Genomic DNA, 243,793 nt, shown 5'->3' with positions numbered 1-243,793 from the left:
TCTTCCCCTCTTCCTCTTATTTTTTCATTCTCCCCCTTGCCCTCCTCTCTCTCTCACTATTTCTCTCCTTGCACCCCAATCTTTCTCTCTTACATAAATCCCACCTAGGTTCTCAGCTACACTCTTTTCCTTTCGCCATGGGATTTCCCCTAAAGAGGACAGTCTACTAAGGCACTCATAAGAAGGCATGACTGGCCAGCAGAGCCTTCTGGGCAGCCACCACTCCAGACTTCCTGGCCTCTCATCTCCTAGTGCATTAGTCTGCCCTCTCCCTCTCTGGATGCAGAGTCATGGAGTAAATCATGCAACTGAGAGAGGAACAAGACAAACCGTTTTCTTCTTTAACTTGGAGCAAGACTCAACCTATGAGTTACTTTTCAACAAAAAGGCCAACCCCAGTCCTATGTAAGGGGTGTAGGAGAAGTCTGATTTAACTTCAAAGACTGATCAATCCACACCGAGGTGCACAATAACAATGACTGCAACTGTACCATGTTAAAGTCATAGACGTCTATGATCAGTGTTTGAGCATCCACTTGATGAATGTGCTATACTTTTTTTTTCTCGCAAATAATGATGTGACTGACTGCTCACCCACCCACAGGATGATGTAAGTCATTCCTTCAATGGGTTTGTTGTCATCCACAAAGCTTCTTTGAAATTAAAGGTACAGTCTTGGTAATGAGTGAGAAATTTGCTTGTTGACTTTCTTGTTTTCCTCTCTGTACCAGAGTCATCAGTCAGCCTCAATTTCAATCTCATTAGTACCTTGGTCTGTCCCTCTAGAAGCAGAAGCTTCCAAATGTTGGCCAAGGCAGAAGACACCTTAACTTATATGTGTGGGTACAACATATATTTACTTACATTAATAATTTTGAGTTTACAGGAAAGTAGGCAGCTTCCACATATAAGAGACTGTTTCACTTTGACATTTCATATGTTCTATAAAGGCGTTTTCCTTGTGGTTCAGAAGGTAAAGACTCCACATGTGATGCAGGAGATCCAGATTCGATCCCTGTGTCAGGAAGATCCCCTGAAGAAGGTAATGGTTACCCATTCCTGTATTCTTGCCTGGAAAATTCCATGAACAGAGGAGTCTGGTGGGCTACAGTCCATAGGGTGGCAAAACTAAGAGGTGAACAACTTTCTTTCTTGGACATTTGAGATTTAAAAAGATACAAGAAATATTATGTAATAGACAAGGCATGTTTATTGTTTGTAATGAGGAGTTTCAGTACTTCTTCATGATCTACATAATGTTTAATATTCCTGAGCTCCATAAAGTTGGCATCCTGTGTATGAAGTTGTCATGAATTATTCATGTTGATTGGCTTCCAGCAGTTGAAGGGAAAACCAATCATTCTTTGAGAGGTTTACATGATGGAAAATGACAATTTGATTTTCATTTCAGTAATTTGGTTTCCAAAGGTAAGAACATCATAGAAAAATCCACGTTTCTCTTCTGCATATTATATGTGTGATGCAGTTGACTTAAACTGACCACATGAACAACAACAATGTTGACAAAGATAGGAACTACGTTGAAGAATTACACAGATAAAATGAGATCACTGGCAAATGTATTGTTACATGCAAGCAACTTAGTGCATGTGGTTGATGAATGAAGAGGAAACTGGTTATGTCAAACCAAGGAAGGGAACCTACAGAAGAATGAAAGAGCCCAGGAATTCAATGAGTAATCAGAGTGTTAAAAACACAGGTATTAGTCTCAGTGCCAAAAGTAGAAGGCAGCTGGAAGCAAGTTAGCAGTTTATCCACTGCCTGCAAGCATGTTGAGTCCCGTTGGCCATGGCTCTCTCTTTGCTGGGCTGTGGAGGCAAACGCACAAGCCAGGCCAGTCTCTGTCTCTCAGTGGGAGGGAATGGATAAAGGACTCAACCTTAGGAGTGACAAACGGAGAGGTGATAATTGATACCGTGAGCAAGGATAAGGTCACCCAGATGGAGCATGTGAAGAGGGAGCAGGACAGTGCTCCTAAGTGTGGGCCTGAGGAAGCCCAGGCAAGGCCAGGGGATGTTCAGTCTGGATGGGGGGCAGAACCCACAGAGGAGAGTTCATGTGGAAGAGAGGATGCGCTGTGAGAAAGTTGAGGTGTTTGGATGATAACTAATGGGGAAAGTAAAAAGTGAGAATTTCAGTGCTTTCTAGAGGAGAGAAGAGAGTTGCTTTCTCTTTGCAAGGAGAGCAGACAGCTGCAATTTCAGGAGAGAGGAAGAGTGCTTGGTGGGGAAGTGAGGGCAGGCGTAGGTTAGTGGATTGAGGCTGGACTAGGGAGGAGAAAGGGACAGCACATGGGTAAGGGAAGAGTAGACATAAATGTGTTGTGGTTTGAGGGGTGATGGTGCAGGAATTTGAGAGAGAAAATGTGCTAGTGAAAGAAGCAGGAGGAGGCACAAAAAGTGAGCTCTCTAAGGAAATTCTCTAAGGAAGAGGATCACAGCTTTGGCATTGATCCACTGGGTGATGGACAGGACAGGATGGTGGATGGCATAATCCAGGTGAATGAGGAAAAAGGTGGTTTTGGCAACAAGATTAGAAACTGAGGTTAACCGCTGATGAGAGGAATAATCTTCAGGGGAGGATGTTGCCATAGTCCAGGCAAGGAATAACCAGAGCCTGTGCTAAGGCATTATCTGGGAAGATAAACAGAAGGAATAATTTTAGAAGATAGGAATATAAGAATAGCAGGATAGCTCACCTGTCCAACATAGCTGTCACCAGCCACTTGTGAGCTGTGAGCTCAGGAAATATGGGTAGTCTGAATTGTGCTGATGTGCTATAATGTAAATTACAAAAGCGATTTTGAAGACTTAGAATGAAAAAAATTCATTAATAATTTATGCTATTTTCAAGTTGAAATGATAGCATTTACAATATATTGGGTTACAATTATTATTAAAATTAATTTCCCCTCTTTCCTTTTTAAGAAACATGACTACTAACAAGTTCAAAATTACATATATGACTCATAATATGTTTGTGTTGAGTTGTGCTGCTGGGAGATCAAAAATACTGGGGTGGCCACTGGGATACAGAGAAATTGGTATAGATAGAGCTGTAGAAGGGGCTTCCCCAGTGGGTCAATTGTAAAGAATCCACCTTCCAATGCAGGAGACATGAGATGCAGGTTCGATCCCTAAGTCAAGAAGATCCCCTGGAGAAGGATGTGGCAACTCACTCCAGCATTCTTGCCTGGCGAATCCTACGGACAGAGGAGCTTGGTGGGCTACAGTGCATGGGGTTGTAAAGAGTCTGACACGACTGAAGCGACTGAGCACTAGAGCTATAGAATGCTTCCCAGGTGGTGTCTGCCAAAGCAGGAGATGCAAGAGACAAGAGTTTGATCCTTGGTCTGGAAGATCCCTTGGAGGAGGGCATGGCAACCCACCCCAGTATTCTTGCCTGGAGAATCCCATGGATAGAGGAGCCTGGCAGGCTACAGTCCATAAGATCTCCAAGAGTCAGACAGGTCTGAAACAACTTAGCACCCACACATAGATCTGTACAATAACACTGATAAACCCTTTGGATTATATTTAATTTGATCTGGTTATTAGGTTTTAGGCTGTGATATCTGTAAATGGGAGTTTTATCTTGCTGATTCATGTGGTGGGTTCAGAATGCCCTGGCTGTTACCTGTCTGCATGGTACATCCACCCACTAAGCTGATACAACTGGAATATGCAGTGGGTATTTAATGAAAGAATCAGTTAAAGAGGAGAGTCATTTTTTAAAAAAGAAGAAAGCACACTTTAACTTATTTGAGCTTAAAACATAAGTGTCCAGTTATTCACCTGTTGGTTTTGGTTGTTGGGATGAGAACTCCTCCCCATAATGTGTTTTCTACCATTACAGTTTTAGTGTCAGATTTTGGAACAAATCTAAAAGCAGTATCTTTTGAGATTTTTTTTATCTTTTCCTCAGTCCTTCACTGTTTTCTTATTCATACCCAATTCCATTTTTAAAATTCAAGTGCTTCCAAGGTATTCAACATTTTTCTACTCTTGTATTTATCAGTTTACTCAGTTTTGTTTTGTTTTATTAATTACACAGTGACAAGTAAAAGTGGCATGAATATTTTGGTGACACTTGCCTGGTGCTTGTTTGCACACAACCCAATGATGAGAGAAATGAGAAATGGGAAAAATGGGAGACCCATGAGACCAGCTGCAGGCCTGGTCAAGTCAGGGACACAGGCTTCATGGTGTTGATGGAGAGAAAGTCAAGCAGAGTTTGATCAGAGAATTTCTCCAGGGCTTGCCAGGAAAGCCCTGCGGTGTGTTGGGAGTTCATGGGAAGGAGGAAGGATTCTGAAGTAGGATGACTGAATGGTGCTGCCAGGCCAGTGAGAGTACTGGCCACTGACCATGACTGGAGGCTGTCCTAGCAGGGAGGGAAGGAGCTCAGAAGGCTTCTTTACTGAGCACTCCTCTTGTACCCACCAGCTGGGAGGCAGGGGAGTGAAGTGAAGTCGCTCAGTCGTGTCTGACTCTTTGCTACCCGTGGAGTAGAGCCCACCAGGCTCCTCTGTCCATGTGACTTTCCAGGCAAGAATACTGGAGTGGGTTTCCATTTCTTCTCCAGGGGATCTTCCCAACCCAGGGATCGAACCCAGCTCTCCCACATTGCAGGCAGATGCTTTAACCTCTGAGCTACGGAGGATGGCTACAAAGGTGGAGCTCAGCTCTGTGGACCAGAAGCTGAGCTCACTGCAGTCTCTGCTGGCTCAGAGGCCCTTCCCTGAGGTGCTGTCTGGCCTGGGTGCTGTCGAGTTGCATGAGGATGAGTGTGGGGACCTGAAACCTGCTGCCCTCCTGATTCATGCCCACCCATGGGGCATCCATGTGCACTCTGTGTCAGAAAGAGAACAGTGTGGTTGTTGAGATCTTTTACAGAAAATGAAGTGAGTTTACATGGAGATAAATTCTTATTTATTCAGCATGGAAGCTAGGGGAGAAAAAGGCTTAGTTCCTTTTCCATCTTCTAGTGCCTGCCAGCATTCCTTGGTTTGGTGGCCTTTTCCTCCATCTTCCAAGCCAGCAGCATAGCATCTTCTCTGACTCTGCTTCCCTCTTCTTGCATTATTATGAGTTCATGAAATGCTGTGTCCCTTATGTTAGGGTGAAGTCATGGAGCAGCTTCTAGGAATAAGCAGACCTGGGATTAGAATGCTGTCTGTCAAACCTCAACACTAGTGTCCTTAACTGGACAGTATTCCTCTAATCCTATTATGCACCACAGTCCCCCTGAGAGGATAGGGGTGGGGTGAGCTTGCTTAAATGCAGACTTCTAAGCACCAGCTCCAGAAAATTGTATTCAACTGGTCCAGAATGTGGCCACGGTTACCAGGTGATTCTGATGTGGAAAGTTTATGAACCCTGAAGTTCAATACAACCTTGCCTGTACGGCGAACCACAGAGGAGGGCCAGGCTGGAAGGGGTCCTGTTGAGTTAGGAGTGGAGCTGGAGAGGGAAGAGTGGAGCCATCCTGTATGGAAGGAAAATCAAACACAGTAGGCACTGCTAGAGGTGCTCTGAAACAAAGCCTCAAGGCCACCGAGGAAGCAATTCTGGATGGAATCTAACATTTTGACCACTTACTGTCTTAATTCGAGCATCCAGAACATCTGCCCAATGTCCCAGAAACTCAAGACGCTTATTGGACCCTTACCCTAAATAATGCAGACATCCTATCCTTTAAGGAAAAATATCTCTTTCTTGCATCAAAGTCCACCATGATTTTTGCCAGAAAACTTTAACAACCTTGTGGCTTTTGCCTTTATACATCCCTGACTCCTTCTCTTCCTTTGAACTCTTGGTTTTACCTGAATCTGTGTCTCCAGTATTGCATTTTCTAGGACCTCCAGATAACGCTTTTCTTATTTGCAACTCCTGGGTTTCTTGGTTGACACCTGCAAGAGGCAATGGTAAAACTGAAGCAATATTATGACTCACTTGTTAAATACAGTCATTATTTATTAAAAAATAAATTATATAAACTTACAATTAGATAAATTATATGAAAAACTTACAGATGTACAAGCTGACTTTAGAAAAGGCAAAGGAACCAGAGATCAAATTGCCAATATCAGTGGGATCATAGAAAAAACAAGGGAATTCCAGAAAAACATCTACTTCAACTTCATTGACTATGCTAAGGCCTTTGTGTGGACCACAACAAACTGTGGAAAATTCTTAAAGTGATGGGAATATGAGACCACCTTACCTGCCTCCTGAGAAATCTGTATGCAGGTCAAGAAGCAACAGTTAGAACTGGACATGGAACAATGAACTGGTTCCAAATTGGGAAAGGAGTACCTCAAAGCTGTATATTGTCACCCTGCTTATTTAACTTACATGCAGAGTACATCATGTGAAATGCCAGGCTGGATAAAGCACAAGCTGGAATCAAGATTGTTGGGAGAAATATCAGTAACCTTAGATATGCAGATGATACCACCCTTATGGCAGAAAGTGATAAGGAACTACTAAAGAGCTTCTTGATGAAGGTGAAGGAAAAAGCTGGCTTAAAACTCAACATTCAAAAAAATTAGATCATGGCATCTGGTCCCATCACTTCACAGAAAATAGATGGGGAAACAATGGAAACAGTGACAGACTTTTCTTGGGCTCCAAGATTACTGCAGATGGTGACTGCAGCCATAAAATCAAAAGATGCTTGCTCCTTGGAAGAAAAGCTATGACCAACCTAGACAGCATATTAAGCAGCAGAGATGTTACTTTGCCAACAAAGGTCTCTATAATCAAACCTATGGTTGTTCCAGTAGTCATGTATGGATGTGAGAGTTGGACCATAAAGAAAGCTGAGCGCAGAAGAATTGATGCTTTTGAACTGTGGTGTTGGAGAAGACTAATGAGAGTCCCTTGGACTACAAGGAGATCCAACCAGTCCATCCTCAAGGAAATCAGTCCTGGGTGTTCATTAGAAGGACTGATGTTAAAGCTGAAACTGCAATACTTTGGCCACCTGATGTGAAGAGCTGACTCGTTTGAAAAGACCCTGATGTTGAGAAAGATTGAAGGCAGGAGGAGAAGGGGACGACAGAGGATGAGATGGTTGGATGGCATCACCCACTCAATGGACATGTGTTTGAGTAAACTCTGGGAGTAGGTTGCGGACAGGGAGGCCTGGCGTGCTGCAGTTCATGGAGTCACAAAGAGTTGGACACAACTGAGTGACTGAACTGAACTGAACTGAACTGAATACAAGGTTTGGCATATAGGAAGAGACAGTTTCTGGATTTGAAAATAATAGAAGTGATGCAGGAAGTGAAGCCTCAGGGGGCTTAAATATGCTCATATAGATGTTCAGAAGTGACACAAAAAACAGATCTCTTTTTTCCTTGTGTGTGTGTGCATATATATGAATAATTTAAAATGTGCCTTCACACTAGATTTACCTATGAATGCACAGGGTCAAACATATTAAATGCTTAGCATGCAAGATTTTCTATCTAGCAATCAGGATGGGTATATGACCTTTTACATAATTGCCTATGAAGCTACAAAAAATAATTACACTCCAGTGAAGCTGACCTACACCTAAAATTGCCCAGAAATTCAAAAACAAAGTTTTAATTCCTGTGAATTGATTTCTTGTTTTATGTGGTATGCCTCCATGTTTTGGTGAACAGGAACTTTTCTCAAAAAGAAAACTTCCAGAGTTGCAGTATTTGAGATTTTCGAAGCATGTTCATCAATCAAACATCAAAATAAAAAATACCTGGGTTCTTATTAAAACCTGGAACCTTGTTAATACCTGAATCCCATCTCTGTATTGGTGAGTACTTAGGAATCTGCACATTTTACAAATTCTCTAGATGACCCTGCTGCACTTGAGTGAATCAAAATATTTCATTTTAATAGATAAAGAAAACAAACTTCTAAGATTCTTCCAAAAGATCCCTTTCAAGTGAGACCATAGTGCTGGCAGGATCTCACCTGTTTACAAAAAAGCAAAAACAAAAAACAAAACCCATAAAACTGAGATTTGGGAGAAAATAGAAAATACACCCTTTGTTTGAAGAGAAACTTAAGGGCAACACAGGACTTCACCAAACCATATGCTGTTTATATGTGTTGTCACTAGTATATGACCCATTTTGCCACAAATTAGTGTGGTTACCTTAAATAGCTAACCTGAAAATCTTAACCTTCCACTGCTGAAGTTATTGGTTTTAGCTACACTGTTTTCTTTTTCTAGGTTTACTAGGTTGTTCTTTTGGGCATGATTTTAGAAATCTAATTATAACTCTGGTTTCAAACTTTTGAACCATGTAATCAAACTGAGATTGGTCACTGAGAAAAATACAGGGTTCTTAGCTCTGCCTAAATTGACAAGGTACATGGCCAGGTCCAAATTCAACTGAGTGGCATGTCTTTACAGTGTCAGTTCATCCCCAAAAATTCAAAAAGGATCCATGCTGCTGTCAGAAAGTTTTGAAACCAGCACCATTTTTTCTTTTCTTTCTTTTTTATGAATCCATTCCCAGGAGAGAGTTTTTATTCAGTGCAGTGCACTGTTAGGGGGAAAAAGAATGAGTTAAGACAAAAAAAATGTCTAACATAAAAAATTACCTATATGATGTCTATTTTTCCTGCTTGGTTGAAATACCCAATGGATTATTTACTTAGATTTGTGCTATTATTGAATCCAAAAGGCAACCTCTTCAGAATAACATTTGCTCTACTACAAATTCTGTGTAAAGGCTGGGTATCTAAAGCTATAAATGATTTTATATTTTTGCAATAATTATGGGAGGGGAATGGAGATATTATCTTTCATGATCAGAGTTTTCTTTCTGTAACAGTTTTGATCTTTAACTTTTTTTCTTGGAAGAAGATTCTCTAGCCCCAATCAAGCCTTCAGATGACTGCAGTCCTGGCAGCATCTTAGTTACAACCAGGTAAGAGACTGAGCCTGAACCTCCTGGAAAAGCTGTTTTGGAAAGATTTAACCTTAATACCCAACTAAATCCCTTGACTAGCGCTCGGGCTGTACTCTGCTTTCCCCACAGGAATTACAGAAGGGGGTTGGCACAGGCACTGGCAGATGACATTGTCTTACTCTTTTCCTTCCCCGCTGGAAGAACCCAGGTATGTGCATAAATACAATTAAAGACACTATCTGCAAATCGATAGAACGCATTTCAGTTTCTTAAACCTCTAAATCCAAGTGCCCCAGTGTTCTGTTTTTCAGACAGACCATGCAATCAATTACCAAACAACCTGTGGGTTTGTGTTTGAACTATCAATACAATTATTAAAGACACGTCACAGGCAGAAGGCAAGTGGCTGCCTTTGTGTTTCTTTCTTTCTTTCTTTTTTTCTGGAATATTATCTAGTCTTGGGAACATCTAGATGGAGACCTGGTCGTCTTGGAACTGATGGCACGTTTAAAAGACTCTAACAATCTCAGAGTGTTTTCCCCCCAACAGGCACTGTCACGGGTCTCTCAATGATGACAGCAACGTGCCCACATCCGACCTTAGCTGTCATCTCACCTGGGTCCTAGCGGCGCCATTTGATTCTGACGTGGCTCCAAGCCCACAAATTGCATAGCGGCCCCCGGTTAGCCGCGAATCCGGCCGGCGGCGCCGCCCTCCCTGCCCCGCCCGTGCGCCTCGCCGGGCTCCGCGCCGCCTCCCTTGCGTCCCGCACTCGGCGGCAGTGCGTCCTGCGCTCCTCTCCTGCTTCGCGGTCCCTGCTTAGATCTTCGCTGCCCTCCCCGCTCCAGGCCGCCGGAAGGCGAGACGAGGGGACCCGCAGGCCGTGCACCCCGAGGTTCCGGGCCCAGAGGAGGCCGCACAGGAGACGCGGGACGCGATGGCCCGGCGAGGGGGCTGCGCGCTGCTGGTGCTGTGCGGCTCGCTGGCTGCCTGTGCCTGGCTGCTGGGCGCCGAGGCCCGGGGGGCTGGGGGCCCTGTGGCGGGCGCGAGGCGGCGCCGGCGGCCGCAGGAGGACGGCATCTCCTTTGAGTACCACCGCTACCCAGAGCTTCGTGAAGCGCTCGTGTCCGTGTGGCTGCAGTGCGCCGCGGTCAGCAGGATCTACACGGTGGGGCGCAGCTTCGAGGGCCGCGAGCTGCTGGTGCTCGAGCTGTCCGACAACCCCGGCGTCCACGAGCCGGGTAAGGGAGCCGCGCGGGGTGGCCCGGCGGTGGGAAAGGAGGGCGAGAGGCACCCGGGGTGGAAAGTGTACGTGGAGGGAGGGCTGGGGCTGGGATTTGCCAAGCCCTGTCGGCTGGCTGTCCTCCCCAGCCTTGCACACCCCTCTGGGTAAGCCCAGGCCGGATGGGCTGCCGCTGATGGAGGTGGGAGCGCAGCAAGCAAATCTGCGCCCCCGCAAACCCGCTGTCACCCCCCACTTCGCTGTGCCTAAGACCGTAGGGAATAACTGTGAGGCCTCAGGAAGGAGGTCGTCCTTCCTTGCAAGCTGGAGTAGAACGGTAAGGTGGAGAAGGCAGGGTCTGAGGAAATGAGGAAAAGTCATTTATCATTTGTTTCCTAATTTCCAGAGGGCCAGTTTATTGGCCTTGGAGGCTCTAGGTATCTATCTCTACCTGTATGTGCGTATTAGGTAACGCGCACTGCTGGGATGTTAAGGATCTTGGTAACGCTGGCGGGTAGAGGGTGATAAAGCTGCCTCTGGCAGGCATTCCGATCTCAAAACTGCACACAGTCTTTCTAAGGAAAAAGGAATATTCCTTTTTTTTTTTTTTTTTTTTCCTGTTCTAGTCCTTGGAGATGAGTAGTTTGCGATCAGGATTTTATTACAACGGGTGTTTCCATATGACCATCTTATTCATCTTCCTCTTGAGTGTGTTAGGGCACGTTTTAATTTATGTTAAATGTTACGCAATTGGTATTAATAAAGAGAGATTTTGAAAAATGTTTTTGGTTCTTCTTTTTCTTTGCTCTTTGAAAATAACATAACTTTTAAGGCCTGGTCTTCTGACCATTAAGGTTAAAGTAATCTGGGCTAATTACATCAGCATGCTATGCTTTTTTTTTTCTTTTTTAATGACAAAGAAAGCAAGAAAACAGGTAAAAACTCTCAAATGTAGGGCCAGAATAGTTTTATAATGATATTTAAGAACCAAACTGAGATGGGATTAAAATATGTGATCCATGGAGACACTTTGATCTTCAAATGGAAGGAGTATGGTCTGATCAATAGTAAATTTTTAGTAAAATGGGAAACATTTCTTACCTTCAAATAATGTAAATGGAAAGGTTTGTATAATTTTGCCATCAAAACCCTAAAACTAGATCCTGGAAAACATTTTCAGTAGTGCAACCCACTCCAGTACTCTTGCCTGGAAAATCCCATGGACGGAGGAGCCTGGTGGGCTGCAGTCCATGCGGTCGCTAAGAGTCGGACACGACTGAGCGACTTCACTCTCACTTTTCACTTTCCTGCATTGGAGAAGGAAATGGCAACCCACTCCAGTGTTCTTGCCTGGAGAATCCCAGTGACGGGGGAGTCTCGTGGGCTGACGTCTATGGGGTCACACAGAGTCGGACGCGACTGAAGTGACTTAGAGGCAGCAGCAGTGCTGTCTGATGCTAGAAACAATTGAAGGCGGGAGAAGAAAGGGAGGACAGAGGATGAGACGGTTGTATGGCATCACCGATGCGATGGACATGAGTTTGAGTAGGTTTCAGGAGTTGGACAGGGAGGCCTGGCCTGCTGCAGTCCATGGGATCGTGAGGAGTCGGACATGACTGAGCGACTTAACTGAACTGAATGCTCTCCAGCGGGATTCAGCATGTAGAATCGGAAATTTGGAAACTTAGTTTCATATTTGTATCTGAAGATAAAAAAAAATTTTATATGTGAAAACTCATCTTCAGTTATTTTAGATAATTGAAGTCAAGACATCTTAGGTTTAAAGAGAATCTAAATATTTGTGATTCTCCTTGCCTATTTAATGGAACCTTTGGTTATTCTATCATAGATTGCTCCTCAGATTTTGTTGTTTCTTCAAAGAGATCATATGAAAGCAAATGTTAACTATTTGTTGTCTTCAAGTTTAGAAACAAAATTGTAAAGTGATATTATTGTTAAAATGTGATATGCTTTTGAAAATGAAAACCATAATTCTTTTGCTTAAATATCTGAACTGTATAGTCTGTCAAGATCTGCAGGTCCCTTTTCCAGCTCTAGGCTCCTTGGGGTAGAGCTGTGTCTCCAGCACCCAGGGCAGGTCTGGCACACAGCAGGCACTCAGGTCACATTAGGGGAAAAGATGAGTCAGTCATTTGCTGAATAACACAATGCCTTCTATGTTTTGTTCCTTTTAAACACAAAATAGAGCAACTTAACTCATTTTAAGAAGGCAAAGAAAGAAATATTTTACATTACCTGCTTTACTGCTTGTTAAATGAAGGAAACTAAGCTCATGGTATTACTTAATAAATAGAATACAAAATGTCTACCGGTTGTATTTTTAAAGGTTACAATAAACTGTTATGAGCCAGCATGAAAAACATGGGGTGATTTCCCCCTCCACCATCTTTTAAGAAGAGATGAACAGGTTGGAAATCTTCAGGGAACTAATTTAAAAAAAAAAGAGTAAATATTAAAGATCTTATTGACTATTTGGTGATTCACGAATTGAACATCATTTAATCTAGCAGATAAAAAGATGTTCCTAAGATTTGTACAAAATGAAAAACTTATAGGTAGATGGGAGCTGGAACAAGGAAGTTACACTAGGCAAAAAATGGGTTGCTTATTGCAAAGTTACTCCCTTTTACAAGATGTTGTACTGATCACAGGATTCCTAATTGATTGGGTTAAGATTTCATTTCTGAAAGAGCCAAAACTGTAATTTAGTCTTGGTTTGGTCTTGTGAGGCTTTAGCATGAGCAACTCCATGTTGTGCCTATTGTCTTTCCTCAAAAAATTATTTATATATTTGGCTGCATCTGGTCTTAGTTGGTCAGGTGTGAGTTTTCCCTTTGGCACATGGACTCTCCAGTTGTCATGTGTGGGTTCCAGTAGTTGCAGCATGCAAGTTCTTTAGTTGAGGCATGTGAGCTCAGTTGCCCCAGGGTTGTCCTAGAGCACTGGCTTTGGATGCAGAGATCTGATCAGTATATGAGCTTAATAGCACTTGTGGGAATTAACTTTTAGGAAGTTTTGAATGAAGGGCTGTAGTTACCATTCTTAAACGGCCTTCATATTCCTTTTTAGATTAAAATATTTTAAGGAATGAAAAGGAATTTTCATACTTATTTTGAGATAGAAATGGATTTAATTGAGTGTGTTTTGAACACCCTCACACTAGGTGAGCAAACTTATGTAGGTTGTATAGTGATACACAGGATGGTCCTCGCTCTATGAGAGATTGAGAGTTGGGAGGTTGCAGGACAGTTTAAAGGTCATCAGGGCTGCAAGAAGGGAGTGGGAGGCCCAGAGAAAGGAGACTATGGACATTAAGTCAGGGGCATTTGGTTATTGAAGAATGGATGATGAGAAGGCAGGGATATACTGATTACTGAAATTTACCAATTCCAATGTACCTCAACTGTTTTCATATTATAAGTGTTTTGGGGAGAGTTGAAATAATGTTTCTGATGAAGCTACTCAGAAATAATGTTTAACTTAACAAATTTGTTTGCTTGACTTAAACATTGATGAAGTTTCCCATATTCATTTTATCTTCCAACATGAGCGAGGTATCACGTGTCTTCTTAATCTAAATTATTTTTCTGAACTTTAAAAAATTGTAGATCATGCCCAAATATTTAGTATCATCATAGAAAAACTCTCCCCAAACAAGACAACATCAAGCCTTTCTCTGTGGTAGAAGTTGACGTGGTTAGATTTGCAGTTATGGACAGAGGGTGTTCCTATACCCTACCACCTCCCTTCCTAAGTGGAAAAAAAAATGATCATCAGACTTGTTTGGCACCAGACCATGGGCCGAATTTGAACTGATCTTCTGAAAATGATCTATTCTCTCAGGTATTCTGCATTTGAACTCATCAAAAGGGAAAGTAAATTCTATTTGGAACTGGTGAGGGAGGAATGTCAACATCTATTTTGACCAGCTGGATGCTGGATCTCAGTTGTCGTTTTCATTACTTTGGAGGACTGAACAAATCTGCTGGAGGAGGGTGATGGGTTTAGCCATTCTCAGAAGACCTGTGTGTGGTCTTGGCCCCAGTCTCATCTCCTCACACGTCGTGAATCTGGACTCCAGACCTGGGACTGGGATAGAGCCTCAGCTAAGATTTAGACTCTGCACTCAGATGTGTTCCCTTGAGATATACCTGCCAAACCTGTTCTTGTTTCCCATTTTTCCTTCTGTTTGCTTATATTTTATACATTTAAAATATTTCTACATATAGGGGCTCATATGCTTGAACCCAAATATATGCTTTCCTAGGCATACATATTCATCATTGCAGTACTCATAAAAGAAACCATTATTAATTTATGTCTAAGCAATGGAATCTGTTTTCCCAGACCACTTCTCTCAGGGCTAAACATGAGTTAAGATTAGTTTGTTTAAAGCTCTTAATTCTTTTACATGTAGTTTAAAATTGCTCTTGGGGAGTAAATCTGATTTATAGCTAAAATGTTATCTTAGAAATGTTCTTTAGGGCATAAACTTTCCCCTCTCAAAGTCTGGAATGATTATTTTGGACTTGTTCCTCCCCAAATCTGTTCAGATTTAAAGTGTATGAATGCCAGTGTGCATTTGCCAAATATTGTGATGGAACATTAAATGCTGTTAAAATTTCTATACAACTCAAAAAAAGAAGTGGGGATTTTGGTTATTTTGTATGGCCTCTTTTAATACTAGATTGGTGTGAATTAGTGGGAAATGCTTACAGCTGAGTAACACCTTACAACTGGTAAATATTGATGTTAGATTCTGGAGAAGGATCTAAATGTACTACATGTGGTCAAGAGTTATTTTTTAGACCCAAGTGAGTCACTGTAGCTCTTGCCAGAAATAATGTATTGAATTGACTTGTGATTGGCTAAAGGAAGAGAGGAAATTGAGCTGGGCCCTAACCTTGTATCAGATAAAATAAGTGTCTTTCTGTGAAAACTGATTTGAGAGGCAGCAAAGGAATCATCTGCAAGCATCTCCCTCATTGTGTAGCACAGAGGATATTCCAATACTCACCTTTATAGTTCTTTAGAAAAGCTATTTTTGACAAATACAAAAACAGCTCCAGAAGAATTAGTGACACATGACCGGCTTTTCCCAAAGTGTACTCAATGGAATATTAGTTAAGCTTGGTTTGAAAAGGATTAGGTAAACAAAGATTAAAAGGTTTGTGTGTGGCAAGACTTGAAATATGATAATGTGTGTTTCAAACCTCCAACTGTATACCCTACAGTATTTTCACCATGGAATTTCTTTTTGTCCCCAAGGAGCTTATCTTGTACTTGGTATTACACTAGTTTGAAAAGCGTAGCACTCAGTCAGTCAGTTCAGTTGCTCAGTCGTGTCCAACTCTTTGCAACCCCATGAACTGCAGCACGCCAGGCCTCTTCATCCTGGAGTCCACCCAAACTCATGTCCATTGAGTCAGTGATGCCATCCAACCATCTCATCCTCTGTTGTTCCCTTCTCCTTCTGCCTTCAATCTTTCCCAACATCAGGGTCTTTTCAAGTGAGTCAGCTCTTTGCATCAGGTGGCCAAAATATTGGAGTTTCAGCTTCAACATCAGTCCTTCCAATGAACACCCAGGACTGATTTCCTTTACGATGGACTGGTTGGATCTCCTTGCAGTCCTTATTAATATTCCTTTTCATATTTTGAGGGATTTATTTGGTAATTCTTTAGCAGACACTCAAATAAGGAGTTCCTCAGGGATGTGGCAGAGAAGGCAATGGCACCCCACTCCAGTACTCTTGCCTGGAAAATCCCATGGATGGAGGAGCCTGGTGGGCTGCAGTCCATGGGGTCGGTAAGAGTCAGACACGACTGAGCAACTTCCCTTTCACTTTTCACTTTCATGCATTGGAGAAGGAAATGGCAACCCACTCCAGTGTTCTTGTCTGGAGAATCCCAGGGACGGGGGAGCCTGGTGGGCTGCCGTCTGTGGGGTCGTACAGAGTCAGACACGACTGAAGCGACTTAGCAGCAGCAGCAGCAACAGTGATTAATGCTATATTGACATGTAGACTAAAATATCATATAGACATGTAGATTTTGTCTAAGTCTTGATGACGGCGGGATAATCATGAGTGGAGCAGTCATTTTACATTATTTTAAATTTCACTTGCATCTATAGAATCCCTTCATTTTAATTGTTTTTATTTTATCTGTAGCTTTTATCAGAAATTAAAGAATTTTCTCTTTTATCTAAGTGGCTTATATGAAAAATCACTTCTCAAAATATTTTTTTCAGAAAATTTTCTTGGGCTATTATTTTTTTCTTTAAATATGGTCATATATTCCACCAGGATTTTAAATATTTGGCCATATTGCCTTTCCTTTCATGAAGATTCTGCTTAGGTACCCTCTGAGATGAGTTTGGAGACCATAATAGATGGATGTAGCCTTTCCTGTTCTACTTCTCCCCCTCTGCTTCCTCCTCTTCTGTGGATATTAGAATAAAAAAGGGTCATCTTCTGGGTATCAGCTGGGAGGCTTCCTCTGATAAATGTGGGGCTTCCTTGGTGGCACAGATGGTAAAGAACCTGCCTGCAAACGTGGGAGACCTGGGTTCGATCCCTGGGTCAGGAGGATCCCCTGGAGGAGGGCCTGAAAACCCACTCCAGTGTTCTCGCCTGGAGAGTCCCAGGGACAGAGGGGCCTGGCGGGCTGCAGTCCACGGGGTCACACAGAGTTGGACACAACTGAAGCGACCTAGCATGTACAAACCCACGTTGTCCTGGCTCATTTACTTCATGGCTCCCCATAAATAGTCTCCAGTTTGGTCTTAAGTAAACAGCTTTTTCATACCTATCACAGGTGAGGCATTAGATAATATTTATCTTTATGGGGACTTAAAGATCCAAGGAGAGTTTGCCGGTTGTTGAAAAGAGGTATTTAAGAGAAAAATTAGAAATGTGGATTGTCTTGTTTTTTAGAGACCTTGTCACAATGATCTTAATTCCCTATTAAAAAGCGCATAAATTGCTGTACTTACATTTTGAAAAATCCTAGTGAATATAGTAAGAACAGTTACACTGTAAAAAAGACAGGTAACTTCAGGTGTTTATTTTTTAAGGAAGTTATTTTTAACAGCTGTAGAAGGAACAGTTTGAATCTTAAAATAATGCACATTTTGGCTAAGTCTGTGCAGTCATCCTTCAGTATCCATGGGGAATTGGTTCATATGTGTATTTTACACATTCTCACGTACTTTTCAAACCCACCTTAGTGCCTAATTTGTCATTCTTCACTGTTACCTGTGGACGACCTGGAGAAATCTCAATGACAGAATTAATTTCACTCTGGTGTCTACATGAGGTGCTGTATGTTGACGACAACTCTAGGTCTTGAACTAATGGTAAAAGCCATGAAATATGTGATAAATGTCTTTAATATTTCTGAGATATCTTTTACATTATTTCTAGAACTTTTGATGTGCTTTTCATAGTTGATTCAAATGGCTGGATGGCACCTTGTATTATTCTGACAAACATTTTCCCTTCTCTTTGGACTCTGTTTCAGTTTAGACAAAGTATATTTTTAAAAATGACACATAACTTTCAGAAACATCAAGCATTTTTCCTGAATAGTTTTAAAACTTGTATTATTGCTGTTGTTTTTTTAACATTGAGGCTGAATCGTTGGCTGCAGTAATTCTATGCCATGTTTGCACAAGGAGAGGGAATGAATTAAAACGTGTTTCTGAAATGAATCTACAGAGGGTGAGGCTGGATGGTATTTCCCCCAAAATTTATAGAATAAAGGTAATGTGTTTATAGCCTCTGTAAAGACAGTAGCATAAGCAAACCATTCATACCCTTACCAGCATTTTCAAGAGGCCAAAAAGGCTTTCCTTTGTAGTTAGTTCATACCAGACTTTCCATGATGTCCTGTTTCCAGACCAAGGTAGTAACACTTTAGTATTTTTATATCATATTAACCTTGCAGGTATCAGTTCAGTTCAGTTCAGTCGCTCAGTCATGTCCGACTCTTTGCGACCCCATGAATCGCAGCATGCCAGGCCTCCTGTCTATCACCAACTCCTGGAGTTTACTCAAACTCATGTCCATTGAGTCAGTGATGCCATCTAGCCATCTCATCCTCTGTCATCCCCTTCTCCTCCTGCCCCCAATCCTTCCCACCATCAGAGTCTTTTCCAATGAATCAACTCTTCACATGAGGTGGCCAAAGTATTGGAGTTTCAGCTTTAGCATCAGTCCTTCCAAAGAACACCCAGGACTGATCTCCTTTAGAATGGACTGGTTGGATCTCCTTGCAGTCCAAAGGACTCTGAAAAGTCTTCTCCAAAACCATAGTTCAAAAGCATCAATTCTTCGGCATTCAGCTTTCTTCACAGTCCGACTTTCACATCCATACATGACCACTGGAAAAACCATAGCCTTGACTAGACAGACCTTTGTTGGCAAAGTAATATCTCTGCTTTTGAATGTGCTATCTAGGTTGGTCATAACTTTCCTTCCAAGGATTAAGCGTCTTTTAATTTTATGGCTGCAATCACCATCTGCTGTGATTTTGGAGCCCCCCAAAATAAAGTCTAACACTGTTTCCGCTGTTTCCTCATCTAGTTCCCATGAAGTGATGGGACCAGATGCCATGATCTTAGTTTTCTTAATGTTGCAGGTATAAATCACCCTAATTGTACAAATTACCAAGAAAACTCAAGGCACTCATTCACTAGACATTTGGAAATACCAGATAGAAATGCTTCTAAACAAGTTCACATTTAAAACTCAAACTCTTGAATAGTGCAAGGCAGAATGAAGTGCATCTTTCATTACTGTGTGTGCTATTATATTTGTATCTGTAATGTACTTCACAAGAATAGCCAAGTGCCTGCTGTTTTAGTGACATTCTGAACACTGAAGAGATACTTAGAAAAGGAGCAGCACACAGCAGTTTTTAACAGGGTACTTAATATGAAGGTATAATTCAAATTCTATGGTAAAGTTGACAGAGATCGTCAAAGGAAGGTGTTCAGAAGGATGTGGGGATTTGAGCAGGTCTTAAAGGATGAACCACATCTGCAAAGAAGATGAGAGGACTTCATTCTGTGCCAGTATAAGATCATTGATGCATCTTATGTCTTTTTCTCCACTATCCCAATGGTGGTGTCCTAGCTATATTCAGTAAGCATTGTGACATATAATTATATTCCATTAATGTGAAATAATGACACATTCCATTAACTTGAAATTTCTACCTTGTTAGAGATAATATAGTTTTTGGGGTGTTGTCCTTTAGGGTTGATTTCCCTCATCAGGAGGGTAAAACTATTTGAGATGGAGGTTATGATATATATATATATGCTTTTGAACTATGGTGTTGGAGAAGACTCTTGAGAGTACCTTTATTTCTAGTGTTTCAATTTGCGCTTCCTTCTCTTTCCCCCATGGTGCCTGTAAGTCTATTCCTTATGTCTGCATCTCCAGTATCATTTTTCTAGATTTCATATATATGCATTAATATGGATTGCAAGGAGATTCAACCAGTCCATCCTAAAGGAGATCAGTCCTGGGTGTTCATTGGAAGGACTGATGCTAAAGCTGAAACTCCAATACTTTGGCTACCTCATGTGAAGAGTTGACTCATTGGAAAAGACCCTGATGCTGGGAGGGACTGGGGGCAGGGGGAGAAGGGTATGACAGAGGGTGAGATGGCTGGATGGCATCACCGACTCGATGTTCATGAGTTTGGGTGGACTCTGGGAGTTGGCGATGTACAGGGAGCCCTGGCGTGCTGCAATTCATGAGGTCGCAAAGAGTCTGACACGACTGAGCGACTGAACTGAACTGAACTGAAGTATATACAGAAAATCTTATTTTTCTTGGCAGTAGAACCCTTTCTCAAGGAAGAAACAAGCTTTTGTTGAAAGGCTGTTCTGATGAACTCTTTTGAGATCTGGGTCTTTGGGGCTCAGGAACAGGCTAAGTTGAATAAAAAGAAGAGGCATATTTTCAGAGGCTTGGTGGAGAGTCAGAGAGGGACAGAAAGGCAATGTCTCAGGAGAACTTTGGGGAAAACAGACATTGTGAATGGAGACATCACAGAATCTTCTATGCTCTGTGATGCTTTGTATGGTAGGTTGCTTTGGGAAATGGGATGAAGTACTTAATCTTGTTTCAATATCGCCAAAACCAGAGGTTGTCCAAGGAAAGACAATTACACAGAAGTTATGAAACAAGAAATTATTAACCTTATTAACAAAGATCAGATACACACTATACCGCAGTGCTTCCTAGAAGCCATAAAAGCATTTTTTTGGAATGTCAGCCAGATGTCCCCCATTCTACTGATCATTTACCTTATACTTCCAGGTTCCTGAGTTGTGTATTCCAAATTGGAATCCTGATCCCAAGAGAATGCTGGGTGAGAGCCTTTGGGTTATGGTTTGTAAGCCAGTTTGAGATTTGTGCAGCAAGCAGAATGAATATGTTGTATTAGTGGAGGTTAAGTGTATGGAATATAAATAACTGAAATTGGGTGAGGTTTCCTTTCAGAAAAATAGTACTTGTATTGACCTGTTCAAGTGTCTACATTATATTTTGATGTGAAAAAATTGTTTTTACAAAAGAGGATTACATATTTATTGAGAATTTTTCTAAACCATCAGCATACAGTTTCTTAAAGAACTTTATTTCCAGTATTTCAATTTGCCCTTCCTTCTTCCTCCCCCACGGTGCCTGTAAGTCTATTCTCTGTCTGCATCTCCAGTATCATTTTTCTAGATTTCATATATATGCATTAATATGGACTGCAAGGAGATCCAACCAGTCCATTCTAAAGGAGATTAGTCCTGGGTGTTCATTATAAGGACTGATGTTAAAGCTGAAACTGCAATACTTTGACTACCTCATGCGAAGAGCTGACTCATTGGAAAATACCCTGATGCTGGGAGGGATTGGGGACAGGAGGAGAAGGGGACGACAGAGGATGAGATGGCTGGATGGCATCACTGACTCTATGGACGTGAGTTTGAGTAAACTCTGGGAGTTGGTGATGGACAGGGAGGCCTGGCGTGCTGCGATTCATGGGGTGGCAAAGAGTCGGACACAACTGAGCGACTGAACTGAATTGAACTGATGATATTTAGTTTTCTCTTTCTGACTTACTTCACTCTGTATGACATAGGTTCATCCACATCGCTACAAATAACCCAATTTTGTTCCCTTTATGGCTGAGTAATAGTCTATTGTATATTTGTACCACATCTTCTTTATTCATTCATCTGTTGATGGACGATTAAGTTGCTTCCATGTCCTGGCTCTTGTAAATAGTGCTGTAGTGAACATTCAGGTAAATATGTCTTTTTGCATTATGCTTTTCTCAGAGTATATGCCCAGTAGTGGGATTTCTGGGTCATATGGTAGTTTTATTTATAGTTTTTTAAGGAACATCCATTCTGTTCCTCATACTGGTTGCATCAATTTGCATTCCCACCAACAGTGCAAGAGGGTTTTCTTTTCTTTTTGGCATTAGATTGAGAAACTGCTGTATAGCACAGGGAAGTAAGCTCGGTTCTCTGTGATGACCTAGATGGGTTGGATGGGGAAGGGTGGAAGGGAGGCCTAACAGGAAGGGGATTTATGTATACATATAGCTGATTCACATGTTGTACAGCAGAAACTAACACAACATTGTAAAGCAATTATACTCCAATTAAAAATAAAACAAACTTCATATTTGTGAATATTTTATAACACATTACAATGGTGTAAGAATTATTGATATTATGTTGCATATCTAACAAATAGCCTATAGTAAAAGAATGAATATATATAAGAACTATGCTTGGAGTAAAGTGTGTCCTTAAATTATTATTCAGGGAATAGTGGAATTCAAGAATATTTATAAAATATAGTTGAAATTTTTTGTTTTGTTTCTTGCCATTTGAGAAACTCTACCGAGATGAATAGATGATAAAAATTCTGTTGGTAGTTTGTAATCAGGATATGGACAAACAAAAAACATGCCCATATCTTCAGGCTGAGGTTTGTATGAGAGGTTGTATTCTCATGAGCAGGAAGGGGCTAATAACACAGTGAAATGACAAGATAGTTTCAGTTAATTTGGGGTAAATAACTTACCTTTTGATGACCATGTTATTTCAGGTGAAAGTGTTTGGTCTGAATGATTCAGATAATTACTTAAATCTTCTTTTGGTCTGTGTACAGTCATAGGTGTTGGGCATTAGGAGAGTGGGAGCCCAGAGCCTAATCAGGTGCAAGGGCAGAAAGAAGGTTGGGGAGTGAGAGTTCTGTGTATAGTAGGGGTCAGTAAGTAATGCTGGGATCCTTTGGGAAGTTTTATTAGTAGCCATTTCTTTTTGTCAGACTAATAAACAGTGACTTATTACCATCATTTCCAAGTCCTTTTATGTAAATGGATTAGAATAAAGAGAAAAGACTGTGAATCAGGTTTCATTTTTTTCTTTCTGTTAAGTATATATTCAGTTTAGAAGCTAAATAGACAATTAGAATACACCTTGAAATCATAAATGCTGTGCATTCTATGTAGTTCAAAGGTATTAGCTATTGTTTCCCATGTAGGGAATTGTACAGGACCCTTGGGAAATGTTAATTCTAGAAGGTGCTAATCCATTACGTGCAGGACCCATGGGTGCCTGGAGTACTTCAGAAGCAGCATGTGATGACTCAGTCACGCATGCATGGGCCAGAGGGCCTGGCTAATTCTGAGATGTGGAATTCTGGCCTTCTCTTAAGTATGATAAATAAAAAATTATATCGACCTCTATCCAGTCAGTTGTTCTAAGACCATTGCAATGTTTTTCTCCCCACAAAAAGGAGGCACCTCAGAGATGTTCCATTTACTTTGCTCTTTTCTCCTGCCTTCAAAGGGAAAGTGTGTGTGTGTGCATGCATGTGTGTGTGCTTGTGTGTGCACATACATATGCGCTCTTATGCGGAAATTTCAAATACAACAGTTTTCATGAAAAAAACTTTTCAGACCATTAGCTGTATTTTTTTGCACGGTGAGGTTTTTGCTTCCTGGGACGAGTTCTGAAGTCACCTTTAACTAGGGGGCGGTGACGGAGGTGGCGTGGGAGCCGTCAGTGTCACAGCCATGGTTTGCGGCCTGGCGTCAGTCTGTCTGTTGTAACTTCTTTTTTTTTTTTTTTAAATTTTATTTTATTTTTAAACTTTACATAATTGTATTAGTTTTGCCAAATATCAAAATGAATCCACCACAGGTATACCTGTGTTCCCCATCCTGAACCCTCCTCCCTCCTCCCTCCCCATTCCATCCCTCTGGGTCGTCCCAGTGCACCAGCCCCAAGCATCCAGTATCGTGCATCAAACCTGGACTGGCGACTCGTTTCCTACATGATATTTTACATGTTTCAATGCCATTCTCCCAAATCTTCCCACCCTCTCCCTCTCTCTCGGAGTCCATAAGACTGTTCTATACATCAGTGTCTCTTTTGCTGTCTCGTACACAGGGTTATTGTTACCATCTTTCTAAATTCCATATATATGCGTTAGTATACTGTATTAGTGTTTTTCTTTCTGGCTTACTTCACTCTGTATAATAGGCTCCAAAAATGGGCCAAAGAACTAAATAGACATTTCTCCAAAGAAGACATACAGATGGCTAACAAACACATGAAAAGATGCTCAACATCACTCATTATCAGAGAAATGCAAATCAAAACCACTATGAGGTACCATTTCACACCAGTCAGAATGGCTGCGATCCAAAAGTCTACAAGTAATAAATGCTGGAGAGGGTGTGGAGAAAAGGGAACCCTCTTACACTGTTGGTGGGAATGCAAACTAGTACAGCCACTATGGAGAACAGTGTGGAGATTCCTTAAAAAACTGGAAATAGAACTGCCTTATGATCCAGCAATCCCACTGCTGGGCATACACACTGAGGAAACCAGAAGGGAAAGAGACACGTGTACCCCAATGTTCATCGCAGCACTGTTTATAATAGCCAGGACATGGAAGCGACCTAGATGTCCATCAGCAGATGAATGGATAAGAAAGCTGTGGTACATATACACAATGGAGTATTACTCAGCCATTAAAAAGAATACATTTGAATCAGTTCTAATGAGGTGGATGAAACTGTCTGTTGTAACTTCTACATCTTGGCTTTGAGGTATCTCCTAGGAAGTGAGCCATCAAATACAGGAAATCTCAGATAGGAAGTTAAGATAATAAAAGATGGCTAAAAAGATTAAGACAGACTGAAATATAACAAAATAAAAGAAGGAAGTGAGGCAAATGTAAAAAAAATAAAACATTAGGAAACAGAAGTAAGAAAAAAAATCAAATTTAAAGATGAAATAGAAAGATTAAACAGAAAATTTAAATGTTGCAAAATGTACAATGAATATATTTTCCCCCCCTCTTAGTTAAGTAATGCTCAGTACATAGCAAGTACTATTTAAAAGCTTAACTCATCTAATCCTCAACCCCTCTGGAGTTGGTACTATTATTATTCCTATTCTATAAATTAGGAAGCTAAAACACAGAGAGATAAGTGATTTATTCCTTTACCTGAGAGATCACAGGCTTGTAAGTGGCAAAACCAAGATATGAAAAATATATTTATATATAGCTACATTGTTAGTTAAATATAAAAATAAGTACATTAGACACCATTTGCTTCATCCTCTTTCCTTCTTCTGAATTATCTCCTTCTTCTCGCCTTTCTTTCATTTTGGAGAATTCTTCTTACCATGTGATTTGAGTGGGAGTTGCTGCCATGTTCTAAGATACCCTGTGTCCTTGCTTCCAAAATAAGCCTCCTCTCCACCTCACCATCATATCTTGATTCTACAATGTATTTCCAAACATTATTTCAGATTCTCTGCATTTTTGTGAGGTAAAATAAGATCATTTTCCTTGGGCAAATTATCATTTCAACTTAAATATGAAGCTGTTTTAAAAATAAGATTTAATTGTTACTTTGAATGTTCATATTAGTATCTCAAGTAATAATAAGAATGTCATTCTGGTCTTACCACATTATTTATTTCTTTGCTTATTCTCTTTAATCAGATATAATAACAGACTGATAAGAGTATGTACAAGTGAAAATTTTCTAAGGCAGTAACATTTGTCATTATATTTACAACTATTAGCCTGCAAGTATGTGCACATAAATTTATATACACAAAAACACCTTTAAATGGAATGTGTTTATCTGGGAGTCAATAAAGTTAGAAACTGAGTGTAAATAAATATTTTTAAGTGAAAGGGCAAATGGGTAGGTCTGATTTGAGATGAGTGAGAAAATCTAGGCAGTTCTTTTAGCTGAAGTATGATCATCATAAGCTTGGAGGATACTTAAATTTTAAGATGGGTGGCCCTTTTAACTTGAAGATCCAATATTTTTTCTGAACTAGATGTTGCCATGGTGACAGGATGGCTTAGCAACTGAAGACTAATTTCATTGGTTGAGTGTCTGCAGACTTGCTTGCTGGGTAGCATTAATATGTTGCCTCCTGCTGTTTTTTATTGAGGAGACCATCTGGCATTAGCTGTTTCAAAAGGTACAGTTCTGTTGGATAATGAATATGGGATGACACACTGAGGTGTTAGAAACAGGTTTTGCCTGCATTAGTTGTCTTAAGAAATAAGTGACTAAGAAATTCTACTTCAAATCACTGCCTATTATAGCCAATTAGTAATTCATAATTCTTGGCTATGAGACTAGAAATTAAAAAGCTTTATTTTTGAGCTTTACATATACTACATAAATAACATATGTTACATAAATTTAATTCCCTAAATATACACCTTCACATGGTCACATTAATTTTTATGTACTTAAAAATGTACCTATTCAATAAAACATCCTCTCACACTGTATTTTTTAAAATAATGATTGCTGAGGATGCTTAATAGGTTAGAGCATGAATAGTTGGAAGTGGAGAAAGTGTTCCGCTACAACACTAACCTTTTTGTTACCCATCAATCAAACCAAAGTTCTTGAAAGACTATTCATCGCACTTTCCTTCTGAACGCATAACAGTGTGGCTTGCACTGCTTCTCTCTATTGAAACTGTTGGATGAAGGGGACTGGTGACCCCTTAACAGGGTATCCTTATGTCCTGGTTTGCACGGGACAATATTCCATGATCCGGAGGTATTTTCTACTGGAGCTCTCTTTCACTCTCAAAACTGTCCAGGTTTGGATGACAATTTCTGAGTCACGCTAGCTCTTAACTAAAAATTTCAGTGAGCAGTTTTCATTTTTTATCTTACCTGACCTTATTTAATTTTTTTGCTTTATGAGTTGATCATGATCTTTTACTGTGACTTGAAATTCTTTTTCTTTGACTTGTGCTGAGTAACTCTCCTGGTTCTCCTCATATATTCTCAGTCACTTCCCAGGTCCCCCTTTCTTCTCTTCAGCCTTCAAGTGGTAGCATTGCTCAGAGTTCTGTTCTTGTTTTTTCCTTCTTTCTATTATCCACTTTCTCTGTGGATATGCTCATTCTTAGAGATAGGTACAGCTAACCTAAGCCAATGACTGCAAAATATTGATCTGATTTCTCTTCTTAAAATTTCAGATTTATATATTCATCTGCCTAATGGACACTTTCACTGTAAGTGAAATTCAACACATGGTAGAGAATTTGAGTGTTGGAGTAAGGGAGACATAGGTTGCCAGCTGTCCCATTTAATTGTTTAGAAACCTTGCCGAAGATATTTAAACTCTATGTGACTCAGTGTTCATTCTGTAAAACCAATAAACCTCTCAAGCATGATTTATGTGGGGAGAGAATGAGATAGCACATGTAATATGCTAATAATGGCTCATGGCACACAATCTTTAATAAGTAATGGGAATTACTATTATTCCTCAAACCTTATTCTCCTCCCATATTTCCCATCTTGATGAGATGCAGAACACCTGCCTATCTGAGTGGAGGCAGGTTCATGTTCCAGAAGACAACTTATTAGAGCTGCATTAAGTAAAAGCTAATGTTTACATACTGGTGAGGAGGCAGTGTGGAGTGGTATGAAAAATGTTAGAGAAGTTTATTTTTGTAAAAAGCACAAGTTGAAATAGACAATCACTAGGGCCCCAGCTCTGAAATGTTGTCATTACTATTAATGTGACAATGATTTAATTTTTGAAAATTTAAATTGCATATATACCATAGGGATGTACTTTTTGACTTGCTAATGACATAAAAAGATAAAGTCAATGGCCCCTTGAACTCACATTTTTAATCTTATTTTCATCTTTTTAAAAATGTCCTTTGATACACTGTAATTAAGAAGAATATAATTGAACTGACATCACAGATTTTGTCCCTGAGATTTCAGTCACACTGTTCTCAAGCTCTATCCTAAAACTTGCTTCTTTTATTTTAATGGCTGAAGCCTTACTGTTATTATTATATTTACTATAGTATATTTATTACAGTAAGTTTTGTTTATTGAGAAAGATATCACACATCAAACAATTCACACAGTGTAGTCACAATTCTGTGCAGCCATCACCACAGGCAATTTTAGAGCATTTTTATTTCCCTAATGAGGAACCCTGTACCCATTAGCAGTCATTTTCCATTTCCTCATTTCCTACAGCCCTTGGCAATCACTAATCTACTTTTTGTCTCTGTGGATTTGCCTTTTCTAAGTATTTCATATATATAGTGTCATACAATGTGTGGTCTTTTGTTAACTGGCTTCTTTCATTTAGCATAATATTTTCAAGATTCATCCATGTTGTAGCATATATTAGTACCTAATTCATTTTTATTGCCAAATGATATTTATTTATGTGAATATTCCACAGTTTAATAGCTATTCACCAGCTGATAGATATTTGGATTGCTTTCTACTTTTTGATGATATGAACAATGCTGCTATGAACATTCATGTACAAGTTTTTGTGTGGACATATGTTGTCATTTTTTTACATACAGTCCTAGCAATGAAATTGCTGGGTCATATTGTAACTTTTAGTTTAACATGTTTAGGAAACGCCTGACTGTTTTCTAAAGTGGCTGCGCCATTTTACATTCCTCCCATCAATATATGAAGGTTCTGATTTTCCTATATCAATACCTGGTTATTTTATGTCATTTTGACATAGTCATTCTACTAGGTATGAAGTGGTATCTCATTGTTACTTGATTTGCATTTCTCTAACAATTAATGATGCTAAGCATCTTTTCATGTGGCTTTTGTATGTCTCTTTTTTTCCCCTTCATGGATCACAGCCTTGTTGTGGCAAAGGGGCTTGTGCAACTCAATGAAGCTTTGAGCCATGCCAAGCAGGGGCACCCAAATAGGTCTTAGTGAAGAGTTATGACAAAATGTGATCCACTGGACATAGAAATGGCAACCCACTCCAGTATTCTGGCCTAGAGAACCTCGTACAGTATGAAAAGGCATAAGATTCAACACCAGATAATGAGCCATGCCCAGGTTGGAAGGAGTACAATATGCTACTGGGGAAGTGCATGTGCGTGCTGTTGCTTCGGTCATGTCTGACTCTGTGAGATGCTATGGACTGTAGCCCACCAGGCTCCTCTGTCCATGGGATTTCCCAGGCAAGAATACTGGAGTGGGTTGCCATTTCCTGCTCTGGGGTTTATTTACTATAAAGTTGGCCCCAAAGTTCGGGTTTTTCATAACATTTTAGGAAACCCAAATGAATTTTCGGGCCAACCAGTATATTTCCAGGAACTGACACATGCTATTCACAAAATGACCTGAACTAGCTGAGAATTTCATCCCTCACTGGCATGGCATCACTTTTCCCAGGAGCTAACTGCATCACATTTAGTACCTCTTTCATACCGTACAGCAGTTTGTAAAAAGTAAGAAGGCCTTACTCTTCTTTTCTCAGGAACCTGTCAGGATGCATTAATGACTATCTCCCTCACTGTGATCCTTACCTGAGCACATCTGATTGACAGGAGAGGATAGCACTTGGCTGAGTCTTCCTAGAGACTGTCATGCAAACCAGCTTCCATTCCACCTTTGAAAGCAACTCTTAACTCACACTTTCATCTTTGCTTCATTCAAATACTGGGAATATTAAAGATGGGAGTAGACTTACTGGAGAGTATATTTCAGGGCAAGCCTTCTGCTGAGTTAATGCTACCTGCTAAAATGATGCTTATGCTCAAATGAGGGAGCTTCTTATTGCAAAATTCAACCTTAAAATGAAGAAAGTAGGGAAAACAACTAGGCCTTTCAGGTATGACCTAAATCAAATCCCTTATGATTATACAGTGGAGGTGATGACTAGATTCATGAGATTAGATCTGGTAGAGAGAGGGCCTGAAGAACTATGGACAGAGGTCTGTAACATTGTATAGGAGGCAGTGACCAAAATCATCCCAAAGAAAAAGAAATGAAAGAAGGCAAAGTGCTTGTCTGAGGAAGCTTTACAAAGAGCCGAGGAAAGAAAAGTGAAAGGCAAGAGAGAAAAGGAAAGATATACTCAACTGAATCAGAATTCTAGAGAACAGCAAGAAGAGATAAGAAAGCCTTAAATGAACAATGTAAAGAAACAGAGGAAAACAATAGAATGGGAAAGATGAGAGATCTATTCAAGAAAATTGGAGATATCAAGGGAACATTTTATGCAAGGATGGGCAGGATAAAGGACAGAAATGGTAAGGACCCAACAGATATAGAAGAGATTAAGAAGAAGTGGCAAGAATACACATAAAAACTATACAAAAAAGTCTTAATGACCTGGATAACTACGATGGTGTGGTCACAAACCTAGAGCTGGACATCCTGGAGTGTGAAGTCAAGTGAGCCTTAGGAAGCATTACTATGAACAAAGCTAGTGGAGGTGGTGGAATTCCAGTTAAACTATTTAAAATCCTAAAAGATGATGCTGTTAACAAGCTGCAGTCAGTGTGCCAGCAAATTTGTAACACTCAGCAGTGGCCACAGGACTAGAAACTGTCAGTTTGCTTTCCAATCCCAAAGAAAGGCAATACCAAAGAAGGTTCAAATTACCATACAATTGTGGTCATTGCACACGCTAGCAAGATAAGATTCAAAATCCTTCAAGCTAGGCTTTAACAGTATGTGAAATGAGAACTTCCAGATATGCAAGCTGGATTTAAGTTGTCAGTATTCATTGGATTTTGTAGAAATCAAGGGAGTTGCAGGAAAACATCTATTCTAAAGCCTTTGACTGTGTGGATCACAACAAATTGTGGAAAATTCTTAGGAATACCAGATAGCCTTACCTGTCTCCTGAGAAAAGTATGAGGGTCAAGAAGCAACAGTTAGAATTGGACAGGAACTGGTTCAACATTGGGAAAGGAGTATGACAAGGGTGTATATTGTCACCCTGCTTATTTAACATATGCAGAGTACACCATGTGAAATGCTGGGCTGGATGAGTCACAATCTGGAATCAAGATTGCCAGGAGAAATATCAATAATCTCAGATACGCAGATGATACTGCTGTAATGGCAGGAAGTGAAGAGGAACTGGGCTTACCTGATGGGTCATCAGTAAAGAATCTGCTTGCAGTGCAGGAGATGCAGGAGACTTGAGTTCGATTCCTGGGTTGGGAAGATCCCCTGGAGCAGTGCATGGCAATTCACTACAGTATTCTTGCCTAGAGAATCCCATGAACAGAAGAGCCTGGTGAGCTACAGTCCATGGGGTCGCAGAGAGTCAGAAATGACTGAAGCTACTGAGCATGACTGAGCATGCACACATGTGCAAAAAGGAACTAAAGAGCCTCTTGATGAGAGTGAAAAGGCTGACTTGAAATTCAACATTATGAAAACTAAGATCATGACATCTGGTCCCATCACATCATGGCAAATAGAAGGGGAAGTAGTAGAAGCAATGACAGATTTTATTTTCATGGGCTCCAGATTTTATTTTATAAACCACTGCCCATGGTGAGTGCAGCCATGAAATTAAGAGACACTTGCTCCTTGGAAGGATAGCTATGACAAACCTAGATGGTTTGTCTAGGTTTACTAATTAATGTATTAATAATTATTAATAAAAAGCAGAGACATCACTTTGCTGACAGAGATCTGTATAGTCAAAGCTTTGTTTTTTTCCAGTAATCATGAACTGATGTGAAAGTTGGACCATAAAGAAGACTGAGTGCTGAAGAATTGATACTTTTGAATTGTGGTGCTGAAGAAGACTCTTGAATGGTCCTTAGATTGCAAGGAGATCAAACCAGTCAATCCTAAGGGAAATCAAGCCTGAATATTCATTGGAAGGACTGATGCTGAAGCTGAAGCTCCAGTACTTTGGCCACCTGATGGGAAGAGCTGACTCATTGGAAAAGACCCTGATGCTGGGAGAGATTGAGGACAGGAGGAGAAGGGGGGCAACAGATGATGAGATGCTTGGATGGCATCACCGACTTCCCTGGTAGCTCAGACAGTAAAGCGTCTGCCTACAATGTGGGAGGAAGGAAGGAAGGAAGGCAAGTTGCTCAGTCGTGTCCAACCCTTTGCGACCCCATGGACTGTAGCCTACCAGGCTCTTCCCTCCATGGGATTCTCCAGGCAAGAGTACTGGAGTGGGTTGCCATTTCCTTCTCCAACAATGCGGGAGACCTGGGTTCAATTCCTAGGTCGGGAAGATCTCCTCGAGAAGGAAATGGCAACCCACTCCAGTATTCTTGCCTGGAAAATCCCATGGACAGAGGAGTCTGGTAGGCTACAGTCCATGCTGTCGCAATGAGTTGGACATGACTGAGTGACTTCACTTCACTTCACCGACTTAATGGACATGAGTTTGAGCAAACTCAGGGAGATAGTGAAGGACAAGAAAGCCCGGCATGCTGCAGTCCATGGGGTCAGAAAGAGTCAGACATGATTTAGTGACTGAACAATGACAACATGGTGTTAGAAAGTGTTCTCATTTCATTCTTTCACATGTAGCTGTCCAGTTTTCTCAGCACCACTTATGTGCAGGCAAGCATACAAGCTGTTTCTTTCTCCAGGCGATCTTCCCAATCTTGGGATTGAACCTGGGTCTCCTGCATTGCAGGCTGATTCTTTACTGTCTGAGCCTCCAGGGAAGCCCACTTATTGAAGAGACTGTCTTTCACCATTGTATTTTCTTGCCTCCTTGACTCTGCAATTCCACTCTTGGGCACATAATCAGAGATTACTGTAATTAAAAAATATACATGCACCCCAGTGTTAATTGCAGCACTGAATAGATAAAAGGATGTGGTGTACAAATACAAGGAAGTATTTATTACTCAGCCATAAAAACAATCAAATAATGCCATTTACAGCAACACTGATGGACCTACAGATTATAATAATAAGTGAAGTAAGTTAGGGAAAGACATATCATATGATATGGCCTGTATGTGGACTCTAGAAAGAATAATGATGAAATTATTTACAAAATAGAAATAGACTGAAGTACATAGAAAACAAACTTATGGTTACATAGGAGTAGGATAAATTAGGAGTTTGGGATTAAAATATACATATGGCAACCTACTCCAGTACTCTTGCCTGGAAAATTGCGTGGACAGAGGAGCCTGGTGGGCTACAGTCCATGGGGTTGCAAAGAGCAACTGAGTGACTTCATTACACTGCTATATATAAAATAGATAACTAAAGAAGTCTACTAAATATCTTATAATAACCTACAATGGCAGGGTATTAAAAATATATATATATACACGTATGTATAACTGAATCATTTTACTGTACACCTGAAATTGATGCAACATTGTAAATCAACTATATAGCAATAAATTTTTTAAAAAAAGTAAAAAAGAAATCCACCTCAGGTCTTTGCTTCCAACTGCTGAAATCACAGAGCAGAAATGTATTTTCTTACATTTGTTTTGTCACAACTTTTCCTACAGCAGCTGAGCTGCTGAGTACATAAGGCAATCTCATTGTGGAATGGGTGGTGGTTCAGGAGCAGTTGGTGGAAGAAGTGTAGCGAGAGCAGCTAGACTGTGAATCTGATTCAGGAAAGTAATGTGAGTGAGGCTGGTTAGAATCTTCTAACCCACAGTCAGTTTCAGTGAATTGATGCCATTTGTATGACAGACTAAAATTAAATATTGGACTTAATTTGATGATTCTCTTTGGCTTTAAGTCCTTCAAAGTACAAATGAAATCTTGATAAAGAAAATATAAAAAATAGAAGATTTTCTAAGAAGTTTTTTTTGGGGGGGGGTTATTACTTCTTTTTTTAAATTTATTTTTTTATTGAAGGATAATTGTTTTATAGAATTTTGTTGTTTTCTGTCAAACCTCAACATGAATCAGGCATAGGTATACATGTATCCCCTCCCTTTTGAACCTCCCTCCCATCTCCCACCCTATCCCACCCCTCTAGATTGATACAGAGCCTCTATTTGAGTTTCCTGAGCCATACAGCAAATTCCCGTTGGCTATATTTTACAAATGGTAATGTAAGTTTCCATGTTACTCTTTCCACACATCTCACCCTCTCCTCCCCTCTCCCCATGTCTATAAGTCTATTCTCTATGTCTGTTTCTCCATTGCTGCCCTGTAAATAAATTCTTCAGTACCATTTTTCTAGATTCCATATATATGCATTAGAATACAATATTTATCTTTCTCTTTCTGACTCACTTCACTCTGTATGCTAGGTTCTAGGTTCATCCACCTCATCAGAACTGACTCAAATGTGTTCCTTTTCTAAGAAACTTTGAAATTCTATGATAACCTCATCCTGCAGTAAATATGAATGGACTAGTCTTTATTGTTTTACACTATAGTTTATTTAGATTTTATGCTCACCTAATAATCTTCATATTGCTGAGTTCTGTAAATTCATTGCAGAAGCAATATTAATGGAATTTATATAATCTCAGGATTGAGTACTGGTTGCCTCTGTATCTATCAACCATACAAGGCTTTTTTAAATTAATTAATTTAAAAAATTAGGGATCTTAGTAGATCAGTCTTGAATTGTATGAATGATCTACTGAGAAGGACAATTTTATCAAAAAAAATGATCATTGAAGCCAAGAGCTTTGAACTGATTCCTTTTTGATGCAGGCTGATTATTAATGGTCCTATTCACAGTCGTGCCCAAAGAACTCACACCCCCTCTGGGTGAGTTAATTAAAGAGACCAGTAACTCTGTCAGCTGCCGAAGACCCAGCTATTAATGGAATTTATTTTTTAGTATACATTTGGATGGATTTTTGTCATCCCCAAAAGTGCTGAAATAGAATCTCAGTACTATTTGATTTAAGAGGCAGAAGTTTTATAAATTTTAGCTATTAAAAAAAAAAAGAAAAGATAACTAAAGGAAGTGGATCAAATTTGTTTTTACATTTATTCCTTCCCCAGATGGAGGGTGGAATAATTTATTAGCAGATGTTTGAAAGGCTTAACTAAAAACCTGGGCTTCCCTAGTAGCTCAGATGGTAAACCATTCACTTGCAATGCAGGAGACTTGAGTTTGATACCCGAGTTGGGAAGATCCCCTGGAAAAGGAAATGGCAGCCCACTCCAGTATTCTTGCCTGGAGAATTCCATGGACAGAGGAGCCTGGTGGGCTACAGTCCATGGGACTGCAAAGAGTTGGACAAGACTGAGCGACTAACACACAAAACTAAAAACCTGGGATTAATTTAGAGAATGAGAAAATCTTGCTCTAAATTTTTTTTCCATTCATGGTGCTACCTTGCCTCTTAGGTACATTGTGTGTATGTATATGTGTGTGTGTTGGCATTTTCTTTCTGTGGGTGCTACTGTATTTGAGGCTTAATAACAACAGTTCAGGAGGAAGTCTGGTTTGGGGGATGTCAAAGGTAATTTCCTGACTGCACAGGGAGATGAATCCAGGACCAAAGAGTGTGTGAATGGAAGCCGTTATAGTCTTTCAGACGTGACAGATATAGGGAAGTGATTATTTCAGTATTATTGCACAGGATCTTGACCACACTATCACTTAAGATAAAAATCTAACTCATTGTTTTTGAGAATTGGCCTTTTTCTTCTCTGGAGGAAATATTAACCACCCCCCACCCCCCCTTTTTGTCTTCTGTGAAAATAAATTAAAACAACTGTTATTAGAAAGGAAGCTTTTTTAGCCACATAAGAGAGGCACTGCCAGTGCTTGTTTATTTAAAAAATGACTTTATCAACTCTGCTTCTTTTACTCCATCTTTCCCATCTTCCACACCTTTCCCACTTTCTCCCTCCCTTTCCTCCTTTCCCTCTCTCTCTTCCTCCTAACTCCTTGCTACGTTTCCCCCTCAACTTCCTGTGACCCCTTGTTTCATTGTTTATCTCATTCTGGAGTTCACAGTCAACCCTCTAGTAGAATCCACTTGATATTCCATACAGTTGGCCAGTCAGTACCACAGAAATTGCTAAATGATTGGCCAACAGTGGCCTCCTTAGTGTCTTTTGAATGAGGATGGACACCAGTGTTCTCCTCTTTTTTAGGTATGGCCACTTGAATTCTAATTCTTTATGGTACACAGTGGAAACCTTGTAATGTGCTTGAAGCCACTTTCTCATGGGTAGCGCCTGTCAGGGGAAAGGGTACATGGCAAACACATTTTGTTTATATGATCAAATGATTTTTTCAATAATTGTATTCATAGTGAAGTTTGCTCTTATTAGTGTCTTATGAGTTGTTCAGTGGATTCTGGCCCTGCTGGATGAAGCACTACACCTGTTGCTGATGATTGGAGGAGAAAATCTTTCTTTACTGGAAGGAGTGGAGAAAGCAAGTGTGCAGAACAGTAGGGTCTGAGTGTCTAAATTCCTGCATGAGAATGAATCCCTCTCTTCAAATATAAAAGTCTTTTCTTTCTATGATGGAACCATCTTTTTTGTGCTCATTCACAACTTTTGGCACAGCAAGCAGCTGCCATCATCTGAGCTAGTATGTCTCACCCAAGGGACAGCTCTTCTGGTGAAACAGTATCTGTCCACGAGTACAGCAGGTGTAGGTGATGCTGGAGGGCATTTGGGTCCAAGCCAGCCTGAAACTGAGGGTTTACAAATACATTCAACAGATGGGGTTTTGTTTGAAAGAATGGAGCACATAATGAAAAAGTTAAGAAAGAAACGAAAGAGAAGGATGTATCACCCAGAGGGATGGTATGGGGAGGGAGGTGAGAGGGGGGTTCAGGATGGGGAACACATGTATACCTGTGGCGGATGCATGTTGATGTATGGCAAAACCAATACAATATTGTAAAGTAAAAAATAAATTAATTAATTGATTAAAAAAACTTATTTCAATAAATATATTCAATGAGTAAAAAAAAAAAAGAGAGAAGAATGTAAACTTCCTTTTTATGTTTAACAGAATAGATGTGCTATTAACAAATATTGTGGAATTTTTTTAGTATAGTGTTAGTGGGGGAAATTGGAGACATTAAATACATTTTATAGTTACAGTGACTCCTCACAATTACATATGAATGCTCAGTGATTCAGTTGTGTCCACTCTTTGTGACCTTATGGACTGTAGCCTGCCAGGCTCCTCTGTCCATGGGATTCTCTGGATAAGAATACTGGAATGGGTTTCCATTTCCTCCTCCAGGGGCTATTCCTGACTGGTGGATCTAACCTGTGTCTCCTGAATTGACAGGCAGATTCTTTACCACTGAGCCATCTGGAAAGCTCTCAGATAGCCAAAATCATCTTGTAAAAGAAGAGGAACTCATTACAATTACATAGTCCTTTATAATTTTCAAATTAATTGTAACATTAATAAGCACTTACTAAATACCAGGCACACTTCTAGATGCTAGAAATAAGGCCATAAATAAAACAGACATTCTTTCATTAAATCCTCTCAACAAACTGTGAATTAGACTCCAGTATTACCTCTATTTCACATATTAGGAAACTGAGGCACAGAGAGGTGACATAACTTGCCCAGAGTTTCACAGAGGAAGCAGAGAAGACAGTGTTGACACCCAGACTTTCTTACCCCCAAGTCTGTGCTCCCATGTGCCGCATACCCAGTTCATGCAGTCAGCCCTGCCACTGTGTGCTGTCTTAGCCGTAACAATAGCCCATGAGGCAAGCAGGGCAAGTATTTTTCTTCACATTGAAAACATATGAAAAAATAAAAAAAATTAGAAAGTGCTATATTTGAACTGCTACATTAATGCCCCAGGCTCCTTGTTGGCTTACCAGCCTCCAATCAGCATGACCTCCTTCCCCATTCTCCCCACTGTTGAGTATTTTCTGCCAAACATAGATCTCGACAGTTCCTCTGCTCAAACCCTCCAGTGATCTGCCTGTACTCTGGTCAGACTCAAACTTCTTAGCAGGCTCTCTATCTCTCAATCTCTGTCTCTTTTAATTGAAATTTAATTGACATATAACATATAATGAGAGTCTGAGGGACTTTGTAATCAGATGTCTCTTAATTGAATCCTGGCTTTATCACTTACTACTTTTGAGACTTTAAGCCAGTTACTTAACCTTTCTGAGCTTGTTTTCTCAAATGAAAAAGCAGGGATGACTAAAATGGCTTGGAAACTTTTCTATGGGAAACTGACTTGTTAACAGATAATTATGGCACATAATGCATATTATGGGATACTGCCGTGGGAACACAGAGGAGCGGCAACCAGTGCAGCCCACAGTCCAGGAAGCTGCCACTAAAGTCTTCATCTTCCTTAAAGCATCTGGTATAGACATGCCTAGAGATACTAAACATTTATTTTTCTGAAAAGTGTAGTCCAAGGTCTTTCTGAGCATTGGGATAGGGCAAGTGATCTTCCATGCATGCATATTTGTGATTCTAAGTTAAATTATTAATAGCACTTGGAGAATACTGTTTCTAATATGGGTAAGAAGAATGTTCAGTTTGAAACATTTTCTGAACTTGCTTATAGCTTACTGGGAAAAAAAGTCTTAGCTTTATTATTTCTTGACAGATTTGTTTACTTTTCCTAGAATAGAATAGCAAAATAAAATCATTAAGGATTTAGAATTTTTAAAAGTGTGTAATTTGTATTTTAAGCTTTTACTCTTTCATTGGTTCTCCTAAAATAACTTGAGGAATTATTCCTTGAAGAGGCTTTATGTATCAAATTGGTCAGATGAACATATTTTGAAAATAGTTCTGCCTTTTTCGGTAATATATATTTTGTTCTAAAGAAAGTTTTTTTTATTATAAATAAAAGCAACGTTATAAATTTTAAAGAGTCTTGTAATGAATAGGATGAACTGCCTTAAAGAAGGGTGAATTTAAATAATAAGTGTAGTTGTATACAACCTAAAGCCAGATGTTCTTATTTGAAAAACAAAATTTGTTAGGCTTCTAAGAATAGCTTTTATGTAAGAAAAATAACAACAGTAATGCAGTCAGGAAGGTAAGAATATTTTTTCTGAATAAATTGTGTGTCTGTTAAAAAGCTGAAAAGTGTTCCTTTGAAGCCTGACTGGCTCCATCATTACAGTAGTTTGATAAAAATCCAAATTGGTTTGTACTGTTTATCCAAAGAAATGTTGGCAAAAATAACCTGGGTGGCCATATATACATACATATGTGTGTGTGTGTGTGTGTGTGTATGGTAAAGTGAATCAGAAAAATGTACCCAGAAATAAAATTGAGCTTAAAAAGTACCACGTCACATGACTGCACCAATAGTTGATCATTTGCGGATGATAATATTTGCATTTTGAAGTGAACCTTAGTGACTTTTTGAGACTCTTTGGACTATAGCCCACCAGGCTCTTTTGTTTATGGGACTTTTCAGGCAGGAATACTGGAGTAGGTTGCCATTTCCTCTTCTAGGGTATCTTACTGACCCAGGGATGGAACTCGCTTCTCCTGAGTCAGTCAAGTTCAGTTCAGTCGCTTAGTCGTGTCCAACCCCTTGCAACCCCATGGACTGCAGCATGCCAGGCCTCCCTGTCCATCACCAACTACCAGAGTTTATTCAAACTCATGTCCATTGAGTTCGTGATGCCATCCAACCATCTCATCCTCTGTTGTCCCCTTCTCCTCCAACCTTCAATCTTTCCCAGCATGAGGGTCTTTTCAGATGAGTCAGTTTTTTGAATCAGGTGGCCAAAGTATTGGTGTTTCAGCTTCAGCATCAGTCCTTCCAATGAATATTCAGGATTGATTTCCTTTAGGATGGACTAGTTGGATCTCTTTGCTGTCCGAGGGACTCTCAAGAGTCTTCTCCAACATCTCAGTTCAAAAGCATCATTTCTTCAACTCTCAGCTTTCTTTGTAGTCCAACTCTCACATCCATACATGACTACTGGAAAAACCATAGCTTTGACTAGATGGACCTTTGTTGGCAAAGTAATGTCTCTGTTTTTTAATATGCTGTCTAGGTTGGTGATCACATCTTACAAGGAGCAAGCGTCTTTTAATTTCATGGCTGCAGTCACCATCTGTGGTGATTTTGGAGCCCCAAAATAAAGTCTGTCACTGCCTATGCTGTTTCCCCATCTATTTGCCAAGAAGTGATGAGACCAGATGCCATGATCTTAGTTTTCTGAATGTTGAGTTTTAAGCCAACTTTTTCACTCTCTTTTTTCACTTTCATCAAGAGGCTCTTTAGCTCTTCTTTGCTTTCTGCCATAAGGATGGTGTCATCTGCATATCTGAGGTTATTGATATTTCTCCCAGCAATCTTGATTCCAGCTTGTGCTTCATCCAGTCCAGCATTTCTCATGATGTATTCTGCATATAAGTTAAATAAGCAGGGTGACAATATACAGCCTTGAGGTACTCCTTTCCCAATTTGGAAACAGTCTATTGTTCCATGTCTAGTTCTAATGTTGCTTCTTGACCTGCATACAGATTTCTCAAGAGGCAGGTCAGGTGGTCTGGTATTCCCACCTTTGTAAGAATTTCCCACAGTTTGTGGTGATCCACATAGTCAAAGGCTTTGGCATAGTCAATAAAGAAGAGATAGATGTTTTTCTGGAACTCTCTTGCTTTTTCGATGATCCAGCCAATGTTGGCAATTTGATCTCTGGTTCCTCTGCCTTTTCTAAATCAAAAGTTCATGGTTCATGTATTGTTGAAGCCTGGCTTGGAGTATTTTGAGCATTACTTTACTAGCATGTGAGATGAGTGCAATTGTGTGGTAGTTTGAACATTCTTTGGCATTGCCCTTCTTAGGGACTGGAATGAAAACTGACCCTTTCCAGTCCTGTGGCCACTGCTGAGTTTTTCAAGTTTGCTGACATATTGAGTGCAGCACTTTGACAGCATCATCTTTTAGGATTTGAAATAGCTCAACTATTCAATCAGGAATTCCATCACCTCCACTAGCTTTGTTTGTAGTGAGACTTCCTAAGGCCCACTTGGCTTCTCATTTCAGGATGTCTGGGTCTAGGTGAGTGATCATACCATAATGATTATCTGGATCATGAAGGTCTTTTTTGTATAGTTCTTCTGTGTATTCTATCTGGGACCCTCACATTTAGAGGTCAAGAAAATCAAGAAGAGACAATATAAGAAATTGTGAAGGAATGGAACATGAATCAGATAGGAGGAAAACCAAAAGAGCATTTTTGCCCTTCTCCAAGGTTATCACATGATACTATGTCTTGTCAAAAAGTCAAGTAAGTACTATATGGTCTTTTTCTCTCCCTTTACAAAAGCTTTCAATACGTAGAGTTGCTAGAACATATCAATACAAAATACAAATCTTTTTATTTAACTCTCCAATCTTCAGTCCATGGGGTTTCAAAGAGTAAGTGCCAGATTGGAAGGACAGGAAGCCAATTTTTGTAGCAATGTTAACACTAAGATGAGTTTTCCAGTTATTACCTCCATGTTATAAGTTAACTCCAAATTAATGTGTTTGAAAGAAACATTGGTCTAGAACCTTTGTTACATCCTTAGCCTTGCTGATCACAAATCTTTAACAGCTAAGATCAGTGAAAAAGTTAATAGTGCCAAACCTGAAAGTTTCTCTGCATCACTGACTTCCTGCCGGGAGCCGGCATATTGCATATTGAGTGCATATTGCATATTGCATATTGAGTGCAGCACTTTCCACAGCATCATCTTTCAGGATCTGGAATAGCTCAACTAGAATTCTATCACTGCCGGGAGCAGGAGCTCCGCCCGTGGCAAAGGTCATGAGGAAGGAGGCTCAGCACACGCAAAGGCGGGATCGAGCCTCAGGAGTCCCCCTGGAAATTCTCGAGCATTTACCCCCAAACCAGAGTCTGCCTACTTTCTGCTTTGTGCTCTCACCTACACCTCTGACTTTACGGGGGCTGTCCCCCACTACCTCTCTCTGAAAAAAGAGTTAGCTTACAGCTCCAGTTAATAATTCCTGGGTGTGACAGTGTTTCAACCTACAAACTCCTTTGGAAATCCTCTAGCCTGCCTGAATGGGTTTTTCCGGCCACATGTGATTGTTCAGAGTCTCCCAACTGTGAGAGGCAGGAGATGTTCTAAACTGTCTAAACACAGATTCCTTTGAGTAGTTAAAAGATTGATTAGAAATTGTATTGGTGAAGGGTTTTTCACTTATTGGGCCAATGTTTGCTGCTAAGTCTCCATACTCCTTACCTACTATGTCCTTGGCAGTGTATTGATTGATATAATGGGTGTATAGAAATGTAAGTAGTAGCCTCAATGTTTGTAACCTTGGACCCTTGAGTTAATTCTTTTCTTGATTGAGCCCACCTCACCTTTGCCCTATAGGAATGCAGCTTTGTCCAATGCTTTTTTGGAGGCTGGTGCCTGACTTTGGAATAATCACCTTTAGAGAAAAATAAGTTTCTTAAAATGTTAACAGACCTCCAGGCCAGAAGATGATGTAAATCACCAGAACTTTTGCATATGATAAGTTTGAAAGCCTGGCTTCGATTAAGACCAGGAACTGCTGTCCTTGCATGACTCCACCCCTTCCCCCATTATCCTCTATGCACAACTTAAGGTATAAAAACTACTTTGGAAAATAAAGTGCGGGCCTTGTTCACTGAAACTTGGTCTCCCCATGTCACTCTCTCTCTCAAATTCTGGCTGAGTCTCCATTTGGAGCGCGGAACCCGCCATGCTTGCTAATTATGCCTGGGCTTCTAAGATCCGACTGGGGAGGCCTCAGTGTCTCCTCTCCTTTGGGAGAACGGAAGGACGCCTGCGGCCTACGTAAGTGGTGCAAACTTCTTGTCTTGAAGTTTTATTGGTCTCCCACGTAAACCAAGCTACTCAGCCTCTTTTCTCCACTGAATTTTCCTACTGAGCTATCCTCATTCTATTACTCTTTACATCTCTAATTAATATCTAATTGAAGCTATTGTATCCTGATCCTCGCCGATGCCGTCCCCACTTTGAATACCCTGGACCTTTGCAGAAAGTTTTTAACAGGTTTCTGTGGTGATGAGCTAATCTGCTTCTTCTGATGTGGGGATAACAGATAGGATTGTATAAGTTGTTCTCTGCTGCTGCTGCTGCTAAGTCGCTTCAGTCGTGTCCGACTCTGTGTGACCCCATAGACGGCAGCCCACCAGGCTCCCCTGTCCCTGAGATTCTCCAGGCAAGAATACTGGAGTGGGTTGCCATTTCCTTCTCCAATGCATGAAACTGAAAAGTGAAAGTGAAGTTGCTCAGTTGTGTCCAACTCTTAGCGACCTTATGGACTGCAGCCTACCAGGCTCCTCTGTCCATGGGATTTTCCAGGCAAGAGTACTGGAATGGGGTGCCATTGCCTTCTCCAAGTTGTTTTCTAGGGAATGATTATGTAAGAACTGACTTGTTCAGTTCAGTTCAGTTGCTCAGTCATGTCCGACTCTTTGCAACCCCGTGAACCGCAGCACACCAGGCCTCCCTGTCCATCACTGACTTGAGTTGTCTTTTAAAACTACCCTGCTACCCGGAAGGTAATTTTAATAAATTATTTTACCACCTGAATTAAATATAGCAAAATGAAAGCATCATTATTTAAGATAGCTGTCACCACAGTCTTTAATGTTTTCTCAGTGTTATTTTCCTTGAAGATATGTTTTGAGGTAATTAACAATAATAATACTTAAATTTTCAGAAATACAAACTTTTGGGTGAACATTTATAGTCTGTGTCTGTCTCTGGTCCCCTGTGCTGTGCTGTGTTTACTCGGTCAGTCATGTCCAACTCTTTGTGACCCCATGGACTGTAGCCCACCAGGCTCCTCTGTCCATGGGGATTCTCTAGGGAAGAATATTGTAGTGTGTTGCCATGTCTTCCTCCAGGGGATCTTCCCAATCAAGGGATTGAACCCAGGTCTTCTGCATCGCACTGCGGATTCTTTACCATATGAGCCTCCAGGGAAGCCTTCTGGTCCCCCAGCATCACCTAATTATTTCATAACCTGAAAGTGCATAATTTCAATTTTGTAGATAATAATGTTGTATAGATCAAAATTGTGATGAATAAGTCCTTTGTCTGCCTTGTAAATAAAATGTGAGAAATGAACCAAATTTCATTAAAAAGTTAAAATGAAAGTGAGAGTTGCTCAGTGGTGCCCAACTGTTTGCGACCCCATAGACTATATAGTCCATGGAATTCTCCAGGCCAGAATACTGGAGTGGGTAGCTGTTCCCTTCACCGGGGGATTTTCCCAACCTGGGGATCGAACCCAGGTCTCCCACATTGCTGGTGCATTCTTTACCAGCTGAGCTACAAGGGAAGCCCAAGAATACTGGATTGAATAGAAGTGGGTAGCCTATCCGTTCTACAGCAGATCTTCCCCATCCAGGAATTGAACCGGGGTCTCCTGCATTGCAGCCGGATTCTTTACCAACTGAGCTATTAGGGAAGGCTAGATAAACTTCACCATGCTATTATATATAAGCCCTCAAAGAAGACAGGCTCTTTGGTTGAGTGTGTAGTTTAGTTTTTTTTTTTTGTTGTTGTTGTTGTTTTTTTTTTAGGATCTAGATCTACTAGATTTAAACAGTAGATATAAAATAGAGAGAATATGAACTTGGCTTGAGTTCTCTAGTTCTATGCATGGCATTCATGCTTTCTTGGAGACTTAGGTGCTGGTCCAGGTGAGCACATTCTCATCTGTATTCCCTGCCAGCTTGGCCACCATCCATACTACTGTGCTAGGTCAGCCATAACTTTAATTGAGGCCAAGTCAGTGCCTTCCAGTTCAGTGTACTAAAAACTGGCCTTTTTAGTACAACTCAGCCTGATCTTCCATGCTGTGTGATGGAGGGAAAAGTGTATCCACGAAAGGTGTAACCAAGCCTGGTCCTGACTCTGCCTGCCTCCCTCCACTTTCCTCCCTTGGTGGCTGTCTGCAGTCCAGCTGCCATCACAGGCCTGGTTCTGGGGGCCTGCTCTCCTCATGCTCGCTTCCACGTGAGGACACAGAATACTCTTTCCAGTTTTCATTAGCACAGCTCATGGCACGGTGAAGCACTCACACATGGGAAGTTAGAGGCTTTGGGGTAACAGATTGGAAACCAGCGAGGGAAGGAAATGCAATAGGCAGTTTAAGCCCTTCCATATAACTTTGTCTGCACAGCCCCCAAACACTCCAGTTCCAGGCTTTGCACATGCTGTTTCCCTCTTCACAGTCTACTCTTCCTATCTTTGTCTGACTAGCTTCTTCTTACTCTTTAGATTTCAGAGTAGGTAAGATTCCCCCAGTTCCCAAGGTCTGGCTTATATTGGCCATATAGACTCTAGTAAACCCACAGCTGCCTGTTCATCACCCTGTTTTGCAGTCACACATCATGTTAGGCCTTCTGCTTGCAGAGGTAGGCATTTTGTCTGTCTTTTCCAGCGCTGTACCCTCAGCACCCAGAACCATGCTAGAGGCACAGTGGGCACTTAATAAATAATTTATGGTAGACAAGAAAAGTCAGAACTGTAAATCATTTTCTGTTCAGTATTAACAAAGTCTGACTTTTTTTAAAGTCTGAGTGAGCCAAAGTGAATGGGAGTTCAGAAAAACAGAGCTGAAACTCTGCCATCCGGTTTCCTTTCACCTTATTGGATGATGCTTTCTTCATTGTAATGTTTCTGGATAGGGATTGGATTTTATTTGGAAAGCTGGTACGTTTCTTATAAAAGGTGTAAACTGACCACTGAATTCAAGAGGCAGAGAGATAGGCATTTTCTCAGACTTGAAGATAATATGGAATGGGGTAGCTGGTACAGGGTGAGTGGCAGTTGTGGTGTTGATGATTATGGAAATTGGAAAACTGTCCATTCTGTTTAATTTGAACTTTTTTTTTTAAATAAGTGAATTTCCTAAAAAGCATATGTAGCCATAGGAAAATGTTTGGACTCAGTGAAATATGGTTCTCTTGATATTATTGGATGACATTTGATTTAGAGACAGCTATATTATTTTTTTCTTATTTTAAAATTTATTTTTAATTGGAGGATAATTGCTTTACAATATTGTGTTGGTTTCTGCCATATATCAACATGAATCAGCTATAGGTATATATGAAAGAAAAGAAAGTGAAGTCGCTCAGTTGTGTCCAACTCTTTGCAATCCCATGGACTGTAGCCTACCAGGTTCCTCCGTCCATGGGATTTTCCAGGCAAGAATACTAGAGTGGGTTGCATTTTCTTCTCCAGGAGATCTTCCCGACCCAGGGACTGAACCCGGGTCTCTCACACTGTAGGCAGATGCTTTACCATCTGAGCCACCAGGGATAGGTATATATAGAACTATATTATTGAGCAACATTTATGGGCTGGGATTGATGTGGATTATTACCTTCTTTAATACAATAATCTATTGAGGTGTGAACTTTACTTTAGAGATAAGAAAACAAGCTCAGAGGGACTAATTAGCTTTAGAGTTGCAAAGCTAATGAACAATAGAGCTGGAAGCTATTCACTTATTCAGTCATAAACAAATATTTGTTGGCAGTTAGAGTTTTTCATCACTGGCTTTGTGTTTTTCAATGGCAACAAGTACATTAAATTTAGAACCTCCTAGATTTTATTCCAGAAAAAGCTATGTAGAAAAGAGCACTAAAATAAGTAGATAATGTCAGTAGAAGGGAGAAACGTCACCATTTAACTCATCCAAAAGTGTCTAGGGCTGTAAGTTCTGTAACTTCTGTTATAACTTTAATATGTTGTCTCTTTAATAATAACTTTAATATGTTGACTCATCAGCCCCTGGAATAATGACTGGAACATGGTGGACACTTAATAAGTAATTTATGGTGGATGAGAAAAGTCAAGTCAGGCCCATAAATCATTTTCCACTCAGTATTAACAAAGTCTGATATTTCCCCCCCATGGTTCTGTGTAAGGTATTTCACTGAATGTAAGTTATGAAGGACTTTAAGGATCAAATTCATATGATAGTGTTACACTTGGGCTTCCCAGGTGCTGCTAGTGGTAAAGAACCCACCTATCCTTATGCAGGAGACATAAGACTTGGGTTTGATCCCTGGGTTGGGACGATCTCCCAGAGGAGGGCATGGCAAAACCACTCCATTATTCTTGCCGGGAGAATCCCATGGACAGAGGAGCCTGATAGACTAAAGTCCACAGGTTTGTAATGAGTCGGACATGACTGAAGCGACTTAGCATACACACACGTTGTTATACTCACTGTTGGAATAAAATTCTGAGGGAAAATAAGTTTCTTGTTCTTTACACCTTTAAGACAGAGGATACAGATGCAACAGTTGTTTAGAATAATAGATACAGGAAGTAATACGTATGTTGGCTTAAAACACAAGTATCATCAGCTGGCAGCAAGGCAAACACATTTTATGTGAATGAGAACTTAGCCCATTGATTGACATTCAAGATCCATTGGAAAAACCAGGAACACATGAGTGGGAAGAGCTGAGACTTGATCAGATTGAAGCAGCTCTCCAAAAATACAGAAGGCCAGGAGGTGGTGAGAAAAATGCAGACAACTGATTGCAGAAATGAAGCAAGCCAAGAAATGTTCTATTTGGCCTTAACAGAGGCATATGGTGACAGGAAGTATTCAGTGAGGGGTAATTGTGCTAAAAATCACAGACTGTAAAATTATTCCTCTATATTTTGAGGTTTGGGGAAAAAATTAAAACTTTGGCTAGTGTTTATTAAAAGAAACAGTAATAGTACCAAAACAGACGATTAAGTGTATATTTGTGTCAGGATAACAGAAATGTGATATAGGTTATTCCATTAGAGGTTTTGTTTACTTAGAGACTGTGACCAAAATTATTTTAAAAGTTTTATCACATTTTTTATGTAATAAACATTTCCCCTAAGAATGGCAATAGGATGGCAATTTTAATTTTTTAACTGAAAGAAAATAAAAAACATTTTTGGATTTTTTTTTCTTTAGAAAGGCCTTTGGTATGGGATATAGAAAAGGAGAAATAAAAGTATTGAGGCTTAAGGTACAGAATTTTAATTAAAAAGTTGAGGGTAAAATATAGCAGGGAGAATGGATCATTTGGCATGGTATTGGGAGAATTTGAAAAAAATTCATTCAATGTTTTAAACTAGACACAGTCAAACACTTAGAATTGGGAATAGGTTTTAAGTAAAGGACTTACTTGTCTATGCTTAATTTTTTAAAATTGAAATGTAGTTGATGTACAATATTATTTCAGGTATACTATATAATGATTTGATATCTAAGTACATTATGAAATGATCACTATGATAAGTTCATTAATCATCTGGCCTTATACAAATTTATTAAAATGTTACTGACTTTATTACTTATGCTCTATATTCCATTTTAGGATTTATATATTATGTAACTGGAGGTTTATACTCTTAATCCCCTTTACCAATTTCCTCCACCCACTCCCACTGCCTTTCCATTTGGCAACCACATTTGTTCTCTGGATCTATGAGTCTGTTTTCATGTTGTTTTGTTTCCTAGATTTCACATATAAGTGAGATCGTACAGTATCTGTCTTTCTCTGACTTATTTCACTTAACATAATACTCTCTAAATCCATCCATGTTGTCATAAATGGCAAATTTCATTTTTTATGACTGATTAATATTTAATTGTGTATATATATATATATCACATTTCCATTATCTATTGATGGACACTTAGGTTTCTTCTGTATCTTGGCTATTATAAATAATGCTGCATTCTACATAGGGGTGCATATATATCTCTTTGAATTAATTAATGTTTTTGCTTTCTTCAGAAAAAGGGCAATTACTGAATTGTGTCATAGTTCTTACTTTTAATTTTTAATGAAAATTTTAATTAAAATAGTTTTTAATTTTTTGAGGAAACTCCATGCTATTTTCCATAGTAAACTGCTGCACCAGTTTACATTCCCACAAGGAAACATTAGGGTTCCCCCCACTTTTATTTGCATTCTCACCAGCACTTGTTATTTGTTGTCCTTGAAGATAGATATCAGGTGACATTCTGACAAGTGTGAGATGGTATTTTGTGGTTTTGATTTGTATTTCTTTGTTGGTTAGTGATGTTGAGCTTTTTTTTTTTTTTTCAATGTGCCTGTTGATGATCTGTATGTCTTCTTTGAAAAGTGTCTATTCAGATCCTCTGCCCATTTTAAAATCAGATTGGTTGTTTTTTGACATTGAGTTGTAAGGTCTTTGTATATTTTGGATATTAGCCCTTTATCAGGCATATAATTGGCAAATATCTTCTCCCATGTACTAGGCTGAGTTTTCATTTTGTTGGTACTTTCCTTCAGTGTGTAGAAGTTTTTTAGTTTGTTGTGTTTCCATTTGTTTATTTTTGCTTTTGTTTCCCTTGCCTCAGGAGAAAAATCCAAAAAGAATATTTTAAGACCAGTGTCAAACAGTGTACTACCTATGTTTTCTTCTAGGATTTTTATGGTTTTAGGATTTACATTTAATCCATATTTGAGTTTATTTTTGTACATGGTGTGAGGAAGTTATCCGGTTTGATTCTTTTACACTTAGCTGTCCAGTTTTCCCAGTACTGTTTATTGAAGAAGCTGTCTTTTCCCCTTTGTACATTCTTGCCTGCTTTTTTACAGATTAATTGACCATATACATATGGATTTGTTTCTGGGCTATTCTATTCCATTGATCTATGTGTCTGTTTTTGTGTCAGTACCATAATGCTTGATTACAATACTGCTGTAGTATAGTTTGAAATCAGAAGTTTAATACCTTCAGCCTGTTTTCATTTCATAAGGTTACTTGGCTATTTGGGATCTTTTGTATTTCCATACAAATTTTAGAATTATTTGTTTTAGTTATGTGAAAAATGACTTAGGTATTTAGATAGGGATTGCATTGAATCTATAGATTGTGTTGGTTAATATGACCATTTTATTTTAATTCTCCCAATCCATGAACACAGTATATCTTTCAATTTGTTTGTGTTGTCTTAAGTTTCTGACTTTAGACAGAAGTTTCTGACTTAAAGTGACTTTAAGACTAAAAGTCATTAGTCTTTTAGTTTTCTGAGTATTGAGTCTTTTACCTCATCGGCTAGATTTATTCCTAGATATTTTATTCTTTTCTATGTAATTGTAAATGAAATTGTTTTCTTAATTTCTCTTTATGATAGCTCATTCTTAATGTATAAAAATGCAATAGACTTCTATATATGGTATATATATATTATATATAATATAATACTGTTATAATATAATAACACAATATTATTATATACAATACAATACTGTTAATATTATATATAATATAACACATACTGTAATATATATATACAGTGTATATACATATTACTATATAGTATATACATAATTATATATATAACTATATATATAATATACAGTATATATATTATTATTGGAAGTATATGTACTTCTAATTCTATATCCTGCAACTTTACTGAATTCATTGATGAGTTCTAAGGTTTTTGGTAATGCTTTTAGGATTTTCTATATATAGTATCAGTCATGTGCAAAACAGTGACAGTTTTACTTCTTTCCAATTTGGATTGTTTTTATTTCTTTTTCTTCTCTGAATTATGACTTCTAATATTTTCATTTTTCCCAGATTCATTTTTTGATGCATTTTCAGTCAGTATAAAAGGGGATATTTTTGTTACATGATAAAATGATTCTACAGCCAACATCACAGTCAATGGTAAAAAGCTGAAAGCATTTCTTCAAAGATGAGGAACTAAGAAGTGCTTTCAGCTTTTTACCATTGACTGTGATGTTGGCTGTAGAATCATTTTATCATGTAGCAAAAATATCCCCTTTTATACTGACTGAAAATGCATCAAAGAATGAATCTGGGAAAAATGAAAATATTTTATATCTTTTGTTTCTCAGAAAATTCTAACAGTTTATTAATATTGGTAATATACTTTTTATTGTAGTCATTCTTATGTAAACAATGCTTTTATTGCTACTGTGGATGAATTGCCTTTCAATAGTATTTTAAAGTTGTTATTGCTGGAGTATAAGAACTGTTCATTTGTTGTATATGTATCTTGTTTTTGGCCATTTTGCTTACCTCTCAAATAACAGTTCAGGTGACCTTTCATTTTTTCTGAATATACAATATAATTTGTATATGATGTTTGCATTTTCTTTTTCAGAGTTTACATATCTTAATTTATTCACATGTGTATAGTAAAAGTTAAGAATTTCTAGTATATTGTTACATAACAATACCTTTAGGTATCTCTTTCCTCTGACTTTTAAGGGGATGGCTCTGTATCACTGCATGATGGTCCATGTGCCTACTTGAGCGTGTAAATGACTATACTTCTACACTTGCAGATTCAATATGTTAAGCCTTAATTAGCCTTTAATTAGTTTTATCAAATGTTGTTTTGACTTGAAGTAATTTTTTATTTAAAAGATATTGCAAAAAACTCTGACTGGGGTGGGTTGTTCTAATATATTCTGTTTTCTGATGTTTCACTTAGATTTTTATGTCTATTTTCATAAAGGAGATTGGCTTTGTCAATGAAAAATGTTGCCTGCTGTATCAGTCACAAATGGTGTTGTAGCCTTCAAGCCATCACATTACAGCTTCCCTAACAGTGAGCCTTAAGAGAACTCAGGATAGAAACAGGATGCCCCACCATCTAGCAGTCAGGCACTGCAGTTACCCTCCTTCTCACTTGTGGACCTGAGGGGATTCAGGATGGAGAAAAGCAGGATACTGACCCTAGAGAGCTAAGATGCATATCAAAGGAATAATTTAATAAACCCTGACTCTTGCATCTTCCTATACATAGAAAAAGGTCTTCCCTGGTGGCTCAGTGGTAAAGAATCCACCTGCTAAGGCAGGAGACAGAGGGGACATGAGTTCAATCCTTGTTTAGGGAAGATACCCTGGATAAGGAAATGGCAACCCACTCCAGTATTTTTATCTGGAAAACCCCACTGACAGAGGAGCCAGGTGGTCCACAGTCCATGGGGTTGCAAAGAGAAGGACACGACTTAAGTGACTGAGCATAAGTACGATAACATAGAAAAGTGTTAAATTCATTAACTTGAGATGTCTGGTTGTCTTTAATTAACAGTAATCTTTTGATGTTCTGATTACCTGGTCTTGGTTGCAAAAACTCCTATGTATCCTGGATCCTCCCTTCCCTCTTCAGAGCTGTCTCTCAGAGCTACTGAGAGCCTGTATCCCTGGCTTAAGTCCTCATATTGTCCCCAGTAATTCTTAGCTTTTAGGTTGTGCATTTTTTTTTTCAGTTGGCTTTTCTATTTTATATAATTTTTGTCAGATTTGGAATTAGGGTTGTAATTTATTTTCAGAAAATCATTTAAGGAGATCAACATATTTATTAATGTAATAATAAATATATTTAGGTCTGTATCATATAAGAAAATTACATTTCTTAACACTGTGTGATTATCTACTCTTTCCCTTTAATTGCCTAAGACTGGCCAAATTAAGCATGGCAAACACTTAAGTGTTGTAGTAAAGTAAAACATATTTTACCATCTAAATCTGTTTTTTTATGCTCCCCTCATAGTTGGATCTGGAGACTTTTCATTGCTGTGCTCTGTAGGCTGATGATTTCTTTGGGGAAGAAAATAATAGATATATTGAAGGGTTTACTTTCAGGATGTGCATGCCTGACTCCTTGTCCTCCAGTGTGCAGAGAAGAGACTGAATCTTAATGTTTATGTCCCTTGTGTGACTGATCAGCAAATAGCCTCTGCCCCATTCCATTTCCTGGACTTGGCAATTTAAAGTTCCTGTCCCTGTGTCTCACTGAAGTAGGGATCATTTCCAGTGGGTGAATTCCCTTTTCTTCTCCAAGTTTGCCCAAAGAACCCCTCACATTTGCCTAACAAATCCCCTATCCTTCTCACTTTTAAAAGAGAAACACTTGAAATTTCTTTGTCTCCCTTCAAACAGCCTTTTTTTTTAATTTTTTCAAACAGCCTATCTTTTTAGTGGGAGAAAGGATAATATGAATTATAGTTGTGGATCCTCACTTAAAATTTGATTTAGGCTAAATATTTTGTGCTTACATTTTCATCCATCTTATAATCCTAATTAATATCACATCCTGATTTAAAACAAAAGTTAAAATGAGAAGGTAGCATTTTTTTATTGTGTTCTCCCATTTTAATTAATGTGTGACTGTGCATAGCATTCCGTTTTAGCACATTTTTCTCTATATATTATTTCTATTTTTCTAATTTATTATTTCTGCTTTTTTTCATTAGTAGTTTTGCTAGAAGTTTGTCCAGTACAAGATTTTGCAAGCTGTTCTCAGAATACTAAAAAAGAGGGCAAATAAGCTTGGTAAATTGCAGTAAATACCCTCCTTGAGGATTCAAAGTACTTATTAACATAAGAAAAGATCTGAGAAGTTTTAAAGTAAAAGAGAAAACTCCTGGTCTATTTAATGTTTTAAAGAACTTAAAAATAAAGAACTTATTTGTGTAGAGGAAGAGTTTCTTGGCACAGTTACTGACTTTTTCTTAACACCAGTTTGGAAAGTGTTAGTCTATTTCATCCCTTGAGAAAGGAATGGCAACCTACTCCAGTATTCTTGCCCGGAAAATCCCATGGACGGAGGAGCCTGGTGGGCCCCAATCCATGGGGTCGCAAAGAGTCAGACACGACTGAGCAACTATTTCATCAACATTATTCTTTCTTCAAAAAAGGAGCTTTGGAATTTGTTTATTCAATTCACAGTTTTTCCATCATATTTGTTTAGTTTTACTTATTTTTAAAGAAAATTTCCATCTTTTTAAATTTTTAAATGGGTTTTTCCATTTATTTTAATATGTAAATATGAAAAAATAATGATAATATCTGTGAATACATATACCTTTGACCAATCCCAACTCACTAAATCCTGAGTTAAAGTTGCTCTGTCCTGTTGGACTCTTTGCAACCTCGTAGATTTTAGCCTGTCAGGCTCCTCTGTCCACGAATTCTCCAGGCCAGTATACTGGAGTTGGGTAGCTGCTCCCTTCTCCAGGGAATCTTCGCCACCAAGGGATTGAACCCAGATTTCCCACATTGCAGGAGGATTTTTTACTATCTGAGCCACCAGGGAAGCCCCAAAATACTGGAGTGGGTAGCCTATCTCTTCTCCAGGGAACTTCTTGGCCCAGGAATCGAACTGGGGGTCTCCTGCATTGCGGGTGGATTCTTTACCAGCTGAGCTACCAGGGAAGCCCTAAAGGGACCAATCCTAAAGGTTTTGGTAAAGCAAACTCATTATTGCTATTTTATTTTTAATTTTTTCTTTAAAAAATTTATGCAATTTTTTAGGAAAAAAGTTTCAAACTTTCTAATTTTATTTGTTGCTGTTCAGTTGCTCAGTCTTGTCTGACTTTGTGACCCCATAGACTACAGCATGCCAGGCTTCCCTGTCCTTCATTATCTCCTGGAGTTTACACAAACTTATCTCCACTGAGTTTTTGATGCCATCCAACCATTTCATCCTCTGCGTCCTCCTCTCTTCCTGCCCTCAATCTTTCCCAGCAGGGTCTTTTCCAGTGAATCAGCTCTTTGCATCAGGTGGCCAAAGTATTGGAGTTTCAGCTTCAGCCTTGGTCCTTTCAATGAATATTCAGAGTTGATTTCCTTTAGGATTGACTGGTTTGATATCCTTGCTGTCCAAAGGACTCTCAAGAGTCTTCTCCAGCACTGTAATTTGAAAGCATCGGTTCTTTAGCACTCAACCTTCTTTATGGTCCAACTCTCACATCCATGAAAGACTACTGAAAAAAACCATAGCTTTGACTATACAGACCTTTGTCAACAAAGTGATGTCTCTGTTTTTCTTTTTTTTTTTAAATTGTTATTTATTTTAATTCGAGGCTAATGACTTTACAATATGGTGGTGGTTTTTGCCATACATCGACATGAATCAGCCACAGGTGATGTCTCTTCTTCTTAATACACTGTCTAGGTTTGTCATAGCTTTTCTTCCAAGGAGCAGCATCTTTTAATTTCATGGCTGCAGTCACCATCTGCAGTAATTTTGGAGCTCAAGAAAATAAAGTCTGTCACCATTTCCATTTTTTTTTCCTACTTGCCATGAAGTGGCAAGGGGACTGGATGCCATGATCCTAGATTTTTGAATGTTGAATTTTAAGCCAGCTTTTTCACTCTCTTCTTTCACTTTCATCAAGAAGCTCTTTAGTTCATCTTCGCTTTCTGTCATTAGGATGTTGTCATATGCATATCTGAGGTTATTGATATTTCTCCTGGCAGTCTTGATTCCAGCTTGAGCTTCATCCAGCCTATTTCATGTGATGTACTCTATATATAAGTTAAAAATAAGCAGGGTGACAAGCCTCTTTTCAAACTTTTTATTAATTACCAGTTTTGTTGTATGATTATTAGAGAATGTGATCTATAGTTTTATTTATACAACTTTCCTTTTAAAATTACTCAGACATTTGTCTATGACCAGTTATGTAACTAGTCATTATGTTTCATTTGTATGCTTAGAAGGTGAATTCCTCATTTCTAGATTATCAAGTTGAATATGTTTTCATTAATATTTATCTTTATTTTTAAAAATCTCTGCTATTCTTCTTTTTGTCTGCTTGACTTACTGAAAACTGATTAAAGTTGGTTGGTCTCTTATGTAGTTGTCCTTTGACAGTTTTCTACTTATATCTCCTAAGGTGTTTTTGTATGTACTTTTCTTGATGCATTATTCAGACTTATATGTACTCAGTAATATTGTGACTTCAAAATATGACTTTCTTTTAGAAAAAGTTAAAGTCAACTCTGCAGACTAGCTTACTTTCTTATTTTTTGATTTGCTTTATATGCATTATACACATTCTTTTAAAAAATATTTCCATGTCATTTTATTTTAGGTATACTTATCAGAAGTTGTAGAGTTAGTTATTTCTCATCACATCTTAGGCTTTTTATCATTTTGATATTAAATATAAAAGATTGATATTGATTGCCATAATTATAATGCTTAATCTTGTTATTCTTTTATTTTCTATTGCTATTTGCTTTCTGTTCTGCATTTTGCAACAAGGGTCATCATCGTTTAGTTTCTATAATGATTTAAAAAGTAGAAATCTTTTTAATTCCACTGTTGCTGACCATAAAGATAATATAGATTTACAATCTTTTTATTAATATAAAAATATAAATTCTCTTTTAATATTTATTGGTTCTTTGTATTTAACTTACGAGTTTTTACTTTGATTTTTCAGCTTCTATACTTTTTATCTTTTCATACTGTTTTGTTCATGGGGTTCTCAAGGCAAGAATACTGAAGTGGTTTGCCATTCCCTTCTCCAGTGGACCACATTCTGTCAAATCTCTCCACCATGACCCACCCATCTTGGGTTGCCCCAGGGGCATGGCTTAGTTTCATTGAGTTAGACAAGGCTGTGGTCCTAGTGTGATTAGATTGACTAGTTTTCTGTGAGTATGGTTTCAGTGTGTTTGCCCTCTGATGCCCTCTTGCAACACCTACCGTCTTGGGTTTCTCTTACCTTTGGCGTGGGGTATTTCTTCACGGCTGCTTCAGCAAAGCGCAGCCATTGCTCCTTACCTTGGACGAGGGGTATCTCCTCACCACCGCCCTTCCTGACCTTCAATGTGGGATAGCTCCTCTAGGCCCTCCTGCGCCGGTGTGGCTCCAGGTAACTCCTCTTGTCCCGGCTCCTGGCCTCCGGTGTGGGTTGCTCCTCCCGGCTGCCGCCCCTGGCTTCGGGCGTGGGGGTGTGGGGTAGCTCCTCCCCGGCAGTCGCCCCTGGTCTCGGGCTTAGAGGCCTGGGGTACTCCTCCCGGCCGCCCTCCCTGACCTCAGACACCAGGTAGCTCCTCTCCGACGTTCCTGCACCTTCGCAGTCTGGTACTCTCAGCCTCTGCCCCTGACCTCGGACGCGATGAAATTAAAAGACGCTTACTCCTTGGAAGGAAAGTTATGACCAACCTAGATAGCATATTCAAAATCAGAGACATTACTTTGCCAACAAAGGTTCGTCTAGTCAAGGCTATGGTTTTTCCTGTGGTCATGTATGGATGTGAGAGTTGGACTGTGAAGAAGGCTGAGCGCCGAAGAATTGATGCTTTTGAATTGTGGTGTTGGAGAAGACTCTTGAGAGTCCCTTGGACTGCAAGGAGATCCAACCAGTCCATTCTGAAGCAGATCATCCCTGGGATTTCTTTGGAAGGAATGATGCTAAAGCTGAAACTCCAGTCCTTTGCCACCTCATGCCAAGAGTTGACTCATTGGAAAAGACTCTGATGCTGGGAGGGATTGGGGGTGGGAGGAGAAGGGGATGACAGAGGATGAGATGGCTGGATGGCATCACTGACTCGATGGACGTGAGTCTGAGTGAACTCCGGGAGTTGGTGATGGACAGGGAGGCCTGGCGTGCTGCTATTCATGGGGTTGCAAAGAGTCGGACACGACTGAGCAACTGATCTGATCTGATCTGATACTTTTATCTTGTTAAGAAACTGCTGCTGCTACTAAGTTGCTTCAGTCGTGTCCGACTCTGTGTGACCCCATAGACGGCAGCCCACCAGGCTCCCCCGTCCCTGGGATTCTCCAGGCAAGAACACTGGAGTGGGTTGCCATTTCCTTCTCCAATGCATGAAAGTGAAAAGTGAAAGTGAAGTCGTTCAGTCGTGTCCGACTCTGGCAACCCCATGGACTGCAGCCTACGAGGCTCCTCCGTCCATGGGATTTTCCAGGCAAAAGTACTGGAGTGAGGTGCCTCCAACTTCTCCGTAAGAAACTGCTACAGTTCCTTTTTTCTTACTGTATTTTCTTATTCTTGAGTTAATTTCAAGTCTAAGCTATTTATAAAACTCTAGTCAAGCAATATTTCAGATTAATATTCCCTTTATGTGCCTACAGGGTGAAAACTTTGCCTGATTCTTGTTTAGGAAAATATTTAATAGTGAATTCAACCTGCCTGTTTCTTGGATAAAGATGAGCCATAAATGAAAGACAATCTGTCAGAGTTGTTAAGATATCGACAATGTACTTAAAATCATGCAAAGATTGCTCAAAATCAGATACTTTTAAAAGTAAAATATTTTTCTAAAAACTTACTTAATACCAATAAGTCCAAGTAGATGTTTTAAATTAGTGGTTTTCAAGGGGAGATTGCTCCCCAGGGAACATTTATGAATGTCTGGAGACATTTTTGGTAGTCACAACTCATGGGGAGGTTTTACTGCCACCTATTGTGTAGAGGCCATCAGTTCATTTCAGTTCAGTTCAGTTGCTCAGTCGTGTCAGACTCTGCCACCCCATGAATTGCAGCACCCTAGGCTTCCCTGTCTATCATTAACTCCCAGAGTTCACCCAAACTCATGTCCATCAAGCCAGTGATGCCATCCAGTCATCTCATCCTCTGTCGTCCCCTTACTCCTCCTGCCCCCAATCCCTTCCAGCATCAGAGTCTTTTCCAATGAGTCAACTCTTCACATGAGGTGGCCAAAGTACTGGAGTTTCAGCTTCAGCATCAGTCCTTCCAAAGAACACCCAGGGCTGATGTCCTTTAGAATGGACTGGTTGGATCTCCTTGCAGTCCAAGGGACTCTCAAGAGTCTTCTCCAACACTATAATTCAAAAGCATCAATTCTTCAGTGCTCAGCTTTCTTCACAGTCCAACTCTCACATTCCATACATGACTACTGTAAAAACCATAGCCTTGAGTAGATGGACCTTTGTTGGCAAAGTAATGTCTCTGCTTTTGAATATGCTATCTAGGTTGGTCATAACTTTCCTTCTAAGGAGTAAGCGTGTTTTAATTTCATGGCTGCAATCACCATCTGCAGTGATTTTGCAGCCCCTAAAAATAAAGTCTGACACTGTTTCCACTGTTTCCCCATCTACTTGCCATGAAGTGATGGGACCCAATGCCATGATCTTAATTTTCTGAATGTTGAGCTTTAAGACAATTTTTTCACTGGATGATGCTAAACATTCTATGGGGCACAGGACAGCGCTGCAATGATAAATAATCTGATCCCAAAGGGCAATAGTGCCATAGTTATACCTTCTTTAGCTTGCTGCTGCTAAGTTGCTTCAGTCGTGTCTGACTCTGTGCAACCCCATAGACAGCAGCCCACCAGGCTCCTCCATCCATGGGATTTTCCAGGCAAGAGTACTGGAGTGGGGTGCCATTGCCTGGGGTATCTTAAATTAAGTGTTTATGTACAGTAGTAAATTTTTTTATAATGTTGATGTGCATTGTATAATTTTTGTAAGATAGAAGGAGAAATCCAAATACCTATCAGTGCCTGAATGAATTATTTGAAGACTTCAGCAATAAACTTTCTGTATTATTCTCTGTATTTTGGATTTCAGGGCTCTTACTAGCTATGATCTAGAGTTTTCAGCCAAGTCAAAATAACTGGTAATTTTCCCACACTGAAAAGACTTCTGTTGGGGAATGCCTTTCAAAACTAGAAATTTAAGGCTCTATTTTAGTGGATCAACCAAAGCCTTTGTAAATCTATCACTTCAGTTCAGTTCAGTCACTCAGTCATGTCCAACTCTTTGCGACCCCATGAATTGCAGCATGCCAGGCCTCCCTGTCCATCACCAACTCCCGGAGTGCACCCAAACTCATGTCCATTAAGTCGATGATGCCATGCAGTCATCTCATCCTCTGTCATCCCATTCTCCTCCTGCCCCCAATCCCTCACAGCATCAGAGTCTTTTCTAATGAGTCAACTCTTCGCATGAGGTGGCCAAAGTACTGGAGTTTCAGCTTTAGCATCATTCCTTCCAAAGAACACCCAGGACTGATCTCCTTTAAAATGGACTGGTTGGATCTCCTTGCAGTCCAAGGGACTCTCAAGAGTCTTCTCCAACACCACAGTTCAAAAGCATCAATTCTTCAGTGCTCAGCTTTCTTCACAGTCCAACTCTCACATCCATACAGGACTACTGGAAAAACCATAGCCTTGACTAGATGGACCCTTGTTGGCCAAGTAATGTCTCTGCTTTTGAATATGCTATCTAGCTTGGTCATAACTTTTCTTCCAAGGAGTAAGTGTGTTTTAATTTCATGGCTGCAATCACCATCTGCAGTGATTTTGGAGTCCCCAAAAGTAAAGTCAGCCACTCTTTCCAGTGTTTCTCCATCTATTTCCCATGAAGTGATGGGATCAGATTCCATGATCTTTGTTTTCTGAATGTTGAGCTTTAAGCCAACTTTTTCACTCTCCTCTTTCACTTTCCTCAGGAGGCTCTTTAGTTACACTTCACTTTCTGCCATAAGGGTGGTGTCATCTGCATATCTGAGGTTATTGATATTTCTCCCGGCAATCTTGATTCCAGCTTGTGCTTTTTCCAGCCCAGCGTTTGTCATGATGTACTCTGCATATAAGTTAAATAAGCAGGGTGACAATATACAGCCTTGACGTACTCCTTTTCCTATTTGGAACCAGTCTGTTGTTCCATGTCCAGTTCTCATTGTTGCTTCCTGACCTGCATACAGATTTCTCAAGAGGCAGGTCAGGTGGTCTGGTATTCCCATCTCTTTCAGAATTTTCCACAGTTTATTGTGATCCACACAGTCAAAGGCTTTGGCATAGTCAAGAAAGCAGAAATAGATGTTTTTCTGGAACTCTCTTGCTTTCTCAGCGGATGTTGGCAATTTGATCTCTGATTCCTCTGCTTTTTCTAAAACCAGCTTTAACATCAGGAAGTTCACAGTTCACATATTGTTGCAGCCTGGCTTGGAGAATTTTGAGCATTAATTTACTAGCGTGTGAGATGAGTGCAATTTTGCGGTAGTTTGAGCATTCTTTGGCATTGCCTTTCTTTGGGATTGGAATGAAAACTGACCTTTTCCAGTCCTGTGGCTATTGCTGAGTTTTTCAAATTTGCTGGTATATTGAGTGCAGCGCTTTCACAGCATCATCTTTTAGGATTTAAATTAGCTCAACTTGAATTCCACCACCTCCACTAGCTTTGTTCATAGTGATGCTTTCTAAGGCCCACTTGACTTCACATTCCAGGATGTCTGGCTCTAGGCGTGTGATCACACCATTGTGATTATCTTGGTCTTGAAGGTCTTTTTTGTACAGTTCTTCTGTGTATGCTTCTGTTAGGTCCATACCATTTCTGTCCTTTATTGAGCCCATCTTTACATGAAATGTTCCCTTAGTATCTCTAATTTTCTTGAAGAGATCTCTAGTCTTCCCCATTCTGTTGTTTTCCTCTATTTCTTTGCATTGATCACTGAGGAAGGCTTTCTTATCTTTTCTTGCTGTTGTTTGGAGCTCTGCATTCAGATGTTTATATCTTTCCTTTTCTCCTTTGCTTTTCACTTCTCTTCTTTTCACAGCTATTTGTAAGGCCTCCCCAGACAGCCATTTGCTTTTGCATTTCTTTTCCACGGGGATAATCTTGATCCCTGTCTCCTGTACAATGTCATGAACCCCCGTCCATAGTTCATCAGGCACTCTATCTATCAGATCTAGTCCCTTATATCTATTTCTCACTTCCACTGTATAATCATAAGGAATTTGATTTAGGTCATACCTGAATGGTCTAGTGGTTTCCCCTACTTTCTTCTATTTAAGTCTGATTTTGGCAATAAGGATTCATGATCTGAACCATAGTCAGCTCCTGGTCTTGTTTTTGCTGACTGTATAGAGCTTCTCCATCTTTGGCTGCAAAGAATATAATCAATCTGATTTCGGTGTTGACCATCTGGTGATGTCCATAAGCCACATTTGCCTGTTACCCCCATGTGTTTCTTGACTTCCTACTTTTGCATTCCAGTCCCCTGTAATGAAAAGGACATCTTATTTGGGTCTTGGAGGTCTTCATAGAACCGTTCAACTTCAGCTTCTTCAGCGTTATTGGTTGGGACATAGACTTGGATTACTGTGATATTGAATGGTTTGCCTTGGAAATGAACAGAGATCATTCTGTCATTTTTGAGATTGCATCCAAGTACTGCATTTTGGATTCTTTTGTGGACCATGATGGCTACTCCATTTCTGCTAAGGGATTCCTGCCCACAGTAGTAGATATAATGGTCATCTGAGTTCATTTCACCCATTGCAGTCCATTTTAGTTTGCTGATTTCTAGAATGTCAATGTTCACTCTTGCCATCTCCTGTTTGACTACTTCCAATTTGCCTTGATTCATGGACCTAACATTCCAGGTTCCTATGCAGTATTGCTGTTTACAGCATTAGACCTTGCTTCTATCAGCGGTCACATCCACAACTGGGTATTGTTTTTGCTTTGGCTCCATCCCTTCATTCTTTCTGATGTTATTTCTCCACTGATCTCCAGTAGCATATTGGGCACTTACCGACCTGGGGGGTTACTCTTCTAGTATCCAATCATTTTGCCTTTTCATACAGTTCATGGGGTTCTCAAGGCAAGAATACTGAAGTGGTTTGCCATTCCCTTCTCCAGTGGACCACATTCTGTCAGACCTCTCCACCATGACCCACCCATCTTGGATGGCCCCACATGGCATGGCTTAGTTTCATTGAATTAAGACAAGGCTGTGGTCCATGTGATTAGATTGACTAGTTTTCTGTGATTATGGTTTCAGTGTGTCTGCTCTCTGATGCCCTCTCACAACACATACCATCTTACTTGGGTTTCTCTTACCTTGAATGAAGGGTATCTCCTCACCGCCGCCCCTCCTGACCTTGAATGTGGAGTAGCTCCTCTCGGCTCTCCTGTGCCCGCCTTGTAAATCTATAAATACTGTTTTTTTCAAGAAGTGTGTGCAGCAAACTTCTGTATTTTTTTAAAAAATAAAATTTAAGGTCAGGTTTTGGAGAAATTCTTTTTACTAAACTACAGTTTCCAAAGTTAGCCTTTGTTATGTATGGTGATTCATTCTGTTTAAACAAGTAGGAAAAATGCTAAATCCAGCATCTAGTTATATTGAGTATGTCATCTCAGGTGCTCTATGCCACCTGCTCCCTGTTTATTTCCTTGTTCTCTGAAGTGTGGTGCCCATCCTGCCCTCTCTACCAGCAGCAGTGGCAACACCTGCTTTAGACGTGCAGTCTCTCAGGTTCCAGACAGACTCACCGCATCAAAATCTCTGAGTTAACAAGGTCTCAGGTAATTTCTATGCACAGTAAAGTTTAAGACACCTCTTTTGTTGGTCTTGGTTCTATTTTCAATTTCATTGTTTAGTTTATGTAAGAGGCTTTCCTGGTGGCTCGGTGGTAAAGACTGCCTGCAAATGCAGAGGATGAGGGTTTGATCCCTGGGTCAGCAAGATCCCCTGGAGAAGGAAATGGCAATCACTCTGCCTGGGAAATCCCATGGACACAGGAGCCTGGTGGCCTGCAGTCCATGGGGTAGCAGAAGAGTCAGGCATGACTTAACTAAACAAAAACAACAGCAGTTTATGTAATGTTAAATTGTGTAAAGTGAAAATGTTAGTCACTTAGTCATATCTGACTCTGCGACCCCATGGGCTGTAGCCCACCAGGCTCCTCTGTCCATGGAATTCTTCAGACAAGAATACTGGAGTGGAAGATTCCCTTCTCCGGGGATCTTCCCGACCCAGGGATTGAATCCGGGTCTCCTGCATTGCAGGCAGATCCTTACTGTCTGAGCCACCAAGGATGCCTCATATTTTCTGTAAGCTGCCTCAAATTCTTTTAGACATAGGAAGAAGTAAATATCTGTGTCCATCTTAGGTGGGGCATTTCTGGTTTATAAAAGAAAGACATGAACACAGTTGGGAAAATGAAAAACATAAATAACCACAGCAGTGCTTTGGCATTACTCCTTTTTTGCCCTCTTTCCATGCATATGTGTATATAGATATTATAGTTTTGTCCTGCTTTTTAAAAGCATTTTATCAGAAACATCTCCTCAACCATTTCCTACAGGGATTTGGAAGACATATTAATGGTTGCATAATATTCCATTTTGTGGATGTAGAATAATTGTTTTGTGGAGAATACTTTCTGAATTAAAAAAAAAATTACATGGACATGGGATAAGAACCTACAAAATTTTTTGATTCTTTGTTTCTGAATACTAGATCCTCTGAAGTAGACCCTGTCTTCTACAATGTGGACAGAACTCCCTACTGATGATGCTTCATCTCTCTAAGACTCTGTCAGGAGTGTCCATTGTCCCTGTCATGTGAATGCACATGAATATAACTCATCTCGGTATTGTTCATGAAATTTCCTCTAGCAGTAGGGGATAGTGATTTAGAATCTCCAACAATCTCAGGGGGCACTCTTAAGCACCCATACCTTGTACATTTGATATTATTTTAGGTTTAATTTTCTTCAAAAAAATCATATGAATTTATATCACATTCTATAAATAAAAATAATGTTTTTATTACTTACTAGTGAAATGAACTCTTTCCTTAAGATTTTATGCTTTATGCTGTACTTTCTTACTCCTTGGCCAGTTTGAAGTATCCCAGTGTGAAAACACTCAAAGAATGACCTACTGCTCAAAGAAAAAAGATCTATCTGTAATGAGAGATAATATTTTCTTTGACATCACACATAAAGACAGCTTGTTTCCCATATACATTTGTTACCTATTGTATTAGTTTCCTGTGGGTTATGTAACAAGTTTGGTGGTTTAAAACAACAGAAATTTACTCTCTACAGTTTTGGAGGCCAGAATTTTGAGATTAGTATTACTGAGCCATAATAAAGGTGTTGGCAGGGCCAGTGTTCCCTCCGGAAGCTCTAGGGGTGAGCCCCTTCCTTTTCTGTTCCAGAATGTGGTTGCTGCCAGCATTCCTTGGCTTGTGGCCACCTCACTCTAGTATCTGCCTTTGTAGTCGCATTGCTTTCTCATCTTTTGTATGTGGTATCTCTTCTTACAGCATATGGAATCACTCATGCTGAGCCCCACATCACCAAACCAGACTTAATTATAGTTTCAGGTCTCTTGGAAATGGAATCTCTTTTTTTATTCTCTTTTTTAAAAATAATTTTTAATTGAAGGATAATTGCTTTACAGTATTGTGTTGGTTTCTGCCAAACATCAACATGAATCAGCCATAGGTATACATATGTACCCTCCCTCTTGAACCTCCATCTCACCCCTCTAGGTTGTTTCAGAGCCCTGGTTTGAGTACCCTGAGTTATACAGCAAATTTGGAAATGAAATCTTCATCAGTCAATTAGGAAGCACCTGTCAGCACTAGTAGGTAATCTGCCTGATAGATCTCTGCCATTCACTGAAGGAAAGTAATTTTGCAATAAGCGACCTGCTTTTTTTTTTTTTTGGCCTTGTATAACTTCCTTTTTGTGCCCCCTTCTGCCTGTAGAAGTTTGCCATTTTGTACAGCTTCATGAAGCTCCTTTCTATTTGCTAGATTGGATATTGCCTGATTTGAATCAAATTTTGCTGAAATAAATTCTAAAAAATTCTAATATATTTCCGTTTATCTTTTAATAACATCACTCTTCATTGTTTCTCTTAACCAGTCCTGTCACTCTTCTCTCCTGTATTAGTTTGTTATCTATTGCTACATAACAGACCACCCTCAAAACTTAGTGGCTTTAAAACACTCATCTGATTTTTTTCCTAAATCTGTGGGTCGGCAGTTTGGACTAGGTTCAGCTGGGCAGTTCTCAGTTTGCCTGAGTTCATATAGAAGCTGGTGGATTCATAACTGCACTTATATCTGCCTGTGCAGGCTGTGAGTTAACAGCAGGCCAGAGGGGATGACAGAGGATGTGAACTCAGAGTTGTGATTCTTTAAAGGTCTCTGATTTAACAGTTTCTAGTAATACCCTGCATCTCCCCTATTTGAAATGTTTAGAAATCCAAACCTGTAAGAAAGCATTCCCAAAGTAAGCATATTGAGAAGATTCTTTGTTATTTTACACACACTTTAAAAATTATTAAGCTTCTGTCACATTACCAACACTTAAAATTTATAAGAATGGTTAAATATACATACATATAATATTAGAAAAATAAACCACCAAGAAAAACTCTAAGGGAATATAAATTCTTGTTTATGCTGGACTTATGTTTTTAGATTATTTTTCATGCTGTATATGACTGCTGCTGCTGCTACTGCTGCTAAGTCGCTTCAGTCGTGTCCAACTCTGTGCGACCCCATAGACACGAGTCTACCAGGCTCCCCCGTTCCTGGGATTCTCCAGGCAAGAACACTGGAGTGGGTTGCCATTTCCGTCTCCAAGGCATGAAAGTGAAAAGTGAAAGTGAAGTCGCTCAGTCGTGTCCGACTCTTCGTGACCCCATGGACTGCAGCCTACCAGGCTCCTCTGTCTATGGGATTTTCCAGGCAAGAGAACTGGAGTGAGGTGCCATTGCAAGAGTACTGGAGTGTAGTGGCTGATAAAAAAGATAATGCTTAACTTTTAATCCCTGGGAAAGTCATAACCTCATCTAGCATGAGTTCAGCCAGGATTCTCTTGGGAGTCAGTCTTCTGTTTGCAAGCTGAGTGCAAATATCAAAGAAAACTAGAAATAATGTCATTTATTGATACCATGCTTTTTAAAATTGATTGATTTTAGTCTTTTTATTTATTTTCGTATCAGGTCACGAAAGAGTTGGATATGACTTAGCAACTAAACAGGGACAACAACAGTTTATATAATATTAAATTGTGTAAGCTGCCTCAAATTCTTTTAGAAGTAAGAGGAAGTAAAAATCTCCTTTGTCTATCTGAAATGGACCATTTCTGGTTTATGAAAGAAAGACATGGACATAGCTGGGAAAATTAAAAATACAAATAATCACAGTAGTGCTTTTGGCATTAGTCTTTTTTTGCCCTCTTTCCATGTATATGTGTATGTAAATATATATGAGGGATAGCTTTGATTTAAAAAAAATAACTGCTTAATAAGTTAATTTTTAACTTATTTTGGGAATTTTTTAACTTATTTTGGAAAATTTAACTTCAATTTTTGGAAGAAGTAATCTTAGTTATATTTGCTACAAGACTTCTTCTCTGGAGAAAATGTCACACTGGTAAGTTAGCACAAAATTTTTTAAAGCAGTGCAAAACAATGTGTGACAAAATAAAATAAAAACTATTATGGGGGCCTGGTTTTAAACCTAAGTGCTTGTGTGGGATTTCAGAATGATGTTTATAGATATATTCTGCAGGATCCCATTTCAATGGCATTTTGAAGGTAACAGACTAAAATTGTTGTCAACTAATATTAAGTATCATTTTTAGCACAAGTCCCAAAAGGAGGGTGATAAGGGCTCTCTGAAATTCAAATTATGATTGATAATTGAAACTGTGTGCTAGTGAAATATATAGTTTTCATTTCAGGTTGGAGTTTGAAAAAATATAGATCTGTGTGAAAATGATAGATCTATATGCTTTATAAAAGAAATGTAGAAAGAAATTTAAGGAGATACACTTTTCAGGCTTATTAAGTGAAATTTAGGGTGAGCAAGTTGTACTTCAGAAGTGAAAAGAACAATCAGAAAATGATTTACGTTGAATATTTGGATTTATGTTGAAGGATGCTGGCACAGCCTGGAGGAGACTAAGGATTGAATGGGACTCTGGGCATGTCAGAGCCGTAGTCTCCTGTTACTGATGCCAAGCGTGCCCTACCAAAGGAAACTCTGGCTTTGATAGTTGCTCATGAGCAGCCCTGTGCTCTGGCCTTACCTCCAAAGACAGCCATCCCTTCAGCCCTTGGCCTCGGCCTGCTGCTGCAGCTGCTCACTCTGGAAAGATGGAGCTCCAGCCCCATTTCCTAGTGAGTTTTCAACATGTCCCTGCCTTTCCCCAGCCTCCCAGTTTTTTTTTTTTTTTTGCCTTAGATCTTCTTGTATTGATCTATGGGCCATATTTCCTGTGAGCTCAGGAGCTTTGGTGTTGAGTGGGCTCCATACCCACCAGATCCTTCTCTGGTAGGGCTCTCTTATCCTGAGGGGACACTGCTGTTGCTCTCTGTCCATGCCTACATTATGTCACCCAGGTTAGTATTAGCATTTGTTTTTATATCAACTCCAAACCACTCTAACTGTGGTTTAGGCATATTAATACTACAAAATTACTCTTGTTAAAAAGGGCAAAGGACTGGCAGAACTGTTTCTTTCTGGGTAAGAGAAGGAAGGGAAAGGGGAGAAGGGAAAGATGATAACTTGGGAGTGCTTTCCATATGGAATCTTTATATTTAATTCCCTTAGCTCTCTATGAAGTAGGTGTTCATAGCACCATTACATGAGGACACATAGTTGATAATAAGGGCAAAAAACCATACTTTTCCCACCACAACATGCTGCTGCCTTACAAATTTGAAACATTTGAAATGAAAAGCTTTTGCTTTTTCTGTATAACATACAATGGTGATAACTGAAATTAAGTACTTGAAGGACTTGGAATTTTGGACATAGACTTGGGAAAGCTGATTTTTAGATTATTTGATTATTTGAACATGAAGGCACTAAAGTGTGGTAAAGGATAATAAAAATCCCAGAGAGTAATAAACATGGTTAAATATATGAGAAAAAATCTAAAGGGAAGGGCACATATTGAGGATTTCACAGAATAGATATTCCCATCAATTGCAGGGGCTAATAGAGAACCTAAGTAAAAAAGGCAAGAGAGAAGAATGTGGTAGATAGAAAAACAGAACAAAACATGTACTCTATCTCTCCTACTCACCATCCACTCCCCCAAACAAAACAAAAACAATCATTGTAAAACAATGTAAGACTATCAAAGGAAAAAGAGGGTCTGGATACTCAAAAAATGAGAAAGTGATTGGTTTGGGAAGATTTGTTTGCCCTGCCTTCCTTCACCTGATGTTCTGTGAGTAAGCTATATTCTAGTCACGGTGTTGGGTGCAGATGATAGACTCACTAGTGACTCTGTCATTCATCAGTGACTCCATCATCCAGATGTGAAGTGAAGTGAAAGTCGCTCATTTGTGTCTGGCTCTTTGCGACCCAATGGACTATACAGTCCTTGGAATTCTCCAGGCCAGAATACTGGGAGTGGGTAGCCTTTCCCTTCTCCAGGGGATCTTCCCAACCCAGGGATTGAACCCAGGTCTCCCACACTGCAGGTGGATTCTTTACCAACTGAGCTATCAGGGAAGCCAGATGGATTACTCTTGTTTGTCTTGAAAGTTCAGGGACAGTTCATAATCTGCCCTCTTGAACCCATTTATTCTTTGCTTCCTAATTGCATAAGTGACATCACTACCCCCAGCTGCCCCTCTGCCTCCCCAAGCCCATCAGCGATCCCTGTTGGTTCTTTATCAAGTCTGTCCACAGCTGTCCATGACTTCCACCACCATCTAGTTCCAGTCTTGCTTGGGCCAGTACAGTGCTTCCTAACTTGTTTCCTTTTACATTATTGTCTCCTCCAATTCATTCCCCACATCAGGAGTCAACAAACTTTTCTATAAAGGTCCAGTAATAGATACAATTTCCAGCTTTTCAGCCATACCATCTCTGTCACAGCTATTCAATCTGTCATCGAAGGGATAAACAAAATGGTATTGGTATTCCAATAAAAATTTATTTACAGACAGATAGCAACAGGGTTTCAGAGAAGGCAATAGCAACCCACTCCAGTACTCTTGCCTGGAAAATCCCATGGGCGGAGGAGCCTGGTGGGCTGCCGTCCATGGCGTCACGAAGAGTCGGACACGACTGAGCAACTTCACTTTGATTTTTCACTTTCATGCATTGGAGAAGGAAATGGCAACCCACTCCAGTGTTCTTGCCTGGAGAATCCCAAGGACGGGGGGAGCCTGGTGGGCTGCCGTCTATGGGGTCGCACAGAGTCGAACACGACCGAAGTGACTTAGCAGCAGCAACAGGGTTTAGTGTCCTAGCTATAGTTTACCGAGATTCCTCCTCAATTAGAAAATCCTGCTCAATCCTCCTCTGGCCTGTGATGCTTAAATGCTGAGTGAATGGTGTCTGACTCCTGCCTAATGCTTTCACAGCTCATGGGAATAAATTGGAAATGCCTACATCTTTGATCTACTTATGACCCCCTTCTTTCTTGATCATTTTAAGCCAGTCCTTTTGGCCGTATGTCAGTGAGATCCTTGAAAGCTCTAAGCTCCTTCCTGACTTGTGATCTTTACACAAGTCATTTTCCTTTCCACGGAAAACTTAACTTTCTTAACTCCAACTCAACCTTCTGCTCTCAGCTTAAATATCACTTTCCAAGGGAAATTGTCCCTATCCCCCTAGACTAATTTAGGTTCTTTATGCTATGTCCATACTTTTAAAAAATGGTTTTTAGTTGTAGTTTTAATGAAACAACACTTGTGTCATTGTTTGTCTAACATTTAGCCTCTTACTAAGGAGTGAAACCTGAGGGTCAGGAAACATATCTGGAGTTTCAACTATGAATTTTCAGCATCAAATAGTATGCCTTTAGATTAGGCAGTTAGCAAATATTTGCTAAATAAATAAATGTACAATTGTTATCTGTAAATGTGAAAATTGATATTAGAGAAACTGTTTCTAGTTTCTAGTATGAAGGTGAAACTTGATATGTAACCATGGAGGACACAGATTTTTACAACAAAAACATTTTTTTGCAGAGGCTGAACTGTATGAGACTGCCTACATTTGACTATTCTTGACCTACAAAAAAGGCAGTTTCTTGTGTCTCAACCTAATGTGCCCTCTTTCTTATAGTTCTCTACTTTCAGCACCTATAGATCTCATTAGAACCAACAAACACCAACATAGGATCACAGTGCCCACCTGGACTATGTTGCCATGAACATTGGGCTTAATGAGCTCCTGATGGAGATGAAGCTCTGGAAGTAAGAATGAGGGAATCTGCTAGTAGGGTTTGAGCAGGTAGAAGAGCTGTAGCAACACTTGGTGATTGATGTGTGCTAACAAAAGATCTTTGTAGCTAGTTAGTCAAAACTATAGGAAAAAACATGGAAAAGTTATATTCTCAAATAATCTATATAGCCTCTGTGAAATGAAAAGGACCATGATTTTGCACATTATGACTTTCTGGGTGTTGTGCTAAAAGTTTTACTTCCATTTTAGGTTTGAAGGATTCGTTAACAGAACAGAAGAAACCACTTGTTACATACATAAACAATTTCAATTTTTTATAGAAGATTATTTGACCTAATTTCAATATACAATCATTAAAAGAAAAGAAACAATAGAGAGAAGTAACAGTGTACATATCCTTAAATTGGGCTTATCTTCAGTGTACATATCATTAAATTGGGCTTATCTTCAGACTTAAATGGAGAAGGCGATGGCACCCCACTCTAGTACTCTTGCCTGGAGAGTCCCATGGACACAGGAGCCTGGTAGGCTGCAGTCCATGGGGTCGCTGAGGGTCGGACATGACTGAGCGACTTCACTTTCACTTTTCACTTTCATGCATTGGAGAAGGAAATGGCAACCCACTCCAGTGTTCTTGCCTGGAGAATCCCAGGGACAGGGGAGCCTGGTGGGCTGCCGTCTATGGGGTCGCACAGAGTTGGACACGACTGAAGCGACTTAGCAGCAGCAGCAGCAGTCAGACTTAAAAACAGTGCTGAGAAGTCCCTTCCTTAACAGCAATCTGGAGTCCCACTTGGGAAAGGGTCCCAGGTAGTGCATTCACCCCCTGGGTGAGACTTCAAATTGCAGTTTCAGGGACTCCTGATTATAATCCCAAGCCTCAAACTGATATTATCATCAGTTTGCACACAGAAGTTTCAGCTTTGGGTTTACTTTAACCTTTTTACGAGGCTGTTTTTTTTCACCTGGTGATTCATAGGATTTTGTTAGACTTTGAGTATTGGTCAGAACTTCAGGAGATTAAGAATTTCAGGACTCACTCCCTTCTTATCTAAAGTGCCGCCTGACTTGCGGGCAGACACGGAATCCAGGCAGTGTCCAGGCACATCAGAGGCTTGCTCTCCTGCTTCTGAAGCCTGAACAGAGCTTCCCCCATTTAAATTTCCCAAACTCTGAGAGAATTGAAATGCTAATACTTTTGGGGCTGTAGAAGAGAATACAACTTGGAAAATAATTCAGAGATGCAAAGGAAGAAAGGATGAAAGCTTGAGCTTGGGTTTTTACAAAAACATATATAGTTAATTCATTAGTGGAAGAGGTCATAGGTTGTTTAGTCATAGAAAATGATTATACCTATGATGCAAAATATTAAAAATTACCTAAAGTTTTGGAAATATGAGTACTGTTACCTCTTGTGTGCCCTCTTAGCTTTATGATTCATAAAAGGTACAGAAGGGGAGAGAAAAATACTATGTATAATAATACATTTGAACACATTTTATATGCCATAATTGATACCATGTGTACTGACATTTTTTCACTTCATTGGTGCCATGCCCCTCACACATTTTGGATATTTATCTGTGCCATTTTACTGGAAGACCTTTGTGTTGGAGTCTTCACTTTCCTTCCTGTTGAATAAATTACAGTTAAGTTTTTTCTCCTTCAACCCCACTGAAGGTTACTATCTCTGACTTCGAGACTGTCAGGAGCCATGTTGCTGATACAGTAGTGATTGGATTAGTAGTTGCTCTTGCTGGTCATTTCTTCCTTCTTAAAACAAGCACTTTTTAAAAAAAAAAATTTATTTATTTTAATTAGAGGCTAATTACTTTACAATGTTGTATTGGTTTTGCCATACATCAGCATGAATCTGCCATGGGTGTACACGTGTTCCCAATCCTGAAGCCCCCTACCACCTCCCTCCCCACACCATCCCTCTGGGTCATCCCAGTGCACCAGCCCCAATTCCTGTATCCTGCATCGAACCTGGACTGGGTATTCGTTTCTTATATGATATTATACATGTTTCAATGCCATTCTCCCAAATCATCCCCCACCTCCTTCTCCCACAGAGTCCAAAAGACTGTTCTATATATCTGTGTCTCTTTTGCTGTCTCAGACACAGGGTTATCATTACCATCTTTCTAAATTCCATATATATGCGTTAGTATACTGTATTGGTGTTTTTCTTTCTGGCTTACTTCACTCTGTATAATAGGCTCCAGTTTCACCCACCTCATTAGAACTGAGTAAAATGTATTCTATTTAATGGCTGAGTAATACTCCATTGTGTATATATACCACAGCTTTCTTATCCATTCATCTGCTGATGGACATCTAGGTTGCTTCCATGTCCTGGCTATTATAAACAGTGCTGTGATGAACATCAGGGTACACATGTCTCTTTCAATTCTGGTTTCCTCAGTGTGTATGCCCAGCAGTGGGATTGCTGGGTCGTATGGCAGTTCTATTTCCAGTTTTTTTAAGGAATCTCCACACTCTTCTCCGTAGTGGTTGTACTAGTTTGCATTCCCATCAACAGTGTAAGAGGTTTCCCTTTTCTCTACACCCTCTCCAGCATTTGTTGCTTGTAGACTTTTGGATCGCAGCCATTCTGACTGGTGTGAAATGGTACCTCATAGTGGTTTTGATTTGCATTTCTCTGATAATGAGTGATGTTGAGCATCTTTTCATGTGTTTGTTAGTCATCTGTATGTCTTCTTTGGAGAAATGTCTATTTAGTTCTTTGGCCCATTTTTTGATTGGGTCATATGTTTTTCTGGAATTGAGCTGTAGGAGTTGCTTGTATATTTTTGAGATTAGTTGTTGGTCAGTTGCTTCATTTGCTATTATTTTCTCCCATTCTGAAGGCTGTCTTTTCACCTTGCTAATAGTTTCCTTTGATGTGCAGAAGCTTTTAATTTTACTTAGATCCCATTTGTTTATTTTTGCTTGTATTTCCAATATTCTGGGAGGTGGGTCATAGAGGATCCTGCTGTGATGTATGTCGGAGAGTGTTTTGCCTATGTTCTCCTCTAGGAGTTTTATAGTTTCTGGTCTTATGTTTAGATCTTTAATCCATTTTGAGTTTATTTTTGTGTATGGTGTTAGAAAGTGTTCTAGTTTCATTCTTTTACAAGTGGTTGACCCGTTTTCCCAGCACCACTTGTTAATGAGATTGTCTTTTCTCCATTGTATTTCTTTACCTCCTTTGTCAAAGATAAGGTGTCCATAGGTGCATGGGTTATCTCTGGGCTTTCTATTTGTTTCCATTGATCTATATTTCTGTCTTTGTGCCAGTACCATACTGTCTTGATGACTGTGGCTTTGCAGTAGAGCCTGAAGTCAGGCAGGTTGATTCCTCCAGTTCCATTCTTCTTTCTCAAGATTGCTTTGGCTATTCAAGGTTTTTTGTATTTCCATACAAATTGTGAAATTATTTGTTCTAGCTCTGTGAAAAATACTGTTGGTAGCTTGATAGGGATTGCATTGAATCTATAGATTGCTTTGGGTAGTATACTCATTTTCACTATATTGATTCTTCCGATCCATGAACATGGTATATTTCTCCATCTATTAGTGTCCTCTTTGATGTCTTTTACTGGTGTTTTATAGTTATATATATATATAGGTCTTTAGTTTCTTTGCTGCTGCTACTGCTAAGTCGCTTCAGTCGTGTCCAACTCTGTGTGACCCCATAGACGGCAGTCCATGAGGTAGATATATTCCTAAGTATTTTATTCTTTTCATTGCAATGGTGAATGGAATTGTGTCCTTAATTTCTCTTTCTATTTTCTCATTATTAGTGTATAGGAATGCAAGGGATTTCTGTGTGTTGATTTTATATCCTGCAACTTTACTATATTCATTGATTAGCTCTGGTAATTTTCTTGTGGAGTCTGTAGGGTTTTCTATGTAGAGGATCATGTCATCTGCAAACAGTGAGAGTTTTAATTCTTCTCTTCCAATTTGGATTCCTTTTATTTCTTTTTCTGCTCTGATAGCTGTGGCCAAAACTTCCAAAACTATGTTGAATAGTAATGGTGAAACTGGGCACCCTTGTCTTGTTCCTGACTTTAGGGGAAATGCTTTCAATTTTTCACCATTGAGGATAATGTTTGCTGTGGATTTGTCATATATAGATTTTATTATGTTGAAGTATGTTCTTTCTATTCCTGCTTTCTGGAGAGTTTTTATCATAAATGGATGTTTTATCATAAATGGATGAATTTTGTCAAAGGCTTTCTCTGCATCTATTGAGATAATCATATGGCTTTTGTTTTTCAATTTGTTAATGTGGTGTATTACATTGATTGATTTGTGGATATTGAAGAATCCTTGTATCCCTGGGATAAAGCCCACTTCGTCATGGTGTATGATCTTTTTAATGTGTTGTTGGATTCTGATTGCTAGAATTTTGTTAAGGATTTTTGCATCTATGTTCATCAGTGATATTGGCCTGTAGTTTTCTTTTTTTTGTGGCATCTTTGTCAGGTTTTGGTATTAGGATGATGGTGGCCTCATAGAATGAGTTTGGAAGTTTACCTTCCTCTGCAATTTTCTGGAAGAGTTTGAGTAGGATAGGTGTTAGCTCTTCTCTAAGTTTTTGGTAGAATTACGCTGTGAAGTCATCTAGACCTGGGCTTTTGTTTGCTGGAAGATTTCTGATTACAGTTTCAGTTTCTGTGCTTGTGATGGGTCTGTTAAGATTTTCTATTTCTTCCTGGTTCAGTTTTGGAAAGTTGTACTTTTCTAAGAATTTGTCCATTTCTTCCACATTGTCCATTTTATTGGCATATAATTGCTGATAGTAGTCTCTTATGATCCTTTGTATTTCTGTGTTGTCTGTTGTGATCTCTCCATTTTCATTTCTAATTTTATTGATTTGATTTTTCTCCCTTTGTTTCTTGATGAGTCTGGCTAATAATTTGTCAATTTTATTTATCCTTTCAAAGAACCAGCTTTTGGCTTTGTTGATTTTTGCTATGGTCTCCTTTGTTTCTTTTGCATTTATTTCTGCCCTAATTTTTAAGATTTCTTTCCTTCTATTAACCCTGGGGTTCTTCATTTCTTCCTTTTCTAGTTGCTTTAGGTGTAGAGTTAGGTTATTTATTTGACTTTTTTCTTGTTTCTTGAGGTATGCCTGTATTGCTATGAACTTTTCCCTTAGCACTGCTTTTACAGTGTCCCACAGGTTTTGGGTTGTTGTGTTTTCATTTTCATTCATTTCTATGCATATTTTGATTTCTTTTTTGATTTCTTCTGTGATTTGTTGGTTATTCAGCAGTGTGTTGTTCAGCCTCCATATGTTGGAATTTTTAATAGTTTTTCTCCTGTAATTGAGATCTAATCTTACTGCATTGTGGTCAGAAAAGATGCTTGGAATGATTTCAATTTTTTTTTAATTTACCAAGGCTAGATTTATGGCCCAGGATGTGATCTATCCTGGAGAAGGTTCCGTGTGCACTTGAGAAAAAGGTGAAATTCATTGTTTTGGTGTGAAATGTCCTATAGATATCAATTAGATCTAACTGGTCTATTGTATCATTTAAAGTTTGTGTTTCCTTGTTAATTTTCTGTTTAGTTGATCTATCCATAGGTGTGAGTGGGGTATTAAAGTCTCCCACTATTATTGTTTTATTGTTAATTTCCCCTTTCATCTTGTTACCATTTGTCTTACATATTGTGGTGCTCTTACGTTGGGTGCATATATATTTATAATTGTTATATCTTCTTCTTGGATTGATCCTTTGATCATTATGTAGTGTCCTTCTTTGTCTCTTTTCAAAGCCTTTGTTTTAAAGTCTATTTTATCTGATATGAGTATTGCTACTCCTGCTTTCTTTTGATCTCTATTTGCATGGAATATCTTTTTCTAGGCCTTCACTTTCAGTCTGTATGTGTCCCCTGTTTTGAGGTGGGTCTCTTGTAGACAACATATATAGGTGTCTTGTTTTTGTATCCATTCAGCCAGTCTTTGTCTTTTGGTTGGGGCATTCAACCTATTTACGTTTAAGGTAATTATTGATAAGTATGATCCTGTTGCCATTTAGTTTATTGTTTTGGGTTCAAGTTTATACACCGTTTTTGTGTCTCCTGTCTAGAGATTACCCTTTAGCATTTGTTGGAGAGCTGGTTTGGTGGTGCTGAATTCTCTCAGCTTTTGCTTGTCTGTAAAGCTTTTGATTTCTCCTTCATATTTGAATGAGATCCTTGCTGGGTACAGTAATCTGGGCTGTAGGTTATTTTCTTTCATCACTTTAAGTATGTCTTGCCATTCCCTCCTGGCCTGAAGAGTTTCTATTGAAAGATCAGCTGTTATCCTTATGGGAATCCCCTTGTGTGTTATTTGTTGTTTTTCCCTTGCTGCTTTTAATATTTGTTCTTTGTGTTTGATCTTTGTTAATTTGATTAATATGTGTCTTGGGGTGTTTCGCCTTGGGTTTATCCTGTTTGGGACTCTCTGGGTTTCTTGGACTTGGGTGATTATTTCCTTCCCCATTTTAAGGAAGTTTTCAACTATTATCTCCTCAAGTATTTTCTCATGGTCTTTCTTTTTGTCTTATTCTTCTGGGACTCCTATGATTCGAATGTTGGAGTGTTTTTTATTGTCCTGGAGGTCTCTGAGATTGTCCTCATTTCTTTTAATTTGTTTTTTTTTCCCTCTCTGATTCTTTTATTTCTACCATTCTATCTTCTATTTCACTAATCCTCTCTTCTGCCTCTGTTATTCTACTATTTGTTGCCTCCAGAGTGTTTTTGATCTCATTTATTGCATTATTCATTATATATTGACTCTTTTTTATTTCTTCTAGGTCCTTGTTAAACCTTTCTTGCATTTTCTCAATCCTTGTCTCCAGGCTATTCATCTGTGATTCCATTTTTATTTCAAAATTTTGGATCATTTTCACTATCATTATTCGGAATTCTTTATCAGGTAGATTCCCTATCTTTTCCTCTTTTGTTTGGTTTGGTGGGCATTTATCCTGTTCCTTTACCTGCTGGGTATTCCTCTGTCTCTTCATCTTGTTTATCTTGCTGAGTTTGGGGTATCCTTTCTGTATTCTGGCAGTTTGTGGAGTTCTCTTTGTTATCGAATTTCCTCGCTGTGGGTGGGGTTGTATTGGTGGCTTGTCAAGGTTTCTTGGTTAAGGAAGCTTGTGTCAGTGTTCTGGTAGGTGGAGCTGGATTTCTTCTCTCTGGAGTGCAATGAAGTGTCTAGTAATGAGTTATGACATGTCAATAGTTTTGGAGTAACTTTGGGCAGCCTGTATGTTGAAGCTTAGGTCTGTGTTCCTGTGTTGCTGGAGAATTTGTGTGGTATGTCTTTCTCTGGAACTTGTTGGCCCTTGGGTGGTGCTTGGTTTCAGTGTAGGTATGGAGGCATTTGATGAGCTCCTATTGATTAATGTTCCCTGGAGTCAGGTGTTCTCTGATGTTCTTAGGATTTGGACTTAAGCCTTCTGCTTCTGGTTTTCAGTCTTATTTTTACAGTAGTCTCAAGATTTCTCCTTCTATACAGCACCATTGATAAAACATCTAAGTTAAAGATGAACAATTTCTCCACAATGAGGGACACCCAGAGAGGTTCACATAGTTACATGGAAAAGAGAAGATGGAGGAGGGAGTTAGAGGTGACCTGAATGAGATGAGGTGGAATCAAAAGAGGAGAGAGCAAGCTAGCCAGTAATCACTCCACAGTCTGGACCACTCAGAGATGTTCATGGAGTTATAGAGAGAAGAGAAGAGGGAGGAAGGAGACAGAGGTGGCCAGGAGGATAAAAGGGGGGAATGAAAAGCAGAGAGACAGATCCAGCCAGTAATCAGTTCCCTAAGTGTTCTCCACCGTCTGAAACACACAGAGATTCAGAGAGTTGGGTAGAGAAGAGAAGGGGGAGGGAGGAGACAGAGGTGACCTCGTGAAGAAAAATGAGAGTCCAATGGGGGAGAGAGCAGTCAAGCCAGTAATCTCACTCCCAAGTAAAAATGGGTACTGAAGATTGGGTTCTTAAAGGTACAAAATTGATAACACATACCAAAAAGCAAAGATTAAAATGCTAGAGTAGAAGTTGGATTTTCAAAAATACAATATTAAAGAAAAGAAGAGAAAAAAAAAGTCACAAAAGTTATTAAAAAATATATATATATATGAAGTTTGCTTTAAAAATAGTCTTTAAAAAAAAAAAAAGCAATAGTAGGTTATAAAAATGAAAACTAAAGGAGTAATAGAGGACTTAAAAAGAAAAAAAAAGTTAAAAAAAGAAAAAGAAAAGAAAAGTAAAGAATGACTGTAAAAATAGTAAAAATATATCTAGGACTTTCTCTAGTGTTATGGGCAGTGTGGGGTCAGTTCATTTTCAGAGAGTTCCTTGATCTGGCTTATATTTCTCAAGATCTATAGGACCCTTCCTATGTAGTTGGTACTAACTACAGGCTTTTAATCTATTGCACCTGTCACTCCCAAGGCGGTTCCCTCAGTTTTAGCTTCTTCTGTTTGCTGGTGTCTTCAGTGTCTGATTTCCACCCTGACACAAGGAAGGTGGTGGTGGACACTTTTTTTTTTGGGGGGGGGAGGGCGGAGCTCACTTGTTCAGTCACGCTGTGGGGAGGGACACTGGAGACAAATAACACTGGCGTGTGCTCATAGTGTCTCAGACACACTGGGCCTGCCCCCGCTCATGGCGGGTGCACCCTCCCTGCCCACACAGCTCAGGCTCTAGGTTGCTCCACTGGGAACCGTCCAAGGCTGGCCCTGGGCTGCATGCACCTCCCAGGTCTAAGCCACTCAGGTTCAGGTATTTGGGTAGTCCTCAGAGGCGCAGACTCCGTTGGGCCTGCGTTTTGTGCCCTTCCCAGCTCTGAGCAGCTTGAGTGATGAGGTGTTTGGCGAGCTTGGTCACTGAGACTTATCACCTCTCCCATCCCTGCCACTCGGTTTTCTGGGTGTACAACCGGCGAACCTTCTCAGGTGGATGATGACTGTCCAGAACCCCAAGAAGTCTTAGTTAGCAAAGAAGCCTGCTTGCAGTTAGGTAGATAATGTCTCTCTGGGGCTGCAATTGCCCCCTTTCAGCTCTGGCTGCCCTCGCCTGCCTGTCACCAGAGGGGGATAGGCTGGTCTGCAGCCAGCTAGCTCTGCTCAGTCCTTTGTTCTGTGAGCAGGCCTGGCGGTGTCTTAGGTTAGGGCTTTTTGTGTGGTAGTTATCCCACAGTCTGGTTTGCTAGCTCAAGTTAGTTCGTTCAGATTGCCCTCGGGGCATTCAGGCGCAGTCCTTACTATAAGCAATGCAGCCCGTGCCTCCCTGCCCAGCCCCTGATTGCTAGTGGCAGGTGCAGGCGTCTGTGCTGCTTCTACACTGGGGGGGGGGGGGGGGGGGGGGTTACCGCTGGGCTCATAATCTGTGGGTTTTAATTATTTACTTATTTTTCTTCCCTATTATGTTGCCCTCTGTGCTTCCAAGACTCGCCACAGACTCGACAATGAGAGTGTTTCCTGGTGTTTGGAAACTTCTCTCTTTTTAAGACTCCCTTCCTGGGACAGAGCTCCATCCCTACCTCTTTTGCCTCTTTTTTTGTCTTTTATATTTTTCCCACCTCCTTTCGAAGACAATGGGCTGCTTTTCTGGGTGCCTAATGTCCTCTGCCAGCATTCAGAAATTGTTTTGCAGAATTTACTCAGCGTTTAAATGTTCTTTTGATGAATTTGTGGGGGAGAAAGTGATCTCCCCATCCTATTCCTCTGCCATCTTACGACCACCCAACAAACACTTTTTGGCATGGTTTCTTAGTTCTTCTCTTTTCTCACTGGCTGATTCTTCTCTATTTGCTTTATAGTTCCTCAACTGCTGCTGCTGCTAAGTCGCTTCAGTTGTGTCCGACTCTGTGCAACCTCATAGACGGCAGCCCACCAGGCTCCCCCATCCCTGGGATTCTCCAGGCAAGAACACTGGAGTGGGTTGCCATTTCCTTCTCCAATGTATGAAAGTGAAAAGTGAAAGTGAAGTCGCTCAGTCGTGTCCGACTCCTAGCGACCCCATGGACTGCAGCGCACCAGGTGCCTCCGTCTATGGGGTTTTCCAGGCAAGAATACTGGAGTGGGGTGCCATTGCCTTCTCCGAGTTCCTCAACTACCCAAACTCATCTGGGACTTGGTCCTTGAGCCTTTTCCTCTGTATACATTTCTTTATTCAGTTACTTTGAAACTCATTTTGATTCATATGTAGTAAAAAAAAAAAAATTACATTTGATGATATTCCTGAGCATGCGCGCTCACACACACACACACACCTCGTCAAAGTCCTCCCAACACAATGCACTTTGATGTTTTCTTTTCTCTTTTCTAATTCATTAAGTATTCTCTTCACATCCACTAAATTCATTGCAGTACACACTTATGAGTCACAACTTGTTGTTGATAAAACATTTTTCGAAGTAGGTTTCACACAGTGCCACAGCTTTAGATGCCACTTTTGTGCTGATAATACCTAAATACATAGGCAGTTTTCACTTTGCATAGCAATGTAGGATCATAAAAATGACTGACCATAAAGAGCAGTCTTAATGAATAATGGGAAAAGTTACAATCTTTAAAAATTTTTGTTAAAACTTAAAAAACTCTTACTCCTGAAATATATAAGGAAATGAAAAAATAGTAAGCTCACTACTATTTTAGTGTGAAGACTGGGCAGAGGCGGAGATGCTTGGGCTGACTTCCAGTGTGAGGACTAGTCCCTTTCACAATGGGTGATTTGGCACAGGCAGTTCTGACTAATGTGTCCTGGTATTTTAAAAGAGTAAGTGTATTTTTCAAAGGGGTCTGATTTGCAGCCGGGGAGAGACTTAAACCTTCAGAGAATATGGCTCTTATAATTCTGACATAGAAAAAAAGAATATTGATAAAGCATTTCATTTGCCTGTTTCACTAAAGATGTTTTTGGGTAAATAGTCTAGTTTCACGTTTCTAAAAAAACCAACCTAGAAACCAACCCAGTTAATAACCAGCACCAAAAATCCCCCACCTCCAAATAACAAAATGTAAAAACTGGCTGTCTAGTAATTGCCATTGGATCATCGAAAAAGCAAGAGAGTTCCAGAAAAACATCTATTTCTGCTTTATTGACTATGCCAAAGTGTTTGACTGTGTGGATAACAAGAAACTGGAGAATTCTTCAAGAGATGGGAATACAAGCCCACCTGACCTGCCTCTTGAGAAATCTGTATGCAGGTCAGGAAGCAACAATGAGAACTGGACATGGAACAACAGACTGGTTCCAAATAGGAAAAGGAGTACATCAAGCCTGTATATTGTCACCCTGCTTATTTAACTTATATGCAGAGTACATCATGAGAAATGCTGGGCTGGAAGAAGCACAAGCTGGAATCAAGATTGCTGGGAGAAATATCAATAACCTCAGATATGCAGATGACACCACCCTAATGGGAGAAAGTGAAGAAGAACTAAAGAGGCTCTTGATGAAAGCGAAAGAGGATATCGAAAATGTTGGCATAAAGCTCAACATTCAGAAAACTAAGATCATGGCATCTGGTCCCATCAGGCAAATAGATGGGGAAACAGTGGAAACAGAGAGACTTTATTTTCTTGGGCTCCAAAATCACTGCAGATGGTGATTGCAACCATAAAATTAAAAGACGCTTGCTGCTTGGAAGAAATGTTATGACCAACCTAGACAACATATTAAAAAGCAGACACGTTACTTTCCCAACAAAGGTCTGTCTAGTCAAAGCTATGCTTTTTCCAGTAGTCATGTATGGATGGATGTGAGAGTTGGACTATAAAGAAAGCTGAGCACCAAAGAATTGATGCTTTCGAACTGTGGTGTTGGATAAGACTCTTGAGAGTCCCCTGGACTGCAAGGAGATCCAACCAGTCCATCCTAGAGGAAATGAGTTCTGAATATTCATTGGAAGGACTGATATTGAAGCTGAAACTCCAATACTTTGGCCACCTTATGTCAAGAACTGACTCATTTGAAAAGACCCTGATGTTGGGAAAGATTGAAGGCAGGAGGTGAAGGGATCGACAGAGGATGAGATGGATGGATGACATCACTGACTCAATGGACATGAGTTTGAGTAAATTCTGGGAGTTGGTGATGTACAGGGAGGCCTGCCATGCTGCAGTCCATGGGGTCACAAAGAGTCAGACACCACTGAGTGACTGGACTGAACTGAGTAATTGCAAAGAGTGACCTTGGGTTAAGCCAACTTTAAAATTTGTCAAGGCAACAAAAAGATCATCTGAAAAGGGAAATGGATAATGTAGAAGAGAGGAAAAACCATAGACTTAACTGGGGAAGGACAGTAGACCATGTCCTTGTTTTTCATTTTGATTTATGAGTTAAGAGGAATTCACTTCCTACTTAAATTTTTAAAAGTAAATTATTCACGTAAGAGCCACCTGTGTTCTCTATTGCTGATTTATCCACATGGGTAAAACAATATGTTGTGGCAGAACTGGCTGCGGCCATTTTTTATGTCTTTTTGAAGATTTTACCTCAGTTTTAAACTTATTTCTTATGTGATGAAAAGTTTATGCTGCATTTCCTATTCATAAAAAATTCAGAGAGACTAACAATAAAAGGATGCTGTTACTAATGAGAATATAAATTTGCAGTTGATGCTAGAATTTTCTGTATACCAGAAGCTTGGGGCAGCCATCTGATTAGAAAAGGAGAGCAGATTTCTTAAACTGAGAAAATGTCAATGGTCTAGAGAAAAGGATGTTGAGGTGATGGGGAGCTGATGAACTTACGAGACAGCTACACTTCCCCAGATCAACTCATTAACCTGATGAATGAACAAAATACAATTTTCCTGTTTGAAGACTTACTTCTATGCTTTCTAGGTTTTTTTTTAGATTTGAATACCTTAGCTGAAAGGCTATTGCTTTCATACTATATTTATGCTGTTATGTTGCTTTACATAAGATTTCCACACCAGCCTTTTTTTCTTGTTCAGTTTTTCCTGCAAAAGCACAGTGTGTTTATGTGTGTTTTCTGTTTTTATTTTCCATATATCTTTCCCAGGTTTTCAAAATACTTCTCATGCAGTGATGTCTTTAACCACAAAGGCCCATAATGATTTTTTCAGTGCTGAATCAGTGGGAGACAGGAAGATTGGTGGCTTCAGAGTTAATCTTCACCATCACAGAAAATAACTTTGTTTACTTATTCAGAATTCAGATCATCTAAGTCCCTCTTATAACATGCATGTTAGCAAATGAAAGTATTACCAAAGTATTCAATTTGCAGCAGAAATGAACCAAGCATAAGTTTCATAATTCCCTCAGCTACTGCCATGCTGCTGCTGCTAAGTCACTTCAGTTGTGTCGGTGGGATTTTCCAGGCAAGAGTACTGGAGTGGCAGCTACTGTCATACTCCCTCCCAAACTGGTTTCTGGAATACTGGTATTACTTTCAAGGTTTTGGGAAATGTCACTGATTTTATGATTCATAGAAACACCATGGGAATGAACAAGAGTAAATTTTTATAATAATTTCTATGTAATACTTTAAGCCTTATCCACTTTACAGGATATGCTCTTCATATCTTCCCACCTGAGCTATGTTATAGTGTCACTATGACCTATTCAGTTCTGTTCAGTTTCTCAGTTGTGTCTGATTCTTTGTGACCCCATGAACTACAGCACGCCAGGCCTCCCTGTCCATCACCAACTCCTGGAGTTTACCCAAACTCATGTCCCTTGAGTCGTTGATGCCATCTAACCGTCCCATCCTCTGTTGTCCCCTTCTCCTCCTGCCTTCAATCTTTCCCAACATCAGGGTCTTTTCAAACGAGTCAACTCTTCGCATCAGATGGCCAAAGTATTGGAGTTTCAGCTTCAACATCAGTCCTTCCAATGAATATTCAGGACTGATTTCCTCTAGGATGGACTCCTTGCAGTCCAGGGGACTCTTAAAAGTCTTCTCCAACACCATAGTTCAAAAGCATCAATTCTTTGGTACTCAGCTTTCTTTATAGTCCAACTCTCACATCCATACATGGCCACTGGAAAAACCATAGCCTCACCTAGATGGCTTGGTTGACAAAGTAATGTCCCTGTTTTTTAATATGTTATCTATGTTGGTCATAACTTTCCTTCCAAGGAGTAAGTGTCTTTTAATTTCATAGCTCCAATCACCATCAGCAGTGATTTTGGAGTCCAAAATAATAAAGTTTCTCACTCTTTCCACTGTTTCCCCATTTATTTGCCATGAAGTGATGGGACCGCATGCCATGATCTTCATTTTCTGAATGTTGAGATTTAAGCCAACTTTTTCACTCTCCTCTTTCACTTTCATCAAGAAGCTCTTTAGTGTTTCTTCACTTTCTGCTATAAGGGTGGTGTCATCTGCATATCTGAGGTTATTGATATTTCTCCCAGCAATCTTGATTCCAACTTGTGCTTCTTCCAGCCCAGCGTTTCTCATGATGTACTCTGCATATAAGTTAAATAAGCAGGGTGACAATATACAGCCTTGACGAACTCCTTTTTCTATTTGGAACCAATCTGTTGTTCCATGTCCAGTTGTAACTGTTGCTTCCTGACCTGCATACAGGTTTTTCAAGAGGCAGGTCAGGTGGTCTGGTATTCCCATCTCTTTCAGAATTTTCCACAGTTTATTGTGATCCACACAGTCAACGGCTTTGGCATAGTCAAGAAAGCAGAAATAGATGTTTTCCTGGAACTCTCTTCCTTTTTTAATGATCCAGAGGATGTTGGAAATTTGATCTCTGGTTCCTCTGCCTTTTCTAAAACCTTGAATATCAGGAATTTCACGGTTCACGTATTGCTGAAGCCTGGATTGGAGAATTTTGAGCATTACTTTACTAGCATGTGAGATGAGTGCAATTGTGCGGTAATTTGAGCATTCTAACCTTTAGTAAATGCTAAAATCAGTGTTGGGGGAATTCCAAGGACTGAGCAAGAAAGTATGGCCACATCTGTCTCGTATCTCCAATGGGCAAATACTTGCCTTGAGACACTTTCCCTAAGAGCTGTGAATTCTTGATCAGCACTGGCTACTGAATGTCTGATAGCCCCCTCTGAGTTAGGGACTTGGTTCCCAGTGTGGCTTCTACGCTCCTTATTGCAGGGAGAGCATCAAAAATCATCAGTATGACATAAATCTTAAAATCTACCCCCTACAATCTAATCTCATCAGTAAAAGAATATAAAATGCTGTACCTTAAAGGAACTGCAGGATGTCACTGGATGGAAAATTTTATCAGTACAAAGATCATCCAAAGGGAGACAAAGCAAGGGAGATGCAGGTGTTGAACCATCCTTTTCATTCTCTCACTGCTGTCCCAGGCTGCGAATGCAGATGTGTTCAAACTGACGTTTGTAAATTGTTCTAATCATTGATCATCTCTCTTGCTAAGAGAAGGGAGTAAATTCTTTTTCTGGGGGGTGGGTGAGGTGAGTAAATTTTTATTATTCAAGTAGCATTTCTTGTTTGGCAGAACCTTTTAAAATTTCCCTACTAAGGAATGTTTCTTTTTATGCAAAACGATGAAGTTTTATTCCAAAATATAACTACAGCTTGTGCTTGTTTGTACACAGCACTATTTCTGAACTTCCTTCTGATATTCCTCAAAACTTTTTTTTTTTTTGCAATGTAAATAAACTCAGCATACAGGGGATTAATAATAATAATAATAAAAAGCCAAATTCAGTTTCCAGATTGTTATAAACAAACAAAAATATTCTTCCATATGTGTTCAATATTGTGTTCTTCAATATGGTAGCTGCATTCAGCTATTAAAATTAAGCATATAACGCATATATATGGAATTTAGAAAGATGGTAACAATAACCCTGTGTACGAGACAGCAAAAGAGACACTGATGTATATAACAGTCTTATGGACTCTGTTGGAGAGGGAGAGGGTGGGAAGATTTGGGAGAATGGCATTGAAACATGTATAATATCATGTATGAAACGAGTTGCCAGTCCAGGTTCGTTTCACAATACTGGATGCTTGGGGCTGGTGCACTGGGACGATCCAGAGGGATGGTATGAGGGGGAGGAGGGAGGAGGGTTGAGGATGGGGAACACATGTATACCTGTGGAGGAGTCATTTCGATATTTGGAAAAACTAATACAATATTGTAAAGTTTAAAAATAAAATAAAATTTTAAAAAAGCTAAAAAAATTCAAAAAAATAAAATTAAGTATAATTAAAAATTCAGTTCTCAGTTGCACTAGCCACATTTTGGGTGCCCTCGTGTTACTATAGTGGACAACACAGATATAGGAGATTGCCACCAGTACAGAAAGTTCTACTGGACCGAGATAACAGAGGAATAGGAAGATTTTGTATAAACACTCCTTTTATTCTCCAGTGAAAATATAGTTGAGTCAACCTACAGTTGTGTATTCATATCTGATTCTGTGCTAGTGAATCAGTGCTCTAGGAGAAGCCTTTATGTTACTTGGAGGAAGAGCAATGAAACATAAAAGTGATCCCAGAATTTAGAACCCTAGGTCTGAGAGACTTGAAGTTTCATGAAGGCAAGGTCTACATCTGCTTTGTTTTCCACTGTGACCCCAGGGCCTGGCTCATAGCAGACTCTCAGTTAATACTTCTGTGAATGAACAAATGAAAGAGCTTAGCAAAGACCAATTAAAGGGGTCCTAATACCAGACCACTTGACATGCCTCTTGAGAAATCTGTATGCAGGTCAGGAAGCAACAGTTAGAACTGAACATGGAACAACAGACTGGTTCTAAATAGGAAAAGGAGTACATCAAGGCTGTATATTGTCACCCTGTTTATTTAACTTATATGAAGAGTACATCATGAGAAATACTGGACTGGATGAAAAACAAGCTGGAATCAAGATTTCTGGGAGAAATATCAATAACCTCAGATATGCAGATGACACCACCCTTATAGCAGAAAGTGAAGAGGAACTAAAAAGCCTCTTGATGAAAGTAAAAGAGGAGAGTGAAAAACTTGGCTTAAAGCTCAGCATTCAGAAAATGAACATCATGGCATCCAGTCCCATCACTTCATGGGAAATAGTTGGGGAAACAGTGGAAACAGTGTCAGACTTTATTTTTTTGGGCTCCAAAATCACTGCAGATGGTGACTGCAGCCATGAAATTAAAAGACGCTTACTCCTTGGAAGGAAAGTTATGTCCAACCTAGATAGCATATTCAAAAGCAGAGACATTACTTTGACAACAAAGGTCCATCTAGTCAAGGCTACGGTTTTTCCTGTGGTCCTGTATGGATGTGAGAGTTGGACTGTGAAGAAGGCTGAGCACCGAAGAATTGATGCTTTTGAACTGTGGTGTTGGAGAAGACTCTTGAGAGTCCCTTGGACTGCAAGGAGATCCAACCAGTCCATTGTGAAGGAGATCAGCCCTGGGATTTCTTTGGAAGGAATGATCTAAAGCTGAAACTCCAGTCCTTTGGCCACCTCATGCGAAGAGTTGGCTCATTGGAAAAGACTGATGCTGGGAGGGATTGGGGGCAGAAGGAGAAGGGGACGACAGAGGATGAGATGGCTGGATGGCATCACTGACTCGATGGACGTGAGTCTGAGTGAACTCCGGGAGTTGGTGTTGGACAGGGAGGCCTGGCGTGCTGCGATTCATGGGGTTGCAAAGAGTCGGACACGACTGAGCGACTGAACTGAACTGAACTAAAGTACAAAGATTTGGGGCTCTCTTGAGGTTTGGATCATTTTTAAGTTTCTGTAGGAATTCTGAGAAGGAGCATGTTAAGAGTCATTGGAAGTGCCCTCCACATAGAAGTCAGGATTAAGAATTTAGCAAGCAGCGTTTTTCTGAGTGCTTTCTCCTCTTCCTCTCTTTTCTCCTACTCCCCTCTCTCCTCCCTCCTGTCCACCATCATCAGTATTATCAAATAGTTAATATTTTGAGGCATTTATTACATGCAAGCCACTATCCTAAGTGCTTTTAATAGATTTTAAAATTTAATCCTCCCAATAACGCTATGAAGTAGGTTTTATTGTTATTCCAGTGTCCGAGTTGAGGAAACTGAGGTACAAGGGATGAATACCTTACCCAAAGTCTGCTGCTGCTGCTAAGTGGCTTCTGTTGTGTCCGACTCTGTGCGACCCCATAGATGGCAGCCCACTAGGCTCCTCTGTCCCTGGGATTCTCCAGGCAAGAATACTGGAGTGGGTTGCCATTTCCTTCTCCAATGCATGAAAGTGAAAAGTGAAAGTGAAGTTGCTCATTCGTGCCCGACTCTTAGCGACCCCATGGACTGCAGTCTACCAGGCTCCTCCATCCATGGGATTTTCCAGGCAAGGGTACTGGAGTGGATTGCCATTGCCTTCTGCTACCCAAAGTCTCCCAGCTGGTAAATGATGAAACACAGAAATCTAGCCTGTCTACCTCCAGTACTTGCATTTTGACATTATCTTCTTGACAGTCCATTTGGGTTTGAAACGTATTAGGCAAAGAAATAGCTTTTAATTGAGGTGGAGTTTTGGGGATGATGATGGCCAAGTGGGGAAAAGAGTTCACAGGTTTGATGTAATCCCATTTGTTTCCTTTCTCTTTTGTTGCCTTTTTTTTTTTTTTTTACTAATAAGAATAAAAGTGATTTTAACTTTGTCTACATTTATGTTATTTTCCCCTTTCTTCTAATAGTATGTAAATTTATTTTACTTTTTTGTTTTTTTTTTCTCTTTACAGGCTCTTATTTCCTATTGTATTAGTTAATTTTTGCTTATAGCTTTGAAAATTTCCCACCTTCTTTTGCTGATTTTAGTATTTTCTCTGCATTTGAAAAAATAAAGGGAATGACAAAAAGTTAACAGTTTTTTAAAAATAGTAGCAATAATAAGTTAGATATAGTAGTGGAAAATACATTCCTTTCATCATTATATATCCAGGAATATATTTAACAAGAAGGGTGAAGCTTCTATGTGAGGAAGGATGTACAACATTATTGATAAGAGTTGAATAAATGAAAACTGAATTCATAGGAAGACTTACAATCATGAAAATAGTAATTCTTCCAAAATGAATGTGCATTTTTAATTAAATTCCAACCACAGTCTTATGTTTCCAAAATAAAGGAAATTATTTTCACTCTTATGTGAAAGAATGAATGGATCAGAATTCTAGAGAATGTCTTAGAAAATGAAAATTATATTGTGTTACCAGCTGTTAAAATATACTTTTAAGATTATCTGATCAAAACAGCATGATATGAAATCCAGAAACTAGTAGAAAAGAAAAACATCCAGAAATAGATTTAAGTTATATATGGAAATCTAATTTGTGATAAATGTTTAATTTAAATTCAGAGGGAAAATGTTATAGGCCTCCAATTATGGTCTCCATCTGGAATAAGATAGAGTTAAAAGCTATTTCACATCATATATATATATATATATATATATATATATATATATATAAATTTGAGGTAGAATAAAGATCTAAATACAAAGATTAAAATGATAAATAGAAGAAACTTTAGAATTACATTTGTTTAAGTTTTTTTAAAAGAGAGGAAAAATCCAGATGCCACTTAAAAAGAGTTGAAAATTTTTTGACTAACAAAATTAGGAATTTCTGTGTGGGAAATATATGACGAAAAGTAAAAAAAAAAGTCTAAACTGAGAAAATATTTGCAAGACTGCATGATAAACAAGCAATTTGTACTTAATGTGCAACGAGCTTCTATAAAACAATAAGAAAAATAGAAATATGATGAAAAAAATAGGCAAAGCCTGCAATTAAACACGGTATTTAAGATGGAAGGCAGATGGCCAGTACAAATGTATGAAATATATAAAAGAAGTTCAACTTCTATAATAAAAGAAATTAAAATTAAATCAAAATTATTATTAAAATTAAAAATAGACAACAAGCTTCATTGCTGGCAATGGTATGGGTAAACAAATACTGTCATATATTGGTGATGGGTGTGTGAATTACTGTAACTTTTTGGAAGAAGCTATTGAAGTATACATATCTATCTGTGTAAATAGAGCTGTGCAAGTTTTTGGTTGTTTTTGATTTCGTGCAGTTTCATGTGCATTTTTTCTGTTTGTTTTTAGTTATAAATTCTGTTCCCAGAAAAGACATTCTTTTCTCTTGTTGGGCTTGGGATATAATTATTTTTCTTTTTTCTGAGCTGTTAAGCAGTTAGAAAATCTTTTTAGATAGAAACTTTTGATACACATGATGATTCTTATCATTAAACTTGAAATAAACAGACAACTGTTTATTTTGTTCACTAAGAAATGTTCCCATAAGAATGGTTTGACAAGATATCTCAAACCATCCAAATATACAATCTTAAATAGCTTTAAAAGAATCATGAACAAAATCAATGGTAACAAAAGTAATGACAGGGTTCAATATAAAATTTTATGTTGATATTTTGGGATTCTAGATATGGTTTATTTGTGAGCACATGAAATTAAAAGTAATTAGCTAATATTTAGGATATTATTTCTTCATTATCTTTTAACTGAAGCCAGGTAACTCATAAAAACATTTCATTTTTTTTTTTTTTTTTTACTTTTGAATGCTTGTAGAACAATTATTTAAATTAACATTAAAGAATCCCTAAGGGAAGGAAAAGGTAAAGTACTAATACAAACTAATATTAAGTATTATATAAGATCAGAAATATCTAGTCTTTTGGGGGCCCATGTGAATTTGTTTAGTTGTCTACTTGTCCTTATATGATTTTGTCCCTTATTTTACTAACCTTTTTTCTTCATTGCAAAAAAAATTTTTTTTTTCTATAGGTCTTAGTCTCTGAGGAAATAGAAAGAGTAACAGAAAATGGGTGAGATGGAGTGGGAGGTAAAATTAGAATAGTTTCAATGAGTGAAAATCATGAAAGTACTTAATGAGAAAACTATAAACAAAATAAAATATTATAGTACATGTCCTGAAGACTCTACTCATAATTTATTCATAACTTTATTAAAAATGTAGCTCTGTACATAATTATTTCATGTATATTTAAAAGTTAAACATTGAATTTAGAATTGAGAAGAGCCGTTTGCTTTCCTATGATCTGAATAGTTTCAGAGTGTTTAGGGTTATTTCAGGAAACCCTGTAATAGTCTACCATCTTTCTGCATCTAACTTGGGTTCAGAATACACCAGCATATAGTTTTTTAGTCACACAGTTTAGCATTTATAGTGAATCTTAGACCCAAGGCCGTGTAATGGCCTCCAGAATTATGCTGTATGCCTTTGGGGTGGTAGGCACTCAGGTTGATTGGAGTAAGCCAACAATAAGAAAAAGCACTCAAGTTATTATTTAAAAGTCAGTCTCTCTTATTATCTCCTTCTCTCCCCTATTCTTGATTTCAGAGGTTTCAGATAGTCTTCCCACATTGAAAGAGTGGTCCACAGACTAACAGCATGGTATCAACAGGGAGATTATTAGAGCTTCAGGCTCTCATGCCCCACCGCAGAGCTACTGAATTGGAATCTACATTTTAACAGGATCTCTGGGCCATTCACATGCATATCCAGGCTCAGAGAGCCTGCTATATGGGATAGGTTGACAGTAGGCTGAAATTATTATCTACATTCCTGGAAAGATTGGTTAGTTTTCCAAATCCACTTTGGTTCCATAGTTCTTTGAAAGATCCAAGCACAACCTCATATTCCTGTTGGAAGCTTCTAGCCTCTATATGTCTTGGGTAGGGAGGATTGTTCATATCATAGCAATGTTTTTAATGGGTAATGTTACTTCCATTTATTGGTTACCTATTATTCATTTGGGATGGTGCAAAATATCTGTATATTTTCTTATTTAACCCTCTAAACAAATCAATGAAAGAGGTTTTAATATGCCAATTTACAGAAAAGAACACTAGGGCTCAGAGAAGGTGCAGAAGTTTAGATATGTTAGAGCTGAAATTCAAACCCAAGTTTGTCTTACCCAAGTGCATGCTCCCCACTTTCCCAACTTTTTAAACAATGCCAAATTGCTTTAGTGTTCTATCTGCAGGAAGGAAGTACACATAATAGTCTCCTGTTTGTTTAGAAGGGAAAACAAGCCTATGTGCGAGATTAATATTTATGGTGGCTATGCTTTTCCCTCTTTCCTGACATGTAATTCCCTCTTTCCATACATTGTTTAGTATACAATTCCTTACATTTGTAAGATCTTTACATAATTTTGTGGATTATTTTCTTGCAAGTGTGAGGAAAAAGAATTCATAGTGTTGTTTTATTTATTTATTTTTTTTTTGGATTTTATTTATTTATTTTTAATTTAATTTAATTTAATTTTTAAACCTGAAACACTGTATTAGTTTTGCCAAACATCAAAACGAATCCGCCACAGGTATACATATGCTCCCCATCCTGAACCCTCCTCCCTCCTCCCTCCCCACACCATCCCTCTGGGTAGTCCCAGTGCACCAGCCCCAAGCATCCAGCATCGTGCATCGAACCTGGACATAGTGTTGTTTTAAATCAACTTCTCAAAAAAAGATTCTGACCCATAAATTGTTAAGAACTATCACCCTACTCGGGTTATATTCTGATGGAATTAGCTGTTGGAATTCCCATCTGTCTGGTGTCATTATTGACCTCCTCCCACCACTAGACTTTCCCTGTACCTGCCTCCTTAACCACTCCTTCTCAATCCTGGAAGTTCATCGGAATCATCTCTAGATCCTTTAAAAAATACATGTGTTCAGCCTCTTCCTCAGATCTTTTGAAGTAAGATCTATGATTATGAAGCTCAGAAATCGGTATGTATAGGAAGCCCACAAGTGATTCTGACCTACAGAGCTGTTATGTCAGCATGCTTTTCTTTACTTTGAAAAAAAAGAAGATACTTCATGCATGCCCTGATATGGAAATATCTGGAGGGAGACCTGGAGTAGACCCAGCCCTCCCACAGGTGAGCCATAACTGGCTAGGTGCTGGCTTCAGTGCTGAGGCAGCAGAGAGACCCAGGCTCTATTTGATCCTTTACTCATCTTTAAAGATTCTACTGTATTGCTCATTTCTTCTGAGACTGATATATGTTTAGCATTGCAAGTCGTTAGTTATGATGTTGAAAAAAATAACATCTTAAAGATGTTTGACAAGTAAATTTGACTTTTGAGTTTGTTTGTTTTTTCCTGAGAGAATTGAAAAGAAAGTTCCAAGGAGTTTCTGGTGAGGGACTGATCAACTAAATTTTTACGTTGCTGATTTTGTTTTAGGTAGTGCACATGCTTGTGCTACCACTTTATCTGCTTATTAGCAAATTGAGGGTTTTCTTCATCATTCATCCATGTCTGCTAGAAATGCTTGGCATTTTCCACCCACACAGATTTTATTCACCCTCTCAAATATTTATTTTTGAAATAAGATGAACTCTTTATTCATGGGCATTGGTGGGAATAGACTCATGTTTTTTCATTACATTTGTGATCATGTCTTAGTTCACTATGATGATTCACCATTTTCTCTTTCAGAGAACTATCAAAATTATCACCTATCATATATCGAGGGCTGTGATTTATATACAAGTTTAGATGCTTGAATACCAGTAGCTTGTCAAAGGTCCTATTTCAATGGAATCATAGGATGATGTTTCAGAGACCATCCAGTCCAACCTCTATACCATGTCTCTGAGATAGCTTTGTGCCTTCCAGAGGAATTAATGACTTCATCCCAGACATTCTATCTTCCAACAGCTCTAGCTGAAAGATTTGTTCTTCACCTGTGTTAAATGCTCCCTGTTGGAACCTTCTAGTTTCAACTCTAGTTTTGTCCTCTGGACTTTTGCAGAATCAATTAAGTCCATCCCCGCATAATTTTAGGAAACTTAAATTTCAAACTTTAGAAACTTGATGCTACATCTAATCTTCTCAAGATACAAAGTGAATTCTTCATGAGCATTGTTTTTCAAATAGACATACCAATCACAGCCAAATATGTTAGAGAGAGAGTAGGCAAAGACTGAATCATAATCACTTGTCTGAAACTAGGTCCTTTCCTCTTTCTTTTCTTCTCTTCTAGTGCTAATTCTTTTAATTCTATTCTGTTCCTGGCCTCTTAGATAAATTTTTCCTTATAGTTTATTTTATTTGATAAGACTACCGGTGAAAGACAGCAGAATCTTCTGAGTTATCTAAAATAACTAGAAATTAATACTTTTAAAGGATGCTTTAAGGTCAAGCCATTTTTAGTAAATGAATACACAAACACACCCTACCAAGCTTTTGAGGAGATCCATAATTGTTGTGGTGCTTTAAAGCAATTCTCTGATTACAGAAAGATTATCTATCATGAGACTACATCATTAAAACAATATCTGCCTTATCTCATTTCTGTATTAAAAGTCTCTTTATTCACTTCAAGATGTTTTTAAGTCAAAGATTTTTCTGAATCTAAAGGTTTTTGTGGGCAGTCTCTCCTCAGTAATTATAAAATGTTTCACATTACTAATTTTAAATACTGATTTCTGTGAATGGGCACAGAAATTATATTGCCTTATGCATTGTAAAGATAGTCTTGTAGTTCAAGACTGTAAGAAGAACAGAGGAACTTGGAAGACATGAAATTGCTGATAAATATCTTAGAAAAACTATTGAATAGGTTAAAGTTAAATTTTTTTCATTGATTTATTGTGGCCAAATTTAGAGCAAAGGGTCCAGTGAATTAGTAACTGCTAGGATAATTAACTCAGCCCCAAAATATTCCCCACTTCTCTCTACCTTTCCTTCCTCCTAGAATGAATGAACAATGGTGCAATGCTTTGGAAAACAGGTCTATTTCAATATAAGAAAAAAAAAAAATCGGAACCTCTTTCAATTCTTCCTGTATAAAATGAAACATAAAGACAATAGAGTAGAAGCTAATCTGGTTATATTTCTTATCATGTGTTTGAAAAGCCTTCAGATTTTCTAGGCCTCAGATTCCCCTTCTGGAAAACTTATGAAGAAACCGAGAGTCATACATCCCAAATAATTGCTCTCCATATGCAGTGGTATGCTGGAATATGTTTGTGCTGGTTTATGAGAGCTATTTTTTACTATTCAGTAAATTTGTGGGCAAATTGATTTCAGGTATATAGCTTCAAATTGGCTATGGTGGGAGTATTTACAGCATGGAAATTAGCAAATGCTACAGATCAGAGCTGGCTATTAAATATTTACCAGCTTCTCATTGTAATCTAGCATTCTCATGTGAAAACAAATATTTTAATTAAAATATTTCTTTTTCTCTTCCTTCTTTCTTTGCTTCTCATAGCTTCTGTAGAAGAGGAATCTAATTTTATAACCATAGTCACTCTCTTCCATTGTTTATTTGCATTTCTTTTAGGAATTTGCTTAGCATTTTAGGTTGCTAAGATGTGCTAACACAGGAGCCAATTAATGACTATTATTTGTCCACAAGTTCTAGGAAACTTGCAGGGTTCATTCTGTAAGAACTGTTTACAGGCTATAATATGTTAGGATGTCAAACAATTGGAAATCATTACTAACACTAATGTCTTAATCTTAGGTTTACCACTGAGGGAGGAAAGTCATTGATTAAAAGGCCATCTATTCCAAAGGTGTGTCTGACTTGCTTACACAGTGAGTCAAGTCAGTTCAGTGACTGTGCTGCTTGTGTAACTGTTTATCTGTTTCTCAAAATCATTGATTATGTTCTCATTTTAACATGATATCTTTGAGAAATGGGGTTTTAGTTTTGGATGCTATAGGTATTCAGTAGTATGTTTAATATATTACATGTACCAGGGGACATGTATTTGGAATTGTCCCTAGCTCTAAGAACTGTGTAATCAGTGAGTTAAGTATATGGAGGTATTTGAGAGTTTCCCTGGTGGGGGCTTCCTTGCTGACTCAGATGCATGGCAGTGTAGGAGACCTGAGATTGATCCCTGGGTCAGGAAGATCCCCTGGAGAAGGGAATGGCTACCTACTCCAATGTTCTTGCCCAGAGAATTTATATGGAGTAGAACATGGCAACTCAGTCCAGTACTTGTGCCTGAAAAATCCCATGGACAGAGGAGCCTCATGGGGCTACAGTCCATGGGGTCCCAAAGAGTCAGACACAGCTGAGCACGTATATTTACTTCAAATGAGTGAAATTATATTTTGGTAATAATTTGATGTTGGAGGATTAATCTTGGTATGAGTTCCATTTCTATTTTCAGGATGAAAGATGAAGGGTTTGTTACTATCATCAAGTTCTTTCTTAAAGTATCCTTAGTCTGCCTATTTTTTCTATATAGTGATGCTGCTGCTGCTGCTGCTGCTAAGTCACTTCAGTCGTGTCCAACTCTGTGCGACCCCAGAGATGGCAGCCCACCAGGCTCCCCTGTCCCTGGGATTCTCCAGGCAAGAACAGTGGAGTGGGTTGCCATTTCCTTCTCCAATGCATGAAAGTGAAAAGTGAAAGTGAAATCGCTCAGTCATGTCCGACTCTTAGCGACCCCATGGACTGCAGCCTACCAGGCTCCTCTGTCCAGGAGGGATTTTCCAGGCAAGAGTACTAGAGTGGGTTGCCATTGCCCTACACCTCTTAAATAGAACTTCACGATTTACCACCCACTTTCACATTTATCTCATTTTCCAATAAATATTTTCCCTCTGCAGGTTTCTTCCCATAAAGTCATTAAATAACTGACTCTTAAGATTTAAAGGGGCCTTAAAATATTTGATCACTTATTCTACCCAGTAGTTGGCTTGTCTGTCAGTTATTTCCAGGAGGAAAACATATTAGAGGGACTAACTGGATCAAATAAGGAGGTGAAAGTTTTTTTTGTGGGAAAGGCAGGCAGTATTATTTTTTACTTTTACCCATTTGTTTGGTCATTTTGTTTCAGGCTCAGCTGATTGAATATGGATTCTGCTTCATGGTCTCTCTGGTCATTAATTACTCCTATTTGGGGATTTGCCATTCTGCTGTCAGCTGTAGACTTCACTCAAATGCTGAGCCTAAAGATGTGGGGTTCTGGGGCAGAAAATACTTACATTTTATTTTTAAAGCAATATAAATTTCTTCCTCCCTTTCCCCTCTTCTTTCTTCCTGATTTAGTTATTCAAATCATATCAATACATGTGGGAAAAATTAAGAGTTTAAAATCATTTGTTTGCTCCAGTTTAGTATTTATTATTTCTGACTTCAATAAAAGTTTGGATCTTAGGTTTAAAAATCCTTGTAAGTTATTCTTATCTTGTTCTGATGAGAATACAGATCCACTCAGGTGCATTCTGAGACACAGATGAGAAAGACAGAAACAGCCGACCCAGACTGAATGTGGTTTGTGAGTTGACTGTCTTTTAATGCTGGCCTAATTGAGGATTGTGTGCCTGGAAAACTGGAAAACTGATAGTACACAAAATTGAGGAAAAATTAATGCCACAGGGAAACTATACTTCCTGAGCCAATGTGATGCAGCCTGTGCAAGTGTGATTCCTCACCTGCAGAACCACTTAACAGGGTAACTATTTCATAAAAAGATACTGAGTAAAGTAAGATGAAAGTAAAAACAACCATCCCCAAGTGTACTGGGAAGCGTGGCTGCTGCCTTTTCTTCTTGTTGCCAGGAGAGAGATAAGCCCGTGCCAGGGTACACATGCGTCACCAGTTATATCCACAAGGAATGATGTCCATGTTAAACCTTGGATCTGGTAAACAGGAATACATATGTCATCCTGTTGTAAACTCCATCTGTATAGCCACAGAAAACAAAAGTGCTGATGAAAAGCTGTCACTCTTTTGTTAAACAAATTGAAAGTAAATTGACACGGAGAAGCTTATTCCAAGTCTAAATTCTTCCATTTTATCTCTATTTCTGGATTAAAGATTATGAAGGCAAAGTTTCTTCAGAATCCTTTGTTTGGACTTTACAGCAAAAACAACCTTAGGGAGCTGTTTGCCTGGAGAGTTTTTATGGTTCTCTGTGATCATGGAGATTAATCTTCCTAGGAGATCAGCAGCTGTTCACAACACTGTTGCCTTCATTCCCAAAGAAGAACTTCCATTCCTGCCTGAGAATGTGAGATAGGGCAACAAGTGCTGAGGCCTCAGGCTTGACTTCCCTGACACTGCCTCAGGCCCCCGTCAGTTATTCAATTATTCCTCTCACTATTCCAGAAAGGAACATCTCAAGGGCAAGTTTTACTGTTAGCTATGCTGCTGGGATCATAGGATTTAGAAGAACACTATTCATTTATTTACTTAATAATGAATTTAACTATTCTCTCACTGTGTCTCAGACTCAATGCCAGGCACAGGTGATAAACATGTAAGCTGACATGGACACCATCCCATTATATACAGTGTAGGGTGGGGATTAAACATATAATCATTCTGATTAATGTACATTTCCAACTGAGGTATTAAAGATAACAAAGGAACTGAACTATGACAAAAATGCTCTAAGGAAATCATAGTTACCATGATCATAGAGATGAGAGAGCAAAATATGTGTGAGGAGTAAAGAGCATCACAGAAAGAGCCCTGTGCTGAAGGAAGTATGGCTGGAAGATGGGAGAGGAGATGGTGCTCAGGAGACACCAGAGTCCTCAGGCCAGACCCCTCATTCAGAAATGAGACAGGGAAATCAAGAAAGTAAAGTGAGGATTTATTTAAGTAAGAATATGCTCTCAGAGGGAGAGCTGGCAGACAAAAGAGTAGCTGGGTTTCTTTGGCAAGCTGGTTATGAGGGGCATAAAATGAATGGGTGGAATATTCATTAGGGAAGAAGTTTGGAGGGTCTTCTTCCTTGATTTTCATCCCACATCCACCTTCCCAAGAGGAGGAGGGATTTTTGTCCTTATTTAGCTTAGATTAGAATTTTTATGGCATCAGTGCATAACTTCTTAGCTTCTTAGCTTCTAGGCTAATTTTATTGTAATGAGCAACAGGTTACATTTGGACACTGGAGATTCTTACCTTTTCCTACCTTTCTTTTTCTGCCTCAAAATGAGTGGTTTCCTGTCAGTCTGAAGGTTCCTCCTTTTCTTTATCTGCCCATGGATGTACACTGTTTACAAGATGCATGGTGTCCTGCCACCTGGCTCATGCTCCCCTTTTTCAGCTAACACTATGGAGAACTTTGGTGTTTATGGTACAGGCCAGTGGGAAGTTAGCTGATGGATTTTCATGTAGAGGGAATTAGATGAGGACTGTATTTTGAAGTGTCAACTTAAAAATGCTTACAACTTAAAGTTGAGAGTTATATTTTATTCAGTGGGAATTTTTAGAACTCCAAGCCCAGAAGATGGCATCTTAAGTAACCCTGAAAGAACTGCCCCAAGAAGGCACGGGAAGGAACCAGGTTATTCAGAAGTTTTGCAACAAAGGGCAGGTAGTCTGAACATCAAAAGATTATAGTTAATTAAAGAAAACCATGGACGGATGTTCTGACATTGTACAGGAGATGGGGAGCAAGAACATCCCCAAGAAAAAGAAATGCAAAAAAGCAAAATGGTTGTCTGAAGAGGCCTTACAAATAGCTGAGAAAAGAAGAAAAGTGAAAAGCAAAGGAGAAAAGAAAAGATATACTCATTTGAATGCAGAGTTCCAAAGAATATAAAGGAGAGATAAGAAAGGCTTCCTCAGTGATCAGGGCAAAAAAATAGAGGAAAACAATAGAATGGGAAAGACTAGAGATCTCTTCAAGAAAATTAGAGATACCAAGGGCCTATTTCATGCACAGATGGGCAGAATAAAGAAAGAAATGGTATGGACTTAACAGAGAAAGAATATATTAAGAAGGTGGCGAGAACACACAGAAGAACTATACAAAAAAGATCTTCATGACCCAGATAACCATGATGGTACAATCACTCACCTAGAGCCAGACATCCTGGAATGTGAAGTCAAGTGGGCCTTAGGAAGCATCACTACGAACAAAACTAGTGGAAGTGGTGGAATTCCAGTTGAGCTATTTTAAATCCTAAAAGATAATGCTGTGAAAGTGCTGCACTCAATATACCAGCAAATTTGGAAAACTCAGCAGCGGTCACAGGACTGGAAAAGGTCAGTTTTCATTGCAGTCCCAAAGAAAGGCAATGCCAAACAATGTTCAAACTACCACACAATTGTATTCATCTCACACACTAGCAAAGTAATGCTCAAAATTCTCCAAGCCAGGCTTCAACAAGTTCATACATGAACTATGAACTTCCAGATGTTCAAGCTGGTTTTAGAAAAGGCAGAGGAACCAGAGATCAAATTGCCAACATCCACTGGATCATCAAAAAGGCAAGAGAGTTCCATAAAAACATCTATTTCTGCTTTATTGACTATGCCAAAGCCTTTGACTGTGTGGATCACAATAAACTGTGGAAAATTCTGAAAGAGATGGGAATACCAGACCACCTGACCTGCCTCCTGAGAAATCTGTATGCAGGTCAGGAAGCAACAGTTAGAACTGGACATGGAACAACAGACTGGTTCCAAATTGGGAAAGGAGTACGTCAAAGCTGTATATTGTCACCCTGCTTATTTAACTTATATGAAGAGTACATCATGGGAAATTCTGGGCTGGAGGAAGAACAAGCTGGAATCAAGATTGCCGGGAGAAATATCAATAACCTCAGATATGCAGATGACACCACCCTTATGGCAGAAAGTGAAGAGGAACTAAAGAGCCTCTTGATGAAAGTGAAAGAGGAGAGTCAAAAAGTTGGCATAAAGCTCAACATTCAGAAAACAAAGATCATGGCATGCAGTCCCATCACTTCATGGGAAATAGATAGGAAAACAGTAGAAACAGTGGCAGACTTTATTTTTTGGGGCTCCAAAATCACTGCAGATGGTGACTGCAGCCATGAAATTAAAAGACACTCCTTGGAAGGAAACCTAGACAGCACGTTAAAAAGCAGAGACATGACTTTGCCAACAAAGGTCTGTCTAGTCACGGCTATGGTTTTTCCAGTAGTCATGTATGGATGTAAGAGTTGGACTATAAAAAAGCTGAATGCAGAAGAATTGATACTTTTGAACTGTGGTGTTGGAGAAGACTCTTGAAAGTCCCTTGGACTGCAAGGAGACCCAACCAGTCCATCCTAAAGGAAATCAGTCCTGAATATTCATTGAAAGGACTAATGTTGAAGCTGAAACTCCAATACTTTGGCCACCTGATGGTAAGAGCTGACTCATTGGAAAAGACCCTGATGCTGGGAAAGATTGAAGACAAGAGGAAAAGCGGACAACAGAGGATGAGATGGTTGGATGTCATCACCGACTCAACGGACATGAGTTTGAGTAAACCCCAGGAGTTAGTGATGGACAAGGAGGCCTGGCATGCTACAGTCCATGGGGTCGCAAAGAGTTGGACACAACTGAGTGAGTGAATTGAACTAAACTGAAAGAGAACCAGGCATTCCCAATTAAAAAATTTAGCACTTCTCTATGTATGGGAAGGTGCAAGAGTCTGGGCTTACTGAAATCATTCCTTTCATATGTACCTCACCTATCTGGGGCCAGTATATTATGTTTTCCACATCCTGAGCTCCCTTGGGTTTCATTGTATGAAGTGGCTGCAGTCTGATGAGTGGTAGATCACAAGTATTTTTCTCCTTCCTGAGTGCCCTTAGGGCTCACCAGCTGACATTGGAAGGCTGTAACCACTGCTGACTGCGACATCTTTGTTTACTGATATGGCGGAAAATATTTCATTTCTCAAAAAATAGATCTGGCCTTGGGAGGGAAAAGGGCTAGAGAGAGACTAGAGTGGTGGTGGCAACATTTCATCTTGGGGACCCCATGGACTGCAGCATGCCAGGCCTCCTTGTCCATCACTAACTCCTGGGGTTTACTCAAACTCATGTCCTTTGAGTCGGTGATGACATCCAACCATCTCATCCTCTGTTGTCCGCTTCTCCTCTCGTCTTCAATCTTTCCCAGCATCAGGGTCTTTTCCAATGAGTCAGCTCTTACCATCAGGTGGCCAAAGTATTGGAGTTTCAGCTTCAACATCAGTCCTTTCAATGAACATTCAGGACTGATTCTTGAACCATCTTGAAGCTGGTTCATTATGTATCCAACATTTCTTTCTTCTTCATGGTTTCCTCCTCCCTCCTGACTGCTGTCTGCATGTCTGTACCCTCCTCCAGACCTTGCATTCCTTGAGTTTAAGAGTGCTGCTTTATTTGCTTTGGGAGCAAATTTTTACTGTCTGACACTGGGATTTGCATATTTGCATACATTCAACAAATGCTGTATTTGAACTACGACTCTTCCTTATCTCATGTGCTGTGCTGTGCTTACTCGCTCAGTTGTGTCTGACTCTTTGTGACCCCATGGACTGTAGCCCACCAGGCTCCTCTGTCCATGGGGATTCTCCAGGCAAGAATACTGGAGTGGGTTGTCATGCCCTCCTCCAGGGAATCTTCCTAACCCAGGAATTGAACCCAGGTCTCCCACATTGTGGGCAAATTCTTTACCGTCTGAGCCACAAGGGAAGTGCTAAAAGATCATAGCCCTTCTATATTCTGGTGGTAGCATTATCTAGCAATCAAATTTATTCCTGAATACCAAAGAAGTATATAAAAATACACTTTATTTTCTTTTGCTAACTCATATATGCCTTGTACTTTATTTCCATATATGAATATCTTCTATAAAATGACCTTTACAATCCTACCTTTATGTCAGCCTAAAGCATTGCTGTTGTCATTACTACCTTCTTACAAATATAATAAGCATATTGGGAGAGATTTGTTTCTCAGATTTTCTACATAGTTAAAGAAGCAAAACCACACTGGAAATTTTCTGACTCTAGAAACAAATAAAGCAGTGATATGGCATGGCGCCACCTGAAGCAGACTGGAAACTGCATGCTGTATGCCAGAGCATTCAAATTCAAACACAAGTTTAGGCTCTGGCAGCCAAATTTGGCTAAGTGACTGAGTTTTCTATTTCTCCTTTAAGTCATTAAAGAATTTTTGCTTTTTAATCCAGAAGAGTAATCGAAAATTTCAATGTGTTCATTATGGGTTGTGGGCCAAGCTCTTTTGAGTGACTGAAGCTTCCAAGTTGTATTGGGGTAAAGCAACATGACCAGAAAGCCTCCAACATTGCAATCTCCTCAAATATTTGGGGAGGAAGGCTTCTAAGAGCCCCTGGCATCCTGGTCTGTTTTCTCTTGGTCCAGTCTTAGTGGACTGTGGCAGCTTCCCCTGTACCTCAGTCCCACCAACACACACACTGAGAGAGTGAATTTGACAGTAAGGTACAAGATTATTATGACTTGAAATCAGAAGGACAGAAAACTTGCTTTCCACATACATACCTTCTGGACGAGTCCCTGAGTGTAGTTTTATGGAGACTTTCCTTCCAAGTGAAACATGAAGGTCTTATAAATATAGCTCTTACTGCTCCCACCTGATACTTATGTTAGGATTAGCTTCAGCTCAGGCTGAGAAGTCACAAGGGACATGGTTTCTAAAGTTAGTGGTCACTCAAATCACACAGAAAATATTTAGATAATGTATTTCTGAGAGAAGGATAATTCCAACTTCTTTTTCTTCTTTTTTTTTTTTTTTTAAATGGGAAGGTCTTTTCCACTGCAGAAATTGGGCCTGTTGGATTGATGAAGCAGAAAGAATCAGAACAACAGATTAATTCAGATTATTTTGCAGCCATGCTCTGCAGTTTTATTACTCCTTATAAAATGCAATGGAATGGGCAACATGATTTATGTTTGAATTCTGGGCCCTTCAAGGAAACTTATCTTCTTTTCTTGCATTTCTATGATAATGATAATAAGTGTCTTCAGTATTTTAGTGAGCTTTTGCAAAGAGAAAACTAGATTATTTGATGTAAGTCTTCTCACAATGACAAGATAATGTGATATGATAATGATATTTAAAAAACTATAGCAAACACATGGCACTTGTTTGTTTTGCCACTCATTATTTCACTTAGTTACTTAGTTCTTATAGTTACATTGTGAGGTAGAATCTAGTATTTCATGTATAAATGGGGAAATAGAGCCAAAGAGAGCTAAAATAACTACTTGAGGCCAGCCAGTAAGAATTGCTGCCAGGATTTGAACACACACAGTCTGATTCTAGAAGTTAGTGCTTTCAGTCATGATGGTTTAAAAAAAAAATGTAGATTCTTAACTAAATGAAGAGATCAACATTTGAGTCCTGGGTTTATTGACTGTGTAACTGAGGTAAGGCCTCTTAAGCAGTCTGAATTTTCGTTTGCTTACCTTAAAATAGAGGTGGATAATAATACTTATTTTAAGATGTTTGATAGGGGCTAAATAAGAAAACATGGAAGTTCAGTGTTTAAGGATAGAAGGCACAGAATGTACTATTATTAGTTACTGGGGGTAGAGTGGTATATGTGTCCACTCTGGCTGCCATAACAAAATGCCACAATGGACACTTGTTTTCTCACAGCTCTAGAAGCTGGGATTCCAAGGTCAAGGTATCTGCAGTGTTGGCTCCTAGTGAGGCCCCTCTTCCTGGCTTTTAGGTAGCTGCCTGTCCACAGTGTCCTCACATTACCTTTTCTTCATGCATCTGAAGAGAGAGGGTGGGTAGGGAGGATTCTTTGGTGTCTCTTCCTCTTCTTCTTCTTCTTCTTCTTTTTTTTTTTTTTTAACTTTTTATTTTATATTGGAGTATAGCCAATTAGCAAAGTTGTGGTAGTTTCATGTGGACAGCAAAGGGAACTCAGTCATACATATATGTGTATCCAGTCTCCCCAAACTCCCTTCCCATCCAGGCTGCCACATAACTTTGAGTAGAGTTCCCTGTGCCATACTTAGGTCCTTATTTTGTTATCCATGATATATATATATATAGCAGTGTGTACATGTTGGTCCCAAACTATCTAACAATCCCTTCCCCATCTTTCCTCCCCAACCCCTATAACCATAATTTTGTTCTCTATGTGAGTCTGTTTCTATTTTGTAGATAAGTTCATTTGTTTCATTTCTTTTTAGATTCTGCATATAAGGGATTTCATGATGTTTCTCTTTATCTGTCTAACTTACTTCACTCAGTATGACAATATCTGTGTCCAGCATGTTGCTGCAAATAGCATCATTTCATTCTTTTTCTTGGCTATTGTAAATATTGCTGTAATGATGCTTGGGGAGCTTGTATCCTTTAGAACCGTGTTTTTCTCTGGATATATTCCAGGAGTAGAGTTGCAGGGTCGTAGTGTAGCTCTATTTTTAGTTTGTTAAGAAACCTCCATACTGTTCTCCATTGTGGCTGTACCAACTTCCATGCCCACCAAGAGTATAGGAAGGTTCCCTTCTCTTCACACCTCTCCAGCATTTATTGTTTATGGATTTTTTTATGATAGCCATTCTAACTTGTGTGGTATTTCATTGTAGTTTTGCATTTCTCTAATAATTAGTGATGTTGAAACTCTTTTCATGTGGCTCTTGGTCATTAGTATGTCTTTGGAGAAATGTCTATTTAGGTCTTCTGCCCAGTTTTTGATTGGGTTGTTTGTTTTGATGATATAAAGCCTTATGAGCTATTTGTAAATTTTGGAGACTAATGCATTGTGGGTCACATCATTTGCCAATATTTTCTCCCAATCCTTTGGTGGTCTTTTTATTTTGCTTATTGTTTTCTTGTTGTGGAAAAGCTTTTGAGTTTAAGAGGTCCCATTTGTTTATTTTTGTTTTTATTTCCATTATTCTTGGAGATAGATTGAAAAAGATATTGCTGTGATTTATGTTAGAGAGTGTTCTGCCTATGTTTTCCTCTAGGAGTTTAATAGTGTCTAGACTCTGATACTGGGAGGGATTGGGGACAGGAGGAAAAGGGGACGACAGAGGATGAGATGGCTGGATGGCATCACGGACTCAATGGGCATGAGTTTGAGTGAACTCCGGGAGTTGGTGATGGACAGAGAGGCCTGGCGTGCTGCGATTCATGGGGTCACAAAGAGTCGGACACGACTGAGTGACTGAACTGAACTGAACTGAAGTCTCACATTTAGGTCTTTTATCCATTTTGAACTTATTATTATTTTTTTTAATGTGGCTTAAAAGAATGATCTAGTTTCATTTTCTTACATGTAGCTGTCCAGTTTTCCCAGCACCATTTATTAAAGAGACTGTCTTTCCATGATTCTTTAGTTTTGCCTCCTTTGTCATGGATTAATTGACCACAGGTGCATGGGTTTATTTCTGGACTTTCTATCCTATTCCATGATACCTTACTGCTTTGATGGCTATAGCTTTTATAGTCTGAAGTCAGGGAGCTTGATTCTTCCAGCTCCATTTTTCTTTCTCAAAATTGCTTGGCTATTAGAGGTCTTTTATGTCTCCATGCAAATTTTAAGATTTTTGTTTTAGTTCTGTGAAAAATGCAATTGGTAATTAGATAAGAATTGCATTGAATCTTGTAGATTGCCTTGGGTATGACAGTCATTTTGATGATATTGATTCTTCCAATCCACAAACATGGTATATCTTTCATTCGCTTGTGCCTTCTTCAGTTTCTTTCATCAACGTCTTATAGTTTTCAGAGTACAGTTTTTTGTTTTTTTTTTTTTTTTTTTTTTACTCATTAGATAGGTGTATTCCTAGGTATATTATTCTTTTTGGTGCAGTGGTAAATGGGATTGTTTCTTGAATTTTTCTTTCTGAACTTTCATTGTTAGTGTATAGAAATGCAAAAGATTTCTGTGTATGAATTTTGTAATCTGCAATTTTACCAGATTCCTGGATGAGCTTTAGTAGTTTCCTGGTAGCATTTTTAGGATTTTCTATGTATAGTATTACGTCGTCTGCATACAGTGACAGTTTAACTTCTTGTTTTCCAACTTGTATTCCTTTGTTTCTTTCTCTTCTCTGATTGTTGTAGCCAGGACTTCCAAAACTATGTTGAATAAAGGTGGTGAGAGTAGACATCCTTATCTTGCCCCTGGTCTTAGAGGAAATGCTTTCAGCTTTTCACAATTGAGTATGATGTTAGCTGCAGGTTTGTTGTATATGGACTTTACTGTGTTGAGGTATGTTACTTGTATGACAACTTTCTGGAGAGCTTTTATCATAAATAGCTGTTGAATTTTATCAAAAACTTTCCCCACGTCTATTGAGATGATCATATGGTTTTTATTCTTCAATTTGTTGATGTGGTATTTGCTGATATTGAAAAATCCTTGTATCTCAGGGATAAATTCTACTTGGTCGTGGTGCATGATCCTTTTAATGGATTGTGGATTCAGAATTCTAATATTTGTTAAGGATTTTTGCATCTATGTTCACCAGTGATATGCATGTGTGCTTAGTTGCTCAGTTGTGTCTGACTCTTTGCAACCCCATGGACTGTAGCTCGCCATGCTCCTCTGTTCTTGGGGATCCTCTAGGCAAGAATACTGGAGTGGGTTGCCATGCCCTCCTTCAAGAGATATCCCCAACCCAGGGATCAAACCCAGGTCTCCTACATTGTAGGCAGATTCTTTACAGTGATACTGGCCTGTAATTTTCTTTTTTGTGATATCTTTGTCTGGTTTTGGTATCAGGGTGATGGTGACCTCACAGAATGAGTTTGGGAATTGTTCTGCCTTTGCAGTTGTTCTGGAACATTTTCAGAAGTGAAAGGCTCTGGTTGCGAGCTGTGAATGACACCAGGATTCATGGCCTCTGGAGGAGAGGATTTTGATCCACAGGCAGTAATAAGGCTTGATCACTCGGAACTTTTGTGTAGCAAAGTTTTATTAAGGTATAAAAGAGATAGAGAAAACTTCTGACATAGACATCAGAAGGGGACAGAAAGAGTGCCCCCTTGTGAGCTCTTCTATTCAGTTTAGTCACTCAGTCATGTTCGACTCTTTGTGACCCTATGAATCGCAGCACGCCAGGCCTTCCTGTCCATCACCAACTCCCGGAGTTCACTCAAACTCACGTCCATCATGTCAGTGATGGCATTCAGCCATCTCATCCTCTGTCGTCCCCTTTTCCTCCTGCCCCCAACCTCTCCCAGCATCAGAGTCTTTTCCAATGAGTCAGCTCTTCACATGAGTTCTTAGCAAAGCGTTATATACTTGTTAGCTTTAAGCGTTAGTTGCTCAGTCGTGTCTGACTCTTTGCGACCCCATGGACTGCAGCCCACCAGGTTCCTATGTCCATGAGATGTTTCCAGGCAAGGATACTGGAGTGGGTTGCCATTTCTTTCTCCAGGGGATCTTCCCAACCCAGGGATCGAACCCAGATCTCCTGCACTGCAGGCAGATCCGTTAGCAAGCTGCTAATCAGATAAAAGAAATGTCTCAAGACTGAGAGAGTTGCACATGGCCCCCTCACCTACAACATGCATTTTGAGATAGCACTGGCACAAGGGGAGTAGTCCTGGGCCATAAAACAATTGACATGAATCTTGAAGAAAGGCAGATTTCCAAGCAAATACATAGTTCATTAACATCGCTTAAGAAAAACATTTCCATGAGAAAAACGCATGGGTTTGCTCAAGGTTTGAGAAAAGTTAAATTCAGGCAGAACCAGGTGTCATCATGACAGCACAGAATTAGAAGAGAAAAAAATGTCTACCACTTGCAGTTTATTTCGTCCTGCTGCTTGCGGACCCCTGGCCTTCCTACATGACTGTTAATCCTCTTAGAAGGATACATGCTAAGTCTTCTCTAAATGTTTGATAGAGTTCAACTGTGAAGCCAACTGGTCCTGGACTTTTGTTTATTGGAAAATTTTAAACCACAGTTTCAATTTCAGTGTTGTGATTAGTCTGTTCTTGTTTTCTATTTCTTCCTGATTCCATCTTGGGAGACTTTATCTTTCTAAGAATTATCCCTTTTTCTTTCAGGTTGTCCATTTAATTGGCATACAGTTGCTGGTAGTAGTCTCTTGTGATCCTTTGTATTTCTATGGTTTCAATGTAACTTCTTTTTCTTTTCTAACTTTCTTGATATGAGCCCTCTCCTTTTTTTCTTGAAGAGTCTGGCTAAAGGTTTATCAAACTTTTTTATCTTTTCAAAGAACCAGCTTCAAGTTTCATCAATCTTTGTTATTGTTTTTTTGGTCTCTGTTTCATTTATTTCTGCTCTGATCTTTATGATTTATTTCCTTCTACTAACTTAAGGTTTTATTTATTCTTCTTTCTCTAGTTGTTTTAGATGTAGGTTAAGTTGTTTCTTTGAGACTTTTCTTGTTTCCTGAGGTAAGACTGTACTGCAGTAAACTTCCCTCTTAGGAATGCTTTTGCTGCATTCCATAGGTTTTGAATCAGTGTGCTTTCACCTTCATTTGTCTCTAGGTATTTTTTGATGTATTCAGTGATCCATTGGTTGTTTAGTAGAATATTGTTGAGCCCTGATTGTTTGTGTTTTTTATATTTTTTTCCTATAGTTTATTTCTAATCTCATAGTGTTGTGATCAGAAAAGATGCTTGATATGATTGCAGTTTTCTTAAATTTTAAGGCTTGCTGTGTGGTCTAGCATGTGGTCAGTCCTTCCATGTGCACTTGAAAAGAATGTGTAATCTGCTGCTTTTGGGTGGAATGCTCTATAAATAACAATTAGGTCTATCTGGTCTAATTTGTCATTTAAAACCTGTGTTTTCTTATTGATTTTCTGTTTGGATGATCTGCCCATTGATGAAAATTGGGTGTTGACTTCCCTCACTATTATTGTGTTACTGTTAATTTCTCCCTTTATGGCTGTTCTTATTTGCTTTATATATTGAGATGCTTCTATGATGTGTGCATGTATACTTACAATTGTTAAGTCTTCTTAGATTGATCCCTTGATCATTATGTAGTGTCCCTTTTTGTCTCTTGTAACAGTAAAGTCTATTTTCTCTGCTATGAATATTGATTTTCCAGCTTTCAGTTGATATCCATTTACATGGAATACCTTCTTCCAACCCCTCATGTTCAGTCTGTATGTGTCCCTAGGTCTGAGGTAGGTCTTTTATAGAAAGCATATATAAAGATATTGTTTTTTAAATCCAAGCAACCAGTCTATGTCTTCTGTTTGGTGCATTTAGTACATTTATATTTAAGGTAATTATTGAGATGTATTTTCTTATTGCCATTTGCTTAATGTTTTGGATTTGTTTTTGTTGGTCTTTTTTCTTCTCTTCCTCTTTTGTTCTTATCTTTTGTGGTTTGATTACCATCTTTATTTTTGTGTTTGCATTGCTTTTTCTTTTGTGTGTGTATATCTGTTGTAGCTTTGGGGTTTCCTGTTCCCATGAGGTTTTGATATAATAGTTTGAATGTGTAGGACCTCTGTCCATAGTTCTTCAGGCACTCTGTATATCAAATCTAATCCCTTCAATCTATTTGTTACTTCCACTGTATAATTGTAAGGGATTTGATTTAGGTCATACCTGAATGACCTCGTGGTTTTCCCCACTTACTTTAAGTCTGAATTTTGTGATAAGGAGTTCATGATCTGAGCCACAGTCAGCGCCCAGTCTTGTTTTTGCTGACTGTATACAGCTTCTCCATCTTTGGCTCCAAAGAGTATAATCAATCTGATTTTGGTATTGACCATCTGGTGAAGTCCAAGGATAAAGTCGTCTCTTGCTATGACCAGTGTGTTCTCTTTGCAAAATTCTGTTAGCCTTTCCCCCTGCTTCAATTTGTACTCCAAGGCCAAACTTGCCTGTTACTCCAGGTATTTCTTGATTTCTTACTTTTGTATTCTAGTCCCCTATGATGAAAAGGACATTGTTTTTTTTTTTTTGTTTGTTTGTTTGTTTTTTTTTTGGTGTTAATGCTAGAAGGTCTTGTAGGTCATCATAGAACTGTTCAATGTGGAAACAGTCAGAGTTCCAAAGAATGGCAAGGAGATATAAGAAAGTCTTCCAAAGTGATCAAGAAAAGAAATAGAGGAAAACAATGGAATGGGAAAGACTAGAGATCTCTTCTAGAAAATTAGATACAAAGGGAATATTTCATGTACAGATGGGCACAATAAAGGACAGAAACTATATGGACCTAATAGAAGCAGAAGATATTAAGAAAAGGTGGCAAGAATACACTGAAGAACTATACAAAAAAGATCTTCATGACCCAGATAACTATGATGGTGTGATTATTCACCTAGAGCCAGACATCCTGGAATGCAAACAAGTGGGCCTTAGGAAGCATCACTACAAACAAAGCTACTAGAGGTGATGGAATTCCAGTTGAGCTATTTAAAACCCTCAAAGATGATGCTGTGAAAGTGCTGCACTCAATATACCAGCAAATTTGGAAAACTCAGCAGTGGCCACAGGACTGGAAAAGGTCAATTTTCCTTCCAATCCCAAAGAAAGGCAATGCTAAGGAATGTTCCAGCTACCATGCAATTGTACTCTTCTCATACACTAGCAAAGTAATGCTCAAAATTCTCCAAGCTAGGTTTCAACAGTATGTGAACTGAGAACTTCCAGATGTTGAAGCTGGATTTAGAAAAGGCAGAAGAACCAGAGATCAAATTCCCAATATCCTTTGGACCATAGACAAAGCAAGAGAGTCCAGAAAAACATCTGCTTCTGCTTTATTCATTACACCAAAGACTTTGACTGCGTGGATCACAACAAACTGTAGAAAATTCTTCAAGAGATGGGAATACAGACCACTTTACCTGCCTCCTGAGACATTTGTATGCCAGTCAAGAAGCAATAGTTAAAATGGAACATGGAACAACAGATTGGTTCCAAATTGAGAAAGGAGGTATTTTGAGGCTGTATATTATCATCCTGCTTACTTAACTTGTATGAAGAGTGCATCATGCGAAATGCTGGGCTGGATGAAGCAGACCCTGGAATCAAAATTGGTGGGAAAAATATCAATAACTTCAGATATGCAGATGACACCAATCTTATGGTAGAAAGCAAGAGGAACTAAAGAGCCTCTTGGTGAAAATGAAAGAGAAGCATGAAAAAAGCTGGCTGAAAACTCAACATTCAAAAACAAATATCATGGCATCTGGTCCCATCACTTTATGGCAAATAGGGAAACAATGGAAACAGTGAAAGACTTTATTTTCTTGGGCTCCAAAATCACTGCAGATGGTGACTGCAGCCATGAAATTGAAAGATGCTTGCTCCTTTGAAGAAAAGCTATGACAAACCTAGACAGTGTATTAAAAAGCAAAGCCATTACCTCCAACAAAGATCCACCTAGTCAAAGCTATGGTTTTTCCAGTAGTCATGTATGAATGTGAGAGTTGGACCATAAAGAAAGCTGAGTGCCAAAAAATTGATGCTTTTGAGCTGTGGCACTGCAGAAGACTCTTGAGAGTCCCTTGGACTGCAAGAAGATCAAACCAGTCAAATGTAAAGGAAATCAGCCCTGAATATTCATTGGAAAAACTGGTGCTGAAGCTGAAGCTCCAATACTTTGGCCACTTGATGAGAAGAGCTGACTCATTGGAAAAGACCTTGATCCTAGGAAAGATTGAAGACAGGTAGAGAAGGGGACAACAGAGGATGAGATGGTTGGGTGGCATCATCAAGTTGATGGACATGAGTTTGTGCATGTTCTGGGAGGTGCTGAAGGACAAGGAAGCCTGGTGTGCTGCAGTCCGTGGAGTCACAAAGAGTCGGACATGACAGAATGAGCTGTGCTGAACTGAATGTGTAGAATTATTTTTCCTTAGAATTGCTATTCTCTTTTCTGCCTAGAGGAGTCCTTTAGCATTTGTTGTAAAATTGGTCTGGTGATGCTGAGTTCTCTTAGCTTTTAGTTGTGTGTAAAGCTTTTTATGTCTCCATCAAATCTGAATGAGATTCTCACTGGGTAGAGTTTTCTTGGTTATGTAGTCTTCCCTTTCACACCTTTACATATATCATGACACTTCTTTCAGCTTGCATCGCTTCTGCTGAGAAATTAGCTGATGGTCTTATGGGAGTTTCCTTGTAAGTTATTTTTTGTTTTTCCCTTGTTACTTTTAATATTTTTTCTTTGTCTTAGTTTTTGTCAATTTGATTAGTATGTGTCTCAATATGTTTCTCCTTGTGTTTATCCTGTGTGGGATTCTCTGTGCTTGCTGGACTTGGTTGACTGCTTCCTTTTCCATATTAGGGAAGTTTTCAACTATCATGACTTCAAATATTTTCTCATGTCCTCTCTCTCTCTTCTCCTTCTGGGACCCCTATAATGTGAATGTTGGTGAATTTAATGTGTCCCAGAGGTCTCTGAAGCTATCTTCATTTCTTTTCATTCTTTTTTCTTTATTCTGTTCTTCAGTGTGATTTCCACCATTCTTTCTTCCAGGTCACTTATCTGCTCATTTGTCTCAGTTATTCTGCTATTGATTCCTTCTAGTATATTTTTCATTTCAGTTATTGTATTGTTCATCTCTCTTTGTTCTTTAGTTCTTTTGGGTCTTTGTTAACTTTTTCTTGCATCTTCTCAGTCTTTGCCTCCATTCTTTTTCTGAGATCCTGGATCATGTTCACTATAATTATTCTGAATTTTTTTTTTTTTGTTTGTTTGTTTTTGAAGTTTGCCTATCTCCACTTCATTTAGTTGTTTTTCTGGGGATTTTATCTTGTTCCTTCATCTAGGACATAATCCTCTGCATTTTCATTTTGTCTAACTTGCTGTGATTGTTGCTTTAATTTCGCAGGCTCTAGGATTGTAGCTCTTCTTGCTTATGTTCTTTCTCTCTTCATTTTCTTATAAGGGCAATAGTCCTTCTGGGTTATGACCTCATTTAACCTTAATTACCTCATTAAGGGTAATATCTCCAGATACAATTACATTCAAACTTAGGATTTAGACTTAAGATTTTGGGGGTCTAAATTCAGTGTACAATAAGTGGGAGACTGGGAAGAGAGAACGCAAAAGATGGAAGGGAAATGTTAAGTATTTTATGTTTAGATTAGATTTCTTAGACATCAACTGTGGAGAGCAAAGAAGTTATAATCTTTGTGTAATAAGTTAGTAACTGTACAACTTTTTTTACACTGTGTGTTATTTGCCTTCTCTTTGGTATGATAGAAAAAGTCTTTATACTATTTATTTTTGGGCTTTTAGGTGAGCCTGAATTTAAATACATTGGGAATATGCATGGCAATGAAGCTGTTGGACGGGAGCTGCTCATTTTTCTGGCCCAGTACCTGTGCAATGAGTACCAAAAAGGGAATGAGACAATTGTCCAGCTGGTCCACAACACCCGAATCCACATCATGCCTTCCCTGAACCCTGATGGCTTTGAAAAGGCAGCATCTCAGGTGGGTGTGGGTCAGATCACAGCAGAGCATGAATTTTTTTTTTTTAAGGTTTGTACATATACACTTATAGTCAAGGAATATATGCTCACATGAAGCTTACAGAGAGTGCAAGGCTGAGTATAGATGATATGATGTTCTGTTTCTGGGTAAGAAAAAAGTTCAGAAGGTAAGGAATGATGGGTGAGGGTTTCTTCCACAGAAATTCCAAATGAGAAATTTTAAAAGTCAATATTTAATTTTTTGGTTATTGTTGTTAAATGAATCATATTTATTCATTCATGTTTGTCACTAGGTAACTTTCTTTCTAAAAATCCAGAAGGTTGACAGCTATCTACTCCCATGTATTGAAGAGGGAGGCCATTGCTGTTTCTAAATGAGATGATATCATATTGCCATCTACTGAAATCAAGAAATAAGGATTTTTGGCTAGATAATGTTTTATGGATGCTTAATCCTATTCTTATCTATTGATATACATGATCCATAAAATAAAAAACAAACAAATAAACAGAACAAAGCCTTCCTAACATAAATAAAAACTAATTTAGTAAATTTTAACTGTTAGAGAAACTGGGTAGTAATTATGTTTTCATAATTATGTGTGCTCCCTTTTTGTTGGACAGGAGTGCAGGACATTTTATTTATTGTTTTCTACAGTTTGAAATAATTTTCATGTTTAATGGGAACATATTAAAGTATATATTTAGTATGTTAATCTATAGCTAAGAATTTGTTTTGTACATTAAAAATAAAAGATCCAATTACCATTTGACCTTGTAAAAAACCCAGTGAATTTCTGTAAGTACAATGTTGATATAATTTCTAAAGTTATGAAGAGAAAAATTCTAGTATATTCTAGTACATAGAGAATTAAATTACTGACTATTTTAAAGTGATATTTAGGACTGTCAGGATGGACAAAAAACTGTCATTGCTATTTTTTTGTCTTATAGATTTCAATTTCTCACAGTCTAAGCTATCTGAACTTACATGACTTTAAGAATATGTGCATTATCTCTGTATTAGAGATTTAGTATTAATAGTAAAACAAAAATGGAATGTAACTGAATATTCTAGAATTTTATTAAGTTCCTAGATTATATCATTAGTGAAATGAAGTTTTTAGAATTAAGCAGAAAATTTTCAATTTACAAAGTTGAAACAAAAGTTACAGAGCTTACACTTTTTCATTAAGAGTATAAGAGAGAGGTAATATGTAAATAATTCATGTTAAACTCATTTTACGTGCCCAATCTTCTTTAGTAATTTATTCTTTCAAATATTTGTAAGTAGATTGCTGTGGTTTTCAGAGACAGTATTTTACTTAAACAAAGTAAAGAGTAGTGTGCTGTGAGACATGCCATCTACATTAATAGCTAACATATATGCAGTTTGATGTTGAATATCTTGTATATATAATTAACATTTAAAATATTGTTCATTGAAAATGTTTTGAAAATATCCATAAAAAATGCTTTAAACCTGATACTTTCATGTGTGTATCAGTTAGATAATAAAATGCCACTGTAGGAGGATATTGTTGAAATGAATAGTCTTATAAATTATTTTAAAAGCCATTAATGAAGACTTTAAATAAATGATAACATTAACAATAAATAACTGATGATTTTCCTCTGTTTTTTTTTTCTAGCTTGGTGAGCTGAAGGACTGGTTCGTGGGTCGAAGCAATGCCCAGGGAATAGATCTGAACCGGAACTTTCCTGACCTGGACAGAATAGTTTATATTAATGAGAAAGAAGGTGGTCCAAATAATCATCTGTTGAAAAATCTGAAGAAAATTGTGGATCAAAACACAAAGGTAGAGAACATGTATGGTTTTCTTGGGTTCTGTTCCTCCAGCCTAAGGAAATACATCTATTATCTTCATAACAATGAAGGATGCAGAAGTGTCATGAATGCTTGTATGGGACACTTCCCTGTGGCTGTGAAAGTCAAGGCAGGAGCCTGGGGCCTGGAAACTAGTCCTGCCACTAAAATTGGTCATGAATTTATGACATTGAATGTAACAGTAAGGGAAGGAGGGAGGAACCCAGTTGTCTAGAAAGTATTTTTGGCCTATTTAGGGGCTCTTTATCAGCACATTGGCGCGCGGGAGCAGTGGGGCCAAGCTGCAGGCCTGGACCATGGTCACCACCGATGCTGAGGTGGTTCTGGCGAAGGGGGAGACCACGGAGGACTGCGGCCTGGGAGCCGAGCTGCCGAGCGAAGCTCAGTCAGTAAATAATCTGCCTGCAGTGTAGGAGACCCGGGTTCAAACCCTGGGTTGGGAAGATCCCCTGAAGAAGGAAATGGCAACCCGCTCCAGTATCCTTGCCGGGAAAATCTCATGGACTGCAGGCTGCAGTCCATGGGGTCGCAAAGAGTCAGGCACGACTGAGTGACTAACACTAACAGCACATTTGATTTGCTTCTCCTATAGCATTTTACACTGTTGACTTTTTCTTCTTTTCCAGAACTTTCTCCTGCTTTGCACAACTCTATTTTCTTCTACCTCTTCTAGTACCTTTTAAGTCACTTCTGAGTTTCTTTCCCTGCTTCTTCTGCCTTGGCTTAAACACTGGCCTTTAGGGTCCCATCTGCTACCCTTATTTCTCTCCCTTGGTTTCTATCCTCTTCTGTACCTTCAGTGTGTTGTTGATTATACAGATTCTACCAGATCTCTTTACTTACTCACTCAGTCCCTTTATGTGGTGACATCTAGGGCCTCAAACTTAGCATGGCCAGAAATAAATTTTTTTCTGAGAAAACACTATTCTCTCATTTACTCAATCATTAAGACCTTGAATTTTCTGTCTGTCACCACTCCCTACACATGTTACCAGATCTTGGTGACACTCTCAGCCTCTCTCTTCTCTGAAAACTCAGGCCCTATGGTCTTCTGCTCTGATGAGGAAAGTAGCCCCCATCCTTGTTTTGGGTTCAGCCTCTCCCAACTCCTTTCAGTCTTCTCAAATTCCTCTGGAGTGATTTTCATACAGAAATAAATGCTCTATTGGTTAAAAACTCTAAACTTGTCAGGTCTCCATTGCTCCAAAGAATAAAGTAAAAACTTAAAATGTGAGGCCACTGTGATGATTTAGTGTGAAGATTCTGGAGGCAGCCACCTTGGTTCAAATGTTGGTTCTGTCCTTGCTGTATGAGTTTTGCAAAGTTATTTAACCACTGTGTGCTTCTTTGTCTTCATTTGAAATATGGAGATGATTGTAGTATCTATTGCATAGAGTGGTTGAGAGGATTGAGTGAGTTAGTACATATGAAGGGCTTGAGGCCAGGATCTAGAATTCTTACTACTGTGTCAGCATTGTTTCTCAGTGCTTTATTATGGACCACAGGGTCAAATGGACACCCACCCACCCACTAAACATTGAGTTTGAAGCTTATACTGTTTGAATGCTGTTTTTAGTTCCATGGAGAGGAGGTGAGCCCATTATGGAGGAATGGTGAGGACTACTGGTCCCTCTGCCTCTTGTGTCTTTCCTGGCAATTCCACTCTTACTTATCAACTTCTTCTAGTACCTTTATAAATGAGAGATTGGAAAGGACAGTCATTTTATTATAGCTCCAGGACCATTCAAATTTCCCTTGGCCCCTAGCAGCTGCCAGCTCAGCCACTCCTTAATCTGGCTTTGATATGCCATGTACTCCTTAAGTGTACCATCTTCTAATAACTTTATATCTTCATATGTGTGCTTATTCCAGCTGTTCACAGTGCTTTTCACTTTCCTTCCATATCAGCTCCTCTGTGAAGCCTTTCTCTGCTCTTCCAGACATTCTGTTAAGCCTGCCTTTATGTTTTTTATATATACTTCCAGCCTGGTGCTTATAGTTATATAGAACTTTATATATGTCATATGACATATGTCATATGTCATACTATTTGTTTATATAGCTGTTTTTCTTTTTGATTTTAGATTTCATTCCCTTGATTAAAAGAATTAGAATTCCTATTTGAATCTAACATATAGTAGGCTTGAAGCCTATTATGAATGAGTTCAATCCAGCCTGGCAAGCATATCACAACATCTGAAAACCAGCTGTTGGAGCTCCAGACATGCACTCAGCACATGGCTGGGACACTTGTTAGAAGATCCAGGAGAAAGGGAGTCTCAGATTATTTGTATAAAAATTTTTTTTTTTTTGTATAAAATTCTTAAAATTTTCCTGTCTATATTTAGAATTCATCCTAGAAACCTGGGCTGAGTCTATAAATGAGGATCAGTCTGTAAAAGGGCTGCCTGGGGCCAAGGATTTTGGCAGAATGTGATAAATGGGTGATGTAAACACTCTTGCCTCTGAGTCACAGGTCTTCATTTTTTCTGCTCCTAAACCACTTTTCCTGGGAGAAGGGAGGGCTAGAAAAGAAAAGGGCAGGGGTAATCAGAAGGGAAAAGAGGATAGTCCTGTGTGACATGCATAAGACAGAAGCGAAAAATTGTTCTGAAAGCTTAGTGTGTCTATCTTCCCAAATTTTCCTCATTGCACATGCTGTCTGTTACAACTAAGAAATGAGAGCATCTTCTTCTGTGAGAGCATTAAAATCACAACTAGCTGTTGAACGACCATCAATAGGAGGACACTGGAACCCACCACAAAAGGATACTCCACATCTAAAGACAAAGAAGAGACCACAGAGAAATGATAGAAGGGGTGCAATCATGATAAAATCAAATTCCATACCTGCTGGTGGATGACCTGAAAACTGGAGAACAATAATACCAAAGAAGTTCTCTCACTGTTGTAAAGATTCTGAACCCCACATCAGGCTTCTCTGCCTGGGGATCCAACAAAGGGACTAGGAATTCCCAAGGAACTTGACCTTGAGGGCCAGTAGGATTTGACTATAGGACTTCCACAGGACTGGGGGAAACAGAAACTCCAGTTTTGGAGGGCACAAATAAAAATCCTGTGCACACCAAGACCCAGAGGAAAGGAACAGTGACTCCACAGAAGACTGAACCAAAATGAAGGGTTTCCTGTTGAGGTGTGGGTCAGCAGGGGCTCACCACAGGGACTGGGACACTGGCAGCAGTAGTCTGGGACAATCTTCCTTGATGAAAGCCCTCGTGGAGGTCACTATTAACTCTACCATAGAGCCCAAAGACCCCAGGGCTGGGTTGCTCAGGCCAAAAAACTATCAGGGAGGGAGTGTAACCACACCCATAAACAGATAATTGGATTAAAGCTTTACTGAGCAATGCCCTGCCCACCAGAGCAAGACCCAGTTTTTCCCACTACCAGTCCCTCCCATCAGGAACCATACACAAGCCTCTTAGCCTCTTCCATCAGAGGGCATACAGAAGAAGCAAGAAGAACCACAGTCTCATAGCAGCTAAAACAAAAAACACATTACAGAAAGCTAATCATGATAGAAAAGGCAGAGGAACCAGAGATCAAATTGCCAACATCCGCTGGATCATGGAAACAGCAAGAGAGTTCCAGAAAAACATCTATTTCTACTTTATTGACTATGCCAAAGCCTTTGACTATGTGGATCACAATAAACTGTGGAAAATTCTGAAAGAGATGGGAATACCAGACCACCTGACCTGCCTCTTGAGAAACCTATATGCAGGTCAGGAAGCAACAGTTAGACCTGGACATGGAACAACAGACTGGTTCCAAATAGGAAAAGGAGTACGTCAAGGCTGTATATTGTCACCCTGCTTATTTAACTTATATACAGAGTACATCATGAGAAATGCTGGACTGGAAGAAGCACAAGCTGGAATAAAGATTGCTGGGAGAAACATCAATCACCTCAGATATGCAGATGACACCACCCTTATGGCAGAAAGTGAAGAGGAACTTAAAAGCCTCTTGATGAAAGTGAAAGAGGAGAGTGAAAAAGTTGGCTTAAAGCTCAACATTCAGAAAACGAAGATCATGGCATCTGGTCCCATCACTTCATGGGAAATAGATGGGGAAACAGTGGAAACAGTGTCAGACTTTATTTTTTGGGGCTCCAAAATCACTGCAGATGGTGACGGCAGCCATGAAATTAAAAGATGCTTACTCCTTGGAAGAAAAGTTATGACCAACCTAGATAGCATATTGAAAAGCAGAGACATTACTTTGCCATCAAAGGTCCGTCTAATCAAGGCTATGGTTTTTCCAGTGGTCATGTATGGAAGTGAGAGTTGGACTATGAAGAAAGCTGAGCGCTGAAGAATTGATGCTTTTGAACTGTGGTGTTGGAGAAGACTCTTGAGAGTCCCTTGGACTGCAAGGAGATCCAACCAGTCCATTCTGAAGGAGATCAGCCCTGGGATTTCTTTGGAAGGAATGATGCTAAAGCTGAAACTCCAATACTTAGGCCACCTCTTGCGAAGAGTTGACTCATTGGAAAAGACTCTAATGCTGGGACGGATTGGGGGCAGGAGGAAAAGGGGATGACAGAGGATGAGATGGCTGGATGGCATCACTGACTTGATAGATGTGAGCGTGAGTGAACTCCGGGAGTTGGTGATGGACAGGGAGGCCTGGTGTGCTGCAATTCACAGGGTCGCAAAGAGTTGGACATGACTGAGTGACTGAACTGAACTGAACTGAATCATGATGAAAAAGCAGAAAGTTATGTCCCAGATGAAGGGACAAGATAAAACCCCAGAAAGATAACTAACTGTAGTGGGGACAGGCAACCTTCCAGAGAAACAATTCAGAGTAATGAATAATGAAGATGGTCTAGGATCTTGGGAAAACAATGGAGAAGATGTGAAGGAATCAATAGCAGAATAACTGAGGCAGAAAGATAAATGACCTCGAGGACAGAATGGTGGAAATCACTGCCACAGAACAGAATATAGAAAAAAGAATGAAAAGAAATGAAGACAGCCTGAGAGATCTATGGGACAATATTAAATGCAGCAACATTTGCATTACAGAAGTCCCAAAAGGAGAAGAGAGAGAGAAAGGTCCTGAGAATATATTTGAAGACATAATAACTGAAAACTTCCCTACCATAGGGAAGGAACTAGTTAACCAAGTCCAGAAAACACAGACAGTCCCAGGCAGAATAAACCCATGGAGGAACACATCAAAGCACATAGTGATCAAATTGACAAAAATTAAAGACAAAGATAACATATTGAAAGCAACAAGGGAAAAACAACAAATAACATAAAGGAACTCACATCAGGCTGATTTCTCAACAGAAACTCTACAAGCCAGAGGGAATGGCATGATACATTTAAAGTGATGAAAGGGAAGAACCTACAACCAAGAATACTCTACCCAGCAAAACTCTCCTTCAGAGTTGATAGAGAAATCAAAAGCTTTCCAGACAAGCAAAGGTTAAGAGAATGAGGCACCACCAGACCAGCTTGAAAACAAATGCTAAAGGAACTTCTCTGGGCAGGAAACACAAGAAAAGGAAAAGACCTACAGAAAATAAACCCCAAACAATTAATAAAATGGTAACAGTATCATGTATATTAATAATTACTTTAAATGTAAATGGGTTAAATGCACCAGCCAAAAAACATAGATTGACTAGGTGGATGAAAACATGTGTATGTATGCACTTCCACTTACCACATCACTCTACTTGACCCCAAAATTGTATGTAATTATTTTACATTGTTAAGTTAATCATGTTACTATTATGGCTTGCAATTGCAATTATCTTTTACTTTTTGTCTACTGCTTATGAAAACTGATAAACATCTTATACTATTGTATAGAAAAAAAGAAACTAAGCAACGAGAAAAAGAATTCTTGTTACCAATCAGAACAATCATGAAATAAACTTATGTTGACAGGATATTAGATTAACAGTTTTAGTGAAAATGCTGCCATTTTCAGCCAGCACTGCCATCCTTTTCTCCAATGGAACCTATATAATATTTCTGTAAGCTTTATATTAGATATTTTCATATATCTAGTTTAAGAAATACTTTAAAAAGATGCATGTTCATGAAACTTAAAAAAAATTAGAGCTTTTATTTTAAAAAGTCTCAATGCCAATACCTTTCCTGGTAATTATAAAGGTAATAAGAGAAACATATAAAAATTAAGTTTTGAACTCTTTTCAGGAACAGAAGCAAGATTTGTTTATATTTTACTAAATCTTCAGTAAATCGGCTTAAATCATGGATGATATTGCCCATGTCTGCCTTATCTCCTTTTTCCATCTTTGCCAATTAGGCTTAGACAGTGTTTTGATATGGCCCAGTACAAGATACATAGTAGGCATTTCATTAATGTTATTACACATCACCCCTTTCTCGCTTCACTCTTAGCCTTTTAATGTGTTGTAGGTATGTCCAGTTCAGTTCAGTCTTTCAGTTATGTCCAACTCTGCAATGCCATGGCATGAAGCACGCCAGGTCTCCCTGTACATCACCAACTCCCGGAGTTTACTCAAACTCATGTCCATTGAGTCGGTGATGCCATCCAACCATTTCATCCTCTGTCGTCCCCTTTTCCTCCTGCCGTCAATCTTTCCCAACATCAGGGTCTTTTCAAATAAGTCAGATCTTCGCATCAGCTGGCCAAAGTATTGGAGTTTCAGCTTCAGCATCAGTCCTTCCAATGAACATGCATGACTGATTTCCTTTAGGATGGACTGGTTGGGTCTCCTTGCAGTCCAAGGACTCTCAGGAGTCTTCTCCAGCACCACAGTTCAAAAGCATCAGTTCTTTGGTGCTCAGCTTTCTTTACAGTCCAACTCTCACATCCATACATGACCACTGGAAAAACCATAGCCTTCACTAGACAGATCTTTGTTGGCAAAGTCATGTCTCTGCTTTTGAATATGCTATCTAGGTTGGTCATAACTTTCATTACAAGGAGTAAACGTCTTTTAATTTCATGGTTTCTGCCACCATCTGCAGTGATTTTGGAGCCCCCAAAATGAAGTCTCTCGCTGTTTCCACTGTTTCCCCATCTATTTGCCATGAAGTGATGGGACTGCATGCCATGATCTTCGTTTTCTGAATGTTGAGCTTTAAGCCAACTTTTTCACTCTCCTCTTTCACTTTCGTCAAGAGGCTCTTTAGTTCTTCACTTTCTGCCATAAGGATGGTGTCATCTTCATATCTGAGGTTATTGATATTTCTCCCATCAATCTTGATTCCAGCTTGTGCTTCTTCCAGCCCAGCATTTCTCATGATGTATATAAGTTAAATAAGCTGGCTGATGATATATAGCTTGGGAAAGGAGGTACTCCTTTCCCAATTTGGAACCAGTCTGTTGTTGCATGTCCAGTTCTAACTGTTCCTTCCTGACCTGCATGCAGATTTCTCAGGAGGCAGGTCAGGTGGTCTGGTATTCCCATTTCTTTCAGAATTTTCCACAGTTTATTGTGATCCACACAGTCAAAGGCTTTGGAATAGTCAATAAAGCAGAAGTAAATGTTTTTCTGGAACTCTCTTGCTTTTTTGATGATCCAGCAGATGTTGGCAGTTTGATCTCTGGTTCCTCTGCCTTTTCTAAAACCAGCTTGAACATCTGGAAGTTCATGGTTTGGTTCACATACTGTTGAAACCTGGCTTGGAAAATTTTGAGCATTACTTTACTAGCATGTGAGATGAGTGCAATTGTGTGGTAGTTTAACCATTCTTTGGCATTGCCTTTCTTAAGGATTGGACTGAAAGCTGACCTTTTCCAGTCTTGTGGCCACTGCTGAGTTTTCCCAATTTGCTGGCATATTGAGTGCAGCACTTTCACAGCATCATCTTTTAGGATTTGAAATAGCTCAAATGTAGGTATGTAGGTTCTGTGTTTATATATATCTATAGACATAGATAGGTATTGATACAGATACATACCTATAGATATAATTAATTTATAACTATTTAATTTGAAGCATATAACATATTGATTTGATATTTGTATATATTGTGAGATGATTGTATAATAAGTCTAGTTAGCATTTATCACCATACAGAGTTACACTTTTTTTTTTTCTTGTTTGTGATGAGAACTTTTAAGATGTTTTCTCTTAGCAACTTTCAAGTGTACAATACAGTATTATTAACTATATTCTCCATGCTATACATTACATATCTAGGATTTATTTTATAATCCAAAGTTTGTAATTTGCTTCTGGCAACTATCAATCTCTTCTCTGTATCATTACAAAGTGAAAGTTGCTTAGTCGTGTCTCACTCTTTGCGACCCCATGGACTATATAGCCCATGGAATTCTCCAGGCCAGAATACTGGAGCGGGTATACTTTCCTTTCCCCAGGGGATTGTTCCAACCCAGGGATCGAATCCAGATCTCCTGCATTGCAGGCAGATTCTTTGCCAACTGAGCTATGAGGGAAGATGCTGTATCATTAGAGTGGTTTTAAAACTATAGAGTTGTAGGAATGAAGGATTAAAAAGGCAGATTCTTTATTTACAGTAGATAAGATATGGAAGCAACAGATACTAGATAAAGAAGCACACACACACACACACATACACACATAATGGAAAACTACTCAACCATAAAAAAGAGTAAAATGTTGCCATTTACAACAACATGGATGGATATGGATGATATTAAGTGGACTAAATCAGACAGAGATAGATAAATACTGTATGATATCACCTATTTGTGAAATCTAAAATATAAAACAGACTAGTGACTATAACAAAAAAGAAGCAGACTCACAGATATAGAGAACTAGTGGTTACCAGTGGGGAGGGGGAAGGGGAAGAGATAGATAGGGGTAGGGGATTACGAGGGTCAAACTACATGAATAAAATAAATAAGCCGCAAGGATATATTGTACAGCACAGGGAATATAGCCAGTATTTTATAATAACTATAAATGGAATATAACCTTTAAAAATTGAAAATCACTATGCTGTATACCTGAAACTCATGTAATATTGTACATCAACTATATGTCAATTAAAAAATTCAGATTCCTGTGAATGTTGAATCAGGAAGTCTGGGGTGTATATGCAATGGGGTTGAGTGATGGAAAGGAACATACATTTTTACCAAGTCCTCCAGATGCTCTCTTTGCTCTTCTGAACCTTTCTGAGCACAGAGTTCCTTCTGTTCCCTGGAGTTCTTCCTGCTGAATCATTTCTCATCTGCCCTCGAGGTCTTCAGTCTGGTTATGTCCACCATTGTCTGGGCTCAGTATATGGGCCTTGGCTTGGATTGCATCCAAACAATGATTACATCAAATAATTATATTAAATACTTGCCTTTAGTGGCTAGAGTTGTGAAGAATATAGAATAAACATGGCTTTGATATATTTTAAGAGCCAAGCTATATAATTATAGAGCATAACATTTGAACTGTAGTTATAGTCTCTCAATGAAAGTTTAAAAAATAGGTTATATTTGGCTCTAGATTCTGTTAAGGACTGGCTTAACCAGCCCCATTTAGGGGTGCTCCAAAGCCGCCTCTATGGATTAGTTAAATATGTGATTACAGTACTGAGGATAGTTCAGCATTTAGTCAGCCTAAAAGACTCTATTAATAGTCAAAGAGAAATTAACTTTAACTGATCAAATTGTGGAGTTTGTTTTTGAACATTTAGTAACATGAACAGTGTATGCAATATATGTAAGAAATAGTCTCTGCATAGGAACTAACAGTAGGCAAAAATCCAGTAGTCACATACTATTTTGTGTACTCAGGACTGTATTATTTTTTCTTTTTCTCTTTTTAAAAAGCAGGTTTATTAACATATGATTTACATAACATAGAACTCACCCATGTGAAGTATATAATCCAGTGGTTTTTAGATATTCTGTCCCTAAGAACAATGTGAACCATATTTCCAGTGGTGGTGGGGGGGGGGGGGGGTGGGTGGTGGTGGTGGGAATCAAATAAAAAAGGTAATTGGGAGTTTGAGAGTCTTCCTAGTTGCTATTAAAAACACATCACATAAACGTGTCAAGCTTTTGGCTCAGATTAATTCTTTGGTGTAGATTTCTTTCCTCCTTTGTTTTGCTTCCAAGGTAAGAGGGGCTGTGAATCTTTCAAAAGACCACATGAATTCCTAAATTGCTGTTGTCTTAAATTTATATTTAAAAAATAAAAAGAAAAAAATAAAATTTGAGGTGATCATCCCAAAGTACATTATTTGGTGGTGAAATCTGAAAAAGACCCAATTTAATTTTTTTTATAGGAAAAATGTTGAAGTGGTTGAAGGGAATTGGAGAAATAGTATACAAAACTTGGAAAGAAAATCTACCACCTTTCTTGAGTTGAACCACCATAAAGAAGAACCTTGTTTGGCTCAGCTATTTTCTTTTCTCCTTGTCTTATCATTATTATTAACAAGTTCAGATGGAGATGTACCCAAATTTGTAAATGATTTGTATGCTGTTTTTCAAGTTACAAAGAAAGAAAACTGGCAGCCTTTAAATAGAACTTTTAAGGAAATAGAAATATTTTTTATTATAAGTCTGAGAAAGATAGAGATGAGGAATGCTTCTCTTTTCTTTTTTCTATGAAAACAATCACAGAGTGCTTGGAATATGACAAGATTTCAGTTGTCATTGTTCTTACCTTTTATATGTCTTTTCTGTCAAGTGACCCCACCAACGACTGCCACATTTAGAATCCTTTTAACCTCTAATCTTTAATACAGCTTGCTCCTGAGACGAAGGCTGTCATTCATTGGATTATGGATATTCCTTTTGTGCTCTCTGCCAATCTTCATGGGGGAGACCTTGTGGCCAATTATCCATATGATGAGACACGGAGTGGTAGGTGTTCTTCCTGTTTCTCTAACTGATTCAAGGTTTACAATTACTTTACAAGGGTTTATTGAATGATTTCTGTAATATTCTTTTAAGGAACTGGTTGTTCAGTGATTTTGCCTATAGAAATACATCTGTTGAACTGGAATATCCCCTGTTTCATATGGCATTGGTATATATCTGGCAACAAAAGACTGTAATTTAAAAAAAAAAATTAAATGAAGAGAAACATAATTACTTAGGTAAGAGAAAGGGGAAAAACTAAAGTTGTGAACTTGGGTAACTCTTGGATTCTGATAAATGGAGGAATAATGAATCTATGTAGCTTTATGTACAAGACAGCTTAAAACTGAAGGCAAACTTTTAGAACTCCATCAGGGGCCCATGAATATCTCTGCATGTGTCTTATTATGCATTCACACTTCTACATTTGGAACTGTTTCTTGGTGGTGTCAGGGAGAAGAAGTGATGCTTTGATTTTCTTTAACTACTTTTAGCTAATCTTCAGACACAGCAAACTTTAGCCAGATAGATATTCTCAGCTTAATTTTTGTTGTTCCAAGAAATTACCTGCTTTGAATCAATTTTCAGGAGACTTTGAAGAGTTAGGTCTTTGTAATACAGGGTATTGTTGTTGTTCAGACGCTAAGTCATGTCTGATTCTTTGTGACCCTGTGGACTGCAGCATGCCAGGCTTCCCTGTCCTTCACTGTCTCCCAGAGTTTGCTCAAATTCATATCCATTGAGTTGATGATACTATCCAGCCATCTCATCCTCTATCATCCCCTATTCCTCCTGCCCTCAGTCTTTCTTAGCATCAGAGTCTATTCTAGTGAGTCAGCTCTTCACATCAGGTTGCCAAAGTATTGGAGCTTCAGCTTCAGCATCAGTGTTTTCAATGAATGTTTAGTGTTGATTTCCTTTAGGATTGACTGGGTTGACCTTCTTGCTGTCCAAGGAATGCTCAAGAGTCTTCTCCAGCACCACAATTTGAAAGCACCAATGCAGGAAACTTTTGAAATTTAGACTTTATGGTTTGTCAATAGCTTGGAAATTTAAAGGACTGGCATATTTGATAATACAGAATAAGAATACTGTGTACCAAAATATATATTATTTATTTCAGTAGTAGGAGGTTTTTAAAAACTGTAAATTCAGATACTGAAGAATATGTGTGACAGTGGTTTACAGTGCCTATTGGATTTGTACAGGCACAATTTATAAATTAAAAATTTTAACAATGGAAATCTCCTGTCTTCCCAAGTCCAATTTACTATGTGCTTATCTCTTTTCTTATGAAGCTTTCAATTCATTAGAAGAATGTACATTTTACTCAATTTCTACTTTGCAGTATCAGCAGTGGACTGTATAAAACCTGAAAGAAAACTAAGTGTAATTGTTGAGTACTTAAGCCTTCACTCCTTTCCCATAGTGATGTAACTAAAAATGCATCAGCAGGAGATCAACACTAAATCAATCTGCAGAAAACATGCAGTACTAGTTGGTTTGTGTCAGTTTCTTTAGTGTTGTGGCTTTGTTTTCCAGGTAGTGCTCACGAATACAGCTCCTGCCCAGATGATGACATCTTCCAAAGCTTAGCTCGGGCATACTCATCCTTCAACCCCCCAATGTCGGACCCAGATCGGCCCCCATGTCGCAAGAATGATGATGACAGCAGCTTTGTAGAAGGAACGACCAATGGTGCTGCATGGTACAGCGTGCCTGGAGGTGAGTTTCCCTTTCACTCTTCATGTGAGTAGTGACTTTTAAAAAATAATTACCATTTATATTTAGCTTTTGAACTGTGGTGTGGGAGAAGACTCTTGAGAGTCTCTTGGATTGCAAGGAGATCCAACCAGTCAACCCTAAAGGAAATCAGTCTTGAATACTTATTAGAAGGACTGATGCTGAAGCTGAAACTCCAATACTTTGGCCACGCGATGAGAAGAACCGACTCATTGGAAAAGACCCTGATGCTGGGGAAGATTAAAGCCAGGAGGAGAAAGGGACAAGACAGGATGAGATGGTTGGATGGCATTACTGACTCAATGGACATGAGTTTGAGATGTAGAAGAGATGTAGGAAAGGAACTGAAGCTATCCACTGGGAAAATACAAATTAAACACTGTTAATTACCCTAGTTTTCAAATTCTGGCCTTAGGGAACAAGATACCATCATGATTATATGTTAGTCATGCTTTGACATATGTAAATGTGTATTTTAGAGGGCTGGCTTTGGCCTTTAGCATATCTTGGTTCACATACCTTTTGTTTTTATTTAATAAGTTCCACTTCATATGGGATGTTTATTTTGTATTCATTACTGCAGTAAGTTCTATTATCAGTTCAGAAAGCTCTACACATTTTATTGAGTCTGGACATGGAAAAACCCACCTCAGCACAGCTGGAGGAAGCAGTTCTAGACATCAAGGCAGCTCTTATGGCTTTCTGTTCGAGTATGAACTTTGAAGAGCTCTCATTCTTCTGGCTACCTGGATCACTCACAGTTGTGTAGTATCACCTCTAACAAGGATAAAGAGTGAAATGTAAAGATACCGTTTTTTTTTCCTCTGCCTAAGAAAAATTTTCTGTGGCCCACCTAAAAGAAAAGTGAAAAGAGAATTAGGACAGTAGCAGTACTGGCTAATTATAGGACTTGTTTCATTTAATATGCCTTTTTTTTTTTTTTTTGGTTGAATTATGCCCTGATAAATATATCCTTTCAGATATTCTTCTTTCTTATATATGTTTATCTTGTTTTATTTAAAATTGAGGTAGTTGATGTACAATATTATGTAAGTTACAGGTATACAACATAGTGATTCAGAATTTTTAAAGGTTGAACTCAATTTCTTTGTGCTCAGTTGCTCAGTCATATATGACTATGTGTGACACTATGGACTGTAGCCCACCAGGCTCCTCTATCCATATGATTTTTTCGCAGGGATATTGGAGTGGGTCGCCATATAAAATATTGGCTATCTTCCCTATGCTATATAATATATCCTTGTAGCTTATTTATTTTATATGTAATAATTTGTACCTCTGCTGCACTTAATATGCCAGCAAATATGGAAAACTTAGCAGTGGCCACAGGACTGGAAAAGGTCAGTTTTCATTCCAATCCCAAAGAAAGGCAATGCCAAAGAATGCTCAAACTACCACATAATTGCACTCATCTCACACGTTAGTAAAATAATGCTCAAAATTCTCCAAGCCAGGCTTCAGCAATACGTGAACCATGAACTTCCAGATGTTCAAGCTGGTTTTAGAAAAGGAAGAGGAACCAGAGATCAAATTGCCAACATCTGCTGGATCATGGAAAAAGCAAGAGAGCTCCAGAAAAACATCTATTTCTGCTTTATCGACTATGCCAAAGCTTTTGACTGTGTGGATCACAATAAACTGTGGAAAATTTTGAGAGATGGGAATACCAGACTGCTTGACCTGCCTCTTGAGAAACCTATATGCAGGTCAGGAAGCAACAGTTAGAACCGGACATGGAACAACAGACTGGTTCCAAATAGGAAAAGGAGTACGTCAAGACTGTATATTGTCACCCTGCTTATTTAACTTCTATGCAGAGTACATCATGAGAAACACTGGGCTGGTAGAAGCACAAGCTGGAATCAAGATTGCTGGGAGAAATATTAATAACCTCAGATATGCAGATGACACCACCCTTATGGCAGAAAGTGAAGAGGAACTAAAAAGCCTCTTGATGAAAGTGAAAGAGGAGAGTGAAAAAGTTGGCTTAAAGATCAACATTCAGAAAACGAAGATCAAATGGTTCCATCATTTCATGGGAAATAGATGGGGAAACAGTGTCAGACTTTCTTTTTTTGGGCTCCAAAATCACTGCAGATGGTGACTGCAGCCATGAAATTAAAAGACGCTTACTCCTTGGAAGAAAAGTTATTACCAACCTACATAGCATATTCAAAAGCAGAGACATTACTTTGCCAACAAAGGTCTGTCTAGTCAAGGCTATGGTTTTTCCAGTGGTCATGTATGGATGTGAGAGTTGGACTATGAAGAAAGCTGAGCGCTGAAGAACTGATGCTTTTGAACTTTGGTGGTGGGGAAGACTCTTGAGAATCCCTTGGACTGCAAGGAGATCCAACCAGTCCATTCTAAAGGAGATCAATCTTGGGTGTTCTTTCAAAGGAATGATGCTAATGCTGAAACTCCAGTTCTTTGGCCACCTCATGTGAAGAGTTGACTCATTGGAAAAGACTCTGATGCTGGGAAAGATTGGGGGCAGCAGGAAAAGGGAACAACAAAGGATGAGATGGCTGGATGGCATCACCGACTCGATGGACGTGAGTTTGAGTGAACTCTGGGAGTTGGTGATGGACAGGCAGGCCTGGCATGCTGTGATTAATGGGGTCCCAAAGAGTCGGACACGACTGAGTGACTGAACTGAACTGAATCTCCTTCCCCAATCTTTCCCCTCCCCTCCTTGCTCTCTCCACTGGTAACCACTAGTTAGTTCTCTATATCTGTGAATCTGTTTTTTTTTTTTTTCCTTGTTGTTGTTATATTCACTGCTTTATTTTTTTGATCCCATGTATAAGGGACATACAGTATTTATCTTTCTCTGTGTGACTTATTTCACTAGGCATAATACCCTCCAAGTCCATCCATGTTGTTGCAAATGGCAAATTTTGATTCTTTTCTATGGCTAAGTAGTGTTCAATTGTGTGTATATACCACATCTTCATCCACTCATCTGTTGATGGACACTTAGGTTGCTTTCATATCCTGTCAAGTGTAAATAATGCTGCTTGAATGTTGGGGTGTATGTATATTTTTGAATTAGTATTTTTGTCTCTTTTTGGATGTATGTCAGGCTATATGGTATTTCTATTCTTAGTTTGTTCAGAAAGCTTCATACTGTTTTCTGTAGTATCTGTACCAATTTGCATTTCCTACAACAGTGTTGGAGGGTTCTTCTCTGCATTCTTGTCCACTGATGTTATTTGTGTTCTTTTTGAAGATAGCTATTCTGACAGGTGTGAGGTGATATCTCATTGTGGTTTTCATTTGCATTTCTCTGATGACTAATGTGTCTGTAGCCCATCTGTGTGTCTTCTTTGGAAAAATATCTATTCAGATCTTTTGCCCATTATTTAATCAAGTTTTTTTTTTTTTTTGAAATTTATCTTGAGTTGTATGAATTCCTTACATATTTTCAATATTAGCTCCTTATCCAATATATGATTTGGAAATACTTTCTCTCATTCCTTAAATTGCCTTTTCATTTTGTTGACTGTATCTTTTGCTGTGCAGAAGCTTTCAGTTTGATGCAGTCCCACTTATCAATTTTTGCTTTTGTTACGTGTATTAAGTTGGTGCAAACAAAATTGTTTCAGACTGTGAATTTTAAATTATTATAATTAGGCTCAAATACATGTTTATTAGTCAAAATAAGAACCATTACAATCAACACATTTTTGCCAACAAGAAATAAGTTTGTTTATTCTTAAAACATAAAAATCCATGCTTTGGGATTCAGCAAACTCTAGGAAAGACTTTTCTGCCTCTTGCTGGTTGTAGAAGCATTTTCTTTGTAAAACATTATTGAGATTGATAGCTTATGGTGTTTGGTGCCATGTTTGTGGTCTCCGAAGGAGAAGATTTAACTCTGGAACCAACACAGTCTCAGTCACACAGAGCTTTGTGCAGCAACATTTTATATAACTGATAGGACAGAGAAAGCTTCTGACATAGAAGCTTCTGACATCAGAAAGTGGTAGAAAGAGTACCCAACTCACTAGTTCAAGCAGAGCATTATATACTTTTCAACTGGCTGCTGAGAATAGATAAAAAGAATACCTCAAGGTTGTAAAAGTTCTACCAGACCCTCTCCCAAGGCATGCATCCTGAGATAACTTCAGTACAAGCTTAGCCAGAAGGAATAAGTTCCTGGCAATATATTTATTTATTTATTTATTTTTCTTCCACTGCCCTGGCAATATATTTATGGATGAGATATATTGTTACTGAGAAACAGTTTCCCAGACAAGATTTGTTACAATTATAATCATTAACATAGAGCCTAATAAAAGCATAATGGGGTCTAAGAAAAGCATTTTCCTTGAGTAAAATGTATGGCTGCTGTATATTCATTAGCTCCAGATCTAAAGAAAAGCCAGTTCTTTTGCACAAGATACATTGTTGCACAAGGCTTAAGGAAAGCATGAGTGAGAATATTCACCTTCTCCTTAAAGGGCCCTGGACTGCCTATCAACCTGCCTAACTCTCTCAAGATGCTTGAAGAAGTGGTAGATGGTTGGCAAGAAGTCAGATGAATATGGTGGATGAGGCCAAACTTCATAGCCCAATTCATTTAACTTTTGAAGCATTTGTTGTGTGATGTGTGGTTGGGTGTTGTCATATAGAAGTATTGGGCCCTTTCCATTGACCAATGCCAGATGCAGGCATTGCAGTTTTTGGTGCATCTCATTAATTTGCTGAGCATACTTCTCAGATATAATGGTTTTGCCAGGATGCAGAAAGCTGTGGTGGATCAGATGGCAAAAGACCACTAAACAGTGACCATGATCTTTTTTTGATGCAAGTTTGACTTTAGGAAGTGCTTTGGAGCTTCTTCTTGGTCCAACCACTGAGCTGGTTATTGCCAGTTATTGTCGTGTAAAATCCACTTTTTGTTGCACATCACAATATGATTGAGAAATGATTCATTGTTGTTATGTAGAATAAGAGAATATGACACTTATAAAATGATTTTTTTTAATTTTCAATCAGCTCACTTATTGAACTTTTTCACCTTTTCAATTTGCTTCAAATGCCTCATGACTGTAGAATGATTGATGTTAAGTCTTCATCAACTTCTCATGTAGTTGTAAGAGGGTCAGTGTTGATGATCTTCTCAGTTGGTCATTGTCAACTTCCAAAGGCCAGCCACTGTGCTCCTCATCTTCAAGGGCCTTGTCTCCATTGTCAAACTTCTTGAACTACTGCTGCATTGTATGTTCATTGTGAAGAAAGCTGAGCACCGAAGAATTGATGCTTTTGAACTGTGGTGTTGGAGAAGACTCTTGAGAGTCCCTTGGACTGCAAGGAGATCCAACCAGTCCATTCTAAAGGAGATTAGCCCTGGGTGTTCTTTGGAAGGAATGATGCTAAAGCTGAAACTCCAGTAGTTTGGCCACCTCATGTGAAGTGTTGACTCATTGGAAAAGATTCTGATGCTGTGAGGGATTGGGGGCAGGAGGAAAAGGGGATGACAGAAGATGAGATGGCTGGATAGCAACACCGACTCGTTGGACATGGGTTTGAGTGAACTCCGGGAGATGGTGATGGACAGGGAGGCCTGGCGTGCTGCGATTCATGGGGTTGCAAAGAGTCGGTCACGACTGAGTGACTGAACTGAACTGAACTAGCAGTTCCTGTGCTAAATGCATTGTTATTGCAAGTTGTCTCCACTGCTTTATAACCCATTTTGAACTCAAATCAGAAGATCACTCGAATTTGCTTTTTGTCTAACATCATTTCTATACTCTAAAATAAATATAAAATAAACAGCAAGTAATGGCATTAGCAAAAAACATAAAGCTAGACATTGTGCAGTAAAATGATGTGTAACATAACCACATTTATTTAAGAATGCATTCCAATATCAAATGACAACATTCAACAATGCAAAACCACAAGCACTTTTGCACTAATCTAATACTTTTGGTGTCATACCCCACAAATTTAGTTAAGACCAATGTTGGGAGCTTTTTTCTCTGTTTCCTTCTAGGAGCTTTACGGTTCAAAGTCTTGAATTTAATCCTTTAACCCATTTTAAATTAATTTTTGTGTTAATGTAAGATAAAAGTCCTATTTGTTGCTTTTACAGGTATGTATCAAGTTTTCCCAAAATGTTTTATTAAAGAGACTATCTTATTTCCATTGAGCATTCTTGGCTCTGTTGTCAAATATTCAGTTCATTTCAGTTCAGTCGCTCAGTGTGTCCGACTCTTTGCGACCCCATGAATCGCAGCAGGCCAGGCTTCCCTGTCCATCACCGACTCCCGGAGTTCACTCAGACTCATGTCCATCGAGTCAGTGATGCCATCCAGCCATCTCATCCTCTGTCGTCTCCTTCTCCTCCTGCCCCCAATCCCTCCCAGCATCAGAGTCTTTTCCAATGAGTCAACTCTTCGCATGATATGGCCAAAGTATTGGAGTTTCAGCTTTAGCATCAGTCCTTCCAAAGAAATCCCAGGACTGATCTCCTTAGTTGGCTGTATATATCAGGGTTTATTTCTGAGCTCATTCTTGATTTTGTTCAGTGATATGTGTCTGTTTTTATGCTGATACCAAACTTTTGATTATTTTAGTTTGGTAGTATGGATTGCAATGCAGGCGGCCTGGGTTCGATCACTGGGTTGAGAAGATCCCCTGGAGTAGGAAATGGCTACCCATTCCAGTATTCTTGCCTGGAGAATTCCATGGACAGAGGAATCTGGTTGGCTACAGTCCATGGGGTTGCACAGTTGGACATGACTGAGTGACTAACACTTTCACTTTTCACTTGAAATAAGGAAGTTCTTATTTTTTCTTCTTTTTTTCAAGATTGTTTTGGCTACTCAGTGTCTTTTGTGATTCTATATGCATTTTAGGATTTTTTTCTGCTAGCTTTGTGAAAAATGTCATTGAGATTTTGATAGGGTTTGTATTCAATCTATAGATAGCTTTGAGTGCTATGGATATTTTAACAGTATTAAATTTATGAACATGGGACATCTTTCCATTATCATTGTACCTTCTTTCATTTCATTTCCTTTTTTTTTTTTATCACTGTTTTATAGTTTTCTTTGTTCAGCTCTTTCATCTCCTTGGTTAAATTTGTTCCTAAGTATTTTATTGTTTTTATTGCTATAGTGAGATTGATTTCTTTATATATTTGTTGGATAGTTTTTGTTAGCAGATAGAAATGTAACTGATCTTTGTATATTGATTTGGTAACCTGAAACTTTAATGAATTATTTTATTAGTCTGAATAGTTTTTTGTGTGTGTGTATGTTCTTGGTAGTCTCTAGTGTTTTCTTTATATAAAGTCATATCATTACAGACAGAGATAATTTTACTTCTTCCTTTCTAACATGTGTATCTTTTATTTATTACTCTTGCCTCATTTCTCTGGCTAGGACTTCTAAAACTATATTGAATAGGAATGGTGAGAGTAGGCTTCCTTGTCTTGTTCTTGATCTTAAAGGAGAAGCTTTAAATCTTTCGACATTGAGTATGTTAGTTGTGGAATTGTCATATATGGACTTTTTTTGTTAAAGTATGTTCCCTTTTTACCCAACCTGTTGAGAGTTTTTATCATTAAAACATGATGAATTTTTTCAGGTATTTTTTCTTTGTATTTTGAGATGATCACTTAATTTTTATCTTTCATTCTATTAATGCAGTATATTATATTTGTTGATTTGTCTTTGTTGAAGCATCCTTGCATCCCAGGGATAAATTTCACTTGATCATGGTGTATGATGTTTTTTATGTGCTGTTGAATTCAGTTTGCTAATTTTTTGTTGAGAATTTTTGCATCTTTATTCATCATGATAATTAGCCTGTAATTTCTTTTTCTGTAGTATCCTTATCTGGCTTTGAAATCAGCATTATTCTGGACTTGTAAAAAAAAGTTTGAGAGTGTTCCCTTCTCTTCAGTTTTTTTGGAAGATTTTGATGAGGATTGATGTTAATTCTTCTTTAAATGTTTGGTAGAATTCACCAGTGAAACCTTCTGATTCTGGGCTTTCCTTTTTGCAAAGTTTTTGATTACTGATTCAATTTCCCTACTAGTAATTGATTTGTTTTGATTTTCTGTTTCTTCCTGGTTCAGTCTTGGTAAGTTGTATGTTTCTGGGAATGTATCCATTTCTTCTAGGTTGTCCAGTTGTTGGCTTATAATTGTTCATAGTCTTTTATGATCCTTTGCATTTCTATGGTATTAGTTGAAATGTCTCCCCTTTCTTTTATTCTTGGTAAGTCCAACTAAAGTTTTGTCTATTTTATCTTTTTCAAAAACCAATCATGTGTACCCATGGCTGATTCATGTTGATGTGTGGCAAAAAATATCACAATATTATAAAGTAATTATTCTCCAATTAAAATAAATTAATTAATTAAAAAATAAATAAAACATAAGAGAAAATAAAAAACACTCTTAGATTTATCTTTTCTTTTATTTATCTTTTTAAATTTATCTTTATTTTATTTCTTTATTTATTTATCTTATCTTTTCCCTGCCTCTATTTCATTTATTTCTGCTTTGATCCTTGTTATTCCCATCCTTCTGCAATTTTGTGCTTAATTTGTTCATTTTCTACTTTTCTTGAAGTGTAAGATTAAATAATTTATTTTACATATTTCTTTTTTCTTTTAAATGTAAGCATTTATCATAATGAGCTTCTTTCTTAGGATTGCTTTTGCTACATCTCATAAGTTTTGGTAGGTTGTGTTACTGTTTTCATTTGTTCAAGATATTTTGGTTTCCCTTTGACTTGTTCAAGTGTGTGTTGTTTACTTTTCTACATGTTTGTGAATTTTCTAGTTTTTCTCTTGTTATGATTTCTAGTTCTGTACCACTGTGGTTGGAAAAAATAGTTGGCATGATTTCAGCCTACCCTAGTCTGCTGAGATTTGTTTTGTAACCTATGATATGATCTATCCTAGAGAATGTTCCATGTTGGATGGCTTGTTCTGTATGGCTATTAGGTTCATATAATATAAAGTATAGTTCAAGGCCAGTGTTCCCTTGCTGAGACTGTATGGATGGTCTAGTTAACCATTATTGGAAGTAGGATACTGAAGTCCCCTACTGTTATAGTACTGTGGTCATTCCTCTCTTCAGGCCTATTAGTATTTGCTTAATATATTTAAATACTTCAATGTTGAGTGTTTGTGTATTTTTGATAGTTGTATCATCCTTTGATGAATTGACCCCTTTATCAAAATATAATGATATTTGTCTCTTATTACAGTTTTTGGCTTAAACTGTATTTTGTCTGAGGAAAATACTGCTACCTCTTCTCTCTTTTGGTTTTCATAAGCACTGAATATCTTTTGTCATCCCTTCACTTTTAGCTTATGCGTCTTCTTAAACCTGAAGTGAGTTTCTTGTAGGCACCGCATAGTTGGGTCTTGTTTTTTTAAAATCTTTTCAGCTACTCTATGCCTTTTGATTAAAGAATTTAATCTGTTTACATTTAAAATAATTATTGATAGGTAAGGCCTTGCTGTATTGTTGTTTTCTGTTTTGAAGTTACCTTGTTCCTTTCTTCTTCTCTTGCTCTCTTTCTTTGTGAATTGTATATTTTCTACAATGGTATGCTTGGATTCTTTTATCTTTACTGTTTTTGAATAGGTTTTTGCTTTATGGCTACCATGTGGCTTACATAAAACATCATATAGTGTAATAGTCCATTTTAGGCTGTCAACAACTTAACTTTGATTGCAAGCAAAACTTTACCCCACATTTTATGTTTTGATGTCACAATTTACATCTTTCCATTTTGTGTATCTATGAACAGATTATTGTAGCTATACTTATTTTTAATATTTAAAAAACTTTATAGTAAAGTGAATAATACACTTTCATATTACAGTACTAGAATATTCTGAATCTAACTATATACTTACCTTTACCAATGTGTTGTATGTTTTTATATGTTTTCATATTACTAATTAAGTTTCTTTGGCACTAAGCTACCCCACTTTAGGGAAGGAGGTGATACAGGTAAAGTGAAACTGTTCCTCTTCCTCACTTCAACGTGTCCAGTCTTGAATTTTTTTCTCCAATAGTGTGCTTTAACTTTTCCATTAGATTCCTGAACTTCCACAAACACATTCTATTCATGGGTAATTGTTAAAATTTGTATTTTTGGGGGGAGGGAAGACAGTAGAAAATTTCTGCTTCACCTTTTTGATGATGTCACTCTCCTGTTGTCTTTGAAGTTGATTCCAGCACTGTGGAATGTGGCTGATACTTGCTTTAGGACTATACAACAGCAATGCATTACACTAAATGACTGCTTGTGCTTGTGAAGTGGTAACTATCCCCGAAGTATGTTGTTCCTTTTCATATAGTAGGTGATTTCACTTGCAATTTCCCACAGTCTCCTCAAGATGCATGGATTGGTACAGTATTTACCTAGTTGTCAGCAGAACAGTTGGTGTGGGTTCTAGTCACCACATGCATAATTTAACTTTTCATTTGGTGTTTTGGCAGGAATGCAAGATTTCAATTACCTCAGCAGCAACTGCTTTGAGATTACTGTGGAGCTTAGCTGTGAAAAGTTTCCACCTGAAGAGACTTTGAAGAACTACTGGGAGGATAACAAAAACTCCCTCATTAGCTACATTCAGCAGGTAAACCCAGTCTCCAGCATAAAATAAGAGATCTAAGTGCACAATAGTAACATGGTGCACAATAGTCTCCTAAGAGGATCCCAGACTATATGAATTCACCTGACCCAAAGTGAGAGTGCTACATTTGGAAAATGCATCAGTCATGATTCAAATAGTCTTTCATTTGTAACTGGTTTTTTAGTTCATGAATATTTGCTGAGAACTGATTAAACTGGAGTTATGGAAAGGTAGGGTGACACCCTCTTTTCTTTCATATTGCATTAATTAAGGGCAATCCTAGGATACTCCTCTACCCTGATCACCTTGGATTTGTCAGACATTCCAGGCAGGACCAAAACTAGAATGAAGTAAATGAAGCACCCAGGATGAAAAATTTAATGAGCTATTCACTCCCAGGGTTATGCAGGTGTAGGATTAGCACCTAGGAGTGAAAGTCTCCTTATGCCTCACTTGTCACAGCCCACACTCAACTGGAACTGAGGTAATGGCAATGATGGGTAAGTTACATTTACTGGGCATTAACTCTTTCCCGGGCATTATCCTAAATGCCTTACATGTAGTAATTGATTAATTTAATTGTCACAACTCCATAAGGAAAGTTATATCATCATCAACATCATCTTATTTTATTCCACCACCATTATCATCCATGAATTAAAAATAAGAAATCAGAAGCACAGAGAAGTTAAACAACTTGCCTGAAGTTATTCTGCCAGAATCCAGGCTGTCTAGTTCCAGAATCACCATGCTGTATTGCCCCTCATGACATAAATTTAGATCTTTAGCAGAGAGTCACTGTACAGAAATTTGTAGAATCTCACCATGTGTCAGAATAAAATACCTACCTGTTCAAACTTGATCCAAGCCAGTTCCCTGTAGCCCCACCCCTATGTACTAGGTAGAGACTGACACCAGGGGCAGTACTGTTGGGAAAGACCGAAGGACTCTGTTCTTTGCTTGCAGTGCCTTGACAGTTTTACTTTCCATTCTGTATGTGGCCATTTACATCCAAAGTCAGGGAGAGTAATGTTAGCTTCATATACTGGCAGGTAGTATAGACTGATTTTTAAACTAATTTGATATAAACAAATGCTATTATATAGATAAGTAGCTATTTGCACATACATGTACATATAAATGGGCTTCCCAGGTGGTATTAGTGGTAAGGAACCTGCTTGCCAATGCAGGAGACATAAGAGATGCAAGTTTGATCCCTGGGTCAGGAAGATCCTCTGGAGAAGGGAATGGCAACCCACTCCAGTGTTCTTGCTTAGGAAATTCCAAGGACAGAGGAACCTGGTGGGCTACAGTCCATAGGGTTGCAAAGAATAGGACACCACTGAAGTGACTTAGCTCACACCCACAGATACATAGAAACATATACACATGAACCCAATACATTAAAAATGTGAAATCAGCTTAAGAATTCTTTTACACTTGTCAAGTATCCATGCTGCTGCTGCTAAGTCACTTCAGTGGTGTCTGACTCTGTGCGACCCCACAGATGGCAGCCCATCAGGATTCCCCGTCCCTGGGATTCTCCAGGCAAGAATGCTGGAGTGGGTTGCCATTTCCTTCTCCAATGGATGAAAGTGAAAAGCGAGAGTGAAGTTGCTCAGTCGTGTCTGACTCTTGGTGACCCCATGGACTGCATGGGGACATAGAGACAGCCTACCAGGCTTCTCTGTCCATGGGATTTTCCAGGAAGAGTACTGGAGTGGGTTGCCATTGCCTTCTCCACAAGTATCCATATACTTTACCAAAAGGTATTATCATGGAAGAGATACAGTGATGACAGTGATTTAAAAACATCCATTATACAGGATTTTTATGTCAGTGGAATTAACATAAAAGTGCATGTTAACACAAAAAGATATTTTCAACAACAAAGCTAAAGATAATTAGCTATGTTGATTCTGAAAAAACTTTAGTGGGCACCCTTGTAGAATGTTGTTTGAGCAGAGCAATATTTGGATGGATATTTTAAGAGCAAAATTTAAAAGTAAAGTTGTAGGCTGAGTAAGTAAGATGGGGCTATTTGGTGTGTTGTTTGCTTAGATAGCAAAGAATGCTTCCTTAATTCAATTCTTTTCATTTTATTTATTTATTTTTACAGCAAAAATTTATTAAGCTACTTTTGTGTCCTGCTGCTGCTGCTGCTAAGTCGCTTCAGTCGTGTCCGACTCTGTGCGACCCCATAGACGGCAGCCCACCAGGCTCCGCCGTCCCTGGGATTCTCCAGGCAAGAACATTGGAGTGGGTTGCCATTTCCTTCTCCAATGCATGAAAGTGAAAAGTGAAAGTGAAGTCGCTCAGTCGTGTCCGACTCTTAGCGGCCCCATGGACTGCAGCCTACCAGGCTCCTCCATCCATGGGATTTTCCAGGCAAGAGTACTGGAGTGGGGTGTCCTAGGCACCCTATAAGGCTCTGGGGAGAGTGTGTTTCATCTTAAGTTCAGATATCAATACCTAACTACAAGAGAGGATGATAAATGCTAAAATAAAGAGCAATAGCAGTACACAGAAGAATCCTTAACCCAGTGCTGCCAGTTCAGAAAAGGCTTCTTGGAGCTATGCTCTAGCATTCCCTACAGTTGATGTCAGTAAAATTATTACCCCATCAACAATTAAAAGAAAATATTCAGCTGCTATTTAAGTTCTTATTTCTAATTTATTTATTTTTGACTGTGCTGAATCTTCATTGCTGCACATGAACTTATTCTAGTTGCAGTGACTAGGGGCTACTCTCTAGTTGTGGTGTGCAAACTTCTTATTGTGGTGTCTTCTCTGGTTGCAGAGCATGGGTTCTAGAGTGTGCAAGCTCAGTAGTTGTGGCTCGTGGGCTCTAGAGCACAGGCTCAGTAGTTGTGGTGCCCAGGCTCAGTTGCTGTGGTGCATGGTTATGGAATGTGGAATCTTCCTGGACCAGGGGTTGAACCTATGTTCCCTGGATTGGCAGGTGGATTCTTAACCACTAAACTATCAAGGAAGTCCTATCTTAGTTCTTGAGAAAAATTGCACTATAAAACAAAACCCAAATGTGTGCCATCAGAAAGAGTAGAATGATTGTCATATTTATGGTGGCAGTTGCATTAATTAATCTAAAATCTGTATCAGTTTATGTAAGAATCAGCTGAAAATAAGAGGAATCAGATGATACAGTCCTGTTTTATGCCACTTGAAAGTTTGATCTGTCGACAGATCCCTGTGATCCATCCTGGTGTGACATCACTATTATTGTACAGAATGTATGGAAGCAGTAAGATTGGTATTTGCAGTGAACCCACGCCAGCTTGCCTCAAAGGACACTCCAGATTAGGGAATCAAAGGCTGGTGGAATATTAGTGAAAGCTTCCAGAAGTTCTGTGTTGAAATTATTTCACGACAGTGGAATATGGTGGTGATAAATAATTGAACACCTGGGCCTAAAATCTAATCATTGACTAGTTTTATAACAGATGGAAAAATAGGTGATTCAGTTCATTTCAGTTCAGTCGCTCAGTTGTGTCTGACTCTATGAGACGCCAGGGACTGCAGCATGCCAGGCCTCCCTGTCCATCACCAACTCCCGAGGGCTACCCAAACTCATGTCCATTGAGTTGGTGATGCCATCCAACCATCTCATCTTCTGTTGTCCCCTTCTCCTCCTGCCATCAATCTTTTCCAGCATCAGGGTCTTTTCAAATGAGTCAGCTCTTTGCATCAGGTGGCCAAAGTATTGGAGTTTCAGCTTCAGCATCAGTCCTTCCAATGAACACCCAGGACTGATTTCCTTTAGGATGGACTGGTTGGATCTCCTTGCAGTCCAAGGGACTCTCAAGAGTCTTCTCTAGCACCGTAGTTCAAAAGCATCAATTCTTTAGCACTCAGCTTTCTTTATAGTCCAACTATCATATCTATACTTGACTACTGAAAAAACCATAGCCTTGACTAGATGGACATTTGTTGGCAAAGTAATGTCTCTGTTTTTTAATATGCTGTCTAGGTTGGTCATAACCTTCTTTACAAGGAGCAAGCATCTTTTAATTTCACGGCTGCAATCACCATCTGCATGATTTTGGAGATAAATAAATAAATAAAGTCAGCCACTGTTTCTCTACCTATTTCCCATGAAGTGATGGGACCCGATGTCATGATCTTTGTTTTCTGAATGTTGATCTTTAAGCCAACTTTTTCACTATCTTCTTTCACTTTCATCAAGAAGCTCTTTACTTCTTCTTCACTTTCTGCCATAAGGGTGGCGTCATCTGCATATCTGAGGTTATTGGTATTTCTCCCAGAAATCTTAGTTCCAGCTTGTGCTTCATCCAGCCCAGTGTTTCTCATGATGTACTCTTCATATAAGTTAAATAAGCAGGGTGACAATATACAGCCTTGATGTACTCCTTTTCCTATTTGGAACCAGTCTGTTGTTCCATGTCCAGTTCTAACTGTTGCTTCCTGACCTGCATACAGGTTTCTCAAGAGGCACGTCAGGTAGTCTGGTATTCCCACAGAATTTTCCACAGTTTGTTATGATCCACACAGTCAAAGGCCTTGGCATAGTCAATAAAGCAGAGATAGATGTTTTTCTGGAACTCTCATCCTTTTTTGATGATCCAGTGGATGTTGGCAATTTGATCTCTGGTTCCTCTGCCTTTTCTAAATCCAGCTTGAACATGTGAAAGTTCACAGTTCCCATATTGCTGAAGCCTGGCTTGGAGAATTTTGAGCATTACTCTACCAGCATGTCAGATGAGTGCAATTGTGAGGTAGTTTGAGCATTCTTTGGCATTGCCTTTCTTTGGGATTGGAATAAAAACTGACCTTTTCCAGTCCTGTGGCCACTGCTGAATTTTTCAAATTTGCTGGCATATTGAGTGCAGCACTTTCACAGCATCATCTTTCAGGATTTGAAATAGCTCAACTGGAATTCCATCACCTCGACTAGCTTTGTTCGTAGTGATGCTTCCTAAGGCCCACTTGACTTCACATTCCAGAATGTCTGGCTCTTGGTGAGTGATCACACCATGGTGATCATCTGAGTCATGAAGATCTTTATTGTATAGTTCTGTGTATTCTTGCCACCTCTTCTTAATATCTTCTGCTTCTGTTAGGTCCATACCATTTCTGTCCTTTATTGAGCCCATCTTTGCATGAAATGTTCCCTTGGTATCTCTAATTTTCTTGAAGAGATCTCTAGTCTTTCCCACTCTATTGTTTTCCTCTATTTCTCTGCACTGATCACTGAGGAAGGCTTTCTTTTCTCTCCTTGCTAGTCTTTGGAACTCTGCATTCAAATGTGTATATCTTTCCTTTTCCCCTTTGCTCTTCACTTCTCTTCATTTCACAGCTATTTATAAGGCCTCCTCAGACGGCCATTTTGCTTTTTTGCATTTCTTTTCCATGGGGATGGTCTTGATCTCTGTCTCCTGTACAATGTCATGAACCTCCATCCATAGTTCATCAGACACTCTATCAGATCTAGTGTCTCAAATCTATTTCTCACATCCACTGTATGATTGTAAGGGGTTTGATTTAGGTCATACCTGAATGATCTAGTGGTTTTCCCTACTTTTTCCTATTTAAGTTTGAATACAGCATAAGGAGTTCATGATCTGAACCACAGTCAGCTCCTGGTCTTGTTTTTGCTGACTGTATAGAGCTTCTCCATCTTTGGCTGGAAAGAATATAATCAATCTGATTTTGGTGTTGGCCATCTGGTGATGTCCATGTGTAGAGTCTTTTCTTGTGTTGTTGGAAGAGGGTGTTTGCTATGACCAGTGTGTTCTCTTGGCAAAACTCTATTCGTGATTAGGAGATCCAATTCAATGACTGGTTGAGAAGAAATCTCTTGCAGAGCCTTAAAAGGATGTTTTTAGGACCTGGAGTTGTAAAGTTAATCAACATAAATAGTTTTCTAAGAAGAGCTCCTATGCAATAGCCATGGAACTGTCTAGTTCTCAAAATTTCCAAAGAATTTTTCAAAGAATGGTTCATGAACACTTGCCTCAGACTCATCTAGATTATTGTTAAAAATGAGTTTTCAGTCCCAACACTGAATCACACTCCTTGAAAGGCAGGACCCCAGAGTCTCCATTTCAGCAAGCCCTCTGGAGGACACTTAAGTATTTGAAGATTTAAAGGTTATTGACATTAAACTATTCTAGTGACAATGAAGATTTAATTTTTTTTTGTTTGTTTTTAGCCTTGCTTGATTGAAATGTCTGGAATCTGGGGAAGGAGAATTATAGGAAGAACAAGTGTAGTAAAATAACTTGCCCAGATATGAGTGAAATTTATTAATAAACTTCTGGGGTTTCTTTTGCAAACACCATAAAGTGACTGTTTTCCAGTCTGCATTCCTGTGGAGTCCTGGTAGCCCATAACATTTCCATTGAGATTTATTCCTATAGTGGAAAATTTCAAACAGAAAAATAATGCTCCATAATTGGCATATCATACATTTATTTATTTAACCATCAGGTTGGTTTATTTCTCACCCTTGGTTCTTGTCTCATAGTAACAAAGATTTAGAATGATGGACTAAAGGGTTTGAAACAACAGACAAGTTGCAGTTCAGTTATAGCTCAAGCAGACAGAACGTTTTTTAAAGAGACGTGGAAGTGGGCCAACCTGAAAGGAATCATAACAATCCCTCTTGGCTTCTCCTTTTATACTTCCTGTCTCTTCCTCTTGGTTCTGTCCTGTGCAAAATAGGGCCTGTAGTCACCACCTATCAGGAAAGGGCATACCCTCAAGGCTAGTTGGCACTTGCAAGTTACACAGCAACAGTCTCTGTTGTGCATGTCTTTCCCATCATTCAGTTTGTACAATCAGATATATGTATATATGAACACATGCATATTTATGACTATGTAAGAATATGAGTATTTATGAGCTCTTAATGGGCTCCTAGCTGTTTAAGTTTACTTGAAGAAACCCCTGTGGTTAGTTTGTATTCACTATGTGCCTAGGGTGCATGTGCAGGAGTTGGAAAAATCTCTGTGGTTATTTCTGTAGCATATCTGTGAGCTTTCCTGAGTGTGTTTAGGATGGGGTTTAGAGATCAGCTTGCATCCTTTTCGGCTAGGCCACTGCTTGTTGCTCATGCCTAATTTCCTACCTAACATAGCTATTTGTTAATCACATACTGTATTTAAGTCTTGGGTTGCAGAGGCAGAAAAATGTACAATTATGAATATTAATGGGTATATTTATACCTAATGTAGGTGAATTATATGTTTTTGAAGTGATTGATTTATTTTTTTAATGATGAGGACATTTTAAATTTATATATCAGGATTATAATGCCCCAAGGTGAATAAATTGATCTCTACAATTTTTCTAATATTTTACTATGTGAATTTCATTCAGAAAGCTAACTTCTCTTGTTTCCAGTAGATCATTTTCAGTCTCATTAAATTTTGGTTGGCTAATCCATAGGTGAGTCTTGGGGAAAAGATTAAAAATATCTTTTTGTTTTAAAATTGTGTTTACTCTCTTCTCACTTTACTGGTTGCCATTAAAATTATTATTATTACTGCAAATGTATCACTTTTTACAAAAATGTTTATTTGGCTGCATTGGATCTTAGTTTTAGTACATAGGATTTTTGATCTTTGGCATGCAGGATTTTTTAGTTGTGGCATGTGGGATCTAGTTCTCTGATCAGGGATCAAATTCAGGCCTCCTGCATTGAGAGCACACAGTCTTAGCCACTGAACCACCGGAAAGTCCCTGTATCACTTTTTTACCATGAGTAAATTGCGTTTAGAGAAAAGAATTATGTGTTACTTAAAGAGTTTTGCTTTTTTTAAAAAAATAGAAAATTCAAAAAAATTTTACTAGTATGCAAAGGGTATCTCTTTGATAAAACATTGTACCACTGCCATATTTACTCTCCAGTGACAAAGGGACACATGAGATTTATTCTACTTTCTGTAGGAAAATATGTAAATATCATCAATAGCAAAAGAAAATTTATTTTCTGGGGTCATATGAGTGAAGAGCAACTGGAGTGGGGTGGATGGTGTTTTGCTAAATTATCAAGATTGATAGATTATCATTTGATATTCCAGAAGCAATACTTTCTCAAAGACCTTAAGTGACCCTTCTTTACTTCAAATACATGTTGACTTGGTTGAATTATCATTTAGAAATAAAGTTGTTTTTGTAGTTTTCATTGTGGTAGTTAGTTGATGACAGCAACTTAATTCAATAGCTTGTTCTCAACATAAACTCTTCTTTTTTATTAATAAACCCAGTTTTCAGTTAGTAAGTTCACTGAGTTTTTGTGCACTGATTTTCAACCAAAATAATATTATTAGTGGGTTTAATGCAACAATATACACAGTATATATATCCTTTTATCTAAAAGGAACAAGTATTGAAGGGCTATAATGTGATATCTTGTTAACTAATACATGGCATGTAAAGTATACATAATTAACCAAATTTAAAATAGAAAGCAATGAAATATGTTCAAACCAGAACTGCTTTACACATTGACAGGTTTTTTGTTTGTTTGTTTGTTTTGGTAGTTTGGAAGGTACTTCAAAGTCTTATTTGACTCAGAATAAGATATCAATTTTCCAGGGGTTACTTCTCATTTGTCTACTTGAGAAAAAGCAGAGTAAAGAATGTACAAAAAATTCAGTGACTTTTTGAGCTTGTTTTGATACCTAAACAATAGAAATCTGCAGTATTTTGCTAGAAAATAAGGAGATGTTTGATATGAAGCATGTTTTTAGGTTGTTTCTAATACAATTTTTTTTTGGTTATTCTTGACCATCGCAGATACACCGAGGAGTTAAAGGATTTGTCCGAGATCTTCAGGGTAACCCAATTGCTAACGCCACCATCTCTGTGGAAGGAATAGACCATGATGTCACATCTGGTGGGTGTTCTTTGCTGTGATCAGAGGCTCTAGTATTGCATATGAGACCGTGGCTACTTCTTAGCATAGTTACATTCTTATACTGTTCTATGCAAAGCAATTAAATGCCTCATGTCTCTTTACACTCTCTCCAGCTTTGATCTAGTTAAATTTTCATCTGGGGAACAGGTCAGGCAGTTACTTAGGAGGTATGTGAGGCAGGGCCGTCTGTGAGACTCTTTGCAGTTGTCAAGGCAAAGGAAGATGAACCAGCTGTAATTAAAATGCTGTATCTTAATGATCTCTCCTAAGAAGGGCTTCCCTGGTGGCTCAGAGGGTAAAGTGTCTGCCTGCAATGCGGGAGACTTGGGTTTGATCCTTGGGTCAGGAAGACCCCCTGGAGAAGGAAATGGCAACCCAGTCCAGTACTCTTGCCTGGAAAATCCCATGGAGAAACCTGGTGGGCTACAGTCCATTATCGCAAAGAGTCAGACACGACTGAGCGACTTCACTTTCGTGACTTCACTTTCACTTTCAAGAAGAGATTCTAAAGAGCTGTTAATTTGTGGACCTCAGGAGGGAGCAGAAGAATAGGAAGGAGGGTAACTGCCTGTGTTTTGTTGTCTAGGATGTCCCATCCATTTCTTCATTTAATCTGTGTCATAAAGCCATATGTATCCAAGGCTGAAAAGGACCTTACAGGATTGAAGTTGATGTTAGTTATTTCTAGGGTTAAAACCCTCTTTCCATTTTCCTACTTTGGGGGAAATGATGTGTTTTTCTGGCAAACCTATCTACTACTAGTAAGTCGCTTCAGTCATGTCCGACTCTGTGCGACCCCACACATGGCAGCCCACCCGGCTCCGCCATCCCTGGGATTCTCCAGGCAAGAACACTGGAGCGGGTTGCGATTTCCTATCTACTCCTGTTAACAAACATCTCTCCAACTCATTTTAGTGTAATTCTCATTTGTTGGTATCTTATCAAAAATAACAATATCTTTTTAGCTATAAACTCTGTTTATACATGTTTCAAGACCTTAGCATTAGTTAACCTTTAAATTAGTTCCCAAACATCCTATACCATTAACTCTTATTTAACCTCCACATTTATAATTTGTATTTTTTAATCTTGAATATTTGTTTTCTAAAAATCCATTTATTTATTCAAACAACAATGCTTTTCAACACCCGATGAAGTGCCAGCCCACCTTCTGGACCAATATGCCAGAACCTGTGCCAAATTATTGCTCCCTTCACCCCTGGGGCAGGACTTCTTGAAGGACCTAGGCCGTGCACCCTATGGCCACAAGCAACTGCTTTTGTTAACATTAGTAACATATAAACATTATTTTATCTGCATTCCAGATGTGAAAATTTTAGGAAAATCTCACGTTGGCAGTATAAATAGGTAGAAAGAAATGAAATCTGAGGAGCAGGTTCTGGGACTGTAGTTTTTAAAAAAATAATTTATTTTTTATTGAAGGATAATTGCTTTACAGAATTTTGCTGTTTTCTGCCAAACCGCAACATGAATCAGCCATAGGAATACATATCTCCCCTTCCCTTTGAACCTCCCTCCCACCTCCCTCCCCATCCCACCCCTCGAGGATGATACAGAGCCCCTGTTTGAGTTTCCTGAGCCATACAGCAAATTCCCATTGGCTATCTATTTTACATATGATAATGTAAGTTCCATGTTTCTCTTAACATACATCTCACCCTCTTCTCCCCTCTCCCCGTGTCCATAAGTCTATTTTCTATGCCTGTTTCTCCACTGTTGCCCTGTAAATAAATTCTTCAGTATCATTTTTCTAGATTCCATATGTATGCATTAATATAAGGTATTTATCTTTCTCTTTATGACTCACTTCACTCTGTGTATGTTCTAGGTTCATCCACCTCATTAGAACGGACTCAAATGCATTCCTTTTTATGACTGAGTAATATTCCATTGTGTATATGTACCACAACTTCTTTATCCATTCATCTGTCGATGGACATCTAGGTTGCTTCCATGTTCTAGCTATTGTAAATAGTGCTGCAATGAACAATGAAATACATGTTTCTCTTTCAATTTTTGTTTCCTCAGGGTATATGCCTAGAAGTGGGATTGCTGTGTCATATGTGGTTTTACTCCTAGTTTTTTTTTTTTTTTTAAGGAATCTCCATACCATCTTCCATAGTGGCTGTATCAATTTACATTCCCAGCAAAAGTGCAAGAGCGTTCCCTTTTCTCCACACTGTCTCCAGCATTTATTGTTTGTAGGCTTTTTGATAAGGGCCATTCTGAGCAGTTTGAGGTGGTATCTCATTGTAGTTTTGATTTGCATTTCTCTAATAATGAGCAATGTTGAGCATCTTTCATGTGTTTGTTAGCCATCTGTATGTCTTCTTTGGAGAAATGTCTGTTTAGGTCTTTTCCCCACTTTTTGATTGGGTTGTTTGTTTTTCTGGCATTGAGTTGTATGAGCTGCTTGTATATTTTGGAAATTAATCTTTTATCAGTTGTTTCATTTGCTATTGTTTTCTCCCATTCTGTGGGTTGTCTTTTCACCTTGCTTATAGTTTCCTTTGCTGTACAAAAGCTTTTAAGTTTAATCAGGTCCCACTTGTTTACTTTTGTTTTTATTTCTGTTACTCTAGGAGGTGGGTCATAGAGGATCTTGCTTTGATTTATGTCATCGAGTATTCTGCCTATGTTTTCCTCTAAGAGTTCTATAGTTTCTGGTCTTACATTTAGGTCTTTAATCCATTTTGAGTTTATCTTTGTGTATGGTGTTAGGAAGTGTTCTAATTTCATTCTTTTATATGAAGCTGTCCAGTTTTCCCAGCACCATTTATTGAAGAGGCTATCTTAGCCCCATTTATATTCTTGCTTCCTTTGTCAAAAATAAGGTACCCATGGGTGCATGGGTTTTTTCTGGGCTCTCTATTTTGTTCCATTGAGCTGTATTTCTGTTTTTGTGCCAGTACCATACTGTATTGATGACTATAGCTTTGTAGTATTATCTGAAATCAGAAGATTGATTCCTCCAGCTCCATTCTTTCTCAATTCTGCTTTGGCTAATCAGGATCTTTTGTGTTTCCATATGAATTGTGAATTTTTTGTTTCAGTTCTGTGAAAAATACCATTGGTAATTTGATAAGGATTGCATTAAATCTGTAGACTGCATTTGGTAGTATAATTATTTTCACAATATTGATTCTTCCTACCATAAACATGGTATATCTTTCCACATGTTTATGTTGTCTTTGATTTCTTTCATTAATGTCTTATAATTTTCTGTGTACAGTTCTTTTGTCTCCTTAGTTAAGTTTATTCCTAGATATTTTATTCTTTTTGTTGCAATGGTGAATGGGATTGATTCTTAATTTCTCTTTCTGATTTTTCATTATTAGTATATAGAAATGAAAGTAATTTCTGTGTATTGATTTTGTATCCTTGCAACTTTGCTAAATTCACTGATTCACCCTAGTAATTTTCTGATACTATCTTCAGAGTTTTCTATGTACAGTATCATGTCATCTGCAAACAGTGAGAGCTTTACTTCTTTTCCAGTCTGGATTCCTTTTATTTCTTTTTCTTCTCTGATTGCTGAGCTGAGACTTCAAGAATTATGTTGAATAATAGTGGTGAAAGTGGACACCCTTGTCTTGTTTCTGATCTTAGAGGGAATGCTTTTGGTTTTTCACCATTGAGAATAATGTTTTCTGTAGGCTTATCATATATGGCCTTTATTATGTTAAGGTAGGTTCTTTCTATGCCCATTTTTTTGAAGAGTTTTAATCATAAATGGGTGCTGAAATTTGTCAAAGGCTTTTTCTACATCTATTGAGATTATCATATGGTTTTTATCTTTCAATTTGTTAATGTGGCGTATCACATTGAGGGATGTCTATATACTGAAGAATCCTTACATCCCTGGAATAAACTCAACTTGATCATGGTATATGAGCTTTTTGATGTGTTGCTGAATTCTACTTGCTAAAATTTTGTTGAGGAGTTTCGCATGTATGTTCATCAGTGATATTGGCCTGTAGTTTTGTTTTTTGTATTGTCTTTGTCTGGTTTTGGTATCAGGGTGATGGTGGCCTTGTAGAATGAATTTGGAAGTGTTCCTTCCTCTGCAATTTTTAAAAACAGCTTTACTGTGGTACATATACACAATGGAGTATTACTCAGCCATTAAAAAGAATACATTTGAATCAGTTCTAATGAGGTGGATGAAACTGGAGCCTATTATACAGAGTGAAGTAAGCCAGAAAGAAAAACACCGATACAGTATACTAACGCATATATATGGAATTTAGAAAGATGGTAACAATAACCCTGTGTATGAGACAGCAAAAGAGACACTGATGTATAGAACAGTCTTATGGACTCTGTGAGAGAGGGAGAGGGTGGGAAGATTTGGGAGAATGGCATTGAAACATGTAAAATATCATGTATGAAACGAGTTGCCAGTCTAGGTTCGATGCACGATACTGGATGCTTGGGGCTGGTGCACTGGGACAACCCAGAGGGATGGAATGGGGAGGGAGGAGGGAGGAGGGTTCAGGATGGGGAACACATGTATACCTGTGGCGGATTCATTTTGATATTTGGCAAAACTAATACAATTATGTAAAGTTTAAAAACAAAATAAAATTAAAAAAAAAATGAAATGCACTGTTGGAGAAGACTCTTGAGAGTCCCTTGGACTGCAAGGAGATCAAACCAGTCAATCCTAAAGGAAATCAGTCCTGAATATTCATTGGAAGGACTGATGCTAAAACTGAAACTCCCTTTGGCCACTTGATGCAAAGAACTGACTCATTGGAAAAGACCCTGATGCTGGGAAAGATTGAAGGCAGGAGGAGAAAGGGATAACAGAGGAAGAGATGGTTGGATGGCATCACCGACTCGATGAACATGAGTTTGAGCAAGCTCCGGGAGTTGGTGATGGACAGGAAAGCCTGGCATGCTGCAGTCCATGGGTTGCAAAGAGTGGTCATGACTGTGCAACCAAACTGAACTGAATTATATCAGTATTATTTTAATATCAATTTGACTGTTTTTAATCATTAATTTTACTAAGTATGTTCCATATTTTGTCTCTCAGTGTTTTTTAAGACTATTTCTTGAAACAATATTAACATTTTTGTTTGAACTGAAAAACAAAGTTGAATTTTTTTCCCTAACAAAACAGTGTGATTTAGCTAACTTTTTTACAACAAGAATAGGCTTTGCTAAGTGTTTTGCAGTGGATATTTCTGGATATTGAGTGACCTAAATCTTGAGCTCTAAGGTTTTGGCTAATGTGTATCTAAAGAGCATTGTAAAATGAAAGTACTCAGACTTCCCTGGTAACCCAGTGGTTAAGACTTTGCAAAGAAAAAAAAGAGACAATTAAAAAAATAAAAAAAAGCATAAAAATTTTTTTAATTAAAAAAAAAAAAAAGAGCTTTAGAAAGATAGGCATTAGTTCTTCTCTAAATGTTTGATAGAATTCTCCTGTGAAGCCATCTGGTCCTGGGCTTTTTTTTTTTTTTTTTTTTTTTGGGTGGGGGGGGGAATGTTTGATCACAGCTTCAATTTCAGTGCTTGTAATTGGATTGTTCATAATTTCTATTTCTTTCTGGTTCAGTCTTGGATAATTGAACTTTTCTATGAATCTATGGATTTCTTCCAGGTTATCTATTTTATTGCCATATAGTTGTTCATAATAGTCTCTTATAATCCTTTGTATATCTGCATTGTCTGTTGTAACCTCTCCTTTTTCATTTCTAATTTTGTTGATTTGATTTTTCTCTGTTTTTTTCTTGATGAGTCTGGCTAAGTGTTTGTCAGTTTTGTTTATCTTCTCAAAGAACCAGCTTTTAATTTTATTAATCTTTACTATTGTTTCTTTCATTTCTTTTTCATTTATTTCTGCTCAGAGCTTTACAATTTCTTTCCTTCTACTAATTTTTTTTTTTTTGGTTGTTGTTCTTCTTCTTCTTTTTCCAGTTGCTTTAGGTGTAAAGTTAGGTTGTCTATTTGATATTTTTCTTTTTTCTTGAGGTAGGATTGTATTGCTATAAGCTTCCCTCTTAGAACTGCTTTTGCTGCATCCCATAGGTTTTGAGTTGTTGTGTTTTCATTGTCATTTGTTCCTAGAAATTTTTTTTATTTCCCCTTTGATGTCTTCAGTAACCTGTTGGTTATTTAGAAATGTGTTGTTTAATCTCCATTTGTTTGTGTTTCTTACAGTTTTTTTTTTTGTAATTGACATCTAGTCTCATAGCATGTTTTCATCAGAGAAGATGCTTGATACAATTTCAATTTTCTTAAATGTACTGAGTTTTGATTTGTGACCCCTGATGTAGTCTATCCTGGAGAATGTTCCATGTGCACTTGAGAAGGTGTATTCTTCTGCATTTGGATGAAATATCCTGAAGATATCAATAAGATCCATATCATCTAATGTATCATTTAAAATTTGTGTTTCCTTATTAATTTTCTGTTTTGATGATATGTCCACTGGCATGAGTGGGGTGTTAAAGTCTCCTACTATTATTGTGTTACTGTCAATTTCTTCTTTTATGTCTGTTAGTGTTTTTCTTGTATTTTGAGGTGCTCCTATGTTGGGTGCATAGATATTTACAATTGTTATGTCTTCCTCTTGGATTAATCCCTTGATCATTATGTAGTGTTCTTCTTTATCTCTTGTAATCTTCTTTATTTTAAGGTCTATTTTGTCTGATATGAGGATTGCTACTCGAGCTTTCTTTTGCTTCCCATCTGCATGGAATATATTTTTCTGTCCTCTCACTTTTGGTCTGTATGTGTCTTGAGGTCTGAAGTGGATTTCTTGTAGACAGCATATATATGGGTCTTTTTTTTTTTTTTTTTTTTTTTTGGTTTCCATTCATCCACTCTGTGTCTTTTGGTTGGAGCATTTAATCCATTTACATTTAAAGTAATTATTGATGTATATGTTCCCATTGCCATTTTCTAATTGTTTGGGGTTGATTTTGTAGATCTTTTTTCTTCTGTTGTATTTCTCAACTATATAAGTCCATTTAACACTTGTTGCAAAGCTGGATGGTGGTACTGAATTCTCTTAACTTTTGCTTGTCTGTAAAGCTTTTTATTTCTCCATCAATTTTGAATGAGATCCTTGCTAGGACATTAATCTTGATTGTAGATTTTCCCCTTTCAGTACTTTAAATATATCCTGCCATTCCCTTCTGGTCTGCAGAGTTTCTGCTGAAAGATCAGCTCTTAAGCATGCGGGGTTTCCCTTGTATGTTACTTATTGTTTCTCCCTTGCTGCTTTTAATTCAGGGAATATGCTTCCCTGGTGGCTTAGACGGTAAAGTGTCTGACTGCATGCAGGAGACCCAGGTTTGATCACTAGGCTGGGAAGATCCCCTGGAGAAGGAAATGGCAACCCACTCCAGTACTCTTGCCTGGAAAACTCCATGGACAGAGGAGCATTGTAGGCTACAGTCCATGGGGTCGCAAAGAGTCAGACACGACTGAGCGACTTCACTTCACTTCACTTTGCTATGCACAAGCCTATACTATAATTAATAGAGCCCCTTTGAAAAATAATAACTTTCTCATCTCCCCCAGGTGAAGGGCTGGGAGCAGTAAAAGGTCCATCGTGGAAAGACATCTTGAAAGCAAGATGTTGAAGTACTGATGTGACTGATGGAAAACCATTAGTGACTGTTCCCATAACCAGAGACTTGAAGGAGATGCTGAGAAAGGGCATCACTAGCCAAAGGGCTAAACAAAGTCATGAAAGGCCTGAAGGTTTGACACTGAAGACTGTGCATTGTATATCTTTATCCCCGATCTGAGATTGTAAAGAATAGATATCTCTAGAGCATGAGTAAAGAAGTAGAAACTAACAATAAAAGGCATGCGAGGATTAGGATCTGGGCTTTTGACTGCGATTGGCATCAGCCCCCTGATTCCCACTTTATTTCTGAGTCTTATTTTTCCTTATTCTTCTGCATCACCACTCCCTCAGGTCGGTTCGTTGTTGGGCTGGTCCCAACATTAATATTTTTCTTTGTGTTTAGTCTTTGTTAATTTGATTAGCATGTGTCTTGGTGTGTTTCTCCTTGGGTTTATCCTGTATGGGGCCCTTTGTGCCTCTTGGACTTGGTTGACTATTTCCTTTTCCATGTTGGGGATAATTTCCAACTATAATCTCTTCAAAAATTTTCTCATACCCTTTCTTTTCTCTCCTTCTGGGACCCCTATAATTCAAATGTTGGTGCATTTGATATGGTTCCAGAGGTCTCTGAGACTGTCCTCAGCTCTTTTAATTATTTTTATTTTATTCTGCTTCTCAGAAGTCATTTCCATCATTTTATCTTCCAGCCCACTGATTTGTTCTTCTGATTCAGATATTCTGCTATTGATTCCTTCTAGAGTATTTTTAGTTTCAGTAATTGTGTTGTTTGTCTCTGTATGTTTATTCTTTAATTATTATAGGCCTTTGTTAATTGATTCTTGCATTTTCTTCATTTTATTTTCAAGGTTTTGATCATCTTTACTATCATTATTCTGAATTCTTTTTCAGATAATTTTATTTCCTCTTCATTTATTTGGACTTCTGTGTTTCTAGTTCCTTCATTTGTGCAGTATTTCTCTGCCTTTTCTTTTCTTTTTTTTTTTTTTTTAGGTTATTGTGTTTGAGGTTTCCTTTTTCCAGGCTTCAAAGAAAGTTGAATTATTTCTTCCTTTTGGTTTCTGCCCTCCTAAGATTCATCCAGTGGTTTATGTGAGCTTCATATAGGGTGAGATTTGTGCTGAGTTTTTGTTTGCTTGTTCGTTTGTTTTTCCTCTGATGGGCAAGGCTGAGTGAGGTGGTAATCCTGTATGCTGATGGTTGGGTTTGTATTTTTGTTTTGTTTCTTGTTTAGATGAGGCATCCTGCACAGGGTGCTCCTGGCGGTTGGGTGATGCTGGGTCTTTTATTAAGTGGTTTCCTTTGTATGAGTTCTCACTATTTGATACTCCTTAGGATTAGTTCTCTGGTATTCTAGGGTCTTGGAGTCAGTTCTCCCACTCCAAAGGCTCAGGGCTTGATCTCTGGTCAGGAATGAAGACCACAAGTGATTTGTTATACTGTTAAGTGAGATTAAAACAAATATCCAAAAATGAGAAACCAAAGACGAATCCCAGACAAATGCAGTTACAAAATCCGGCAAATAATAGTTAAAATAATGGAATATAAACATATACATATACATATACACCCATGAGCAAAGTGAAAACAGTCCAACAAAAATAAAATACAGTAGATTGATCTGGCAAACAAAGGAAATCAAAGATTATATTTACCAGTTAAGAACAATACTAACTTATGCACAAACTGGAAAACAAAGCTAAAGCAAGGTGCCAAGTGGGGAATAAAGCAGTGAAAACAAAACTAACAAATATGTTGAGAGGAAAGGAAAGAAAGAAAGAATAGGTATGCAAAGTTAAATAGAGGTGTATGAAGAAGATTTATATACATTAAAGATTAACTGCAAGGGCAAGAGAACAGTAGAAAAGGCAAATAAAAGGAATAAATGTAGAAAAAATATAATAGGTTTAAAAAATTCAAAATTAAAATTATAAAAAAGAGAAAAGAGAAAAAAAGGAAGAAGAAAGAAAAAGGGGGGGGGGAGGGGAAAACTCTACAGAACTGCAAAAGTCCAGTGTAGAGGCAAAGGTTTATAACAACAATAGAAAATGTGACTGAATACACACATATACATATACACCCATAAGCAAAATCCAAACAGCTCTCCAAAGATAAAGTACAATAGATTGACCCAGCAAATAAAAAAAGCCAAAAACTATACCTACCAGAACAAAACTAATTAAAGCACAAACTGGAAAACAAAACTAAAGCAAGCTGCCAAGTGGGGAATAAAGCAATGAAGATAAAACTAACAAATATGTTGAGAAGAAAGGAGAGAAAGAAAAGAAAGAAAGAATAGATATGCAAAGTTAAATAGAGGTAGAAAAAGAAGATTTATATATGTTAAAGATTAACTGCAATGGGAAAAGAACAGTAGGAAAAGCAAACAAAGGAATACATGTGGGAAAAAATAATAGGTTTAAAAAATTAAAAATTAAAATTAAAAAAAGAGGAAAAAAGAGAGAGAGGACAACCCTACAGAACTGCAAAACCCAACGTAAAGGCAGAGGTTTATGACAACAATAAAAAACGTGACTGAGGAAAAAAAAGAAAAAAGCTCAAAAGCTTAACTGGATTTCTTAGTGCCAATAAAATTGACAACTATAACAGAGGGGGGGGGAAAGGGGGAAAAAAAAAGAATCTACAGAATAAGTAAAAAAAAAAAATAATAAATGTTTTTCTTGAGTCACTGCTGTAAGAGTCCTTTCCCGCGCTGGGAAACACAGTCCATCTTAACTCCCTAGGGTGCCCTCCAACACTGTGCTGATCTCTGGACCTGCTGTAGGGGCTGCTCAGATTCTAATCTGGCCCTACTCCTGTGTGTTCTTGCCTCCAATGTCCACAGCTATCAGAGCTAGTGCATTTTCTTTTGTGGGCACTCTCAATGGCCTTCTATACATTCCATAGATACAGAGTCTACTTAGTTGATCGTGTGGCTTTAATCTACAGCTTGTACAGCTGATGGGAATGTTTTGGCTCTTTTTTCTTAGCCTCACTACCTCTGGGTTTCAGTTGCGGTTTTATTCCCACCTCTGCATGTAGATCGCACACTGGGGTTTAGCTCCTGAGGCTGCCCTGGACTTCAGTCTGCCCCAGTGAGGGCCAGGTGTGAAGGTGGTGCAGCTGCTTGGGTCGCAGGGGTTCTGGCAGCACCAGATACTAAGGGGGATTGGCGGCTAGGGCTGCAGGAAGTATAGTGCTCTAGAAGGCTATGGCAACTAGTCTTGGCCAATACGCTCCAGTATTCTTGCTTGGAGAACCCTCTCTCTGACAGAGAAACCTGACAGACCACAGTCTACAGGGTCGCAAAGAGTTGGACATGACCGAAGTGACCCTGTACGTGTAAATGCAAGACTATTTTTTTTTTGCCTGTGGCATCTCGTCCCCTGTGAGAGTTGAGCGTGAACATGGTGCAGCTGCTTGCGTTTCGGGGATCCTGGTGGCGCCAAGTGTGCAGGAACACAGACTGCTTCCACTGCAGGAGGTAGGCCCTATCAGAGTCTTTTTCGAGCCTCTTGTAGCTGGTGATCAGAAGGCCTCTTTGGCCAGTCTTTCTTCACAACTCCACCCATTTGGGCACTTAGAGGGCTCCTTTGCCTGGGGTCAGGCTCATAGAGGGGCCTCCCTGACTGGGGTCGCACTCTGTAGATTGGCACATGGGACACTTAAAGGGGCACTCTAGGTGGGTTCCTACTCTGCAGTTTGGCGCATCAGTTACTGAAAGGAGTACCCTGCGTGGGGTCCTACTCTGTAGTTCAGTGGAATCAGGTGTTTGATGGGCCAGCCTCTCTGTTGTTCAGCTGCAAATGCTGGCATGTGGGGAGAAAGAGGCTATGGTGATGGCTTCACCCCCTATGCGTGACTCAGTAGTATCGCCTTGCTTCCATGGTTGCCTGGCTTTCTTCTACCGGCATTTCCCACCACTATCTCCTCCCTCACATCCCCTCAATCCATCACTCTGCAGTCAACCGCAGCCCTCACCCTGGCATTGCTCCACAATCCCTAAACTCCAGCTCCCAGCAGCTGCCCCTTCCAGGAGACCAGCATTCCTACTCAGGGTATGTATGGCTGTGGCAAGGACTGTCTGATTCTCATTCCATTTAGGCTGCCACAGATCAGCTGTTTCACTCTCAGCCTTAAATGTTTCTCCTCTGACTCAGACAGTTGCCCCAATGTGGGGATTGGACCCCTGCTTCAGTTCCCCCACCCACGAAAGGCAGGTCCAGTCCTACTAACACTCCTGTTTTCCCCCCTAGTTCCTTCACCCTACCGAATTTTGTGTGGTTCTACATATTCTTTTCCACCAGTCGGGTACTCCTGTCCACTCTCAGCTGGTGTTCTGGATGCACTTCTGTGTCTGAAGGTGTATTCCTGATGTATCCATGGAGAGAGATGTACTCTACGTCCACCTACTCCTCTGCTATCTTGTTCTCCCTTGACACTGCAGCTTTTCAAGGGCAGCATAGGGTAGTAAGGAGAAACAAGCAATGGGGCAGTGGAGTCAAAGGTAGAGAGAAAATGTAGTGCCTTGTCTGGGAATCCTGAAAGTGTTTCAGGAGAGATGAAATGTGAAGTGTCAGGAAAGATGCACCTTTGAATGAGGCAGTGTGGAGTCTTGATGAGTCTATTTCAGTGGACTGTGGAGGAGGAGGAAAGGGCCTGAAATGGAGAGTATTGACAAGTCTTTCTAGAACTTTTGCTGTAAAGTGAAGAACAGAAATGAGACACTAGCTTAAAGGAGATGTAGAGTCCAGAGAGGAGAAGAGATGGTGATGGGAGTTTATTTTTTTCTGATGGTTTCCATATTCACAGTGAAATATTAATACAATGTGAAGCATCAACTAAGAGTGAGGATGAAGAGGATGCTGTACAGGTGTTAGGAAAAGGGAAAATTCCACTTGGACCTTGCTATTCAGAGTGTGGCTCCTATTAAGATTGAATTCAGCAATCACCTGGAGCTAGCTAGAAATGCAGAATCTCAGGCCTCATCCCAGATCTAGGGAATTAGAATTTGCTCCTTACTGTTTCTCAGGTGACTGATGTGCACTAACCTAAGATACAGGAAGGTGAAAGGACTTTGGAGGAAGACAGGGCAGGACCAGGGCCTTGTGTTTGTAGACAGGGGACAGCTCATCATCGGTGTGTGTTTTCCCCAGCCCCTTGCAGCCACAGAGGCAGGCAGAGAGTAGAGGGGTGGGTGTTTCCCAGTGCTGGTGGCTTGCCAGTCATATAAGCAGGTGGGGAACAGCACATCAGTTGAAGGAGACATGTGAGTGGATGACTAGGGGGTCTGGGAACCTAAGCTGCTCAAAGAGAGGATGGAGGTACAGGAACACAACTCTGCTTAGAAATCCTCTGGAAAGCTGGTAGAAAATGCAATCCTAGAAAGCATGCCAGCTATTCTGAGTCTTTATAAATCTAAATTCTAACACGTCCCTCAGGATTTCCAAAGAAGTGCCATTGGGTCACACTTTGTGAGATACTGACCAGACTCTCAGATCTTCACAGCCAGATGGCAGCAAGAATCAAATCAAAATGGTGCCAGCAGCTTGGGGACTTGAGAATATCCTTTAATCTGTGTTATTTCTGACGTGAATATGATGATTCATTATATTAGAAGATTCATTAAATAACATTAGTATCTGTAAAACTGCTATAAAAATGATGCCTTCTAGAGAGTGTCATACTCTTTTCAATGGAATTTCATTAAATTCTATAAATAACTAAAGACAGAGAATAAAAATTGAATTTAGGTGGCATAACTATGAATTTCACATATGTAACTGTGACTTGATATTCTGTTCCCCACAGCAAAGGATGGTGATTACTGGAGATTGCTCGTTCCTGGAAACTATAAACTTACAGCCTCAGCGCCGGGCTATCTGGCAATAGCAAAGAAAGTGGCAGTTCCTTATAGCCCTGCTGTCAGGGTAAGTGATTGTGATAATAGCTAAAATTTATTAAACACTTACCATAGGTCAGGCATATTTAATCATTATATTTAGCTTTCATAATAACTCTATGAGGTAGAGTTATTGTTACCTTGTTGTCCATCTGTTAAAAGATGAGAAAACTGAGGCCTTGAAAAGCTAAGTGACTTGCCAAAAGGCTCAGTGTTTAATTTAATACCACTCAATGTGAAACTTTGTTACCATTTCTCAATTTCTGAAGAGATCCACAAAAAAATTAAATAAAACTTAAAAAAAGTAAGGTTTTATTTGCTGATCTTGATTTATATCTAAATAATGTTCTGTTTGATTTATCTTTTTATCCCAAACAACTAGTATCATACCTTACTCAATGAGTATTTTGAAAAATAAATTAGGCTTGCAACGTAATTTTAGGCATTAACTAAACATCTATTAAGCACATACTATGAGCAAAGTCAGGTCCTCTATGATAAGAACTATAAAAAATGATACTTATTTAAGTAGATGCCATTTATTGATATTGATACCTACTAAGGGTGATGGTGATGAGACCAAAAATCTCATAGAGTGTGATTTTACTATTATCCTTGTAATATATTACTATGGAATGGCCTACAGGATTTCCAATTAAAAGCCTTACTTGAAAAGAATTTATTATATTTTTGGTTATATACCCTAAGTTTGGAGTATAAATGGTCGGTTTTGCAAGCTAAATATCTTGGTTTTTTAAGTGATTCTTTGGTTTCGATTGTATGTGTTTATTAGGCTGGATATGTATTAAAATCAGGAGGTAAATTTGAACAAATAAATCCTGGAAAAATGTGGCTTCAGATTCAGGTTATAAAAGATTTCATTTTGACCCTTGGCCTTTCTGCTATGTGTTAATTCAAAGAAGTGTTGAGTAGTCACATTCTTAAATAACCATAGAGTGCCTGATGAACTATGGAATGAGGTTCGTGACGTTGTATAGGAGACAGGGATCAAGACCATCCCCGTGGAAAAGAAATGCAAAAAAGCAAAATGGCTGTCTGGGGAGGCCTTACAAATAGCTGTGAAAAGAAGAGAAGTGAAAAGCAAAGGAGCAAAGGAAAGATATAAGCATCTGAATGCAGAGTTCCAAAGAATAGCAAGAAGAGATAAGAAAGCCTTCCTCAGCAATCAATACAAAGCAATAGAGGAAAACAACAGAATGGGAAAGACTAGAGATCTCTTCAAGAAAATTAGAGATAGCAAGGGAACATTTCATGCAAAGATGGGCTCGATAAAGGACAGAAATGGTATGGACCTAACAGAAGCAGAAGATATTAAGAAGAGGTGGCAAGAATACACAGAAGAACTGTACAAAAAAGATCTTCATGACCCAGATAATCACGATGGTATAATCACGGACCTAGAGCCAGACATCCTGGAATGTGAAGTCAAGTGGGCCTTAGAAAGCATCACTACAAACAAAGCTAGTGGAGGTGATGGAATTCCAGTTGAGCTATTTCAAATCCTGAAAGATGATGCTGTGAAAGTGTTGCATTCAATATGCCAGAAAATTTGGAAAACTCAGCAGTGGCCACAGGACTGGTAAAGGTCAGTCTTCATTCCAATCCCAAAGAAAGGCAATGCCAAAGAATGCTCAAACTACAGCACAATTGCACTCATCTCACATGCTTGTAAAGTAATGCTGAAAATTCTCTAAGCCAGGCTTCAGCAATATGTGAACTGTGAACTTCCTGATGTTCAAGCTGGTTTTAGAAAAGGCAGAGGAGCCAGAGACCAGATTGCCAACATCTGCTGGATCATGGTAAAAGCAAGAGAGTTCCAGAAAAACATCTATCTCTGCTTTATTGACTATGCCAAAGCCTTTAACTGTGTGGATCACAAAAAACTGTGGAAAATTCTGAAAGAGATGGGAATACCAGACCACCTGATCTGCCTTTTGAGAAATCTATACTCAGGTCAGGAAGCAACAGTTAGAACTGGACATGGAACAACAGACTGGTTCCAAATAGGAAAAGGAGTACGTCAAGACTGTATATTGTCACCCTGCTTATTTAACTTCTATGCAGAGTACATCATGAGAAACGCTGGACTGGAAGAAACACAAGCTGGAATCAAGATTGCTGGGAGAAATACCAATAACCTCAGATATGCAGATGACACCACCCTTATGGCAGAAAGTGAAGAGGAACTAAAAAGCCTCTTGATGAAAGTGAAAGTGGAGAGTGAAAAAGTTGGCTTAAAGCTCAACATTCAGAAAACGAAGATCATGGCATCTGGTCCCACCACTTCATGGGAAAAAGATGGGGAAACAGTAGGAACAGTGTCAGACTTTCTTTTTTTGGGCTCCAAAATCACTGCAGATGGTGACGGCAGCCATGAAATTAAAAGACGCTTACTCCTTGGAAGGAAAGTTATGACCAACCTAGATAGCATATTCAAAAGCAGAGACATTACTTTGCCAACAAAGGTCCGTCTAGTCAAGGCTATGGTTTTTCCTGTGGTCATGTATGGATGTGAGAGTTGGACTGTGAAGAAGGCTGAGCGCTGAAGAATTGATGCTTTTGAACTGTGGTGTTGGAGAAGACTCTTGAGAGTCCCTTGGACTGCAAGGAGATCCAACCAGTCCATTCTGAAGGAGATCAGCCCTGGGATTTCTTTGGAGGGAATGATGATAAAGCTGAAACTCCAGTCCTTTGGTCACCTCATGCGAAGAGTTGACTCATTGGAAAAGACTCTGATGCTGGGAGGGATTGGGGGCAGGAGGAGAAGGGGACGACAGAGGATGAGATGGCTGGATGGCATCACTGACTCGATGGATGTGATTCTGAGTGAACTCCAGGAGTTGGTGATGGACAGGGAGGCCTGGCGTGCTGCGATTTATGGGGTCGCAACGAGTCAGACATGACTGAGCAACTGAAGTGAACTGAACTGAGAGGCCAAATCAAAGAGCTCTTAGCTCCATGTGGAATGGAGCATGGCTAGCTCACGGGCCCAAAGAGGTTGCATATTTTAAATAGTCCTTTGTGGAAAAATGTATGAATTCTCCATAGACCTGATAGGATGCCCAGTCTACAGGCGAGTTGAGTTCCTGGGTTACTGATCTTCATGGTGGTTTGGAGGTGTGTGTATTCCCATCAGTTCTTTCACAGATGCAAGATTCTGGAAAACAGAACCCTGTAAAAGCTACATTTTTTTAATTTTTATTTTTAATTAGAGGATAATTACTTTACAATATATGATGGTTTCTGCCATACATCAGTATTAATCAGCCATAGACAGAGTGAAGTAAGTTAAAAAGAGAAAGACAATATATATTAATGTGCATATATGGAATCTAGAACAGAGAAGGCAATGGTACCCCACTCCACTACTCTTGCCTGGAAAATCCCATGGACAGAGGAGCCTGGTGGAGTGCAGTCCATGCAGTCACTAAGAGTCAGACACAACTGAGCGACTTCACTCTCACTTTTCACTTGTATGCCTTGGAGAAGGAAATGGCAACCCACTTCAGTGTTCTTGCCTGGACAATCCCAGGGACGGGGGAACCTGGTGGGCTGACGTCTATGGTGTCGCACAAAGTTGGACATGACTGAAACGACTTAGCAGCAGCAGCATGGAATCTAGAAAGAACTGATGATGATCCTACTTGCAGGGCAGCAAAGGAGACACAGGAATAAAGAACTGACTTTTGGATGCGGTGAGGGAGGAGAGGGTGGGGTGATTTGAGAGAAGTTACATCTTTTTATGGGAGAAAAGACTGCCTTTAAATAATCTGCCTATAAATAATCTGCTTTCCAAGAATCCTGAGCATGCGCATGTGCTAAATTGCTTCAGTCATGTCCGATTCTTTGCGACCTTATTAGATGAAAGCACATTTCAAACATAATGACTTTTGATATTCTTTTTCCCTAAAAGTATCTTTTTGGTTATCATGAGAGATTTCTTAGGATTTACTTTTATTCAGATGGCTAGATTGAGATTATTCTAATAAACTTTAAACCTGTTCATTTTTAATTTTAGTTTTTAAAAGTACACAATCAATTTGATAATAATATATTCTTATTTTCTCCTTTAGGTTGATTTTGAACTGGAGTCATTTTCTGAAAGAAAAGAAGAAGAGAAGGAGGAATTAATGGAATGGTGGAAGATGATGTCAGAAACTTTAAACTTTTAAGAAGGCTTCTAATTAATTGCTTGTAATCTATATAATGTATGTAGTATGATGTAATGTGGCCATTTTCTTTTAGATTTTGTGCAGTTAATATTTAACATTGATTTATTTTTCATCATCTAAATATTAATATACATTACTTAAAATAGACTCTTAGGTTAAAATATAAGAACTTGGTCTATAACATTCATTTTCCTATATATGTGATACAGAGTACTGTAGAAGAGATTTGAGTGATTTTGCCATTTTAGGCTTAGATACAATATTCCATATGTTATTTACAATATAGAACTTTTTGAGTAATTCTAGGTTTTAAAAATTAGTGAGTCCACTTATGGTTGCTGTAGGGGAAGAAGAGATGTGGAGTCTGGGATCAGCATGTACACACTGCTATATTTAAAATGGATTACAAACAAGGTCCTACTGTATACTACAGATAACTCTGCTTAGTGTTATCTGGCAGCCTGGAGGGGAGGGATATTTGGAAGAAAATGGATATATATATATATATATATATATATATATATATATATATATGATTGAGTCCCTTTGCCATACATTCAAAACATCACAACATTGTTAATCAGCTAAACTCTAATATAAAGTAAAAATTTTTAAAAATCCTAAAAAAAAGGAAAATGTATTTGAAAAAGCATCTGTGCAATGGATAGAAGGGGAGAGTAAACAAGGGTTACTTGGACACGATAAAAGCTAAAAGTGAAAAAAAAGAAAAAATAGAGTCCCTTTAATTAATGTAATTGGTGACAGTGTCACATAATGAAGCCACTGGAAAAGTCAATAGCTACAGCTTGAGTTGTGAGCACTATACTGCAAAACTTAAACAGTCCTGTATTAATCATCATTGTGTAGTGTGCTGTCTAGCTATAGAAGTATGATCTTGTTAATGCATTCTTGATGGGAAAGTGAAAGTGAAGTCGTTCAGTCGTGTCCAACTGTTTGCGACCCCATGGACTGTAGCCTACCAGGCTCCTCTGTCCATGGGATTCTCCAGGCAAGAGTACTGGAGTGGGTTGCCATTTCCTTCTCCAGGGGATGTTCCCAACCCAGGGGTTGAACTCGGGTCTCCTGCACTGTAGGCAGACGCTTTACCCTCTGAGACAACAGGGTAAGTATACTTGATGGGAATAAAATGTAAATGTTTAGTGAGAAGTTTTATGAAAAGAGTGGAAATTGATTTCTTGCTTGTATACATTGGCGCAATAGTGTTATATTATTCAGTGTGCTAACACTACTTCAAAGTGTAGGGTTTTTCTTGGTTGTAGATTGTCCCAGAATTGCATTCTAAATGAATAAAGATATAAAAAAAAATCCCTATGGTATGTATTTTAATTATTTTTATTTTTGGTCTACAGTTTTGATCACGTGATAAAAAATGTATTCCCTTGAGAGCAGCCTCTTATTGATTCATCTTCTATAATTTTAAATTTGTTAAGTGACTGCTGTATGCCAAGTACAGTGCAAGCACTGCATGCACTGTATACATTATTTTGGTGGTCAAAATGTGATTCCATGAATCAGGTGTGGACATAAACTTTAAATACATATACACAAAAAATGAACATGTAATTAAGCATTGTGATGAGTAAAGTGATAGGAAGGACTAGTGTGTGGATAAAGAGAAATGTCAGAGCAACTTGCTTTAGACTAGATTCAGGGATGGCTTCTTAATGCAAGTTAAGCCCATACTTAGCCTATGAGTTCAGTTCAGTCAGGTCACTTTCTCAGTCGTGTCTGACTCTTTATGACCCCATGGACTGCAGCATGCCAGGCCTCCCTGTCTATCACCAACTCCCAGAGTTTACTCAAACTCATGTCCATTGAGTCGGTGATGCCATCCAACCATCTCATCCTCTGTCGTCCCCTTCACCTCCCACATTCAATCTTTCCCAGCATTAGGGTCTTATCAAATGAGTCAGCTCTTCGAATCAGGTGGCTGAATTATTGGAATTTCAGCTTCAGCATCAGTCCTTCCAATGAATTCAGGGCTGATTTCCTTTAGGATGGATTGGTTGGATCTCCTTCCAGATGAAGGGATTCTCAAGAGTTCTCTCCAACACCACAATTCAAAAGCATCAGTTCTTTGGCCCTCAGCTTTCGTTATAGTTCAACTCTCACATCCATACGTAACTACTGGAAAAACCATAGCTTTGACTAGATGGAACTTTGTTGGCAAAGTAATGTCCCTGCTTTTTAATATGCTGTCTAGGTTAAACTGTGGAGTTGGAGATGACTCTTGAGAGTCCTGTGGACTGCAAGGAGATCCAACCAGTCCATTCTGAAGGAGATTGGCCCTGGGATTTCTTTGGAAGGAATAATACTAAAGCTGAAACTCCAGTACTTTGGCCACCTCATGTGAAGAGTTGACTCATTGGAAAAGACTCTGATGCTGGGAGGGATTGGGGGCAGGAGGAGAAGGGGACGACAGAGGATGAGATGGCTGGATGGCATCACTGACTCGATGGACGTGAGTGTGAGTGAACTCCTGAAGTCGGTGTTGGACAGGGAGGCCTGGCATGCTGCGATTCATGGAGTCATAAGGAGTCAGACATGACTGAGCAACTGAACTGAACTGAACTGAGGGTGGTCATAACTTTTCTTCCAAGGAGCAAATGTCTTTTAATTTCATGACTGCAGTCACCATCTGCATTGATTTTGGAGCTTCCCAAAATAAAGTCCGTCACTGTTTCCACTGTTTCCCCATCTATTTGCCATGAAGTGATGGGACCAGATGTCATGATTTTAGTTTTCTGAATGTTGAGTTTTAACCCAGCTTTTTCACTCTTTCACTTTCATCAAGAGGCTCTTTAGTTCTTTGCTTTCTGTCATAAGAGTGGTGTCATCTGTATATCCGGAGAAGGCAATGGCAACCTACTCCAGTACTCTTGCCAGGCGAATCCCATGGACAGAGGAGCCTGGTAGGCTGCAGTCCATGGGGTCGCTAGGAATCGGACATGACTGAGCAACTTCACTTTCACTTTTCACTTTCATGCATTGGAGAAGGAAATGGCAACCCACTCCAGTATTCTTGCCTGGAAGATCCCAGGGACGGGGGTGGGGGGGAAGGGGGAGGAGGAGAAGCCTGGTGGGCTACTGTCTATGGGTCTCACAGAGTCGGACACGACTGAAGCGACTTGGCAGCAGCAGCAGCATCTGCATATCTGAGGTTATTGATATTTCCCCCAGCAATCTTGATTCCAGCTTGTGTTTCATCCAGTCCAACATTTCTCATGATGTACTCTGCACATAAGTTAAATAAGCAGGGTGACAATATACAGCCTTGATGTACTCCTTTTCCGACTTGGAAGCAGTCTGTTGTTCCATGTCCAGTTCTAACTGATGCTTCCTGACCTGCATACAGATTTCTCAAGAGGCAGGTCAGGTGGTCTGGTATTCCCATCTCTTGAAGAATTATCCACAGTTTGCTGTTATCCACACAGTCAAAGGCTTTGGTGTAGTCAATAAAGCAGGAGTAGATTTTTTTCTGGAAATCTCTTTTTTCGATGATCCAATGGATGTCGGCAATTTGATCTCTGGTTCCTCTGCCTTTTCTAAATCCAGCTTGAACATATGGAAGTTCACAGTTCATGTATTGCTGAAGCCCGGCTTGGAGAATTTTGAGCATTACTTTGCTAGCGTGTGGGATGAATACAATTATGCAGTAGTTTCAGCATTCTTTGGCATTGCCTATCTTTGGGATTGGAATGAAACTGACCTTTTCCAGTCCTGTGGTCATTGCTGAGTTTTCCAAATTTGCTAGCATATTGAGTGCAGTACTTTTACAGCATTATATTTGGCGATTTGTAATAGCTCAACTGGAATTCCATCACCTCCACTAGCTTTGTTTGTAGTGATTCTTTTTAAGACCCACTGGCTCTTGGTGAGTGATCACACCATTGTGATCATCTGGGTCACGAAGATCTTTTTTGTGTAGTTCTATGTATTCTTGCCACCACTTCTTAACATTTTCTGCTTCTGTTGGGCCCGTACCATTTCTGTCCTTTAGTGTGCCCATCTTTGCATGAAAATTTCCATTGGTATTTCTAATTTTCTTGAAGGGATCTCTAGTCTTTCCCATTCTATTGTTTTCCTCTATTGCTTTGCATTGATCACTGAGGAAGGCTTTCTTATCTCTCCTTGCTCTTCTTTGGAACTCTGAATTCAAATGGATATATCTTTCCTTTTTTCCTTTGTCTTTCACTTCTCTTCTTTTCATATCAGTTTGTAAGGCCTCCTCAGACCACCATTTTTCCCTTTGCATTTCTTTTTCTTGGGGATGTTCTTGATCCCTGCCTCCTGTACAATGTCATGAACCTCTGTCCAGAGTTCTTCAGGCACTCTGTCTATCAGATCTAAGACCTTGAATCTATTTGTCACTTCCACTGTATAGTCATAAGGGATTTGATTTAGGTCATACCTGAATGGTCTAGTGGTTTTCCCTACTTTCTTCTATTTAAGTCTGAATTTTACAATACGGGGTTCATGGTCTGAGCCACAGTCAGCTCTCTGTCTTGTTTTTGCTGCCTGTATAGAGCTTCTCCATCTTTGGGTGCAAAGTATATAATCAATCTGATTTTGGTGTTGGCCGTCTAGTGAGGTCCACGTGTAGAGTCTTCTCGTGTTGTTGGAAGAGGGTGTTTGCCATGACCAGTGAGTTCTCTTGGCCAAACTCTGTTAGCCTTTGCCTTGCTTCATTCTATACTCCAAGGCCAAATTTCTTCTTACTCCAGGTATTTCTTGACTTCCTCCTTTTGCATTCCAGTCCCCTGTAATGAAAGACACCTTTTTTTTTTTTTTTTTTTTGGTGTTAGTTCTAGAAGGTCTTGCAGGTCTTCATAGAACCATTCTACTTCAGCATCTTCAGCATTATTGCTGGGGGCATAGCCTTGAACTACTGTGATATTGAATGGTTTGCCTTTGAAATGAACAGAGATCATTATGTCTTTTTTGAGATTGCATCCAAGTACTGCATTTCGGATTCTTTTGTTGATTATGATGGCTACTGCATTTTTTCTAAGGGATTCTTGCCCAAAGAAGTGAAATAATGGCCATCTGAGTTAAATTCACCCATTCTAGTCCATTTTAGCTCATTGATTCTTAAAATGTCAACATTCACTCTTACCATCTCCTGTTTGACTACTTCCAATTTGCCTTGATTCATGGACCTAACATTCCAGGTTCCTATGTAATATTGCTCTTTACAGCATCAGACTTTACTTCCATCACCAGTCACATCCATAACTGGGTGTTGTTTTTGCTTTTGCTCCGTCTCTTCATTCTTTCTGGAGTTAGTTCTCAATTGATCTCCAGTAGCATATTGGGCACCTACTGACTATGAGTATGTGTGAGCAATGCAGAGTTACTGAGCATACATTTGCATGTATGGTTGTGGTGATATGGTTGAGTAATGCTTCAGGTTGATGATGTTGTTCAGTCACTAGTTTGTGTCCGACTCTTTGTGATCCCATGGACTGCAGCACACCAAGCTTCCCTGACCTTCACCATCTCCCAGAGCTTGCTCAAACTCATGTCGATTGAAATGGTAGTGCCATGCAACCATCTCATCCTCTGTTGCCCTCTTCTCCTCCTGCCTTCAATCTTTCACAGCATCAGGATCTTTTCCAATGAGTTGTCTCTTCATAACAGGTGAAAAAATATTGGAATTTCAACTGCAGCATCAGTCCTTCCAACGAATATTCAGGGTTGATTTCCTTTAGGATTGATTGGTTTGATCTCCCTTCAGTTCAAGGGACTCTCAAGAGTCTTCTCCAACACCACAGTTCAAAAGCATCAATTATTCACCACTCAGCTTTCTTTATAGTCCAACTCTGCGGGGAGCTGCTCATGAGAACGGGGTCCTTTGTCCGAAGGACACAGCTCTGGGAGCTGCCTCAGTCCTTGAGGGTTTGCTTGCAAACATAGCTCTCTGTCCCGCCACCCCAGAGATTAGGCGGTTATTTACTGCAGGCACCTGGAGTTCTGTGCAAACTTCTCACACACAGAGAAATGTTATCTGGTGTAAGAAATAATAACAGGGTGCCATTCCCATGCTCTCAAGATTTCTTGTGACTGTTTGTAAGATGTGTAGGTCAAATAAAGAAAATGTTAACTGTCTTGTCTTTCTCACGCTTTTCTGTATAAATATGAGATGCTGAATAAAGTTGGTGTCAGACTGCGTCCCTTTGTGGAGACGTGTCTGAACCTCTCGACCCCATCTTTGTTGTAGATTTCTCTTGCTTTAGTTTCTTTTCTCAGCCCCACCATGCACGTTCTCGGGACCTGATCGACTTTGCCGCCTGGCACCGGCACAACTCTCACATCCATACCTGACTACTGGAAAAACCATAGCTTTGACTATATGGATTTTTGTCAGCAATGTGATGTCTCTGCTTTCTAATATACTGTCTCGGTTTGTCACAGCTTTTCTCCCAAGGAGCAAGCATCTTTTAATTTCATGGCTGCAGTCACTGGCAGCAGTGATTTTTGAAGCCCAAGAAAATAAAATCTGTCACTGTTTCCACTTTTTCCCCATCTATTTGCCTTGAAGTTATGGGACTGGATGTCATAATCTTAGTTTTCTGAATGCTAAGTTTTAAGCCAGCTTTTTTCTCTATCCTATCTCACCCTCATCAAGAGTCTCTTTAGTTCCTCTTCCCTTTCTGCCATTATAGTGTCATCTGCATATCTGAGGTTGTTGATATTTCTCCCAGCAATCTTGATGCCAGCTTGTGATTCATCCAGTCCAGAATTTTGCATGAATGTACTCTGCATGTAAGTTAAATAAGTAGGGTGACAATACACAGCCTTGATGTACTCCTTTCCCAGTTTTGAACCAATCCATTGTTCCATGTACAGTTCTATCTATTGCTTCTTGACTTGCATACAGGTTTCTCAGGAGACAAGAAAGGTGGTCTGATATTCCCATCTCCCTGTTTATTTAACTTATATGCAGAGTACATCATGAGAAATGCTGGGCTGAAAGAAACCCAAGCTGGAATGAAGATTTCCAGGAGAAATATCAATAACCTCAGATATGCAGATGACACCACCCTTATGGCAGAAAGTGAAGAGGAACTAAAAAGCCTCTTGATGAAAGTGAAAGTGGAGAGTGAAAAAGTTGGCTTAAAGCTCAACATTCAGAAAACGAAGATCATGGCATCCAGTCCCACCACTTCATGGGAAATAGATGGGGAAACAGTGGAAACAGTGTCAGACTTTATTTTTCTGGGCTCCAAAATCACTACAGATGGTGACTGCAGCCATGAAATTAAAAGACGCTTACTCCTTGGAAGGAAAGTTATGACCAACCTAGATAGTATATTCAAAAGCAGAGACATTACTTTGCCATCAAAGGTTCGTCTAGTCAAGGCTATGGTTTTTCCAGTGGTTAGGTATGGATGTGAGAGTTGGACTGTGAAGAAGGCTGGGCACCGAAGAACTGATGCTTTTGAACTGTGGTTTTGGATAAGACTCTTGAGAGTCCCTTGGACTGCAAGGAGATCCAACCAGTCCATTCTGAAGGAGATCAGCCCTGGGATTTCTTTGGAAGGAGTGATGCTAAAGATGAAACTCCAGTATTTTGGTCACCTCATGCGAAGAGTTGATTCATTGGAAAAGACCCTGATGCTGGGAGGGATTGGGGGCAGGAGGAGAAGGGGACGACAGAGGATGAGATGGCTAGACGGCATCACTGACTCGATGGACGTGAGTCTGAGTGAACTCCGGGAGTTGGTGATGGACAGGGAGGCCTGGCATGCTGCGATTCATGGGGTCGCAAAGAGTCGGACACGACTGAGCAACTGATCTGATCTGATCTGATCTTAAGAATTTTCTACATTTTGTTGTGATCCACACTGTCAAAGTCTTTAGGGTACTCAATGAGGCAGAAGTAGATGTTTCTCTTGAATTCCCATGCTTTTTCTATGATCCAACAAATATTGACAGTTTGATTTCTGATTCCTCTGCCTTTTCTATATCCAGCTTGTACATCTAGAAGTTCTTATTTCACACACGGTTGCTAGCATGTGAAATGAGCACAATTGTACAATAGTTTGAACATTCTTTGGCATTGTTCTTCTTTGGGATTGGGATGAAAACTGACCTTTTCCAATCCTGTGGCAACTGCTGAGGTTTCCAAATTTGCTGTCATATTCAGTGTAGCACTTTAACACATGGCTGTAGGTGAGTGACTACACCATCATGGTTATCCAGGGCATTAAGACCTTTCTTGTATAGTTCTGTGCATTCTTATTACCACCTCTTCTTAATCTCTTGTTCTTCTGCTAGCTTACCATTTCTGTCTTTTATCATGCCCATCTTTGCATGAAATGTTCCCTTGGTAGCTCCAATTTTCTTGAAGAGGACTGTAGTCTTCCCCATTCTATTGTTTTCCTCCATTTCTTTGTATTATTCACTTAAGGCTTTCTTATCTCTCCTTGCTATTCTCTCAAACTGTGCATTCAGTTGGATGTATCTTTACCTTTCTCCTTTGCCTTTTACTTCTCTTCTTTCCTCAGCTATTCATGAGGTGTCCCGAGACAACCACTTTGCCTTCTTGCATTTCTTTTTCTTGGGGATGGTTTTTGTCACTGCCTCCTATACAAAGTTATGATCCACTGTTCATAGTTCTTCGGGCACTATCTACCAGCTCTAATCCCTTGAATCTATTCATCACCTCCACTGTATAATTATAAGGGATTTCATTTAGGTCATACCTGAATGGCCTAGTGGTTTTCTCTACTGTCTTCAATTTAAGGTGGGTATAGGTTTTTTATTACATAGCTTTAACCATTGTAATAGCTGCAAAAATATATTCTGGCTTAAACATGGTAGAAGTATATTTCTTGCTCAGATACCTGTACTGAGCAGAAGACAGAAAGATTAGATGGCTTTTCTCTACCTTGGCATTCTGAGTCTCATTCTGACAGATGATCTTTCATCTTCCACATGTGGCCACCAAAGTTGCTGGTGTTCATCTTCATTGTAGCCAGTGGGAAAGAGGAAAGACCATGGAGGAGCAGGTTAGGGTTGCCTGTATGAATTAGGCCTGGCAGTAGTATATGTTACTTCTGCTCACATAATATTGCCTAGAATTGTATCCTCTGGCCATAATATTTGCAAGAGAATCTAGGCAACGTAGTCCATCAGCACACCTCGGCTGGTGAAGGAAAACTTGATCTTTGGTGAGCATCTGCAGTCTCTGCTAGATAGAAGGAACAGCACATGTAGAGGCATCGGGGGTTAGGAAAGAACATGGATTGGTGAAGGAATAGAAAGAGAGGTGGAAAGTCAAGGCCAGATAAGTCAGCAGGCATAAAGTCATGCAGGACCTTATGGACCAGAATTGAGATTATGGGGTTTTGATTTTAGAATCACTGAATGGTTTTAAGCTAGAAGTAGTAGTTGCTCGTCACTCAGTCATGTCTGACTCTTTGCAACCCCATTGGACTGCAGGACGCCAGGCTTCCCTGTACTTAACAATCTCCCAGAACTTGCTAAAACTCATATCCATTCAGTCAGTGATTCTATACAATCAGTTTGTCCTCTGTCGTCCCCTTCTACTGTCCTCAATCTTTCCCAGCATCAAGGTCTTTTCCAATGAGTTGGCTCTTCCCATTGGGTGGCCAAAGTATTGGAGTTTCAGCTTCAGCATCAGTCCTTCTGATTAATATTCAGGGTTTATTTCCTTTAGGATTGACTGGATTGATCTCCTTGATGTCCAAGGGGCTCTCAAGAGTCTTCTCCAACACCACAGTTCATGAGAATCCATTCTTCAGCGCCCAACCTTCTTTATGGTCGAACTCTCACACTCATGCATGACTACTGGAAAAACCATAGCTTTGACTATATGGACCTTTGTTGACAAAGTAATGTCTCTGCTTGTCAATACATTGTCTAAGTTTGTCATTGTTTTTCTTCTGAGAAGCAAATATCTCTTAACTTCATGGCTGCAGTAACCAGCTGCAGTAATTTTGAAGCCCAGGAAAATAAAGTCTGTTAATATTTCCATTGTTTTCCCATCTATTTGCCATGAAGTGATGTAACTGTATGCCATGATCTTAGTTTTTTGAATGTTGAGTTTTAAGCCAGTTTTTTCACTCTCCTCTTTCACCTTTATCAAGAGACTCTTTAATTCCTCCTTGATTTTTGCCATAAGGGTGGTGTCATATGCATATCTGAAGTTGCTGATATTTTTCCCAGCAATCTTGACTCCAGATTGTGCTTCATCCAGCCTGGCATTTCACATGAAGTACTCTGCATATAAATTAAACAAGCAGGGTGACAATATACAGCCTTAATGTACTCCTTTCCCAATTTGGAACCAGTGCATTATTCCATGTCTGGTTCAAGTTGTTGCTTCTTTACTGCATACAGGCTTCTCAGGAGGCAGGTAAGGTGGTCTGACATTCCTATCTCTTGAAGAATTTTCCACAGTTTGTTGTGACTTACACAGTCAAAGGCTTCAGGGTGGTCAATTAAACAGATGTAGATGTTTTTCAGGGATTCTCTTGCTTTTCTATGATCTAAAGGATGTTGGTGATTTGATCTCTGCTTCCTCTGTCTTTTTTAAATTCAGCTTGTGTATCTGGAAATTCTCAGTACACATACTATTGATGCCTAACATGGAGGATTTTGAGTATTACCTTGCTATCATGTGAAATTAGCACAATGGTACTGTAGTTTGAACATTCTTTGGCACTGTCCTTCTTTGGTATTGTAATGAAAACTGACCTTTCCCAGTGCTGTGGCTACTATGGGTTTTCTAAATTTGCTGGCATATTGAGTGAAGTACTTTAACAGCATCATCTTTCAGGATTTGAAATAGCTCAGCTGGAATTCTATCACTTCCCTTAAGCTTTGTGCGTAGTCATGCTTCCTAATGAGGTAGAAATTGCTAGGCAGGCAGTCAGTGTAGGGCTCTTTGATCTCAGTCTTTTTTTCAGTAAACATCTCACTCCATAACCTAAAGCTGTACCCTTTGTTTCAGTTTCCTGACTTTCAGAGCAATTCATCTTCAGTCTGGTAGATCATGAAACACTCAGATCCTGGACAGGACAACCATTAACTCCTGGTCCTCTTATCTAAAAGAAAAACAACAGGTAGACCATCAACTTTTGGCCTATATCTGGTCCTTTGTGGAATGGCCAGGGTTATAAGGTAGGGTCACAGGATGGTAACTCAATGTTTTAGACTTAGAAACTGGGAATCAAAAGAAACCATAAAAATATCAAGTTAAACATTTAAAAATGTTTGGTTAGAAATGGCATATGTTACAGAGAGGAACCAACAATATCAATACCAAATGTACAGATCAATACTAATGAGGATATAAGCTGCTGTTAGCCCCACCTTTGGGGGACACTTTGCCCACTCTCAGTGTCTATGCTGACAGATTTGTACTTTCTTTTAAAAATAAATCCTATTTTCTGGCTACTGTGAAATTTGTGTGTTTGTGAAGTTCATTCTTTTGTCCTGCAAAGAACTTGGTTTCCCATTTCACTAAGGCCAATTTGAGTTCGCATTCCAGGATGTCTAACTCTAGGTGAGCGATCACACCATCATGGTTATCTGGGTTATTAAGATCTTTTTTTGTATAGTTCTTCTGTGTATTCTTGCCATCTCTTCTTAATATCTTCTGTTTCTTTTAGGTTCATAACATTTCTGTTCTTTATTGTGCCCATCCATGCATGAAATGTTCCCTTAGTATCTCAAATTTTCTTGAAGAGATCTCTAGTCTTTCCCATTTTATTGTTTTCCTCCATTTCTTTGTGATCATCACTTAGGAAAGCTTTCTTATCTCTCCTTGCTGTTCTTTGGAACTCTGTATTCACAGGGGTACATCTTTCCTTTTCTCCTTTGCCTTTCACTTCCTTTCTTTTCTCAGCTATTTATAAAGCCTCCTCAGACAACCATTTTGTCTTTTTGCATTTCCTTTACTTGAGGATGGTTTTGATTACTGCCTCCTGTACAATGTTCAGTTCAGTTCAGTTCAGTCGCTCAGTCGTGTCCGACCCTTTGCAACCCCATGAATCGCAGAACGCCAGGCCTCCCTGTCCATCACCAACTCCCGGAGTTCACCCAGACTCACGTCCATCGAGTCAGTGATGCCATCTAGCCATCTCATCCTCTGTCGTCACCTTTTCCTCCTGCCCCCAATCCCTCCCAGTATCAGAGTCTTTTCCAGTGAGTCAACTCTTTGCATGAGGTGGCCAAAGTACTGGAGTTTCAGCTTTAGCATCACTCCTTCCAAAGAAATCCCAGGGCTGATCTCCTTCAGAATGGACTGGTTGGATCTACTTGCAGTCCAAGGACTCTCAAGAGTCTTCTCCAACACCACAGTTCAAAAGCGTCAATTCTTCAGCGCTCAGCCTTCTTCACAGTCCAACTCTCACATCCATACATGACCACTGGAAAAACCATAGCCTTGACTAGACTTTGTTGGCAAAGTAATGTCTCTGCTTTTCAATATGCTATCTAGGTTGGACATAACTTTCCTTCCAAGGAGTAAGCATCTTTTAATTTCATGGCTGCAGTCACCATCTGCAGTGATTTTGGAGCCCAAAAAAAGAAAGTCTGACACTGTTCCTACTGTTTCCCCATCTATTTCCCATGAAGTGATGGGACCAGATGCCATGATCTTCGTTTTCTGAATGTTGAGCTTTAAGCCAACTTTTTCCACTCTCCACTTTCACGTTCATCAAGAGGCTTTTTAGTTCCTCTTCACTTTCTGCCATAAGGGTGGTGTCATATGCATATCTGAGGTTATTGATATTTCTCCTGGAAACCTTGATTCCAGCTTGGGTTTCTTCCAGTCCAATATTTCTTATGATGTACTCTGCATAGAAGTTAAATAAGCAGGGTGACAATATAAAGCCTTGACGTACTCCTTGTACTATTTGGAACCAGTCTGTTGTTCCATGTCCAGTTCTAACTGTTGCTTCCTGACCTGCATACAGGTTTCTCAAGAGTCAGGTCAGGTGGTCTGGTTTCCCATCTCTCTCAGAATTTTCCACAGTTTATTGTGATCCACACAGTTAAAGGCTTTGGCATAGTCAATAAAGCAGAAATAGATGTTTTTCTGGAACTCTCTTGCTTTTTTCATGATCCAGTGGATGCTGGCAATTTGATCTCTGGTTCCTCTGCCCTTTCTAAAACCAGCCTGAACATCAGCAAGTTCACAGTTCACCTATTGCTGAAGCCTGGCGTGGAGAATTTTGAGCATTACTTTACTAGACTGTGAGATGAGTGCAATTGTGCGGTAGTTTGAGCATTCTTTGGCATTGCCTTTCTTTGGGATTGGAATGAAAACTGACCTTTTCCAGTCCTGTGGCCACTGCTGAGTTTTCCAAATTTGCTTCCATATTGAGTGCAGCACTTTCACAGCATCATATTTCAGTATTTGAAATAGATAAACGGGAATTCCATCACCTCCACTAGCTTTGTTCATAGTGATGCTTTCTAAGGCCCACTTGACTTCACATTCCAGGATGTCTGGCTCTAGGTCAGTGATCACACCATCGTGGTTATCTGGGCCGTGAAGATCTTTTTTGTACAGTTCTTCTGTGTATTCTTGCCACCTCTTCTTAATATCTTCTGCTTCTGTTAGGTCCATACCATTTCTGTCCTTTATCGAGCCCATCTTTGCATGAAATGTTCCCTTGCTATCTCTAATTTTCTTGAAGAGATCTCTAGTCTTTCCCATTCTGTTGTTTTCCTCTCTTGCTTTGTATTGATTGCTGAGGAAGGCTTTCTTATCTCTTCTTGCTATTCTTCGGAACTCTGCATTCACATGCTTATATCTTTCCTTTTCTCCTTGCTTTTCGCTTCTCTTCTTTTCACAGCTATTTGTAAGGCCTCCCCAGACAGCCATTTTGCTTTTTTGCATTTATTTTCCATGGGGATGGCCTTGATCCCTGTCTCCTGTCACGAACCTCATTCCATAGTTCATCAGGCACTCTATCTATCAGATCTAGGCCCTTAAATCTATTTCTCACTTCCACTGTATAATCATAAGGAATTTGATTTATATCATACCTGAATGGTCTAGTGGTTTTCCCTATTTTCTTCAATTTAAGTCTGAATTTGGCAATAAGGAGTTCATGATCTGAGCCACAGTCAGCTCCTGGTCTTGTTTTTGCTGACTGTATAGAGCTTCTCCATCTCTGGCTACAAAGAATATAATCAATCTGATTTCAATGTTGACCATCTGGTGATGTCCATGTATAGAGTCTTCTCTTGTATTGTTGGAAGAGGGTGTTTGTTATGACCAGTGCATTTTCTCGGCAAAACTCTATTAGTTTTTGCCCTGCATCATTCCGTATTCCAAGGCCAAATTTGCCTGTTACTCCAAGTGTTTATTGACTTCCTACCTTTGCATTCCAGCCCCCTATAATGAAAAGGACATCTTTTTGGGGTGTTAGTTCTAAAAGGTCTTGTAGGTCTTCATAGAACCATTCAACTTCAGCTTCTTCAGTGTTACTGGTTGGGGCATAGACTTGGATTACTGTGATATTGAATGGTTTGCCTTGGAAACGAACAGAGATCATTCTGTCGTTTTTGAGATTGCATCCAAGTACTGCATTTCAGACTCTTTTGTTGACCATAATGGCTACTCCATTTCTTCTGAGGGATTCCTGTCCACAGTAGTAGATATAATGGTCATCTGAGTTAAATTCACCCATTCCAGTCCATTTTAGTTCTCTGATTCCTAGAATGTCGACATTCACTCTTGCCATCTCTTGCTTGACCACTTCCAATTTGCCTTGATTCATAGACTTGACGTTCCAGGTTCCTATGCAATATTGCTCTTTATAGCATCGGACCTTGCTTTTATCACCAGTCACATCCACAGCTGGGTATTGTTTTAGCTTTGGCTCCATCCCTTCATTCTTTCTGGAGTTATTTCTCCACTGATCTCCAGTAGCATACTGGGCACCTACTGACCTGGGGAGTTTCTCTTTCAGTATCCTATCATTTTGCCTTTTCATACTATTCATGGGGTTCTCAAGGCAAGAATACTGAAGTGGTTTGCCATTCCCTTCTCTAGTGGGCCACATTCTGTCAGATCTCTCCACCATGACCCGCCCATCTTGGGTTGTCCCACGGGCATGGCTTAGTTTCATTGAGTTAGACAAGGCTGTGGTCCTAGTGTGATTAGATTGACTAGTTTTCTGTGAGCTACTAACCTGCATCTGTAGTTCTTCAGGCACTCTATCAGATTTAATCCCTTGAGTGTATTTGTTACTTCCACTGTATAATCATAAGGGATTTGATTTAGGTCATATCTGAATGGTCTAGAGATTTTCTGTACTTTCTTCAATTTAAGTCTGAATTTTGAAATAAGGAGTTCATGATCTGAGCCACAGTCAGCCCCGGTCTTGTTTTTGCTGGCTGTATGGAGCTTCTCCATCTTTGGCTGCAAAGAGTGTAATCATCTGACTCAGTGTCGGCCGTCCGGTGGCATCCGTGTGCAGCGCCACCTCATGCAGCAGTCCACAGCTTGTGGTAAGCTTGTAAGTTCTCTTGTGGGAGGTCACCATCAAACCCACTACAGCATTGCCAAGTGGTGACCCAAAGACTGGAGAACAATTATACCAAAGAAGTTCCCACACTGCTGGGAAAGTTCGAGGACCCACAACAGGTTTCCCAACCTGAGGATCAAGCGAAGGGGTTGAGAACCCAGGGGAATTTGACTTTGAAGTTCAGTTGGATTTGATTACAGAACTTCCATAGGACTGGGAAAACAAAAACTCTTGGAGGTCACGAACAAAACTTTATGCACACCAGGACTAAGGAAGAAGGAGCAGTGACCCCACAAGAGACTGAGCCAGACTTGTCTGTGAGTGTTTGGGAGTCTCTGGCAGAGATGTGGGTCAACATCGGCCTGCTTTGGGGTCAGGGACATTGACTGCCTCGGTCCTGTGAGGACTAGTATAAGTCCTTTTAGATGAGGTTGCCATTATCCCTACCATACTTTGGCCTCAAGCCAAACTGCAGGGAGGGATCATAGACCCATCCATCAGCAGAAAAGTGGATTAAAGATTTACTGAGCATGGCCTTGCCCACCAGAGCATGACCCAGTTTTCCCCACAGCCAGCCTCTCCCATCACAAGCCTCTTATCCTCATTTATCAGAGAGCAGAAAGAATGAAAACCACAATCACAGAAAACTAACCAAACTGATCACATGGATCACAGCCTTGTCTAACTCAACTATGAGCCATGCTGTGTAAGGCCACTGAAGACACATGGGTCATGGTGGAGAATTCTGACAAAATTCACAGGAGAAAGGACTGACAAACCACTTCAACATTCTTGCTTCGAGAACCCCATGAACAGTATGACAAATCAAAAACATATGACACTGAAAGTTGAACTCCCCAGTTAGTAGGCACCTAATATGCTACTGGAGAAGAGTGGAGAAATAGCTCCAGAAGGAATGAAGAGGCCAAGCCAAAGTGGAAATAATGCCTGGTTGTGGATATGTCTGGTGGTGAAAGTAAAGTCCAGTGCTGTAAAGAAAAATATTGCATAGGAACCTGGAATGTTAGGTCCATGAATCAAGGTAAATTGGAAGTGGTCAAACAGGAGATGGCAAGAGTGAATATTTTATGAATCAGTGAACTAAAGTGGACAGGAGTGGGCAAATGCAGATGACCATTATATCTACTCCTGTGAGCAAGAATCCTTCAGAAGAAATGGGGTAGCCCTCATAGTCAGGAAAAGAGTCTGAAATGCAGTACTAGGGTACTATTTCAAAAATGACAGAATGATCGTGGTTCATTTCCAAGGCAAGGCATTCACTATCACAATAATCCAGGTCTATGAACCAACCACTAATGGCAAAGAAGCTGAAGTTGAATGGTCCTTTTCATCATAAGGGACTGGAGTGCAAAAGTAGGAAGTCAAGAGATACCTGGAGTAACGGGCAAGTTTGGCCTTGGAGTACAAAATGAAGCTGGGCCAAGGCTAACACAGTTTTGCCAAGAGAATGCACTGGTCATAGCAAACACCCTCTTCCAACAACACAAGATAGGAAGGGACATGATCTAATTTAAGTTTAAAAGGTTCTTCTTGCTGCTGTGTACAGGGTAGAAGGAAGAGTAGAGACTAGTCAGGAATTTGTTGCAGGGCCTAGAAAAGCAGTAACTTGGATCATGTTTTGGCAGTAGAAATAAGAATATGTGGGTGGTTTGCAGTGTATTTCAGAGATAGAATTGACAGAACTTGGTGAGAAATTGGATGTGGGTGATGAGGGGGAGGCAGGTATCACAGGTGACATCATGTTTCTAACTTGATCATGAATACGTGGCATGTGGTATATTGGAGAAGCAGAAGATTTGAAGGGGTGAGAAGAAAAAAATCCAATATAGGAAATGTTAAGCTTATTTTGCTTATACTTATAAGATACACAAATAGAGATGTTGAGTTTGTGGCTGCCTAGTCTCTGTGTGAAGCTCTAAAAGATGCCTGGGTTTGGAAATATAAATTTGAATTTAATTGGCATATAAATAAAGAGCTATTAATTATCCAAATCCAGGGCAGTTTTGAGAATGAAAGGGGTACAATTAATTTTGCCAGGACAGGAAATACAATTCAGAACTGCATGGGGCAAGATTGAGAGTAGGTTCCCCTACATATAGATGGTATACAAAGTCATATAAAATCATGGGAATGTATAAGATCCCCCAAGAAGAGGCCATAGAGATAGAAGGAAGTAAGACCTGGACTGATTTCTGAGGAACTTCAGAATTCTGCTCCTTGTGGTTCATATCAGATAGGATAAGTTAGGCTATGATGTAGTAAGAAACAACCCTAAGTCTCAGTAGTTTAACTTAACAGTAATTTCATGGTTACATGAAATTACATAGGTCTATGTAACTCTCCAGGAAATTTGTCCCTGCATGTAGTGATGCTCCTATGGAATGTTTCTGGCCTGCAGCTCTGCTGTCTCAGCATAAAGCTTCCTCAGTCTCTAGTTTTAGTCATAGGAACATACCTGAAGTCACTTCTGCCCACTGCTCAAGACTTCAGCCCTTAGCCTTGTTGATCCAGAGAGCTTGGTGAGCATCACTGTCTACAGCTTAGTCTTCCCTATTGGCCTTCAACATACCTTTGCACATCTTTTTCCAAATATATATTTCATCTAACTCCTCCACAGAGGAGGCAGTTTAAAAGTCACATCAAATCAAGGGCTTTGAGCTTCAAGTTGGGAATTTTTGAGGAATCCCATGATAGCCTCTGTATCAGACATGCATATGGTCACTCTTGCTCCAGAAAATTGTGAACTAAAAGGCGAGATTGTATGTGTCCCTCACACCCATCATACAATGATGGAACACAGTAAACACTCCCTGCAGAATGATGAGGAGTAAGATGTGCCCAGTGTTCATTGGTCCTCAACAATTCTGAAATCTTGCTGAACAAATATTTTATAGGCCTCTCTTTGGGGGATGAAGGATGTTTTTGTCTTCAGAATTGATTCTACACTTTGGAAAGCACTTCCTCTTATTGTTCCCTGCAGCCATGACCTTGCCTTCTTGTAGGTTTTCTCATTCACTCAGGATCTAAGTTGACAGAGGCCCCACCTAGCACTGCTCAATATCTGGAATATGGGACCTCCAGGTCACTGCAACAGAGGGTGAGAGACCCAAGAACCAAGAATAGACTTACCTTGGACTGTAGGTAGCATGTCAGCTGTGTTCACAATTTACTGGGCAGTGTAGAGGATACAGAAAATATTGCAAATAGCATGTCTGTCTCTGCCACAAGGCCATGCAGGCCAACTTGTCACTTATTTAACAGTTGGAAGGAAGGTTTTAATTTCATGTAGTTCTTCCATCACAATCACTTATGGTTCCCTGGTAGCTCAGCTGGTAAAGAATCAGTCTGCAATGCAGGAAACTCCAGTTCAATTCCTGGGTTGGGAAATTCCCCTGGAGAAGGGATAGGCTACCCACTTCAGTATTCTTGGGTTTCCCTGGTGGCTCAGACAGTCAAGAATCTGCCTGCAATCCAGGAGACTGGGGTTCTATCCCTGGTTTGGGAAGGTCCCCTGAAGGAGGGCATGACAACCCACTCTAGTACTCTTGCCAGGAGAATCCACATAGACAGAGGAGCCTGGTGGGCTACAGTCCATGGGGTTGCAAAGAGTCAGACATGACTGAGCGACTAAGCAAAAGTATACAATGGTTATAAAACAGGGTTTCAAAGGCCTGCACTATCTTGGTCATGGTCTCAGCATGCTCAGATTTTATCTGATAAGCAATCTAGAATTGGATCAAAGTCTGTGTAACTCAAGGAAGATATGAGCCATGCCATGCAGGTCTACCCAAGAGGGATGGTTCATTGTTGGAGATTTCTGACAAAATGTTGTCCATTAGAGAAGGAAATGGCAAACCACTTCAGTATTCTTGCTTTGAGAACCCCATGAACACAGTGAAAAGGCAAAAAGATATAACATTGGAAGATGAGCCCCCTCAGGTCGGTAGGTCTCCAATATGCTACTGAAGAATGGCAGAGAAAGAGCTCCAGAAGGAATGAAGAGCCTGGGCCAAAATGGAAATGTTGTCCAATTGTGGATGTGTCTGGAGGTAAATGTAAAGTCCAATGCTGTAAAGAAAAATATTGAATAGGAACCTTGAATGTTAGGTCTATGAATCAAGGTAAATTGTATGTGATCAAGCTGGAGATGGAAGGGGTGAACATCAACATTTTAGGAATCAGTACTAAAATGGACAGGAGTGGGAAAATTCAGATGACCATTATATCTACTACTATGAACAAGAATCAAATAGGGTATGGGGAAGGAGAAGGGAGGAGGGTTTAGGATGGGGAACACCTGTAGTGGATTCATTTTGATATATGGCAAAACCAATACAATATTGTAAAGTTAAAAAATTAAATTAAATTAAATAAAAAAAAAAATAGAGTAGGCCTCATAGTAAAAAAAAAAAAAAAAAAAAAGAGTTTGAAATGCAGTACTTGGATGCAATCTCAAAAATGACAGAATGATCTTAGTTACTTCCAAGACAAACCATTCAATATCACAGCAATCCAAGTCTATGCCCCAACCAGTAAAGTCAAAGAAGCAATGCAAAAGGAGGAAGTCAAGAGATAACTAGAGTAACAGGCAAGTTTGGCCTTGGAGTACAAAGTGAAGCAGGTCAAAGGCTAACAGAGCTTTGCCCAGAGAAAGCACTGGGCATAGTAAACATCCTTTTCCAACAACATGAAAGACAACTCTACACATGAACATCACTAGATTGTCAACACCAAAATCAGATTGATTACATTCTTTGCAGCTGAAGATGGAGAAGCTCTCTACAGTGAGTAAAAATAAGATCTGGAGTTGATTGTGGCTTAGGTCATGAGCTCCTTATTGCAAAATTCAGACTTAAATTGAAGGAAGTAGAGAAAAACACTAGGCCTAAATCAAATCCCTTATGATTATATAGTGGAGATGACAAATAGATTCAAGGGATTAGATTGGTAGACAGAGTGTCTAAAGAGCTATGATGGAACATTGTACAGGAAGTGGTGACCAAAACCATCCCCAGGAAAAAGAAATGCAAGAAGGCAAAGTGGTTGCCTGAAGAGGACTTACCAATAGCTGAGAAAGGAAGATAAGTGAAAAGCAAAGGAGAAAGGAAAGGCTATACTCAACTGAATGCAGAGTTCCAGAGAATAGCAAGAGGAGATAAGAAAGCCTTAAATAATGGAAAGAAATAGAGGAAAACAATAGAACGGGGAAGACTAGAGAATTTTCAAGAATATTGGGGATACAAAGGGAACATTTCATGCAAAGATGGGCTCAATAAAGGATGGAAATGGTATGGAGCTAATAGAAGAAGAAGAGATTAAGAAGAGGTGGCAAGAATGCACAGAAGAACTATAAAAAAGGTCTTAATGGCCTGGATAACCATGATGATGTGGTCACTCACCTAGAGCCAAACATCCTGGAGTGTGAAATCAAGTGGGTCTTAGGAAGCATTACCACCAACAAAGCTAGTGGAAGTGATGGAATTCCAGCTGAGCTATTTCAAATCTTAAAAGATGGCACTATTAAGTTGCTGTACTCCATATGCCAGCAAATATGGAAAACTCGGCAGTTGCCACAGGACTGGAAAAGGTCAGTTTTAATTCCAACTGCAAAGAAGGACTGCCAGAAGAATGTTCAATCTACCATACATTTGCACTCATTTCACATGCTAATAAGATTACATTCAAAATCCTTTAAGCTAGGCTTCAACAGTACATGAAAGGAGAACTCAATGTACAAGCTGGATTTAGAATAGACAGAGGAACCAGAGATCAAATTGTCAATATCCTTTGGATCATAGAAAAAGCAAGCTAAATTCCAGAAAAGATGTCTACTTCTGCTTCATTGACTATCCTAAAGCCTTTGATTGTGTGGCTCACAACAAACTGTGGAAAATGCTTAAAGAGATGGGAATACCAGACTACCTTTCTTGTCTCCTGAGAAGCCTGTATTCAGGACAAAAGATGGAGATGAAATGACAGACTGATTCAAAATTGGGAAAGGAGTACATCAAGATTATATACTGTCACCCTGCTTATTTAACTTACATGCTGTGTACATCAAGGGAAATGCTGGGCTGGGTGAATTACAATGGGAATACATCATAGGAAATGCTGGGCTGAATCAAGACTGCTGGGAGAAATATCAACAATCTCAGATATACATGTGATACCACTTTAATGGCAGAAAGCAAAGAGAAACTAAAGAGCCTCTTGATGAAGGGAAAAGAAGAGCATGAGAAAGCAGGCTTAAAACTGGCATTCAAAAATCTAAGATCATGGTATTTGGTCCTATCACTTCATGGTAAATAGATTTGGAAATAACGGAAGCAGTATCAGATTTTATTTTCTTGGGCTAAAAAATCACTGCAGATGGTGACTGCAGGAATGAAATTAAAATATGCTTGTTCCTTGGAAGAAAAGCTATGACAAATCTAGACAGCGTTTTCAAAAGCAGAGATATCATTTTGTCGACAAAAGTCTGTATAGACAAATCTATGGTTTTTCCAGTAGTCATATATGCATATGAAAGTTGGAACATAAAGAAGACAGAGCAGCAAAGAACTGATGCTTTCGAACTGTGGTTCTGGACTCCAAGGGTGAGAGTCCCTTGGATTGCAGGATAATCAAACCAGTCAGTCCTAAAGGAAATCAACCCTTAATAGTCATGTGATAGGCTGATGCTGAAACTGAAGCTCAAATACTTGGGTCCCTGATACAAATTGCTGACATGATGCTGGGAAATTCTGAGGGCAGAAGTGTGCAACAGAGGATGAGACAGTTGGGTGGCATCTTAAATGTCACTTTCTCCAATTAGTTTATCAATAATAAAGTTGAGAGTTTAACGTGTTAGTCTTTTGTGTCTTATTTTTCAGTTGGTTCTAAACACAACAATGGGAGAAATGGATATTATGTAATGAATCCCTAAAATCTGTAAGAGACATAAATAATATGTTTGGTGTGGCTTTTCTTTTTTTCCTTTTTCCAAAAGTGAAATTTTTTTCCAAAGGTGAAATTGGACCAGCATCTCTTGCATTCTGAATAGTGTACTTCTCTTATTTCCAAGATGATACTTACCTTTTTTTTGGAGGTTATGTCACATTTGTGCCTCACATAAACTTAGCATAACTGTAAACTCTGATTTGATTTGAAAGTACAAGTTAGAACAGAGAAGAACATGAGGGATATGAGAGCTGAGGGCTAAGCAAATCAAAAACATAAACAACAAGACCAAATTATTTTAGGTAACCAAAATCAGGAAGGGAGAGGACTAGGCAGTTGATTTTTAATGAAATAATGAACATACGTGAACTTTGTTTTTTCCTCATTGACAATGAAAATCAGACATTACTACAGAAGGAATCTCCACTCACATTTTGATTTTCAATTCATCCAAAGATAAACTTGCAGGAAGGGAACTTTAAACTTTGATGTTCATAACAGATTAGATCAGATCAGTCGCTCAGTCGTGTTCATATAGTCATATTTTATTTATACTTCTGAAATCTTTTGACAGTTTGGTGTTCTGGGAGACTAAAAACTTATCACTTTTTCCAAAATATGACTCAACTTCTCTTTCAAAACTCTCATGAGGGTCATCTTCTCTTGGGATTGGATAGCATTTGGGGAGTCTACCTCAGAAAAGTCTGATAGAATAGCACTGAATTTCAGGATTCACTTTATGTATATACTACTTCCTGCTTTTGCTATTCTTAGGTAAACATTCATTCTAGGTACTTAACGAATGTTCTGATTCTTTATCCTTCATTTCTTTCTACCAGACAAACAAAGAATCATCTCAGTTATAACTTCTGTTTGTAGCATAGTGTTGTATTGAATGCATACCTTTAGTTTCATGTGATTAATTTAAATCATCACAAATTCCTGGAGAATCAATGTTTTTAAAGACAGTCGAAAACTCAGTTGGGTTAAGGATCCTCATTGCAACCCAAGCAGATTTTCAAATATCTGTAATGGCTGAGAAAAGAAAAATCACCTTGATGAAGCTTGTAGGAAATGTTTATGATGCCAGGGGCTACAAGGCTGGTTTTAAATTGCTTTAGATTTGTTTAGGTTGCTTCACTTTCTTTTGACTCTTCTAGTTTTTAATATATCTTAGCTCCCCCCCCCCACACACTTTCCCTTCTTTTTATTTCTCATTTATTTTTCTTGACATTTTCTTCATCAATTACCAAATGCTCATCCCATCCTGCAGGCTCTCCCAGAGAGCCAAATAGCACATCTCCAGGGTTTATGTCCATGGCCATCATCACTGTACTCATCAGCATTACATCAGTAGCATCCTCACCACTACTGCACATGCATCTGTGTCACTCTCCATGACAGGCATTTCAAAATATGAAATGCCATAGTTGGAAGCCATGCCACAGCACTGTAAGACAGAAATGTCTCAGCATTTCTATTTAACAAATAAAGAAACAGATGCAGAACTTAAATTCCTCACTTCACACAGCTGGTAAGTGAGAGACCAAGATTAACACTTCTGATTGCTTGACCCTGAGCTTGCCATGTTTCCTTATTTTTCTAGAATGACCTAGAAAGAGTTGTATTCTTCCTGATTAAGCATACTGTTGTTCTATTTTTTTAACTACTTCACATACGCTTATTGCTATACTTTGGGTTTCTGGGGAGTATTTATTATCTATTCTTAAAAATACCCTTTAAAGATAATTACAACATTTTGCAAATAAATATAATGAGCTTATGTTTGACAGCTTCTTGCTACATGGAATTAGTGTGAATCAATTAGTTTCATCAAGTTCCTTGTGGACATGGTGATGTTTGGCCCTCACATGAATTCTGTAGAGAGATGCATTTCAGGATTTACCAGGACACGTCAGTAACTGATAACAAAGCAGGGCACATGAGGAAATGAGAGCCTGACACCACAAATGCCTCTTATTCTCCATTTCCTGGAAAGCTGACCAACCACTGGCTCTGGTTTCAGAAGTTGTCTTTCTTGACATTGCATTCAGGATAAGCTACAGCAAGAGTGGATGGGAGGGTATGAAATGAAATAGTAGAGTCCCTAAAGTCAGGTAGAAATTGATGTATCAACACTTCACTAAAGGGATGAAGGGACCCTTAATGTCAAGTCTGCTCTCCTTGAAGAGAGAGGCTTATGTTCCTGGATGAAGATTCTCAGTCAGTTTGCCATTCTATGAGGCAGGCTGGCAGGAAGCACCTGTGATGCACATATTAAATGAATTAATGTGTAATGCATTTTGAAAACTGCCTGGCATGTAGCAAGTGCTCAAAATGTAATTATTATTTCTCAAAAATTTGTTATTATTACCCAAAGATGTTTTATACCATTGCTTTTATTGCAAGATAAGTTACTAGATTTGGTACTGAGAAACTGGAATCATGGAAAAATCTCAGGTAAAAGACCCACAGGTCGGACCAGAACTTGGAAATGAGATGAAAACCTAGTTATCAGAAGTGCAATGGTATAATACTGAGATGGAGATAAGACTCTTAGAGTTGTTTAAATATCCCTCTGTTAGATTAGGATCAGTCCAGGTAGCCAAAGTTGATTTGAGTCTGATCATGATATCAGTGGGCAGAAAAGGGAAAGAGATGTGAGCCTCATGTAAAAGGATCTTCTTTAGGTATAATTTTAGTGTCAACTATAGTGGTATTTGAATAACTGAAAATGATCTAAAATAATTATTGATATTTTTCTACTCATTGTTGTATTTAATTAGCAATCATAAAGCCAGAATGATAAAATGAAAAAGAGCAATAAAATAATAATAAATCAGTACTTGAAGATTTGTGAGGTTAGTGTTCAGCCTGCATTTTGAAATCTTGGTGCTTCTGAAATGTCATCAGCTAAACATCCATGTTGAGAGGCCAGTGATGGAAGATGGTGGGACACAGAGTTACTGGGCATGAATGTCTATCCTTAGGTATGTTTTGGAAGGATGATGATATGGGAAAGGAAGGCACGTGTTGTCAGGTAAGCAGGCTGACTTTGAATAAAGGTGTTCCAACATTGACACACAAATATGATCAGAGTCTAATCAACAGCAAGCAATCCATTTGACAAATTTAGAAAACTTACAAGGAAGAAAACACTGATGAAATAGACACAATAATCTGGCCCTTCTTACTTAACACAAAATGTACATACTATAATTGTTGTAAAACTGGGCAAAGTACAGTCTTTTTCTGATATTTCTTTTCAGAATTAAATAGTAACTAGCTCTGTGTTCATTGACAGAAAACCTATTCATGGACTTTAAAAACCTGACTAATGAATATTTACCAAATTTCTAAGAAATCACCAACTTATTACCAAAAAGGAAGTATAACAAGTACAAAATATGTAAACGAAAGGTTGAGTTAGTCAAATTTCATGAGATTGAATATCATAATAATGCATTCTTCTTATTGTTGTGATTAGATGGCTTACAGCTTTCCACTGAACCTTTTGGCTAAAATTTCTGTTTCTTCTCACCCACATTTACACTAACATTTACTCTAGAAATTCCTGAAAAATAAGCTCTGACACCACCAGGCATACTTCCATCCCTGTGAAAGGTTGTCACTATAAGCTGTGAACGACCCTGGTATTCTTGGCCTCCAGAGAAGAAGAATTCCATCTGGGGCCATTGACGAGGCTTGATCACTCAGAGCTTTTGTGTAATAAAGTTTTAATAAAGTATAAAAGAGATAGAGAAAGCTTCTGACATAATCAGCAGGGGGCAAAAAGAGTTCCTCCCTTGCTAGTTTTTAGCAAGAGGCTATATACCTATTCAGTTCAGTTCAGTTCAGTTGCTCAGTCGTGTCCGACTCTTTGCAACCCCATGAATCGCAGCACGCCAGGCCTCCCTGTCCATCACCAACTCCCGGAGTCCACCCACACTCATGTACATCGAGTTGGTGATGTCATCCAGCCATTTCATCCTCTGTCGTCCCCTTCTCCTCCTGCCCCCAATCCCTCCCAGCAAAAACTCACTGTTTTCCAGTGAGTCAACTCTTTGCATGAGGTGGACAAAGTATTGGAGTTTCATCTTCAACATCAGTCTTTCCAATGAACACTCAGGACCAGTTTATTTTAGGGTGGACTGGTTAGATCTCCTTGAAGTCCAAGGGATTCTCAAGAGTCTTCTCCAACACCACAGTTCAAAAGCACCAATACTTTGACGTTCAACTTTGCTCATAGTCCATGGAGAAGGAAAAGGCAACCCACTCCAGTATTCATGCCTGGAAAATCCCATGGACCGAGGAGCCTGGTGGGCTACAATCCATGGGGTCGCAAAGAGTCGGACACGACTGAGCAACTTCTGTGTGTTCCTCACAGTCCAACTCTCACATCCATACATGACCACTGGAAAAACCATAGCCTTGACTAGACGAATCTTTGTTGGCAAAGTAATATCTCTGCTTTTGAATATGCTATCTAGGTTGGTCATAACTTTCCTTCCAAGGAGTAAGCGTCTTTTAATTTCATGGCTGCAGTCACCATCTGCAGTGATTTTGGAGCCCCCCAAAATAAAGTCTGACACTGTTTCCACTGTTTCCCCATCTATTACCCATGAAGTGATGGGACCAGATGCCATGATCTTCGTTTTCTGAATGTTGAGCTTTAAGCCAACTTTTTCGCTCTCGTCTTTCACTTTCATCAAGGGGCTCTTTAATTCCTCTTCACTTTCTGCCATAAGGGTGGTGTCATCTGCATATCTGAGATTATTGATATTTCTCCCAGCAGTCTTGACTCCATCCCATCGTTTGTGCTTCTTCCAGCCAAGCGTTTCTTATGATGTACTCTGCATATAAGTTAAAGAAGTAGGGTGACAATATACAGCCTTGACGTACTCCTTTTCCTATTTGGAACCAGTCTGCTGTTCCATGTCCAGTTCTAACTGTTGCTTCCTGACCTGCATATAGGTTTCTCAAAAGGCAGGTCAGGTGGTCTGGTATTCCCATCTCTTTCAGGATTTTCCACAGTTTCTTGTGATCCACACAAAGGCTTTGGCATAGTCAATAAAGCAGAAATAAATTAAGCAAGCTGCTAATTAGAGAGAGGAAATGTCTCAAAACTCAGATAGTGGCACCAGGTCCCTCACCAAAAACATACATTTTGAGATAGCATTGGCACAAGTGGAGTCATCCCAGGCCATAAAACAACAGACATGAATTTTGAAGAAAGGCAGATTTCCAAGCAAACACATAGTTTCATTAACATAGCTTAAGAGAACATTTCCATGAATAAAACCTACTGGTTTGTTGAGCCATTATTAGTTCTGAGTCTTAGGCAGAACCAGCTTGAAGAAAGGCAGAATCTAAAGTAACTACATTTTCATTTGTTTTTATGCATATTTTGGTTTCCTTTTTTATTTTTTCCATGAATTGTTGATTATTCAGAATCATGTTATTTAGCCTCTATACGTTTGCATTTTTAATAGTTTCTTCCCCCTGCGGTAGACATCTAATCTTACTGTATTGTGATCAGAAAAGATGCTTGAAATGATTTCAATTTTTTTTTTAATTTACTTAGATGCGATTTATGGCCCAGGATAACAATGACAATGCAAAACCTATGGGATTCAGTAAAAGCCATGTTAAGGGGAAGGTTCATAATATTACAAGCTTACCTCAAGAAACAAGAGAAAAATCAAATAGATAACCTAACTTTACACTAAAGCAACTAGAAAAAGAAGAAATTAAGAACCCCGAGGTTAGTAGAAGGAAAGAAATCATAAAAATTAGGACAGAAATAAACGAAAAGAAACAAAGGAGACTATAGCAAAAATCAACAAAACTAAAAGCTGGTTCTTTGAGAAGATAAATAAAATAGACAAGCCATTAGCAAGACTTATCAAGAATAAAAGGGAGAATAATAAAATCAATAAAATTAGAAATGAAAATAGAGAAATCACAACAGACAACACAGAAATACAAAAGATCATAAGAGACTACTATCAGCAACTATATGCCAATTAAATGGACAACTTGGAAGAAATGGATAAATTCTTAGAAAAGTATAACCTTCCAAAACTGAACCAGGAAGAAATAGAAAATCTGTACAAACCCATCATAAGGACAGAATAGAAACTGTAATAAAAAAATCTTCCAACAAACAAAAGCCCAGGACTTGATGGCTTCACAGGTGAATTCCACCAAACATTTAGAGAAGAGGTAACACCTATCCTACTCAAACTCTTCCAGAAAATTACAGAAGAAGGTCAACTCCTAAACTCACTCTGTGAGACTGCTGCTGCTGCTACTGCTACTGCTAAGTCACTTCAGTCGTGGCCGACTCTGTGCAACCCCATAGACGGCAGCCCACCAGGCTTCCCGTCCCTGGGATTTTCCAGGCAAGAACACTGGAGTGGGTTGCCATTTCCTTCTCCAATGCATGAAAGTGAAAAGTGAAAATGAACTCGCTCAGTCATGTCCGACTCTTAGCGACCCCATGGACTGCAGCCTACCAGGCTCCTCTGTCCATGGGATTTGCCAGGCAAGAGTATTGGAGTGGGGTGCCATTGCCTTCTCCGTCTGTGAGGCTACCATCACCCTAATACCAAAACAGACAGACACCACAAAAAAGAAAACTACAGGCCAATATCACCGATGAACATAGATGCAAAAATCCTCAACAAAATTCCTGCAAACAGAATCCAACAATATATTGAAAAGATTATACATCATGACCAAGTCAGCTTTATCTCAGGGATACAAGGATTCTTCAATATTTGCAAATCAATAAATGTGATACACCACATTAACAAATTGAAGGATAAAAACCATATGATTACCTCAATGGAGGCAGAGAAAGCCTTTAGCAAAATTCGACACCCATTAAGACAAAAACTCTCCAGAAAGCAGGAATAGAAGGAACATATCTCAACATAATAAAAGCCATATATAATAAACCCACAGAAAACATTGGTAAAAAATTGAAAGTATTTCCCCAAAAGTCAGGAACAAGACAAGGGTGCCACTCTCACCACCACTATTCAACATAGTTTTGGAAGTTTTAGCCACAGCAATCAGAGAAGAAAAAGAAATAAAAAGAATCCAGATTGGAAAAGAAGAAGTAAAACTCTCACTGTTTGCATATGACATGACCCTCTACATAGAAAACCCTAAAGACACCACCAGAAAATTACTAGAGTTAATCAAGAATGTAATAAAGTCGCAGGATATAAAATTAATACACAGAAATCCCTTGCATTCCTATACACTAACAATGAGAAAACAGAAAAAAATTAAGGAAACAATCCCATTAACCATTGCTACAAAAGGAATAAAATGCTTAGGAATAAATCTATCTAAAGAAATAAAAGACCTATACATAGAAAACTATAAAACATTGATGAAAGAAATCAAAGATGACAGAAACAGATAGAGAAATATACCATGTTCATGGATCAGAAGAATCAATATAGTGAAAATGAGTATACTACCCAGGGCAATCTATAGATTCAATGCAATCCCTATCAAGTTACCAATGATATTTTTCACAGAACTAGAACAAATAATTTCAAAATTTCTATGGAAATACAGAAAAACTTGAATAATCAAAGAAATCTTGAGAAAGAAGAATGGAACTGGAGAAATCAACCTTCCTGACTTTAGACTATACTACAAAGCTACAGTCATCAAGACAGTATGGTACTGGCATAAAGACAGGAATATAGATCAAAGGAACAAAATAAAAAGCCCAGAGATAAATCCACACATCTATGGACACTTCATCTTTGACAAAGGAGGCAAAAAAAAAAAATACAATGGAGAAAAGACAATCTCTTTAACAAGTGGTCCTGGGAAAAACTGGTCAACCACCTGTAAAAGAATGAAACTAGAATGCTTTCTAACACCATACACAAAAATAAACTCAAAATGGATTAAACATTTAAATGTAAGACCAGAACCTGTAAAACTCCTAGAGGAAAACACAGGTAGAACACTCTCTGACTTAAATCACAGCAAGATCCTCTATGATTCACCTCCCAGAGTAATGGGAATAAAAACAAAAATAAACAGTTGGGACCTAATTAAACTTAAAAGCTTTTGCACAATGAAGGAAATTATAAGCAAGGTGAAAAGACAGCCTTCAGAGTGGCAGAAAATAATAGCAAACAAAGCAATTGACAAAGAATTGATCTCCAAAATATACAAGCAGCTCATGCAGCTCAACACCAGAAAAATTAATGACCCAGTCAAACAGTGGGCCAAAGAACTAAACAGACATTTCTCCAAAGAAGACATATAGATGGCTAACAAACACATGAAAAGATGCTCAACATCACTCATTATCAGAGAAATGCAAATCAAAACCACAATGAGGTACCATCTCATGCCAGTCAGAATGACTGCTATCAAAAAGCCTACAAACAATAAATGCTGGAGAGGGTATGGAGAAAAGGGAACCCTCTTAACACTGTTGGTGTTAATGCAAACTAGTACAGCCACTATGGAGAACAGTGTGGAGATTCCTTTAAAAACTGGAAATAGAACTGCCATATGACCCAGAAATCCCACTGCTGGGCATACACACTGAGGAAACCAGAATTGAAAGAGACGTGTGTACTGCAATGTTCATCGCAGCACTGTTTAAGCAACCTAGATGCCCATTGGCAGACGGATGGATAAGAAAGCTGTGGTACATATACACAATGGAATATTATATTACTCAGCACTCTGTGGGAGAGGGAGAGGGTGGGAAGATTTGGGAGAATGGCATTGAAACATGTAAAATATCATGTATGAAATGAGTTGCCAGTCCAGGTTCGATGCACGATACTGGATGCTTGGGGCTGGTGCACTGGGACGACCCAGAGGGATGGAATGGGGAGGGAGGAGGGAAGAGGGTTCAGGATGGGGAACACATGTATACCTGTGGTGGATTCATTTTGATATTTGGCAAATCTAATACAGTTATGTAAAGTTTAAAAATAAAATAAAATTTAAAAAAAAAAAAAAAAAAAGAACGCATTTGAATCAGTTCTAATGAGGTGGATGGAACTGGAACCTATTATAAGTCAGAAAGAAAAACACCAATACAGTATATTAATGCATATATATGGAATTTAGAAAGATAGTGACAACAACCTTATATGCGAGACAGCAAAAGAGACACAGATGTAAAGAACAGACTTTTGGACTCTGTGGGAGAAGGTGAGGGTGGGATGGTTTTAGAGAATAGCCTTCAAACATGTATATTACCATATGTGAAAAGATCACCAGTACAAGTTCGATGCATGAAACAGGGTGCTCAAAGCCAGTGCACCGGGACAACCCAGAGGGATGGGATGGGGAGGGAATTGGGAGGCGGGTTTGGGATTGAGAACACATGTACACCTGTGGCTGATTCATGTCAGTGTATGGCAAAAACCATCATAATACTGTAAAGTAATTAGCCTCCAATTAAAATAAATAAATTAATTTTAAAAAGATAAAGTAAATACATAGTTCATTAACATAGCTTAAGAAAAACATTTCCATACAAAAAAAAATGCATTGCTTAGATCAAGGTTTGAGGAAAGTTAAGTTCAGGTGGTACCAGGTATCATCATGGCAACATAGAATTTTAAAAAGAAAACTTTTAAGTTTGTATAGAAAAGGAAAAAACAACAACAACAACAACAAACCTGACACTTGTAGTTTGTTTTCTCCTGCTGCTTAAGAGAGAGGGGAAAAAAAAAAAGTCTGACACTTGCAGCCTATTTTCTCCACTTGGGGATCCCTAGCCTTCCTGCTTGTTACCTTCTCATCTGCCCTTGCAATGAAACAGTCTACAAGCAGCTGGCCACAGTCATTTGCCCATAGCTATCCTTCACTCCAGAAACATACCTGCAGCTTTTCCTCTGCATTTTTTTTTTTTTTTAAACCTTAAATTTGAAGAGCAAGATGGTGAGGGAAAACGTTGAGCCTGACCAGGAGGGCTCTGTGCAGTTGCTGCCCTGGTTCATCTGATCACGTGAAATGTGGCTGTGGAATTTGGGGTGTGGTCCCTGGAGGAGGGCATGGCAACTCACTCTAGTATTCTTGCCTGGAGAATCCCATGGACAGAGGAGCCTAGCAGGATGCAGTCCACAGGGTTGCAAAGAGTCAGATATGACTGAAATGACTTTGCATGCTGGCATGCATGCAGGGAAGATTAGAGCAGCGGTGGTGCAGCATTTTTCATTTTAAACCTGAAAGGTTGTTGCTGGCCCACGAAAAGATGCCAGGATTCTTGGCCTCTGGAGGAGAAGAATTCAATCCAGGGCCAGAGATGAGGCTTGGTCACTCAGAGCTTTTGTGTAATAAAGTTTATTAAAATATAAAGGAGATAGAGAAAGCTTCTGACATAGGCATCAGAAGGGGGCAGAAAGAGTACCCCCATGCTAGTCTTCAGCTGGATGTTACATAGTCATTAGCAGTCTGTTAATGTGGAGAAGGCAATGGCACCCCACTCCAGTACTCTTGCCTGGAAAATCCCATGGAAGGAGGAGCCTGGTGGGCTGCAGTCCATGGGGTCGCTGAGGGTCGGACACGACTGAGCGACTTCACTTTCAATTTTCACTTTCATGCATCGGAGAAGGAAATGGCAACCCACTCCACTGTTCTTGCCTGGAGAATCCCAGGGATGGGGGAGCCTGGTGGGCTGTCGTCTATGGGGTCGCACAGAGTTGGACACGACTGAAGTGACTTAGCAGCAGCAGCAGCAGTCTGTTAATGAAAGAAAGAAATGTCTTAAAACTTAGAATGGCACCAGGCCCCTCATCCATAAGATGTATTTTGGGATAATCTCAGCACCAGGTGATTCATCCCGGGCCATAAAACGATTGAGTTGAATCTTGTAGAAGAGCAGGTTACCATACAAATAGTTTCATTTACATAGATTAGGGGAACAATATCTGAGTATAACATACTGGTTTGTCAAGTAGGTTCTGAGCCATTAGGGGGAACTGACTTGAAGACAGAGTCTGGGGTAAATGCATGGTACATTAACATAGCTTAAGACAAACATTTCCATAAGAAGAATACATAGGTTAACTCAAGCTTTGAGAATAGTTAACTCAGGTGGAACCAGGTGTTATTATGGCAATACAGTATTTTAAGAGAAACCTCCTTTTAAATTTGTAGAAGGGGGGAAATGGATAATTTGAGAAGGGGGAAAAATATATCACAGTTTGTTTCCTCCTGCCGCTTAAGAGAGAGATAAAAATGTCTGACACTTACAGCCTATTTCCTCCGTTTGGAGACCCCTGGCCTTCCTGCCTGTTACCCTCTCATACTTAAAATATATTTCCCTGTGCACTAAATATACAGAGGTATTTTAAAGCCAAGTACATATGTGTGTACTTGGTGTGTTCAAATTAGCCAAGATGGTGTGTTCAGGCTCTCTCACCCCACGTTTTGTAAATAATGACTATGTAACAGCTGAGATCACATAGTACTGCACATGCATGCCATGAGGTACTTGCTTGGTCATGAGCTGCTTTGTGCTGTAGGAATATATGAACTCCACCCAAGAAAGAGGTGGCTTTTTTTTTTTTTTTTTTTTTTTCCTGTGTCATGGCTGGGTCTGTTGGGTCAGCTATGAGAGGAGAGAATATGGTATATCTACTGCTATGGCTAGAGATCTCTTCAAGAAAATCAGAGATACCAAAGGAATATTTCATGCAAAGATGGGCTCAATAAAGGACAGAAATGGTATGGATCTAACACAAGCAGAAGATATTAAGAAGAGATGGCAAGAATACACAGAAGAACTGTACAAAAAAGATCTTCACGACCCAGATAATCACGATGGTGTGATCACTGACCTAGAGCCAGACATCCTGGAATGTGAAGTCAAGTGGGCCTTAGAAAGCATCTCTACGACAAAGCTAGTGGAGGTGATAGAATTCCAGTTGAGCTATTTCAAATCCTAAAAGATGATGCTGTGAAAGTGCTACACTCAATATGCCAGCAAATTTGGAAAACTCAGCAGTGGCCACAGGACTGGAAAATGTCAGTTTTCATTGCAATCCCAAAGAAAGGCAATGCCAAAGAATGCTTAAACTACCACACAATTGCACTCATCTCACACGCTAGTAAAGTAATGCTCAAAATTCTCCAAGCCAGGCTTCAGCAATATGCAAACTGTGACCTTCCTGATGTTCAAGCTGGTTTTAGAAAAGGCAGAGGAACCAGAGATCAAATTGCCAACATCTGCTGGATCACGGAAAGAACAAGAGAGTTCCAGAAAAACATCTATTTCTGCTTTCTTGATTATGCCAAAGCCTTTGACTGTGTGGATCACAAAAAACTGTGGAAAATTCTGAAAGAGATGGGAATACCAGACCACCTGACCTGATCTTGAGAAACCTGTATGCAGGCCAGGAAGCAACAGTTAGAACTGGACATGGAACAACAGACTGGTTCCAAATAGTACAAGGAGTACGTCAAGGCTGTATATTGTCACCCTGCCTATTTAACTTATATACAGAGTACATCATGAGAAACACTGGGCTGGTAGAAGCAAAAGCTGGAATAAAGATTGCTGGGAGAAATATCAATAAGCTCAGATACGCAGATGACACAACACTTATGGCAGAAAATGAAGAGGAACTAAAGAGCGTCTTGATGAAAGTGAAAGTGGAGAGTGAAAAAGTTGGCTTAAAGCTCAATATTCAGAAAACAAAGATCATGGCATCTGGTCCCATCACTTCATGGGAAATAGATGGGGAAACAGTGGAAACAGTGTCAGACTTTATTTTTCTGGGCTCCAAAATCACTACAGATAGTGACTGCAGCCATGAAATTAAAAGACGCTTACTCCTTGGAAGGAAAGTTATGACCAACCTAGATAGCATATTGAAAAGCAGAAACATTACTTTGCCAACAAAGGTCCATCTAATCAAGGCTATGGTTTTTCCTGTGGTCATGTATGGATGTGAGAGTTGGACGGTGAAGAGGGCTGAGCGCCGAAGAATTGATGCTTTTGAACTGTGGTGTTGGAGAAGACTCTTGAGAGTCCCTTGGACTGCAAGGAGATCCAACCAGTCCATTCTGAAGGAGATCAGCCCTGGGATTTCTTTGGAAGGAATGATGCTAAAGCTGAAACTCCAGTCCTTTGGCCACCTCATGCGAAGAGTTGACTCATTGGAAAAGACTCTGATGCTGGGAGGGATTGGGGGCAGGAGGAGAAGGGGACGACAGAGGATGAGATGGCTGGATGGCATCACTGACTCGATGGACGTGATTCTGAGTGAACTCCAGGAGTTGGTGATGGACAGGGAGGCCTGGCGTGCTGCGATTCATGGGGTTGCAAAGAGTCGGACACGACTGACCGACTGATCTGATCTGATACTGAATTGGTGTTTTTCTTTCTGGCTTACTTCACTCTGTATAATAGGCTCCAGTTTCATCCACCTCATTAGAACTGATTCAAATGTATTCTTTTTAATTGCTGAGTAATACTCCATTGTGTATATGTACCACAGCTTTCTTATCCCTTCATCTGCTGATGGACATCTAGGTTGCTTCCATGTCCTGGCTATTATAAACAGTGCTGCAATGAACGTTGGGGTACATGTGTCTCTTTCAATTCTGGTTTCCTCAGTGTGTATGCCCAGCAGTGGGACTGCTGGATTATAAGGCAGTTCTATTTGCAGTTTTTTAAGGAATCTCCACACTGTTCTCCATAGTGGCTGAACTAGTTTGCATTCCCACCAAGAGTGTAAGAGGGTTCCCTTTTATCCACACCCTCTCCAGCATTTATTGCTTGTAGACTTTTGGATCGCAGCCATTCTGACTGGTGTGAAATGGTACCTCACAGTGGTTTTGATTTGCATTTCGCTGATAATGAGTGATGTTGAGCATCCTTTCATGTGTTTGTTAGCCATCTGTATGTCTTTTCTGGAGAAATGTCTATTTAGTTCTTTAGCCCATTTTTTGATTGGGTCATTTATTTTTCTGGAATTGAGCTGTAGGAGTTGTTTGTATATTTTTGAGATTAGTTGTTTGTCAGTTGCTTCATTTGTTATTATTTTCTCCCATTCTGAAGGCTGTCTTTTCACCTTGCTTAGAGTTTCCTTTGTTATGCAGAAGCTTTTAAGTTTAATTAGGTCCCATTTGTTTATTTTTGCTTTTATTTCCAGTATTCTGAGAGGTGGATCATAGAGGATCCTGCTGTGATTTATGTTGGAGAGTGTTTTGCCTGTGTTCTCCTCTAGGAGTTTTATAGTTTCTGGTCTTACATTTAGATCTTTAATCCATTTTGAGTTTATTTTTGTGTGAGGTGTTAGAAAGTGTTCTGCTGCTAAGTCGCTTCAGTCTTGTCCGACTCTGTGTGACCCCATAGACGGCAACCAACCAGGCTCCCCCATCCATGGGATTCTCCAGGCAAGAACACTGGAGTGGGTTGCCATTTCCTTCTCCAATGCATGAAAGTGAAAAGTGAAAGTCAAGTTGCCAAGTCACGTCCGACTCTTCATGACCCCATGGACTGCAGCCTACCAGGCTCCTCCATCCATGGGATTTTCCAGGCAAGAGTACTGGAGTGGGGTGCCATTGCCTTCTCCATAGAAAGTGTTCTAGTTTCATTCTTTTACAAGTGGTTGACCAGTTTTCCCGGCACCACTTGTTAAAGAGATGGTCTTTAATCCATTGTATATTCTTGCCTCCTTTGTCAAAGATAAGGTGTCCATAGGTGTGTGGATTTATCTCTGGGCTTTCTATTTTGTTCCATTGATCTATATTTCTGTCTTTGTGACAGTACCATACTGTCTTGATGACTGTGACTTTGTAGTAGAGCCTGAAGTCAGACAGGTTGATTCCTCCAGTTCCATTCTTCTTTCTCAAAATAGCTTTGGCTATTTGAGGTTTTTTTGTATTTCCATACAAATTGTGAAATTATTTGTTCTAGCTCTGTGAAAAATACCGTTGGTAGCTTGATAGGGATTGCATTGAATCTATAGATTGCTTTGGGTAGTATACTCATTTTCACTATATTGATTCTTCCAATCCATGAACATGGTATATTTCTCCATCTATTAGTGTCCTCTTTGATTTCTTTCACCAGTGTTTTATAGTTTTCTATATATAGATCTTTAGTTTATCTAGGTAGATATATTCCTAAGTATTTTATTCTTTTCGTTGCAATGGTGAATGGAATTGTTTCTTTAATTTCTCTTTTTGTTTTCTCATTATTAGTGTATCAGAATGCAAGGAATTTCTGTGTGTTGATTTTATATCCTACAACTTTACTGTATTCATTGATTTGGTCTAGTAATTTTATGGTGGAGTCTTTAGGGCTTTCTATGTAGAGGATCATGTCATCTGCAAACAGTGAGAGCTTTACTTCTTCTCTTCCAATTTGGATTCCTTTAATTTCTTTTTCTGCTCTGATTACTGTGGCCAAAACTTCCAAAACTATGTTGAATAACTGGTGAAAGGGGGCACCCTTGTCTTGTTCCTGACTTTAGGGGAAGTGCTTTCAATTTTTCACCATTGAGGATAATGTTTGTTGTGGGTTTGTCATATATAGCTTTTATTATGTTGAGGTATGTTCCTTCTATTCCTGCTTTCCGGAGAGTTTTTACCATAAATGGACGTTGAATTTTGTCAAAGGCTTTCTCTGCATCTATTGAGATAATCGTATGGCTTTTATTTTTCTTTTTTTTTTTTTTTAAATTTAATTTTATTTTTAAACTTTACAATATTGTATTAGTTTTGCCAAATATCGAAATGAATCCGCCACAGGTATACCTGTGTTCCCCATCCTGAACCCTCCTCCCTCCTCCCTCCCCATACCCTCCTTCTGGGTCGTCCCAGTGCACCAGCTCCAAGCATCCAGTATCGTGCATCGAACCTGGACTGGCGACTCGTTTCATACATGATATTTTTCATGTTTCAATGCCATTCTCCCAAATCATCCCACCCTCTCCCTCTCCCACAGAGTCCATAAGACTGATCTATACATCAGTGTCTCTTTTGCTGTCTCGTACACAGGGTTATTGTTACCATCTTTCTGAATTCCATATATATGCGTTAGTATACTGTATTGGTGTTTTTCTTTCTGGCTTACTTCACTCTGTATAATAGGCTCCAGTTTCATCCATCTCATTAGAACTGATTCAAATATATTCTTTTTAATGGCTGAGTAACACTCCATTGTGTATATGTACCACAGCTTTCTTATCCATTCATCTGCTGATGGGCATCTGGCATATAATTGGTGATAGTAGTCTCTAATGATCCTTTGTATTTCTGTGTTGTCTGTTGTGATCTCTCCATTTTCATTTCTAATTTTATTGATTTGATTTTTCTCCCTTTGTTTCTTGATGAGTCTGGCTAATTGTTTGTCAATTTTTTTTATCCTTTCAAAGAACCAGCTTTTGGCTTTGTTGATTTTTGCTATGGTCTCCTTTGTTTCTTTTGCATTTATTTCTTTTTCCTTAATTTTTAATATTTCTTTACTTCTACTAACCCTGGGGTTCTTCATTTCTTCCTTTTCTAGTTGCTTTAGGTGTAGAGCTAGGTTATTTATTTGACTTTTTTCTTGTTTCTTGAGGTATGCCTGTATTGCTATGAACTTTCCCCTTAACACTGCTTTTACAGTGTCCCACAGGTTTTGGGTTGTTGTGTTTTCATTTTCATTCGTTGCTATGCATATTTTGGTTTCTTTTTTGATTTCTTCTGTGATTTTGTTGGTTATTCAGCAGTGTGTTGTTCAGCCTCCATATGTCAGAATTTTTAATAATTTTTCTCCTGTAATTGAGATCTAATCTTATTGCATTGTGGTCAGAAAAGATGCTTGGAATGATTTAAATTGTTTTGAATTTACTAAGGCTAGATTTACGGCCCAGGATGTGATCTATCCTGGAGAAGGTTCTGTGTGCGCTTGAGAAAAAGGTAAAATTCATTGTTTTGGGATGAAATGTCTTATAGATATCAATTAGGTCTAACTGGTCTATTGTATCATTTAAAGTTTGTGTTTCCTTGTTAATTTTCTGTTTAGTTGATCTATCCATAGGTGTGAGTGGGGTATTAAAGTCTCCCACTATTATTGTGTTATTGTTAATTTTCCCTTTCATACTTGTTAGCATTTGTCTTACATATTACTGTGCTCCTATGTTGGATGCATATATATTTATAATTGTTATATCTTCTTCTTGGATTAATCCTTTGATCATTATGTAGTGTCCTTCTTTGTCTCTTTTCATAGCCTTTGTTTTAAAGTCTATTTTATCTGATATGAGTATTGCTTCTCCTGGTTTCTTTTGGTCTCTATTTGCATGGAATATCTTTTTCCAGTCCTTCACTTTCAATCTGTATGTGTCCCCTGTTTTGAGATGGGTCTCTTGTAAAGAACATATATAGGGGTGTCGTTTTTGTATCCATTCAGCCAGTCTTTGTCTTTTGGTTGGGGCATTCAACCCATTTACGTTTAAGGTAATTATTGATAAGTATGATCCCATTGCCATTTACTTTATTGTTTTGGGTTCGAGTTTATACACCCTTTTTGTGTTTCCTGTCTAGAGAAGATCCTATAGCATTTTTTGGAGAGCTGGTTTGGTGGTGCTGAATTCTGCCAGCTTTTGCTTGTCTGTAAAGCTTTTGATTTCTCCTTCATATTTGAATGAGATCCTGCACCTTTACTATAGTCATTGATTAGTTCTAGTAATTTTATGGTGGAGTCTTTAGGGTTTTCTATGTAGAGGATCATGTCATCTGCAAACAGTGAGAGCTTTACTTCTTCTTTTCCAATTTGAATTCCTTTTATTTCTTTTTCTGCTCTGATTGCTGTGGCCAAAACTTCCAAAACTATGTTGAATAGTAATAGTGAAAGTGGGCACCCTTGTCTTGTTCCTGACTTTAGAGGAAATGCTTTCAATTTTTCACCATTGAGGATAATGTTTGCTGTGGGTTTGTCATATATAGCTTTTATTATGTTGAGGTATGTTCCTTCTATTCCTGCTTTCTGGAGAGTTTTTATCATAAATGGATGTTGAATTTTGTCAAAGGCTTTCTCTGCATCTATTGAGATAATCATATGGTTTTTGTTTTTCAATTTGTTAACGTGGTGTATTACATTGACTGATTTGCGGATATTGAAGAATCCTTGTATCCCTGGGATAAAGCCCACTTGGTAATGGTGTATGACCTTTTTAATGTGTTGTTGGATTCTGATTGCTAGAATTTTGTTAAGGATTTTTGCATCTATGTTCATCAGTGATATTGGCCTGTAGTTTTCTTTTTTTGTGGGATCTTTGTCAGGTTTTGGTATTAGGGTGATGGTGGCCTCATAGAATGAGTTTGGAAGTTTACCTTCCTCTGCAATTTTCTGGAAGAGTTTGAGCAGGATAGGTGTTATCTCTTCTCTAAATTTTTGGTAGAATTCAGCTGTGAAGCCGTCTGGACCTGGGCTTTTGTTTGCTGGAAGATTTTTGATTACAGTTTCAATTTCCGTGCTTGTGATGGGTCCGTTAAGATTTTCTATTTCTTCCCTGGTCCAGTTTTGGAAAGTTGTACTTTTCTAAGAATTTGTCCATTTCTTCCACATTGTCCATTTTATTGGCATATAATTGCTGATAGTAGTCTCTTATGATCCTTTGTATTTCTGTGCTGTCTGTTGTGATCTCTCTATTTTCATTTCTAATTTTATTGATTTGATTTTTCTCCCTTTGTTTCTTGATGAGTCTGACTAACGGTTTGTCAATTTTATTTATCCTTTCAAAGAACCAGCTTTTGGTTTTGTTGATATTTGCTATGGTCTCTTTTGTTTCTTTTGCATTTATTTCTGCTCTAAATTTTAAGATTTCTTTCCTTCTACTAACCCTGGGGTTCTTCATTTCTTCCTTTTCTAGTTGCTTTAGGTGTAGAGTTAGGTTATTTATTTGACTTTTTTCTTGTTTCTTGAGGTGTGCCTGTATTGCTATGAACTTTCCCCTTAGGACTGCTTTTACTGTGTCCCACAGGTTTTGGGTTGTTGTGTTTTCATTTTCTTTAGTTTCTATGCAAATTTTGATTTCTTTTTTGATTTCTTCTGTGATTTGTTTGTTATTCAGCAGCGTGTTGTTCAGCCTCCATATGTTGGCATTTTTAATAGTTTTTCTCCTGTAATTGAGATCTAATCTTACTGCATTGTGGCCAGAAAAGATGCTTGGAATGATTTGTATTTTTTTTAATTTACCAAGGCTAGCTTTATGGCCCAGGATGTGATCTATCCTGGAGAAGATTCCATGTGCGCTTGAGAAAAAGGTGAAATTCATTGTTTTGGGATGAAATGTCCTATAGATACCAATTAGGTCTAACTGGTCTATTGTATCGTTTAAAGTTTGTGTTTCCTTGTTAATTTTCTGTTTAGTTGATCTATCCATAGTTGTGAGTGGGGTATTAAAGTCTCCCACTATTATTGTGTTATTGTTAATTTCTCCTTTCATACTTGTTAGCGTTTGTCTTACATACTGCGGTGCTCCCGTGTTGGGTGCATATATATTTATAATTGTTATATCTTCTTCTTGGATTGATCCTTTGATCATTATGTAGTGACCTTCTTTGTCTCTTTTCACAGCCTTTGTTGTAAAGTCTATTTTATCTGATATGAGTATTGCTACTCCTGCTTTCTTTTGGTCCCTATTTGCATGGAAAATCTTTTTCCAGCCCTTTACTTTCAGTCTGTATGTGTCCCCTGTTTTGAGGTGGGTCTCTTGTAGAGAACATATATAGGGTCTTGTTTTTGTATCCATTCAGCCAGTCTTTGTCTTTTGGTTGGGGCATTCAACCCATTTACTTTAAGGTAATTACCGATAAGTATGATCCCATTGTCATTTACTTTATTGTTTTGGGTTCGAATTTATACACCGTTTTTGTGTTTCCTGTCTAGAGAATATCCTTTAGTATTTGTTGGAGAGCTGGTTTGGTGGTGCAGAATTCTCTCAGCTTTTGCTTGTCTGAAAAGCTTTTGATTTCTCCTTCATACTTGAATGAGATCCTTGCTGGGTACAATAATCTGGGCTGTAGGTTATTTTCTTTCATCATTTTAAGTATGTCTTGCCATTTCCTCCTGGCTTGAAGAGTTTCTATTGAAAGATCAGCTGTTATCCTTATGGGAATTCCCTTGTGTGTTATTTGCTGTTTTTCCCTTGCAGCTTTTAATATTTGTTCTTTGTGTTTGATCTTTGTTAATCTGATTAATATGTGTCTTGGGGTGTTTTGCCTTGGGTTTATCCTGTTTGGGACTCTCTGGGTTTCTTGGACTTGGGTGATTATTTCCTTCCCCATTTTAGGGAAGTTTTCAACTATTATCTCCTCAAGTATTTTCTCATGGTCTTTCTTTTTGTCTTCTTCTTCTGGGACCCCTATAATTCGAATGTTGTAGCATTTAATATTGTCCTGGAGGTCTCTGAGATTGTCCTCATTTCTTTCAATTCGTTTTTCTTTTATCCTCTCTGATTCATTTATTTCTACCATTCTGTCTTCTAATTCACTAATCCTATCTTCTGCCTCTGTTATTCTACTATTTGTTGCCTCCAGAGTGTTTTTAATTTCATATATTGCATTATTCATTATATATTGACTCTTTTTTATTTCTTCTAGGTCCTTGTTCTTGCATCTTCTTAATCCTTGTCTCCAGGCTATTTATCTGTGATTCCATTTTGATTTCAAGATTTTGGATCAATTTCACTATCATTATTCTGAATTCTGTATCAGGTAGATTCCCTATCTCTTCCTCTTTTGTTTGGTTTGGTGGGCATTTATCCTGTTCCTTTACCTGCTGGGTATTCCTCTGTCTCTTCATCTTATTTAAATTGTTGAGTTTGGGGTATCCTTTCTGTATTCTGGCAGTTTGTGGAGTTCTCTTTATTGTGGCATTTCCTCACTTTATGTGGGTTTGTACAGGTGGCTTGTCAAGGTTTCTTGGTTAGGGAAGCTTGTGTCGGTGTTCTGGTGGGTGGAGCTGTATTTCTTCTCTCTGGAGTGCAATGAAATGTCCAGTAATGAGTTATGAGATGTCTATGGTTTTGGGGTGACTTTGGGTAGCCTGTATCTTGCAGCTCAGGGCTGTGTTCCTTTGTTGCTGGAGAATTTGCTTGGTATGTCTTGCCATGGAACTTGTTGGCCCTTGTGTGGTGCTTGGTTTGGTGTCGGTATGGAGGCGTTTGATGAGCTCCTGTCAATTAATGTTCCTTGGAGTCAGGAGTTCCCTGGAGTCAGGGTTTGGACTTAAGCCTCCTGCTTCCAGTTATCGGTCTTATTTTTACAGTAGTTTCAAAGCTTCTCCTTCTATACAGAACCATTGATAAAACATCTACGTTAAAGATGAAAAGTTTCTCTACTGTGAGGGTCACTCAGAGAGGTTCACAGCGTTACTTGGAGAAGAGAAGAGGGGGGAGGGAGTTAGAGGTGACCCAAATGAGATGAGGTGGAATCAATAGTGGAGACAGTGGGCTAGCCAGTAGTCACTTCCTTATGTGCACTCCACAACTGGACCGCTCAGAGATGTTCACAGAGTTATACAGAGAAGAGAAGAAGGAGGAGGGAGACAAAGGTGGCCAGAAGGATAAAAGGGGGGAATGAAAAGGAGAGAGACAGATCCAGCCAGTAATCAGTTCCCTAAGTGTTCTCCACCGTCTGGAACACACAGAAATTCACAGAGTTGGGTAGAGTAGAGAGGGGTTAGGGAGGAGACACAGGCAACCTGGTGGAGAAAAAGGAGAGTCCAAAGGGGGAGAGAGCAGTCAAGCCAGTAACCTCGCTCCCTAGTGAAAAATGGGTCCTGAAGATTGGGTTCTTAAAGGTACAAAATTGGTAACAAATACATAAAAACAAAAATTAAAAATCTAGAGTAGAGTTTGGAATTTCAAAAATACGATGTTAAAGAAAAGAAGAAGGAAAAGAAAGAGAGAAAAAACGAACAAAGAAAAACAAACAAGGTTGCAAAAATTATCAAGAAAATACAGGTACAAAATTGATAACTAATACCAAAAAGCAAAAATTAAAAATCTAGAGTAGAGTTTGGAATTTCAAAAATACAATGTTAAAAAAAAAGAAGAAGAAAAGTAAAGAGAGAAAACAAGCAAACAACAAAAACAAACAATGTCACAAAAATTATAAAGAAAATACAGGTACAAAATTGATATCAAATACCAAAAAGCATAAATTAAAAATCTAGAGTAGAGTTTGGAATTTCAGATATATAATGTTATATAAAAGAAGAAGAGAAAGAAACAGAGAAAAAAAAAGTCACAGAAATTATAAAAAAAACTAAAGGTACAAAATTGATAACATATACCAAAAAGCTAAAATTAAAAATCTAGAGTAGAGTTTGGAATTTCAAAAATACAATGTTAAAGAGAAGAAAAAAAGAAAAAACAAAGTCAAAAAATTATAAAATATATATATATATGAAGTTTGCTGAAGAAGAATAAAATAGGGTCTTTTTTTTTTTTTTTTTTTGCAAAGTAATAGGTTATAAAAGTGAAAATTAAAGGAACAATAGAGGACTTAAAATTTTTTTAAAAAAATTAAAAAAAAAAGAAAGAAAGAATGATCATAAAAATGGTAAAAATATATCTAGGATTTTCTCTGGTTTTGTTGTGAGTATTGTGGGTTCAGCTCATTTTTGGCTAGTTCTTTGGTCCGACTTATATTTCTCAAGATCTATAGGCCCCTTCCTATGTAGTCCGTAGTAACCACAGGGTTTTAATCTATTGCCTATAGCTTCCAAGGCGTTTCCCTCCGTTATAGCTTCTTCTGTTTGCTGGTCTCTTCAGTGTCTGGTTTCCACCCTGACACAAAGGGGACGGTGGAGGACACTATTTTTTTTTTTTTTTTTTAGGCTCACTTGTTCAGTCGCGCTGTGGGGAGGGAGGGAGGGATGCTGCAAACAAATAACACTGGTGTGCGCTCGCAGTGCCTCAACCACACTGGGTCTGCTCCCGCTCACGGCGCGTGTAGTCTCCCTTTCCACACTGCTCGGGCTCTAGGTTATTCCACCGGGAACAATCCGAGGCCGGCCCTGGGCTGCATGCACCTCTCAGGTCCAAGCTGCTCAGGTTCAGGCACTTGGGTAGCCCTCAGAGGCACAGACTCGGCTGGGCCTGCATTTTGTGCTCTTCCCAGGTCCGAGCAGCTCAGGTGATGAGGTGTTTGGCAAGCGCCAATTCTGTGACTTATCGCCTCCCTGCCACTTGGTTATCTGGGTGTAAAACCGGCGCACCTTCTCAGGCAGATGTTGACCGTCCAGACCCCCAAGAAGTTTTAGTTAGCAAAGAAGCTTGCTTACAGTTTTATAGATAATGTCTCTCTGGGGCTGCGATTGCCCCCTTCTGGCTCTGGCTGCCTGTCATCGGAGGGGGAAGGTCTGCAGCCGGCTATCTCTGTTCAGTCCTTTGTTCTGTGCGCAGGCCTGGCGGTGTCTTAGATTAGGGCTGGCTTTTCGTGTGGTAGATATCCCACAGTCTGGTTTGCTAGCCCAAATTATTTCACTCAAATAGCGCTCAGGGTATTCAAGCCAGATTCTTACTCTAAGCGATGCAGCCCGCACTGTGCCTCCCTGCCCAGCCCCTGCTTGCTAATGGTGTGTGCAGGCGTCTGCTGCTGGGGGAGTTACCATAGGGCTCTCAATCTGCGAGTTTTAATTGTTTATTTATTTTTTCTCCCTGTTATGTTGCCCTCTGTGCTTCCAAAGCTTGGCACAGATTCGGCAGTGAGAAGGTTTCCTGGTGTTTGGAAACCTCTCTCCTTTTAAGACTCCCTTCCCCGGACAGAACTCCGTCCCTCCCTCTTTTGTCTCTTTTTTTGTCTTTTATATTTTTTCCTACCTCCTTTCGAAGAGTTGGGTTGCTTTTCTGGGTGCCTGATGTCCTCTGCTGGCATTCCGAAGTTGTTTTGTGGAATTTACTCAACGTTTAAATGCTCTTTTGATGAATTTGTCAGGGAGAAAGTGTTCTCCCCATCCTACTCCTCTGCCATCTTGGCTCCTCCCCCCAACCAGTCCTTTCTGAAGGAGATCAGCCCTGGGATTTCTTGGGAAGAAATGATGCTAACTAAAGCTGAAACTCCAGTACTTTGGCCACTTCATGCGAATAGTTGACTCATTGGAAAAGACTCTGATGCTTGGAGGGATTGAGGGCAGGAGGAGAAGGAGATGACAGAGGATGAGATGGCTGGATGGCATCACTGACTCGATGGACGTGAGTCTGAGTGAACTTCAGGAGTTGCTGATGGACAGGGAGGCCTGGTGTGCTACGATTCATGGGGTCGCAAAGAGTCGGACATGACTGAACAACTGAACTGAACTGAATTGAATAACCAATAGGAAAAGCATATAACTCCCTTGCTAAGAGTAGCGATTGGGCACTCTCTGTCCTTCTGATGTCTATGTCAGAATCTCTGTCTGTCCTTTTTCACTGTAATAAATCTTATGCCACCCAAAAGTTCTGAGTGATCAAGCCTGGTTTTGAGTGATCCTGAAGCTAAATCTTCTTTGGAGATCAGGTTTCTGACATTGTTCTATCAGTAGTGTGTATATATCAATCTCAGTCTCCTAATTTATCCCTCCCTGCTTTGTCCCCCCAGTAACCATAGATTTGTTTTATACATCTCTGACTCTATTTCTGTCTTGTAAGTAAGTTCATTTGTATCCTTTTCTACATTCCACATCACTTTTTGAACTTATTTACATTCCCACTATGCCAAAGCCTTTGACTGTGTGGATCACAATAAACTGTGGAAAATTCTGAAAGAGATGGGAATACCAGACCACCTGACCTGCCTCTTGAGAAATTTGTATGCAGGTCAGGAAGCAACAGTTAGAACTGGACATGGAACAACAGACTGGTTCCAAATTGGAAAAGGAGTACGTCAAGGCTGTATATTTTCACCCTGCTTATTTAACTTATATGCAGAGTACATCATGAGAAACGCTGGACTGGAAGTAACACAAGCTGGAATCAAGATTGCTGGGAGAAATATCAATAACCTCAGATATGCAGATGACACCACCCTTATGGCAGAAAGTAAAGAGGAAGTAAAGAGCCTCTTGATGAAAGTGAAAGTGGAGAGTGAAAAAAGTTGGCTTAAAACTCAACATTCAGAAAACGAAGATCATGGCAGCTGGTCCCATCACTTCATGGGAAATAGATGGGGAAACAGTGTAAACAGTGTCAGACTTTCTTTTTTGGGGCTCCAAAATCACTGCAGATGGTGATTGGAGCCATGAAATTAAAACACGCTTACTCCTTAGAAGGAAAGTTATGACCAACCTAGATAGCATGTTAAAAAGCAGAGACATTTCTTTGCCAACAAAGGTTCGTCTAGTCAAGGCTATGGTTTTTCCTGTGGTCATGTATGGATGTGAGAGTCGGACTGTGAAGAAAGCTGAGCACCGAAGAATTGATGCTTTTGAACTGTGGTGTTGGAGAAGACTCTTGAGAGCCCCTTGGACTGCAAGGAGATCCAACCAGTCCATTGTGAAGGAGATCAGCCCTGGGATTTCTTTGGAAGGAGTGATGCTAAAGCTGAAACTCCAGTACTTTGGCCACCTCATGGGAAGAGTTGACTCATTGGAAAAGACTCTGATTCTGGGAGGGTTTGGGGGCAGGAGGAGGAGAAGGGGATGACAGAGGATGAGATGGCTGGATGGCATCACTGACTCGATGGATGTGAGTCTGGGTGAACTCCGAGAGTTGGTGATGGACAGGGAGGCCTGGCGTGCTGTTATTCATGGGGTCGCAGAGAGTCGGACAGGACTGAGCGACTGAACGGAACTGAACTGAACTGAACATTCCCACAAGCAGTGTAAGAGGGTTCCCTTTTCTCCACACCCTCCCCAGCATTTATTGTTTGTAGATTTTTCGATGATGACCATTCTGACCATTGTGAGTGCAGTTTCTATTTGCATTTATATAATAATTAGTGATGTCGAGAATCTCTTCATGAGCTTTTTTGGTCGTTTGTATATCTTCTTTGGAGAAATAGCTATTTAGAACTTTTGTCCATTTTTTTTTTCTTTTTTTGATAGTGAGCTGCATGTGCTGCTTATTTTGGAGATTAACCCCTTGTCAGTCACTTCATTTGCAAACATTTTCTCCCATTCTGTGATTGTCTTTTTGTTTTGCTATGGTTTCCTTTGCTGTGCAAATCTTTAAGTTTAATTAGGTACCATTTGTATATATTTGCTTTAGAACTACCATATGATTCAGCAATCCCACTCTTGACCATATATCTGGAAAAAACCATAATTTGAAAAGATGCATGCACCCCAATATTCATTGCAATACTATTTACAATAGCCAGAATATGGAAGGAGCCTAAATGTGCATCAACAGAGGAATGGATAAAGTACAATGGGATATTACTCAGCCATAAAAAAGAATGAAGTAATGGCATTTTCAGTGACATGGATGAGCCTAGAGATTGAAGTAAAGTCAGTGAAGTAAGTCAGACAAAGAAAAATATATAATATCACTTATGTGCAGTGCAGTGGTTTCAGACTTAGTCCACTGGGGTCCTCTGTCCATGGAATTCTCCAGGCAAGAATACTGAAGTGAGTTGCCAGCCCTCCTCCAGGGGATCTTCCCAACCCAGGGATCAAACCTGTGTCTCTTAAGTCTCCTGCACTGGCAGGCGGGTTCTTTGCCACCAGCACCACCTGGAAAGCCCTATATGTGCACTTATATATGGGATCTAATAAAAGGGGACAAATGAACTTATTTATAAAACAGAATCACAGATGTAGAAAATACTTATGGATACAAGGAGATATGGGAGAGGGAATGATATATACACAATACCATATATAAAATAGATAACTATTAGGAACCTACTGTATAGCACTCTATAATGCCCTATATGGGAAAAGAATCTAAAAAAGAATGGATATATGTATATGCATAGATAATTCATTTTTTCTGTACATATAAAACTAACACAACATTGTAAATCAGCCACACTCCAGTAAATTTTTAGAAAGTAAAGTAAAGGAAAAGCCCTGTGGAGATTTTACTGTTACTTTGCCTTTTAGCTGTGTGCTAGTCATATAATTTTTCATCACTAGATGGCAATATAACACCAACAAAAAGCTAAGAAATTTTTTTCCCCCAATTTCAAAGCAAGTTTAACTTCTGCTATCACAGTTTAAAGACAACTGTCTTGAGAGGGGTAATTGTGTACTAGGAGTAAAAACAAAACAAAAACACAAAAATTATCAAAAGTACACCAAATGTTTTAAAAATAAAAGCACAAAGTCAGCTTGCTCTTAGGAGTAAAAAATTTTCTAACCTCTTTTCTTTCAGGCTTCAGGTAATTCAGACTTGTAACTTGATTTTTCTGTTTGGAATATGCTGAAATAATCCTATAACATTCTTCTTTATTATCCTCAGAAGAAATTTCTTATTCTTGGATGATACCTCCCAGATTCGAGCAAGCTTTTGAAGAAAGATTTCCATATTGAATTCTTTTGATTTATTTCTTTAGTGATACAGACAAACAAAAGAAGCTAATTTTGTAGTATATTGCTTCCAATATAAGTGCTATGGAGAAGTATAAAGCTGTGAAAGGAGAAAAACAGCACAGAGTAAGAATCTGCAATTTTTAATGGTGCTGTGAGAAAGGGCCTTTTTGAGAGGGCGAAGTGTGCCTGAAAACTTGAAAGAAATTAGGGAAAGAGCTGTGGTCAGAGAGGAGCAAGTGCAAACCCCTGGAGCAAGCAGGAACACATCTGGTGAGTTGAAGGAGCTGCATGGAAGCCAATGTGGCTGGAAGGAATAGAGAGATTTAGGGGACTTTTCAGAGAGGTAGTAAGTGGCAGACCACGTAGGGCCTTGTAGGCCTTTGAAACACTATCTTGGTCAGAGCCAGGAGCTATGAATGTTCTGAATAGAGACATCATCTTACTTATAAGAGGATCACTCTGGCTGTTGTGACGAAAGTTTTAAAGGATCAAAGAGGGAAGCCAAGATATCCAAAATTCAGAGAAATATTATAGTAGTATGGATGTAGATATTATTGAAAAGTGGTAAAATTCAGGCTAGTCTTTGAAGGTACAGTTAATAAAATTTCCTGAAGGATTGGATGGAAATTTTTTTTTAAATTATTTATTTTTTTAATTGGTTGAAAATTGCTTTGCAATTTTGTGTTGGTTTCTGCCATACAGCAATGTGACCCAGTCATAATTATACATATATCCCTTCCTTCATGAGCCTCCATTCCTTCCCCTCATCCCCTCCATTTAAGTCATCACAGAGCACCAGACTGGGCTCCCAGTGCTATTTAGCAACTTCCCACTAATTTCACTTATTTCACAATAATAACTTCCCACTATTTCACAAGTGATAGTGCATATATGTAAATGCTACTTTCTCAATTCACCCCATCCTCACCTTACCTGCTGTGTCCATAAGTCCATTCTCTACTAGGTTCATCAAGTACCATTTTTTTCCAGTTTTGGATGGAACATTTTTAAAGAGAGCAGGAGATAAAGAGAGGAGACACAATCATTTGTCTGTTGGACAGACATTTGGTTTGATCAACTTAAAAGTAGAGGAACCACTAATTGAGATGAGAGAGACTGAGGATGGGGCAGGTTTTGAGGTTAAGGACCAGGAATTCAGTTTAGGACATGTCAAGATTGAAGTGTGTGTTGATCATGCAGAGGTCAATACTTTGTCTCAGTTGGAGGTATAAATTTAGGAACTGACATCATTACCATTTCATGGTATTGAAAGTTACAAGCTGGATGAGTGAGTAGCTTAAGTCTGTGAAGGGGAATGGAAGTTTTCTCTGAAGAAGTGACATTCCAGAGGGCATCTGAAGGATGAAGAAATTAGCTGGTGGACAGTGATAGAAATAACTCTCCCCTCAATGGCATCACTAATCTACTAATCCACCAATGAAGTGAAAAATGGAGAAACAGACTAATGATAGGCTTTCTTTGTTAGATACCAGACAAGATTCTGATGGAGAAAGAAATGGCAACACACTCCGGTATTCTAGCTTGGAGAATTCCATGGACAGAGGAGCCTGGTGGGCTAAAGTCCATGGGGTTGCAAAAAGTTGGATATATTAACACAACACACAGACAAGATTCTTGGAGTCAGAAGGTAGCTTTCCTTTAATAGGCATACAAACTTTCAATGCAGTATTGAAGTAGGTGAAATCCTAGCACTTTTCCTGATAGTTCTTAAAGAATCTCATATGAAAATGAGGTGTGAGCATTATCATTGAAAATGACTTTGTACATGTGTGTGTGATAGCAGGAGAGATCTGAGGGCAGTTGTTATCAGGGGATGCAGCACACGTTTTCTCTCTCACAGGGAACAAAAGTATTCTTGGAACTGAGTGTGTATTCATCATTGTAGGTAATAGTTTCTGAAAGTATGGGCCCTTGAGTCAGACTACTTGGGATTGAGTTTCAGGGCTGCCACTTATAAGCTGTGTAACTATAAGCAGATTGTTTAAGTTTTTGTGCTTTATTGCCTGCTTTAGGAAAAACAGACATAAAGCTAGTTTTACCATGAGAATCAGATGAGAATATGAAAAGTTACTCAAAGTACTTGAATGATAAATAGTTAAGGCTTCAGTGGTAGGGCTTCCCAGGTGGCTCAGTGGTAAAAAACAAGCCTTACAATTTAGGAAACATGACATGTGGGTTTGATCCGTGGGTTGGGAAGATCCTGGAGGAGGGCATGGCAACCCACTCCAGTATTCTTTCCTGGAGAAGAGTCTGGTTGGTCTACACTCCATGGGTTCACAAAGAGCAATTGAAGTGACTTAGCACACACAAGACTTTGATGATCATAATCACACAGTGATTTTATTGCTTTGCATCACCAGGGAATTAAATTTTATGATGAAGAATATGGAAGCAGTCAGACACATTTCTGGTTGAGAAAAATAGACTGTATTAGATACTAAAATATGTACTTACTATCTATCATGGCTGGCATGCTACAATCCATGGGATTGCAAAGAGTTGGTCATGACTGAGTGACTGAACAACAATAACATGGTTTTATCTAGACTCTCAAATAAAAAGACTGAAAAATAAAGGCAGACTTACTACAAGTAAAGCACTGTACATGCATTTTCTTATTTTATCTTTACAATACTGTATGGTAGGTATAATTTATCCCATTTTTTAGATTAGGAAACCGAAGCTTGGAGTCTTAACTAAAGATACAACCTAGTGAGTGGCCAATCCATGATATGAAAGAAATCATCTTTCAAGCTCTTCAGACCTTTATTCCAGCTTTCTCCTTCTACAGAAACTATTTGCTTCAGGAGATCACATCTGAAGTATATTACTCATAACTGAAGGCTTTAAGATTGCAATTCACATTTCAGGAGTAGGAAGAAGAAAACCAAATGAGAACATACTTGTTATTTCAAATGATAATATAGACAAATGTATTCCCTGACACCCTCCACCCCTGCTTTTTGAAGGACCCAAGGTAATTATGTTTTTAAATTTGCTTCCATGGAAATTTTGAAACCTGGCAATTCTTTCATATCCACTTAAAATTTCCAAACAGAGTCAAACCTCTAAGTCATGGTTAGCCCAATGATGCCTGGAAAAGCTAGAGAGTCAGATTCTTCCTTCTCTGCTTCACTTATTATTAGTTCAGTTGTTTGAGTACCATAATACCTTTGAACAACAACAAGATGACTCTTTCACTGCCTTTATGCTTCCAGAAAAACTGGTTTGTGATTTAATCTATATAAGTCCATAGAATTTTCATGTTATTATTTTCTACAAATGCCTTTAGCCCCCTTCTGAAAATAGCCAAAATCTATACCGCTCAGCTCTCCTTTGCCTGGCTTAAAATAAGCTCTGCTAATGTTACTACTTTATGGGAGTGAAATGTTGTCTGTACACCATTTAGTTGTTTCCTTTTGCTTTGGAATCACTCCCAGTGCTTAAAGCTTACAGAATTTACAGCAACAATTTTTGGTAGGGCATTTTGTTTCTAATGTAAAGGTTCTCATATAAAATATCAAATTGCTTATTGCCTGAGAGATTAGAAATTCTAGGTAGATATTTATTGGTTAACTCCACGAGTTCTCCAGACATTACTCTCCTTATGCTGTCTTCTAGAATTACATGATTTGGGGTCCAAGAAGGCCACTTTTTGGACTATATTCAAATCCCATGCACATGTATCTTTTTTGATCAAAATTTCTCCAACACAAATCAAACTTAGAAGCTTCCTATAGGGAGTTCTAAAACAATTCATCGGATGTGTATCATTCATTCTTTTCTTAAAGGAAATCAACCCTGAATATTTATTGGAACGACTGATCCTGGGGCTGAAGCTCCAATACTTTGGCCACTGGATGTGAAGAACTGACTCATTGGAAAAGATCATGATGCTGGGAAAGACTCAGGGCAGGAGGGAAAGAGGACCACAGAGGATGAGATGGTGTGATGGCATCACCAGCTCAGTGGACATATGTTTGAGCAGACTACAAGAGACAGTGAAGGACAGGGAAAAGGGCAGGCATGTTGCAGTCCATGGGGTTGCAAAGAGTCAAACATGACTGAGCAACTGAACAAAAGCAATATTTCCAGATGATAAGAATGTAAGCATATCAAATTACCATTTCCCACTGGATTTCATGTCAATGAGGTATGCTGCCCAAATAACATTTACTTTCTCCGTAGTAAGTTTTGGTTTCTGCACCTTGCCTATTGCCATTACTAATGTGAAATCAAAATATTCAGTTTGTTTACAGAGTTCATTTCTTTGTTAATTTATAGAATTCAAATAGAGAAGCAGAAAAAGTTCTTTATTTTTAAAAATTAGCACAGAAAGTACAGTACAGAAAGTTGACTTACAATATTGTGTTAGTTTCAGGTGTACAGAAAAGTGATATATACATATATATACATAATTTATATACATCCATTGTATATACACACATAATTTATATACATCCATTGTAGGTTATCACAAAATATTGACTACAATTCCCTGCATTATATAGTAAATCTTGTTGCTTATCTACTTTATGTATAGTGGTTAGTATCTGTTTTAAGCCAACTTTTTCACTCTCCTCTTTCAGTTTCATCAAGAGGCTTTTTAGTTCCTCCTCACTTTCTGCCATAAGGGTGGTGTCATCTGCATATCTGAGGTTTTGATATTTCTCCCAGCAAGCTTGATTCCAGCTGTGCTTGATTCCAACTCATCCAGCCCAGCATTTTGCATGATTTACTCTGCAAATAAGTTAAATAAGCAGGGTGACAATATAGAGCCCTGAATTACTCCTTTCCCAATTTTGAACCAGTACATTGTTCCATGTCTGGTTCTAACTGTTGCTTCTTGACCTTCATACAGATTTCTCAGGAGGCAGGTAAAGTGGTCTGGTATTCCCATCTCTTGAAGAATTTTCCACAGTTTGATGTGATGCACACAGTGAGTAAAGAAGAAGTAAATGTTTTTCTGGAATTCTGTTGCTTTGTCTATGACCCAATGGATGTTGGCAATTTAATCTCTGTTTCCTCTACCTTTTCTAAATCCAGGTTGAACATCTGGAAGTTCTTGGTTCATGCACTTTTGAAGCCTGGCTTGGGGAATTTTGAGCATTATTTTCCTAGTGTGTGAGATGAGTGCAATTGTGTGGTAGTTTGAACATTATTTGGCCTTGCCTTTTTTGGGGTTGGAATAAAAACTGACCTTTCCCAGTCCTGTGACCACTGCTGAGTTTTTCAAATTTGCTAGCATATTGAGTGCAGAATTTTAACAGCATCATCTTTAAGGATTTGTAATAGCTTAACTGGAATTCCATCACCTCCACTAGCTTTGTTCGTATGCTTTCTAAGGCCCACTTGACTTCACATTCCAGGATGTCTGACTCTAGGTGAGTGATCACACCATCGTGGTTATCTGGGTCATGAAGATCTTTTTTGTATAGTTCTTCTTTGTGTTCTTGCCTTCTCTTCTTAACATCTCCTGCTTCTGTTAGGTCCATACCATTTCAGTCCAGTATTGTGCCCATCTTTGCATGAAATATTCCCTTGGTATCTCTAATTTTCTTAAAGAGATCTCTAGTCTTTCTCATTCTATTGTTTTCCTCTATTTTTTTGCATTGACTACTGAGTAAAGTTTTCCTATCTCTCCTTGCTAGTTTTTGGAACTCTGCATTCAGATGGGTATAGCTTTCCTCTTCTCCTTTGCCTTTCACTTTCTTCTTTTCTCAGATATTTGTAAGGCCTCCTCAGACAACCATTTTGCCTTTTAGCATTTTTTTCCCCCCTTGGGGATGGTCTCGATCACTACCTCCTGTACAATGTCACAAACTTCTGCCCATAGTTCTTCAGGCGCTCTGTCTATTGGATCTAATCCCTAATCTGTCACTTCCACTTTATAATCATAAGGGATTTTATTTCAGTCATACCTGAATGGTCTAGTGGTTTTCCCTGCTTTCTTCAATTTAAGTCTGAATTTTGCAACCAGGAGCTCATGATATGACCCATTTAAAAAAAACTAAGATCATGGCATCTGATCCCATCACTTCATGGCAAATAGATGGGGAAACAATGGAAACATTGACAGACTTTATTTTCTTGGGCTCCAAAATCACTGCAGAAGGTGACTGTAGCCATGAAATTAAAAGATGCTTGCTCCTTGGAGGAAAAGTTATGACCCAATCTAGACAGTATATTAAAAAGCAAAGACATTACTTTGCCAACAAAGGCCCTTCTAGTCAAAGCTTGGTTTTTCCAGTAGTCATGTATAAATGTAAGAGTTGGACCATAAAGAAACCCGAGCACTGAAGAATTGATGCTTTTGAACTGTGGTGTTGGAGAAGACTCTTGTGAGTCCCCTGGACTGCAAGGAGATCAAACCAGTTCATCCTAAAGGAAATCAGTCCTGAATGTTCATTGGAAAGACTGATGCTGAAACTCCAATACTTTGGCCACCTTATGTGAAGAACTGACTCATTGGAAAAGACCCTGATGCTGGGAAATATTGAAGGCAGGAGGAGAAGGGGACAACAGAGGATAAAATGATTGAATGGCATCACTGACTAGATGGACATGAGTCTGAGCAAGCTCCAGCAGTTGGTGAGGGATAGGGAAGCTTGGCATGCTGCAATCCATGGGGTTGCAAAGAGTTGGGCAGGACTGAGCAACTGAACTGAACTAGTATATATTAATCCCATACTCCTAATTTATCCTCCTCCCACCCTTTTCCTCTTTGGTAGCCATAAGTTTGTTTTCTGCCTGTGATTCTGTTTCTGTTTTCTTTATAGATTCATTTTTATTACTTTTTAGATTCCACATATAAATGATACAATACTTGAGTCTCTCTAACTTACTTCACTTAGTATGATTTTCTCTAGGTCCATAGATTTGCTGCAAAAGGCAATCTCCATTACATATAGCTTCTTGTATTAATTGTCCAGTGATGGGCAATTAGGTTGTTTCCATGTCTTGGCTATTGCACATAGTTCTTTTATGAACACTGGGGTACACATATCTTTATCAAATTAGAATTTCACCTTTTCTGGATATATGCCCAAAGGCTGAATTGCTGGGCCATTTGGTAGCTCTATTTTAGTTTTTAAGGAGTTTTTATATATTTTCCATAGTGTCTGTATCACTTTACATGCCTATCAAGAGTGTTAGAGTTTACACCCTCTCTAGCATTTATTATTTGAAGACTTTTTGAGGATAGTCTTTATGACTGGTGTGAACCTTCTTTTTAAAAACGACACATGAAACTATTAGAACTGATAAACAAATTAAGCAAGGTATCAGGGTACAAGATTAACACAGAGAAATCTGTTGCATTTTTTTACACTACCAAGAAATATGAGAAAGAGTAAAATAAAATCTCATTAAAATCGCATCAAAAAATATCTGGGAATAAACTTAACCAAGGAAGTGAAAGACCTATATGCTAAAAACCATAAAACACTGATAATGGAAACTGAAGATGAGTCAAAGAAATGGAAAGATAGCTCATGCTCTTGGGTTAGGAAGAATTAATATTGTTAAAATGACCATATTACCTAAAGTGATCTACAGATTGTAATCCCTGTCAAAATACCCAAGTTAGTTCAGTCATGTCTGACTCTTTGTGGACATTACCCATGACATTTTCATAAAATATGCAAGGAAAATACCCATGATGTTTTCATAAAACTAGAACAAATAATCCTAAATTTTATACAGAACCACAAAATATCCAGAATTGCCAAAGCAATTCTGAGTAAACATTTTAGTTTGATTTGTTTATTTTTGCTTTTGCTGCACTTGTGTGAGGAGATAGATTGAAAAAAAAAATACTGCTAGGACAGACATCAAAATCCTTTACTATGTTTTCATTCAGGAGTTTTATGGTTTTAGATATGACATTTACAGCTTTAATCAATTTTGAGTTTATTTATTTATTTTTGTATGGTGTGTGAAAGTAATCCACTGCACATAATCTACTGCACATAGCTGTCCAGTTTTCCCACCATTATTTATTGAAGAAGCTGTATTTCCCCCATTGTATAGTCTTGTCTCTACTGACTATATAGGTGTGTATTTCTTTCTGGGTTGTTTATTCTATTCTATTGATATCTATCTATCTATCTATCTATCTATCTTTGTTCCAGTACCACATTGTTTTTTTTTTTTGGTAAATATAATTAAATTTATTTATTTTTAATTGAAGGATAATTTCTCTACAATGTTGTGTTGGTTTGTTCCAAACATAACATGAATCAGCCATAGGTATACGTATATCCAAGGGACGGGGGAGTCTGGTGGCCTGCCATCTCTGGGGTCTCACAGAGTCGGACACGACTGAAGCGACTTAGCAGCAGCAGCAGCAGCATACGTATGTCTCCTCCCATACTATTTTGATTACTCTAGATTTGCACATTTCAAACTGCAATTTGAAATTAGAAAGCATAATACCTCTTCCTTTGTTCTTCTTTCTCAATATTATTTTAACTATTCTTGTTTTTTTTTTTTTTTTTTTTTTTTATTTCCATACACATTTTAACATTTTTTGTTCTAGGTCTGTGATAAATGCCAGTGGAATTTTAACAGAGGTTGCATTGAATATATAGATTATGTTATCACCTAATCTATTTTTGATTCTTTCCAGTGTATTTTGAAATTTCAGTTATTGTAATCCTCAACTCTGTTTGGTTCTTCTTTGTATTTTCCAACACTTGGTTCTCTCTGTGTTTATCTACTGTTCTCCTGAGTTCATTGAGCATCTTGATGATCATTACCTTGAATTCTTTACTAGGTAGATTGCTTATCTCCACTTTGTTTAGTTCTTCCTATAAAGTGTTGCTTTGTTTCTTTATTTAGAACGTACTTCTTTCTCTCCCCGTTTTGCCTAATTGTCTGTATTTATTTCTATATGTTAGGTAGGTCAGGCAAATTCTCAGATCTTGGAGAAATGGTCTTATGTATATGATGCTTTATGTGGCCCAGCAGCACTCTCTTTTATCACCAGAGCTATATGCTCGAGATGCCACCCTGTGTGCTGTGTTGGCCCTTCTGTTGTGGTGGGGCTATTATAAGAATGGTAATGGGGGGCTGACCTTTGGCTTGGTTGGCTACTAGCCTACTAGTGGGTGGGGCTGGGATTCAGCACAGTTGTGGGGGCAGGAGACTAGCTCTTCAGTATATGGGACTGGGTCCCTCTATGGCTGGCAGTTTGGCCCAGGGTGTCCCAGGACTGGTGTTAACTTACCTGTGTGTGAGTAAGCCTCTGACACTAATAAGTTAGAAGGACACCAAGATGGTGCTTGCCAGCACTAGTGGCCTCATGGTAGAATGAGATTCTCAAAATACTTGCCACAAGTGTTTCTGTCACCAGAGAGAGTCTCAGTTGTCTCTCCAGGAACCTCTCAAAGATCAGCAAGCAAGTGGGTCTGACAGACTCCTTTCTAATTACTTCCTCTGCACTGGGAGACTTGGAGTGTATGAGATTTTGAGTGCGTCCTTTAAGGGCAAAGTCTCTGTTTACTATAGCCCTACATCTTTCCCCCATGCAAGCCCTCCTGGCTTTCAAAGCCAGACATCCTGGGGCTTTATCGTTCTGGTGCACAACCTCTGGGTTGCAGTCTTGATGTGGGGCTTGGGTCCATCACTCCTTGGTGAGAACCTCTGCAATTGTGACTGATTATCTTCCTCTTTGTGAGTCATGGACCAGGGATACGGGTCTAGACTAGACTGGGACTCTGCCCCTCCAACTTATCTCAGTGTAGTTCCTTCTTCATATATTTTGTTGCAGAGAATCTTTTCTACTATTAGTTTTCAGGCCATTCTTATTGGTAGTTGCTCTGCAAATTGTTGTAATTTTTTTTAGTGTAACAGAAGGAAGATGTGAGGTCAGGGTCTTCTTACTTCACCATTTTGCCCACCTCTCCAAAATAGCTATTATTTTAGAAGTTATTCTTTCTATTCTTTTTTCTATTCTGAGTCAAAGTGTGTGAGCACAGATTTTGATAGTCAATAATGTTCCACATGTTTATGTATTATACTCTGTATTTATTGAAAAGACCTTGATGCTGGGAAATATTGAAAGCAGGAGGAGAAGGGGACGACAGAGAATGAGATGGTTGGATGGCATCACCAACTCAATGGACATGAGTTTGAGCAAGCTCCAGAAATTGATGATGAACAGGGAAGCCTGGCTGGCTGCAGCCCATGGGGTCACAGGGAGTCAGACACAACTGAGGGACTGAACTGAACTGATTGAACTCTGTTAGGTATTATGAGACATGTAGAAAATGACCAGATTCTATTTGACCCTCTAGCAATGTATAGCTTTGTATGAACACAGACATGTTCAGTTCAGAATATACTACTACCAGTGTGTGTCACAAAGAATTAAAAAATTCTTTGAGGGAAGAAATTAAAATCAGTGGTGAACAAATGTTTTCCTCTATATCTTGAATGTGCTTCTCTTCTTACACAGTTACAGATAATTCCAATACATTTTTTCATAAAAACTAAAGTAAAACCCCGCAATATATGATAAAATGTCATTTATTTTTATAGCATTTTATAGAATTTTGAACAAAATACTCAGCTTTCTCTGGTGGTTCAGTGGTAGAGTATTCACCTGCCAATGTAAGAGATGTGAGTTCTATCCCTGGGTGAGGAAGATCCCCTGGAGAAGGAAATGGCAACCAACTCTAGTATTCTTGTCTGGGAAATCCCATGAACAGAGGAGCCTGGCAGGATACAGTCCCTGGGGCTGCAAAAGGATTGAAAATAGCTTCTCAACTAAACAGCAACAAACAAAATATGCAGTAGGAGTAAGGATAGAAAATTAATTTTACCTGGGAGCTTCTGGGTGGTCTTTGTAAAGGCAACTCGACCTGAGCGGGTTTTAATGGGTGGAGATGGGAGAAAAATTTCTGCAGGCAGACAGGAAAGCACTCTTGGGGAAATGAATGGCACACTGGGATGTGGCAGGGATTGAAGTTTGGCTGAAGAGCAAAGTAAGTGAAAGCAGAAGACTGAGAGGCTGGCAGGTGGGTAGAGCTTTGTCCTGGAAGCCCTTCAAAATCAAGTGAAGGAACTGAGATTTTATTTCCTACTTCAGCAGTTCCCTAAGTCACATCTGCATTGTACTTATCCAAGGAGATACACTGAATGTGAGATTCACATATCTGAAGATTCATTATTGACACTAAAATATTTAATTGTAAATAGAATTCATACAGTCAAGATTTTCACTTTACTTAATTTAATCTGGCATTTTCTAAAGGCTTGTGACCACAGGATCTTTTAAAAATAATAGTTTCTGGTCTTATGTTTAGATCATTAATCCATTTTGAGTTTATTTTTGTGTATGCTGGTGCACTGGGATGACCCAGAGGGATGGTATGGGGAGGGAGATGGGAGGGGGGTTCAGGATGGGGAAAACGTGTACACCCGTGGTGGATGCATGTTGATGTATGGCAAAACCAATACAATATTGTAAAGTAAAAATAATAATAATAATAATAAATAAAAATAAAATAAAATAAAAAAATAATAAAAAAATAAAAATAATATTATGAAAGGAAATAACTTAAAACTATATAAAATTACCAGTGATACATAACTATGTGCTGCGCACACAGTCTTTTGTGAGCTACATGTATTTGCCCATTTTAATCCTTAGGACACTTCCTGCAGTAGGTACTGTTATTTATCTTCTTTTCATATATTGGAGAAGGAAATGGCAACCCACTCCAGTACTCTTGCTTGAAAAATTCCATGGATGGAGGAGCCTGGTGGGCTACAGTCCATGGGGTCGCAAAGAACTGGACACGACTGAGCAACTTCACTTTTCTTTTCACATATGTGGAATTTGAGGCACAGAGAGGTTAAGAAATGTGTCCATTTCACAAGATAACAAGTAGTAACTCTAGGACTTGAACCACAGGGCCTGACCACAGGGCCCATGTTTATCATCAGTGTTATTAATAAACAGTGTCTCCAATGCTACAAGGTGATTTTGGAGTTCCTGGAGTTTTCTAAGCAAGAGAGTGATATTATCATTAGGTTTAAAGAAGACAATTATAGTTGCTTTGCAAAGACTTAGAGGATGAGTAGGTTGAATCAATTAAGGAGTTATTTTTCCTTATTTTGCTATAAAATTTTTAAACACAGAAAAGCTGAAAGATAAGCACAATGAAAACCTGTATGTGCAGCTTCTAGGTTCAATTCTTAACATTTTCCCATATTTGCTTTCTGTAGTTTTTCCTCCTGATCTATTTGAAGGTATATTTCAGGCATCTTGCCTCTTCACTGTCAAATGCTTCAACACATGAATTCTAAAAATAAGGACATCTTATCATGTTATGTTGAAGTCTAAGTGAGAGGAACTAAACACCTAAGCTAGGGCAGTAACAAGACAAAGAAAGGCTGAAGTAAGTGTGACTTACACATACTTTGTAAGTATAAAAAGTAAGTGTGGCTTACAGTTACTTTTACATTTGAAAATTACATTCAGAAGATAATTCACTTAAGGGCTGGTGGACTTTGCCTCATATATGTCAATGTAAACTCCAAGAAGACAAGTTAATTTCTTAATGAGCTTAAGCAAAATACAATTTTAAAGATAAAGTTAGTGTCAAAATACAATTCACATAATCTGTGTCAATATTTTATACAATTTACTTTGATTAATGGACCTAACATTCCAGGTTCCAATCAAGTATTATTCTTTACAGCATTGGACTTTACTTCCATCACATCCACAACTGGGCATTGTGGATACTCAGATATGCACATGACACCACCCTTATGGCAGAGAGTGAAGAAGAACTAAAGAGCCTCTTGATGAAAGTGAAAGAGGAGAGTGAAAAAGTTGGCTTAAAACCTCAACATTCAGAAAACTAAGATCATGGTATCTGATACCATAACTTCATGGCAGAAACAATGGAAACATTGACAGACTTTATTTTGGGGGGCTCCAAAATCACTGCAGATGGTGACTGCAGCCATGAAATTAAACGATGCTTGTTCCTTGGAGAAAAGCTGTGACCAACCTAGACAGCATATTAAAAAGCAGTGACATTACTTTGCCAAAAAGTGTCCATCTAGTCAAAGCTATGATTTTTCCAGTAGTCATGTATGGATGTGAGAGTTGGACTATAAAGAAAGCTGAGCACTGAAGAATTGATACTTTTGAACTGTGGTGTTGGAGAAGATTTTTGAGAGCCCCTTGGACTGCAAGGAGATCAAACTAGTCAATCTTAGCAAATCAGTCCTGAATATTAATTTGAAAAACTGATGCTAAAGCTGAAGCTCCAATACTTTGGCTACCTGATGTGAAGAACTGACTCATTGGAAAAGACCCTCATGCTGGGAAAGATTGAAGGCAGGAGGAGAAGGGGATGACAGATGGTGAGATGGCTCGATAGAATCACTGAATCAATGGACATGAGTTTGAGCAAGCTCTGGGAGTTTGTGATGGACAAGGGAAGCATGGTGTCCTGCAGTCCATGGGGTTGCAAGGAGTTGGACATGATTGAGTGACTGAACTGAACTGATCTGATACAAATTCACTGATTCACATTATTATTAAGGCATAAGTGACTTCTAGCACTATATTAGATCTGGGTAGATGACACAATGACTCCACCCCTGTATGTATTGTAAAATGATCACGAAGTTCTTTGGTCAATTTCTTGATTGGGTCATTTATTTTTCTGGTGTTGAGCTGCATGTGTTGCTTGTATATTTTGGAGATTCTTTGCCAGTTGCTTCATTGACTATTATTTTCTCCCATTCCAAAGGCTACCTTTTCACCTTGCTTATAGTTTGCTTCATTGTGCAAAAGCTTTAAGTTTAATTAGGTCCCATTTGTTTATTTTTCTTTTTATTTCCTTTCCTATAGGAGGTGGATCTTAGAGGATCTTGATGTAATTTATGTCAGAGAGTGTTCTGCCTATGTTTTCCTATAAAAGTTTTACAGTTTCTAGTCTTACATGTAGATCTTCAATCCATTTTAAGTTTATTTTTGTGTATGGTGTTAGAAAGTGTTCTAGTTTCATTCTTTTACAGGTGGTTGACCAGTTTACCCAGCACCACTTGTTAAAGACATTGTCTATTCTCCATTGTATATTTTTACCTCCTTTGTCAAAGATGAGATGTCCATAAATGTGTGGATTTATCTCTGGGCTTTCTATTTTGTTCCTTTGATCTATATTTCTGTCTTCGTGCAAGTACCATACTGTCTTGATGACTGTAGCTTTGTAGTATAGTCTGAAGTCAGGCAGGTTGATTCTTCCAGTTCCATTCTTCTTTCTCAAGATCGTTTGGCTGTTTAAGGTTTTTTGTATTTCCATACAAATTGTGAAATTATTTGTTCTAGTTCTGTGAAAAATACCATTAGTAGCTTGATAGGGATTGCATTGAATCTATAGGTTGCTTTGGGTAGTAGACTCATTTTCATTATATTGATTCTTACAATCCATGAACATGGTATATTTCTCCATCTATTTGTGTCAATTTGATTTCATCAGTGTTTTATAGTTTTCTATATAAAGGTCTTTTGTTTCTTTGGGTATATTTATTCCTAAGTGTTTTATTCTTTTCATTTTAATGCTGAATAGAATAGTTTCCTCTTTCTGTTCTCTCATTGTTAGTGTGTAGGAATGCAAGTTATATCTGTGTATTAATTTTACATACTGCAAATTTACTATATTCATTGATAAGCTCTAGTAATTTTCTCAGGGAGTCTTTAAGGTTTTCTATGTAGAGAATGACAGAGTCAATTCCTAGGCAGATTGATAAGAAGTCTGGGGTCCCTGAGGAGGAGAAAGGGGTTTGGGACTCCCAAGGAGGAGAGAGGGGTCTGGGGTTCCAGGAGAGGAGATAAGGGTCTGGAATTCTCCAAGAGGAAGGAAGGACAAATGTCTTTTTCTTCCCCTTTACATTCTTTAGTCTTAGTTACATAAAATTTTATTTTTTTTTAGTAAATTAATGATTAAACAACAAACAACTTAGTTTAAACTTTGTTCTAAGGATTATATAAAACAGTATATCATGTTTGAGGACAATTTCTCCTTCCCTTTAATTATAGGGGACTGGAATGCAAAAGTAGGAAGTCAAGAAACACCTGGAGTAACAGGTAAATTTGGCCTTGGAATACGGAATGAAGGAGGGAAAAGTCTAATAGAGTTTTGCCAAGAGAACGCACTGGTCATAGCAAACACCTTCTTCCAACAACACAAGACAAAAATCTACACATGGACATCACCAGATAGTAAACACCAAAATCAAATTGATTATATTCTTTGCAGCCAAAGATGGAGAAGCTCTATACAGTCAGCAAAAACAAGACCAGGAGCTGACTGTGGATCAGATCATGAACTCCTTACTGCCAAATTCAGACTTAAATTGAAGAAAGTAGGGAAAACCACTAGACCACTCAAGTATGACCTAAATCAAATCCCTTATGATTATACAGTGAAAGTGAGAAATATATTTAAGGGCCTAGATCTGATAGAGTGCCTGATGAACTATGGACTGAGGTTTGTGACATTGTACAGGAGACAGGGATCAAGACCATCCCCATGGAAAAGAAATGCAAAAAATCACAATGGCTGTCTGGGAAGGCCTTACAAATAGCTGTGAAAAGAAGAGAAGCAAAAAGCAAAGGAGAAAAGGAAAGATATAAGCATCTGAATGTAGAATTCCAAAGAAGAGCAGGAAGAGGTAAGAAAGCCTTCCTCAGCGATCAATGCAGAGAAATAGAGGAAAACAACAGAATGCGAGAGACTAGAGATCTCGTCAAGAAAATTAGAGATACCAAGCGAACGTTTCATACAAAGATGGGCTCGATAAAGGACAGAAATGGTATGGACCTAATAGAAGCAGAAGATATTAAGAAGAACTGGCAAGAATACACAGAAGAACTGTACAAAAAGTTCTTCATGACCAAGATAATCACGATGGTGTGATCACTGACCTAGAGCCAGACATCCTGGAATGTGAAGTCAAGTGGGCCTTAGAAAGCATCACTACAAACAAAGCTAGTGGAGGTGATGGAATTCCAGTGGAGCTATTCCAAATCCTGAAAGATGATGCTGTGAAAGTGCTGCACTCAATATGCCAGCAAATGTGGAAAGCTCAGCAGTGGCCACAGGACTGGAAAAGGTCAGTTTTTATTCCAATCCCAAAGAAAGGCAATGCCAAAGAATGCTCAAACTACCTCACAATTGCACTCATCTTACACGCTACTAAAGTAATGCTCGAAATTCTCCAAGCCAGGCTTTAGCAATACGTGAACCCTGAACTTCCAGATGTTCAAGCTGGTTTTAGAAAAGGCAGAGGAACCAGAGATCAAATTGTCAACATCCACTGGATCATGGAAAAAGTAAGAGAGTTCCAGAAAAACATCTATTTCTGCTTTATTGACTTTGCCAAAGCCTTTGACTGTGTGGATCACAATAAACTGTGGAAAATTCTGAAAGAGATAGGAATACCAGACCACCTGACCTGCCTCTTGAGAAACCTATATACAAGTCAGGAATCAACAGTTATATCTGGACATGGAACAACAGACTGGTTCCAAATTGGAAAAGGAGTACGTCAAGGCTGTATATTGTCACCCTGCTTATTTAACTTATATGCAGAGTACATCATGAGAAACGCTGGGCTGGAAGTAACACAAGCTGGAATCAAGATTGCTGGGAGAAATATCAATAACCTCAGATATGCAGATGACACCACCCTTATGGCAGAAAGTGAAGAGGAACTAAAAAGCCTCTTGATGAAAGTGAAAGTGGAGAGTGAAAAAGTTGGCTTAAAGCTCAACATTCAGAAAACGAAGATCATGGCATCTGGTCCCATCACTTCATGGGAAATAGATGGGGAAACAGTGGAAACAGTGTCAGACTTTCTTTTTCTGGGCTCCAAAATCACTGCAGATGGTGCCTGCAGCCATGAAATTAAAAGACGCTTACTCCTTGGAAGAAAAGTTATGACCAACCTAGATAGCATATTCAAAAGCAGAGACATTACTTTGCCAACAAAGGTTCGTCTGGTCAAGGCTTTGGTGTTTCCTGTGGTCATGTATGGATGTGAGAGTTGGACTGTGAAGAAGGCTGAGCACCGAAAAATTGATGCTTATGAACTGTGGTGTTGGAGAAGACTCTTGAGATTCCCTTGGACTGTAAGGAGATCCAACCAGTCCATTCTGAAGGAGATCAGCCCTGGGATTTCTTTGGAAGGAATGATGCTAAAGCTTAAATTCCAGTCCTTTGGTCACCTCTTGCGAAGAGTTGACTCATTGGAAAAGACTCTGATGCTGGGAGGGATTGGGGGCAAGAGGAGAAGGGGACAACAGAGGATGAGATGGCTGTATGACATCACTGAGTCGAGTGACGTGAGTCTCAATGAACTCCGGGAGTTGGTGATGGACAGGGAGGCCTGGCATGCTGCTATTCATGGGGTCGCAAAGAGTCGGACATGACTGAGGGCCTGATCTGATCTGATCTGAGGTGTGTATTACTTTAGTTTTTTCCTATTAGCGAGTCTCTGGGTTTCTTGGCCTTGAGTGGCTATTCCCTCCCCCATATTAGGGAAGTTTTCAATTGTTATCTCCTCACCTATTTTCTCATGCCCTTTCTTTTTATCTTCTTCTTCTGGGACACCTGTGATTCGAATGTTGGGGCATTTAACATTGTCCCAGAGGATTCTTAGGTTGTCTTCAGTTTTTTAAATTCTTCTTTCTTTTTTTCCTCTCTGCTTCATTTATTTCCACCATTCTATCTTCCATCTCACCTATCCTCTCTTCTGCCTCAGTTAATTGACTGTTGGTTCCCTCCAGCTTTTGATCTCAGTTATTACATTATTCATTATTGATTGCTTTTTCTTCATTTCTTCTAGATCCTTGTTAAACATTTCTTGCATCTTTTCAATTCTTGTCTCTAGTCTATTTATCTACAGCTCCATTTTGTTTGTTTGTTTGTTTTTTCTTTTTTAAGATTTTGGATCATTTTATTATCATTATTCTGAATTCTTTTTCAGGTCGACTCTCTATCTCCTCTTTTGTTTGGTTTGGTGGGTTTTTATCATACCCCTTCACCTGCTGAATATTTATCTGCGTTTCATTTGTTTGATTATTGTGTTTGTGGTGCCCTTTCTGCAGTCTGGAAGTTTGTGGTTCCTCTTAATTACGGCGTCTTCTCCCTGTGGGTGGGGTTGGACTAACGGCTTGTCAAGGTTTCCTGGTTGGGGGAGCTTGTGTCTGTGTTCTGGTGTGTGGAACTTAATCTCTTCTGTCTGGCGTGCAGTGAGGTGTCCAGTAGTGAGTTTTGGAGTTTCTATGGGTTTAGCATGACTTTTGGCAGTCCGTTTTTAATAATCCTGTTCTATTGGAGAATTATTGTGGTGTGTGTCTTTCACTGGATTTTGTTGGCTCTTGGGTGAAGCTTGGTTTCAGTGTAGGTGTGGAGACTTTTGGGTGCACTCTTGTCTATTAATGTTCCCTGGAGTCTGGAGTTCTCTGATGTTCTAAAGTTCTGGAGTTAAGTCTCCTGCCTCTGGCTCCTGGTCCTTCAATTACAGTTGCCCTTTTAGTCCATTCTTGCAGTTCCACCAGTAAAACCTGTTCTCCATCTTTGGCTTCAAAGAATATAATCCATCTGATTTCAGTATTGACCATTTGGTGATGTCCATCTGTTAAGTCGTCTCTTATATTATTGGAAGAGGGTGTTTGCTATGATCAGTGCCTTCTCTTGGCAAAACTCTGTTAGCATGTGCCTTACTTCATTCTGTGCTCCAAGACCAAAGTTGCCTATTATTCCAGGTATCTCTTGACTTCCTACTTTTGCATTTCAGTCCCCTGTGATGAAACGGACAAGCCTTTTTTTTTTTTTTTTTGGTGTTAGTTCTATAAAGCCTTGTAGATCTTCAAAGAACTGTTCAACTTCAGTTTCTTCAGCATTAGTGATTGGGGAATAGACTTGCATTATTATGATATTGAATGGTTTGCCTTGGAAATGAACAGAGATCATTCTTTTGTTTTTGAGATTGCACCCAAGTACTGCATTTCAAACTATTTTGTTGATTATGAGAGTTATTCCATTTCTTCTAAGTGATTCTTGCCCATAGTAGTAGATATAGCGGTCATCTGAATTAAATTTGTCCCCGTCCATTTTAGTCCACTGATTCCTAAAATGTCGATGTTTGCTCTTGCCATCTCCTGTTTGACCATTTTCAATTTACCTTGATTCATGAACCTAACATTCCAGGTTCCTATGCAATACTTTTCTTTACAGCATTGGACTTTATTTCTATCACAAGTCACACCCACAACTGGGTGTTGTTTTCACTTTTTCTCAGCCTCTTCATTCTTTCTGGAGCTATTTATCTGCTCTTCTCCAGTAGTTGATTGGGCACCTACTACCTGTGAGCACAGCTTTCGGTGTCATATCTTTTTGCCTTTTCATGCTGTTTATGGTGTTCTCACAACAAGAATATTGAAGTGGTTTGCCATTCCTTTCTCCAGTGGGCCACATTTTGTCATAATTTTCCACCATGACCTGTCTGTCTTGGGTGGCCCTACAGGACATGGCTAATAATTTCATTGACTTAGATAAGTCTGTGATCCAAGAGAGCAGTTTGATTTGTTTTCTGTAATTGTGGTTTCCATTCTGTTTGCCCTCTGATGGACAATAAAGTATAACAAATATGAAAATTCATTGATTCCATAATTATATTAGAAAGAAAGAGAGAAAAAGAGGGAGAAAGAAAGAAGAAAATAAAAGCTCCTCTGTAAGTCTGTATTTTTGATGTTGATGTTCAGTCACTAAGTTGTGTCTGACTCTTTGAAACCTCATGGATTGCAACATACCATGCTCATCTGTCCTCCACTGTCTCACAGAGTTTGCTCAAATATTCATGTCCATTGAGTCAGTCATGCTATCTAACCATCTCATCCCCTGGAGGGCCCTTCTCCTTTTGCCCTCAACCTTTCCCAGCATTAAGGTCTTTTCTAATGAGTTGGCTCCTTGAATTAAGGGGCAAAAATATTGGAGATTCAGCTTCAGCAACAGCCCTTCCAATGAATATTAAAGGTTGATTTCCTTTAGGATTGACTTCATGGATCTCTGCAGTCCAAGGGACTCTCAAGAGTCTTCTCCAGCACCACAATATGAAAGCATCATTTCTTTGGTGATCAGCCTTCTTTATGATCCAACACACACATCCGTACAAGACTACTGGAAAAACCATTGCTTTGACTACACTTTATCAGCAAAGTGATGTCTCTGCTATTTAGTACACTGTCTAGGTTTGTCAAAACTTTTCTTCCAAGGAGAAAGCATCTTTTAATTTCATGGCTGTAGTCACCATTGGCAGTGATTTTGGAGCCCAAGAAATAAAATCTGTCACTGCTTCCACTGTTTCTTCATCTATTTTCCATAAAATGATTGAGACTGGCTCCAATGAACTTATTCTTTTGTATGTTGAGTTTTAAGCCAACATTTTCACTCTTCTTTTTCACTCTCATAAAGAGGCTCTTTAGTTTCTCTTAACTTTTTGCCATTAGAGTGGTATCATCTGCATATCTGAACTTGTTGATACTTCCCCTGGCAATCTTGATTCCAGCTTGTGATTCATCCAGCCCAGAATTTCTCATGATGTACTCTGCACATAATTTAAATAAGCCGGGTGACAATATACAGCCTTATCATACTCCTTACCTAAGTTTGAACCAATTCATTGTTTCTTGTCTGGTTCTAACTGTTGCTTCTTACCTGCATATAGGTTTCTCAGGAGAAGAAGGTAAGGTGGTCAGGTAGTCCCATCTCTCTAAGAATTTTCCATATTTTGTTGTGATCCACACAGTCAAACGCTTTAACACAGTCAGTGAAACAGAAGTAGATGTTTTTATGGAACTCCCTTACTTTCTTCATGATTCAGTGAATGCTAGTAATTTGATCTCTTGTTCCTCTGCCTTTTCTAAACCAAGCTTGTACATGTGGAAATTCCTGGCTCAGGTACTGATGAAGCCTAGCTTGAAGGATTTTGAGCATAACTTTGATAACTTATGAAATGACCACAAATGTATGGTAGTTGGGACATTCTTTGGCATTGTCCTTCTTTGGGATTGGAATGAAAATTCACCTTTTCCAGTCGTGTGACCACTGCTGAGCTTTCCAAATTTTCTGACATTTACTACAGCAAACGAGTCTCCAGTCCAGGTTCGATGCATGATACTGGATGCTTGGGGCTGGTGCACTGGGACGACCCAGAGGGATGGTATGGGGAGGGAGGTGGGAGGAGGGTTCACTATGGGGAACACATTCATACCTGTGGTGGATTCAGTTTGATATATGGCAAGACCAATACAATATTGTAAAGTTAAAAAATAGAATTAAATTAAATTAAAAAAAACATTCAACTAGAATTCTGTCACTGCCACTATATTTCTTCATAGGAATGCTCCCTAAGATCCACTTAACTTCACACTCCAGGATGTCTGTCTCTAGATGAGTGACCACACCATCATGGTTATCTAGGTTATTAAGACCTTTCTTGTGTAGTTCTTCTGTGTATTCTTGAAGCTTCTTCTTAATCTCTTCTAATTCTGTCAAATCCTTACAATTTCTGTCCTTTATTTTGTCCATGTGTGTGTGAAATTTTCCCTGATATCTCCAAGTTTCTTCTTTCTTCCCTCATCTCTCCCATTCTACTGTTTTCCTCAATTTATTTCCATTGTCCTTTTAAGAAGTCTTCTGATCTCACCTTGCTATTCTCTGGAACTCTGCATTTAGTTGATTATATCTGTCCCTTTCCCCAACCTTGTCTTTTGCTCTTCTTCTTTACTCAGCTATTTGAAGCCTCCTCAGACAACCACATAGCTTCTTGAATTTCTTTTTCTTTGGGTTGGTTTTGGTTACTGCCTCCTGTATATTATTATGAACCTCTGTTCATAGTTCTTCAGGGATTCTATCAGGTCTAATCCCTTGAATCTATTCATCACCTCCACTGTATAATCATAAGGGATATGATATAGGCCAAAGAAAGGCAATGCCAAAGAATGCTCAAACTACCACACAATTGCACTCATCTTACACGCTAGTAAAGTAATGCTCAAAATTCTCCAAGCCAGGCTTCAGCAATATGTGAACCGTGAACTTCCAGATGTTCAAGCTGGTTTTAGAAAAGGCAGAGGAATCAGAGATCAAATTGCCAACATCCGCTGGATCATAGAGAAAGCAAGAGAGTTCTAGAAAAACATCCATTTATGCTTTATTGATTATGCCAAAGCCTTTGACTGTATGGATCACAATAAACTGTGGAAAATTCTGAAAGAGATGGCAATACCAGACCACCTTACCTGCCTCTTGAGAAATTTGTATGCAGATCAGGAAGCAACAGTTAGAACTGGACATGGAACAACAGACTGGTTCCAAATTGGAAAAGGAGTACGTCAAGGCTGTATATTTTCACCCTGCTTATTTAACTTATATGCAGAGTACATCATGAGAAATGCTGGACTGGAAGAAACACAAGCTGGAATCAAGATTGCTGGGAGAAATATCAATAACCTCAGATATGCAGATGACACCACCCTTATGGCAGAAAGTGAAGAGGAACTCAAAAGCCTCTTGATGAAAGTGAGAGTAAAAAAGTTGGCTTAAAGCTCAACATTCAGAAAACAAAGATCATGGCATCTGGTCCCATCACTTCATGGGAAATAGATGGGGAAACAGTATCAGACTTTCTTTTTTTGGGCTCCAAAATCACTGCAGATGGTGCCTTCAGCCATGAAATTAAAAGACGCTTACTCCTTGGAAGAAAAGTTATGACCAACCTAGATAGCATATTCAAGAGCAGAGACATTACTTTGCCAACAAAGGTCCATCCAGCCAAGGCTATGGTTTTTCTAGTGGTCATGTATGGTTGTGAGAGTTGGACTGTGAAGAAAGCTGAGTGCTGAAGGATTGATGCTTTTGAACTGTGGTGTTGGAGAAGACTCTTGAGAGTCCCTTGGACTGCAAGGAGATTCAACCAGTTCATTCTGAAGGAAATCAGCCCTGGGATTTCTTTGGAAGCAATGATGCTAAGGCTGAAACTCCAGTACCTTGGCCACCTCATGCGAAGAGTTGACTCATTGGAAAAGACTCTGATGCTGGGAGGGATTGGGAGCAGGAGGAGAAGGGGACGACAGAGGATGAGATGGCTGGATGGCATCATTGACTCGATGGACGTGGGTCTGGGTGAACTCCAGGAGTTGGTGATGGACAGGGAGGCCTGGGGTGCTGTGATTCGTGGGGTCGCAAAGAGTCGGACATGACTGAGCGACTGAACTGAGTTGAACTGAACTGATACCTGTATGACCTAGTGGTTTTTTATTTGTGTCTTCAATTTAAGCCTGTATTTTTCAATAAAGAGGTCATCATCTGAGCCATAACCAACTGCAAGTATTGTTTTTCCTGGTTGTATAGAGCTTCTCCCCCTTAGGCTGCAAAAAACATAGTCAGTCTAATTTGTCAATATTGACCACCTGGCAGTTTTCATGTGTCAAGTCATCTCTTGGGTTGTTGGAAAAAGATGATTTCTATGACAAACATGTTCTTTTGACAAAACTCGGCAGCCATTATCCTGCTTCATTTTGTACTCCAAGGCCAAACTTACCTATTACTCCACGTATCTCTTGACTTCTTACTTTTTCATTCCAATCCCCAATGATGAAAAGGACGTCTTTTTTTTTTTTTTTTTTGATGTTAGGCCCATAAGGTCTTCACAGATTTGTTCAACGTTAACTTCTTTGGCAATAGTGGCTCAGGCATAGACTTGAATTAATGTGATATTGAATGGTTTACCTTGGAATTGAACAGAGATGATATTGTCATTTTTGAGATTGCACCCAATATTGTATTCAGTATTGCATTTCTGAATCTTCTGTTGACTATGAGGGGTACTCAATTTCTTCTAAGGGATTCTTGCCCACAGTGGTAGATATCATGGTCATCTGAATCAAATTCACTCACTCATGTCCATTTCAGTTAACCGATTCTTAAGATGTTGATGTTCAATTTTGCGTTCTCCTTCTTGACCACTTCCAATTTACTTTGATTCATGAAACTAACATTCCCACTTCATATGCAATATTGTTTTTTACAGCATTGGACTTTCATTAGACTCATCCAGAATTAAGCGTCATTTCTGCTTTGGCCCAGCCACTTCCATTCATCCCAGTGACATATTGGATACCTTCCAACCTGGAAGGTTCATCATATGGTATCATAGCTCTCTGTCTTTTCATACTGTCCATGGGGTCTCTTGGCAAGAATACTGGAGTGGGTTGCCATTTCTACCTCCAGTGGACCACGTTTTATCATAACTCTTCACTATGATCCTTCCATCTTGGGTGACCCTGCATGGCAAAGCTCAAAGCTTCACTGAGTTATGCAAACCCCTTCAACATGATAAGGCTGTGACCCATGAAGGGATCACAGTATGTCAGGTAATAAATGCAGAAGGAATGATAGAATTAGAAATTTTTCTGTTTTGTAAATTTCCTAGTAAAATAATTTCATTGAAGAACATCTCTAAATGCCAATCAGATTCTAGGTTATTGAGTGACAGAGTATTGACATGGTTTCAAAGTCTCACACCACATATCACTTGTTAATTCCAATGGGACAGCATGTGCCTTTTACAGTGGAAAGATCTGGCAGCAAATGCTGTATAAAATGGAGGAGCTCAGCCCTGCATAAATGGCCAAGACTAACATTGGTGCCATCAGGTGTGATGCAGTAGGTGATTACTCAGCATCACCTAAGTGGAATTCTTGATAGAAATGTTTTATTCAAATCTATTGAGGAAACAAACAAATTCAGAAAGTGGAATATTCTGTAGAACAATCAGCTTGGATTCATCAAAAGATTCAGTGTCATAAAGGTCTGTGGGAGAAAATGGAAGATGAAATGTACACATGGCATTCAAATATGTGGGTCTGACCATATCCTGAATGTTTAAAAAAGCTATTAAGAAATTATCAGGGACAAGCGGGGCCATTTGAGTATGGCTTAGATATTGAATGCTGTTATTTAATTCAAGTAATGCTGTAATAGTGTTTGGCTGAGTGGGAGAATGTGAGGTGAGGTGTCCTGTTCACAGCTTACTTTTGGATGGTTTGGCAGAAGGTAGTATTTGTAGGTTTCTATATAGAGAAGTGGCATTGGACAAGACCCCTGAGAGTCCCTTGGACATCAAGGAGATCAAACCAGTCCATCCTAAAGGAAATCAACTCTGAATATTCATTGGAAGGACTGATACTGAGGCTGAAACTCAAATGCTTTGGCCACCTGATTCAAAGAGCTGGCTCACTGGGAAAGATTCTGATGCTGGGGAAAATGAATGCAAAAGGAGAAGGGGCAACAGAGGATGAGATGTTTGGATGACATCACCGACTCAATGGACATGAGTTTGAGACAACTCTGGAAGATAGTGAAAGACAGGAAAGTCTGACATGCTGCAGTCCATGGGGTCACAAAGAGTCAGACATGACTGACAGCATGTGTGCTGGGTATCACTTTAAGGCCCTGTAAACCTGTACGTTCTTAGATAAGCCACCAGTAACAGACTGTGATAACCTGAAAGGATAATCATGCAAAAACAATGATACTATGCGTGTAAAATGTCCTTTTTTGACAAGTTGATTCTGGGTCCCTAAACATAGAGAGAGATGAAGCAGATGCAACAAGTTTACTAACAGTGGGTTTATATAGGTAAATGATATACAAATGTTCTTTGTACTATTCTTTCAATTTTATATAGACATGAACTTTTTCAAAATAAAAAGATACTGTCTACGAGAATCATTGAGAGAAAATATTTTTCCATTCTTTAAATTTTTTTGAATTTTTGTTTATTTTAATTGAAGGAAAACTAATTTACAATATTGTGATGTTTTTTCCCATACCTAAAAATGAATCAGCCATAGGTATACATGTGACCCATCCCTCCTGATCCCCTTTCTCACTTCCCTCCCTACCCCACCCCTCTAGGTTGTCACAGGGCATGGGCTTTGGGTTCCTGACTACATATCAAACAGATAGCTTATGGTGAACGATGTTGGATTCGTGATCTCTGAAGAAAAAGATTCAGCCTCAGGACCAGGGACCAGGTTTGATCACTCAAGAACTTTTGTATGGCAGAATTTTTATTAAAGTATGAAAAGGGACAGAGAAAGCTTCTGACATAGACATCAGGAGGGGGACAGAGAGTGCCCACACTCACTAGTCTTATCAAGGCCTTATATACTTTTACCAAACCCGCTCCCACAACATACCACTTAAATTAACAAGATAAGAACTAACAATAGAAAGGTCTTAACAGACCCTCTCCCACAATATAGGTTTTAAGTCAACAAGATTAGTCAGAAGGTTCTTGTTAAGGATAAATAAAGCAAGTTCAGTTAAGTCGCTCAGTCGTGTCTGACTCTTTGTGACCCCATGAATTGCAGCACCCCAGGCCTCCCTGTCCATCACCAACACCCGGAGTTCACTCAGACTCGAGTCAGTGATGCCATCCAGCCATCTCATCCTCTGTCGTCCCCTTCTCCTCCTGCCCCCAACACCTCCCAGCATCAGAGTCTTTTCCAATGAGTCAACTCTTCACATGAGGTGGCCAAAATACCGGAGTTTCAGCTTTAGCATCATTCCTTCCAAAGTAATCCCAGACTGATCTCCTTCAGAATGGACTGGTTGGATCTCCTTGCAGTCCAAGGGACTCTCAAGAGTCTTCTCCAACACCACAGTTCAAAAGCATCAATTCTTCAGCACTCAGCTTTCTTCACAGTCCAACTCTCACATCCATACATGGCCACTGGAAAAACCATAGCCTAGACTAGATGGATCTTTGTTGGAAAGTGATGTTTCTGCTTTTCAATATGCTATCTAGGTTGGTCATCATTTTTCTTCCAAGGAGTAAGTGTCTTTTAATTTCATGGCTGCAGTCACTATCTGCAGTGATTTTGGAGCCCCCCAAAATGAAGTCTGACACTGTTCCTACTGTTTCCCCATCTATTTCCCATGAAGTGATGGGACCAGAAGCCATGATCTTCATTTTCTGAATGTTGAGTTTTAAGCCAACTTTTTCACTCTCCTCTTTCACCTTCATCAAGAGGCTTTTTGGTTCCTCTTCACTTTCTGCCATAAGGGTGGTGTCATCTGCATATCTGAGGTTATTGATATTTCTCCCGGCAATCTTGATTCCAGCTTGTGCTTCTTCCAGCCCAGCATTTCTAATGATGTACTCTGCATATAAGTTAAACAAGCAGGGTGACAATATGCAGCCTTGATGTAATCCTTTTCCTATTTGGAACCAGTCTGTTGTTCCATGTCCAGTTCTAACTGTTGCTTCCTGATCTGCATACAAATTTCTCAAGAGGCAGGTAAGGTGGTCTGGTATTGCCATCTCTTTCAGAATTTTCCACAGTTTATTGTAATCCACACAGTCAAAGGCTTTGGCATAGTCAATAAGGCAGAAATAGATGTTTTTCTGAAACTCTCTTGCTTTTTCAATCATCCAGCAGGTGTTGGCAATTTGGCCTCTGGTTCCTCTGCCTTTTCTAAAACCAGCTTGAACATCTGGAAGTTCATGGTTCACATATTGCTAAAGCCTGGCTTGGAGAATTTTGAGCACTACTTTACTAGTGTGTGAGATGAGGGCAATTGTGTGGTAGTTTGATTATTCTTTGGCATTGCCTTTCTTTGGGATTGGAATAAAAACTGACCTTTTCCAGTCCTGTGGCCACTGCTGAG

General features: G+C 39.0%; 1 protein-coding gene and 1 long non-coding RNA gene across 2 annotated transcripts; one reads left to right on the top strand and one right to left on the bottom strand.

The window, feature by feature from the left end:
* Positions 1–5,067: 5,067 nt before the first annotated feature.
* Positions 5,068–9,677, bottom strand: LOC102415530. The gene is made up of 3 exons (XR_006545723.1): positions 9,545–9,677; positions 5,846–5,932; positions 5,068–5,162 (listed from the first exon to the last, which is right to left on the bottom strand). It is a non-coding gene; the product is annotated as an uncharacterized LOC102415530 (long non-coding RNA).
* On the top strand, positions 9,611–166,968 carry CPE (carboxypeptidase E). The gene is made up of 9 exons (XM_025268230.2): positions 9,611–10,170; positions 114,149–114,345; positions 115,997–116,164; positions 126,912–127,029; positions 128,569–128,751; positions 139,274–139,413; positions 148,192–148,291; positions 161,754–161,872; positions 165,939–166,968. Exons 1-9 carry the CDS (start codon positions 9,867–9,869, stop codon positions 166,035–166,037), a joined length of 1,428 nt encoding a protein of 475 aa, XP_025124015.2. The 5' UTR covers positions 9,611–9,866; the 3' UTR covers positions 166,038–166,968.
* Positions 166,969–243,793: the final 76,825 nt, after the last annotated feature.

This window comes from Bubalus bubalis, chromosome 17 (assembly GCF_019923935.1).
Source record: "Bubalus bubalis isolate 160015118507 breed Murrah chromosome 17, NDDB_SH_1, whole genome shotgun sequence".
Classification (NCBI taxonomy): Eukaryota; Metazoa; Chordata; class Mammalia; order Artiodactyla; family Bovidae; genus Bubalus; species Bubalus bubalis.
Note: the sequence above shows the minus strand (reverse complement) of the source record. Positions and strands in the feature narration are given on the sequence as shown.

Excerpts from the sequence above, each read along its gene's own strand:
- CPE (XM_025268230.2), top strand. The coding sequence starts at position 9,867 with ATGGCCCGGCGAGGGGGCTGCGCGCTGCTGGTGCTGTGCGGCTCGCTG. Across the intron at positions 10,171-114,148 it reads CCCCGGCGTCCACGAGCCGG|GTGAGCCTGAATTTAAATAC; the intron begins GTAAGGGAGCCG and ends TTGGGCTTTTAG. Across the intron at positions 139,414-148,191 it reads TCATTAGCTACATTCAGCAG|ATACACCGAGGAGTTAAAGG; the intron begins GTAAACCCAGTC and ends TGACCATCGCAG.